The sequence below is a fragment of the Toxorhynchites rutilus genome, chromosome 2 (genome assembly GCF_029784135.1).
Source record: "Toxorhynchites rutilus septentrionalis strain SRP chromosome 2, ASM2978413v1, whole genome shotgun sequence".
NCBI lineage: Eukaryota > Metazoa > Arthropoda > Insecta > Diptera > Culicidae > Toxorhynchites > Toxorhynchites rutilus.
In genome coordinates this window covers 171,196,695-171,485,052 of record NC_073745.1, presented here as the reverse complement: position 1 = coordinate 171,485,052, position 288,358 = coordinate 171,196,695, and the positions used below count along the sequence as shown (strand labels likewise).

Below are 288,358 nucleotides of genomic sequence, written 5' to 3'. Positions count from 1 at the left end.
TTGTTAGATAACACTACTGTGCTGAGGGTTGTCACTTGATGATTCTGGCATGTCTCTCACTGTTGTTCGATTGTGAATTTTTCGATTGTCTCACTCGGGTAACACCATTTCACCAACCATGCCTTTTTAGAAAAGTTTTTCAATTGTCTCACACGGGTAACACCATTTCACCAATAATGTTTTTTTTTTTGAAAAGTTTTTCAATTGTCTCACACGGGTAACACCATTTCATTTTTTTTTTTTTGGAGAGAAAAATCTCAACACATCCACACATCTGCGTGGTCAATTTCATATTTTGCCAACATGGGCCACAAACAGTGATTCTTGATTTGCGCTAAATCTTTTACTTTTTCTTCTTCACTTATCGGCTCCATCGATTATGTTTGTACCGAAAAAATTATTGATTTGCACTCAACTTCTCGCTTTTTCTTCTTCACTTATCGGCTCCATCGATTATGTTTGCACCGGGCAAAAAAGCATAACTTGTTAACACTTTCACCGATTTTTGTATCTATTTTTGTCACGGTCGCCAAGTGGCGGAACTGAACGGTCGCCAAGCGGCGGATCTGAAGGCATCGGTCCCACCAACGGACTTTGTCATCGGTAAGAACAACACGTTCCGTCTTCGTTCTGAACTCTACCGTTCGACTGCACTACTGCACACTCTTTATTCGACTCACAAGGTTTTTATCATTTCTTACATTTCCGTTTCCTTATTCTAAGTTAGTAAAAGAAATGAACATAAACATAAACATAGAAGTTTGGTTTGCTCGGCGCGTGTTTATTATGTTTACATCGAGTATACGCGCACGGTTGTAAAGTGGGTCAGTTTATTACGCTCGCGTATGGTCGTAAAGTATGTGTCGCGCGCTGCGCTGCAATTATGCGTCAGCTTTACTTATGATGATTGAAAAATAATCAACATGACTCACAGTCATTGTTCCGCCTTAATCAGTATGTCGATTGAAACAGAATAATGTTAGTAAGCACATGTCTAGGAAATGAACTGATTTCGTTCCAAAATTATATGGGTGTAAAAGTCCAACTAAGTCATAAAGTCATAAATGATCGTCGGATGATTCATGCGTATGCTACACTACCTCCTGAATGGGATATCGGCCCATGACCTGGATGGCGGCCATTCCTACTTTATCCGTCACCCAATTACCGTTACCGGGGGGAACGCGATACGGCTCCGCGATAATTGCGACATCACATTTTGTTTCTGTCGTTGACTGCCACAACAGTTGCTGTGCGGTTTCACAATGGTTGAGATTTATTTGGGTTATCTCCATCACTGTTGGCTTACCCTCGCCTGTTTGTACACAGGGCAATCAAAGCCTCCCGTCATATGGTCATTACTGTCCTCTTTTTCGCAGAGCATACACCTTGGCTTTCCCTTGCAGTCGCTGGCAAAGTGTCCCTCTATTCCGCATTTCCTGCACAGTTTGGATCTATCTGGCCCCAAGCAGCCTTTCGCCAGGTGGCCGAAGTTCAAACACTTGAAACATCGCTCCAATTGCTTGGGAACAGGCGGAACAATTCTAAAACGACCCACAGCCCAGCAGACGTTTATGCTCTCTAGCTTCAGCAACTTGTTGGCTGCGTCCGTTGGGAGACGAATCGTTGCGGTCTGCGTCCCGCAATACGCATTTCTTAATCTGATTTTCAACGGAACTTTGCCCACGATGTTTTCCTCCTCCAACTTCTGGCGCAGGTCCATCTCGGTAGTGAACAGACTGAGGTTCCTGCATTCAATCGATGACTCGGAGGATAAGGTCCTTACGTTCGCTCCGTCACCAAGAGCCCTTTCGACAAGATCCTTAAATGCAGAGCTCCTGATTTCTGGGTCTCTCTTCAGCTCGAACAGCATTTCGCCATTCTGGGTGCGCCTAGACTTCACCACGCTCTCCTCCAGTTTCTTGAGGCCAGGGTCCTCTCGCATTTTTTTTGAAGAGGTCAGCATATGATACGTCGCCCTTGGCTTCGACGATGAGTGCATCGCCTTTGCCTCTCGCCCGCCGAGGATTAGGCTTCTTGTCTTTTGGCCCCTGTCTCTTTTCATCCTCTTTCTTCTTTTTTTCCACCGTTTTCCCTTTTCTCTCACACTCTTTTTGCTCGTTCACTAATTTTTTCTTGTTTCTTCTCGTGACCGTGCTCCAGTCGTTTATATTGCTATCGGTGCCGCTCTGGTCGTCGCTGTCACCCAACTCTTCGCTGTCGCCCTGGGCGGCACTATCGCCTTGATCGTCGTTGTCGTGGTCGTCCTTGCGTTTTTGACGTAGGATTACGTCTTTCGGGAACATATTGGGGTACAAATTGAAAATTGAAAATCGAGCACATCGTGAAAATTGTCCAATTTCAAATGCTTATTACTCAGTCATTTCATGATGGATTGATGAAATTGTTGCGTCAATGGATTTCGGCACTCCATAACAATTTTTTATATTGAAGAAAATAATATATGTCATGAAACTAACTATCGAACAATTGAAAAATCTCAACCCCTATCCTAACGGAAATACCCACTTCTAATTGGTCGAAGTTGACGACACATGAGGCGGGTCCCTAACAGAGACATCAAAACCAAGCTGCCTGGGGGAATTCGGCATTGCGAATACATAAAAGTAGGAGGAGCTTTTGCTCCCATCGAAATGTGTTCCCTAACAGAGACATCAAATCAAGCTGCCTGGGGGAAATCGACATTGCAAATACATGAAAGTAGGGGGAACTTTTGTTTCTTCTGAAATGTATTCCCTAACAGAGACATCAAAACCAATCTGCCTGGGGGAAATCAACATTGCAAATACATGAATACATCATCATCAAAACCAAGAAACATCAAAACCAAGGTTCCCGGAGGAAATCGGCATTGCAAATATATAAAAGTTGGGGGCATTTTTATATTGCAAGTAAGGTGAATGATAATAATCAAGGTGTGTTCCCGCTCGAGAACGGGTCGTTTGGTTTAAGCTGTCTGTTTTGTTGTGTTCATTTCCACCAAAGGAAAGTTTATACGGTGAGAAAAATTGGAAAGGTGAAGAAATATTAGAAAAAGAGATTGCTCTACATATAGTAATAGGTGTTGTTAGTCCAATTAAAATTCGCATTGGGTTGAATAAACACGCAGACAGTAAAAATTATAAAAGAAAATTACCTTTTCCATTTGAATATGTTTTCTCTATATTAAAGAAACATGTTTTTACTGATGAGAAAAATTGATAATTTTGTTTGGTATTGGTAATTATCTTATATTACATTGGTGAGTTTTTTTTTCTCTTTATTTCATCCATCAATAACACAGGAGGCATCATGGTGGAGTGAACAAACAATACCCAACAACCAAACAAAACAGATCTTCTCAGGAGGCCACCAAATAATTATCAAAGAGTTTAACGATGTAATTCTTCAAACATATCCAAAACCAACAGATAGCCTAACGGAATCCTACGTCAACTATGCGGTCGTGTCTCGGACACAACCATCCTGTGACTTTTTGAGCAGTTCTTCTTCTGCTGGTGAATCTTTTTTTCATTTTTCCGAACGGTTTCGAGGAATCTTTGGCGTCACCTGTCCAGCTGCAGCTCTTTGCAACGCTTCTGCGAGTGTTTTCTCGGCAGTTTTCGTCCTTTCGACGAGTCCATCGTGCTCCTTCATAGCTCGTCCCAAGAGAGATCTTATACCTGACACCCTGATCTTGATCTCTTTATGCACGTTGGGTTTGTCCTGCACGAATGTGTCGAGTTCTTTGACCCTCATCATGATCGTATTCAGGATGATTTCTCCAGTCAGCCCTCCTTCCTGGGTTAAACTACCGCTGGACTTTGGCAGGAACAGGGGATTGATCCCCCTACTTTGCTGGGTCTCAGGTATTCCTCCATTACTGCCACTAGGACCTGGTGTTTCCACTTGTTTCAGTATTGGCGATCGCAGCAGCTTTTTACGACTGGCGAACGCGTTGGCTTGGTCACCTGTATCCATCCTACTGTTTCTTCGTTCTTCGTTGGTTTTGTTGGTTGTCTCCATTTTGGTTGGGTCACAACTCCGGGCCGCTATCTCCGCTCGTTGTACATAGTCGCCTTTTTGTGATCCCATGGTTATCTATGCAAGCAGTGAGGCCATGCAGGGGTTGACACGGTCCTTCATGGGGACCGTGTTCAGAGCCGGATCAGCGCAAGTCAGGAATGTGACATCTGATGCCTAGTACCTAGTGCCTGAGCCTAGACGAGCATCGAACGTACCCGAAGACTAGCCAAGTTGTTACCGGGACGGGGGCAACCGCACTATTACCCTACCCGCCGTTTCAAGAAGGTGTCACCCTTCCTTACTCAGGGAGCAGAATAGCACGACTGTCAGCCTTTAGCGTCGCATGTTGTCCGTTTCCATGTCATATCCGTTTTCCATGTCATACCAGTATGTCGTAATCAGGATCTTACTGGCGTCGATCCTGATGTGCTCGGCACTCCTCTCGTTGCTCCTGTACACGGTATTTCCCCCGTGCATTCTCCATAGGCTTTACCACGCCCTTACTCGCGTTGTCGCCCGATTAGTCGCCTTCTACGACAGGGACGGGGACCTCGACCCGGAGTGCTATTCTAGGCCGGCAGCTCCACGGCTCGTCCGACACTGTATGAAGCTATTTAAGACACCCTGTTATGCATGAAACCGTCGAATGTTGAAAATAATAAATGAAACAGAAATTTATCTCACGGTAGCCATTCAGATGTAATTTTGTGTGCATCGTGTTTAAGGAATTTCTCGTGAAATTTATTTTATCCGGCCTGATAACATCGACAAATCATCAGTTTAAACGACTGTTCACAACCGTTTTGTCTCAAATTGCGAACACTTCATTTTTAATTGTAAATTTATTGTACTTTAATGTTATAAATAATTGAAGAATAAACACCCTGACATTCTTCGTGGTATAGGCTTCATTTTAACATCATTCACAGGTATCGATACTGCCTATAACTAATAATACTAAACGCTTGCAAGAAAGTGACAGTCAAAACCAGCGATAAAATGTTTGCGTTAGCAAATTCGGAATTTGAATCAAGTTTCGAAGCACAAAAACCAAATTTTTGGAAGTATAGTATTTTTTCAAAAAAGAATAGCTAATTGACTTCAATTTGATATATCGATCATCTGAATCGTTCAAGTAACTCAAAAGTTATGATTCAAAAAAAAGTATCATTGCTGTTCGGAATTTGAGACAAATGTAATCAAACATATTTTTAGTTGTTCACCATGAATACGTAAATCAATTTTATGGTGGACAAATGAAAGGAGAGGCTCTATTGTATCTAAAAACCACGTTAATTTCGCGAAAAAGTACCATTTTGAGTAATGAGACACTGTTTAATGGCCAACAAAGCTTAAGTGTTCGGAATTTGAGACAAAATGGTATTCTAGAAGAGGTAAACAGATATTTTGTTTGATTCTAGCGATTAATTCGCATTCTATATTACTTTGTTGTTTGTCACCAAATGAGCCTGGATAACTGGATAACGACTTACGATGTTATGTTTTCCAAAGCTGATATACCTTATCATCCGTTGCTCGCCAAGGGGTTACTTCTGTGACTTTGACCTTGGGAAAATATACCACTCCAACAAAAACCAAACCTCAATATGTGAAGCGTAATGTGTTTCTATAATATTCTATAATTTCTTTAATATTCTTCGAAGAACGGGGATTGTAGCGGCATGTACGCAGTAAATGGGCATATTCCTTAGGGTATTCATTTCACCTGCATTTCCCCTATGCTTTGTTTTGTTCATCATTTCTCATCCATGCAAACACAATATGCCACAGCAAAGTGTAACATGGTTCTGCTAGTATAAATATAAATAAGGAATAGTTAAGAAAACGATCAACCCAAGATGCTGTTTACGAGATGTGACAGTTAATGCTATATTAAAATTATTTAGATTACATTTTTCAGTAATTTTCAAAACATTGATTTTATATCCAAAGTTTTTTGTATTATTTTATTCGTGTTTCTTCCACGTGATGTTCCTAGTTCCATTCCAGTGACGTTTCTTATTTTATGTGCACTTGCGAACCAGATAAAATCACTTTGAAGGTATAAGTTTGATTTCATTGATATTGCATATTCAGTAATTGGTAGGTATCATGCCGCCAATCAGAAGATCGAACTTTGGTCAATATAGTTCGTCGTGCAAATCAAACCCCTGAGCAACACAGCGACGCGAAGAAACAGTTTCGTCACTTAAAAAAATTAAAAAAAAACCCTGCACTAAGCGATAGAAAATACGTTTTACGTACTCTAGCCAAATTTCTGCTAAATTGATCGCATAGATCCTGAGATAAGTCTGCCATCAGATTGAAAAACAAGATTTGCAATTCAGAACTTCCAGTGTATGTATATCATAGAATTAGTAATTGTCAAAATGTGCTTTTATCAATCCCAGCATAACACGGATGTTTTTCAAATAAAAAAAAGCTGCTTGGTATTTTGATTTGAAAATATAATTCATATTTAAACGCTGTAAACATCATCCGAATCAACGGATAATTAAGGATCCAAATTTCAAACATTGGAAACCAATTTTTATTCCTATTTGGGTTCGGTGTTTATTATGTTTTCTCTTTCATTGCTATAATTCCTATAATAGTTCGTGATGATCAACTTGCCACAGCCTTTATTTTGGCTGTCAATCAAAAACGAATTTAAGGTTCATATAATTTCCTTTCTACCCAGCTGACAATAACTAAATTACACATAATTGCCAGGAAGCTTCGAAGGCAAAGCCGGTCAGAAGCAGAATAAAAAAAATGTGCAGTATTAAAACATAGCTTGTGGTGGAATGCAATTCTAATGTGTTAACATTCAATGTAATTTTTATACTTTTGCTTTTGGTAAAATATCAACTAATACGGATGATGTTTTGAAAAATGGGGGAGGCTGAATTTCGAAATTCATATAGCACTTTTCTATATTTCCTCGATAACACAATGTTAAAGGCAATTGAACACTGCTTATACAGTTAAAGTTAAAGTTTAAAGGCAATTGAAGACGGCTTATAAAATTCATCGCAATTGTTTAAACAACACTATAATATATTGAACAATGACTTCCTGAGTGGATGCTGCACATCGACAGTACAAAAATCTATAGAAGGTTGGTCAAAAATCTATAGAAGGTTGTATCCTCAACCACAAAATTATTTTATTCAATTCGCTTTTAATCACTTCGTATGACACATTAGAATGCATCAACATTTTTGTATGAACTCTTTAGTAGAAAGTTTGGCTCAAAGAAGGCCCCATGGTTCGATATATTTCAAATGCTTTCCGCTCGTTTAATTTTAAATTAAAATTGAGTAAAATTGGACGAAACAAAATTCTTTATTGTGGTAGATGCGTAGAAATCTTTCCAACCAATTAATGCAGACATATTTGCCATATATCAAGAAATGGTCAACTTATAAGCGTTAGAATCCTTCATTATAAGTTACATGTTCAATTTAAGTTCAAGGGAGGTACGGGTAAACCTGTAGAATGTATGCAATAGTTGCAAACAATAAAAGTCGCACGGGACCAAATCTGAAGAATACGGTGGATGGGGCAGCAGTTCGTATTGCAATTCGACTAATTAGGCCGTGGCGACAGCGAAATTTCCATTACCATAAACCGCGAACTGCCCCTAAGCAAGGCAGGGCGCTACTCTATGGCGAACCCAGCATCCTGAAAGTCGTCAAGGCTGGACGAGGGCGATGGGCAGGGTATGTTGCAAGATAGCCGAACAGCAGTCCTGCAAAGGTAATGTTCGCATCGAACCCGGTAGGAACAAGAAGGAGAGGAACCCAGCGAGCGAGGTAGTTGGACCAGGTGGAGTAGGACTTGGCATGAATCGGTGCAGTCGAGAGTTGGAGAATGGCACGCAGCCATAGATCGGGTTTATTAGCGAAAAACTGTGAATAAGATCTAATCTCTCAATGGGATGTCATTGTAAATAATTTATATACGAGGGTCACTGTTTATATTCCGGGAATAGGAACACAAAGTCACAGGAGGGTTGTGTCCGAGACACGACCGCATAGTTGACGTAGGATTCCGTTAGGCTATCTGTTGGTTTTGGATATGTTTGAAGAATTACATCGTTAAACTCTTTGATAATTATTTGGTGGCCTCCTGGGAAGATCTGTTTTGTTTGGTTGTTGGGTATTGTTTGTTCACTCCACCATGATGCCTCCTGTGTTATTGATGGATGAAATAAAGAGAAAAAAAAACTCACCAATGTAATATAAGATAATTACCAATACCAAACAAAATTATCAATTTTTCTCATCAGTAAAAACATGTTTCTTTATTATAGAGAAAACATATTTAAATGGAAAAGGTAATTTTCTTTTATAATTTTTACTGTCTGCGTGTTTATTCAACCCAATGCGAATTTTAATTGGACTAACAACACCTATTACTATATGTAGAGCAATCTCTTTTTCTAATATTTCTTCACCTTTCCAATTTTTCTCACCGTATAAACTTTCCTTTGGTGGAAATGAACACAACAAAACAGACAGCTTAAACCAAACGACCCGTTCTCGAGCGGGAACACACCTTGATTATTATCATTCACCTTACTTGCAATATAAAAATGCCCCCAACTTTTATATATTTGCAATGCCGATTTCCTCCGGGAACCTTGGTTTTGATGTTTCTTGGTTTTGATGATGATGTATTCATGTATTTGCAATGTTGATTTCCCCCAGGCAGATTGGTTTTGATGTCTCTGTTAGGGAATACATTTCAGAAGAAACAAAAGTTCCCCCTACTTTCATGTATTTGCAATGTCGATTTCCCCCAGGCAGCTTGATTAGATGTCTCTGTTAGGGAACACATTTCGGTGGGAGCAAAAGCTCCTCCTACTTTTATGTATTCGCAATGCCGAATTCCCCCAGGCAGCTTGGTTTTGATGTCTCTGTTAGGGACCCGCCGCATGTGTCGTCAACTTCGACCAATTAGAAGTGGGTATTTCCGTTAGGATAGGGGTTGAGATTTTTCAATTGTTCGATAGTTAGTTTCATGACATATATTATTTTCTTCAATATAAAAAATTGTTATGGAGTGCCGAAATCCATTGACGCAACAATTTCATCAATCCATCATGAAATGACTGAGTAATAAGCATTTGAAATTGGACAATTTTCACGATGTGCTCGATTTTCAATTTTCAATTTGTACCCCAATATGTTCCCGAAAGACGTAATCCTACGTCAAAACAGATAGTTAAGCTGCGAATATATTTTTATTGTTTTTCAAAGTACTCGCCACGATGATCGATACACTTTTGCATGCGCTTAAACCAATTTTCAAAGCATTTATTCCAATCGACACGAGCCTTTTTTTTTTGAGCGATTGTCAAATTATGTGGGATCCAACGTGAACATAATTTTCGCACAACTAAGTGTTCATGTAAAATCGCATATATGCTGGTGGAACTAATGATTAGGGATGCCTCAATCTCACAATAGGTTACATGACGATCTTGCTGAATCATTTCGTGCACAGTCGATTTTGGACGACCTTCACGAAACTCGTCGGACAGCGAACTACGACCACGATTGAATTCACTATACCAGCGATACACAGTGGTTTTTGATGGAGCTTCATCGCCAAAAGATAATCCACGTCGAAAGTCGTAAAAAATCATCGCACGAAAATGTTCACGATTCAGTTCCATTTTTTTGCCGAGACCAAACTTTCAACTAAATATAAAATAAACAAATAGCGTCCGTATGACAAAATGTTCTGAGTACGTATATCGTCAAAAATGTCAAACTTTACGATGGAACCATCAGATGGACTCACATGACATCAGTGTGCAATTCCCGAAATATAAATAGTGACCCTCGTATCATTATAAATAAAAATGTTCAGTTTTTATGTTTTCATTTTACACCCTATGACTGTTAAACACAGTTCTACTTAAAAAAGAGGTGGATAAGCACTGATTGCCGCGGATCTAATCCTTCACTAGCTTCACACCTTATTTCTATGAATTATCACCACTGAAAACAGATTTTCACAACTTCCAAATGTTTTCTTTCGACGTTTAAAAATAAAACTTTCTCAGTAATTTCCTTCCGATATCGTCTTCCACTTTTTGTTTCTATTTCCCTACTGGTTTCCCTATTGGGTCAGGACTACGAGGTTAAAATACCAGAAGCACTAAAACCGACCATTAAAATAATCGGATTTAGCGAGGAATTAAATGAAAATGATTTAAAAATAACGTTGATGAAGCAAAACCCTTTGTTGCATAAAAATAAGCATTTTCAAGTGAGAAAAATTTACAGTAACAACGCTATGAAATATAACAAATACAGTGCAATTATAGAAGTCGATGGCGATACATATAATAAAATTATGGAAGCCAAGTCAGTATTTTGTGGTTTCGAAAAATGTCGGGTAGTTGATGGGTTGATGGTTCTTAGATGTTTCAAGTGTTGCGAATATGGCCATAAAATTGTCGATTGCAAATCAGAGCTTAGTGTATGCCCAAAATGCGGTAAAAATCATCAATTCAAAGATTGTAAATCCGAAGAAATTCAATGTTCCAATTGCACCAAAATTAAAAATGAGCGAAGATTAGACATAGATACAAAGCATTTTGCTTGGAGTACTAACTGCCCTATGTTCCTTCGCAACTACGAAAGGAAAAAGGGGCAGGTGGATTTCTCCATCTAGCCATCCAAGAAAGGAGCATATGATATACTTTACCTGAATGTGGCAGGATTACGCACACATTTCGACGAAATTGAAATCTTGGTATCCAACAAAAAACCGAAAATACTAATATTGGTTGAAACACACTTGACGGTTTCAACCGATCTAAATGGATTCAATGTAGCTGGGTATTCAATGGTAAATTGCTTGTCGAGATCTGTACATACTGGAGGTGTATCTATGTACATTTCGAACCTTATGAAATTTAAAGAAATCTATAATGATACATACGGGGACAATTGGTTTCTAGCTGTAGAAGTCAGAGGATGCAAAATGGCTGGGATATACGCTGGCATATACCATTCGCCTAGTAGTAGCGATAGGGACTTTTTAGAATTTCTGGAAGATTTGCGGCTGCAACACATTCAAATTCATGAACAAAAGAGAATAATCATTACTGGACAAATATATTGATTGGGCCGAACGTAAGAAATCTCATGAATTGAAAGCAATCACACAAGCCGCTGGATTCAAACAGAGAATTAATGATCACACCAGAATAACAAGGACAACTTCGACGACTATTGATTTAGTTTTTACTAATTTTGACGATGGTGTTATCGAGATTCTTCATGACAGCAAAATCTCGGATCATGAAACAATTGGTATGATCTATAACTTCTCTGATGTTGAGTTTATCGAAATAAAGGACAAGTTATATAAGTGCTGGAACAATTATTCGAAACGCAAATTGGAATCTGTTTTACAGAACAAAATAATGCCGATTGGAGAACACTACTCTCTTCATGATGTTGCAAAAAATCTTGAGGAAGCACTTTGCTCTTCAATGAAAAAGATATTGACCCCTAGAGGATCGGGCATTCCAGCACAAAGACAGAGCGGAGACAAAGCTTGGTATACCACTACGCTAGCTTCCATCAGAAGAAAACGGGATCGTTACCTAATAATAGCTAAACGTACAAACAGTATTAAATATTGGGACATGTACAAAGTATGGAGAAATATTTATGTACGTGAACTAAAGAATTCCAAAAATAAATTAATTCAAAGTGAATTAATGGCAGTTCAACATGATCCAAAGAAGCTGTGGAAAAAAATAAAAGATTTGTGTAATCCATGCGAAGTAAAGATATCGACATTGAATTTGACGGTAATACAGAATGTAATTTCATAACAGCTGAAAAATTGAACAAATTTTTCACGTCAAGTGTGGAGGAAATCCACAATGGTATTGTGCCTCCTACAAATCGACTAAATCTTGCTTTTCCTAGTTTGTCTTCACAATGGAGATGCTTTAGAACCATCAGTATGGAAACACTGAGGAAGGTTGTGATGGATTTAAGAAACTGTGCGGGTGTTGACGATATCAATAAAACGGTATTAGTAGATGCATTTGATTTAATCAAAGAGAATCTACTATATATAGTAAATGAGTCGATGATTCGAGGTGAATGCCCACATAGTTGGAAGAAATCCGTTGTCATACCGATTCCAAAAAATCCGAAATCGACCAAACCAGAAGACCGTAGACCAGTTAATATATTACCAATGTACGAAAAAATCCTAGAAATCGTTGTCAAAGATCAACTTCTGGAACATATAACGGAAAATGAAATACTGGTAGATGAACAGTCTGGATTTAGGAAAAACCACTCTTGTGAAACGGCTCTTAATTTGTTGCTTCTAAAATGGAAACAGGCTATAGAGGAGAAGAAAGTTATTTTTTTTTTTTTTTTTTTATATAAATCGTTTATTTTTACAGGCTCAGTTACATTAGTTTAAAGGAGCCGAATTCTTAAGTATATGTTTTAAAACTATACATAAATAATTTTCCTAACACTATGGTTAGTAAGGTGGAAAACCGATTACTCGCGGTTTACTCGAGTTTAGAGGGTGACATCTTTCAGGAAAGGGATGGGATATAAGGGAATTGTTACAATGTTGATGATCACACTCGATTCTTAAATCTATTGTATATTTACATTTCAACTTATTTTACTGTTTATACCATGGGGGCCAATCGCTCGCAATGGATGAAAAGGAGGGTATAAGGACATAGGTACAATCACACACGAAGATCGATAGCTTTAAGGAAAACATATATTTGGGTCATGTAATCAAGGTCTAACCGAGCCAACACATCTCTCACCGGCACATTGGGCTGTCTTCCTCGGGCCCGAAGGGAGTTTTCTAAATTCGATCTGGCGACAAGATACATCTCGCACGACCAAACAACATGCTCGATGTCGTGATAACCTTGACCACAGACGCAGAGATTGTTGCTGGAAAGATTGAAAGGAAAGAGAAGCGCATCTAACGAACAGTGATTGGACATGAGTCGGGAGAAGGTGCGAATAAAGTCCCGACTCAAGTCCAGACTTTTGAACCACGGTTTGAGGCTAACCTTAGGGATAATCGAGTGAAACCACCGGCCCAATTCATCTTCGTTCCATTTGCGTTGCCAGTTAGCGATGGTATTTTTACGGACTAAAGAAAAAAATTCATTGAAGGCGATTTGACGCTGGTAAATGTCGCCTTCAATCGCACCTACCTTTGCTAATGAGTCAGCCCTCTCATTACCCGGAATTGAGCAATGTGAAGGGACCCAGACAAAGGTAATGACATAACAGCGTCTGGATAAAGCACTCAAAATTTCTCGTATTCTCTCAAGGAAGTACGGCGAGTGCTTTTCCGGCCTCACTGAACGGATAGCTTCGACAGAGCTAAGACTATCCGTTACAATGTAATAGTGTTCAACAGGTCGTGAGGCGACGCTGTCCAGCGCCCAGTATATCGCTGCCAATTCAGCAATATACACTGAGCAAGGATTCTAAAGACTGTGGGAGGTGCTAAAAATTTGGTTGAACACTCCAAATCCTGTGGACTCATTCATAGAGGACCCATCAGTAAAGTACATATTATCACAATTGATACCCCCATACTTTGAATCGAAGATCGTTGGAGCGATCCTCGATCGTTGATAATCTGAATATCCATGGATATCCTGTTTCATGGACAGATCAAAATGCACAGAGGAATTGATGTAGTCAGGAAAACAAACACGGTTGGGAATATACGAAGAAGGATCAACCTGCATGGAGATGAATTCATGATATGAACTCATGAATCCGGAGTGAAAATTTAGCTCGATCAGCTGCTCAAAATTCCCGATCACCAATGGGTTCATAACCTTACACCGGATGAGGAACCGAAGAGATAATAAATTGAAGCGATCTTTTAGTGGGAGTAGGCCTGCCAAAACCTCGAGACTCATGGTATGCGTTGAGGGCATACATCCCAACGCAATACGGAGACAAAGATACTGAATTCGCTCGAGTTTAATGAGGTGTGTTTTGGCAGCTGATTGAAAACAGAAACTGCCATACTCCATCACTGAGAGAATAGTTGTTCGATACAACATTATAAGATCTTCGGGATGGGCTCCCCACCAGGTGCCGGTAATTGTACGGAGAAAGTTTATTCTTTGTTGACATTTTTTACTCAGATACCTAATATGGACCCCCCAAGTACATTTGGAGTCGAACCAGACCCCAAGATACTTGAATGACATAGCATGAGTGATCGGTTTACCCAAAAGTTGAAGCTTTGGTTTTGCTGGTCTATGCTTCCTAGAAAAAACCACCATCTCTGTTTTCTCCGTGGAGAATTCGATCCCTAGCCCAATGGCCCAGGTTGAAAAATTGTTCAAAGTATCTTGTAAGGGTCCTTGCAGGTCGGATTCGTTTGATCCTACGACAGACACCACTCCATCATCTGCAAGTTGTCTTAGGCTGCAATTTTGTGTAAGGCAATTGTCGATGTCGCTTACATAGAAGTTGTACAAAAGGGGGCTTAAACATGAGCCCTGGGGGAGGCCCATGTAAGAGAACCGACTTACTGCCGAATCTCCGTGAGAAAAGTTCAAATGTTTCTCACAAAGCAAGTTATATAACATATTATTCAATAGAGGCGGCAGACCCCGAGAGTGTAATTTGTCTGACAAAACCTCTATTGAAACAGAATCAAAGGCCCCCTTTATGTCCAAGAATACTGAAGCCATTTGTTTTTTTTCGGCGTAAGCCATTTGAATTTCTGAAGAAAGCAACGCAAGACAATCATTCGTCCCCTTGCCCCTGCGGAACCCATATTGTGTATCTGAGAGTAAGGCATTCGTTTCAACCCAACGATCAAGGCGAAACAAGATCATTTTCTCCAACAATTTCCGTATACAAGACAGCATTGCTATTGGGCGGTACGAATTGAAGTCGGACGCGGGTTTTCCGGGTTTTTGAATAGCTATAACTCGTACTTGTCTCCAATCATCCGGAACAACATTATGCTCCAGAAACTTATTGAATAAATTCAACAAGCGATGTTTGGCCACATCGGGGAGGTTTTTTAACAAGTTGAACTTAATTCTATCCGATCCTGGAGCCGAATTGTTACTTGAAAGGAGAGCAAGAGAGAATTCTACCATCGAAAACTCGGAATCAAGATCGCACCTATCTTGTGGTATATCTCGAACAATTCTTTGCACGGGAGCGAAATCGGGACAAACCTTTCGCGCAAAATTAAAAATCCATCGATGTGAATGTTCCTCGCTTTCATTCGATGAAGAGCGATTTCTCATGTTTCGAGCCACTTTCCATAATTTTTTCATTGACGTTTCTCGTGACAAACCTCCCACGAAATTTCGCCAATAAGCACGTTTTTTACCTTTGATCAAGTTTTTAAATTGATTTTCAAGGTCTAAATACGTTTGAAAATTGTCAATGGTTCCTCGTTTCCGAAAAGCTTTAAATGCATTCGATTTTTCTACATAAAGCTTTGAACATTGGCTATCCCACCATGGATTGGGAGGCCTTCGGTGAATGGTGGAACCTGGGATGGGTTTCGTTTGAGCGCGAACCGCGCTGTCATGGATCAAACGAGAAAGGAAGTTATACTCCTCCAATGGAGGTAAACCATCTCTGGAATTGATGGCTAGAGTAATCGCGTCCGCATATTTTTTCCAGTCAATGTGTCTTGTGAGGTCATATGCCATGTTTATAGATTCAGAAGAATTCGACCCAATGGTGATGAAAATTTTGATTGGCAAGTGATCACTACCGTTGGGATCCTGGATTACATTCCACTTGCAATCTAACGATAGTGAATTCGAGCAAAGCGAGAGGTCAAGAGCACTTGGGTTAGCAGGAGGTTTAGGCACACGTGTTGTTTCCCCAGTGTTCAAAACGGTCATATTGAAGCTGTTACAAAGGTCATATATCAACAATGAACGATTGTCGTCGTACTGTTCCCCCCAGGCAGTTCCGTGAGAGTTGAAGTCTCCCAAGATCAATCGTGGCTCAGGAAGGAGTGAGCACATGTCAACAAGTTGTTTGCGGCTAACCGCAGCTCTCGGAGGCCAATACAAGCTGACAATACAGAGGTCTTTGCCTTTAATGTTTGCATGACAAGCAACAGCTTCGATCCCTCCAATAGGTGGAAGGTCAATTCGGAAAAATGAGTGGCACTTATTGATCCCCAATAGCACCCCTCCGTATCTGTCATCACGGTCCAAGCGTATAATATTAAAATCGTGGAAAGAGAGATCATCTCGCGAAGAAAGCCAAGTTTCGGACAGAGCAAAAACATCACAATTGAACTTATGAATTAAAAATTTGAATGCATCCAATTTAGGGATAAGACTACGACAATTCCACTGTAAAACAGTGATATCTCCGACCTCTCTATTCAAATTAGACATCAAGAGAGATAATCATTGCAAGGAGGGGCCATGTTTGCATCAATTGTTGCAAAATTGTCTTTAGTACTGGAAGCATTGAGATGACAATGGTTCTGATGGAATCGGAAACATTAAAACACGTGAAGATTTGATCCACAAGGTCAGTCAACTTTATAAATCCCGATTGGGAAGTTGAGCTGGACGCAAAAAAAGGGACAGTTGGGGTTTTTGATGTCCCCTCGAGTGCTGGGTCGTTCGAATGTGAACTATTCTCACGGAAGCCAGGAGGAACCTGATTTTGCTTGTCCGCTGCACTCGATATTTTAGGCAAGCTAACATGGGGTACCACCGATGGGACTTGTCGTTGAACTTTGGGAGTGGACACATTTTTGCGCCGGGAATTCCCTTTGAAAATAAACGGTGTGCCCTCGTTAGCTGTATCCGCTTCCAATTCGTCAACTGGCAGTGAAGCAAAGACATTGTTTGTTGGTAATGGTTGTTGTTGAGCCAGTGGGGAAGCGCCCTTTAAGATATCCGCGAAAGTGCGTTTCGAGCGTTCCTTCAAAGAGCGCTTTTGTTTACCCCAGCGACTCTTGTAAGTTTCACAAGCTGAGAGCACGTGTGGGGATCCCCCGCAATATGGACACTTATGCTCAGTCGCACTGCAGGATTTCCCCTCATGTTGCTCTCCGCATGTGGCACAGCGCTCCTTGTTGGCGCAATAAGCTGCTGTATGACCAACTGACTTGCATTTGTTGCAAGTCATGGGCTTTGGCACGAAGAGTCGCACCGGCAGCCTCAATTTGTCCACCATAACGTAGTCAGGGAGGGCGGCACCAGCAAAAGTGACTCGAAACGAGTCGTACGGCGTAAATTTCTTTTCTACTCCTTCCTGGGTAACTTTTCCAAGTTGGCGACATTCCAAGATTTTGACTTCCATCGAAGGAAGCCTCTTGAACCTGCCAACTCCCATACTTTCTATAGTTTTGCACGTCAGACCCGTTTCAGATATAACGCCCCCAATTTCTACGTTATGGGAGGGAATAAAAACTCGATATTCGAGGATGAAATGCTTATCAGCAACAATATCGTTCGCGTCCTTTCGGTTAGTCACGACAACTCGCAGTTTGTTCGGTCTTACTTTGCAAATTTCCGAAACAGAGGTGTATCTTTTCAGATCTGTCATAATCTGTACGACCCTCAAGGCTTTACCATTAGGTTTGGGCCGGAAAAAAACAACCCAAGGACCAGCGTCAGGCGCATCGTCCGGATAAACCCTGACACGGGGAGCGGAAACAATAGGAGAGGAATTCGAGGACAAGGTTTGAGTGGGGACAGTAACATCAGAGGGGGGAAGGGATGTCGATGATTGGGTGGAAGTATTGGAGGAATCAGGGGAAAGGTTTGCAATCTTTTTTTTGGAGGGGGGCTTGGTAGTGTGAGTTGACTCGTCCCCAGAAGAAGAATCTTCGGGCATAGGAGTCCGTTTAAGGGACTTACTACACCCTGCTTGAGCAAGCGAGGGGGAGTCTGAAATGTCCATGTCTAGACCCCCACCCTCCTCCATTCTTAGAACGAACGATTATTATCTCTACAATTTTTTTATCTCACTTGTAAAAAAAAAAACTTAAATAAAATAAAAATAATCACATAAATTTGTTGTTCCGATATGCGCTCTGTTACCCTATTAAGGGAGACACAAAAGTCACGCGCTACGGAGACAACACAATAGCAGAAGTTATTGTTGTACTCAACTGAGCGTCAACCACGTGTTGACGATGCCGTTATGGTTATTGATCCACTACAGACGCCGATCCAGACCACTGCAGAGGCGCTGCTTCCTCGGTTCTGGCTGCTTTGGGCACTTTGGGCACTAATTCACCACAGAACACACGAGAAAAAAAAAACCAACTCGTTGGGGAGAAGAGAAAAAAAAACTTCGAGAACAATGCTTGAGGAGTGATGAATAGCACATCCAGCTCCATCAAGTTGTTAGCGAGGAATGGAGAAAAGAAAGTTATTTTGACGGTATTTATTGATTTGAAAAGGGCCTTCGAGACAGTAGACCGGTGTAAATTGATAAAACTACTTTCCAGTTATGATGTAACTGGACCTGTATTGACGTGGTTTGAAAGCTACTTAAGCGGGCGAACACAAATCACTATTTATAGGGACAGTAAATCATCGGCGGGATCAGTGAATCTGGGTGTGCCTCAAGGAAGTGTTCTGGGGCCGTTACTTTTCTTGCTTTATATCAATGACATCAAACAGGTGTTAAATGACAGCGACGTGAATTTGTTCGCTGACGACACAGCTATATTTGTTGTGGCAGATACATTGCAAGACTGTTACAGAAAAATGAATCTTGAACTACAAAACTTAGATGACTGGTTAAAATGGAAAAAATTGAAATTAAATAGAAGTAAAACGAAATACATGGTAGTGTCGACACGCAGTCTTGATAGTGGCAATCTAAGTATAAGTATAGATGGGCAACCCGTAGAAAGAGTATCATCAATCAAATATCTTGGCGTTATTCTAGACGAAACGCTGCTTTTTGAAGAGAACATTAATTATACTATAAAGAAGGCAGCTCAAAAATATGGAGTGCTTTGTAGAATAAATCGTTTCTTGACTTTTGAAAGCAAAATAACGATCTACAAAGCACTGATCGCTCCACATTTTGATTATTGTGCATCTGTACTATTTCTTGCAAATAAGAGACAGATGCAAAGAATGCAAATGTTGCAAAACAAGGCTATGCGCCTGATATTGAGATGTGATCGACGAACTCCGCGGAGATTCATGCTAGAATGCCTACAATGGATGTCAGTCAGTCAGCGTATTAAATATTGCACGCTCACGTTTATATACAAAATGACTAATAATATGACGCCGAATTACCTACGAAACACTATAATGTATGGAAGAGACATGCATCGATATAATACAAGACAAGCAAGCGACCTCAGAACCATGAACTTCCGAATGTCGTGTACCCAAAATTCAATTTTTTATAAGGGATATCGACTGTATAATACCTTACCCAATGAGGCAAAGACAGCAACAAGCCTTCGAATGTTTCGTAGTATTTGTAAAGAGTTTTTGAAACATGATTTAAATTTTTGACCTGGTGTGTAATCAATGTTAGTATGTAAGATGACGAAGCTATAACGGATTAATTTTTTTTTTTGTTGTGCTTTTGTCTTTTTTATCATTAGACTATGATGATGGTGGTATTTTATTTGTTTGTACTCGTTTTTAATTAATTTATTTATTTTTTTTATACATTTCGAGTAGTCTACAACAGTTTGAGCATCGTGCACGTGAAACGGCATAGAGAAGCTTAACATTGAGCATTGGCTAAAAAAATTATTCTGTTTTTAAGAAAATCATATTCTAAGGGATTGAAAGTGGAAATTGCGAACAAGCTAGGGATAGCTCAACCGGAATTCTTGTAAATTTTTCTTTTTTTTACAGATGATTGACGAGATCTTTCTGTGTTGTGGCAGATCTCATTGCAGATTCTGATTGAAGCGATTATACCCCAATTTGAATGAAGGGCCTGAAGTATCGGCTGGAATTAGGCTTAGGTTTGCTCAGCTGTCTGGTCTCGAAAACGATTAACAGATCGTTGTCGGGTATCCAGTAAAGCGGGATTTCCTTTGTAAATTCAAAGCTGGTATGGATATAGGTATTAGGTTCGATTCCTGATCGGTCAAGGGTCTTCCCGGATTGGAAATTCTCTTGACATGCCTTGGAATATCTAGCGTTCATATAATGCCTTTACTTGCTCTTTCGAGTGACAATCTATGTATATGCTCTTAACTAATATTATGGTTTTGTTTGTATTATAAAAGAAATCCATATATATATATATAGTTATCAAAGAAAATTCGTCCAGCTCAAATCGTTGTAGGAAAATAAAGTGGGACCATCATCATTATTACATAATGAATAGAGTACTGTTTTAGGTGTAGGTGCATGTGTGTGTGTTTTTTTTTTATCTTTAGACTATGATGATGATGGTATGTTGTTTTATTATTTTTTTTTCTTCAATTTTTAATAATTTTAGTTATTAGATTAGTTTAAAAATAATTGTGAAGTCTACAAGAGTTTGAGCATCGCGCACGTGAACCGGCATAGTAAAATTTGAAATTGAACATTGGCAAAAGTGATTTTTTTCTTTGTTTTTGTTTTGTTTAATAAGATCGATCCATTCCAAGGGATTGAAAGTGGAAACTGAAAAGAAGCTAGGGATAGCTCAACCGGAATACTTGTAAATTTATCCTTTTGACAGATGATTGACGAGATCTTTCTGTGTTGTGGCAGATCTCATTGCAGATTCAGATTGACGCGATTATACCCCAGGTTGAATGAAGGGCCTGAAGTATCGGCTGGAATTAGGCTTAGGTTTGCTCAGCTGTCTGGTCTCGAAAACGATTAACAGATCGTTGTCGGGTATCCAGTAAAGCGGGATTTCCTTTGTAAATTCAAGGCTGGTACTGACATAGGTATTAGGTTCAATTCCTGATCGGTCAAGGGTCTTCCCGGGTTGGAAATTCTCTTGACATGCCTTGGGAGAGTTACTGGGCCTGAAGTGTCGGCTAGAATTAGGCTCGGGGTTGCTCAGCTGTCTGGACTCGAAAGCGATCGCATTAGTAGATCGTTCTCGGGAATCTAGTAAAGCGGGAAATCCCTTGTAAATTCATGGCTAATTCTGATATAGGCATTGGGTTCGATTCCCGATCGGTCAAGTGTCTTCCCGGATTGGAAATTCTCTTGACATGCCATGGAATATTTAGCGTTTAGATAATGCCCTTACTTGTTCTTTTGATAAACAATCTATGCCAGTGGTACAACCGGACCGTTTTTTGTTTTTAACTAGCTTACTGGTTGATTTGATATTACAAAGAAACTCCTCCATATAATTATCCACAAGATAACTCGTCCAGCTCAAACCTATGTAGGGGAAAGAGGTGGGACCATCATCATTTAAAAAAAAAAACTGGTTTTGTTTTCTCTTGTGTTCATATTTACAATTGTGTTTTTTTTTGTGTTGGTTTGTGTATAATAAACAATGCATGTTTTGTTGTCAGTTCTTGGATTCGCACAGTGTGTGCGGCGTGTAAAAACTGGTAAGTAATTCATTTCAAGTGTGTCTTGACTACTTTTTAGTGAGACTAATGAGAAAATCAACCTTAAAAGCGACGAAGTTGAGTATTCAGAGAGGTAAGAGGTATATTCAGATTCAGCTCAGCTCTTGCGCAGAACGTTGTTCAACATCTGAGGTGATAGCCATCCTGAATCATATTGGATCTGCTTCTGAACAAAATTCTTATAAATCAATTGCAATACTCTACCGTATTCGCAGATTACCTGAAAAATTATTCTCCGACCCAGGTGGATGGACACTAAAAATATTCTCTCTCTTTCGCAGTTTTATTTTATTTTTGCTTCACGAAAATGAATTTCGTAATAAAGGGCGGAAAAAACGCTGTAGAAATTTAATTTTTAGGAATTATATCTTCAGCTTTCGCTTATAATCAGCCAAAGGGCGGAAAAAACGCTGTAGAAATTTAATTTTTAGGAATTATATCTTCAGCTTTCGCTTATAATCGGCCATGCTTCACTGTCAATTTTTCGTAAATTTGGAAAAATGTCGTCGAACAAAAAAGAGCGTCGTGAATTAATCCTGTGCACTCATTTCGAGAATCCGGAGTTGTCACATCGGAACATCGGTAAGATGCTGGGAATCGTCCAATCCACGGTCAGCAGAGTACTAAAACGATACTTCGAGAACCTAACCATCGACCGGAAGGTGAAGAACGGCAAAAATGGATGCTCCGTCAGTAAAAAGATCACAAGCGCGTAGTTAAGCAGTTTAGACGTGATCCGAGAAGTTCGGTCCGGGATGTCACCAATAAGCTGAATTTGTCAAGTTCATTCGTCCAGTGGACCAAGCAGCGGGAGGGCCTGCGTACATACAAGGTTCAGAAGGCTTCTAACCGCGACGAAAGGCAAAACATGGTGGGGAAGACGCGAGCCCGGAAGCTGTACACCGAAATGCTGACGAAGCCGCATTGCCTGGTAATGGACGACGAAACCTACGTCAAAGCGGACTTTCGTCAGCTGCCGGGCCTGTTGTTCTTCTCCGCAGAGGACAAAGCGTTCCGGAGAAGATTCGCAAGCAGAAACTATCCAAGTTTGCCAAAAGTACATGGTGTGGCAAACGATCTGCTCTTGCGGAAAGCAGAGCGCCCCCTTCGTGATGACCGGCACGGTAAACGAGCAGGTTTACCTTAAGGAGTGCCTACAGAAGCGCTTACTACCACTATTGAAGCAGCACGAGGGCCCGACCATCTTCTGACCGGATCTCGCTTCGTGCCACTATTCAAAGGACGTGTTGGAGTGGTACGAAACCAACGGGGTCACCTTCGTGCCAAAGGAAATGAACCCGCCCAACGCGCCGGAGCTTCGCCCAATAGAGAAATGTTGGGCGATTATGAAGCAGGCCCTCCGGAAGAACCCAAAAGTTGTCAAATCGGAAGCGAACTTCAAGAGAAAATGGATTTCTGTTCAAAAAAAACTACAACCTGACGTTGTACAGAACCTTATGGACGGGGTAAAGAGGAAGGTGCGAGCATACGGGCTTGGGCTCGAAGTATGAATAAAAAGAAAATGCCAAAAGTTGTTTAATAGTTTTTATTTTACTCTCTAAAATTTTCAAAAGGATCGGTCTACTGGGCGAATTTCTACAGCGTTTTTTCCGTGATGCAACCCTTTATACATAAGGAAAACATTGAAGTGCTTGCACTGATGCGTAGATCCAACGTAGAAAATAAATACATGAATTGGATTTGGTGAAAATATTCATTTTGGCTTCAGGCAAAGAGCAGCCAACATCCGCACACACAGAGTTTTTTTTCCCGACGCAAAGTCCGAATGCGATAGTGTATCGTGAATGAAAGATCTCACACCGCAGTGCGATTTTGTTCGTTCTTTTTTGATTTTGATTTAGCAGAATAGCGACATCGATGATGGTGACTTGTCGGTCGTTTTTGTCGTATATCATTATATCTGGACGATTGTGGTGGATAGAGAGATTGACCAGTTTGAAACGGTAATTTTCCAGGATTGGTGCAGACAGTAACCGTTAGTTTAGTACGTTGTTTTCATACAGTACCGACATGTCGACGATTTCAAGTCCCTCTTCTTTGCGTGGTAGTGTTACTCTCTCCGGCCTTTTTTAAAAGCTTTCCTCGTCCTACTCTCAAGGTCTTTCAGATCCGTTTTGCTCCACTTGACTGCTCCAGAACTGAAGGTCAACAGGGGAACTGCGAATGTGTTTATCACGCGTACCTTGTTCCCCGTGTTTAAGAATTCTTCAGGATACAGTTCACTCGACTAAAGAACATGTCTCTCACCTCCGTCTTGCTGTCGGAGTGGTAAATCCCGATGAGCTGTCGTTTTTCAACCATGTGAACTCGCCGTCGTAGACCTCCTAACCTCCGGATTCGATGAGTTGTCGTTTTTGTAAATGGGCACATAATCGTGACAGAATCCTTCTTGGTAATAGTGTTGTGATCGATGGCGACGAGGTTGTCGAGGAATTCGTCTAGCTTGGCTCGTTAACAACAACCGACAACAACAGCCGTGAAATTCTAAGACGGAATACACGACTATGTGTTCCACAAATGCCTAAGATCCAACAAACTCCGACGCCGTATGAAGTGTACCTTGTACAAATCTCTATGTTCTCAATAGGCACGAAGCATGGATGATGCTCGAAGAGGTCTCACATGTACTTGGTTTTTCTGAACGCCTAGTGCTCAGTACAATATATGGCGGTGTACTCAGCGTCGCATCAGAGGATTTGACCTGTAATTGGACATTCGCGATGACAGTGGTACAGTGTCGACGTCTGGTGGCGACATTCAATCTAAGGTTATAATTTGGATCCCAAACTCGATGTTTACAAAAATATTCAATTAGAAATGAAAATGTCCAAATATTCGTGTCGAATTACACGTTTGTCCACGCTAGATGTCGAATTGAATGTATCTTAAGCCGGGTTCAGACGGTGCGAGCAAGCATACGAGTCGGTCTAGTCAGTTACTGCAGTGCAGCTACTCACACCGTGTGAACACATCATGCCAGTTATTGTCATGTGTGATCCGGCGTGCGAGCTACTTCAAAGTTTTTTGAATTTACTCGCACTCGCATGCTTCAAAACGTCAAAAACAGAATTTAGCGTTCGAATCAGGGATGCCAAATGTAAAGAAATGTCTCTATTTTTAAGATATTTGAAAATATGCGAAGATATTTATAGACTTGAAAATTATTGGAAAAACAAATAAAACCCTCATAGTTTCTTAACGAAATCATTGTTATTCTGTTTTGCACGCTGGCGGGGCACGCTTTCTTTTTGAGATAGTTTTCTGGAGAATGTCTAATATAGAATCATTATCAGGCACAATTTTCATTCAAAATTCACTCACAACTTGCGAAAAAAAGTAAGGTTCTAAGAAACAGAATACATATTCGATTTAAAAAAGTACATTTTCATTCATTATTTTAATTTTTGACGCGTGTGAATAAAATTTTAAAAAGTCTTCTAGACTATCATTTAAAGCATCACATACTTCCGGAATTATCTTAGCTATGGATGCTTTCGAGATTCTAAAAAATATCGACAACAATCTGAACAATATTCCAGAAGAAAGGCATATCAATGTCATTTATATTATCACTCTTGCAGGTACAGCATCCTTCATGAGTGTATCTTGGCGTTGTATTTGTGGAGCAATTAAATTCAACAGTTTTTCCACTTGTTCAGGTGTTATTCTCAACACTGCTCTGTAATCTCTATAAAATTGTGTAATGATACATTCAACTGAAAACCTAAGATGAAAACTACCAATAAAGAAGTCGATTTCGGACCAATCATTTGACAAATTCGGACCTGATTGCTGTTTCTGACTATTTGATGGACATTTGAAAAATCGCCTGGCATCCCAGGTAAACCCGTGCCGTAGTATCTAGTTTCTCGCCAGCAGCTCACACTATGTGAACGGACAAGGCGAGTCAACCAATTGTCAAGCGAGTCCACCGGGTCAGTAGCTGCTCATTGTCAAGTCAGCTACTAGCAACGTATAAATGGGCCTTTACTGTACTAATGAAAATGTTGCAAGTAATACTACGCTGAGACGGCGAAGTATGTGCCATTGAAAAAGCAGAAGAAGCTCTGCAAAGATGACGATCGATTTCGAATATTTTGCATCTGCTACCCGTTCGTCTCAAATCCTAACAGGCGGCGAATTTCGAATTTCATCGCACTTCCATCGCAGTAGTCAGAGAACTGTAGACCAAAACTGACACAGAAATTTTCGTCTGGTTCGCGCCGGTCCCTGTGAACTGACCGAAAATTGTTTTTGTTAAGGTGTATAAACAATCACTACCAGATTCCAGTTTTCCGTAGTTTGCTAGTGTAGGATCTGTCCTCAGCCGAAAATATGTCCGAGTCATCAGACATCAGTTCACGAGTAAAAGTAAACTCAAGCTATAATGTGACTCGGAGAGCACAAAGAAACAGAATAAAAGCAAGGAAAAGGAAAAGTTACGTGAAAAATTGGCGAAAAGTATGTACTAGAGTAGTGGAAAAGATAGCGCCAGCAACCAAACCAATCAGTCACAACCGAGTACTTGGGACCGGGTGCTTATGAAAGCCGAAGAATCGTTCAAGAAGAAGCAGGAGAAAATGGTGAGTTAGAAACATGATACACTTCATACCATTCAGTTTTGTGTTCATTGGTCTAATTTCTTTTCCTACAGCAAAAGAAGTGTATTATGGACAAGGCTTCGATGACCCACAAACAGCGGATGGAACAGTTCAACCAACATCTGGACAGCCTAACGGAGCACTTCAACGTCCCAAAAGTATCCTGGACGAAATGAACTCTCATCCAAAAAATGCTTCATATTGATTGTAATCCCCATAAGGGATATGTATATAAGATTTGGCAGCATTGTCTTGTCAATTAATTTTAACTTTGAAAGAATTACCGTATTATAATAAATGAAAAAATAGCTACGATGAATTACGATACTTTTTAAAAGTCTATAAAGAAAATCTGAAATGTCGAGGTGTATAAAAATCTGCCAGCTACCCTTGTTACCACAACAATCACAAACTGATCTCGTGAAAAAGACGCCCTTAAAGAAGAAATAACTCGGATTTTCAACAGCATCGAAGTAGTAATGTTGGAGTTGTGCATGAAGAATTTTGTTCACCGTTTAAAACGCGTTATCGAAAAATCATCGGTGGGGTGGTCACATCGGAAATGTCCTAAAATAAGCTTTATTTTCGCTTTTTAAAGATAAAAATCGGTTCACTTTTGTGGAACTTATTAAAATTTGTTGCGTGAGCGTTTAATTTGAAAGACCCTGTAGCATGTGTACACTCAATTTTGCGAATACCAATAACGCCTAAAAAGTACACAATCGCAATATTATAGAGACTCGTAAGGGCTGCGACACCGTGCGCGAGTACACGAGTTTTTTTTACTCAGGACACCGTGCGCGAGTATGCGAGTTTTTAATAAATAAATAGTCTCTCAGCTACGGAGCCAAACCTGCAGTATGTGATGCGGTCTATCAGCTTCAGTAAACAGAACATTGTAAATCGTTATCCACCACTGACCACTTTTTCCCAAAACAACAAAGTGATGCGAATTAATGCGAATGCGAATGCGAATATGCGAATTAATCGCTGAAATTGAACAAAATATCTGTTCACCTCTCCTAGAATTTGTGAACTGTCGTCCAAAACTAATGATTTATCAAAGATATCAGGTCGAATAAATTGAACTTCACGAGAAAATCTATAAATATGATGCCACCGAATACGCACTGACGACATTGAATTTCGTTTTACGATTTTAGGAAACGTCAATGATAATAACGGATTTTTAGACGGTGGTAAAAAAATATTATACGAAAATACTGTCTGAAAATAGTTCCATATCATAATGGCAAGTTTTTATTGGAACATCGGAAAGTTTATAGAAAATAGTTTAACTTAAGGTGTGTCTAAAAATAGTTTCATATTATAATGGTAAATTTCAGTTGTAATATCGAAAAGTTTATACAAAATAGGTCAACGGTCAGGACAACATGCTTCAAGTAATTAAAGAATACCAGATAAAAAATTTTATTCTGATTTTAGTGTTTTAAAACTGCCTTTAGCCTGCTAGAACAGTAGAACGCCTCGTATAAACCTGGGTTATCCGGAGTCAATCAAATTTATTTTTAAGATGCATTTTGCTTGAAAATAATAATTTTTATGGAAATTTTTTCCACATGCACTATCTGTCAAATGCTTTAACGTAGAACTACCTCTTTTATTAAGGGTGCCAAATTAGAAAACAGGTTACGTTTTTATGGAATAAAGTTAACGTTAATAACATTTTCCCTAAGATTTGTCCGATATGCTATACATTACAATCCCTTGGTGTGTGAATGGTTTTAATTGATGAAAACTAGAAGCATTTCCATTTTTCCACATACGAAGGCGGTCCGATAAGCGGGCGTTCGCGGATTTTAGAAAAATGGAAAAAATGAAAATTCCGCCGTCGCCACGGCCGAATTGGTTGAATTGCACTACGAACTCCCCCATCCGGATTTGGCCCCATGCGACTTTTTTTTGTTTCCAAACTTGAAAAAGTCACTCGCTGGGAAGAAACTTGAGTCGAATGAGGTGGTCATCGCTGCCACGGAGGCCTACTTTGCAGACCTCGAGGTATTTTTCAGATGGATTAAAGAAGTTGGAACATCGCTGGGTCAGGTGTATTTAAAGCTAAAAGGGGACTATGTTGAGAAATAAATCGCCACTTTTCCAAAATGTTTTTTTTGTAGGCTGAGTACTTATAGAACTACCCTCGTATTAGTTCTCACATTTGTGAGATTTCCTACTCGTGCCGTCAATAACGAGCAACTTATCGAGGATCAATGAAGGGGAGTATTTGCCTAGAGTATAAATAGCGGATCTGGCTGAGGCTAACATTCATTCTTCGTGAGACACTCGACTAGTGAACATCGTTTGCTGGACGGGCATCGCCAAGGACCTTTTTGAAGGCTAGAGACGAATGTACTGAAGATGTTTAAAGTCTCATTAATTCAACAAGGACAGAAGGAAGACTAACTTTCATTCCCGTTCTGTATTCGACACAATGAACTTCACTCGTTCTTCCTTGTTTTGCGTCATCACATGTCTTCGTTTCGGATTGAGCAGAGGACGCAACGAAATTACTTACTCACTGATGTCTCTGGCATTGCAACCATTGCATCCAACTAACGCCATTGCATTAGAGTTGTGAATACAGTTGTGTGGGGAATCATCAAGATAGGCTATCATCGGCCTACCAAGAAAACAATAGTTCTGGAATTTCATGTGTGATTTGATTTCGCATGACGGTAGCAAAACTCTCTCCATCAAGGATGACAGCTAAGCTAATCTAGACCAGCGATATTAACAGAAAGGGCTTCTGTCAAAAAGAGCGCAAAACGGAGAAGTGTGTGTGCATTTACTGGCTTCAAGCCATCGATATATGAATATTTATGTGCGTACGCACGTACTTCATAACCCGTACGTAAAAATAGTACATCTTCGCTAAGCTGCAATTGATTTGTATCCATTTGTATCTGCAGCCGTGTACATTGGCCATGTTGCAATGCAACAATAGTCTATTTTTTTATGCTATGATGGACGATTGTTTGGTGGTGTAAATTATGCAGCGGTGATGATAAATATAAACAAGAAGGAGGAGGAGGGAGTAATGAGTCTCTGCTGAGACTAATATTCTGTCTTTTTCATTACTCCTAGCAGTTAACATCGCTTGTTTCCCGTCATCATAAAGGCTTTATGATTCCTTTGACATTGCATCAATGCATTGAACTGACGCCATAGCGAAGCAAGCGTTAAGGTTGTGTGCCAAATTATATTCTGGAGAATACCAAGCTAGACCGTCGTGAATGTTGTGCTGGAATGTTATGAGTTATTTGTGTTCGCTTGTGTGTGTGCATTGCATTTGCGCTAATCTTGATCATAATGAAGCAATGCTACTTTTTTCGAGTTTATTGAGATGAATAGAAAGAGTTTATTTCATTTATTTAATCACCAAGAAAGTAAATGTCGTTTTGGAATTTTGTAAGTGATTTGGTTTCGCTTTCCAGTAGCAAAACTTTTTCCACTTATTCAACTTTTGATGCTATGACCACTTTTTTCGAGGCCAGTAATAGCGTTTCTTTTGAGAATAGCGCAAACTGATGAGAAGTGTTTATATTCCTAGTCACTTCAAGCCACCAATGTATGGCTCTGTATGCATGCTAGGTTGAACGCTTGTTTGGTGCTGGTTGGTTTACGTTGTACGAACGATGTCTAGAGGTGCAATTCCACTGAGGTAATACTAAATAACATGTAGCATGATATTTGATACTTGCAAGTATTGCCATTGTTGTTGTTTCTATGCAGTGCCAAAAATAGATTGATGTAGTTATGAGTTGTGGAATCATGGTACTGGTGCAACAAGTATATTATCGACTGTATCGACTGTGTCGAGTGTTTGTAAATTACGAAAAAACATTGACATGAAACAAATTGCATCATACGATTATGTATTGTTCTGCGAGAACAAGAATGAGTCATCAATCAATTTTTGTCAACTGATTCTAAAATAAAAAAATATCGAACCCTTATACTAAACAGTTATTTCTAAAGCATTATGAAATAATATCCAAAGTTATAAAGAAGCGACTTGAATTAAATTTCAGCGTATGTCTACGTCAACAATACGATCGTGTCTTGGACACAACCTCCTATACTTTTTAATAAAAAGAACTAACATGTCAGTGACTCGGGCTTTGTTTATTCACGTTTTTGGCCAAATCAGAATTTCACCCAAGAAATATTATCCTTCTGCAGAAATATTTTATTACTTTGTGACGTGATATTCCAACATTCCTACTACACGCAATTCTTTGCCGGTTTCAATAGGTATACCTAACTGCCACGATTTAAAAGTCTAACGTTGTGACGTTATATTCCTACCTTCCTGCTATACTCAACTCAGGGATGGATCGAAAATTCAGGAATCGTTTATTCAAAATATTCAATCTCTTTGCAGGTCAATAGTTATACCTAACTGCCACGATTTGATGCGTTTTTGCATTAAATCGTTGATACAACACAGATTGAATATGGTAAAACATTGGAAAATGAGAAAAACAAAGCACGACAACCGAAGCATGTTCAGTTAATTACTATGCAGTTTTTTGCTTAGTTTTTTGGCTATTGAATGGATTTGAATGAAATGAATGTTGTAATTTGTGTACTTTTGTTTTAATGAATGAAAAATGTTTTTATTATTTCACACTCCTATACTCGCGTGAAAAATCGTAATTTGTGTACTCTGGACTGTGCGCGACCCTGTGATATTGCTCTAGTGTATTTCTGGGCGTTATTAGTATTTATACAAAGAATAGATTTAATTGAGTAAAAAAACTCCAGAAATTATTTTTTCTTTAACTTCATACAGTTTTATAGTCATTTAAGGGGATATCCTGGTGTAGAGACACGAATTTCGGACGCTTTTCTGAGCTTCGTAGAAATAAAACAAAGAGGTTTTTTGATATCCATTATATTGTTCATCTTTCCTTTAACAATAAAACAAAAATTGAACGGAGAAAAAATATTCAAAACTAAAATAGTTACAAGGTGATGAAGTAAGCGGGTTCAAAAAAAAGTTGTGCAATGGCGTACACGTTTCCAGCCCTTCTGGTTATCTGAAACAAAATGTTGAAGACATGTTGCCTCTTCGAAAATCGCACAAAATAATCCCACATAAAAATGCACAAAAACAGGCAACTGACCACTTTACCCCTACTTTCTCTAATCCAGATTTCATTGTATTTTATTACTGTTTTGGAATACATTTCAAGAACTTATAACAATATTACCAAGTTCTTTTCTGAAATTCGATATTGCTGACTATTTGATTCCATTATTTGAAATTCAGCTAAGACTAATTTGCATTATTCTACTTCTCTAATTAATTCACCCCTTGTCTGATCGATTTTACCTCATTCATTATGCAAGCAATTAAGAATAAAATGTGGTAACCAGAATGACCACGTATTCCAACTGAAAATTATGCTCAATGACACGCATGCAGCAAGGTGCAAAAGTAAATGGAAAAAGTACAGCGTATACGGAATATATTTACCATTTCTGAAATTCCAGTGCGAGCCCATGCAATTATAATGAATTTGATTACAAGAGTTGACAGAAAATAATGAATAATATGCAATTTTTGTCTGCATATGTATTAGGCAAAAAGATTGAATGAAATGTGTTATCATTATTCATAATTCATTGCAGGTATTTTAAATACGCGGTGTCTTTACTTGAGTGATTAGCTACTACGGTGTTCAGTGCTATAGTGAGACTGTTATACAATATGGAAATGCACTGAACTGTATAACTGTTCTTGTTTTGCCCTATTCGCATTTCACTCCCTTGCCGCATTTTCAATAATTCCATATTTAACTATGTCGGGTTTCGCATGGTTCGTTTAAACTCACTGATCTCAGATTGAGTTCTGCTGTGCTGATGATTTATAATTGCTATTCAACATCATAATATAAAAACATTATTAAACACAATTTTCATGTGACTTTTTCTCACTTGCAAAATAATATAATTCTCAATTTCATAAAATAAGTATCTGATACAGAAAACTAAATTTTCCATTCAAAATTTTTATTTTCAAAGTTTTTTCAATCCAACTGAAAATATTTACATGTCATTATCATTCATTCGTTCGATAACTCGCAAGTAGATCGGATAGGTTTTCGAAACGATCCAACAAAGGTGTTTTTTTTTCCACATCGAATCAGACTGTGTTTTTTTTTCATCGGTTGCGCTTGCGAGTAGAGCGAAGCTCAAAGTAGTGCGCGACCGAGACGCAGAGGATACAATTCATACAGATTCATCACACACGCCACACAGCAGCGGCAAGTATAAGTTTATTTTTCTTTTGTCCTCCTATCATTCCTTCTACCATCTGTGCTCGATTTACACCATTGTTCATCTGTGTGTTTACCAAATCGGCAAACGTTGGCATTAGGGGTGTCTATTTTTTCTTGGTTACATTACCGTTGAAATTTTATTGGAACTTTTTTTCATTTTAGAATTTTATATAAATAAAATAAATTAATATAAATATTATCCGCAGCATAACCTTATAATATTTTTTTTTACTTATTCATTTTGATAATTATTATTTTCTGTTCATATCGAACAGTTGGCCGATTTTTTTAATATGGCTGAGGGCGGAAAGGACCCCCCGTTGACGCAATTGAATATTTCTGATACCGAACCTCCTCCTGAAGAGCAGGAGGATGAAGCAGAAATTGAGGTAGAAAATTCTGTTTACGAAGTTGATAGTTCCGAAGATGAGGAAATCGACGAGAAACAGGATTTTCGTCCTAAAGAATACCCTGAAGGCTCCAAAGGCCCATTCATTGTGTACTTTAGACGAAAATCCAAACCTCTCAATGTCATTCGCATCTCGAAGGAACTAACTCAACATTTTTCTGACGTTACCGAAATTACACGGATGGGGCCAGACAAACTACGAGTTGTCGTCTCAAGCAGGACCCAAGCGAACAAAATAACGCGCTGCGACCTCTTTGCGATTGAGTATCGTGTATACGTACCCTGTTGCAACGTCGAAATAGACGGCGTAATAACCGAAAAGGGTTTGACCCGAAAAGAGATAATTGATGGTGTCGGTCGCTTCAAGAACTCCACACTAAAAACTGTGAAGATTCTTGCATGCGATCGACTGAAATCTGTGTCACATAAAAATGACAAAAGAATTCTCAATCGGACAAACTCTTTTCGTGTGACTTTTGAGGGTTCCGCCCTTCCAAATTACGTTGCAATAGGGGCACTTCGTTTACCTGTTCGATTGTTTGTACCCCGGGTAATGAAATGCAACAAATGTATGCAACTCGGTCACACGGCCGCCTATTGTTGCAATAAAAAACGTTGCGCAGATTGTGGAGAGAGCCATGATGAGAATCCTTGCGCGAAAGAGCACAAGTGTCTTCATTGCGGCGGGACTCCTCATGATCTTATTCAATGCCCGGTGTACAAACAACGAGGGGAAAAACTCAAGCGTTCCTTAAAGGAACGTTCCCAGCGGACTTTTGCAGAAATGCTTAAGAGTTCCGTGCCAACGACACAGGACAATCCCTACTCCATTCTGCAGAACGACGAGCCTGTTGCTGACGCTCCCAATGCCGGATGTTCCGGTACATCGCAGGGTGCCATCAGGAAAAGAAAAATTACTTCTTTTCCATCACTCCCCAGAAAGAATACCGAAACTTCCCAAGTTGGAATGAAGCCTCGAACTGAACGTGCTGAGAATAGGCCGAAGCAAGTACCTCCCGGTTTACGTGGTCATGCTACCAACCAGGGGTCCTCAGCACTTCCCGGAACAACAACGAACACGTCTGTTCCATTTTCGCGGTCGAAGCAACAGCCACTACCTGGCCTGCTTGCGCTTTCAGACCTTGTGGATAACATTTTAAATGCTTTAAATATAAATGATCCTCTTAAAAGCATAGTATTATGTTTGCTTCCGGTTGTGAGAACATTTTTGAAAGAAAAATGTGGCTTTTTAGCAGCGTTCATTTCCCTCGATGCCTAATTCAGCACAAGAGGTCAAGGATTTGACCACTGTCATACAGTGGAATTACAGAAGCATCATCCCTAAACTAGACCAATTTAAATTTTTAGTTCACAGTTCTAACTGTGATGTATTTTCTCTCTGTGAAACATGGCTTTGTTCAGCCGACGAGCTGAATTTTCACGATTTCAACATTATTCGCCTAGATCGTAACGACTCGTTTGGTGGCGTACTATTGGGGATCAAAAAACGTCACTCCTTCTATAGAGTCACTATCCCATCGATTACAGGCATTGAAGTTGTCGCTTGCCAGATACAAATCAATGGCAAAGAACTCTGCATTGCTTCGATATATATTCCTCCCAGGACTACGGTAGGCCGCCATCAGTTCTTTGATATTATCGAGGCATTGCCGGAGCCGCGGTTAATCTTAGGTGACTTCAACTCCCATGGAACAGCATGGGGGTCACTCTACGATGACAACCGTGCCACGTTGATTTATGATCTGTGCGACAACTTCAACATGACAGTTTTAAATACTGGGGAAGCAACTAGGATAGCCAACCCTCCTGCACGGGCAAGCATGCTAGACATATCTCTCTGCTCTTCTTCATTATCCCTGGATTGCACATGGAAGGTAATCCAAGATCCCCACGGTAGTGATCACCTACCAATAATTTTATCGATCGCCAATGAATCCAAATCTAGTGAGTCAGTCGATATTGCGTATGACCTCACGAAGAATATTGACTGGAGAAAATTTGCAGAATTAATATCTGAAGCAATCATTTCGATGCATGAACTTCCTCCCCTTGAAGAGTATAATTTTATATCAAGTTTGATTTACGATAGCGCACTTCAAGCTCAAAAGAAACGTGTACCGGCTACCACTTTCCGACGTCGTCCTCCATCACTTTGGTGGGACAAGGATTGTTCAAAGGTCTACCTTGAAAAATCATCCGCTTTCAAAAAATTCAGGAAAACTGGATTAGTGGAATGGTTTCGAAAGTACCAAGCTCTAGAAGCCAAACTAAAAGGTCTGATTAAAGCAAAAAAGCGTGGATATTGGCGGAAATTCGTCAATGGTTTGTCAAGGGAGACCGCTATGAGTACTCTTTGGAATACGGCTAGGAGAATGCGTGGCTGGAACCATACCAATGAAAGCGAGGAATACTCTGACCGTTGGATTTTCAAATTTGCAAGGAAGGTTTGTCCCGATTCTGTTCCTGCACAAAGCGTCGTACGCGATATTCCGCTCCAATGCGATTATGAGAATTTTTCGATGGTAGAATTCTCAATTGCCCTCCTCTCATGTAACAATTCAGCTCCGGGGTCGGACAAGATTAAATTCAACTTGTTGAAGAATCTTCCCGACTTGGCAAAACAGCGTTTGCTGAACTTGTTCAACAAGTTTCTGGAGCTGAATATTGTCCCGCATGACTGGAGACAAGTGAGAGTGATAGCCATACGAAAACCCAACAAGCCGGCTTGCGATCACAACTCGTATAGGCCGATTGCAATGTTATCCTGTATTCGCAAATTGTTGGAGAAAATGATTCTACTTCGTTTAGACAAGTGGGTCGAAACGAACAATTTGCTGTCAAATACGCAGTTTGGCTTCCGCCGAGGTAAAGGGACGAATGATTGTCTCGCGCTGCTATCTTCTGAAATCCAAATCGCATTTGCTCGCAAAGAACAAATGACTTCCGTTTTTCTCGATATCAAAGGGGCATTTGATTCAGTTTCCATGGAAATTCTCTCAGAGAAGCTTCATAATCGTGGACTTTCACCAATTCTGAATAATTTCCTGTACAATTTACTGTCAGAAAAGCACATGAATTTCTCTCATGGCAACTCAAAATCTTCTCGTTACAGTTTTATGGGCCTACCGCAAGGCTCCTGCCTAAGCCCCCTCTTGTACAGTTTTTACGTCAATGATATGGATGATTGTCTAACTAGAGACTGCACGCTGAGACAACTTGCAGACGATGGAGTTATTTCCATCACGGGTACTAATCCCGTCGCTCTGCAAAAGTCGTTGCAAGATACCATGAACAATCTGTTCACGTGGGCCCTCAAGCTGGGTATCGAATTCTCTACGGAGAAAACTGAAATGGTCGTTTTTTCTAGGAAGCACGAACCCTCCCAATTCCAGCTTCACCTATCCGGCAAAACGATCCAACACTCTATGTTTTTCAAATACCTGGGTGTATATTTTGATTCTAAGTGTACCTGGGGGAGACACATTGCGTATTTGAAACAGAAATGCCAGCAAAGAATCAATTTTCTCCAAACAATTACCGGAACATGGTGGGGTGCCCATCCAGGAGACCTCATTCAGTTGTACAAAACAACGATATTGTCAGTGTTAGAATATGGCAGTTTTTGCTTCCGATCAGCTGCCAGGATTCATATTCTCAAGCTGGAGAGAATACAATATCGTTGCTTGCGTATAGCCATGGGGTGTTTGCATTCGACACATACGATGAGTCTCGAAGTTTTGGCAGGAGTACCCCCGCTTACTCTTCGGTTCACAGAATTATCCTACAGATTTCTCATCCGTTGCAAGATCAAGAATCCATTGGTGATTGATAACTTCGAAAATCTACTCCAGCTGACTCCTCAGTCAAGTTTTATGTCTTTATACCATGAGTACCTTACCCACGACGTGCACCCTTCACCAGGCATCTCCAACCAAGTTTGCTTCCCATACTTTTGCAATTCCTCTGTCATTTTTGATCTGTCCATGCGACAAAAAATCCATGGAATACCAGATCACCTACGCTCCAATGTTATTCCGTCGATATTTTCGGAAAAATATGGGAAAGTTGGATCTGATAAAATGTTCTTTACTGACGGTTCATACATAAACGGGTCCACTGGCTTCGGCATCTTCAATGAAAATTCCAGTGCCTCTTTCAAACTCAAAGATCCTTGTTCCGTGTATGTCGCAGAAATGGGTGCGATATACTATGCTCTAGGGATCATTGAAACACTGCCCATCGACCATTATTTTATTTTTTCAGACAGTCTCAGCTCAATAGAGGCAATCCGCTCAATGAAAGTTGATAAACGCTCATCTTATTTCCTAACAAGAATAAGACATCTATTGAGTATTTTGGTCGAAAAATTATTCAAGATTACCTTAGCATGGGTTCCCTCTCATTGCTCGATTCCGGGGAATGAGAAAGCGGACTCGCTAGCTAAGGTGGGCGCTTCAGAAGGCACACTTTTTGAAAGGCAAATTGCCTATAATGAATTTTTTCACATTCCTCGTCAGGACACACTCGTTAGTTGGCAGCGCATGTGGAGTGAAGATGAGTTCGGTCGTTGGTTACACACGATTATCCCTAAGGTCTCGACGAGTGCATGGTTTAAGGGATTGAATGTAGGTCGTGATTTCATTCGCGTGATATCTCGGCTTATGTCCAATCACTACAACCTAAACGCGCATCTCTATCGCATTGGGCTCGCAGCAAACAATCTTTGTGATTGTGGCGATGGCTACCACGACATCGAGCATGTTGTCTGGTCGTGTATCCGGTTCCATGCTGCTCGCTCTCAGCTCTCTAGAGCACTGAGAGCGAAAGGCAGACAATCGGATATCCCCGTCCGGGATATCTTAGGTAGCCGGGATCCTGATCTTCTGCTTCATCTATACCTGTTCCTCAGAAACACCGATGTCAACGTTTAATGATGTTTCCTTCGTTGTGTCCCCGTTTCATATCCCTCCTATCCAAACGATAAACTTTTACTTAGTCGCGGCAATACATACACACACTCTTTACAGATACACGGGCCAAAGGTTGTGCAGTCCACTGATCATTCAACAAGAGCCAAAGGTTGTACCGCTCATGACAACTCTACACGAACTGATGATTGCGCTGGCTAGTGACCATTCTATCCTGGATTCCTCGAGTCGAGAAAGACGCACCACGCTAGATATGGGGTACAGACTAGGGAGCGTTGCTGATTAATGGTCAGCTGCATCCCAATAGGAAGTAGCCCGTGTCGGGCACACGTATAGAGCATCGAAGACTGCAACATACCAATTATGAGAACACTTGTAATACTAACCTCGAGCCAACCGCGAGTAATCGGTTACATATTACTAACATAGTTGTAAGACAAAATTTGTCAAAATATTGGACTCCCGGCCCCGTCAGGCTAACGCCACATGTGCCTTAATAAAAAATATATTTTGGGAAAAAAAAAAAAAAAAAATTATCACTTCCCAAAAGTACAGCAGAAAGCTCAATACCGTCAACGCGAAAATAAGTACTAACTTCCGGACATTTTTCAGAAGCTCATGCTGTGAATGGTGGCGATGCAATCGATGTCATATTAAGTTGGTTGATATCATTAACACTGCAGATTTCGTCCGGCCGATACGGAAAGGATCTGCAGTATTTAAGCGCAACATATGCAGCCCATCGTTTGACTAGTAAGCAAAATGTAATTTACAACAATTATATCAAGTCATTCTTCATATAAATGAAACAATATTAAATGATAATTTTCTAACCTTTTGAGCGTAAAAATAATACGGGGTCTTTCAGATTAAACGCTCACGGAAATTGAATAGCTCCTTATAATTTTTTTTTCGCTCCGTCGATGGTAACATTGTATTCCCCACTTCGGGACGATAATATTACGATATATTCGTTCAGTCTGATCGGATGGTTTTTAGTGTCAAAATGAACAAATGTTGTAAAATTGTAACAAGAACGTGTATTTTTAGTGAAATCGTATGACTCGAGCAACCGAAGCCTTAATAAAACTTTGTCCTCTTATGGTAAGAATTTCAACATTTCTCGTCGTCGATTACTTCCTCTGGGGGTACGTGAAGGACCGTTGCTATGTTAATGAGCCACAAAATTTGGAGGAACTTAAAGAAGAGATTACTCGGATTTTCAACTGCATCGAAGTCGTAATGTTAGAGTTGTACATGAAGAAGTTTGTTCACCGTTTAAAACGCGTTATCGAAAAAAGGGGTGCTCACATCAAAAATTTCCTAAAATAAGCTTTATTTTTGATTTCTTTTAATAAAATCGGTTCGCTTTTGTAGAAGTTATTAAAATTTGTTGCGTAATCGTTTAATCTGAAAGACCCTGTACTTAAAACCGGGAAATTTGAATAAAAATCCTTTTTTCTAAAAAAAATCAATCGAATTTCTAACCAAAAAAGTCACAGGAGGGTTGTGTCCGAGACACGACCGCATAGTTGACGTAGGATTCCGTTAGGCTATCTGTAGATGCGAATTTAAATTGGACTAACAACACCTAATCTTATATGTAGAGCATATGGAAAATCATTTTCTAATATTTTCTAATATTTCTTCACTTTTCCAATTTTTCTCATTGTATAAACTTTCTTTGGGTGAGAATGAACACAACAAAACAGACAGCTTAGACCAAACGACCCGTTCTCGAGCGGGAACACACCTTGGGTTTTATTTATGAAAATTGAAATAAATCGTTTCATGTATCAAGTTTTCGTGTGTGATTGTCCCTATATCCTTATACCCTCCTTTCCTTCCTTTGCGGGTAATTCGTCCCCTTGCTCTACACTTACACTTGTGCTAAATTTTTCACAATACACGATCGGTCATTGATATGAAATTTAACGAAGCAACCAACATTAAAGCTCCAAATTTAAATTTTACTTGCTAGAATTTATCGTATCACTCACCCTACTTGCAATACAAAAGTGCCCCCGACTTGCATATATTTGCAATGCCGATTTCCCCCAGGCAGCTTGGTTTTGATGTCTCTGTTAGGGACCCGCCGCTTGTGTCGTCAATTTCGACCAATCAGAAGTTGGTATTTCCGTTTGGGTAGGGGTTGAGATTTTTCAATTGTTCGATAGTTAGTTTCATGACATAAAGGGTGTGTCACATCAAATTGCATCACGGAAAAAACGCTGTAGAAATTCGCCCAGTAGACCGATCCTTTTGAAAATTTTAGACAGTAAAATAAAAACTATTAAACAACTTTTGGCATTTTCTTTTTATTCATACTTCGAGCCCAAGCCCGTCTGCTCGCACCTTCCTCTTCACCCCGTCCATAAGGTTCTGTACAACGTCAGGTTGTAGTTTTTTTGAACAGAAATCCATTTTCTCTTGAAGTCCGCCTCCGATTTGACAACTTTTGGGTTCTTCCGGAAGGCCTGCTTCATAATCGCCCAATATTTCTCTATTGGGCGAAGCTCCGGCGCGTTGGGCGGGTTCATTTCCTTTGGCACGAAGGTGACCCCGTTGGCTTCGTACCACTCCAACACGTCTTTTGAATAGTGGCACGAAGCGAGATCCGGCCAGAAGATGTTCGGGCCCTCGTGCTGCTTCAATAGTGGTAGTAAGCGCTTCTGTAGGCACTCCTTAAGGTAAACCTGCCTGTTTACCGTGCCGGTCATCACGAAGGGGGCGCTCCGCTTTCCGCAAGAGCAGATCGCTTGCCACACCATGTACTTTTTGGCAAACTTGGATAGTTTCTGCTTGCGAATCTCCTCCGGAACGCTGAATTTGTCCTCTGCGGAGAAGAACAACAGGCCCGGCAGCTGACGAAAGTCCGCTTTGACGTAGGTTTCGTCGTCCATTACCAGGCAATGCGGCTTCGTCAGCATTTCGGTGTACAGCTTCCGGGCTCGCGTCTTCCCCACCATGTTTTGCCTTTCGTCGCGGTTAGGAGCCTTCTGAACCTTGTATGTACGCAGGCCCTCCCGCTGCTTGGTCCGCTGGACGAATGAACTTGACAAATTCAGCTTATTGGCGACATCCCGGACCGAACTTCTCGGATCACGTCTAAACTGCTTAACTACGCGCTTGTGATCTTTTTCACTGACGGAGCATCCATTTTTGCCGTTCTTCACCTTCCGGTCGATGGTTAGGTTCTCGAAGTATCGTTTTAGCATCTTACCGATGTCCCGATATGACAACTCCGGATTCTCGAAATGAGTGCACAGGATTAATTCACGACGCTCTTTTTCGTTCGACGACATTTTTCCAAATTTACGAAAAATTGACAGTGAAGCATGGCCAACGTGATCTATACACTCTTATCTGATTATCTGATTATAAGCTGAAGATATAATTCCTAAAAATTAAATTTCTACAGTGTTTTTTCCGTGATGCAATTTGATGTGACACACCCTTTATATTATTTTCTTCAATATGAAAAATTGTAGAGGCGAATGAACTGCAAAGTTTAAAGCCTCTTAAAAACAAAGAAAGAAAGAAAGAAAAATTGTTATGGAGTGCCGAAATCGATTGAAGCAAAAACTTCATCAATCCATCATCGAATGACTGAGCAATAAGCGTTTGCAATTGGACAATTTTCACGATATACTCAATTTTCGATTTTCAATTTGTACCCCAATATGTACCAGAAAGACGTAATCCTACGTAAAAAACAAACAAACATCTTCAGCTTACTTGCTACGCCATCTGGTTGTGAATCTAACGATAATTGGTCAATTGACGAATTTACGTTGGATTTACAACCAGATGGCGCAGCGAGTAAAATGAGGATGTTTTGTTTTTTTGGTATGTAATTCGTCAAATTTTCTAGAAAAATCAGAATTTATCTTCAAATTTCCCGGTTTCATGTATTCTTTCCACGCTGAAAAGGTTAGAAAATCATCATTTTACAATGTGCTGTGTATATTACGAGGACTGGCTTGTTATAAGTATAGTAACTTTAATTTTTGACGTAGGACTACGTCTAACCGGAAGATATAGGGGGTGAAATGGAAATCTAGGCACTGAACAAGTAGGAAAAAATGCAAGATTTGGAACGCTTATAACTCGAGCATTTCTCAATAGATCGCAAAGGTTTTTGCATCAATTGATAGGAAATATATCTACGCATCTATCATAACGAATAACATTTCATTTTTCTTGAGATAAATAATTGAATAATTGTGAAATATCAAGCATTGTCCAAATGCACTATGTGCCCATTTTTGATTGGTCCATTTTGTGCTTCTCAAATCGTACCGACAAAAACGGGCAATCAGAGCAGCAGCGAAATACAATGAAGCACGATTGGAAAGGAAAAAGTAAAAAATGAACGAAACATTGGTCGCAGTCTCACACATGCGTAATTCTCGAGCCAGCCAGTCAGCTTAAAAATCCCCGCTCCGCTGCTGTAACGATCATTCTCATTCAAACCGTACACCACATCGGTTCGCATCACAACACATCAACAAACCAACCCAAGCAGCCATGTCTGGACATGGTAAAGGAGGAAAAGTGAAGAGAAAGGCAAAATCCCGCTCGAACCGTGTTGATCTGGAGTTCCCCGCAAGGGTAGCTAGGCCGAGCGCGTTAGTACCAGTGCACCAGTCCACCTAGCCGGCGTTATATAGTTTCGGCCGCCGAAGTGATAGAGTTAGCTGGAAAAGCTGCTGGCGACGATAAGAAAACCCGCGTTCGGAGCAGAACACATTCGGTTCGGTGGACATCAAGACAACAGGTAGTTGCAACGAGTGGCGAGTGGCGAGTGGCAAACGCAATCGCAAAACGGCAGCAGGTAGCAGATGAAAAAAGTTTGTTCTTTTTATAATCTGCTTTGGTGGCAAATCCAGAACAAGGCGGCATCGAGGGCGTTCGAAATGGTTTTTTTCAAAACCACGAGTACTAAGTTTTCCAAATTGGAACCATTCCATAAAACAAGGCGCTTTTCAGGGCCATTAAACCTTCCAAAAAAGAGTTTAGGAAATAAAGTTCAATGCTTTCTAAAACATTATCCAAAATAATAATAAAACACAAATTGATGTTTTCATAATTTGTTTGCCAGGATCTGATGAGTATGTGAATTCGGCAGTTGTTCTGAGCTTATTGATAGTTGGGGACTTTCCTGATTATTCAATTTTCACCAATTCTTAAATTGTTTCCAGATTGAAAGTACAGTAATTTACAATTAGTTCGACATTTAGCTAATTGGACGGACATGTAATGCGACATATTTAGTTGGACATTTTTGTAAACATAGAGATCCAAATTGTGACCCCACATTGAAAGTCGACACTGTACCACTGTCATCGCAAATGTTCAATTACAGGTTAAAATCGCCTCCAATGCGACACTAAGTGGTGATAATGCGACGTGCCATTGAATGTAATTTACTGTAAAATATGTCACAAGCTGGATTGGAAGAAATTTTCCAACTGTGAAAGCTGTGGCGAGTGGCAAATGCAATCAGAAACAGAAAGGTTTAGCCGAACAAGATGGGGATATCGAGTGATAACAAAACAATAAACTCTTTAGATTGAAGATAATTTTGTGATCCTGAAAAGGACCCTTTTTAGCCTGTATGTGAATCCAACGAGCGAACAAATCGTAATGAATCTATTTTTTTGCCATCGCTCCCTTTCAACGCTCATTCGTTCGTCTCGTTGGACTCGCCCCTCTGGCTGAGTCTGCCGATTTGTCTCTATCCTGTGAGTGTGTACCGCTAGAGTATAAAACACGCGGACCCCAAAAAAATATCTTATTTTCTTTCAAACCGTAAACCCGTGTGGTTGTACGGCATCGGCATCGTGGACGTAACAAAGGAGGACAAGTTAAGGGAAAGATAAAGTCTCACTCGAACCGTGCAGGTCTCCAGTTCCCTGTTGGTCGCATTCACTGATTGCTCCGCAAGGGTAACTAGGCCGAACGGATTGGTGCCGGAGCAGCAGTATACCTAACAGCGATTATAGAGTTTCGGCCGTCGGAGTGCTCGAGTTGGCTTGCAAAGCTGCTCACAACAATCAGAAAACCCGCATCAAGAACAGAGCAGCTTCAAGGCAACAATTAGTTTCAGTGAGTGGCAAAGTGTTTCTCCGGCACGTTGCATTAAATGTAATTTACTGAACAACATGTCCCAAGCTGGATGGGAAGAAATTTTCCAACTGTGAAAGCTGTGGCGAGTGGCAAACGCAATAGCTAAACAGGAAGGTTTAACCGAACAAGATGGGAATATCGAGTGATAACAAAAACACAACACCAAAGGTTCTTTTCAGAACCATCAACATATTCATAAAGAGTAAACAGTAAACTAATCCATTTTTCAGGTAGATAGGTAGGTATTCACGTAGGAGAAGAAAATAAAACAACATATTTAAAATATATATTTAACAAAAGCTGTCCCCTTTGTATAGTCCTACGTCACTCCGGTTATGTCCCCGACATTACCCACCCGTCTTTTTTCAACTAAGTTAACGATGAATAGGGTGTTGTGTGCTAAAAATACTGCAAATCCTTCTCGTATCGGCCCCTACATAATCAATGATATCAGCCAATTTGATATGATATCGATTTCATCACTATTATCCATAGTATCAATAATCGGTAACATTGTCAAACTTAAAATTTTCGAAAATTATCTATGACTTTGGTCAAATCGCGTGTTGAAGCTATCGTAAATATACAAAACTTCAACTTTCTTACCATATACTGACGACATTCAATGGCTGAAAAGAATCTAGATTGAAATAAAATAAATAATCACCACCGAATCTTGCTTTTCAGTGCGTTAAATAAACAAGCACCCTCACTTTTGTAGTTCTGAGTTCTAATGTAGGTGTCGCATGTGCTGATTCAGCTTTGCGTAAATTCGTCAATTTGCCTCACAAGATAAATTACGCCACCAGGTATCGACACTGTATATTTGTTATCACGGATTCCGTTATAAAATCATTAATTCATCTAGTATTATGTAGAGGGTACTATAGTGCTTGAGCATCTCTCAGCGTGGAAATAGGTTCCCGGAATAAATCGCCCCAGAAAACAACTGCGACTGGAACAAGCCGCTTGAAAAAATTTTAAGGTATAGGTAGTAGGATAGAAACTTTGTGGCGCAGGAAAACATCATGAGTATAAGATGGTATGTGATATCGTGAACGTGTATAGTATATTTATAATTGTGGAAATGTCTTCAGATTGTGGTGCAATAGTTTTGAATTGCAATGAATGATATATTTCAAAACAAAAATTAACCATTTTTTGGCTGCTTTTTAGCATTGCAAATTTACATTTTTATGTACTACATTAATTTGAGAATCATTTTCATGTAACAAAACCGCGATTTTAGAGCGCCGGTAAAAAATCTGTTTAAATTTGTTGAAAATGCAACAAGTTGGTAAGTTTTTCACTGTATGAGTTCCATGTATACTGTTTAACATCTGCATTTTTCTCAATAAAATAAATGGTGTATTTGATGAAAAATTCAAATTCAATTTTTTTCTTTGTAGGTCTATATAAAAACTTTGCTGCAATAGAAATATTTTTTTAATTTTTGCATAACCAAATGCGCAATGAAGTGAGTTCACAAGGCAGTGGAAAATTCAGGCCAATTTGTTCAACTGTTTCAATGATTTATTTTTATCAAAGGAAAAATTACGATTTATGTGAGGCATTTGTATATATGATGTTTTCCCGCCCCAAAATATTTCTAGCCTTATTGTGACATTACACTTTTCATGAGCGGCTGTTTCTGTTGCAGTTGTTTTCTGGGGCGATCTATTCCGGTCACGGTGAAAATACGCTAGGCGGTTCTTTCGAGTATTTTTTTTCGCAATGACAAGCGGAGTCTCGATAATAATGTTAATTACACTTAATATTTACTGAATTTTATGTCTGTTTATTGATGAGAGAATTATGTCAAGTTTACAAAATTGACCAACCGCAATGTTTTAGAATTGGTAAGTATTTTGTATGAATATAAAAAAGACATTTTTTTTAAATTGGCTATAGAGGAGATATCACTTCATTATGGAAAAGGGGTCTCTTGCCTAGAATAGTTTGAGTATCCCTGATGTAAATGATTATTTTTTTTGACGTAGGACTACGTCTAACCGGAAGATATAGGGGGTGAAATGGAAATCTAGGCACTAAACAAGTAGGAAAAAATGCAAGATTTGGAACGCTTATAACTCGAGCATTTCTCAATAGATCGCAAAGGTTTTTGCATCAATTGATAGGAAATATATCTACGCATCTATCATAACGAATAACATTTCATTTTTCTTGAGATAAATAATTGAATAATTGTGAAATATCAAGCATTGTCCAAATGCACTATGTGCCCATTTTTGATTGGTCCATTTTGTGCTTCTCAAATCGTACCGACCAAAACGGGCAATCAGAGCAGCAGCGAAATACAAAGAAGCACGATTGGAAAGGAAAAAGAAAAACAAGAAGTGGGTTATATCTATGGTATAACCGCAAGAGTGACGTAGGACTATTGTTGATTTAGAGATCATTTGTTTGAAGTTGAATCTGAATTCATTCTGAATGAATGAATATTTGGGGGACTTCGAAAACGAGAGCGTTACGTTGGAGGCACAAGGTTTTATGAATCCAATATTGGATACGGAAATATCCTACTGATGGGGAAGAATAATTTTCAGAAGCTTTCCTGTTAATTGCGATTGATTGAAAAATCACAAAACCAAATGTATTTGATTGCAGTGTTATATGGATAGAAAACATTAGAATAAACTATTTCGCATCAATGTATTTTTCAATTCCCAGGGGAACTGGCAGAGTATTTTTCAGCAACGATTAATTCTTTTCAGATTTTCCTCGATACTCGAAGCCCACCAGTGGTTAATACTAACTCGATAACCACCTGTTAGTAACATTTGATTCAAAAATATTTGTTCGCAGTGTAACATGGATAGAAAACATTAAACTCATTCACATGAATGTATTTTTCGATTCCCAGAGGAACTGGCAGATTATTTTTCAGCAATGATTAGTTCTTTCCTGCTCTCCAGTGGTTATTGCTAACTCGATAACCACCTGTTAATAGCACTTGATTGAAAAATATTTGGTCGCTGTGTTATATGGTTAGTAAACATTAAAATAAACTCTTTCGCATGAATGTATTTTTCAATTCCCAGGGAACTGGCAGATTATTTTTCAGCAACGATTAGATCTTTCCGAAATTTTCTCGATGCTGAATGGCGTCCAAACGAAAATATTCCTTTCAGTTTGTCTGTAAAAAACTTTTCTGAACTCTTATCCATCAAATTTGGAGCCCTGAAAAGGGCAGTTGATTTTATGCTAAGCTAATAGCACGCTCTCCTCGGATACGATGGGCCAGCTGGATGTCCTTGGGCATAATGTGACGCGCTTTGCGTGGATAGCACACAAAATGTTATTTTCGAATAGGCCTCCTGCAGCATCATAACCGCGGAACTTTGGAAGCGCAAATCGGTTTTGAAGTCCTGAGCAATTCCACGAATCAAATGCTGCAAAGGTAGATTGCGGATCAGCAATTCGGTCGACTTCTGATAGCGACGAATTTCACGCAAAGTTCCCAGTCGATAGCGATGTGGTCACACTCCCCACGGCTGGTGCACTTATCCGAGCTGCTTTCGTGGTGCCTTACCACCGAAAGACTAACGAGCTGTGTGCTTGGTCCCACACAAACGAGTCCTCACGGTGCGAGAGTAGAGTAAGAAATGAACGAAAGCAAAGGAAGCGTCATTTTATAAACCATAAAAGTATAATTTTTTTTTTTCACTTAAATTCTTTTTATTTCTTAATTTACATTACATTTTTACATTATAATAAAGTACTACATATCAAGTGATCAACCGAGGGTTCTACATCTTTAAGTTGCAATGTCAAGTTTTGTAATGATTTGTATCATACACATTATTCGATTGTTTCATATTTCTATTGTAAAATCATGCCTAAACTTTTCTAGTTTTTGTTACCTTTTTTTTGTTCACCTAAATCTAACTTATAAGATACCCTCCCCAAATTATTTACATTATCCCAACTTACACTACTTATCTAACTGGAAATAAATATATCTACCCAAACCCAAAGCCGTTACCTTGAAAGGTAACGACTATGAAGTCAGGTAGCATACTCATACAGATTTTGTATTATTCCGTGTGTTGAGAGAGCGCAACTCTGTTCAAATTTCATACAATTGTTATTGATAATTTCATCCAAGGTTTTAATCCCGGCCAGCTGATGTATCTCCGAATTTCGCGTTCTGGGTGGAGAGTTTAGAATCATACAAAGAATTTTGTTTTGTATGCGTTGAAGTTTTAATTTGTGAGTTGGAGCACAGCACTCCCAAATGGGAATCGCATATGCGATAACTGGAAATATTATTTGTTTGTATACTGCAAGTTTATTCGTTAGAGATAATCGAGAGTATCTATTGATCAGGGGATACAATGACCTGATTAAAATGTTGCATCTTGTGTCTGTTTTGTCAATGTGTGCTCTGAAGGTAAGCTTTCGATCGAAAGTTAGACCCAGATACACTACTTCTGAAGACCATTCAATACTATTGCCATTAAGACTGACTGTCATATTTTGAGGAGGAACAAGCTTTGGAGTGTTCTTGTGGGGAAACAATATAACTTGTGTCTTTGCGGCATTTATGCATATTTTCCAATTATTGAAATATCCAGACAAAACGTCTAACCCTCTTTGAAGTTTAGATCTTAGTTCTGTGATACTTCTGCCCTTGTAAATGATGGCAGTGTCATCTGCAAATAGTGACAGTTATCTGAAGTGTAGATATTGAAAAGAATTGGTCCCAAGATGGATCCTTGAGGAACACCTGCATTCACAATGAATTTCTCTGATGAAATATTGTTTATAGAAACATTGAACGCTCTATCAGAAAGATAATTTTTGATAATTTTTATCAAGTATGTAGGAAAACCAAAGTTCTGAAGCTTGTAAATGAGACCATTATGCCAAACATTATCAAATGCTTTTTCAACATCAAGAAGTGCCATGGCAGATGATTTTGAAACTGACTTGTCTGATTATGTTGTATACTCTACGAAGCTGGTGAATGGTAGAGTGGCCTTTTCGGAATCCAAACTGCTCATCCAAAAATATATTGTGCTCATCTGCAAAAGCAAGAATGCGCGTTAATATAATTTTTTCGAATACTTTCGAAAATGCTGGGAGAAGGCTAATTGGTCGATAGCTCTTTGAAGAAGAAGGATCTTTTCCAGGTTTTAGTATCGGGATCACTTTTGCCAACTTCCAACACGAGGGGAAGTAGCTAAGTGATAGACATCTGTTGAAGACAGAAGTCATAATTTCATATAAGTTGTTACTAAGATGTTTCAACTCAATGTTAAATATACTATCGAAGCCGGGGGCCTTCATATTCTTCAACGAGCGTATAACCGAGATAACCTCTGCAGTCGAGATGATTTCATTCTCTTGAGGTACAGAATGAATATTGTCAATAGCCCTTACAGTATCATTCGCCGAAGCTTCAAATGGACTTGTAATGTTCTGGCCAAGATTGTGTGAACTAGCGAAATGGTTGCCAATTGCATTAGCCTTTTCGGCAGGTGTTATCAATCGTTCTGAATTGTCAGGTTGAAGAAGAGGAGGAATAGGATTAGACTTGGTCTTGAGAATTTTTGCGAGCCTCCAAAATGGCTTGGAGTTATTCGGAAGTTTACTGATATCTTTTGCGAATTTTTTGTTACGGAGATCAATCATTCTGGTCTGGATAACCTTGGTTAACTGATTATACTGTCGTTTCCTCTCTCGAATACCAGTACGTTGGTACTGTCTTCGATAGAGGTTCCGAAGTCTAATCAAATGTTTAGTAATTGGATCAATTTGAACAGAGTCACTCACCTGAATCGTTTCTGGGATGTGGTTTTGGCGAGCCTCAATAACTGCAGTTTGAATATAGCTGACTGTTGTTTCGATATCTTCGGGAGATTCAAGAGGCTGATCGAGATCAATATTGTTGTCGATAAGCTGCTGGAATTCCACCCAATTCGCACGATGATAGTCTCGTCTACTTTGTGGCCTCCTGACTACGACATTCACTCCCAATTCAACCATCACTGGGAAGTGATCCGAACTCATCTCGTTAAGGGCAATAGGATCACCGATGTGGCGATCCATGTTGGTAATGAAGAAATCAATTATGGAATGTACTCCAGAACGAGAAATGCGAGTGGGGGTTGCTGGGCTAAGAATCCTGTAGTGCCCACACTGTAGATCATCATTTAGAGTCACTCCATTTTGATTCCTCCTTTGGTTTCCCCAGGACTGATGTCGAGCATTAATGTCCCCGCCGATGACGTATTTCGACTGCCGTCGTGCTAGCTTGATGATATCGTTTTTAAGAAGCAACGCCGAGCCGTCTCTGATTGACGTCTGTTTGGGATAATAGACCGCAATCACGATAATAGGCCCAATCGATGTTGTGATTTCCGCCCCTATAGCTTCGATGATGTTAAGTTTGAAGCACGGCAAAAGTCGATATCTGATGTTATTTCTGATGGCTAGGGCAACACCTCCTCCACCAGAACCAGTACGATCCATTCTCAACAGACGATAATTCGGAACTCGAAGGTTAATATTCGGTTTAAGATGCGTCTCGGTAACGATAGCTACGTCGATGCTGTTTGTCACTAAGAAGTCAGTGAATTCGTTGACCTTACTCTTGAGAGAGCAGGCATTCCAATTAATTAGCCTGAGAGATGACCGATCCATGGTTATAATAAAAATGTAGCATGACTTGCACTTGTTCCTGTTGGTTGCGACAACTTCTAGTCTGTCGATCTAGTTCAAGAAACAGGGTTGCAAGTTCTTGCATGCTATAAAGATCCTCACTAGAAGAAGAGTGAGGTGAAGATGTTGGCGTAGGTGGTAGACCAATAGCTGCAACCTTACTATAGCTCGGTTGCTCCTTTTTTGGTTTTTCGCTAGAAGAGGCCGTTTGGGGGCGACCTGTAGGAAGTGGAAGAGGAGGAAGAACAGGAATCGTACGAGAAACCATTGGAGGGAACTCTTTGTCAGTAAGTTCTGGAACCTTCTTCCTATTCTGCGTTTTATCAGTAGCTTGCTTCCGGATGCGTTTGAAATCCGTACGTTTTGTACAGCTACGGCTAGTGGCTTGGTGATTTTCGCCACAGTTGACACACTTGCGAGATTCTTCCTCTGGAAGGCTACAAGCGCTTGTTGGATGGTCAGCAGCACACTTTCCACAACGAGTTTTCATGTGGCAACTTTTTGTTCCATGACCGAAACCAAGACAATTAGTACATTGAGTGACGTCCCGATTTTGGGGTTTGTATCGGTCCCATTGTACCGTGATGTTAAAAATGGTCTTGATTTCCCTCAGACGCGTGATGTTGGTCGATCCTTTTTTAATGTGGATCAGATACAAAACATTGGAAAAGCCATTGTCTTGTGATTTGTGTCTTGTCATCCGATGTACAGCCAGCGGTTGTAGACTATGGGATTGCTCTAGTTCCTTTTTGATGTCCTCTGTTTCAATGGCAATACAACCTTAAATGGTTTTTCAGAAGGTATATCATGAGTGTAAAACTCATGATTGTTCTTTTTCAGGTACGTTCCAACGATCTTGTATTGTTCCAAATTGGGACAGGTAATCTTAATCCCTATGCTGCACATTTTGAACACCGGCTGCAATTTCTGCGCCAGTAGCTCGGATCTCAAAGTACCGATGTCCTTTGATGTAGTGAAATAAGGCGGTACCTTCACCTTTTTATCAACATTGACTGGTTCCTCTCCAGTGTGGCCATCCAATAAAGCATAGCGGTTTCTTTCTAATATTGGCTCCTTGCCGGTATCCGATCGATGTCGTTTGTTGGTTCCATGTGGTATGCCTGGGTCGGTTGACTGTGTTTTCCCCATTATCGCAGTCCTCAAGGGCAGACAGGTGGTTGATGAATCGCAGGTAGACAATCTGAAAAGAGAAATAAATAACTTTTAAAAAACAGAGCTCCAAACACGTCCGTCTCTGTCGACGGTCGGTGTGGAATGAAAAGTATAAAATGTAAACCCCACCCTTATTATATTCGTAGCTTACTCTGAGAGAGAAACGAATAACATCGAAGTAAGTATACAGTAAGTGTTAAGTTCTTCCAAAGAATGAAATTAATTTTTAATGTTAAGAGCTTGATTTATTTCGACTTCTCTGTTTGGTGGTTGGAACTAAACTATAACTTTTTTCATTTTGTTACTGTCGTACCATGGCTACAAATCATGGCCTACCTAACGGTATGATTTTGCGTATGCCAATGGTACATCTTCCTTTTTTAGAAAATATCGTACGGTGCAAGCCATGCTGGGAGCCTACGAAGTCTTCCTTCTGGCCTGACGGGTTGTGGAGAGTCTTCAATAGGAACATCAGATTCATCGTCGTTAACGTCGTCTTCAACAACTTCTTGTTCATCATCGACAGGCATCGGCTCATCATCAGGAATCGGTTGCTCATCTTCTATTGGAGGAACTACTGGATCCGGAGGTTTCATATCTTGAAAATTGAATTCATCGATCAGCAGTGCCAAAGGAAGTTGATTTTGAGGTGTAGAATCAGCATCGGCATCGCTTCCATATCGTTGTCGAATTTGGTTTGTGTGTGCTCGAATGAGTCGTCCGTTCTCGAGCAACATGGTGTAGTTTACGTTACCCTTGCGCTCGATGATTTGACCTGGAACCCATTCTGTTGTGTTACGATAATGAACCTGGGCAAAGACCATTTCTTCAGCATCAAAGGTTCGTTTCATCGCACAATGTCGTCTGTTGAACTGGGAATTTTGCTTTTCGTTGACCAGCGTTGGACTTGGAGGACACGGCTTCAGCAGATCCAGTGTCGTTCGTAGCGGTCGACCTAGAAATAGATGAGCTGGCGTCTTACCATCTATTCTTCTGTTTGGTGTTGACCGGTAAACCGATAGAAACGTCTGCAGATCCTGGAACATTACTGCCTTCTCCCCTTCGACAAGTTTCTTCAGTAGACAGTCCAGCGGCGCTCGGAGTTCCTTCATCTGTCCAACGAACCGTCCATAGTAGTTAATCGCACCCAGGTATGAACGCAGTTGCGACAGATTCGTTGGTGCTGACATCTCAAAGATTGCTCTTGTTTTGGTTGGATCCGGGCGGAGACCATCCTTGTCGAGGATGTGACCCAGAAACTTGATCTGCGGAAGTGCAAAACGGCACTTCTCGATGCGCAGATAGAATCCACACTCACGAATACGTTGGAGCACATCATTCAGACTACGATCGTGCTCTTCTTGGGTCTTTCCAGCAATTAGAATGTCATCCAGGTACGGTTTCACTCCAGGAATTCCGGCTAGCATACTGTCGATGATCCTCTGGAATGCACCTGGTGCGGATTTGACTCCGGGTGGCAATCGGTTGTACAGGAACAGACCTTTGTGTGTGTTTATCGTTAGCAGTTTCCGGGAAGCTTCTTCAACTTCGACCTGGAGATAGGCATCCGAAAAATCGATACAGGAGAAGAAACGGCAACCGGCGAGTTCACCGAACATATCGTCCGGATGAGGCAGTGGATGGCGATCTGATTCTAGTGCATTGTTGAGACCTGTGGAATAGTCACCACAAATGCGAACGGAGACATCAGATTTACGAACCACGACGATAGGTGCAGCCCAATCAGAAAACTGGACTGGCGAGATGATGCCGTTGTCTTGAAGTCTCTGCAGCTCAGCATCAACCTTCGGAAGGGCAGCGTAGGCAACCGGTCGCTTGGGGCAGTACACAGGTCGTGCATCTGGCTTCGGGTAGAGCGTTACCTTAGCTTTGGTGCAGCATCCGAGGGTTGGTTGGAACACTTCAGGGAACTTCGCTTGCAGCTTCTGCATTGTTGCGTTTGAGTTTTGTTGGATTGAGTTGACTAATGAACTGAACGGAACCGACCAGAGATCGAACTGATCGATCGTTTCAATTCCCAGAACGTTGAGATCCGGATTGCTTGTAACGAAAATGCGACCCACTTTCGTCACGTCTTGGATGGTGATTTCAGCGTTGAATTCACCTACGATGTCGATGCCGTCACCCGAGGCGCTCACAGCAGCGACATCCGTTGTCTCGATGACAGGCTTACCCACCGATGTCCAAGTTCGTTTGGAGATGATGGTGATGTCAGATGCACAATCGAGCTGCAACTTTGCTGGTACACCGTTGATGTCGATTTTCACGAACTTCCGCTTTGCTTTCAGATCAACTCGCTTAACCGCAATACCTTTAGACTTGACGATGTCCTTAGGTTTGGGTTTATCGATCTGCTTTGTCAGCTTCTTCTCGGATGAGGAGCAGTACCCTTCCTTGTGGCCCTTTCGTTTACACTTTGAACATGTGTGTGTCTGGTAGGGGCACTCCTTGACATAATGAAGATCCCCACAGAACCAGCAAGGTGTTTTTGGTGACTTCTTCTCCTTTCCGTTTGAAGTACGATGACGAGAGATTGCGTTGACTTTAGACTTGTCCGTACAACCTTTCTCGATCATTTGCGTGTCTTGCTTAAGGTTGATGATGCGGTTGCACTCCTCAACCAGGTTTTCAAGCTTGAGGTTGGCACCGTCGGCGGGCGGCGCGTTTTCTTCAGCTTCCAACTTCCCGATCAGCCTGGTCCGGATATCCGAATCGCGTGGTGACTGGAGACCGCATACGAACCTGAGCGTCTTGAATTGGTCGCTGGATAGCTTTCCGATCTGGAACGCTTCGCAGTGCTTGTTCACCGATGCTGAGTAAGACGAAAAATCGTCGACTTCATTTTTCACGTATTGAAGACACTGGTAGCGTGCGTTGAAGAGTGACTTTTGGCATCCAAAAAGTTTCTTCAGCTTCTTGACGGTGTCTTCGAATGAAAAATCCCGCGGATGACTCGGCAAAACACTGTTCACGTAGCGTTCGTGGAATTGCGTGCCGATTTTCCGCAGAAGTAGCCTGACCTTTGCTTTGTCATCCAAATGCTTTCCGTCCTCCTCGAACACGTCCTCGTATCGAGCATACCACGAATCGAAGAAGATGCCGCCGTCTGGATCGTACTGAAACTCGTCGATTCCCGTTGAGAGTGACTCGATGATCTTCTCGCTTCCAACTTGATTAGCGTTACCCTGCTGGAGAGCTGCAATCTGCTGCTGCTGGTTTGCGATGAGATCAGTCAGCCGGAGAATCGCTTGCTTCAAATCTGCGTCGGCCATTCTTGAATTCGTGACGGTTTGAGGGCTTCAGAAGCGGAACGGAATTTGAACTTGAATAGGAACAGGAACAAGCTTGACGTTGCTTCCGGAAAATGGCAAGAACTTCTCCTCGTCGCCAAAATTGTTAAGTTCTTCCAAAGAATGAAATTAATTTTTAATGTTAAGAGCTTGATTTATTTCGACTTCTCTGTTTGGTGGTTGGAACTAAACTATAACTTTTTTCATTTTGTTACTGTCGTACCATGGCTACAAATCATGGCCTACCTAACGGTATGATTTTGCGTATGCCAATGGTACAGTAAGCTTATATAATAAAGAGGGTGGGGTTTACATTCTGGACTTTTATGGCTTATAATAAGATGCTTCCTTTGCTTTCGTTCATTTCTTACTCTACTCTCGCACCGTGAGGACTCGTTTGTGTGGGACCAAGCACACAGCTCGTTAGTCTTTCGGTGGTAAAGCACCACGAAAGCAGCTCGGATAAGTGCACCAGCAGCGGGGAGTGTGCGATGTGGTATCGACCGGGAACTTTGCGTGAAATTCGTCGCTATCAGAAGTCGACCGAATTGCTGATCCGCGGTTATGACGCTGCAGGAGGCCTATTCGAAGATACCAATTTGTGTGCTATCCATGCAAAACGCGTCACATCATGCCCAAGGACATCCAGCTGGCCCATCGTATCCGAGGAGAGCGTGCTATTAGCTTAGCATAAAATCAACGGCCCTTTTCAGGGCTCCAAATTTGATGGATAAGAGTTCAGAAAAGTTTTTTGCAGGCCGAACTGAAGAAGCATTTAACGAAAATCGTTGTGTCGATGATAATTCGATACCGATAGGAGCCATGGATATGGATTTGATAACGAAGAATATGAAATACATGACATTATGTAATGAATATTTCCCCATATCGAAGAAATAAAATTATTTGTGTACGAATGCCGCAATCGATAGTCGACTCTAATTTGCGCTGGGTAATTTCCTCGGAGGACTCGATTCCTCATTTGAGCAATAATAATCCCTTTCTGGCAAAACGAAGTGGTATGAATCACATTATTCGAAAGATAAAATTAAGATGTTTTCTGCCAATTTTCTTCAACCTCCAAACATCTCTTTCTCCCGTTTGTCGTTTTTGCGCTCGCTAATCCTTTCGCACAACACACATTTCTCATTTGAGAAATTGTTGAGTAAACATCGTTTGCCAGTGCGCGTAGAGCGGGAATTCCTCAAGATTCATTGCACCTCTAATAAATTGCCGAAAGACGTGGTCTTACTTTGATTGCACTTGATTGAAAAATCCAAAACGAAAAGTATTTGGTCGCAGCATTTTATGAGTAGGAAGCAAATAATTACTCGAAAATTACATGATTTTGGCGATGTGAAAATTTTACCGTTTTTCATGTTATGCATCCAATATTGGATACGAAAATTATCTACTGATGGGGAAAAATAATAGAAGCTTTCCTGTCAATTGCGATTGATTGAAAATCCACAAAACCAAATGTATTTGGTTGCAGTGTTGTATGGATAGAAAACATTAAAATAAACTCTTTCGCATGAATGTATTTTTCAATTCCCAGGGGAACTGATATGCAACGAGAGTTCCGCGCGTGTATGTGTGTGTGTGTGTGGCGGCTGCTCCGATGTTTCAAGCGGAACCGTGGCATCACTCTCCTCCTGATGGATTCCCTTCTGGCCTAAAGTGTACAAACAGGCTCTTAGTAACACCGTTCATCAGCGCTTTCATGATAAAAGAAGTTAGCTTCATCACAACAGCGACAACATACTCCAGTCGCTGTTCAATTATAACTGAGTGGGTTTACGAGCGGCGCTCGCTTATATACAGATTGGTGGTTTCAATAGCCTGTTTTGAAAGCAATTTTAAGGCTATTGAAACAAGTTTTTGTATGAAAATGTAACAAGTATATAACGCGTAGACATTTTATCTTTCGAATGAAGTGTTTATCATACCATTTCGTTCAGTTGTTTAGGAGCTATTAACGCTCAAAATCTCGGTCTCCGGCGTAACGCTTTCGTTTTCGAAACTTTGATTTTACACCCCGGTATAGAAATGAAAGACGTAGTCCTACGTCAAAAAAATGAGGGAAACATTGGTCGCAGTCTCACACATGCGTAATTCTCGAGCCAGCCAGTCAGCTTAAAAATCCCCGCTCCGCTGCTGTAACGATCATTCTCATTCAAACCGTACACCACATCGGTTCGCATCACAACACATCAACAAACCAACCCAAGCAGCCATGTCTAGACATGGTAAAGGAGGAAAAGTGAAGGGAAAGGCAAAATCCCGCTCGAACCGTGTTGATCTGGAGTTCCCCGCAAGGGTAGCTAGGCCGAGCGCGTTAGTACCAGTGCACCAGTCCACCTAGCCAGCGTTATATAGTTTCGGCCGCCGAAGTGATCGAGTTAGCTGGCAAAGCTGCTGGCGACGATAAGAAAACCCGCGTTCGGAGCAGAACACATTCGGTTCGGTGGACATCAAGACAACAGGTAGTTGCAACGAGTGGCGAGTGGCGAGTGGCAAACGCAATCGCAAAACGGCAGCAGGTAGCAGATGAAAAAAGTTTGTTCTTTTTATAATCTGCTTTGGTGGCAAATCCAGAACAAGGCGGCATCGAGGGCGTTCGAAATGGTTTTTTTTCAAAACCACGAGTACTAAGTTTTCTAAATTGGAACCATTCCATAAAACAAAGCGCTTTTCAGGGCCATTAAACCTTCCAAAACAAGAAGTGGGTTATATCTATGGTATAACCGCAAGAGTGACGTAGGACTATTGTTGATTTAGAGATCATTTGTTTGAAGTTGAATTTGAATTCATTCTGAATGAATAAATATTTGGGGGACTTCGAAAACGAGAGCGTTACGTTGGAGACACAAGGTTTTATGCATCCAATATTGGATACGGAAATATCCTACTGATGGGGAAGAATAATTTTCAGAAGCTTTCCTGTTAATTGCGATTGATTGAAAAATCACAAAACCAAATGTATTTGATTGCAGTGTTATATGGATAGAAAACATTAGAATAAACTATTTCGCATCAATGTATTTTTCAATTCCCAGGGGAACTGGCAGAGTATTTTTCAGCAACGATTAATTCTTTTCAGATTTTCCTCGATACTCGAAGCCCACCAGTGGTTAATACTAACTCGATAACCACCTGTTAGTAACATTTGATTCAAAAATATTTGGTCGCAGTGTAACATGGATAGAAAACATTAAAATAAACTCATTCACATGAATGTATTTTTCGATTCCCAGAGGAACTGGCAGATTATTTTTCAGCAATGATTAGTTCTTTCCTGCTCTCCAGTGGTTATTGCTAACTCGATAACCACCTGTTAATAGCACTTGATTGAAAAATATTTGGTCGCTCTGTTATATGGTTAGTAAACATTAAAATAAACTCTTTCGCATGAATGTATTTTTCAATTCCCAGGGAACTGGCAGATTATTTTTCAGCAACGATTAGATCTTTCCGAAATTTTCTCGATGCTGAATGCCGTCCAAACGAAAATATTCCTTTCAGTTTGTCTGTAAAAAACTTTTCTGAACTCTTATCCATCAAATTTGGAGCCCTGAAAAGGGCAGTTGATTTTATGCTAAGCTAATAGCACGCTCTCCTCGGATACGATGGGCCAGCTGGATGTCCTTGGGCATAATGTGACGCGCTTTGCGTGGATAGCACACAAATTGTTATTTTCGAATAGGCCTCCTGCAGCATCATAACCGCGGAACTTTGGAAGCGCAAATTGGTTTTGAAGTCCTGAGCAATTCCACGAATCAAATGCTGCAAAGGTAGATTGCGGATCAGCAATTCGGTCGACTTCTGATAGCGACGAATTTCACGCAAAGTTCCCAGTCGATAGCGATGTGGTCACACTCCCCACGGCTGGTGCACTTATCCGAGCTGCTTTCGTGGTGCCTTACCACCGAAAGACTAACGAGCTGTGTGCTTGGTCCCACACAAACGAGTCCTCACGGTGCGAGAGTAGAGTAAGAAATGAACGAAAGCAAAGGAAGCGTCATTTTATAAACCATAAAAGTATAATTTTTTTTTTTCACTTAAATTCTTTTTATTTCTTAATTTGGTTTACATTATAATAAAGTACTACATATCAAGTGATCAACCTAGGGTTCTACATCTTTAAGTTGCAATGTCAAGTTTTGTAATGATTTGTATCATACACATTATTCGATTGTTTCATATTTCTATTGTAAAATCATGCCTAAACTTTTCTAGTTTTTTGTTACCTTTTTTTGTTCACCTAAATCTAACTTATATGATACCCTCCCCAAATTATTTACATTATCCCAACTTACACTACTTATCTAACTGGAAATAAATATATCTACCCAAACCCAAAGCCGTTACCTTGAAAGGTAACGACTATGAAGTCAGGTAGCATACTCATACAGATTTTGTATTATTCCGTGTGTTGAGAGAGCGCAACTCTGTTCAAATTTCATACAATTGTTATTGATAATTTCATCCAAGGTTTTAATCCCGGCCAGCTGATGTATCTCCGAATTTCGCGTTCTGGGTGGAGAGTTTAGAATCATACGAAGAATTTTGTTTTGTATGCGTTGAAGTTTTAATTTGTGAGTTGGAGCACAGCACTCCCAAATGGGAATCGCATATGCGATAACTGGAAATATTATTTGTTTGTATACTGCAAGTTTATTCGTTAGAGATAATCGAGAGTATCTATTGATCAGGGGATACAATGACCTGATTAAAATGTTGCATCTTGTGTCTGTTTTGTCAATGTGTGCTCTGAAGGTAAGCTTTCGATCGAAAGTTAGACCCAGATACACTACTTCTGAAGACCATTCAATACTATTGCTATTAAGACTGACTGTCATATTTTGAGGAGGAACAAGCTTTGGAGTGTTCTTGTGGGGAAACAATATAACTTGTGTCTGCGGCATTTATGCATATTTTCCAATTATTGAAATATCCAGACAAAACGTCTAACCCTCTTTGAAGTTTAGATCTTAGTTCTGTGATACTTCTGCCCTTGTAAATGATGGCAGTGTCATCTGCAAATAGTGACAGTTTCCCATCAGATGGGAGTGCGGGAATATCTGAAGTGTAGATATTGAAAAGAATTGGTCCCAAGATGGATCCTTGAGGAACACCTGCATTCACAATGATTTTCTCTGATGAAATATTGTTTATAGAAACATTGAACGCTCTATCAGAAAGATAATTTTTGATAATTTTTATCAAGTATGTAGGAAAACCAAAGTTCTGAAGCTTGTAAATGAGACCATTATGCCAAACATTATCAAATGCTTTTTCCACATCAAGAAGTGCCATGGCAGATGATTTTGAAACTGACTTGTTTCGTCTGATTATGTTGTATACTCTACGAAGCTGGTGAATGGTAGAGTGGCCTTTTCGGAATCCAAACTGCTCATCCAAAAATATATTGTGCTCATCTGCAAAAGCAAGAATGCGCGTTAATATAATTTTTTCGAATACTTTCGAAAATGCTGGGAGAAGGCTAATTGGTCGATAGCTCTTTGAAGAAGAAGGATCTTTTCCAGGTTTTAGTATCGGGATCACTTTTGCCAACTTCCAACTCGAGGGGAAGTAGCTAAGTGATAGACATCTGTTGAAGACAGAAGTCATAATTTCATATAAGTTGTCCATGGTTATAATAAAAATGTAGCATGACTTGCACTTGTTCCTGTTGGTTGCGACAACTTCTAGTCTGTCGATCTAGTTCAAGAAACAGGGTTGCAAGTTCTTGCATGCTATAAAGATCCTCACTAGAAGAAGAGTGAGGTGAAGATGTTGGCGTAGGTGGTAAACCAATAGCTGCAACCTTACTATAGCTCGGTTGCTCCTTTTTTTGTTTTTCGCTAGAAGAGGCCGTTTGGGGGCGACCTGTAGGAAGTGGAAGAGGAGGAAGAACAGGAATCGTACGAGAAACCATTGGAGGGAACTCTTTGTCAGTAAGTTCTGGAACCTTCTTCCTATTCTGCGTTTTATCAGTAGCTTGCTTCCGGATGCGTTTGAAATCCGTACGTTTTGTACAGCTACGGCTAGTGGCTTGGTGATTTTCGCCACAGTTGACACACTTGCGAGATTCTTCCTCTGGAAGGCTACAAGCGCTTGTTGGATGGTCAGCAGCACACTTTCCACAACGAGTTTTCATGTGGCAATTTTTTGTTCCATGACCGAAACCAAGACAATTAGTACATTGAGTGACGTCCCGATTTTGGGGTTTGTATCGGTCCCATTGTACCGTGATGTTAAAAATGGTCTTGATTTCCCTCAGACGCGTGATGTTGGTCGATCCTTTTTTAATGTGGATCAGATACAAAACATTGGAAAAGCCATTGTCTTGTGATTTGTGTCTTGTCATCCGATGTACAGCCAGCGGTTGTAGACTATGGGATTGCTCTAGTTCCTTTTTGATGTCCTCTGTTTCAATGGCAGTACAACCTTAAATGGTTTTTCAGAAGGTATATCATGAGTGTAAAACTCATGATTGTTCTTTTTCAGGTACGTTCCAACGATCTTGTATTGTTCCAAATTGGGACAGGTAATCTTAATCCCTATGCTGCACATTTTGAACACCGGCTGCAATTTCTGCGCCAGTAGCTCGGATCTCAAAGTACCGATGTCCTTTGATGTAGTGAAATAAGGCGGTACCTTCACCTTTTTATCAACATTGACTGGTTCCTCTCCAGTGTGGCCATCCAATAAAGCATAGCGGTTTCTTTCTAATATTGGCTCCTTGCCGGTATCCGATCGATGTCGTTTGTTGGTTCCATGTGGTATGCCTGGGTCGGTTGACCGTGTTTTCCCCATTATCGCAGTCCTCAAGGGCAGACAGTTGGTTGATGAATCGCAGGTAGACAATCTGAAAAGAGAAACAAATAACTTTTAAAAAACAGAGCTCCAAACACGTCCGTCTCTGTCAACGGTCGGTGTGGAATGAAAAGAATAAAATGTAAACCCCACCCTTATTATATTCGTAGCTTACTCTGAGAGAGAAACGAATAACATCGAAGTAAGTATACAGTAAACTTATATAATAAAGAGGGTGGGGTTTACATTCTGGACTTTTATGGCTTATAATAAGATGCTTCCTTTGCTTTCGTTCATTTCTTACTCTACTCTCGCACCGTGAGGACTCGTTTGTGTGGGACCAAGCACACAGTTCGTTAGTCTTTCGGTGGTAAAGCACCACGAAAGCAGCTCGGATAAGTGCACCAGCAACGGGGAGTGTGACCACATCGCTATCGACCGGGAACTTTGCGTGAAATTCGTCGCTATCAGAAGTCGACCGAATTGCTGATCCGCGGTTATGACGCTGCAGGAGGCCTATTCGAAGATACCAATTTGTGTGCTATCCATGCAAAACGCGTCACATCATGCCCAAGGACATCCAGCTGGCCCATCGTATCCGAGGAGAGCGTGCTATTAGGTTAGCATAAAATCAACGGCCCTTTTCAGGGCTCCAAATTTGATGGATAAGAGTTCAGAAAAGTTTTTTGCAGGCCGAACTGAAGAAGCATTTAACGAAAATCGTTGTGTCGATGATAATTCGATACCGATAGGAGCCATGGATATGAATTTGATAATGAAGAATATGAAATACATGACATGATGTAGTGAATGTATCCCCATATCGAAGAAATCACTTTTTTTTTATCCCATTTATTTATTTAAGGCTCATTAGCATTTTAACTGTAACAGAGCCGAATTTTAATCGTGTACATGTCACATGGTTATCATATCTATAATTAGCACATTACACAGTTGCCGTTCGCCAGTATTCCTTCTATACCATTACATATGGTACATTCACACAGTAGCCATTTAAGCGTAAGAGTATTTTTTATGTTCTTCCTTTATCCAGTTGGACCACCGGACAGCGGAGACAGTTGATTGATCATTGTTGAGTTATTTATAGAACAGCAGCCCGATGTGTCTTGCAGAGCAGAGCAGTTGTATGGATGAATCGATCTTATTTCGACCGTGGATCGATCTCCATCGCTGATGATTGTTGCGTGGACCTAGCTATTCTGTAACAACACAAAGATGGTCAATGAGGGTCCTGAGTTTTGAACTCACGATCGATCGCTTACTAAGAAGAAATCACTTTGATGAAACAGTTTGCCGTTTGTCGTTTTTAATTGTTGGGACGAGGGGATTATTTTTGCTGAGTGAATTCCAAGAAAAAATCCATCCCTTCTTTAAGCGTGATTCATTCTGCTTCGGATCATTTCATACAAATTTCATACAAAAGATAAAGTGTCCAAGAGTTATATGATTGCTATCTATTGACTTGAAAAATTGTTTCAATAGCTTAATAATAGCTTCGAAAACAGGTTATTGAAATCATTCGTATCCGTATGTAGCGCGCCCTCTTGGAAACCCATTAATCTTATTGGAATGTGAGATGGGGAAGCTCATACTCACGTCTATGCATTATGCTGTACTCTTCCAATTAATTTCGTTTTTGCAGGCCGAACTGAAAAATTTTCAGTCGAGTTAACTCTCTTTTACAGTAATGTTTTTGAATCCGGAAACTTTGCATTACATTCAATATCATACCACAGCCATAACATTTTTTTCATGTTGAATTTATGCGATTAATAGTTACTAATATAGTTACTGATAGTTACTTGATAGTTACTTATCAATCGTATTAATTCAACATGCACAAAATGTTGGGGCTGCAGTATGATATTAAATGTAACGCAAAGTGTCCGGATTCAAATACATTACTGTATACTTACTTCGATGATATTCGTTTCTCTCTCAGGCTAAGCTACGAATATAATAAAGAGGGTGGAGTTTACATTTTATACTTTTATGGTTTATAATATGATGCTTCCTTTGCTTTCGTTCATTTCTTACTCTACTATCGCACCGTGAGGACTCGTTTCATCCGGATAAATGCAGCAGCTGCGGGAAGTGTGACCACATCGCTATCGACCGGGAACTTTGCGTGAAATTCGTCGCTATCAGAAGTCGACCGAATTGCTGATCCGCAATCTACTTTTGCAGCATTTGATTCGTGGAATTGCTCAGGACTTCAAAACCGATTTGCGCTTCCAAAGTTCCGCGGTTATGACACTGCAGGAGGCCTATTCGAAGATACCAATTTGTGTGCTATCCATGCAAAACGCGTCACATCATGCCCAAGGACATCCAGCTGGCCCATCGTATCCGTGGAGAGCGTGCTATATTAGCTTAGCATATAATCAACGGCTCTTTTCAGGGCTCCAAATTTGATGGATAAGAGTTCAGAAAAGTTTTTTACAGGCCGAACTGAAGAAGCATTTAACGAAAATCGTTGTGTCGATGATAATTCGATACCGATAGGAGCCATGGATATGGATTTGATAACGAAGAATATGAAATACATGATATTATGTAATGAATATTTCCCCATATCGAAGAAATAAAATTATTTGTGTACGAATGCCGCAATCGATAGTCGACTCTAATTTGCGCTGGGTAATTTCCTCGGAGGACTCGATTCCTCCTTTGAGCAATAATAATCTCTTTCTGGCAAAACGAAGTGGTATGAATCACATTATTCGAAAGATAAAATTAAAATGTTTTCTGCCAATTTTCTTCAACCTCCAAACATCTCTTTCTCCCGTTTGTCGTTTTTGCGCTCGCTAATCCTTTCGCACAACACACATTTCTCATTTGAGAAATTGTTGAGTAAACATCGTTTGCCAGTGCGCGTAGAGCGGGAATTCCTCAAGATTCATTGCACCTCTAATAAATTGCCGAAAGACGTGGTCTTTGATTGCACTTGATTGAAAAATCCAAAACGAAAAGTATTTGGTCGCAGCATTATATGAGTAGGAAGCAAATAATTACTCGAAAATTACATGATTTTGGCGATGTGAAAATTTTACCGTTTTTCATGTTATGCATCCAATATTGGATACGAAAATTATCTACTGATGGGGAAAAATAATAGAAGCTTTCCTGTCAATTGCGATTGATTGAAAATCCACAAAACCAAATGTATTTGGTTGCAGTGTTGTATGGATAGAAAACATTAAAATAAACTCTTTCGCATGAATGTATTTTTCAATTCCCAGGGGAACTGATGTGCAACGAGAGTTCCGCGCGTGTATGTGTGTGTGTGTGTGTGTGTGTGGCGACTGCTCCGATGTTTCAAGCGGAACCGTGGCATCACTCTCCTCCTGATGGATTCCCTTCTGGCCTAAAGTGTACAAACAGGCTCTTGGTAACACCGTTCATCAGCGCTTTCATGATAAAAGAAGTTAACTTCATCACAACAGCGACAACATACTCCAGTCGCTGTTCAATTATAACTGAGTGGGTTTACGAGCGGCGCTCGCTTATATACAGATTGGTGGTTTCAATAGCCTGTTTTTAAAGCAATTTTAAGGCTATTGAAACAAGTTTTTGTATGAAAATGTAACAAGTATATAACGCGTAGACATTTTATCTTTCGAATGAAGTGTTTATCATACCATTTCGTTCAGTTGTTTAGGAGCTATTACGCTCAAAATCTCGGTCTCCGGCGTAACGCTTTCGTTTTCGAAACTTTGATTTTACACCCCGGTATAGAAATGAAAGACGTAGTCCTACGTCAAAAAAGAGTTTAGGAAATAAAGTTCAATGCTTTCTAAAACATTATCCAAAATAATAATAAAACACAAATTGATGTTTTATTATTTGTTTGCCAGGATCTGATGAGTATGCGAATTTGGCAGTTGTTCTGAGCTTATTGATAGTTGGGGATTTTCCTGGTTATTCAATTTTCACCAATTCTTAAATTGTTTCGAGATTGAAAGTACAGTAATTTACAATTAGTTCGACATTTAGCTAATTGGACGGACATGTAATGCGATTTATTTAGTTGGACATTTTTGTAAACATAGAGATCCAAATTATGACCCCACATTGAAAGTCGACATTGTACCACTGTCATCGCAAATGTTGGATAACAGGTTAAAATCGCCTCCAATGCGACACTGAGTGGTGGTAATGCGACGTGCCATTGAATGTAATTTACTGTAAAATATGTCACAAGCTGGATTGGAAGAAATTTTCCAACTGTGAAAGCTGTGGCGAGTGGCAAATGCAATCAGAAACAGAAAGGTTTAGCCGAACAAGATGGGGATATCGAGTGATAACAAAACAATAAACTCTTTAGATTGAAGATAATTTTGTGATCCTGAAAAGGACCCTTTTTAGCCTGTATGTGAATCCAACGAGCGAACAAATCGTAATGAATCTATTTTTTTGCCATCGCTCCCTTTCAACGCTCATTCGTTCGTCTCGTTGGACTCGCCCCTCTGGCTGAGTCTGCCGATTTGTCTCTATCCTGTGAGTGTGTACCGCTAGAGTATAAAACACGCGGACCCCAAAAAAATATCTTATTTTCTTTCAAACCGTAAACCCGTGTGGTTGTACGGCATCGGCATCGTGGACGTAACAAAGGAGAATAAGTTAAGGGAAAGGCAAAGTCTCACTCGAACCGTGCAGGTCTCCAGTTCCCTGTTGGTCGCATTCACTGATTGCTCCGCAAGGGTAACTAGGCCGAACGGATTGGTGCCGGATCACCAGTATACCTAACAGCGATTATAGAGTTTCGGCCGTCGGAGTGCTCGAGTTGGCTTGCAAAGCTGCTCACGACAATCAGAAAACCCGCATCAAGAACAGAGCAGCTTCAAGGCAACAATTAATTTCAGTGAGTGGCAAAGTGTTTCTCCGGCACGTTGCATTAAATGTAATTTACTGAACAACATGTCCCAAGCTGGATAGGAAGAAATTTTCTAACTGTGAAAGCTGTGGCGAGTGGCAAACGCAATAGCTAAACAGGAAGGTTTAACCGAACAAGATGGGAATATCGAGTGATAACAAAAACACAACACCAAAGGTTCTTTTCAGAACCATCAACATATTCATAAAGAGTAAACAGTAAACTAATCTATTTTTCAGGTAGATAGGTAGGTATTCACGTAGAAGAAGAAAATAAAACAATATATTTAAAATATATATTTAACAAAAGCTGTCCCGTTTGTATAGTCCTACGTCACTCCGGTTATGTCCCCGACATTACTCACCCGTCTTTTTTCAAATACAATTTTGTGCATTTGTCGTCCCAGCCAGGAGTGGCTGGTTTTCTTTTAAATGGAGCACTAGGAACTTTTCTTTTTTGTGCTTCCAATGAGCTTTTATACATCAAATCTACGAAGAATCGATATTCTTCCAATGGTGGAAGTATATCTATTGATTCGACACCAATTGTTACCGCCGTTGCAAATTTTTGCCAGTCGATGTCGATGTCGACTTTCTCGAGCCGGAGGTTTTGGAATTCGTGTCGCTTCACCAGTGTTCAAGATAGTCAAATTGAAATCGTCACATAAATCGTAAAAAATAGCCGCTCTAGCGTCATCATAAGGGTCACCCCATCCAGTACCATGGGAGTTCATGTCACCCGGTATTAGAACTGGGGATGAGAGAATCGAGACTAGATTCCAAAGTTGACTACGGCTAATGTTAGTATATGGAGGAACGTATACGTAATCGTGGAAGTTGAGTTCTGTGTCAGAAGAAAGCCATGTTTCAGAAAGGGCGAATATATCACAGTCATAATTTTGAAGTAAAAATTTGAACGAGTCTAATTTAGGCACTAGACTACGGCAGTTCCATTGTAGCACATTGATCATATCTTCTACTACGTTAGGTGAATTATCCATCGAAAGATATGATTGATGCAAGGAGGGGCCATGAAACAGTCAATTGCTTAAGATAAGACTTCAGAGATGGAAGCAAGGCAGAAATAAGGCTTCTAAGGGGGTCTTGAATATTGAGGGTGTTTAATATAAAGTCCACAATGTCCGAAAAAGCTATCAATCCTCGATTGGACGCGAATTTTCTATGAGAAGATCGAGGGGCAGCGTTTTTGTTTCTCTCTCTTCTGGGTAACGGCGCATAATCCTTACTGCAACCAGGAACTGGCTGAGAAGAAGTCTTCGGATTAGTTTTTTACCATTATCCTTGGAATTAGACAATCTTCTGAGGATCATTTTAGTTTTCTTACGGTGCATCATTGGTGAAGAGAGTTTTCTTTTGACGTAGGACTACGTCTTTCATTTCTATACCGGGGTGTAAAATCAAAGTTTCGAAAACGAAAGCGTTACGCCGGAGACCGAGATTTTGAGCGTTAATAGCTCCTAAACAACTGAACGAAATGGTATGATAAACACTTCATTCGATAGATAAAATGTCTACGCGTTCTATACTTGTTACTTTCTGATCCAAAAACTTGTTTCAATAGTCTTAAAATTGCTTTCAAAACAGGCTATTGAAATCACCAATCGGTATATAAGCGAGCGCCGCTCGGAAATCCACTCAGTTCTAATTGAACAGCGATTGGAGCATGTTGTCGCTGTTGTGGTGAAGCTCTTCGTTTATCATGAAAGCGCGAATGAACGGTGTCACCAAGAGCCTGTTTGTGCACCTTAGGCCAGAAGGGAATCCATCAGGAGGAGAGTGATGCCACAAACTCTTCCCCGGGAGGATCTCGAAGCAGCCGCTACACACACACACATACACGCGCGGAATTCTTTCCGTTTGGATGCCATTCAGCATCGAGAAAGATCCGGAAAATAATTTGCCAGTTCCTCTAGGAATTTTCAAAATATAATCATGTGAAAGAGTTTAATTGAATGTTTTCTATCCATGTTACACTGTGACCAAATATGTTTCAATCAAGTGCTATTAACAGGTGGTTATCGAGTTGGCATTAACCACTGGTGGGCTTCCAGTATCGAGGAAAATGTGGAAATATCTAATCGTTGCTGAAAATAATCTGCCAGTTCCTCTGGGAATTTTCAAAATATATTCATGTTAAAGAGTTTATTTGAATGTTTTCTTTCCATGTAACACTGTGATCAAATACATTTGGTTTTGTGGTTTTTCAATCAATCGCAATTAACAGGATAGCTTCAGAAGATTATTCTTCCCCATCAGTAGGATATTTCCGTATCCAATATTGTATGCACCCGCAATCGATTATTGCTCAGTCGCCGAAAGTTCCGAGCTCAGAGAGTTCATTCCCCTCTAGTTTGCCTTCCAAATTGCCATCGTAAACCACACCTTCTCTCGATTCAATCACACACAAAAAGCATACTTAAGCGATATTCTGGTGGTGAGACACATTCATTTTTCGTGAGGACATCGACAAGACAACATCGTTGCCTAACGTGCTGGAGGAGGTGGACGGCGAAGGATCGACACATACACGCGCAGAACTCTTTCCGTTAGGATGCCATTCAGCATCGAGAAAGTTCCGGAAAGATCTAATCATTGCTGGAAAATAATCTGCCAGTTCCTTTGGGAATTTTCAAAATATATTCATGTGAAAGAGTTTAATTGAATGTTTTCTATCCATGTAACACTGTGACCAAATATGTTTCAATCAAGTGCTATTAACAGGTGGTTATCGAGTTGGCATTAACCACTGGTGGGCTTCCAGTATCGAGGAAAATGTGGAAATATCTAATCGTTGCTGAAAATAATCTGCCAGTTCCTCTGGGAATTTTCAAAATATATTCATGTTAAAGAGTTTATTTGAATGTTTTCTATCCATGTTACACTGTGACCAAATATGTTTCAATCAAGTGCTATTAACAGGTGGTTATCGAGTTGGCATTAACCACTGGTGGGCTTCCAGTATCGAGGAAAATGTGGAAATATCTAATCGTTACTGAAAATAATCTGCCAGTTCCTTTGGGAATTTTCAAAATATATTCATGTGAAAGAGTTTAATTGAATGTTTTCTATCCATGTAACACTGTGATCAAATACATTTGGTTTTGTGGTTTTTCAATCAATCGCAATTAACAGGATAGCTTCAGAAGATTATTCTTCCCCATCAGTAGGATATTTCCGTATCCAATATTGTATGCGTCCGCAATCGATTATTGCTCAGTCGCCGAAAGTTCCGAGCTCAGAGAGTTCATTCCCCTCTAGTTTGCCTTCCAAATTGCCATCGTAAACCACACCTTCTCTCGATTCAATCACACACAAAAAGCATACTAAGGCGATATTCTGGTGGTGAGACACATTCATTTTTCGTGAGGACATCGACAAGACAACATCGTTGCCTAACGTGCTGGAGGAGGTGGACGGCGAAGGATCGACACATACACGCGCAGAACTCTTTCCGTTAGGATGCCATTCAGCATCGAGAAAGTTCCGGAAAGATCTAATCATTGCTGGAAAATAATCTGCCAGTTCCTTTGGGAATTTTCAAAATATATTCATGTGAAAGAGTTTAATTGAATTTTTTCTATCCATGTAACACTGTGACCAAATATGTTTCAATCAAGTGCTATTAACAGGTGGTTATCAAGTTGGCATTAACCACTGGTGGGCTTCCAGTATCGAGGAAAATGTGGAAATATCTAATCGTCACTGAAAATAATCTGCCAGTTCCTTTGGGAATTTTCAAAATATATTCATGTGAAAGAGTTTAATTGAATGTTTTCTATCCATGTAACACTGTGACCAAATATGTTTCAATCAAGTGCTATTAACAGGTGGTTATCGAGTTGGTATTAACCACTGGTGGGCTTCCAGTATCGAGGAAAATGTGGAAATAACTAATCGTTACTGAAAATAATCTGCCAGTTCCTCTGGGAATTTTCAAAATATATTCATGTGAAAGAGTTTAATTGAATGTTTTCTATCCATAAAATATCCATATAATACATTTGGGTTTGTGATTTGTCAATCAAGTACAGTTAGCAGGTTAGCTTCTGAAGATTATTCTTCAGAACAAGGTTTTTCGTATCCTATATTGGATGCATAAAACCTTGTGCCTCCAACGTAACGCTCTCGTTTTCGAAGTTTCCCAAATATTCATTTATTCATTCATTCAGAATGGATTTAGATTCAACTTCAAACAAATGATCTCTAAATCAACGATAGTGCTACGTCACCCTTGCGGTTATACCATAGATATAACCCACTTCCTGTTTTTTGAGAATCATCCTTTGTCGAAGATTCTGGTGCAGCCGTAGTGTGATCCTCATCAGAATCAGAGTCCAATTCTTGAGTTGACAAAACCGAAAATTGGTTTTCATCACGAGCGGCTGATGCGGCCTTGAGCATTTCAGCATAAGTCCGCTTGGAGCGTCCTGTGATAGAACGCTTCACTTTATCGGAGTGCTGTTTGTACCTTGGGCACTCCTGTAGTGCGTGAGGATTCTCGCCACAGTGGATACATTTTTCCACTGTTTGTGTACAAGAATCCTCATTGTGTTTTTCACCACATTTACCGCAGCGGAACTTGTTGCCGCAATGGCTGGAAGAATGTCCCAAATGTTTACAGATGGTGTAATTATAGACACGCGGTACAAACAAGCGCACCGAAAAAAAACACTATCTACTTTCACATAGTTCGGGAGAACACAACCAGCGAAAGTCACCCAAAACGAGTGTGAAGGCTTATAGACTTTTTGGTTGTCTTCCAAAAATGCTGCACGTAGTTGCCTAACATCCAGAGTCTTCACAAGCTCACAAATTAGGGAGTTTTTAAAACAACCCGATGCTTTTTCAATTCTTCAACACTCAGACTCGCATCGGAGACTACGCCTTCTATCTCCACATCTCGAGAAGGGATGTAAATGTGGTACTCCCTGTTGAAAATCTCGTGGTCAACAATCTTGTTCGTCACATCAAAAGTCGGTGTTTCTACACGCAGTTTGTCCGGTCTCTCTTTGCGTATCAAGACATCCGGATACTTACGCAGCAAATCTCTTGAAATGTCAAGAGTTCTCAACGATTTCTCCTTGGGCCGAAAGAAAACAACCCATGGTGCCTTTGAGGACTGTTGGTAATAGCGCGTCCGCGCAACAATAGCATCAGCAGACGCCATAACTCAACTTAAAACTAACTTAGACTTAAAATTAACGTAAACTAAAAAAAATATTTCAAAACTAAAATTATTTTCAAAAAAAAAATCTTCAAAAAAAAAATTCAAAGTGTCCGAACAACCTTGAACACCCCTATTCAGAGAGCGATACAAAGCCGCGCGCTACAAGGTAAACACTATAGCGCGACGGCAAAATCTATTGTTGTACTTCTCTGTTTTGTTGACGGCGTTCAGTGGAACGAATGAACCGGCCACCGATCCGGGCTTGCCAGAGAGGCGCTTCCTGTTGCTTTTGGTGCACTTCACTTGCGACAAAAGCAGAAAAAAAAACCAACTAAAAACCACTTCAGAAAAGAAAAAAAAAAAGCTTCGATTTATTGCTAACAGAGCACGAACAATAGTCGTCCGGCTCTTACAATTGATCGATGAGGAATGAGTAATAAGCGTTTGAAATTGAACATTTTTCACAGTGCGATCGATTATCGTTTTCCAATTCGCACCCCCAACATGTTCCCGAAAGATGTATTACTACGTCAAAACTACAACCAATTCTCAAGCTGGAACCAATTTCGTTCGCCAAATTGTGTTGTCCGGAATAAAGCTAAACGTCAATCTCGATGGACGTCTTGAAAATATCGTCGTTTCTATTTATCAATGCCTACTATTATAACTATTACAATGCATGCTACAATGCATACTCATTATTATAGCACACCACAAATACCTAGTGGATTTAAAAAATGAATGCGATTGTATTCCGATTCACTTACTCATTCAAACGATTGCATCAATCAAAGATACAATATCTGCTTATTCCTAGAAATATATTTAACAATTTGATACCGTTTTCATGCTTACCGATTAGGACGTATGTAATCACATTTAGACATAAGTATGTCTAATCAATATCCGGTATTTACAAATAGATTTTGCGCGAACATGAATACAATTGATTCACAAAATAACATTTTGACGTAGGACTACGTCTAACCGGAAGATATAGGGGGTGCAATAGAAATCTAGGCACCGAACAAGTAGGAAAAAATGCAAGATTTGGAACGCTTATAACTCGAGCATTTCTCAATAGATCGCAAAGGTTTTTGCATCAATTGATAGGAAATATATCTACGCATCTATCATAACGAATAACATTTCATTTTTTCTTGAGATAAATAATTGAATAATTGTGAAATATCAACCATTGTCAAAATGCACTATGTGCCCATTTTTGATTGGTCCATTTTGTGCTCCTCAAATCGTACCGACCAAAACGGGCAACCAGAGCAGCAGCGAAATATAATGAAGCACGATTGGAAAGGAAAAAGAAAAAAATGAACGAAACATTGGTCGCAGTCTCACATGCGTAATTCTCGAGCCAGCCAGTCAGCTTAAAAATCCCCGCTCCGCTGCCGTAACGATCATTCTCATTCAAACCGTACACCACATCGGTTCTCATCACAACACATCAACAAACCAACCCAAGCAGCCATGTCTGGACATGGTAAAGGAGGAAAAGTGAAGGGAAAGGCAAAATCCCGCTCGAACCGTGTTGATCTGGAGTTCCCCGCAAGGGTAGCTAGGCCGAGCGCGTTAGTACCAGTGCACCAGTCCACCTAGCCGTCGTTATATAGTTTCGGCCGCCGAAGTGATCGAGTTAGCTGGCAAAGCTGCTCGCGACGAAAAGAAAACCCGCATTCGGAACAGAACACATTCGGTTCGGTGGACATCAAGACAACAGGCAGTTGCAGCGAGTAGCGAGTGCCAAACGCAATCGCAAAACGGCAGCTGGTAGCAGAAGAAAAAAGTTTGTTCTTTATACAATCTGCTTTGGTGGCAAATCCAAAACAAGGCGGCATCAAGGGCGTTCGAAATGGTTTTTTTCAAAACCACGAGTACTAAGTTTTCTAAATTGGAACCATTCCATAAAACAAGGCGCTTTTCAGGGCCATTAAACCTTCCAAAAAAGAAAAAAAAAAGAGACTGAACAACATCGTTGGTGGACGAGCTGGACGGCGAGGGATCGAGTGCCTTTCTCAAGGCAAGAGGGCGGAGGTGGTAGCGCTGGAGTAGAGTAATAGAGTAGAGTAGAGTTTTCAAAGGGCCTTTCTCAAGGCGAGAGACGAATGAACTGCAAAAGTTTAAAGTCTCTATAATACAAGACCTTCCTTCCTTCCTTCCGTAACGATCATTCTTTGTGTGGACACCGACTGGACAACATAGTTGCTGGACGAGCTGGACGGCGAGGGATCGAGTGCCTTTCTCAAGGCAAGAGGGCGGAGTTGGTAGCGCTGAAGTAGAGTAGAGTAGAGTTTTCAAAGGGCCTTTCTCAAGGTTAGAGACGAATGAACTGCAAAAGATTAAAGTCTCTATAATACAATACCTTCCTTCCTTCCGTAACGATCATTCTCATTCAAACCGTACACCACATCGGTTCGCCTAGCAGGCGACATATAGTTTCGGCCGCCCATGTTATCGAGTTAGCTGGCAAAGCTGCTCGCGACGATAATAAAACCCGCATTCGGAACAGAACACATTCGGTTCGGTGGACATCAAGAAAACAGGTAGTTGCAGCGAGTGGCGAGTGGCAAACGCAATCGCAAAACGGCAGCAGGTAGCAGAAGAAAAAAGTTTGTTCTTTACACAATCTGCTTTGGTGGCAAATCCAGAACAAGGCGGCATCGAGGGCGTTCGAAATGGTTTTTTTCAAAACCACGAATACTAAGTTTTCTAAATTGGAACCATTCCATAAAACAAGGCGCTTTTCAGGGCCATTAAACCTTCCAAAAAAGAGTTTAGAAAATACAGTTAAATGCTTTCTAAAACATTATCCAAAATAATAATAAAACACAAATTGATTTTTTCATAATTTGTTTGCCAGGATCTGATGAGTATGTGAATTTGGCAGTTGTTCTGAGCTTATTGATAGTTGGGGACTTTCCTGATTATTCAATTTTCACCAATTCTTAAATTGTTTCCAGATTGAAAGTACAGTAATTTACAATTAGACATTTAGCTAATTGGACGGACATGTAATGCGACTTATTTAGTTGGACATTTTTCCAACTGTGAAAGCTGTGGCGAGTGGCAACAAATCGCTAAACAGGAAGGTTTAGCCGAACAAGATGGGAATATCGAGTGATAACAAAACAATAAACTCTTTAGATTGAAGATAATTTTGTGATCCTGAAAAGGACCCTTTTTAGCCTTCATGTAAATCCAACGAGCGAACAAATCGTAATGAATGTATTTTTTTGCCATCGCTCCCTTTTAACGCTCATTCGTTCGTCTCGTTGGACTCGCCCCTCTGGCTGAGTCTGCCGATTTGTCTCTATCCTGTGAGTGTGTACCGCTAGAGTATAAAACACGCGGACCCCAAAAAAATATCTTATTTTCTTTCAAACCGTAAACCCGTGTGGTTGTACGGCATCGGCATCGTGGACGTAACAAAGGAGGACAAGTTAAGGGAAAGGCAAAGTCTCACTCGAACCGTGCAGGTCTCCAGTTCCCTGTTGGTCGCATTCACTGATTGCTCCGCAAGGGTAACTAGGCCGAACGGATTGGTGCCGGAGCACCAGTATACCTAACAGCGATTATAGAGTTTCGGCCGTCGGAGTGCTCGAGTTGGCTTGCAAAGCTGCTCACGACAATCAGAAAACCCGCATCAAGAACAGAGCAGCTTCGGTTCGGCGCTCATCAAGGTAACAATTAGTTTCAGTGAGTGGCAAAGTGTTTCTCCGGCACGTCGCATTAAATGTAATTTACTGAACAACATGTCACAAGCTGGATGGGAAGAAATTTTCCAACTGTGAAAGCTGTGGCGAGTGGCAAACGCAATAGCTAAACAGGAAGGTTTAACCGAACAAGATGGGAATATCGAGTGATAACAAAAACACAACACCAAAGGTTCTTTTCAGAACCATCAACATATTCATAAAGAGTAAACAGTAAACTAATCCATTTTTCAGGTAGATAGGTAGGTATTCACGTAGAAGAAGAAAATAAAACAATATATTTAAAATATATATTTAACAAAAGCTGTCCCGTTTGTATAGTCCTACGTCACTCCGGTTATGTCCCCGACATTACCCACCCGTCTTTTTCATCATTTGTTTGCCAGGATCTGATGAGTATGTGAATTTGGCAGTTGTTCTGAGCTTATTGATAGTTGGGGACTTTCCTAATTATTCAATTTTCACCCATTTTTAAATTGTTTCCAGATTGAAAGTACAGTAATTTACAATTAGTTCGACATTTAGCTAATTGGACGGACATGTAATGCGACTTATTTAGTTGGACATTTTTGTAAACATAGAGATCCAAATTATGACCCCACATTGAAAGTCGACACTGTACCACTGTCATCGCAAATGTTCAATTACAGGTTAAAATCGCCTCCAATGCGACACTGAGTGGCGCGTCGGCACGTCGCATTGAATGTAATTTATAGTACAACATGTCACAAAGCTGGATGGGAAGAAATTTTCCAACTGTGAAAGCTGTGGCGAGTGGCAACAAATCGCTAAACAGGAAGGTTTAGCCGAACAAGATGGGGATATCGAGTGATAACAAAGCAATAAACTCTTTAGATTGAAGATAATTTTGTGATCCTGAAAAGGACCCTTTTTAGCCCGCATGTGAATCCAACGAGCGAACAAATCGTAATGAATGTATTTTTTCTGCCATCGCTCCCTTTTAACGCTCATTCGTTCGTCTCGTTGGACTCGCCCCTCTGGCTGAGTCTGCCGATTTGTTTCTATCCTGTGAGTGTGTACCGCTAGAGTATAAAACACGCGGACCCCAAAAAAATATCTTATTTTCTTTCAAACCGTAAACCCGTGTGGTTGTACGGCATCGGCATCGTGGGCGTAACAAAGGAGGACAAGTTAAGGGAAAGGCAAAGTCTCACTCGAACCGTGCAGGTCTCCAGTTCCCTGTTGATCGCATTCACCGATTGCTCCGCAAGGGTAACTAGGCCGAACGGATTGGTGCCGGAGCACCAGTATACCTAACAGCGATTATAGAGTTTCGGCCGTCGGAGTGCTCGAGTTGGCTTGCAAAGCTGCTCACGACAATTAGAAAACCCGCATCAAGAACAGAGCAGGTTCGGTTCGGCGCTCATCAAGGCAACAATTAGTTTCAGTGAGTGGCAAAGTGTTTCTCCGGCACGTCGCATTAAATGTAATTTACGGAACAACATGTCACAAGCTGGATGGGAAGAAATTTTCCAACTGTGAAAGCTGTGGCGAGTGGCAAACGCAATAGCTAAACAGGAAGGTTTAACCAAACAAAATGGGAATATCGAGTGATAACAAAAACACAACACCAAAGGTTCTTTTCAGAACCATCAACATATTCATAAAGAGTAACCAGTAAACTAATCCATTTTTCAGGTAGATAGGTAGGTATTCACGTAGGAGAAGAAAATAAAACAATATATTTAAAATATATATTTAACAAAAGCTGTCCCCTTTGTATAGTCCTACGTCACTCCGGTTATGTCCCCGACATTACCCACCCGTCTTTTTAGCAAAACATTTTTTGTTATTCATGTAATGAACATATAATTCTCTTTTAGCGTCTATTTCTTGTTATAGCGGTGTCGATTGCTTTATTCTATTGGGGCCACAACCTGTTGCTCTAAATTCTCGCTTGTTGTGTGCTATTGTTTTCTTTACCTTTCCCCTCATGTCAGTCCAAACCTGTAATTTAAATAAAATCATTATTGTTTTGCAGGATAGCTTTAGCATATGGTATAGAGCATTATACCACTCCGATCATTAGTTGGATCTATTGTAGTGAAAGTGGTATAATTTGGCATAGTATAGCAATAAAAAAGAAAATTGCTGCCAAAAATAACGTACTAATGTATGCTAGTAGAAGTAAGCAATTTTTAGGTAGGAAATTCGGTTGAAAGAAATTCAAAGAGTATGATAAAATTTACTTATGAAAGTTATGTGTATCGTGAAAGAAATACTTATTTTCTGCCATTCTGAACCTAGATGCATTGGTGGTCTCAGTGCATTAAGCTCCTCTCTGAATTCCTCCAACTTTTCCTACACCGGGATTATATTAGAACTGACTCCACAAAAACCTCGAGCAATGTCTACATTCGCTTCCATTGTTTCAAGGAGCCGTGGTGGTGATTTGGTTTTTGTTCTTCCGCCACTGAAATATGCGCTGGAAGTAAATTCTGCATAGTAAGTTATAACAAGATTTATATTAATAAGGTGGATTGAACACTTACCTTGTATAGACTATTCTGGCAGCACCGTAAAACAAATGCTGATCAAAACAAACGAACATTTGTTGCAAATTGCATATATTGAAGCGTTTCTGAAATGTTTCCCAAAGGGATGCAAGCCAACACAATTCCAAAAACTCTAGCTCAAGGGCAGTATGTGATGGTTACCAAAAATGTCGACTGTTTACAACACTGGTTCACATAACATGAAAAGAGAAAGGCTTTCTGAAACTGAGCCTTATCTCATACAAATGAAGACGGTTCAAACATTTAGAAAGTGGTTTTTGAATATTTTTACTTAACTTAAATGAAAACGCTAGTAATTCACATTGTTATATTCCACGCATATCGCAATTCGCGTTTATTCATATTTTTTTACACATTGGCTGTTTGGCGCTTCTTTTTTCCTGGCTTAACCGTCTTGACGTTCAAAACTGGTCTGCTCCATTTTTTCTCAAATTCAGATGAAAGATATCCGTATTTCTTCAGAACAGCATCCTGATCCTTGATTTGATCAGCAACTCCAACGCGTGCCTTCCACGTTAGTTTCTAGAGGGGGAAAAATAATTACATTTTTTGCATTAGTTGAAAAATATATACATATCATTTTTATCTCGAAGAGATTGTGGGTAACAGAGACGGAACTGTTTTACATTATTTATCTTGAATTCTACTTTGAACGTACGTATTTATTTCACGGAATTTATGAGACCTTCTCTGCACGACACAATTCTCTTGACTCATCAAAATAATGTAAATAATCTAGGCATTTACATTTAATATGGTAAAAAATGTGCGCCATTTTAGCATAAGCGAATTTTTAAAATACAAAATATATACTACATAGCCGAAAACAATGTTCAGAAAAATAAAATAAATAAATCTACCGCATTACCGTATTTTCAATTTAAATGCTTTTGGGTCACCAAAAGTCAGTGTTTGTCACAGTGTTAAGTCAGACCGGACCATGTGAAAGTTTTATAATTCCAAATAAATGAACTCGAAGTTTGGTGCTATGGTGGGTTTGTTGTTGTTTGTTTAACATAACGCAATCAATAACTCGAAATAGAAAAAAACTAATTTGTATCGTATTCACTGTATTCCAGGAAAAGGATAGAGATAGAGGCCCTAGAATCAGTAGTCTATATAAACGGTTTTTCATGAAAAACTTCATAAATATCAAAAGACCCTATCTCGCGATTCAATATCAACGAACCGCAATAACCGAAAACAGAAGCCTAATATTCTCCAAACACTTTGTACTGTTCGTCAAACAATCACGACTTCTACTGTAATACTTCTACTAATTATGATTATTTCTAACGATGTTTTCATATAAGATCACGTTGGAAATACATCCAAAATCACTGAATGCCATACGGTCACAAAGTACGTTTTATCTCGCATCATATTTTGTTGTAAGTTTGATATTGATTACTAGCCCTTCAAAATGTGATGTATATGAAAAAAAAACTTACCTTCAGTTTCTTCTTGTGCAAATAAGTCATACGGGACTTGATCTTTCTCTTTGCTTCCAAGTTGTTTACGACATCATGATACTTCCAACCAACTTCATGAGCCACCCGACCAACATTACAATACTGAGGAAGAATAAATCAACTTATTAACAATCACATTCTGAATGTACTCGAGCTTACCTTTCTGTCCGGTCGCAGACAAAGCTGTCGCATAGCGATTGGAACACACAAACGTTTCTGGCGATCATACGGTGGTGGAATTCCCTCGTATACTTTGAGCCGGCGAAGGGCATTATGACCTCGTTTAGTTTTGTGTGGAACCATGCCACGAACCGCTTTCCAAAGCATTCGGCTGGGAGCTCGGAAATGGAAAGGACCACGGGCTGGATTGACGTTGCAACGTTTGCGCAAATAAGCCAGAAACTTTATCTTGTTCCTGAAGAAATGTCCCGAGAGTTGCAAGTCTTCACAACGGACAACGACAACATTCCTGCCATTGAGAATTTGCTTAGCAATAACGGATGCCAAGCGACCCAACAAATGGCCACGGCCATCAATCAAAATCGGCTGAAACACAAGGAAATGAAAAAAACATCAATTCACCGACCCATTAATCTTATGCATCAAATGTGTTAATGAGCACTTGATTACACATTTTTTGATTCAACAACTTATTTTAAACAACGAAAAACACATTTATTTTCCAACCTTCTCCGATAAGCCCGTCATCTTTCAGAGCCACAAATAAAAAGACACTTGAAGTGTTGCGCGGTGTTGATTTCCGCTTTGATGTTTGCAAGATATTCAGTCATTTTCAAGAAAGAGATTTTAGCAACAATATGCTTCAATCATATTATAGCTGGAAAAGACAACAGATGCCGCTATTGCGATGAAAAATAGTGATTGCAACACTGAAATTAATTATCAATATAAATGCGCAGTGAGCAAAATCACCATTCGACAGCTTCTAACTAAATTCTCAATTTATTTTCACATTGTTTTAGCTGTCAACATATAGCTAAACTGTACATGTGTACATGGTGTTACAGTTAACCTATATTTAATTGAGGGTCGATTGATTCAACGTACGACTACGTTTTTAATTTCTATAGAAGGGTTCACTCTGCGACATTGGAAATGAGGAAATTCAAGAGACTAAAGTGTCCTTTACACGATTAATAATAATGACATTACTTCATCAGAATGACAATAACAATGATCGTGTAAGGTTGACAAAATTGATATGACAATAATGATGCATATCCGGTTTTTCTGATCTCCGTTCATCATTTCTGTTATAGGGCAGGTACACTATCATTCATGGTGTCTAGGATACTGTGCGACATCATGTGTTAAAATCTATGTTTGTGGGGAAATTTATTCTCTATCAAGGCGCTTATATATACCAGGTGAAACAATCATATGAAATGCACTATCAGCCATATTGGAATTGCTGTCGGTATTGTTTACAAACAGCTGCCGGCGATTCTCTACAAACTGCTACAACGCTTAAGTGCGATTCACATACATCATTCTCGTCACGTTCACGTTCCGTCCCGTCACGTTGCGTCAATTATTCTTCCAAGCAGTTCTTATACCAACATTCACATACACCGGCAACGGCAACTTCGACTTGCCGTTGCTGGTGTATGTGGATGCTTCAATAGGAATTGTATGGAAGAATAATTGACGCAACGTGACGTGACGGAACGTGAACGTGACGTGACGGAACGTGAACGTGACGTGGATGTTGAATGTGAATCGCGCTTTATTCGAACGATGCCTACTATGTTCGGCTCTCGCGATTTTATGTGAAAAAGAAGGGATGATTATGTAGAATTTCATTCTCATCCAGTTTATCCACTACTCTCACATGTGAAAATGCGAAAATGGTGTATAACAAAACAAACAACCTCCGCTTCACAAACCGTAATATCCTTCTTATTAAAGTGATGATGTTGCTTCACCTGTTATACATTTATATAAGCGCATTGCTCTCTATCAGGTCAGTGGGCCAAGAGAATCTTATACCATGGACAGACATACAACTGTACTAGCGCTGTACGTGTACAGCGTTGTACAGGTACCACGATAGCATGACACACATACTTTGGTTGTACATTGTACCGCATGTCAGACTGACAATCAGAAGTTTGAATTTATTGCATTGTATATTCACCAATATTTTAATGAAAAGAGTTTTTATATAGCGTCTAAACTATCGAACACAACAAATATGTTTCCAATTTGAGTTATTAACTCAAAAGAAAGTCAATGAAAAGAATGTATACCAAATGTTTTGATTCGTTTTGTTCATGCTACTCACCACTAACCGTCTATGGCGCTGCGCGCAGTACAGCTGTAGCCATGTACAGCGGTAAAATAGATCGGTACAGGTACAACGATTGTACCGAGTTGCTTGCATGGTTCTAGCGCTGTACATGGTGACAGACATACAATTTTCGAAGTACAACGCTAGTACAGCTGTATGTCTGTCATAAGTATTAAATCGCTAAAATTTGAAAGAAAGTTATTACTTGTTGTTACTTGAATGCATAAAACACGTAGCCCTGAGCCTTACCTAATCAATTTTCTATATTTTTTTTAATCCCTACATTGTTATAAAATAAAATTATACCCAAATATTATTTTAGTTCAAGGTTTTTTCACCATTTGCGGAAAACCTGTTACTCTACTACATAGACCAACATATTTGGTGCGAAGAGAATGATTTTCATTTATATTATTTGATTTTTGAAGTTTGCACATTCCACTTGAAAATCCGTTATCATTTTCGCTTCACAACGAGGAAGCACGAAACATAAAATGTTAGCTCGCGATGGTACTATACAGTGTCGACATCTATTGCCCAAATACGAGGGTGAAGCACACGGGCAAGATACGGTGTCGACATCTACGAAGGTATTATATGGTAATGAATCGAGCATAAACTATTGAGATTAATATGATAAAATACAGTTGTGAATCAATGAAAAGCATTTCAAAATATCTTATTGAATGCTCAAAACATATTATTCTGAACCTTCTTCCTTCGTTACTGAAAAACATTATAAAAACATATCAAATAGTTGAAATTATAATTAGAAATCATTATTAGAAACATTTTTCGTTTAAGATTGTTTAATTTTTTTAGAAAACCTTTCAAATTATTGATGAGGATGTTCATTTGATACAATAAAATTGATTTTCATTGATGATTTTCATTTCGAAAATGTGTTTATTTCTCTTTAAGGGTCCCTTACACGATCAATAATAATGACATTACTTCATCAAAATGACAATAACAGTGATCGTTTAAGGTTGACAAAATTGATACAACGGGCATATGATGCAAATCCGGTTTTTCTGATCTCGCTCCATCATTTCTGTAATAGGGCAGGGACACTATCATTCGAGGTGCCTAGGATACTGTGCGACATCTTGTGTAAAAGCTATGTTTGTGAGGCATTTTATTCTCTATCAGGTTGGTGGGTCCGAAACCATTTTAAATTCGTAAAATTTGAAAAAAAGACGGGTGGGTAATGTCGGGGACATAACCGGAGTGACGTAGGACTATACAAAGGGGTCAGCTTTTGCTAAATATATTTTTTAAATATATTGTTTTATTTTCTTCTCCTACGTGAATACCCACCTATCTACCTGAAAATGGATTAGTTTACTGTTTACTCTTTTTGAACATGTTGGGGGTTCTGAAAAGAACCTTTTGTGTTGTGTTTTTGCTTTTTTTTACAAACTTTCTCAATTTTTTCTCACTATCTCATAGTTGATTCTTGTTTTTTTTCTGAAGGCTTTGTACTTATTAAATGTTCAACGCCGGGCATCTTTTGGCGTATGCACATATCGTACAATCAAAATGATGGCTGTGATAGGGAATGCATAGGTGGTTATCAGCTCATTCACTATCATATATTTCACTATTGAGCACATTACCGTACCTTAAACTGTGGTTTCGGAGACGAATGAATTGTAAGATTTGTATCTTCGCAAACAAAGTAAATAGAAATGAAAAAGAACTGAGGTTTTGGAGACGAACTCTACGATCTGTCGAGAATTAAACGAGCTATAAGCGTTCTGAAAAACCAACAGTCAATTAACACAGGATTAAAGTCCTTTAAAATAAGAACAGAGCAGCAGGAAATACATAGCTCATCATGTTGCTCCTTAGTTATGTTTCTATACAATGCAGATGTAACGTCAGTCAATTTTCAACATCAGTTATCAACCAAAGAAAGCAGTTCTTGCTACCGAGAAAATTCGTTAATGCCATCCTGCATACAATGTGTTGTAATTTGAAGCCACTTTCAATTCGGAAACCATGCATGGGTTTCTGAAAACTGAATGATCAATTTAAAAGACCCCAAACCAATAAGTTCAAGAACAAGATAAACAAAATAAATCAGTTTATATTATATGTCATATTATGTCACTTTAGAATGCATTGGTATTGTGAAAAACTTTTAATAACTCTTCTTTGAAAGGTTTAATGGCCCTGAAAAGCGCCGTGTTTTACGGTGGCTAGTTTTGCCACCAAAACAGTCTGTATAAACAAACTTTTTACTTCTTCTACTTGCTGCCGTTTTGCGATTGCGTTTGCCACTCGCTGAAACTAGTTGTTGCCATCGAACCGAATGTGCTCTGTTCTGTAGGCTGGTTTTCTTATTGTCGTGAGCAGCTTTGCAAGCCAACTCGAGCACTCCGGCGGCCGAAATTCTATAACCGCTATTAGGTATACTTGTGCTCCGGAATCAATCCGTTGATGCGATGTGATGTGAAACGATGCCATACAACCACACTAATTTACGGTTTGAAAGAGAATGAGATATTTTTCAGCGGATCCGCGCATTTTGTACTTTAACGGTACACGGTCACAGGATAGAGACAAATCGGCAGACTCAGCCAAAGAGGCGAGTCCAACGAGACGAACGAAAGAGCGTTAAAAGGCAGCGATGGCAGAAAAATACATTCATTACGATTTGTTCGCTCGTTGGATTCACATGCAGGCTAAAAAGGGTCCTTTTCAGGATCACAAAATTATCTTTAATTAAAAGAGTTTATTGTTTTGTTATCACTCGATATCCCCATCTTGTTCGACTAAATCTTCCTGTTTAACGATTGCGTTTACCACTCGCCACAGCTTTCACAGTTGGAAAATTTCTTCTCTTCCAGCTCGTGACATGTTGTACAGTAAATTATATTTAATGCGACGTGCCGAAGCACACCTCAGTGTCGCATTGGAGGCGATTTTAACCTGTAATTGAACATTTGCGATGACAGTGGTACAGTGTCGACTTTCAATGTGGGGTCATAATTTGGATCTCTATGTTTACAAAAATGTCCAACTAAATAAGTCGCATTACATGTCCGTCCAATTAGCTAAATTTCGAACTAATTGTAAATTACTGTACTTTCAATCTGGAAACAATTTAAGAATTGGTGAAAATTGAATAATCAGGAAAGTCCCCAACTATCAATAAGCTCAGAACAACTGCCAAATTCACATACTCATCAGATCCTGGCAAACAAATTATGAAAAAATCAATGTGTTTTATTATTATTTTGGATATTATTTTAGCATTGAATTGTATTTCCTAAACTCTTTTTTGGAAGGTTTAATGGCCCTGAAAAGCGCCTTGTTTTATGGAATGGTTCCAATTTAGAAAACTTAGTACTCGTGGTTTTGAAAAAAACCATTTCGAACGCCCTCGATGCCGCCTTGTTCTGGATTTGCCACCAAAGCAGTTTGTATAAAGAACAAACTTTTTTCTTCTGCTACCTGCTGCCGTTTTGCGATTGCGTTTGCCACTCGCCACTCGCTGCAACTGCCTGTTGTCTTGATGTCCACCGAACCGAATGTGTTCTGTTCCGAATACGGGTTTTCTTATCGTCGCGAGCAGCTTTGCCAGCTAACTCGATCACTTCGGCGGCCGAAACTATATAACGCCGACTAGGTGGACTGGTGCACTGGTACTAACGCGCTCGGCCTAGCTACCCTTGCGGGGAACTCCAGATCAACACGGTTCGAGCGGGATTTTGCTTTTCCCTTCACTTTTCCTCCTTTGCCATGTCCAGACTTGGCTGCTTGGGTTGGTTTGTTGATGTGTTGTGATGCGAACTTATGTGGTGTACGGTTTGAATGAGAATGATCGTTACGGCAGCGGAGCGGGGATTTTTAAGCTGACTGGCTGGCTCGAGAATTATGGCGGGTTTACATTAGGAAGATCTATAGCTATAGATGGATTTATTCACGTGAATATAGGTGTAAACGGGTGAGAATAAATATGATACACTTATTCGAGGTATATATAACTTGAATAAATTCAGCATATGTAAACGCTTGTGAATTTCTCACTGGTGAGAAATCACTAAAGTTGGATGCAGTTCTACTTCAGGTGAATAAATTCACCGAGAATATGAATATATTCATTATAGAAGTTCACGCTAGTGTAAACAGTTGATGCGATTTCTATAAATCTCATCATATTTCTTCACATGAATATATCACTAGTCTAAACCCACCCTTACGCATGAGTGAGACAGCGACCAATGTTTCGTTCATTTTTTTTCTTTTTCCTTTCCAATCGTGCTTCATTCTATTTCGCTGCTGCTCTGGTTGCTCGTTTTGGTCGGTACGATTTGAGGAGCACAAAATGGACCAATCAAAAATGGGCACATAGTGCATTTGGACAATGCTTGATATTTCACAATTATTCAATTATTTATCTCAAGAAAAATGAAATGTTATTCGTTATGATAGATGCGTAGATATATTTCCTATCAATTGATGCAAAAACCTTTGCGATCTATTGAGAAATGCTCGAGTTATAAGCGTTCCAAATCTTGCATTTTTTCCTACTTGTTCAGTGCCTAGATTTCCATTTCACCCCCTATATCTTCCGGTTAGACGTAGTCCTACGTCAAAAAAAATTACTTGCTTTTACTTGAATGCATAAAACACGTGATAGCAGGTGATCTGGCGTTGTGGTAACATTCATACATCTCACGCTCAAGGTCACGAGTTCAATTCTCACTCCCGACATTCTTCCAAAAATGGAACCCAGCCAAAAGTGTTGAAAGTCACTATAATACAAAAAAAATAAAACACGTGGCAAAGAACCTTACTTTATCAACTTCCTATCATTTTTCTGAATTTTCTACTAAAACTCGTTATTATTAAATAAGATTACTGCCAGATATACTTTTAGGTCAATATATTTTCACCATTTGAGGAAAAACCTGTTACTCTATTACATAGAGTAACATATGTGATGCGATGAAAATTATTTTCATTTATATTTTTCGATTTCAAAATTTTATTCACTCCACGTGAAAATCCGCTATCATATTTGCTTCACAACGATGGAGCACGAAGCATAAATTGATAATTTACTACAACGACGGTACACTGTCAACATCTATCGGCCAAATACGTGGGTGAAGAATACGGATGAGATACTGTGTCATATCTACGAACGTATTATATGGTAATGAATCAAGCATGAACTATTGACGAATTTACGTTGGATTTACAACCAGATGGCGCAACGAGTAAAATGATGATGTTGAAATTAATTCGTATGAAATTCGTTCAAAATTGTTTTTAAGAAAAATCAGAATTTACTTTCAAATTTCCCGGTTTCACGTATTCTATCTACGCTAAAAAGGATAGAAAATCGGCATTTTACAATGTGGTGTGTATATTAAACAACATTAATGAAAAAACCACAAGAATCTCGACAAAAAGCTGCAAATAGCAGGCCTGCAAACTAACAGCCAACCCTGAGAGTTGAAGTTCCAGTTGATACAACCGATTTGACAGACATTACAGTTTCCTCTATTCCAGGCGATTCGTCCGTGGTAATCTCTACATCAACCACTGTTAGCGACGCTACTGTAACCGATACGAACGGTGCTAATATCATCATCACCACCTCTACCTCCAGCGGAGGAAATATCATCAATACCGTCGTCAGTACCTCCGCCTCCAATTCAACAGCAAGTACAGCCATCGAAAGCCCTCCAATTTATACGCATCACATTACCACAGCCAACGCTATCAGCGCCACGAAATCTGTCGTCTTCACAAGCATTTAAACCTGCTTAAAGCCGATACGCACTGCCCGAAGCTTACCAATACCCACGCCATCATCACCACAAGTAATAACACAATGAATTTCGCCACTACCAGCTCTGCCAGCACAATCACCACTCCTATCATTCAACGTCCACGTCCGCCGCCTTACCATACGGCCCCCCGATCTGTCACTACGTTGCTGAGTCCATCAACATCCTTCAGAAAGTCAATACAACAACCAAATGCAGTTCTATCGTATGCTATTACGTCATGTGAGAACGTACGCACAACAAATTACAATACGAGTAATAGTTCAAGTGGTAACAATAGCCCTATTCCTCGCTTGGCAATTGCACCAATGCCATCAATTACGAATGGCAATAATAGTAGGAATTTATTGCCATTCGAATTTAGTAGTTTTATTTTACTAGGTTTCAACCCCATGAAACTGCAATTAGTTTAATCAATTACATCGCTCGCTGCACTCATTGCGAACCCGCTTCGATAGCTTGTCATGAATTGATCCAATCGTTATGCTAGACTACTGAATTACCTGTCGTTTAAACTCAATGTACCTTCAAATATTGAGAATGATCTTCTCTCAGATGGTTTTCGGCCAAATGGAGTCTCTATCACTTCTTTTTAGACCGACGATCCAACAGTCGAAAACCGGACGGTACTCAACCTTCACCTCGTCTGAATCATTTCATTTCCAATGCTACCAATCAACGAAAACCGTCGTCCCGACCTCACGCTTTACGTCCTCATCCCCCCATGCCAATCAACAAAACTTCTGTTCCACAACCAGCATTCCGGCTGCCGAAACCTACACAACCCGGAAGCAGAGAAACCCTGGTGTGAATGGCATTGTCTGCTATTATCAAAATTTAGGAGGCATGGATATTACTGTTACGAATTACTCTCTCGCGTGCTTGGATGCAGCGTATGACATTTTTGGTTTTACGGAGACTTGGCTCAATTGCAACACACGTCTTCAGTTCCGACCGCTCAAGTCTTAACAGTACCAAAAGAACTGGTGGAGGTGTGCTTCTAGCTACTCGTTCCAGCTATAGATGCCATTTGTTGCAGCCTCCAAATTGTCGAACATCTGCGTCATTAACGTCCCCCCTGATCGCGTCAATGACACAACTCTGGTGTCACACCACTTCGAATCATTAGAATGGATTACCTCACGTATGACTCTATCGGACATGATACTCATTATGGGTGACTTCAACATGCGTTCGGGCTATCTCTATCCTAACATTGTTCGCTCATCGATGAATCCCGTCCAAAAACAGTTTTTGGATGACTACAGCACCGCAGGGCTCGTCCAACTCAACTCGGTGCACAACTCTAACGATCGCCTTCTCGATCTCTGCTTTGTCAGTCGAGAACTCTCCAATGGCATAACCGTATCGAGTGCCCCTGCCCCGCTAGTAAGGGATGGCCAGCATCATCCGCCTCTCAACCTGTTCATAAACGAATGTGTTCCGTCTGAATTCACCTCAACAGCGGAAATAAGCCGTTTTAACTTTAAGAAAACGGACTTCAACAGAATGAAACATTTTCTGTCCTCTGTCAACTGAAGCATCGGTTGATATTTTTATTTCTGTCCTAATCTTCGCAATTGGCCAATTTACTCCCAAGCTAGTTAGTAGAAGACCACTATATCCTCCCTGGTCAAATGCAACTCTCAAACGTCTCAAGTCGATTAAATGATCAGCCTTCAAAAAACTGTCGCGAAATCAAAATGCATATGGACGATCCTATTACATCGCTTGTAACAACAGATACAAACGGCTCAATAAAAAGCTGTTCACTTCATATTTGTACGGGATACAACGGAGCCTCGCCCTCGGAAAATTTGGTCTTATATCGACGAACAACGAAAGGAGGTAGGTCTTCCTACTTGGAAGGGAGTGAAAATAAAATGCGACTAAACTAGTGAACGATCAAACAAGAAAGATATATTTCGACAAACTACAGTGCATTAAATTATCATGGCATGCTTATTGTAATCGTGTTGCTTCGTTGGCAATTTCAACACTCCTCCTCAATCACGATCTGTTGCAGGCCAATTGATGATCGTAGTCTCTCCAGCTTCACCCTTGGTAGCGGCTTTGTCAGGGCATCTGCTTCCATGGATTCGGTTGGACAATACCGAACGCACAGGACTCCAGATTTCTTCAGATCACGGACGAGGTTGAACCTGGTGTCGATGTGTTTGGTACGCCGGGTATCACCTTCGTTCTGCAGCATGCTGATGCAACTCTGGTTGTCCTCGTGGATGAGAACAGGGTAGTGGACTTCTTCACCGAGGCCTCGCATGAGTTTGATGAGCCACAGCAGTTCCTTGGTTGCTTCTGCCAGAGCTACATACTCTGCCTCGGTCGATGACAACGTAACGCATGATTGTTTCCGGGATGTCCAAGCGATCGGTCCACCTCCAAGTTCGAACAAAAATCCGGAATTCAATTTCCGGTCCGAGCGATCTCCTGCCCAATCCGCGTCAGCATAGCCTTCAAGGTTTCCCTCTCCTCCTTCTTCGCTGATTTCTCCATACAGGTACGCCGTTTTGATGTCGATGTGCTTCACATCCATCATCCTCCGGGCAGCTACCGCCAGAAGTGCCCGAAAAGTCGTGTGTTTGGCTACGGGCGCGTAGACTTCATCGTAGTCAGTTCCAAACTTCTGACTGAAGCCTTTCGCCACGAGACGCGCCTTGTACCTTGCTACGTTGCCATGCTCATCCAGCTTTTTCTTGAAAATCCAGCGGCAGCCCACTGGTTTCCGGTTTTGTTCTCCTGCAGAGAAGCAAACTCCTCGTCCATTGCTTTCTTCCACTGCTATCGCTCTGGACCACCCAGGGCTTCTGCGACGGTCCGTGGCTCAGCGGCTTGCTGAATGGCAATCTGGCCTGTTTCGCCATATCTTTGAGGTGGCACTCCCTTCGTCGTCCGGCTGGACGTTCTTGGAGCCACAGGTTCAATTGGTGCGTTGGGGGGACGTTCATTCTAGTCGTTGCCATCGGTGAGCGTGACATCGCAATCAACGTATGGATCGATCGTCTCGTTTTGATCATCCCCTTCGTCGGAATCAGACTCCTCCTCAATCTCCGGTTGCTCACCATGAACGTCCCCTGCAACGATAGGAAAATTATTAGTCTTCGGGAAAGCATGTTCACCGATCGAGCATTCGATGATACTTCCATTTTCTGACGCTTCATCCTGACCGGTGTTGCCCATCGTCAGAAATCGTGCATCTCTGCTGTTCACAATGGTGCCAGTCATCAGGTCCAGGAATCGGTACGCCTTCTGATGCGATGAATAGCCCACGAACGTCATCTTCACCGCCTTCGAATCAAACTTCGATCTGTTCTGTTTGGGAACCCACACAAATGCCTTGGTGCCAAAAATCTGCAAATGGCTCACATCCGGTTTCTCGTCCCACCATGCCTCGTACGGTGTTACCTGGAGTGCCGTGGTAGGAAGCCGATTCTGGAGGTAGTTTGCAGTATTCACGGCTTCGGCCCAGTATCGCAACGGGAGGTCCGCGTCCAACAGCATGCACTTCGCCATCTCATTCAGAGAACGATTTTTCCGTTCCGCAACACCATTTTGCTGCGGGGTGTACGGTGTGGTAAACTGTTGCCGGATGCCTTCCCGTCTGCAGAAGTCTTCCATTGCTCGATTCTTGAATTCACCGCCGTTGTCCGATCGGATGATCTTCGGCGGCCTGCCAAAGGTGGTCTTCATCTCCATCACGAAGTCCTTCAGCTTGTCCTCTGCATCGGATTTTTCACGTAGGAAATATACCGTCGTGTAGCGAGAATAGTCGTCAATCACGGTGAGATAGTAGCGACATCCACCTTGTGTGACATTTTTCATCGGCCCACACACGTCGACATGGACCAAATCCAACGGGCGCTTCGATTTCTTCTTGGCTTCTTTGGGAAACGGGAGTCGTGCAAATTTCCCCTCCAGACAGCACTCGCACTGAATCCGCAGCCCACAGTCCTCGATTTGCAGTCCTGTCGCTAGGCTCTTCCTCTTCAAATCCTGCAAGGCCTCGTTGTCACGATGACCCATCCTTCTGTGCCACGTGTGCTGACAGTTGGCGGTGTGGCGTTTTTCTTCCACCTTCGTCGCTCTGTGGGCGTTCTTCAAGACGTACAACCCACCAGAAACGACCGCGTTTGCTGCAACCCTTTCATCCTTCAGAATGGTGCAGCCCTTGGCATCGAAGATGACGGTTCCTTTCTTCTCGACCAACTTCCGCACCGAAATCAAATTCGACTCGAGATTCGGTACGTACAACGTATCTGTAAGATTAACTGTCAGATTTTTACCTTCAAGATCGCAGCAACCGATGCGACACGTTCCTTTGCCCCTCGCAACCGTCGTCTTGCCGTCAGCGAGCACCACGTGATCGTTCACATTTTCATCCAGGTCCACGAAAAAATCCATCTCGGCGCACATGTGCGATGTCGCCCCGGAATCGACGACCCAGGCTGCTGCTTCAACTGCTCCTCTGGCCATGAAGGTGGCTTCGCTCCTATCTTTACGAACCGCCTTTGCCCTGGACGAAGTTTTGCGGGTTTTCCGGTTCTCCTGGTCGTTCCGGTTCTCCTCTTCTCGGTAACTGGCCAACTTCCGACACTCTCGCTGTTTGTGCCCCGGTTTTTGGCAGTAGTGGCAAGTAAGTGGCTTCTTACCAGAACCTGCCCGCAAACCGGTCTCGTTGCTATAGCTACCGATTTTCGTTACCTCGTCGATGAGCTTCCTTTTCACCAACTCCAAAGTGAGCTCGTCGTCCGCCCTGCTTTCGAGGGCCGTCGTCAGCGTGTTGAAAGATTTCGGGAGGCTACTCAACACAATCGCCACCTGCAGCTTTTCGTTCAGTTTCAGGTCCGCCAAGGAGAGACGCTCGAAGATTTATTCCATTCCGACGACGTGCTTCTCCATGTCCTCGCCCTCACTGTACCGTTTCGTAATCAGGTTTCGCAATAAGGACACTTTGGAAGTCAGGGTTGGCTTCTCAAAATGGTCCCCAAGCTTTTTCCAGGCTTCACGAGCGGTCATTGTCTGCTTGATGAGGCCATGTCCCCGTAGTCCCAATCTTCCAACTCAGCAATGTTTCCCGGATCCGCCGTCGTCGCAGCTTGATCGGCAGGTCTCGCTTGGGTGACGAACTTCCACAAATTCTCCCGGATCAGCAGCAGCTCGGTGCTGAACTTCCAGCTGCTGTAATTTTCTCCATTTAGCTTCGGAAACTGGATCTTCTCCATTTCGGCTTCGCTTCAGGAAAAAATTTTCACGGATGTTGATTATCGTTGCTAGGCACCTAGTTCTGGGCCCATAACCACTTGGAAGGGAGTGAAAATAAAATGCGACTAAACTAGTGAACGATCAAACAAGAAAGATATATTTCGACAAACTACAGAGCATTAAATTATCATGGCATGCTTCTTGTAATCGTGTTGCTTCCTTGGCAATTTCAACATTCCTGTGTCCATGAGTCTGGGTAGAAAGGAAGCTGCTTCTCTTTCATCGATTGGTGACCTCTTCAGGGAACAATTTTCAGCTGTGTTCACAAATGAAATGCTTGATCCACAACAGGTGTCTGAAGCGGCAGTCAACGTACCACTTCGCCCAGCCATCGGCCCACATCCACAGATATCGCTTAACAATATTGAATCCAGTTGCGCTCGTTTGAAATGTTCAACAAATCCAGGTCCAGATGGTATACCAACTATTGTTTTAAAAAGGTGTTGCTCTGCAATTTCCCAACCTTTGGCTACTATTTTCAATCGCTCTCTGTCGACAGAAACATTCCCGAGTATGTGGAAGAAATCTTTCGTTTTTCCAGTGTTTAAAAAAGGTGATAAACGTGAGATTTCTAACTATAGAGGAATCGCTGCTTCGTGTGCCACGTCAAAGCTATTTGAGCTAGTTGTTTTGGACTTTCTCATGCATAACTGTCTAAGCTGTCTGAAACTCAACATGGATTTAATGCCCGTTAATGCCCAAAATATCCACTTGCACCAATCTGCTAACCTACACATCCTTCATCATCAAAACCATTGAAGATCGCAAACAGGTCGATGCTATCTACACCGATTTTTCAGCTGCCTTCGATACTGAATCATGAAATCATGATAGCAAAACTCGAACGTCTCGGTTGTTCTAGTACTCTACTCGGCTGGCTCAATTCCTACCTGATCGCTCAATGTCTGTCAAGATCGGCGACACTATATCGGAACCATTCTCAGTCACATCGGGTGTTCCACAGGACAGCCATATCGGACCTTTCCTATTTTTACTGTACCTGAATGATGTGAACCTTACACTTAAATGTTTCAAGCTCTCATACGCCGACGATTTTAAACTATACTGCCTAATAACCTGTCCAGAAGACGCTCTTCATCTTCAACATGAACTTAATATTTTCTCCGAATGGTACTCAACTAATCGGATGAGTTTGAATGCCGACAAATGTTCAGTCATTTCATTTGCTCGTAAACGCTCCCCATATTACTTCAGTTACACCATCGCCAATATGTCTCTCAAACGTGAAACCATCGTTAAGGATTTAGGTATTCTCCTAGATTCACGCCTAACCTTCAAAGATCACGTAGGTTATATAACCACTAAAGCCTCAAGAAGTCTTGGCTTCATCTTCCGTGCTGCAAGACAATTCACTGATGTCCACTGCCTGAAGGTTTTTTATTGCTTGTTTATTCGATCCTCACTGGAGTATGCAGCAGTTGTATGGGCACCACACTACCAAAACGATATACAATCCGTATCAATCGGTATATTATCCGCTTTGCTCTCAGACATTTGTCTTGGAACGATCCTTTCAATCTCCTACGATATGAGGATCGTTGCCAGTTAATCGATCTGGATCTTCTTTTGAATCGAAGAAATGTTGCCAAGGCTTGCTTTGTGTCTGATATGTTGCAATCCCACATCGACTGCTCTACTTTGTTAAACGCGTTCAATTCTGATATTCGTCGTCGTACCCTTCACTGGAGAAAAAGTTTAGTAAAGGCAGCTACCAAATCTTTAGTAGTCAAAATATTGGTAAAATATACAAATTTTTTGTATATATTACCAAAATCTTGTAAAATCAATGTCAGATGCAATGAACATCACTACTACAGCTTCGTCCATTGTACTTCATTCCATTAGTATCCTTGTTTTTTGTCATACCTAGCATCTGTGATGTGCGCACTTTGCAATCGCCATTTCCTTTTTAGAAACGGAGGTAAGTATTTTGTTTACCTGTAAATAATCTCTTTTCTGGTTCTGTTTTAGCTTCTTACCCTACAAAAATCAGCCGAAGTGGCAACGACAACGAATAATGGTACAATAAAAGGCATTACCAATCGGTAAATATATTTCAAAATATATTATTGCAAGAATAACAATTATTTTCTCCATAGATGTTGTAATTCCAATCAGTTCTGTGGAGAAATTTAACGTTGCTTTCAAGGCAGGCCAGGAGATCATGGATTTAAAATCGCTGAAAGGAATATATGTGGTTGCGAAAGGTGAAATGGTATATGTCGCTACAGGTGGAAAAAGAGCAAGTTGTTCTTGTGCAGCGACGAAAGCGTCTCCTGTTGCTGCAACAAGAGGATTCAAGTCTATCTAACTCATGCAAATCAACGTTTACTGTATGTAGAATAAGTTATAAGTAATATGTACTAATTATGTAGAATAACACCATATATAATAAAATATAATAGAATAAAACTAAAAAAATAAATCCATATCCCTGATGTGTCCCAAACAAAATTTTTACTGATATTGTACCAATGGGGGGCAAAAAAATCTGGCATTATTGAACCGATTAATCGGATTTTTTGAGTCAATATTGATCCAACATTGGACCAACAAACCGTAGTTCAGCGAGACATTTGCGCCTACTATTTTTTTTTTCGTAGAATGTACCAATGATTAGTAGGGTAGAAAATGACTATAGAATTGGTAACATGTACTAAAAAATTGGTTATATTTACTAAATATTCCTCTCAGTGTTCGTTCGCAAGATTTTCTTCGAATTCCAACATTCCGCACAAACTACGGCCTCAATGAGCCAATCAGTAGAATGTATCGTGTGTTTAATCGTTGTTATTGTGTTTTTGATTTCCATTTGTCCCGCTCTGCTAATAAAAGTAGGTTTCGTGAAGTGCTCCGTTAGTTTAGTTTAGCTTATTATATTGTGTCCCATTAATTTAGTCTAGATTTACCATTAAGTAGAATAAGATATTTGATGTTAAATGTAAGTACAGTATGTGTCATTAGGATTATTTTTATCTGTTGATGCCTAAAAAGAGGAGGTTTTATGCCCATTAAAAAATCGTTTCAATGAACCCTGCAACCAACGGTAAATCCAGCCACACACCCGAACCCTCAATCTCCTGGTTTCACGCCTACACCTAGCACATCGTATAAGGATGCTCTACTATCCCAACCTCCAACACCAATAATTCCTCCCACGGACTAATTACACGTATTTATGGGTTCAATTATGCAACTCATGACACCAATGCAAAGAATGATGCAAGAAATGTTGCGCAACCAACAACTTCTCATCCAAAAATTGCAATGTTCAAAATATTTTTTTTCAAAATCCACTATTGGAATACAAACGGGATACATAACCATTTGAATGAAATTACACTATTCTTGAACCAACACGACATTGACGTTTTGACGTAGGACTACGTCTAACCGGAAGATATAGGGGGTGAAATGGAAATCTAGGCACTGAACAAGTAGGAAAAAATGCAAGATTTGGAACGCTTATAACTCGAGCATTTCTCAATAGATCGCGAAGGTTTTTGCATCAATTGATAGGAAATATATCTACGCATCTATCATAACGAATAACATTTCATTTTTCTTGAGATAAATAATTGAATAATTGTGAAATATCAAGCATTGTCAAAATGCACTATGTGCCCATATTTGATTGGTCCATTTTGTGCTCTTAAAATCGTACCGACCAAAACGGGCAACCAGCGGCAGCAGCGAAATAGAATGAAGCACGCTTGGAAAGGAAAAAGAAAAAAATGAACGAAACATTGGTCGCAGTCTCACACATGCGTAATTCTCGAGCCAGCCAGTCAGCTTAAAAACCGCTCCGCTGCCGTAACGATCATTCTCGTTCAAACCGTACACCACATCGGTTCGCATCACAACACATCAACAAACCAACCCAAGCAGCCATGTCTGGACATGGTAAAGGGGGAAAAGTGAAGGGAAAGGCAAAATCCCGCTCGAACCGTGTTGATCTGGAGTTCCCCGCAAGGGTAGCTAGGCCGAGCGCGTTACCCAGCAAACATTAAATCGTATAATTTTGCACGTGCCAAGTCTTACAAGATATCCGAATAAATCATAATCGCATATAATATCAATCAAAGTATGTATCGTGTATTTTTGAAATCGCATTAAATGTAAAAACTCGATTTTAAATACTATTATCAAATTAAGTCGCAATTCGGTATAATAAACATCAATTTTATGATGTACAATGTCGTAAAATATATTTAATACGCATCATATGCGTATATTACGCTGATGCAGTTTGTGTGTCGTGTTGCGTGTTGCGTATAATTTAAATCGATTCAGTACTGTAGTAAATCGTGTTGCATGCTGAAGAAAATCATGAAACAGTAAATCATATTAGATCCTAATAAAGAACATATTACATCATATTGAAATGTCAATGAAATGCTGATGCACTTTTAACCGCTGTTGAATTAAATTCAGATAGCTTCAGATAGCCGCGCGAGATAGCTGGTGGATGATAATCCAGACGACCGGAGTTCGAACCCACATCGGAGCAGTTTTCACCAAACATCAATCTGTGCCATTTAAAACATTCATATTCCACTCCCAACACAAGTCAATCAAACAATTATTATTTTTACAAACATGAATATACTCATATATAAAAATGAAAATTCGTGAGGCTATAATAAACATTTCACGAAAATATTTTGCGCCATTTGTTTTTTTTCTATGTCTGTAATAAATCGTATATGAGTATGTCAAAGTTGCATATTCATCCAAACAAATTCGGTAAGCATTTGCCATGTATGTATATGGCCTCCACTTTTGTATGCATATGCCAGTTAGGCGCATTATTTGCCAACCAAATTTCAGGGCATATGATGTTATATATACGCTTGTTATGCGATTCAATGTTTGCTGGGTAGTACCAGTGCACCAGTCCACCTAGCCGGCGTTATATAGTTTCGGCCGCCGAAGTGATCGAGTTAGCAAAGCTGCTGTTTGCTGGGTAGTACCAGTGCACCAGTCCACCTAGCCGGCGTTATATAGTTTCGGCCGCCGAAGTGATCGAGTTAGCAAAGCTGCTCGTGACGATAAGAAAACCCGCATTCGGAACAGAACACATTCGGTTCGGTGGACATCAAGACAACAGGCAGTTGCAGCGAGTGGCGAGTGGCAAACGCAATCGCAAAACGGCATCAGGTAGCAGAAGAAAAAAGTTTGTTCTTTATACAAACTTATCGAAATGGTTTTTTTTTCAAAACCACGAGTACTAAGTTTTCTAAATTGAAACCATTCCATAAAACAAGGCGCTTTTCAGGGCCATTAAACCTTCCAAAAAAGAGTTTCGGAAATACAGTTCAATGTTTTCTAAAACATTATCCAAAATAATAATAAAACACAAATTGATTTTTTCATAATTTGTTTGCCAGGATGATGAGTATGTGAATTTGGCAGTTGTTCTGAGCTTATTGATAGTTGGGGACTTTCCTGATTATTCAATTTTCACCAATTCTTAAATTGTTTCCAGATTGAAAGTACAGTAATTTACAATTAGTTCGACATTTAGCTAATTGGACGGACATGTAATGCGACTTATTTAGATGGACATTTTTGTAAACATAGAGATCCAAATTATGACCCCACATTGAAAGTCGACACTGTTCCACTGTCATCGCAAATGTTCAATTACAGGTTAAAATCGCCTCCAATGCGACACTGAGTGGCGCTTCGGCACGTCGCATTGAGTGTAATTTACTGTACAACATGTCACAAAGCTGGATGGGAAGAAATTTTCCAACTGTGAAAGCTGTGGCGAGTGGCAACAAATCGCTAAACAGGAAGGTTCAGCCGAACAAGATGGGGATATCGAGTGATAACAAAACAATAAACTCTTTAGATTGAAGATAATTTTGTGATCCTGAAAAGGACCCTTTTTAGCCTGCATGTGAATCCAACGAGCGAACAAATCGTAATGAATGTATTTTTTTGCCATTGCTCCCTTTTAACGCTCATTCGTTCGTCTCGTTGGACTCGCCCCTCTGGCTGAGTCTGCCGATTTATCTCTATCCTGTGAGTATGTACCGCTAGAGTATAAAACACGCGGACCCCAAAAAAAATATCTTTTTTTTTCTTTCGAACCGTAAACCCGTGTGGTTGTACGGCATTGGCATCGTGGACGTAACAAAGGAGGACAAGTTAAGGGAAAGGCAAAGTCCCACTCGAACCTTGTAGGTGTGCAGTTCCCCGTAGATGTATCCGCCAATTGCTCAGCAAGGGTAGCTAGGCCGAGCGCGTTAGTACCAGTGCACCAGTCCACCTAGCCGGCGTTATATAGATTCGGCCGCCGAAGTGATCGAGTTGGCTGGTAAAGCTGCTCGCGACGATAAGAAAAATCGCATTCAGAACAGAAGACAACAAGACAACAACAGGCAGTTGCAGCGAGTGGCGAGTGGCAAACGCAATCGCAAAACGGCATCAGATAGAAGAAGAAAAAAGTTTTTTCTTTATACAAACTGCTTTGGTGGCAAATCCAGAACAAGGCGGCATCGAGGGCGTTCGAAATGGTTTTTTTCAAAACCACGAGTACTAAGTTTTCTAAATTGGAATCATTCCATAAAACAAGGCGCTTTTCAGGGCCATTAAACCTTCCAAAAAAGAGTTTAGGAAATACAGTTCAATGCTTTCTAAAACAATATCCAAAATAATAATAAAACACAAATTGATTTTTTCATAATTTGTTTGCCAGGATATGATGAGTATGTGAATTTGGCAGTTGTTCTGAGCTTATTGATTTTCACCAATTCTTAAATTGCTTCCAGATTTAAAGTACATTAATTTACACTTATCTCGACATTTAGCTAATTGGACGGACCTGTAATGCGACATATTTAGTTGGACATTTTTGTAAACATAGAGTTCGGGGTCCAAATTATGACCCCACATTGAAAGTCGACATTGTACCACTGTCATCGCAAATGTTCAATTACAGGTTAAAATTACCTCCAATCCGATACTGAGTGCGACGTGCCATTGAATGTAATTTACTGTAAAATATGTCACAAGCTGGATGGGAAGAAATTTTCCAACTGTGAATGCTGTGGCGAGTGGCAAATGCAATCGCTAAACAGAAAGGTTTAGCCGAACAAGATGGGGATATCGAGTGATAACGAAACAATAAACTCTTTAGATTGAAGATAATTTTGTGATCCTGAAAAGGACCCTTTTTAGCCTGCATGTGAATCCAACGAGCGAACAAATCGTAATGAATGTATTTTTTTGCCATTGCTCCCTTTTAACGCTCATTCGTTCGTCTCGTTGGACTCGCCCCTCTGGCTGAGTCTGCTGATTTGTCTCTATCCTGTGAGTGTGTACCGCTAGAGTATAAAACACGCGGACCCCAAAAAAAATATCATATTTTCTTTCGAACCGTAAACCCGTGTGGTTGTACGGCATTGGCATCGTGGACGTAACAAAGGAGGACAAGTTAAGGAAAAGGCAAAGTCTTACTCGAACCGTGCAGGTCTCCAGTTCCCTGTTGGTCGCATTCACTGATTGCTCCGCAAGGGTAACTAGGCCGAACGGATTGGTGCCGGAGCACCAGTATACCTAACAGCGATTATATAGTTTCGGCCGCCGAAGTGATCGAGTTAGCAAAGCTGCTGTTTGCTGGGTAGTACTAGTGCACCAGTCCACCTAGCCGGCGTTATATAGTTTCGGCCGCCAAAGTGATCGAGTTAGCAAAGCTGCTCGTGACGATAAGAAAACCCGCATTCGGAACAGAACACATTCGGTTCGGTGGACATCAAGACAACAGGCAGTTGCAGCGAGTGGCGAGTGGCAAACGCAATCGCAAAACGGCATCAGGTAGCAGAAGAAAAAAGTTTGTTCTTTATACAAACTTATCGAAATGGTTTTTTTTCAAAACCACGAGTACTAAGTTTTCTAAATTGAAACCATTCCATAAAACAAGGCGCTTTTCAGGGCCATTAAACCTTCCAAAAAAGAGTTTCGGAAATACAGTTCAATGTTTTCTAAAACATTATCCAAAATAATAATAAAACACAAATTGATTTTTTCATAATTTGTTTGCCAGGATGATGAGTATGTGAATTTGGCAGTTGTTCTGAGCTTATTGATAGTTGGGGACTTTCCTGATTATTCAATTTTCACCAATTCTTAAATTGTTTCCAGATTGAAAGTACAGTAATTTACAATTAGTTCGACATTTAGCTAATTGGACGGACATGTAATGCGACTTATTTAGATGGACATTTTTGTAAACATAGAGATCCAAATTATGACCCCACATTGAAAGTCGACACTGTTCCACTGTCATCGCAAATGTTCAATTACAGGTTAAAATCGCCTCCAATGCGACACTGAGTGGCGCTTCGGCACGTCGCATTGAGTGTAATTTACTGTACAACATGTCACAAAGCTGGATGGGAAGAAATTTTCCAACTGTGAAAGCTGTGGCGAGTGGCAACAAATCGCTAAACAGGAAGGTTCAGCCGAACAAGATGGGGATATCGAGTGATAACAAAACAATAAACTCTTTAGATTGAAGATAATTTTGTGATCCTGAAAAGGACCCTTTTTAGCCTGCATGTGAATCCAACGAGCGAACAAATCGTAATGAATGTATTTTTTTGCCATTGCTCCCTTTTAACGCTCATTCGTTCGTCTCGTTGGACTCGCCCCTCTGGCTGAGTCTGCCGATTTATCTCTATCCTGTGAGTATGTACCGCTAGAGTATAAAACACGCGGACCCCAAAAAAAATATCTTTTTTTTTCTTTCGAACCGTAAACCCGTGTGGTTGTACGGCATTGGCATCGTGGACGTAACAAAGGAGGACAAGTTAAGGGAAAGGCAAAGTCCCACTCGAACCTTGTAGGTGTGCAGTTCCCCGTAGATGTATCCGCCAATTGCTCAGCAAGGGTAGCTAGGCCGAGCGCGTTAGTACCAGTGCACCAGTCCACCTAGCCGGCGTTATATAGATTCGGCCGCCGAAGTGATCGAGTTGGCTGGTAAAGCTGCTCGCGACGATAAGAAAAATCGCATTCAGAACAGAAGACAACAAGACAACAACAGGCAGTTGCAGCGAGTGGCGAGTGGCAAACGCAATCGCAAAACGGCATCAGATAGAAGAAGAAAAAACAGGAAGTGGGTTATATCTATGGTATAACCGCAAGGGTGACGTAGGACTATCGTTGATTTAGAGATCATTTGTTTGAAGTTGAATCTAAATACATCCTGAATGAATGAATAAATAAATATTTGGGTGACTTCAAAAACGAGAGTGTTACGTTGGAGACTCAAGGTTTTATGCATCCAATATTGGATACAAAAAACCTTGTTCTGAAGAATAATCTTCAGAAGCTTTCCTGCTAACTGCACTTGATTGACAAATCACAAAACCAAATGTATGTGGTCGCAGTATTATATGGATAGAAAACATTAAAATAAACTCGCTTGAATGTAATTTTCAATTCCAAGGAGAACTGGCAGATTATTTTTCAGCAACGATCATTTCTTTCCAGGTTTCCTCTCGATAACCAGCAAACGAAAAGAGTTGCGCGCGTGTATGTGTGTGTGTGTGGCGGTTGCTTCTATGTCTTCCCGAGGATCCGTATTTCGATGCTGATACTCTCTTGGTCACGAGAGTATCAGCATCGGCTTTTCTGCGCTCCCTCACAGTTAAAACAAACTGATTGCATTTCAGGTCAGGTAAGGCCAGGTAATGAATCCCTCGATCCCTCGCCGTTCAGCTCGTTCAGTAACGATGTTGTCTTGTCGATGTCCTCTGGCGTCGTGCACAAATTACGTAACGCTAAAAATCCGAATTTTGAACCGCCTCCCCCCCCCCCCCTTTCGTAACGCAATTTCCTATCTCTAATAAACAGAAAGTAACGCAACATCTACCCCCTCCCCCCTTATCGCGTTACGTAATATGTGCACGACGCCTCACGAAAAATGAATCGGTTTCACCACCAGAATATCATTTCAGTATACTTTTCGTGCGTGATTGAATCGAGAGAAGGTGTGGTTTACGATGGCAATTTGGAAGGCAAACTAGAGGAGAATGAACTCTCTGAGTATGAAAATTTCGGCGACTGAGCAATAATCGATTGAAAATTATATAATTTTCGCGATACGAAACATTTTCCGTTTTTCATGTTATGCATCCAATATTGGATACGAAAATATCCTACTGATGGGAAAGAATAATCTTCAGAAGCTTTCTAGCTAATTACACTTGATTGAAAAATTACGAAATCGAATGTATTTGGTCGCTGTGTTCGCCATATAATTAGAAAACATTAAAATAAACTCTTTCGCATGGATGTATTCTTCAATTCCCAGGGAACTGGCAGATTATTTTTCAGCAACGATTAGATCTTTCCGGAATTTTCTCGATGCTGTATGGCATCCAAACGAAAATTCTCGTTTCAGTTTGGCCTGCAAAAAACTTTTCTAAACTCTAATCCATCAAATTTGGGGCCCTGAAAAGGGCCGATGATTATATGCTAAGCTAATATAGCACCCTCTCCTTGGATTCGATGGGCCAGCTGAATGTCCTTGGGCATGATGTGACGCGTTTTGCGTGGATAGCACACAAATTTGTATCTTCGAATAAGCCTCCTGCAGAGTCATAACCGCGGAACTTTGGAAGCGCAAGTCGGTTTTGAAGTCGTGAGCAATTCCACGATCCAAAAGCTGCAAAGGTAGCTTGCGGATCAGCAATTCGGTCGACTTCCGATAGCGATGAATTTCACGCAAAGTTCCCGGTCGATAGCGATGTGGCTTCTTCACCTATCCTGCGGCTGGTGCGCTTATCCGAGCTGCTTTCGTGTGCCTTACCACTGAAAGACCAACTATCTATCTGCTTGGTCCCAAACAAACGAGTCGTCACGGTGCGAGAGTAGAGTAAGAAATGAACGAAAGCAAAGGAAGCGTCATTTTATAAACCATAAAAGTATAGAATCTAAACCCCACCCTTATTATATTCGTTGCTTACCCTGAGAGAGAAACGAATAACATCGAAGTAAGTATACAGTAATGTATTTGAATCCGGACACTTTGCGTTACATTTAATACCATACCGCAGCCACAACATTTTCTGCATGTTGAATTAATGCGATTGATAAGTAACTATCAAGAAACTATCAGTAACTATATTAGCAACTATTAATCGCATAAATTCAACATGAAAAAAATGTTATGGCTGTGGTATGATATTGAATGTAATGCAAAGTGTCCGGATTCAAAAGCATTACTGTAAAAAAGAGTTAACTCGAATGAAATTTTTTCGGTTCGGCCTGCAAAAACGAAATTAAGAGCCCCCGCCGACTGCAGACTGACTTGTCGACCTATAGTTCGGTCGGCTTCTTAATCAGTACGGAGAAAAAAAGTCTGTAGTGTACAGCATAATGCATAGACGTAAGTATGAGCTTCCCCATCTCACATTCCAATAAGATTAATGGGTTTCCAAGTGGGCGCGCTACATACGGATACGAATGATTTCAATAACCTGTTTTCGAAGCTATCATTAAGCTATTGAAACAATTTTTCGACTCAATAAATAGCAATCATATAACTCTTGGACATTTTATCTTTTGTATGAAATGATTATCATACTGTTCCGTTGATCCGAAGCAGAATGAATCACGCTTAAAGAAGGAATGGATTTTTTCTTGGAATTTAGTCAGCAGAAATAATGCCCTTTCCCAACAATTAAAAACGACAAACGGTAAACAGTTTCATCAAAGTGATTTCTTCGATATGGGGATATATTCACTACATCATGTCATATATTTCATATTTTTCATTATGAAATCCTTATCCATGGCACCTATCGGTATCGAATTATCATCGACACCACGATTTTCGCTAAATGCTCCTTTCAGTTCGGCCTGTAAAAAACTTTTCTGAACTCTAATCCATCAAATTTGGAGCCCTGAAAAGGGCTGTTGATTATATGCTAAGCTAATATAGTACGCTCTCCTCGGATACGATGGGCCAGCTGGATGTCCTTGGGCATGATGTGACGCGTTTTGCATGGATAGCACACAAATTGGTATCTTCTAATAAGCCTCCTGCAGAGTCATAACCGCGGAACTTTGGAAGCGCAAGTCGGTTTTGAAGTCCTGAGCAATTCCACGAACCAAATGCTGCAAAGGTAGCTTGCGGATCAGCAATTCGGTTGACTTCTGATAGCGACGAATTTCATGCGAAGTTCCCGGTCGATAGCGATGTGGCTTCTTCACGCTTCCTGCGGCTGATGCGCTTATCCGAGCTGTTTTCGTGGTGCCTTACCACCGAAAGACTAACGAGCTGTCTACTTAGTCCCGATGAAACGAGTCCTCACGGTGCGAGAGTAGAGTAAGAAATGAAAGCAAGGGAAGTGTCATTTTATAAAACATAAAAGAATCGAATGTAAACCCCACCCTCTTTATTGTATAAGCTTACTGTATACTCACGAATATAATAAGGGTGGGATTTAGATTCTATACTTATATGGTTTATAAAATGACGCTTCCTTTGCTTTCGTTCATTTCTTACTCTACTCTCGCACCGTGAGGACTCGAGCTCGTTAGTCTTTCGCAGACAGCTCGTTAGTCATTCGGTGGTAAGGCACACGAAGTCAGCTCGGATAAGCGCACCAGTAGCAGGATAGGTGGAGAAGCCACATCGCTATCGACCGGGAACTTCGCATGAAATTCGTCGCTATCAGATATCGACCGAATTGCTGATCCGCAAGCTACCTTTGCAGCATTTGGTTCGTGGAATTGCTCAGGACTTCAAAACCGACTTGCGCTTCCAAAGTTCCGCGGTTATGACGCTGCAGGAGGCTTATTCGAAGATACCAATTTGTGTGCTATCCATGCAAAACGCGTCACATCATGCCCAAGGACATCCAGCTGGCCCATCGTATCCGAGGAGAGCGTGCTATATTAGCTTAGCATATAATCAACGGCCCTTTTCAGGGCTCCAAATTTGATGGATTAGAGTACAGAAAAGTTTTTTACAGGCCGAACTGAAAGGAGCATTTGGCGAAAATCGTGGTTTCGATAATAATTCGTTACCGATAGGTGCCATGGATATGAATTTCCTTATGACGAATATGAAATACATGACATGATGTAGTGAATATATCCGAAGAAATCACTTTGGTGAAACTGCATTATAAAATTATTTGTGTACGAATGCCGCAATCGATAGTCGACTCTAATTTGCGCTGGGTAATTTCCTCGGAGGACTCGATTCCTCCTTTGAGCATTAATAATCTCTTTCTGGCAAAACGATGTGGTATGAATCACATTATTTGAATGATAGAATGAAGAAGTTTTCTGCCAATTTCCTTCAACCTCCAAACGTATCTTTCTCCCGTTTGTCGTTTTCGCGTTCGCTAATCCTCTCTCACAACACCCATTTCTAGTTTGAGAAATTGTTGAGTAAACATTGTTTGCCAGTGCGCGTAGAGCGGGAATTCCTAAAGATTCATTGCACCTCTAATAAATTGCCGAAAGACGTGGTCTTACGTTGATCGCACTTGATTGAAAAAATCCAAAACGAAATGTATTTGGTCGAAGCATTATATGAGTAGAAAGCAAATAATCGCTCGAAAATGACTTGATTTTCGCGATGTGAAACATTTTCCGTTTTCCATGTTATGCATCCAATATTGGATACGAAAATTTCCACTGATGGGGAAAAAAATATTCAGAAGCTTTCCTGTTAATTGCGATTGATTGAAAAATAACAAAACCAAATGTATTTGGTTGCAGTGTTATATGGATAGAAAACATTAAAATAAACTATTTCGCATGAATGTATTTTTCAATTCCCAGGGGAACTGGCAGATTATTTTTCAGCATCGATGATAGCAACGAGAATTCCGCGCGTGTATGTGTGTGTGTGTGTGGCGGCTGCTCCGATGTTTCAAGCGGAACCGTGGCATCACTCTCCTCCTGATGGATTCCCTTTTGGCATTAGGTGCACAAACAGGCTCTTGGTGACACCGTTCATCAGCGCATTCATGATAAACGAAATTAGCTTCACAACAACAGCGACAACATGCTCCAATCGCTGTTCAATCATAACTGAGTGGGTTTACGAGCGGCGCTCGCTTATATACCGATTTTTGATTTCAATAGCCTGTTTTGAAAGCAATTTTAAGACTATTGAAACAAGTTTTTGGATGAAAAAGTAACAAGTATATGACGCGTAGACATTTTATCTTTCAAATGAAGTGTTTATCATACCATTTCGTTCAGTTGTTTAAGAGCTATTAACGCTCAAAATCTCGGTCTCCAGCGTAACGTTTTCGTTCTCGAAACTTTGGTTTTACACCCCGGTATAGAAATGAAAGACGTAGTCCTACGTCAAAAGTTTTTTCTTTATACAAACTGCTTTGGTGGCAAATGCAGAACAAGGCGGCATCGAGGGCGTTCGAAATGGTTTTTTTCAAAACCACGAGTACTAAGTTTTCTAAATTGGAATCATTCCATAAAACAAGGCGCTTTTCAGGGCCATTAAACCTTCCAAAAAAGAGTTTAGGAAATACAGTTCAATGCTTTCTAAAACAATATCCAAAATAATAATAAAACACAAATTGATTTTTTCATAATTTGTTTGCCAGGATATGATGAGTATGTGAATTTGGCAGTTGTTCTGAGCTTATTGATTTTCACCAATTCTTAAATTGCTTCCAGATTTAAAGTACATTAATTTACACTTATCTCGACATTTAGCTAATTGGACGGACCTGTAATGCGACATATTTAGTTGGACATTTTTGTAAACATAGAGTTCGGGGTCCAAATTATGACCCCACATTGAAAGTCGACATTGTACCACTGTCATCGCAAATGTTCAATTACAGGTTAAAATTACCTCCAATCCGATACTGAGTGCGACGTGCCATTGAATGTAATTTACTGTAAAATATGTCACAAGCTGGATGGGAAGAAATTTTCCAACTGTGAATGCTGTGGCGAGTGGCAAATGCAATCGCTAAACAGAAAGGTTTAGCCGAACAAGATGGGGATATCGAGTGATAACGAAACAATAAACTCTTTAGATTGAAGATAATTTTGTGATCCTGAAAAGGACCCTTTTTAGCCTGCATGTGAATCCAACGAGCGAACAAATCGTAATGAATGTATTTTTTTGCCATTGCTCCCTTTTAACGCTCATTCGTTCGTCTCGTTGGACTCGCCCCTCTGGCTGAGTCTGCTGATTTGTCTCTATCCTGTGAGTGTGTACCGCTAGAGTATAAAACACGCGGACCCCAAAAAAAATATCATATTTTCTTTCGAACCGTAAACCCGTGTGGTTGTACGGCATTGGCATCGTGGACGTAACAAAGGAGGACAAGTTAAGGAAAAGGCAAAGTCTTACTCGAACCGTGCAGGTCTCCAGTTCCCTGTTGGTCGCATTCACTGATTGCTCCGCAAGGGTAACTAGGCCGAACGGATTGGTGCCGGAGCACCAGTATACCTAACAGCGATTATATAGTTTCGGCCGCCGAAGTGATCGAGTTAGCAAAGCTGCTGTTTGCTGGGTAGTACTAGTGCACCAGTCCACCTAGCCGGCGTTATATAGTTTCGGCCGCCAAAGTGATCGAGTTAGCAAAGCTGCTCGTGACGATAAGAAAACCCGCATTCGGAACAGAACACATTCGGTTCGGTGGACATCAAGACAACAGGCAGTTGCAGCGAGTGGCGAGTGGCAAACGCAATCGCAAAACGGCATCAGGTAGCAGAAGAAAAAAGTTTGTTCTTTATACAAACTTATCGAAATGGTTTTTTTTCAAAACCACGAGTACTAAGTTTTCTAAATTGAAACCATTCCATAAAACAAGGCGCTTTTCAGGGCCATTAAACCTTCCAAAAAAGAGTTTCGGAAATACAGTTCAATGTTTTCTAAAACATTATCCAAAATAATAATAAAACACAAATTGATTTTTTCATAATTTGTTTGCCAGGATGATGAGTATGTGAATTTGGCAGTTGTTCTGAGCTTATTGATAGTTGGGGACTTTCCTGATTATTCAATTTTCACCAATTCTTAAATTGTTTCCAGATTGAAAGTACAGTAATTTACAATTAGTTCGACATTTAGCTAATTGGACGGACATGTAATGCGACTTATTTAGATGGACATTTTTGTAAACATAGAGATCCAAATTATGACCCCACATTGAAAGTCGACACTGTTCCACTGTCATCGCAAATGTTCAATTACAGGTTAAAATCGCCTCCAATGCGACACTGAGTGGCGCTTCGGCACGTCGCATTGAGTGTAATTTACTGTACAACATGTCACAAAGCTGGATGGGAAGAAATTTTCCAACTGTGAAAGCTGTGGCGAGTGGCAACAAATCGCTAAACAGGAAGGTTCAGCCGAACAAGATGGGGATATCGAGTGATAACAAAACAATAAACTCTTTAGATTGAAGATAATTTTGTGATCCTGAAAAGGACCCTTTTTAGCCTGCATGTGAATCCAACGAGCGAACAAATCGTAATGAATGTATTTTTTTGCCATTGCTCCCTTTTAACGCTCATTCGTTCGTCTCGTTGGACTCGCCCCTCTGGCTGAGTCTGCCGATTTATCTCTATCCTGTGAGTATGTACCGCTAGAGTATAAAACACGCGGACCCCAAAAAAAATATCTTTTTTTTTCTTTCGAACCGTAAACCCGTGTGGTTGTACGGCATTGGCATCGTGGACGTAACAAAGGAGGACAAGTTAAGGGAAAGGCAAAGTCCCACTCGAACCTTGTAGGTGTGCAGTTCCCCGTAGATGTATCCGCCAATTGCTCAGCAAGGGTAGCTAGGCCGAGCGCGTTAGTACCAGTGCACCAGTCCACCTAGCCGGCGTTATATAGATTCGGCCGCCGAAGTGATCGAGTTGGCTGGTAAAGCTGCTCGCGACGATAAGAAAAATCGCATTCAGAACAGAAGACATCAAGACAACAACAGGCAGTTGCAGCGAGTGGCGAGTGGCAAACGCAATCGCAAAACGGCATCAGATAGAAGAAGAAAAAAGTTTTTTCTTTATACAAACTGCTTTGGTGGCAAATCCAGAACAAGGCGGCATCGAGGGCGTTCGAAATGGTTTTTTTCAAAACCACGAGTACTAAGTTTTCTAAATTGGAATCATTCCATAAAACAAGGCGCTTTTCAGGGCCATTAAACCTTCCAAAAAAGAGTTTAGGAAACACAGTTCAATGCTTTCTAAAACAATATCCAAAATAATAATAAAACACAAATTGATTTTTTCATAATTTGTTTGCCAGGATATGATGAGTATGTGAATTTGGCAGTTGTTCTGAGCTTATTGATTTTCACCAATTCTTAAATTGCTTCCAGATTTAAAGTACATTAATTTACACTTATCTCGACATTTAGCTAATTGGACGGACCTGTAATGCGACATATTTAGTTGGACATTTTTGTAAACATAGAGTTCGGGGTCCAAATTATGACCCCACATTGAAAGTCGACATTGTACCACTGTCATCGCAAATGTTCAATTACAGGTTAAAATTACCTCCAATCCGATACTGAGTGCGACGTGCCATTGAATGTAATTTACTGTAAAATATGTCACAAGCTGGATGGGAAGAAATTTTCCAACTGTGAATGCTGTGGCGAGTGGCAAATGCAATCGCTAAACAGAAAGGTTTAGCCGAACAAGATGGGGATATCGAGTGATAACGAAACAATAAACTCTTTAGATTGAAGATAATTTTGTGATCCTGAAAAGGACCCTTTTTAGCCTGCATGTGAATCCAACGAGCGAACAAATCGTAATGAATGTATTTTTTTGCCATTGCTCCCTTTTAACGCTCATTCGTTCGTCTCGTTGGACTCGCCCCTCTGGCTGAGTCTGCTGATTTGTCTCTATCCTGTGAGTGTGTACCGCTAGAGTATAAAACACGCGGACCCCAAAAAAAATATCATATTTTCTTTCGAACCGTAAACCCGTGTGGTTGTACGGCATTGGCATCGTGGACGTAACAAAGGAGGACAAGTTAAGGAAAAGGCAAAGTCTTACTCGAACCGTGCAGGTCTCCAGTTCCCTGTTGGTCGCATTCACTGATTGCTCCGCAAGGGTAACTAGGCCGAACGGATTGGTGCCGGAGCACCAGTATACCTAACAGCGATTATAGAGTTTCGGCCGTCGGAGTGCTCGAGTTGGCTTGCTGCTCACGACAATCAGAAAACCCGCATCAAGAACAGAGCAGCTTCGGTTCGGCGCTCATCAAGACAACAATTAGTTTCAGTGAGTGGCAAAGTGTTTCTCCGGCACGTCGCATTAAATGTAATTTACGGAACAACATGTCACAAGCTGGATGGGAATAAATTTTCCAACTGTGAAAGCTGTGGCGATTGGCAAACGCAATAGCAAAACAGGAAGGTTTAACCGAACAAGATGGGAATATCGAGTGATAACAAAAACACAACACCAAAGGTTCTTTACAAAACCATCAACATATTCATGAAGAGTAACAGTAAACTAATCCATTTTTCAGGTAGATTTTCAGGTTCACGTAGGAGAAGAAAATAAAACAACATATTTAAAATATATCTTTAACAAAAGCTGTCCCCTTTGTATAGTCCTACGTCACTCCGGTTATGTCCCCGACATTACCCACCCGTCTTTTTTTTCTCATCAATGAAACTCATCTGACGGATCACTACAAAATCAGAGTCACGGGATATGATCTCTATGGTATAAATCACCCGCACGGGTCAGAAAGAGGAGGGGCTGCGGTCTTCATCAAACGAGATATCCCACACTAATTATGGCACCGTCACAATACTCTAAACATCCAAGCAGCGGCTGTGTGCATCGAGAGTAAATCAGAGAAATGAGTACTAACAGCACTCTACTCTTCACCGAACCACCACCCTTCGGAGGAGGAACTGAAAGACTTCTTCTCACTCCAAGGGCACCGATTTATAGTCGCTGGTCACTTCAACGCAAAACACACCTTTTGGGGATCAAAGCTGATTACCACTCGTGGTCGCGTATTATACAACGTTATCACTGACTCTGGCTATGAAATTGCATCATGCAGCGAACCGACACACTGGCCAGAGGATCTCGCACGACTTTCGGACCTGCTAGATTTCGCTGTCACAAAAAATATTACTAGTAAACGAATTCGATCGAAGCTTCTTCTGGACTTATCATCTGATCACTCATCAATACTTCTGGAATACTTCATACAAAAGGAAGTGAAGCAGACGCCATCTAATCTTACTAACTTTTTAACGAACTGGACAAAATATAAGACATATATCTCCTCTAACATTCTCGATCCACCTCTGGATAACGAACATCATATCGAGGACGCAGTTAACCAGCTCAGTGTATTCATGAAGAATGCTGCGAAGAATGCTACCCCACCTATCAAGACCAAGAAACACAAAAAAATTAATACTGCCTCCCACATAAAAGCAGCAGTTGCAGAAAAGCGACGACTAAGACGTATCTGGCAGAACAAACGATCGCAAGAATCTAAAAACCAATTCAATATGGCACAATGTAAATTAAGAAAGCTATTACAAGACGAGAAAGATGAAAAATTCCATAATTACTTAACTGATCCCATAAAGGATATTTCCCACAAGCATGGAAAATTTCGACCATCATTATGATTCCTAAGCCAGGGAAAGACGCACAGAAAGTGGAATCTTATAGACCTATCAGCATCCTTCCAATCTTCTCAAAAGTGTTCGAAAAAATTATCCTGATAAAATCAGGGCCCGAGTTTGGAAGATTAATCCCGAATCATCAATTCGGATTCCGAGCAAAACATGGCACTATTGAACAAGTGTACCGATTGATAGAAGAAATTCGTAAAGTATATGAAGGCCGCGGATACTGCTCAGCGCTTTTTCTTGATGTAGCTCAAGCTTTCGATAAAGTCTGGCGCGAAGGACTGCTCTATAAAATTAAAAATATGCTACCACAAGTATATGAAATTATGCGTTCTTATCTACTGGGAAGAAAGTTTCATGTTCGGTATAACCAAACTCTATCACCAGAGCAAGAAATTTATGCTGGCGTTCCTCAGGGCAGTGTTCTTGGACCAGTTCTCTATCTCATCTACACAGCTGATCTCCCGACCGCGCCTAACTTAATGACTACAATATTCGCAGATGACACAGCTATTCTCAGCAGTCACAAATACAGAACGATTGCTTCACGGGATCTCCAGGAACACATAACGGTCGTGGAAAAGTGGCTTCAAAAATGGAGAATTAAAGTAAATGAAACAAAATGTGTCCACGTTACGTTCACGCTTAATAAGGACACATGCCCACAAATCAAGTTCAATAGATCTGAAGTACCTCAATCGAATGAAATTAAATATCTTGGTGTACATCTAGATCGTCATCTAACCGTCATCTAACACATAGATGCAAAGAAAACTCAATTGAAGATGCGAGCAAAACAAATACATTGGCTAATCGGGAGGAAGTCGAAATTAAAACTAGAGTTCAAACTACTTCTATACAAATCCATGCTGAAACCTATTTGGCATTACGGCTGTCAACTATGGCAAACAGTTTCAGCAAGTAATATCGAAATCATCGAAAGAGTACAAAATAAACTGCTAAGACAAATTACTGGCGCCCCTTGGTACATCCGCAATAGTGTCATACATCGAGATTTAGAGATGGCGACGGTTAATAAAGAACTTCATAAAACGAGGAGGAAATATGCGGAAAAGGTGAAGAATCATCCAAATCCACTAGCAAGGCGACTCGGTCAACCTATGGTAACACGTCTGAAGAAAAAAACCTTAATTATGATGGGATATTCAATGTATTACCCCTCACCAAGTTTATAAAATGACAAATGGCCCTTCCGGCAGCACTGTATATATCAATGTAAATATAAATTCAAACAGCAACCATTTTTGTATCGACACACATTAAAAAGTAAATTTGTCGGTCGCTTCAAGAATTCCTCACATAAAAGTGTGAAGATTCTTGAATGCGATCGACTGAAGTCTGTGTCACTTAAAAATGACAAACGGACAAACTCTTTTCGAGTGACATTTGAGGGTTCCGCTCTTCCAAACTACGTTGCAATAGGTGCTCTTCGTTTACCTGTTCGGTTGTTTGTACCCCGGGTAATGAAATGCAACAAATGTATGCAACTCGGTCACACGGCCGCCTATTGTTGCAATAAACAACGTTGCGCAGATTGTGGAGAGAGTCATGATGGGACTTCTTGCGCAAAAGAGCGCAAGTGTCTTCATTGCGACGGGCCCCCCATGATCTTTCTCAATGCACGGTGTACATACAACGAGGGGAAAAACTCAAGCGTTCCTTAAAGGAACGTTCCAAGCGGACTTATGCAGAAATGCTTAAGAGTTCCGCCTCAATGACTCAGGACAATCCCTACTCCATTCTGCAGAACGACGAGCCTGTTGCAGACGCTCCCAATGCAGGAAGTTCCGGTACATCGCAGGGTGCCATTAGGAAAAGAAAAATTATTTCTTTTCCATCACTCCCCAGAAAGAAGACCGAAACTTCCCAAGTTGGAATGAAACCTCGTATCGAACGTGCTGAGAATAGACCGAAGCAAGTACCTCCTGGTTTAAGCGGTTCTTCTACGCACCAGGGGTCCTCAGCACTTCCCGGAGCAGAGCCCAACACGTCTGTTCCTTTTTCGCGGTCGAGGCAACAGCCACAATCTGGCTTGCTTGCGCTTTCTGACCTGGTGGACAATATTTTAAATGCTTTAAATATAAATGACCCTCTTAAAAGCATAGTATTATGTTTGCTTCCGATTATGAGAACATTTTTGAAAGAAAAATGTGGTTTTTTAGCAGCGTTCATTTCCCTCGATGCCTGATTCAGTGCAAGAGGTCAAGGATTTGACCACTGTAATACAGTGGAATTGGAGAAGCATCATCCCTAAACTAGATCAATTAAAATTTTTAATTCATAGTTCTAACTGTGATGTATTTTCCCTCTGTGAAACATGGCTTTCTTCAGCCGACGAACTGAATTTCCACGATTTCAACATTATTCGCCTCGATCGAAATGACTCGTTTGGTGGCGTACTATTGGGGATCAAAAAATGCCACTCCTTCTATAGAGTCACTCTCCCATCGATGACAGGCATTGAAGTTGTCGCTTGCCAGACACAAATCAATGGCAAAGACCTCTGCATTGCCTCGATATATATTCCTCCAAAAACTATGGTTGGCCGCCATCAGTTTTTTGATATCATCGAGGCACTGCCGGAGCCGCGGCTAATCTTAGGTGACCTCAACTCCCATGGAACAGCATGGGGTTCACTCTACGATGACAACCGTGCCACTTTGATTTATGATCTGTGTGACAACTTCAAATTGACAGTTTTGAATACTGGGGAAGCAACTAGAATAGCCAACCCAACCCTGCACGGGCAAGCATGCTAGACATATCACTTTGCTCTTCTTCGTTATCCCTGGATTGCACGTGGAAGGTAATCCAAGATCTCCACGGTAGTGACCACCTGCCAATAATTTTATCGATCGCCAATGAATCAGGTTCTCGTGAGTCAGTCGATATTGCGTATGACCTCACGAAAAATATTGACTGGAGAAAATTTGCAGAAATAATATCTGAAGCACTTGTTTCAATGCATGAACTTCCTCCACTCGAAGAGTATAATTTTATATCGAGTTTGATTTACGAAAGCGCACTTCAAGCTCAAAAGAAACGTGTTCCTGCTACCACTTTCCGACGTCGTCCTCCATCACTTTGGTGGGACAAGGAGTGTTCAAAGGTCTACCTTGAAAAATCATCCGCTTTCAAAAAATTCCGGAAAACTGGACTAGTGGAATGGTTTCGAAAGCACCAAGCTCTAGAAGCCAAACTAAAAGGTCTGATTAAAGCAAAAAAGCGTGGATATTGGCGAAAGTTCGTCAATGGTTTGTCAAGGGAGACCGCTATGAGCACTCTTTGGAATACGGCTAGGAGAATGCGTGGCTGGAACCATACAAATGAAAGTGAGAAATACTCTGGCCGTTGGATTTTCAAATTTGCAAGAAAGGTTTGTCCCGATTCCGTTCCTGCCAAAGCGTCGTACGCGACATTCCGCTCCAATGCGACTATGAGAATTTTTCGATGGTGGAATTCTCAATGGCCCTCCTCTCATGTAACAATTCAGCTCCGGGGTCGGACATGATTAAATTCAACTTGTTGAAGAATCTTCCTGACTTGGCAAAACAGCGTTTGCTGAACTTGTTCAACAAGTTTCTGGAGCTGAATATTGTCCCGCATGACTGGAGACAAGTGAGAGTGATAGCCATACGGAAACCCAACAAGCCGGCTTGCGATCACAACTCGTATAGGCCGATTGCAATGTTATCCTGTATTCGTAAATTGTTAGAGAAAATGATTCTACTTCGTTTGGACAAGTGGGTTGAAGCGAACAATTTGCTGTCAAATACGCAGTTTGGCTTCCGCCGAGGTAAAGGGACAAATGATTGTCTCGCGCTGCAATCTTCTGAAATCCAAATCGCATTTGCTCGCAAAGAACAAATGGCTTCCGTTTTTCTCGATATCAAAGGGGCATTTGATTCAGTTTCCATGGAAATTCTCTCAGAGAAACTTCATAATCGTGGACTTTCACCAATTCTGAATAATTTCCTGTACAATTTACTGTCAGAAAAGCACATGTTTTTCAATCATGGCAGCTTGAAATCTTCTCGATACAGTTTTATGGGCCTACCACAAGGCTCCTGCTTAAGCCCCCTCTTGTACAGTTTTTACGTCAATGATATAGATGATTGTCTAACTAGAGACTGCACGCTGAGACAACTTGCAGACGATGGAGTTATTTCCATCACGGGTACTAAACCCGCCGTTCTGCAAAAATCCTTGCAAGATACCCTGAACAACCTGTTCACGTGGGCTCTCAAGCTGGGTATCGAATTCTCTACGGAGAAAACCGAAATGGTCGTTTTTTCTAGGAAGCACGAACCCGCCCAATTCCAGCTTCACCTATCCGGCAAAACGATCAAGCACTCGATATTTTTCAAATACCTTGGAGTATATTTTGACTCTAAATGTACCTGGGGAATACACATTGCGTATTTGAAACAGAAATGCCAGCAAAGAATCAATTTTCTCCAAACAATAACCGGAACATGGTGGGGTGCCCATCCAGGAGACCTCATTCAGTTATACAAAACAACGATATTATCAGTGTTAGAATTGGCTGTTTTTGCTTCCGATCAGCTGCCAGGATTCATATTCTCAAACTGGAGAGAATACAATATCGTTGCTTGCGTATAGCAATGGGGTGTTTGCATTCGACACATACGATGAGTCTCGAAGTTTTGGCAGGAGTACCCCCGCTTGCTCTTCGGTTCACAGAATTATCCTACAGATTTCTCATCCGTTGCAAGATCATGAATCCATTGGTGATTGATAACTTCGAAAATCTACTCCAACTGATTCCTCAGTCAAGTTTTATGTCTTTATACCATGAGTACCTTACCCACGACATGTACCCTTCACCGGGCATCTCCAACCAAGCTTGCTTCCCATACTTTTGCAATTCCTCTGTCATTTTTGATCTGTCCATGCGACAAAAGATCTGTGGGGCATAGGCAAGACAACCCGATGAGGGTCTACCATCAGTTCAGCTGTGCGCACGTAAGTTGTCACTTGATGTGCTTACACTCACACCAATGCACCAGTTAGCATAGAACCGAACGAAGCCTTTCATCTCCCTTGCTCGTCAGTTTCATTCGTCAGCAGTCCCACAGGTTGGACGTGCGCTGTGTGGCTCCGCGAAACTCGGGCGATTTGCCAGCGGCAGAATAGCGACCCCACATTTGGCGATCCTGCCAGGAGGGGAGCTGATGTTTACCCGCTTCTGATCCATCACATCGAATTTTTGCCGTGGCGCAATCAGGAAAAAAGCACCTTGTTGGAAAAGTGACGAGCAACGGTCGACGAATGCGAGGTTCTCCAGTGACGACCTGATAAGCATGGCCGAGGACAATACATTGGGTGACTTCTCACATATCGACGATGAGCTGCAGTTCGTGAAAAATGATGGTAATTCCTTAGTTCCCTTCAAATATTTCCGCGTGTATGCAACGGTGATCCGGTACGAACGGGATAATCGGAGGAACGCAGTGATGTCATATATATTTTTGTGTTGTTCACGAGAGGATGTTCTTGATACAGGGATAGTGTGAGACGTTGTGGATGCGATGACTAATGACCACAGTAGAACGAAACGGGGCAAGAGATAAAATATTTCGAACCAGGCGCACACTCAACCCGTGGAGCAGGAGAAAAAAACGCAAAAAACTTCCGATACGTCCGATACGAGAACAATTACGTTGCCTGCCTGTGTGTGGGACTGTGATGCGTGTGTTTGCACGGTGAAGTAAAAGTGCATGTTCACCGAAAACTGTTTTCTCGCTTTTTTTTTTTCCAAAATATATATTTTTATCAAGGCTCCTATGGCGTTAGCCTGACGGGCCGGAGTTCAATATTTTAACAGTTTTTCTTATTATCTATGTTAGTAATATGTAACCGATTACTCGCGGTCGGCTCGAGGTTAGTATTACAAGTGTTCTCGTGATTGGGATGTTGCTGTATCCAATGCTATGTACGTGTGCCCGACACGGGATACTTCCTATTTGGATGCAGCTGACCATTAATCAGCAACGCCCCCCTAGTATGTACCCCATATCTAGCGTGGTGCGTCTTCTCGACTCGAGGAATCCAGGATAGAATGGTCACTAACCGGCGCAATCATCAGCTCGTGTAGAGTTGTCATGAGCGGTACAACCTTTGGCTCTTGTTGAATCATAAGTGGACTGCACAACCTTTGGCCCGTGTATCTGTAAAGAGTGTGTGTATGTATTGCCGCGACTAAGTAAAAGTTTATCGATCGGATAGGAGGGATATAAAACGGGGACACAACGAAGGGAACATCATTAAACGTTGACATCGGCGTTTCTGAGGAACAGGTATAGATGAAGCAGAAGATCAGGATCACGGCTACCTAAGATATCCCGGACGGGGATATCCGATTGTCTGCCTTTTGCTCTCAGTGCTCTAGAGAGCTGAGAGCGAGCAGCATGGAACCGGATACACGACCAGACAATATGCTCGATGTCGTGGTAGCCATCGCCACAATCACAAAGATTGTTTGCTGCGAGCCCAATGCGATAGAGATGCGCGTTTAGGTTGTAGTGATTGGACATGAGCCGAGATATCACGCGAATGAAATCACGACCTACATTCAATCCCTTAAACCAAGCACTCGTCGAAACCTTAGGGATAATCGTGTGCAACCAACGACCGAACTCATCTTCACTCCACATGCGCTGCCAACTAACGAGTGTGTCCTGACGAGGAATGTGAAAATATTCATTATAGGCAATTTGCCTTTCAAAAAGTGTGCCTTCTGAAGCGCCCACCTTAGCTAGCGAGTCCGCTTTCTCATTCCCCGGAGTCGAGCAATGAGAGGGAACCCATGCTAAGGTAATCTTGAATAATTTTTCGACCAAAACACTCAATAGATGTCTTATTCTTGTTAGGAAATAAGATGAGCGTTTATCAACTTTCATTGAGCGGATTGCCTCTAATGAGCTGAGACTGTCTGAAAAAATAAAATAATGGTCGATGGGCAGTGTTTCAATGATCCCTAGAGCATAGTATATCGCACCCATTTCTGCGACATACACGGAACAAGGATCTTTGAGTTTGAAAGAGGCACTGGAATTTTCATTGAAGATGCCGAAGCCAGTGGACCCGTTTATGTATGAACCGTCAGTAAAGAACATTTTATCAGATCCAACTTTCCCATAATTTTCCGAAAATATCGACGGAATAACATTAGAGCGTAGGTGATCTGGTATTCCATGGATTTTTTGTCGCATGGACAGATCAAAAATGACAGAGGAATTGCAAAAGTATGGGAAGCAAACTTGGTTGGAGATGCCTGGTGAAGGGTGCACGTCGTGGGTAAGGTACTCATGGTATAAAGACATAAAACTTGACTGAGGAGTCAGTTGGAGTAGATTTTCGAAGTTATCAATCACAATCACAATCAATTAATCAATCAATCATGTTTTCTCGTTGTTTTCAATCAAAAATAGACTATTTGTACTGTGATTCCCCTGCTGATGTTGTTGTACCTGTTGTTGACGTCTTCGAAGTGTGCACGGTGGAAGAATGACGAGTGATATACGGTCAAAGTCGTCGGTTGCTGGTTTTTATTCAGTCAGCGTAAGGTGACTTTCACACAACTCTCGGTTTTGCGAAATGCGTCCAAAGTGGTTAGATTTTTAATGGGATTTCGCTTTCCCCTAACGCAGCGACAGACGCATAGCTTTCGTCAACCATAACCAGCCCCCCGTTTAGGACTTTGTCGTTTACCTGGTCTGTCCGTTTGAAAGCGGTGAGCTTCGGCGGCGTCCGAGCCGGCAATACGGCACAGCTCGCATGAATTGTGATTAGTTTCAACACTGCAAAGCGCGAGACCCTGCCATGGCGCCACCAGAGTGATTTGAATGGAATGATCATAAGTGAATTTGATATTCTCGGGTGCGATTCCGAAATAATTGCAAGGAATCAGTCTGATTGTTTTTCATGTGGAGTGATCGAGTAATGATAGTGTATGAAGAAGTAGCTCCTATGACCGAATAGTAAGTGTGGTATTTTTCCAACGGGCTTACTACTGGTGGCCGTTAGTGTACGAAAACGAAAGTTTCCAACCATATCACATGAATAGAGCGTTCATTGCGTGTTGGGATAACCGGAGGTTGCTTTTTTTTCTTTCAACGTTCGTGTGAGCTCGGGATGACCACACATTGTTAGACAACATGGCATACGATACGATATGAGCGAAAAAAGAAAAGGAAGAAGAAATAGTTTTTGCCCACTTAGCAACAGCGTCGTGTGAGTTGGGATAACCACACATGTAACAATTTAACGAAAACAAGAGCGTGTTGGGATAACCGCACTTTTATGACATTCAAACTTGGAGCGCAACGTGAGTTGGGAGAACCACGAATGAGGAAATTAAAAAAAAAACGTGAGTTGGGAGAACCACGAATGAAGAAATTAAGAAAAAAGCGCGGGTTGGGATAACCGCTGTTAACTAAATTACAGTTTTTCGACATTTGGTAACAATATGTGCAATTTAGCAAAGCTCTGCAAAATACTTGATTATGTGTAATAGTTTTGTAATGCGATACTATTGGTACATTTGTGATAAATCTGTCGATGAATGGTACAGCATGAGCGATGTGATTCAGTTCTAAAAGGATTCCCAAAATGATGTTTTTGTTACACAGTCTTGTTTAAGGTCAATCACCAATTTAAATTGTCCTCCACATAAGAGAGAGACCGTGGATGGTTTATTTGAGATAGTAATTATTGTTGCATAATTTGGTTACGTCAGTTTGAATCCGTTTTATTGTATAGTATTAAACGAAGCTACTAACGATCAAAGGAAACCGATTTTTATAATGTTTCAGCGGGCGCTGCGAAGCATTGATATAGGGGAAGGTGGCCCTGATCCGACCCCCTAAATTGCAAAGGCAATTCATCACATAAAAATATTGTTTTTTGGCGACTTCGGCATTGGAATGTATGGTATAACTCTTTAACTATGTTTTCTATCAGGCGAAATGGTTCTTGAGAGTAAAAAAAGGGGGAAACAGAGTCAAAATCGAAAGTGCCTTTTTTCGACATGTTCAAAAATGGTGGTCCTAAAACCCATCCATGGTCCTGAACCGACTCCCTATTTTTTGCAGCGAATCTACTACCAATAAGTCGGAAATGACGGATATGATATCCCAAGATTGGGTGAAACGTGAATATAAAAATGATTTCAAACGATATAAACAATTAGAGAATCGCCTACAATCAATTGTATTCCCTATTTTCTCGAACGATTTTAGGGTTCCCTTTATTCGAAATATCAATCAGTAAGAAAATTAGTTGACCTATTCCTCTGTGGTTTATTTTACATTAATTTTTATAATTTTTTTTAATTATTTATTACAATTATCTCACTGTTTTATGTTCTTCTCTTGTTTTACTAGCTTCATTTCTTCTCGTTGCTTCTTCTTTATTTCTTGTAGTTTATTTATTTCTTCTTTCTGCTTCTTTTTCAATTCTTGTAACTTCTTGTTTTCTTCTTGTTGCTTTTTATTTTCCATTTTTACATTTTCTAAATATTCGCGTTTCTCTTTTTGCTGTTGGATTTTATCCTGCTTGGATATCTCACTGATACGACGTTGTCTTTCTTCTTCTTCGATTTTTTCAATTTCTTTACCATCTGTCAAAATCATCGTCCGTCCTGGCTTACGACCTCTTTGTTTCTTCTGAATGCGTGGTGGAGCTTCCGGGAATGGCGAAAGCGATTCAATTGTCGAACTTAGGAATAGAGATCGGTCGATGGTTTCTTTTACTTCTGCTTGGTGTGATGGTTCATTTCTTTCCTCTTCATTTTCATTTTCGTCTTCAACAGTTGTTGGTTCAGCTCGATTGGTTGTGGCACTCGGCATAAAATCGATATCTTTGAATATGTCCGAATCCATCGGCCAAATTCCAGTGGCTTTAAATCCGGCTTTTATGTTCCTTTCATCAGCTCCCACTTCTAGAGCTCGTGTCACCATCGCCGGAATGTCGAAAATATGAATGCCGCGCCCTGGATGCATTCGCAAGAATAATTCGAATTGCTTGTTAAGCGCAGTTTTGAACGGACCAAATACGCTGACGTCTAGTGGCTGAAGGCGATGAGAGCAATGGGGCGGGAAGGACACAGCATGAATTCCATTATCTCGACAAAACTGCAGTGCTGCCAAGGAACGATGCGATTCGTGATTGTCTAGCAGAACAAGCACAGGGTAATCACGGTCACAGCGAGTGAATTTTTGAAAGTTTTTCAAAAATTCTAGAAACAACTCTGCATTAATCCATCCACTCGGATTTGCTCCTCCAGTTGAACCTGACGGCCCACCATTCAAAAACCACTCTTTGAAACGTGCGCGTGGGAACACAAAATACGACGGTGCACGCATTCCAGTTGCCGATACAGCTTGAACAAGTGTCACCAATTGTCCACGCTCGGCAGATGTGATTTGCCCGATCTGCTTCCGACCACAGCGAGATATAACACGGACCGTTCTATTCACTGTAGATACACCCGTTTCATCAACATTCCAGATATCGCATGGTTCGATCTTTATTTCGTTCATTACATGAAAGTAATTAGCGAAGAAGGCAGCAACATTCGTTGGATTAAATGCGCTGGCTCTGCCTAAGCTAGTGGCTTCAGGTTTTCTCAGCGATAATTTTGGATGTCAGGACATGAAAAAGCGAAACCATTCTAAGCCGGCCAATTCATCCCGATTCCAAGATGGCGGATAGTCAACATCCAGTTGTCTGGCAAATTCATAGGCCAAGGCTCGCACTTGAACCGATGTCAATCCGAAATAAATGTCTGACGCATGCAGAAGGTGGTTTTCGATAGATGTTTCTTGTGAAGCGTTGAACACCTTCAAAACAAGAATAGAAATCATTAAAAGAAATATACGATAGATCTCTAGTACGATAGTATTTACCATTCTGTGGCCTCTCTCCACAATTTTAATATTGTCCACCTGATCGTTCGACTGTCCCACGGCTCTTTCCTCCTCGTTCGGCGGTCCATGTTCATTATTCTTTCGATGTAATAATAAAGTTGATCGAGGAATTCCAAACTCACGTCCGGCTGCGCGAAGTGACCATCCGGATTTCATTGCTTTAACCGCCGAACGGAGTATCGCCGGATCACGTTTTGGGATTTTTGGCTTGAATGTTCGTCCCATATCTAAAAAAATTACGGTCAATCGTCGTTAGAAAATGATGTTTACTCACTTTTAATTACTTTTTCCCTGTTAAAAAGCTGAAACACAGGATGTTTACATATGATGTTGCAAAACTCTTTTAATGTTTGACAGTTCATTGTAATCACGGTACACACAAACGTGAGCTGATACACTCCGGAAATATGATGTCATCGTTATCGATCTCGTCACCATATACGGTAAACGATTATTTTACGCAGTTGTATAGAGCTTTATATGATCATAGTAAATGGCTGAATTCGACATTTTCTGATTCATTCTTCGCACTCATGTTATTCTGAAAAAGGTGTTTTTCATCTGCTATGTTTGATTTAATGGAGCTAGATTGTAGTGACGTTATCATTATCAAACTGGTGAAACTTGTTGCTAGCTACCGGGAGTGTATTACCTTATTTTGTATATCATTGCTATAAGCCAGCAATATGGCCGAAAAACAGGGGGCCGGTTAAAGAACACTATTTAGGGGTCGGTTTAGGAACACCTTTTGGGAGTCGGCTCAGGACCAACCCGACTTTTTTCAAACAATCGAATTTCGTGTACTAGAGGCAAAAGGTAGATGTACATTTACATAGCTTATTTTGTTTATCAGACCATAAGCTATCGAGATTACCTGGTTTTGTAATTTTTCGCCATCTGAAAGAACGTATAGCTCATTTCCCATACCGGTCAAAAATCTATTTTTTTCCTTCTTTGGAGCACTGATAACACAGAATGGCGCTAAAACGCTAGAATGGAAGGAGCAGGAAAAAGGTCACCATATAACCAAATTCCAAGCATTGTGACGCCTTTCATTTGACACTAATGAAAATTCGGTAGATAGCGCCATTCCTGAGATCCAAGGGATGGTCGGTTCAGGGCCACCGGTCGGATTAGGGCAACCTTCCCCTACTCAGTTCGGAGCAATTGCCGCTATGTTGAATTATTAGTTGGACAATTGAGGTAACGAACAATTCCGAGGACTACAAACGTAATTTCATTCAATTATCCCGGGAAAACCTGTGCCGTGCACTTGATCAATAACCAAACGGTTTATCACGTTCCAAGTTCCTTTTTGTTTTATAACTGCTATTGACTGTTATCACTTTTGCCCTTGCGGACTGCAAGGCTAGAACGAAGCTGTAGCAAACGTGATAGGTATAAGATAAAGCCGCCCGGACAGAAGATATCAAGTTTTCAACCTTTGCTGTAATGTTTTTTTTCTCTCTTGCCTTCCGAAGGTTATTTGTTCATCGAGCAAACAGAAGAGAAACGCCCATCGGAGGAAGCAGCTGCGCGTAGCATACACTCAAAATTCATTACATGTCAGATATATTATGCAAGTACGTTAATAAATCTGAACAAAGTGCAATACATTCCGATTTAATGTACGATATTTTATAATCCGATTCAAATGTTTGAATACGTTTTCCCATGGCACTTACATTTCATGTGAATTTAAGGGAACGATTATTTGGTGTGGTTTTGATATATATATTTTTTTCTTCTTGGTAGAATTTACCGAATCACCTCAGTACAACCCATTTTTTTTAGAGAAGAGGGGAGATGTGGGGCATAGGCAAGACAACCCGATGAGGGTCTACCATCAGTTCAGCTGTGCGCACGTAAGTTGTCACTTGATGTGCTTACACTCACACCGATGCACCAGTTAGAATAGAACCGAACGAGGCCTTTCATCTCCCTTGCTTGTCAGTTTCATTCGTCAGCAGTCCCACAGGTTGGACGTGCGCTGTGTGGCTCCGCGAAACTCGGGCGATTTGCCAGCGGCGGAATAGCGACCCCACAAGATCCATGGAATCCTAGATCATCTACGCTCAGATTCTATTCCACCGATATTTTCGGCAGAATATGGGAAAGTTAGATCTGATAAAATGTTCTTTACTGACGGTTCATTCATAAACGGGTCCACTGGCTTTGGCATCTTCAATGAAAATTCCAGTGCCTCTTTCAAACTCAAAGATCCTTGTTCCGTGTATGTTGCTGAACTGGGTGCGATATACTACGCACTGGGGATCATTGAAACATTGCCCATCGACCACTATTTTATTTTTTCAGACAGTCTCAGCTCATTAGAGGCAATCCGCTCAATGAAGGTTGATAAACGCTCATCTTATTTCCTAACAAGAATAAGACAACTATTGAGTGTTTTGGTCGAAAAATTATTCAAGGTTACCTTAGCATGGGTTCCCTCTCATTGCTCGATTCCGGGGAATGAGAAAGCGGACTCGCTAGCTAAGGTGGGCGCTTTAGAAGGCACTCTTTTTGAAAGTTAAATTGCTTATAATGAATTTTTCCACATTCCTCGTCAGCACACGCTCGTAAGTTGGCAGTGCATGTGGAGTGGAGATGAGTTCGGTCGTTGGTTACACACGATTATCCCTAAGGTCTCGACGAGGGCATGGTTCAAGGGATTGAATGTAGGTCGTGATTTCATTCGCGTGATATCTCGGCTTATGTCCAATCACTACAACCTAAACGCGCATCTCTATCGCATTGGGCTCGCAGCAAACAATCTTTGTGATTGTGGCGATGGCTACCACGACATCGAGCATGTTGTCTGGTCGTGTATCCGGTTCCATGCTGCTCGCTCTCAGCTCTCTAGAGCACTGAGAGCACAAGGCAGACAATCGAAGATCCCCGTCCGGGATATCTTAGGTAGCCGTGATCCTGATCTTCTGCTTCATCTATACCTGTTCCTCAGAAACGCCGATGTCAACGTTTAATGATGCTTCCTTCGTTGTGTCCCCGTTTCATATCCCTCCTATCCGATCGATAAACTTTTACTTAGTCGCGGCAATACATACACACACTCTTTACAGACACACGGGCCAAAGGTTGTGCAGTTCACTGATCATTCAACAAGAGCCAATGGTTGTACCGCTCATGACAACTCTACACGAACTGATGATTGCGCCGGCTAGTGACCATTCTATCCTGGATTCCTCGAATCGAGAAAGACGCACCACGCTAGATATGAGGTACAGACTAGGGGGGCGTTGCTGATTAATGGTCAGCTGCATCCCAATAGGAAGTATCCCGTGTCGGGCACACGTACAGAGCATTGGAGACAGCAACATCCCAATTACGAAAACACTTGTAATACTAACCTCGAGCCAACCGCCAGTAATCGGTTACATATTACTAACATAGATAATAAGAAAAATTGTCAAAGTATTGAACTCCCGGCCCCGTGAGGCTAACGCCATATGAGCTTTTATAAAAATATATATTTTGGAAAAAAAAAGTAAATCTGTTCTTCCGTTAAGCACCGCGTGTTTTAATTCATCCTTCCAAAGCAAATGCGTGTTATCCACTTGCGCTCTGTGAAAACTCTGTCCTCCCACAGGTTATGGGCCCAGAGAAAGTTCTGGAAGGTGAAAGTATTGGGAAAAGTTATTTTGTGTTTCGGTTGTGTGCATAACGCGAGCATCTTTTGTGTTGTGGATAGATGGCGGATTTTGGCAAACTTCCGTTTGCAAAATTGAACAACCAGAACTGGTCGAGCTGGAAATTCCGCATGGAAATGTTGTTGATGCGAGAAGAAATCTGGTATGTGATCGCGGATGCCAAACCGATTCCGGTGACGGTGCAGTGGAAGAAAGATGCGCAAAAGGCTCGGTCGACTATCGGACTGTGTATAGAGGACAGTCAGTTTAGCCTAGTAAAAAATGCAAACGACGCGAGAGAATTTTGGGAGTTTTTGCGTGCGTATCACGAAAAATCAACGATGACTTCTCGCGTTTCGTTGTTGAAGAAAATGTGTTCATTGAATTTGTCCGAGTGTGGTGATTTGGAAAAGCATCTTCTGGAAATCGAAGAACTTTTCGAAAGGCTGACGATCGCATGGCAAGAGCTGCAAGAATCGCTTAAAATTGAGATGATCCTCAGAAGTTTACCCGACTCTTATAGTGGTCTGGTGACGGCTCTGGAAGGCCGGCCGGATGCCGATTTAACCATGCAGTTGGTAAAGTCGAAGTTGCTCGACGAGTATGAGCGAAGAAAGGAAAAGAGTGGTTCGAGAGGTGACGTCAACGCGATGAAAAGTGCAACGAAGCAGAGAAAGCAGATCAGTGTCGTAAAAGATCGGAAGTGTTTCCATTGTGGTAAACCGGGTCATTTTCAGCGAGATTGTCGGCAGAACAAAGATGGCGGAGAACGGAAGAGTTCCGATTTGAAACCAAATGCGAAGCAAGTCAAAAATAACTGTAGTGGTGTGTGTTTCATGGTGAGAAATGAGGCGGGCAGCTCATGGTTTATTGATAGTGGTGCGAGCTGTCACATGACTTGCGATGAAAATTTTTTCTCGAAGCTCCCGAAGAAAGTCAGTCCAAGTGTTTTTTTTTTTTTGGCCGATGGCAAGGTGGCGAAAACTGCCGGATATGGTGAAGGTACAGTGCTCGGAATTAACGGAGATGGTGAAGTGATCGACGTGAAATTTGTTGATGTCCTGTATGTGCCGTCGTTGACAAGCGGTCTTATATCCGTGGATAAGTTAACTGCGAAAAGTTTTACTGTCGTTTTCAAGGAGGATGGTTGTGAAATCCGTGACGCTGCTGGTACGGTGGCGGTCGTAGGTGAACGATCCGGCTGCCTGTACAAACTGAAGTTGGCGGAGTTGTCGAGAAAAGCTGAGAGTAAAACACATAACCGTAACTGTCAGCATCAATGGCACCGACGTTTCGGGCATAGGGATCCTGCAGTAATTGGAAGAATTCGTGACGAGAAACTCGGCATAGGTACGAATGTTGTCGATTGTGGTATCCGAGAATGTTGTGAGCCGTGTCTGGAAGGGAAACTCACTCGGAATCCGATTCCGAAGACAGCAGAGAAGAAGTCGAAGCAGGTACTGGATCTGGTACACACCGACTTGTGTGGACCAATGAGGACGACGACGCCCGGAGGGAAGCGTTTTTTGATGACGATGATCGACGACTTCAGTCGTTTCACAGTCGTCTATTTGCTCGCGAAGAAGTCGGATGCATCGGAGAAGATAAAGGAGTATGTTCGGTACGTAGAAAATCTATTCAATAGAAAGCCACGTATCATTCGCTCGGATGGCGGAGGCGAGTATGCCAACAAAGAGTTGCGGGATTTCTTCTCGCAGGAGGGAATTCAGGCACAATATTCCACAGCGTACACACCGCAGCAGAATGGTGTAGCCGAGCGGAAGAATCGGTCGCTACAGGAAATGGCGACGACGATGCTTCTTGATGCAGATCTGCACAAGCGTTATTGGGATGAAGCTGTAGTAACGGCTGCTTATTTGCAGAACCGTCTTCCGTCACGATCGATTGACAAGACTCCGTATGAAAAGTGGTATGGGAGGCAACCAGTACTTAGTCATTTGAAAGTATATGGTTGTCCTGCTTATGTTCATATCCCCGACGTTAAACGAGGAAAGTTTGACAGTAAGGCGAGCAAGTTGCGGTTCATCGGTTACTCTGACGTGCATAAGGGTTACCGTTTTGTTGATACGTTGACTAACAAGATAACAATAAGCCGCGACGCAAAGTTTTTAGAGATGGGCGACGAATCATCTAGCAGATCGGATTCACAAGCGACATCTAATGAAGAAGTGCCTTGTAGGGATATTGAGTGGCTTCTCCCAGAGGTTATTGCGAGAAAGCAAGCAGAAGAAGGTGAATTTTCTGGAACAGGTGAAGACGAAGAATCGTTCGATGAAGACGAAGAAGATAAAGTGAGTGTAGAATCTGAAAGCGTTAATCGTCAAAGCCGTCGTACCCGCGGCGTGTTACCGAATCGTTGGTCGGATTATGTGGTAGGTGTTGTAACGCAGAAAACCGAGGATCCGATTACGTTTCAGCAAGCAGTGTCCAGTTCAGATCGAGTTTCGTGGAAGGCAGCAATGGATAGCGAAATGCAGTCGCATAAGCAGAACGAAACGTGGGACTTGGTGCCACTTCCGAAGGGCAAGAAGGTTGTGGGTAGCCGCTGGGTGTTCAAAGTTAAACGAAATGAATCGAACGAGGTGATCCGCTACAAAGCTAGGATCGTGGCGCAAGGGTTCACACAGTGTTATGGTGTAGATTACGACGAAGTTTTCGCCCCTGTGACCAAACATGCTACACTTCGAGTCCTGTTGTCCCTAGCTGGAAAAGCAATGGCGTTGAAGCATTTAGACATCCGGACTGCATATCTCTATGGAGAGATCGACGAGGAGATATATATGCGTCAACCGACTGGCTACGAGGTTCAAGGCAAGGAGGAGATCGTTTGTCGCCTTCGTAAGAGCATATATGGACTGAAACAGTCCGCTCGATGTTGGAACCGGAAGTTAACTGGTGTTCTTAATGAATTGGGTTTCCAAGCAAGTTCCGCTGATCCGTGTTTGTTCGTGGCAACCAATAATGGAAAGAAAATCTACCTGATCGTTTACGTGGATGATTTTCTGGTCGGAAGTGAAAGCGAGGAGGAGATATCTCGCGTTTAGAGGCAGCTGAGTAAGCATTTCGAAATTGTTGATCTCGGCGATGTAAAGTACTTCCTCGGGCAGGAAATACGGAGAGAAAATGGAGTATTCAATGTTAGCTTGACGAATTACATTGAACAACTGATTATTAGAACAGGTCTTAGCGAAGCGAAAATAGCGAAAACACCCATGGATCCGGGTTATCTGAAAGACGAGGTTAGCAGTAAACCGTTCGAAGATGGTACAAAGTACAGAAGCGTTGTAGGTGCACTACTCTATATTGCGGTATGTGCACGCCCGGACATTGCGACAAGTGTCGGGATTTTAGGTCGGAAATTCAGTGCTCCCACGGAAGCCGACTGGACAGCAGCGAAACGTGTAGTACGTTACCTAAAAGGTACGAAGAAATGGAAACTGCAACTTGGAGGTAAAAATGCTGAAGCATTGGTGGCATTTTCGGATTCGGATTGGGCAGGAGATAAGAGTACGCGAAAATCAACGACTGGATACGTTGTGTACTACGCAGGAGGAGCAGTCTGCTGGGTGAGTCGTCGGCAGAGTTGTGTAACGCTGTCGACAATGGAGGCCGAGTATGTCGCTCTGGCTGAGACGTGTCAGGAGGTTATCTGGCTGAGGCGACTACTCGAAGATTTTGGCGAACATCAAGTGACAGCAACAGTGGCCATGGAGACAACCAAGGCTGTTTAAGCTTCGTACGTTCAGCAAGATCCAGCAAACGTTCCAAGCATATTGAGACCAAACATCATTTCGTTAAGGACCTGTGCGGCAGAGGTGAGGTGGTGCTACAGTACTGCCATACGGACCAGATGCGAGCCGATGTGCTCACGAAGCCCTTAGGTTTCGTAAAGCACCGACAGTTTGCAGAACAGTTGGGATTGGTGAAATCGACCGAAAGTAATGGAGAGGATTAAACATTGAGGAGGAGTGATGGGATATTCAATGTATTACCCCAAAAAATTGAAATTTGTTGATGTCCTGTATGTGCCGTCGTTGACAAGCGGTCTTATATCCGTGGATAAGTTAACTGCGAAAAGTTTTACTGTCGTTTTCAAGGAGGATGGTTGTGAAATCCGTGACGCTGCTGGTACGGTGGCGGTCGTAGGTGAACGATCCGGCTGCCTGTACAAACTGAAGTTGGCGGAGTTGTCGAGAAAAGCTGAGAGTAAAACACATAACCGTAACTGTCAGCATCAATGGCACCGACGTTTCGGGCATAGGGATCCTGCAGTAATTGGAAGAATTCGTGACGAGAAACTCGGCATAGGTACGAATGTTGTCGATTGTGGTATCCGAGAATGTTGTGAGCCGTGTCTGGAAGGGAAACTCACTCGGAATCCGATTCCGAAGACAGCAGAGAAGAAGTCGAAGCAGGTACTGGATCTGGTACACACCGACTTGTGTGGACCAATGAGGACGACGACGCCCGGAGGGAAGCGTTTTTTGATGACGATGATCGACGACTTCAGTCGTTTCACAGTCGTCTATTTGCTCGCGAAGAAGTCGGATGCATCGGAGAAGATAAAGGAGTATGTTCGGTACGTAGAAAATCTATTCAATAGAAAGCCACGTATCATTCGCTCGGATGGCGGAGGCGAGTATGCCAACAAAGAGTTGCGGGATTTCTTCTCGCAGGAGGGAATTCAGGCACAATATTCCACAGCGTACACACCGCAGCAGAATGGTGTAGCCGAGCGGAAGAATCGGTCGCTACAGGAAATGGCGACGACGATGCTTCTTGATGCAGATCTGCACAAGCGTTATTGGGATGAAGCTGTAGTAACGGCTGCTTATTTGCAGAACCGTCTTCCGTCACGATCGATTGACAAGACTCCGTATGAAAAGTGGTATGGGAGGCAACCAGTACTTAGTCATTTGAAAGTCTATGGTTGTCCTGCTTATGTTCATATCCCCGACGTTAAACGAGGAAAGTTTGACAGTAAGGCGAGCAAGTTGCGGTTCATCGGTTACTCTGACGTGCATAAGGGTTACCGTTTTGTTGATACGTTGACTAACAAGATAACAATAAGCCGCGACGCAAAGTTTTTGGAGATGGGCGACGAATCATCTAGCAGATCGGATTCACAAGCGACATCTAATGAAGAAGTGCCTTGTAGGGATATTGAGTGGCTTCTCCCAGAGGTTATTGCGAGAAAGCAAGCAGAAGAAGGTGAATTTTCTGGAACAGGTGAAGACGAAGAATCGTTCGATGAAGACGAAGAAGATAAAGTGAGTGTAGAATCTGAAAGCGTTAATCGTCAAAGCCGTCGTACCCGCGGCGTGTTACCGAATCGTTGGTCGGATTATGTGGTAGGTGTTGTAACGCAGAAAACCGAGGATCCGATTACGTTTCAGCAAGCAGTGTCCAGTTCAGATCGAGTTTCGTGGAAGGCAGCAATGGATAGCGAAATGCAGTCGCATAAGCAGAACGAAACGTGGGACTTGGTGCCACTTCCGAAGGGCAAGAAGGTTGTGGGTAGCCGCTGGGTGTTCAAAGTTAAACGAAATGAATCGAACGAGGTGATCCGCTACAAAGCTAGGATCGTGGCGCAAGGGTTCACACAGTGTTATGGTGTAGATTACGACGAAGTTTTCGCCCCTGTGACCAAACATGCTACACTTCGAGTCCTGTTGTCCCTAGCTGGAAAAGCAATGGCGTTGAAGCATTTAGACATCCGGACTGCATATCTCTATGGAGAGATCGACGAGGAGATATATATGCGTCAACCGACTGGCTACGAGGTTCAAGGCAAGGAGGAGATCGTTTGTCGCCTTCGTAAGAGCATATATGGACTGAAACAGTCCGCTCGATGTTGGAACCGGAAGTTAACTGGTGTTCTTAATGAATTGGGTTTCCAAGCAAGTTCCGCTGATCCGTGTTTGTTCGTGGCAACCAATAATGGAAAGAAAATCTACCTGATCGTTTACGTGGATGATTTTCTGGTCGGAAGTGAAAGCGAGGAGGAGATATCTCGCGTTTAGAGGCAGCTGAGTAAGCATTTCGAAATTGTTGATCTCGGCGATGTAAAGTACTTCCTCGGGCAGGAAATACGGAGAGAAAATGGAGTATTCAATGTTAGCTTGACGAATTACATTGAACAACTGATTATTAGAACAGGTCTTAGCGAAGCGAAAATAGCGAAAACACCCATGGATCCGGGTTATCTGAAAGACGAGGTTAGCAGTAAACCGTTCGAAGATGGTACAAAGTACAGAAGCGTTGTAGGTGCACTACTCTATATTGCGGTATGTGCACGCCCGGACATTGCGACAAGTGTCGGGATTTTAGGTCGGAAATTCAGTGCTCCCACGGAAGCCGACTGGACAGCAGCGAAACGTGTAGTACGTTACCTAAAAGGTACGAAGAAATGGAAACTGCAACTTGGAGGTAAAAATGCTGAAGCATTGGTGGCATTTTCGGATTCGGATTGGGCAGGAGATAAGAGTACGCGAAAATCAACGACTGGATACGTTGTGTACTACGCAGGAGGAGCAGTCTGCTGGGTGAGTCGTCGGCAGAGTTGTGTAACGCTGTCGACAATGGAGGCCGAGTATGTCGCTCTGGCTGAGACGTGTCAGGAGGTTATCTGGCTGAGGCGACTACTCGAAGATTTTGGCGAACATCAAGTGACAGCAACAGTGGCCATGGAGACAACCAAGGCTGTTTAAGCTTCGTACGTTCAGCAAGATCCAGCAAACGTTCCAAGCATATTGAGACCAAACATCATTTCGTTAAGGACCTGTGCGGCAGAGGTGAGGTGGTGCTACAGTACTGCCATACGGACCAGATGCGAGCCGATGTGCTCACGAAGCCCTTAGGTTTCGTAAAGCACCGACAGTTTGCAGAACAGTTGGGATTGGTGAAATCGACCGAAAGTAATGGAGAGGATTAAACATTGAGGAGGAGTGATGGGATATTCAATGTATTACCCCTCACCAAGTTTATCAAATGACAAATGGCCCTTCCGGCAGCACTGTATATATCAATGTAAATATAAATTCAAACAGCAACCATTTTTGTATCGACACACATTAAAAAGTAAATCTGTTCTTCCGTGAAGCACCGCGTGTTTTAATTCATCCTTCCAAAGCAAATGCGTGTTATCCACTTGCGCTCTGTGAAAACTCTGTCCTCCCACAAATTATTTGAACGTGGTCTAACGTTAGTGTTGTGGTCCAGCACACATGTGAAATTTTAACTGTAAGAATTGACAACAAACGTAATACTTTATTATGTTAGAACTAAATGTTTAACCAAATATTGTTATTTCCACATTATGGAAGATTCAATAAATGTAGGGTAAATGATCTTGGTTTGTCCAATTTGGGGTGTTTTTACGCAACTAGTAAATGCAAATCGATTTTTCTTCATGAAAATCACTCATAATCGATACGAGTTTGGGTTTGTTGAAAAGCCCCAAGTCTCTAGTTGCTAATACTACCATAAGGTGTTGAAATTATTCAAATTTTTATGTTTTTTAACGATTTTCCTTAAAGAAGAATTATGATCATGGTTTGACCACCTCTGATCATGGTTTGCCCAAAAAAATGCTCATGGTTTGTCCGGTTTTAGAAATCTCCATTTTTGAATGAAAACATTCGAATTCACAAATAGATCATCATATTGATTCATTCATAATTTAGGCTTTTTTCAGAATATTGCCTTTTCTTGGGCATTTTAGAAGTGTTCACCTCAACACAATCAACACAGAAAAACCATACTTCTGCTATGCGCGAAGCACACCATAAACAAACATAAACAAACTGCAGCGCGCCAAGCGGTTGCCATAGAAATCATGTGGACAAAACAACATTATTGAATTGAACAACTCATGATCAGAATTGAGTTCATCAAAATGCGTAATTTAATGGTTTAGTTATGTAAATCCGATACAAATGGTGAGCAAGCATGATGTTTACAATATTTACGAGTGTTGTAATCCAGAAAAGGTCTGAATACGTGCCAAATAATCATTTGGTGATCGATTAAAAGTTAGCTCGAATGAGGGGCGCATTGACACAAATAGAAGGTGTATTTTATAATCCTTTAAAAAATGTGATTTCGTAAAAATATACTATCAAACTACTATAAATCATGTAAAAGGCAATTTCATTTATATGTTTCGAAACATTCGAAGGCCTTATTTGACACAGGAGCGCTGAATTAGAGAATTCAAAAAAGTGGGCAAACGATGATCATATTTTGGACTGGACAAACCAAGATCATTTACCCTATGTATAAAAAAAAAAGATCGCCAATTGACGAATTTACGTTGGATTTACAACCAGATGGCGCAGCGAGTAAAATGAGGATGTTTTGTTTTTTTGGTATGAAAGTCGTTCAAATTTTCTAGAAAAATCAGAATTTATCTTCAAATTTCCCGGTTTCATGTATTCTTTCCACGCTGAAAAGGTTAGAAAATCATCATTTTACAATGTGCTATGTATATTACGAGGAATGGCTTGTTCTAAGTATTGTAACTTTAATTTTTGCAACTAAGTAAACGATGAATAGGGTGTTTTGTGCTAAAAATACTGCTAATCCTTCTCATATCGGCCCCTACATAATCAATGATATCAGCCAATTTGATATGATATCGATTTCATCGCAATTATCCATGGTATCAATAACCGGTATGCACTATCAAACTTAAAATTTTCGAAAATTATCTATGGCTTTGGTCAAATCGCGTGTTGAAACCATCATAAATATACAAAACTCCAACTTTCTTACCATATACTGACGACATTCAATGACTTAAATTAATCTAAATTGAAATAAAATGAATAATCGCCACCGAAACTTGCTTTTCAGTGCGTAAAATAAACATACACCCTCACTTTTGTGATTCTGAGCTCTAATGTAGATGTCGCATGAGCTGAGTCAGCTTTGCGTAAATTCGTCAATTGGCGATCTAACGCAAAACGTAAACGATCGGTGAGACATCTGGATTTTGTTTTTGAACTAAGAAAATGATGCTAATGTAACCTAAAACTCAAAAACAAATCACGTATATTTTACTTTCGGGCTTTCCAAGGTAGTTCTCACATGCAGGAATCGTGCATTTTTCTACTTGTGTTTGATTGTGCTCTCGAATTTCCTTCTTTAATTCAACCATTATCAACATTTTTATAGTTTTCACTACTGAAAGAGGTGAAGGAAGGAAGGAAGGTATTGAATTAGAGAGACTTTAAACTCTGAGAGTTCATTCGTCTCTTGAAAGAGGTGAATAAATAACATGTTATATATAAAATTCGCAGAATTAAATTTCTAACAAACTCATCGCAATCAAATAATCTTTTATGCAATCGATATCACACCAAGTTGGTTGATACAATTGGCGATCTAACGTACAAATCTACACCTAGGCGGCGCTGCGGTGAAAGTGATGATGGTTTTAAATTTTGCCATGTGAGCTTATGGAAGGTTTGTATTTCTTTCCATAAATTACAATGTTATAATCATAAAAGATTATTTGATTGCGATGGGTTTTTAAGAAAATTAATAGTGAAAATTGTATAAATATTGACAATGGTTGAATCAAAGCCGGAAATTCGAGAGCACCACCAAAAACAAGTAGAAAAATGCATGGTTCTTGCATGTGAGAACTACCTTGGAAAGTCCATAAGTAAAACATACGTGATTTGTTTTTCAATTTTAGGTTACCTTATCATCATTTTCTTAGTTCAAAAACAGAATCCAGATGTCTCACCGATCGTTTACGTTTTGCGTTAGATCGCCAGTTGATTACGCAGGGGTTTCCTTTCAACCGATACGAGGATTCGACGGTTACGAAGGATCTGCAATATTTGAAGCGCAACTGTCACCCATCATTTACATGCAATCGATATCATATCAAGTTGGTTGATATCATTGATTATGCAGGGGCTTCTTTTTGGCCGATGCGAGAAAGAACTGCATTGTTTGAAGCGCAACAAATGACACCCATTATTTACCTAGTGAAAAAATGTAAATTATAACACTTGTCATGTGTTATGAATGAAACAATGTAAAATGATGATTTTCTAACATTTCAGCGTAGAAACAATACTTGAATCCGGAAAATTTGCAGAAAATTTCTGATTTTAAACACTCCGATACTCGCGCATTGATCTGTCAGACCGAGAAATCAATAATTCGTTCATTTCGTTCTATATAAATAATACGACTTTGCGATTCTCTCTAGCTTCGTTATTCGTCGTTCGTCATCGTTTAGCGTATCGCATGTGTTGGTGCAAAGGGGACGTTTGTCAATTTTTTAACATATTCGGTCTGACACACCGACGCGAGTATAGAAGTAACTTTTTTGGACAAGTGCCTTTTTTCATATTGTAGAATATTGTTGAATGAAATATATAAATTGATGTTAGTGGCGTGGAATATTATCATCTCTTTCAAAGTTGGTATACATGTTCAGTTCAAGAACGAAGCTCTTTCCCGCGAATCGTGGCCAGAAAATGTATTTTTCCGTGAATTTGTTGACCGCTCAAAAAACCAGGACAAGGTTGTAACGTTCAACCAGGCGACAAGTGGAAGAAATCTACCCCCGCCTGGTTTCGAATCGGCAGTTCAGATGGAAGCTTAAGTTCACTGACCATCAAGCCTCCTTCATCGCCCTTCGAAAACAACACCACCTTTGGTTTATCATCACTAGGACGCACTACCAGCAGCAATATGGAAGCCCTAAATCCCCTCGACTCAGTCGCGCTAATTACAGTCAACGCTCACCCTAGACGTCCTGGTCCTATGGTCGAGAGTGGATGCAGGGTCTTCCAAACTTCTTCACCAGGCAAGTATGCTTTTTGTGATCGCTCGTACCTGCCTCACTCCGTACAAACTTCCAGCCAATGTACGTCTACATGGGCCGATCAGCTTGAAGGATTGCAGCCTCCTACAATTGTCGAATCATCTTCGCCAGAACGCGGTACCCTTGAACCAGCCTCGCCAATTGCAGCCAGCGCTCTTCTTGATATGCGCAATGAGGTCGCCGATGTTTCTGGTGTCATAGCTGCCCGAGCACCGCAATACACACATCAAACGAGTAATGAGCTTTTACCACTGGGACGCACGAACAACGGCATCATGGAAGCCCCAAATCCGTCCAACTCAGTCGAGCCCTGCAGCCAGCGTCAGTACAGCCGTCCCGGTCCTGCTGTTGAGTCTGGGGAAGGGGTCTTCCAACGTGCCACTCTAGGCGAGTATACTTTTATTGAATCCCATTCGCGACCTGACCTGCCTTTGGTTTCTAGCGTGGACGGCTGTGCCATTTGGTTATACTACCAGAACGTACGCGGCATGAGGACGAAAATTGATGATCTCTATGTGGCAGTAAGCGATTGCAATTACGACGTCATTATGTTGACTGAAACCGGACTTGACGATAGCATCAACTCCCTGCAGCTGTTTGGAGTTGAGTGCAATGTTTTTCGCTGCGACCGAAGCCCTTCCAACAGTGATAAGTCTAGATTTGGTGGAGTTCTCATCGCTGTAGCTAGTCGCTTCACTGCTGTAGCAGTTCATACGAGCAACGGAGGTTCTTTGGAACAAATTTGTGTCGCTACTACAATACGTGGAAAAAGGTTGTTACTTTGCGTAGTATACATTCCACCCGACCGAAGCCGCGACGTAGGGGTTTATGATTCTCACCTGGCTTCCGTGCGTGAGCTGTGTGACCGAGCGTCCTCTGATGACACAGTTTTAGTATGTGGTGATTTCAATCAGCCCCATATTGCGTGGGAACCGCATGCCGATTCAGTTGTGAATCTGAACCCCTCTTTGACCTCTACGGCGAGTGCTGTTCTAGTGGATGGAGTCTCCTTTCTCGGTCTTCAGCAGAATAACTTCATTCGCAATTCTCGGGGCCGTTCACTTGATCTGGTTTTTTGCGCAGCCGACATCAACATAACTATCTCCGAAACCGTTTCGCCGCTGCTAGCGGTGGATCTGCACCATCCTCCGTTAGTGCTGTCTTTATCGGCTAAAGGTGGATCTCTGTCGACTGCTGAGGATCTAAGCAAAAGCGAACGACCGCTGAATTACGCTAAAATCGATTTCGCTGCACTTAATGAGTTTTTGAATAGCTACAGTTGGAGTGCCCTTGGCCAGGACGTTAATGGCATGGCGACAAAAATTCTTGTCAACGCAAACTGCGACGTCGACGAACTGCTGAAACTAAGCATAACTTTCAACTTGCGAGCAATGCATACCGCAGCCTTAACGCCTCTCTTTATAAATCGTACGTGCTTCGTGTGCAGACAAACTTACGTAGGAATCCAAGGAGTTTCTGGAATTTTGTCAATTCGAAGCGTAAAACTACAGACATCCCATCTAAGATGTGTTTGGGTGATTCGGAGTCGTCGTCTGTCCCGGAAACATGTGATTTGTTTTCTAAACATTTTGCTTCAGTGTTTGTCGCTGATGCAGCCACCTCATCTGAAGCCGAGAGGGCTGCTGCTAACGTTCCAGAGTATCCAATAGACTTGCGGTCATTCGTTGTTACTCCCCAGATGGTAGAGAAGTCCGTAAAAAAGTTGAAACGTTCTACAGTTCCTGGCCCAGATGGAATTCCAGCAATAGTTTTCTGTCGCTGTGCTTCAGCTTTGGCGTTACCACTCTCCCGCATATACACAGCTTCGCTGGATCAAGGAGTCTTTCCAGATGTGTGGAAGCACTCATTTGTGTTTCCCGTCTTCAAAAAAGGAGACAAGTGTAACGTGAGCAACTATCGCGGGATAACCAGCTTATCTGCCGCCTCTAAGCTATTTGAGATGATTGTGAACGATGTTGTCTTCTTCGAAGTTAAGAGCTATATCTCACCAGTACAACATGGTTTTATGCCAGGACGCTCGGTAAGCACCAATCTTCTCAAGTTCTCATCATTCTGTGTCAACCGCCTAGAAGAACGTGCTCAGGTTGATGCTATTTATACCGACATAAAAGCCGCTTTCGACCGAATTGACCACCGCATCCTGCTGAGAAAGTTATCCCGGCTTGGTGCTTCTGATGGATTCATCAACTGGATGAGGTCATATCTTTCTGGAAGAACGCTCCGTGTTAAGCTCCAATATCACATTTCGTCTCCGTTTGCTGTTTGTTCGGGAGTTCCACAAGGCAGTAATTTAGGGCTACTGCTGTTCGCGATATTCTACAATGATGTGTCCCTTATTTTAGCATCCGGCTGTTCGTCGATCTATGCAGACGACTTGAAGATTTATTTGGCCATCAGAACCCTTGAGGATTGCCGTCGACTACAGAGCTTGCTTGACCAGTTCGTCAGTTGGTGCCAATTGAATAAACTTACCATAAGCATCGCCAAGTTTGTGATCATGAGCTTTCACCGAAAAAAACAGCCAATTATATTCAACTACACGATCGACGATTTGATTTTAGAGAGAGTCAGTCAGGTTAACGACTTGGGCGTTGTTCTCGATCATAAGCTAACTTTCGACGCACACCGATCTGCATTGATCACTAAGGCTAATCGTCAGCTTGGATTCATATCGAGAATCTCTAGAGACTTCACTGATCCCTATTGCCTAAAATCGCTGTACTGTTCTCTTGTTCGGCCGATTCTCGAGACTGCATCGGTAGTATGGATCCCTTACCAGCATATGTGGAGTATCAGGATTGAGCGGATACAAAAATGTTTTATTCGAAGAGCGCTCAGGCATTTGCCTAGGCGTGATCCCCGGATGTGTGGAAGCACTCATTTGTGTTTCCCGTCTTCAAAAAAGGAGACAAGTGTAACGTGAGCAACTATCGCGGGATAACCAGCTTATCTGCCGCCTCTAAGCTATTTGAGATGATTGTGAACGATGTTGTCTTCTTCGAAGTTAAGAGCTATATCTCACCAGTACAACATGGTTTTATGCCAGGACGCTCGGTAAGCACCAATCTTCTCGAGTTCTCATCATTCTGTGTCAACCGCCTAGAAGAACGTGCTTAGGTTGATGCTATTTATACCGACATAAAAGCCGCTTTCGACCGAATTGACCACCGCATCCTGCTGAGAAAGCTATCCCGGCTTGGTGCTTCTGATGGATTCATCAACTGGATGAGGTCATATCTTTCTGGAAGAACGCTCCGTGTTAAGCTCCAATATCACATTTCGTCTCCGTTTGCTGTTTGTTCGGGAGTTCCACAAGGCAGTAATCTAGGGCCACTGCTGTTCGCGATATTCTACAATGATGTGTCCCTTATTTTAGCATCCGGCTGTGTGTCGATCTATGCAGACGACTTGAAGATTTATTTGGCCATCAGAACCCTTGAGGATTGCCGTCGACTACAGAGCTTGCTTGACCAGTTCGTCAGTTGGTGCCAATTGAATAAACTTACCATAAGCATCGCCAAGTGTGTGATCATGAGCTTTCACCGAAAAAAACAGCCAATTATATTCAACTACACGATCGACGATTTGATTTTAGAGAGAGTCAGTCAGGTTAACGACTTGGGCGCTGTTCTCGATCATAAGCTAACATTCGACGCACACCGATCTGCATTGATCACTAAGGCTAATCGTCAGCTTGGATTCATATCGAGAATCTCTAGGGACTTCACTGATCCCTATTGCCTAAAATCGCTGTACTGTTCTCTTGTTCGGCCGATTCTCGAGACTGCATTGGTAGTATGGATCCCTTACCAGGATATGTGGAGTATCAGGATTGAGCGGATACAAAAATGTTTTATTCGAAGAGCGCTCAGGCATTTGCCTTGGCGTGATCCCCGGAACCTACCGCCATATGTAGCCAGATGTCGCTTGCTGAATCTGGATGCACTTGAGAGACGAAGGCGTATTCAACAAGCTACTTTCATTGTCAAGCTTCTTTGTGGTGAAATTGATGCGCCTCACCTGCTCGAGATGGTAAACTTTCGTGCTCTCAGCAGAATTCTACGATCCTCGTATTTGCTGCAACCGCTTCCACATCGATCATCGTTTGGACAACATGAGCCGATCTCGGGAATGATCCGTACGTTTTCGTCAGTAGAGCAGTTTTTTGTTTTTGGAGAACCATCACTACGCTTCAAAAACAGAATTGTGAAATCCGATGCGTTCAATGGTGTGTTTTAATGTTTTAGTTTTAAGTTTAAATTCATTAAGACTATGTCAGATGAGTTTTTTATCCAAACAACAACAATATTGCATAAGATCATTACCGGGCTATTCTTATTTGTTTTCAGTCCATTTTGTAACTGGATTGAACGGATCCATATATTAACTATTCGTCGTTAGATTCATACGTTCAAAAGCAAAATATGAATGTTTGACTTTCGAATTTTGTTAAATATAATGGTCATACATATACACACTTGTGAAAGAATTGTAAACAGTAAACTATAAACTAATCGGTAGCTTATGGTAATTTTTAACAGTTACAGTTTTTTATATAATGGACAATATCGACAAGAAAACAAGAAAAAGAAAAGGAAGTTCTTAGATCCTTTTATATCACCTTTTTATGTCTCATCTAAAAAAAAGCATTAATTCTCAGTTTACCAAGAAAACAGAGACAAAGAATATTAGAAATATGCAAACTTTATATTCCAGAACCTTTATCATCTGGTAATTATCTAGAAGGTCGCTATACATTCTTCTCTTCGATAAAAGACCCGAAAATACGCAACAACTGCATGAAATGTAAAAAATATGTATGTTTCGAGCATGCAGTTATGCTATGTTCTGATTCTTACTCCAATGAAACCACAACCGATTAATACGTTTTTATGTTATTTTATAGCTCTTTATACTTCCATGAATCATACTCAGTTGCTTACTTTCAATTAATAACAGTGAAAAATTCGAATTTCGTTATTTGTGTTGGATTATCAAAAATTACTCTATTTTGAGGAGGCTGAATTAGATGACTGTTAAAACATAACAAAGGCGAAGAAAACATATTTTTTGGGGTTTTTTCATTTAATCTCTCTTCTTTTAATAAATGCCAATACAGCCTGAAGAATACACATTGGCAACATTCCAGAGAAGTTCAATTTTCGGCCTGTGAAACCGTGCGCGAGTATACGTGTTATGATTTTGGTTTGGAAGGTTAAAAACAAATCAAACCAATTCCATACCAAAAAACAGGAAGTGGGTTATATCTATGGTATAACCGCAAGGGTGACGTAGGACTATCGTTGATTTAGAGATCATTGGTTTGAAGTTGAATCTAAATCCATCCTGAATGAATGAATAAATAAATATTTGGGTGACTTCAAAAACGAAAGTGTTACTTTGAAGACTCAAGGTTTTATGCATCCAATATTGGATACAAAAAACCTTGTTCTGAAGAATAATCTTCAGAAGCTTTCCTGTTAACTGCACTTGATTGACAAATCACAAAACCAAATGTATGTGGTCGCAGTATTATATGGATAGAAAACATTAAAATAAACTCGCTTGAATGTAATTTTCAATTCCAAGGGGAACTGGCAGATTATTTTTCAGCAACGATCATTTCTTTCCAGGTTTCCTCTCGATAACCAGCAAACGAAAAGAGTTGCGCGCGTGTATGTGTGTGTGTGTGTGGCGGCTGCTTCTATGTCTTCCCGAGGAACCGTATTTCGATGCTGATACTCTCTTGGTCACCTTCTCTTCTCCTTCTGATCGATCGGCTTTTCTGCGCTCCCTCACAGTTAAAACAAACTGATTGCATTTCAGGTCAGGTCAAGCCAGGTAATGAATACCTCGATCCCTCGCCGTTCAGCTCGTTCAGTAACGATGTTGTCTTGTCGATGTCCTCAGGCGTCGTGCACAAATTACGTAACGCAAAAATCCGGATTTTCGTAACGCAATTTCCTATCTCTAATAAACAGAAAGTAACGCAACATCTAACCCCTCCCCCCTTATTGCGTTACGTAATTTGTGCACGACGCCTCACGAAAAATGAATGGGTTTCACCACTAGAATATCATTTCAGTATGCTTTTCGTGCGTGATTGAATCGAGAGAAGGTGTGGTTTACGATGGCAATTTGGAAGGCAAACTAGAGGAGAATGAACTCTCTGAGTATGAAAATTTCGGCGACTGAGCAATAATCGATTGAAAATTATATAATTTTGGCGATACGAAACATTTTCCGTTTTTCATGTTATGCATCCATTATTGGATTCGAAAATATCCTACTGATGGGAAAGAATAATCTTCAGAAGCTTTCCAGCTAATTACACTTGATTGAAAAATTACGAAATCAAATGTATTTGGTCGCTGTGTTCGCCATATAATTAGAAAACATTAAAATAAACTCTTTCGCATGGATGTATTCTTCAATTCCCAGAGAACTGGCAGATTATTTTTCAGCAACGATTAGATCTTTCCGGAATTTTCTCGATGCTGTATGTCATCCAAACGAAAATTCTCATTTCAGTTTGGCCTGCAAAAAACTTTTCTGAACTCTAATCCATCAAATTTGGATAAAAATAAAAGAATCGAATGTAAACCCCACCCTCTTTATTGTATAAGCTAACTGTATACTCACGAATATAATAAGGGTGGGATTTAGATTCTATACTTTTATGGTTTATAAAATGGCGCTTCCTTTGCTTTCGTTCATTTCTTACTCTACTCTCGCACCGTGAGGACTCGAGCTCGTTAGTCTTTCGCAGACAGCTCGTTAGTCATTCGGTGGTAAGGCACACGAAGTCAGCTCGAATAAGCGCACCAGTAGCAGGATAGGTGGAGAAGCCATATCGCTATCGACCGGGAACTTTGCGTGAAATTCATCGCTATCAGAAGTCGACCGAATTGCTGAACCGCAGCTACCTTTGCAGCATTTGGATCGTGGAATTGCTCAGGACTTCAAAACCGACTTGCGCTTCCAAAGTTCCGCGGCTATGACGCTGCAGGAGGCTTATTCGAAGATACCAATTTGTGTGCTATCCATGCAAAACGCGTCACATCATGCCCAAGGACATCCAGCTGGCCCATCGTATCCGAGGAGAGCGTGCTATATTAGCTTAGCATATAATCAACAGCCCTTTTCAGGGCTCCAAATTTGATGGATTAGAGTTCAGAAAAGGTTTTTACAGGCCGAACTGAAAGGAGCATTTAGCGAAAATCGCGGTGTCGATGATAATTCGATACCGATAGGTGCCATGGATATGGATTTCATAATGAAGAATATGAAATACATGACATGATGTAGTGAATATATCCGAAGAAATCACTTTGGTGAAACTGCAATATAAAATTATTTGTGTACGAATGCCGCAATCGATAGTCGACTCTAATTTGCGCTGGGTAATTTCCTCGGAGGACTCGATTCCTCCTTTGAACATTAATAATCTCTTTCTGGCAAAACGATGTGGTATGAATCACATTATTTGAATGATAGAATGAAGAAGTTTTCTGCCAATTTCCTTCAACCTCCGAACGTATCTTTCTCCCGTTTGTCGTTTTCGCGTTCGCTAATCCTTTCTCACAACACCCATTTCTCGTTTGAGAAATTGTTGAGTAAACATTGTTTGCCAGTGCGCGTAGAGCGGGAATTCCTAAAGATTCATTGCACCTCTAATAAATTGCCGAAAGACATTCGCATTCTTACGTTCATTACATTCTTACATTCTTACGTTGATCGCACTTGATTGAAAAAATCCAAAACGAAATGTATTTGGTCGCAGCATTATATGAGTAGAAAGCAAATAATCGCTTGAAAATGACTTGATTTTCGCGATGTGAAACATTTTCTGTTTTGCATGTTATGCATCCAATATTGGATACGAAAATTTCCACTGATGGGCTAAAAAAATATTCAGAAGCTTTCCTGTTAATTGCGATTGATTGAAAAATAACAAAACCAAATGTATTTGGTTGCAGTGTTATATGGATAGAAAACATTAAAATAAACTCTTTCGCATGAATGTATTTTTCAATTCCCAGGGGAACTGGCAGATTATTTTTCAGCAACGATGATAGCAACGAGAATTCTGCGCGTGTATGTGTGTATGTGTGTGTGTGTGGCGGCTGCTCCGATGTTTCAAGCGGAACCGTGGCATCACTCTCCTCCTGATGGATTCCCTTTTGGCCTTAGGTGCACAAACAGGCTCTTGGTGACACCGTTCATCAGCGTTTTCATGATAAACGAAATTAGCTTCACAACAACAGCGACAACATGCTCCAATCGCTGTTCAATCATAACTGAGTGGGTTTAGGAGCGGCGCTCGCTTATATACCGATTGGTGATTTCAATAGCCTGTTTTGAAAGCAATTTTAAGATTATTGACGTAGGACTACGTCTAACCGGAAGATATAGGGGATGAAATGGAAATCTAGGCACTGAACAAGTAGGAAAAAATGCAAGATTTGGAACGCTTATAACTCGAGCATTTCTCAATAGATCGCAAAGGTTTTTGCATCAATTGATAGGAAATATATCTACGCATCTATCATAACGAATAACATTTCATTTTTCTTGAGATAAATAATTGAATAATTGTGAAATATCAAGCATTGTCAAAATGCACTATGTGCCCATTTTTGATTGGTCCATTTTGTGCTCCTCAAATCGTACCGACCAAAACGGGCAACCAGAGCAGCAGCGAAATAGAATGAAGCACGATTGGAAAGGAAAAAGAAAAAAATGAACGAAACGTTGGTCGCAGTCTCACACATGCGTAATTCTCGAGCCAGCCAATCAGCTTAAAAATCTCCGCTCCGCTGCCGTAACGATCATTCTCATTCAAACCGTACACCACATCGGTTCGCATCACAACACATCAACAAACCAACCCAAGCAGCCATGTCTGGACATGGTAAAGGAGGAAAAGTGAAGGGAAAGGCAAAATCCCGCTCGAACCGTGTTGATCTGGAGTTCCCCGCAAGGGTAGCTAGGCCGAGCGCGTTAGTACCTAGCCGGCGTTATATAGTTTCGGCCGCCGAAGTGATCGAGTTAGCTGGCAAAGCTGCTCGCGACGATAAGAAAGCCCGCATTCGGAACAGAACACATTCGGTTCGGTGGACATCAAGACAACAGGCAGTTGCAGCGAGTGGCGAGTGGCAAACGCAATCGCAAAACGGCAGCAGGTAGCGGAAGAAAAAAGTTTGTTCTTTATACAAACTGCTTTGGTGGCAAATCCAGAACAAGGCGGCATCGAGGGCGTTCGAAATGGTTTTTTTTCAAAACCACGAGTACTAAGTTTTCTAAATTGGAACCATTCCATAAAACAAGGCGCTTTTCAGGGCCATTAAACCTTCCAAAAAAGAGTTTAGGAAATACAGTTTAATGCTTTCTAAAACATTATCCAAAATAATAATAAAACACAAATTGATTTTTTCATAATTTGTTTGCCAGGATCTGATGAGTATGTGAATTTGGCAGTTGTTCTGAGCTTATTGATAGTTGCGTACTTTCCTGATTATTCAATTTTCACCAATTCCTCAATTGTTTCCAGATTGAAAGTACAGTAATTTAAAATTAGTTCGACATTTAGCTAATTGGACGGACATGTAATGCGACATATTTAGTTGGACATTTTTGTAAACATAGAGTTCGAGGTCCAAATTAAGACCCCACATTGAATGTCGACACTGTACCACTGTCATCGCAAATGTTCAATTACAGGTTAAAACCGCCTCCAATGCGACACTGAGTGGCGCTTCGGCACGTCGCATTGAATGTAATTTACTGTACAACATGTCACAAAGCTGGATGGGAAGAAATTTTCCAACTGTGAAAGCTGTGGCGAGTGGCAACAAATCGCTAAACAGGAAGGTTTAGCCGAACAAGATGGGGATATCGAGTGATAACAAAACAATAAACTCTTTAGATTGGAGATAATTTTGTGATCCTAAAAAGGACCCTTTTTAGCCTGCATGTGAATCCAACGAGCGAACAAATCGTAATGAATGTATTTTTTTGCCATCGCTCCCTTTTAACGCTCATTCGTTCGTCTCGTTGGACTCGCCCCTCTGGCTGAGTCTGCCGATTTGTCTGTGTGTACCGCTAGAGTATAAAACACGCAGACCCCAAAAAAATATCTTATTTTCTTTCAAACCGTAAACCCGTGTGGTTGTACGGCATCGGCATCGTGGACGTAACAAAGGAGGACAAGTTAAGGGAAAGGCAAAGTCTCACTCGAACCGTGCAGGTCTCCAGTTCCCTGTTGGTCGCATTCACTGATTGCTCCGCAAGGGTAACTAGGCCAAACGGATTGGTGCCGGAGCACCAGTATACCTAACAGCGATTATAGAGTTTCGGCCGTCGGAGTGCTCGAGTTGGCTTGCAAAGCTGCTCACGACAATCAGAAAACCCGCATCAAGAACAGAGCAGTTTCGGTTCGGCGCTCATCAAGGCAACAATTAGTTTCAGTGAGCGGCAAAGTGTTTCTCCGTTACGTCGCATTAAATGTAATTTACTGAACAACATGTCACAAGCTGGATGGGAAGAAATTTTCCAACTGTGAAAGCTGTGGCGAGTGGCAAACGCAATAGCTAAACAGGAAGGTTTAACCGAACAAGATGGGAATATCGAGTGATAACAAAAACACAACACCAAAGGATCTTTTCAGAACCATCAACATATTCATAAAGAGTAAACAGTAAACTAATCCATTTTTCAGGTAGATAGGTAGGTATTCACGTAGGAGAAGAAAATAAAACAATATATTTAAAATATATATTTAACAAAAGCTGTCCTCTTTGTATAGTCCTACGTCACTCCGGTTATGTCACCGACATTACCCACCCGTCTTTTGAAACAAGTTTTTGGATCAAAAAGTAACAAGTATATGACGCGTAGACATTTTATCTTTCAAATGAAGTGTTTATCATACCATTTCGTTCAGTTGTTTAAGAGCTATTAACGCTCAAAATCTCGGTCTCCAGCGTAACGCTTTCGTTCTCGAAACATTGGTTTTACACCCCGGTATAGAAATGAAAGACGTAGTCCTACGTCAAAAACATAACATCATCATTTTACTCGCTGCGCCATCTGGTTGTAAATGTAATGTAAATTCGTCAATTGTCGAATTTACGCAAAGCTGGAGCTCTGGAAACCCTATCCCAACCATTTCAAATTGAGCGTAGGCAGCATAAAACAGGGATCGCGCTTAGGGGGCTCACGTATTGTTTAATGTTTGGATTCATATATGTTAACATTTGATTACGTTGCATAGTTTCCTTTGGCAAGCGATGTTTGGCCAAGCCATCCGGAAACTTTCTTGACGATTTGCAATTAAAATCACAGCAGAAGAATCGCGCGGAGCACTTCATTTTTAATTTTAGGTTATGATTTCTATGCTCATGATTTTCTATGCTGGCTACTAAAAGGCGGTCATCTTAGCAATTGGCGATTTAACGTACAAATCTACACCTAGGCGGCGCTGCGGTGAAAGTGATGATGGTTTTAAATTTTGCCATGTGAGCTTATGGAAGGTTTGTAGTTCCTTCCATAAATTACAATGTTATAATCATAAAAGATTATTTGATTGCGATGAGTTTGTTAGAAATTTCATTCTGCGCAATTTTATATATAACATGTTATTTATTTACCTCTTTCAGTAGTGAAAACTATAAAAATGTTGACAATGGTTGAATTAAAGAAGGAAATTCGAGAGCACAATCAAACACAAGTAGAAAAATGCACGATTCCTGCATGTGAGAACTACCTTGAAAAGCCCGGAAGTAAAATATACGTGTTTTGTTTTTGAGTTTTAGGTTACATTAGCATTCTTCTTAGTTCAAAAACAAAATCCAATCCTTCTCGTACCGGCGCTTACATTATCAATGATATCATCACACTTAATATGATATCGATTTCATCACCATTATCCACAGTATTTATAACCTGTGTGCATTATCAAACATAAAATTTTCGAAGATTATCAATGACTTTGGTCCAATTGCGTGTTGAAACAATCGTGAATATACAAAGGCCTAACTTTCTTATCATATACTGACGACATTTAATGGTTGAAATTAATCTAAACAGAAATAAAATGAATAATTACGACCGAATCTTGCTTTTCAGTGCGTAGAATAAACAAACATAATCACTTTTATGGTTCTGAGCTCTAATGTAGGTGTCGCATGAGCTGATTCAGCTTTGCGCAAGGGATAGGCGATCTAACGTACAAATATACACCTAGGCGGCGCTACGATGAAAGTGATGATGGTTTTAAACTTTGCCATGTGAGGTTTGTAGTTTTTTCCATAAATTACAATGTTATAATCATAAAAGATTATTTGATTGCGATGAGTTTGTAAGAAATTTAATTCTGCATTATATATAACATGTTATTTATGTACCTTTTTCAGTAGTGAAAACTATAAAAATGTTGACAATGGTTGAATTAAAGAAGGAAATTCGAGAGCATAATCAAACACAAGTAGAAAATTGCATGATTCCTGCATGTGAGAACTACCTTGAAAAGCCCGGAAGTGAAATATACGTGTTTTGTTTTTGAGTTTTAGGTTACATTATATCATGGACAGACATACAGCTGTACTAGCGTTGTACGTGTACAACGTTGTATAGGTACCATCGTACCATGACAGACATACTTTGGTTGTACATTGTACCGTATGTCAAACTGACAATCAGATTTTTTTCCGATTTTGACCACATATTTCAATGAAAAAAGTTTTTATTTAGCGTTCAAACTATCAAACATAACAACCAAGTTTAAAATCTGAGTTTATAACTCAAGAGAAAGTCAATGAAAAGAACGTTTACCAAACGTTTTGATTCGGCTTGTTCATGCTACCCACCACTAACCTTCTATGGCGCTGCGCGCAGTACAGCTGTAGCCATGTACAGCGGTAAAATAGGTCGGTACAGGTACAACGATTGTACCGAGTTGCTTGCATGGTTCTAGCGCTGTACATGGTGACAGACATACAATTTTCGAAGTACAGCGGTAGAACAGCTGTATGTCTGTCATAAGTATTAGCATTCTTCTTAGTTCAAAAACAAAATCCAGATGTCTCACCGATCGTTTACGTTTTGCGTTAGATCGCCAATCAAGAGCAGTGTTGTAAACGGTCGACATTTCTCTCAACCATCACATACCGCCCTTGCTCAAGAGTTACGGCTCAATATGTATTGCGAATGTAACCAAGAATGCATTGCTCGGTTCTAACAGTCACATCAGAAATAAACACACAGCTGCAAACACGACTATCAATTGAACGTTTATATGTTTTCTCTTTCTGTCGATCGTACCCAGAAGAGCGATGAAAATATGCTATTTCCATTCTACCATTCGTGCTCATAACCATCCCTCAATTCCGGCTAATATGACTATAGTTTTAATGTCATTTGACATACTTGCCGGGTACATGTATTCAGACGGATTGCTATATCAAAGCAACCGTCGAACTCTCCCCTATCAAGTGCGAATGTGTTGAATGAACGTTTTCAGCGTTGAGCGTTCCCCGTGAACACTGTTGTTTAATTACTGGGCGATGGATATCTAATGTATAGGACGGAAAAAAGTTCGACGGTTGTTTGACTGTTCATCTTATGATGTTCATTAATGACACAGCACATACGTCTCCATGAACAGTCATACGATGGTGACCATTAGCAACACTGATCAAGAGTTCACAAAAAAAAAAGCAAACAATCAGCATACCTTATTACTCCCACAATGGGGTCCCATGGTTGTTCATCCACAAGGAGCCAGATGTCGCTGTTAGTTGATGTAGTGCGTTCTCAGAGTGCATTATGCATATTGGAACGCATTCTGTTATTTGCATCCAAGTGCATGAATATCCATACGGAGTAATTTCAGTAAAGTTTTATAAAAAAATATATACATCATAAAATTCTTCTTGAATGGTGTTAACGTGGAACTTTTGCCGTCTCAACGTATGTATTAACTAGCGTCATTTATTAAACCAAATAACACGCCTCCGAGAAGCAAGCTCTTGAATACGCGTGACCACAGTGCAAGTCGAAGGAAATTTCTTTGACGAAAAATCCTCCGACCAGAACGGGAATCGAACCCGAACACCCGGCATAATAATGTGAGACGCTAACCACTCTGCCACGGGTGCACAGGCATCATAAAAATGTATCTCTTAATTAAAATTGAATTCTCCATTTTTCTTGAATTATATTTATACAACATATTTATATTTTATACAACATAAATCAAATAAATTGTCATCGTAATTATCCATAGTATCAATAACCGGTATACATTGTCAAACTTAAAATTTTCGAAAATTATCTATGACTTTGGTCAAATCGCGTGTTGAAACCATCGTAAATAAACAAAACTCCAACTTTCTTACCATATACTGACGACATTCAATGGCTGAAATGAATCTAAATTGAAATAAAATAAATAATCACCACCGAATCTTGCTTTTCAGTGCGTAATGAGGCAAATGAGGGAATGCAAAAATGTCTGAGAATAGAAGAGCAGAATCGAGACAGTATTTTTCTATTCTAATCGAGAATGAACTTTGCGAAGAAGATAGGTGAATGTTTTCTGTCTCAATAGTTTTTTTTTATCCGGTCGCACAGTAGTAGCCATTTAGGCGTAAGGTTATTCTTTCTGTTCATCCATTGTTCAGCAGACCGGACAGCGGAGACAGTTGATATTGATCATTGTTGGGCTATTTATAGAACAGCAGCCCGATGTTTCTTGCAGAGCAGAGCAGTTGTATGGATGAATCGATCTTTGTTCAACCGTGGATCGATTTCCATCGCTGATGATGGTTGCGTGGACGTAGCTATTCTATAACAACACAAAGATGGTCAATTGAGGGCCCTGAGTTTGAACTCACGATCGATCGCTTGGTAAGCGAACGCGTAACCAAGTGGCTACGAAGACCCCCATTTTTATTTATTCATCATTTATTAAAGTGAGGCATAAACGGAGAATAGAAGGGTGAGTTTTATCTGTGAATGAGTGTTGTTGAACGAATTTCGATGCGATTTTGCCCATTCCTGCTGGGGAGTCACCAATACTTGCTCAAGTCTGTTCCACGGTGATATTAAAATCAATTTATCGTCACATGGTGACAATTGACGGAAGAAGTAAAGTGGTACGCGTCGTGTTTTTGCAGTGGTTTCGATATGACCGCCTGTCAACGTTAGTAATCGAACCACTTGCCACGTGCCTGCTCCCGTCAATAACTTCCACTATCAACGGATGTCAACTCTAGTGTGTACAGAAGAAGAACTAGTAATCTCGAGTATAAATGATCGCCAGTCAACACACAGTCCCGGATCGCTAGTGAATACCATCCTGAACGGATACGGAGACGACTGAACGACCCCTTTTGGAAGCACCCGGCTCGTCCCTGCCGGTGAACGGTATCGAACCACTATAGAAGAGTCGCATTTGAAACACGTGACCCGAGTCAAGCGGGCAGTGCGGAATTCACACCACTACAACATCGGCGAAGCGATCTGAGAATCGCACAAAAAGGTACGCTATCTCTGCAGATCCCTCTCTCTCTTGCGCTGTGCCCGCCATCTTCACCAGGTTGTCCATCGCCGGATCGTCAGAGAGATTTGAGCTATCGATTACGACGGTACCCAACTCACCAACGGCCGCAACGCATCATGCTAGCCAACGATTTCCCCCTATCGTTTGTAAATTTAATGTTAAAACTTTAGTATAAAAAAATGATTTTTGAATTTAAAGTTACTGTAATTTTCCATCTAAATAAAAAAATAAATAAATCCATCAGTGTGAGACCACGTAGAACTACGTCTTTTATTAAGGGTGCAAATCAGAAAACAGGTCACGTTTTTATGAAATAAAGTTAACGTTAATAACTATTTTTGCCGCGAACGGATTTTGGCGATTGACATACCAAACGAATCGGAAATTCCCTAAAATTTATTTGACATGCTATACATTACAATCTCAATAATCAAGGAAGGAAGGCAATCTTTCAGTATCGCTCTGTATTCAAAGCAATGAATATCGCTTGTTCTTCCTTGTTTTGCGTCATCAGATGTCTTCGTTTCGGATTTAGCTTTGGACCCGACCAAATTACTCACTTGCTGATGTCTCTGACATTGCAATCATTGCATCAAATTGACGCCATTGCATTAAGTTTCTGAGCTACACAATAGTGTGGGGAATTATCCATCTAGGGTTTTTGTCAGCTCACCAAGAAAATAAATGTTTAGGAATTTTTTTCAGTTATTTGGTTTCGCATGACGATAGGAAAACTCTCTCCACAAAAGATGACAGCTAAGCTGATCTAGACTGGCAATATTAACGGAATGGACTTCTGTTAAGAAGAGTGCAAAACGGAGATAAGTGTTTGTATATTTAGTTGCTTCAAGCCATCGATATATGGATATTTGTATGCGTACGTGGGTGCTTCATAACCCGTACGTAAAAATAGTGCATCCTCGCTACGCTGAAAGCCCATTTGTATCTGCTCCCGTGTGCATTGGTCCTGTAATGATGCAACAATCGCCTATTTTTTATGCTATGATTGACGATTTTTTGGTGTTGTAAATTATGCAGTTGTAATGATAAATATAAACAAGGATGGGAGATAGCGGGAGGTAAATATTTACGCTAGGGTATTGGTAATTGGTAATCTCTGCTGAGGCAAATAATCAGCCTTTCTCCAAGCAGTTGTTTGTTTTGTTTGTTTTTTGTCATCAATGGATTGAACTGACGCTATGGTCAAGCAGGTGTTAAGGTTGTGCACCAAAAAAATATTTGGGGAATACCAAGCTATTTAATAAGTTATATTAAGCTATTTATTTATTTGGGCTCGCGTGCCAGTCGCAAAATTGCTTTCAACTAGGATTGCGCTAATCTTGATCATAATGAAGCAGTGCTACTCTTTTCGAGGTTGTTGAGATTAACAGTTATTTCGTTTATTTAGTCACCAAGAAAGTAACATACGAAATCAAATCACTGACAAAATTCCAGAACATTTATTTTCTTGGTGAGCTGACGATAACCTAGCTTGATGATTCCCCCACAATTGTGTAGCTCAAACCATTAATGCAATAGCGTCAGTTTGATGCAATGATTGCAATGCAAGAGACATCAGTGAGTGAGTAATTTGATCGCGTCCACAGCTCAGACAGTGATGGGGCAAAACAAGGAAGAACAAGCGATGTTCATTGTTTCGTATCTAAAATATACTGAAAGTTTGCCTTTCCTTCCTTTCTTTGTTGAATTAAAGAGACTTTAAACTTCTTCAGTTCATTCGTCTCTAGCCTTCAAAAAGCCCTTGGAAAACTCTACTCTTTCCTCATATTATTCCTCCACCCCCATTGTTTCGAGAAAACCATTCGATCCCTCGCCGTCCAGCTCGCCCAGCAAACGGTGTTGTCCAGTTGGTGTCTTCACGAAGAATGAAGTTTGCCTCAGCAAGATCCACTGTTTATACTGTAGACAAATATTCCGCATAGTTCTTCTTATTTTTCTTTGTTCACGGAGACTTTCCTTCTTACGATTTCCCCTTTGTTGCTCGTTGTTAACAGCTCTGTTCAGGAAAGCACACAAATGGACAGAACAGATGTATGAGGAAATGGGAATGTTCCCAATTTTCATCAATTTAAACCATATACAGACTATGGGATTGTAATGAATAGCATATTAAACAAATCTTAGGGAATTTCTGATTCGTTTGGTATATAAATCGCCAGAATCCATTCACGGCAAAAAATAGTTATCAACGTTAACTTTATTTCATAAAAACGTAACCTGTTTTCTGATTTGGCACCCTTAATGAAGGACGTAGTTCTACGTCAAAAAATGATCATGTAGGGTTGAAGAATAATGGTGAAGCGTAATTGTATTTGTATAAATTTGTACTAGAATGAATGATTCCTTCTACGGCTTTTCGCTCTGCGGCCGAATTTAGAGGAACGTATTTAGGCCGTATGGGTGTGCCTACAATGAGTGTATCACCCGTTTACATCTATTTGCGGGTGAATAAATTTATCTACAGCTATAGATCTTCATAATGTAAACGCACCATAATGCACAATCATCCGCTCGCGGATAATCGGCACTTTGTTGTATTTCAAAAATGAAACTATCCTTCCAATACACTGTATTAGTTTTCAAATGTCACTTCAATATGTGACGTAGGTGTATATTCCAGATTATCCTGGAAATGCTAGAATTCTCACATATTGATGATTTTCGATGCTCCATGTGCTGCTTCAGAAGCGTTTTTTTTTTTAATATACGATTCAGAAGGGGCTCTCGTTCGTTGTATTTGCCGGAGCTTTCCACCCCTTCGTGAAAAAAAGCTCGGTATGAAAAATGCAGTTGCGCGGTACAACCCCTGTATTACTCTATTTTCACATTGTATATCTAAAAGTTATTCAAGTTAAGGTTATATTTATTCACGTTAGATTTTCACGATGATTGAAAGGGATCTTTATTGCAAAAGGGTTCATTAAATAGATTTGAGTTGTGGACACTGCATCGCCCAGGTGTTAAGTACTGCATAAAAGTACTGCAATATTGTCGCATCTTCAAACTCAGTTTGTATGAGTGAAAATTTTCTTTTACAAGTGACCATCCTAAAATAAGATGTTCATTTTACAAGTGTGATGTAAATTATTTGAAAGGAAAAGCCTTCAATAGTGGTTTCACACTCATCGGACAGTAGATTATCGAATTGAAATGTAAGTATATTAGCATAATTTATTCAGTAAAATCCAATGGTTGATATTTTTTTTATTATTTGATAGATTATTCATTAATATCTGAGTATAACATCTATGTTGAACATCGCCAATAACAATTGTTAAATTGGTTTTCTCATTGAAATGCAATTGCACTCTCAGTTAAAATATCATGTACAAAGATGATCATATATGTGCTTTTGTTAATTGAAAAAATTGTAGGTTGTTCAGCTATTATTTCGTTTTTTAGTGTTTGTCAAAGCAAAAATGAAACTGTATTTGTTAAGTTCAGTGTTCTAAATATTTATTAAAAATGTTTAATCCTTATCCAAATAGAATTGTTTGGTGAAGGGATATTTCAAATACCAATCAATATATTTAATCACTGGTTTAATCTTCAATTACATTGTGAAGAAGAAAGCTTTTTCATTTTTGCATTGTAGTTTTACCCTAAATGAAATGTTTGTTGCTTGCTTTGCTCAAAGAGAGTCAAGTTACTTGCAACGAAGGATTCTTCCCTTTTTATCTTGAACTGGAATCTTTAATAATTTTGATTTGCACCAGATTCTTTCTTATGAGTAGGTAGAATGATGGTTCTGAACTTGATTTAAATGCAATTACTCGATGTTTACAAAAATGTTCAATTAGAGGTAAAATGTCCAATTAAACGTGTCACATTACAGGTATGTCCAATTAGAAAAATGGCGCATTAAATGTAAATTACTGTACTCTGATTTCCTTTTTGTGGTCGTCAGAAAACATACGTACGCTTGAGTAATCCAATGAGTTCAGAGGGAAATGAAAAACACATTAGCCATTTGACATTTCTTACCTTCAAATAAGTCCATCTTATATGAATGGATATGGCCAAGATGCCATAACATACATAAGGGATAAGGCACGATCAGATTTGTTCACTACATTTACTTGCAACGAAGAATGTAATCTATCTCAATGACCTAATTCGCGTTGACGGCGGAATGGTGTCGACATTAGTTTGTATGAGGCCAACTCTTCTCTATCAGATTAGTCGACCCTAAGGCAGTTTTAAATTACTAAAATTTTTATGAACATTTTTTTCTTGGCTTTATTTACCTACTAGAAGTACGTTTTTCTCACCCTAATTTAAACTATTTTTTATGAATTTTCCGATATTTTCACCAAAACTTACCATTATAATATAAAATTATCTTTAGACACAATTTTTGTATGATATATTTTCACTACTTGCAATCAAAAGTGATTTTCATTTAAATAGAGTAGGGTAAATGATCTTGGTTTGTCCAGTCGAAAATATGATCATGGTTTGCCCACTTTTTTGAATGCTCTAATTCAGCGCTCCTGTGTCAAATAAGGCCTTCGAATGTTTCGAAACATATAAATGAAATTGCCTTTTACATGATTTATAGTAGTTTGATAGTATATTTTTACGAAATCACATTTTTTAAAGGATTATAAAATACACCTTCTATTTGTGTCAATGCGCCCCTCATTCGAGCTAACTTTTAATCGATCACCAGATGATTATTTGGCACGTATTCAGACCTTTTCTGGATTACAACACTCATAAATATTGTAAACATCATGCTTGCTCACCATTTGTATCGGATTTACATAGCTAAACCATTAAATTAACGCATTTTGATGAACTCAATTCTGATCATGAGTTGTCCAATTCAATAATGTTGTTTTGTCCACATGATTTCTATGGCAACCGCTTGGCGCGCTGCAGTTTGTTTATGTTTGTTTATGGTGTGCTTCGCGCATAGCAGAAGTATGGTTTTTCTGTGTTGATTGTGTTGAGGTGAACACTTCTAAAATGCCCAAGAAAAGGCAATATTCTGAAGAAAGCCTAAATTATGAATGAATCAATATAATGACAGTAAACTCAAGCAATGATAAATGCAACATCTAATTGTGAATTCGAATGTTTTCATTCAAAAATAGAGATTTCTAAAACCGGACAAACCATGATCATTTTTTTGGGCAAACCATGATCAGAGGTGGTCAAAACCATGATCATAATTCTTCTTTAAGGAAAATCGTTAAAAAACATAAAAATTTGAATAATTTCAACACCTTATGGTAGTATTAGCAACTAGAGACTTGGGGCTTTTCAACAAACCCAAACTCGTATCGATTATGTGTGATTTTCATGAAGAAAAATCGATTTGCATTTATTAGTTGCGTAAAAACACCCCAAATTGGACAAACCAAGATCATTTACCCTACTAATTAGATTTGGGAAAACTAATTTTCATTCATAATTTTTATTTTAAAAGTGTGTACATTTCTTCTGCTAACCCATATTGTTATGCCTACTCCCCCATTTCGTAATACGAAGCTCAATGCCGTCAACGCGGATGTGAAATCAAACTCTACACTCGCAAAGTAAATTACATTATACTACAGTTATAGAATATAATCGTAATCAACCAAAACTTCCTTCAAAAATTTCTCCCCACTTCCAGAGCATTTTACACAGAATTGCAATTTCTGTTTAGAAATGTGCTCATTCTAGCTGAAAATCCATTATAATTTTCGCTTCATAATAACGGAACACGAATTCCAATTGGAGGAGTGAATTCCATTTGGATGAACTTCTTTTTTGGGATTGATTTTGGAATTTTCGGAGACGAAATACACGATCCGGATGAACCCTTGAAATATATATTTGCGACATTAAAGCTTATTATTGATAATGCAAGAAAGAAAGAGAAACAAATATTATGGACAATCATTTTGTATCTGAACTTTTCTGTGCGAACAAGATCACATGATGTTCTAAAGCATATTGAAGATCTGTGCAGTTCCGAAAAATATTGAACATTTGTCAAATAAATGCTCAAAGAGAAAAGTGACACAGCAGATTAATGTGTTCCGGATCGCCGAGGGAAATCCGAGGGAAACTACTAAATCATACTTAAACAAATTCTTTGGAGTACAATAAAAAAGAGTGTGACTTGTTTGGGAGTCGAAGTCGGAAAGAAAAAACTTTATTCCAACAACTACTTTGACAGCAGTATGTTCATCCTGCCGAATGTTGAATACACGAATAATTGATGTTATCTGAAGTCTATACCCTTAGAAAAATCCTCGGTCGAAAACTACTAAATACATTTGGTAATGCAAAATTAGTAGAATGTACAAATTTTTTGTACATATTGTCAACAAACCCGCATCCCTACCAGAGTTTAGTATATTTTACTCGATAACATTAGTAAGCTTGGATATTGTCATATCTGAAAATTGGTGAGAAAAGCGCGTATTAACCATTTTCATTGTTCCCATAAGGCAATACGGAGGTATAATAAGGATATAATTCTGATACGTGCGAGAAAATGTAGCCGATATTGGGCTTCCGAATCATGGTTCTGCTTGACATATGTGTTTATTAGTACGGTCGAAAATGACTATAGATTGGTAGTATTTACCAAAAAATTCGTTATATTTACTAATTATTTCTCTCAGTGTACAATATACTTATTTGATAGATGTTCGAATACACTCTAGAATTCAACTAATCTAAATTGTAATTCAATATACAATAATCCAGAAATAAGAACAATATTTCAAAAATATTCATATACCCTTTCTTTTCTTTTCTTGGCTTTTTCACTTTCTTCGAATGCATTAATAGGCCAGTTAGCACTACCGATTCAGGCTGATACTTTCTTTTTATGCTTCCATTTATTGTTGATTGATTCTCATTTCGAACTGGCATTTTTTTTTGACGTAGGACTACGTCTTTCATTTCTATACCGGGGTGTAAAATCAAAGTTTCGAAAACGAAAGCGTTACGCCGGAGACCGAGATTTTGAGCGTTAATAGCTCCTAAACAACTGAACGAAATGGTATGATAAACACTTCATTCGAAAGATAAAATGTCTACGCGTTCTATACTTGTTACTTTTTGATCCAAAAACTTGTTTCAATAGCCTTAACATTGCTTTCAAAACAGGCTATTGAAATCACGAATCGGTATATAAGCGAGCGCCGCTCGGAAATCCACTCAGTTCTAATTGAACAGCGATTGGAGCATGTTGTCGCTGTTGTGGTGAAGCTCTTCGTTTATCATGAAAGCGCGGATGAACGGTGTCACCAAGAGCCTGTTTGTGCACCTTAGGCCATAAGGGAATCCATCAGGAGGAGAGTGATGCCACAAACAGTTCCCCGGGAAGATCTCGAAGCAGCCGCTACACACACATATACACGTGCGAAATTATTTCCGTTTGGATGCCATTCAGCATCGAGAAAGATCCGTAAAATAATCTGCCAGTTCCTCTGGGAATTTAAAAATACATTCATGTGAAAGAGCTTATTTTAATGTTTTCTATCCATGTAACACTGTGACCAAATATGTTTCAATCAAGTGCTATTAACAGGTGGTTATCGAGTCAGCATTAACCATTGGTGGGCTTCCAGTATCGAGGGAAATGTGGAAATGCCAGTTCCTCTGGGAATTTAAAAATACATTCATGTGAAAGAGTTTACTTTAATGTTTTCTATCCATGTAACACTGTGACCAAATACATTTGGTTTTGTGATTTTTCAATCAATCGCATAATCTCTAAATAGCCATAATCTTCAGAATCGCAATAATCTTCAGAAGCTATCTTGTTAAGCTTCTGAAGATTATTCTTCCCCATCAGTAGGATATTTCCGTATCAAATATTGTATGCGCACGCAATCGATTATTGCTCAGTCGCCGAATGTTCCGAGCTCAGAGAGTTCATTCCCCTTAAGTTTGCCTTCCAAATTGCCATCGTAAACCACGCCTTCTCTCGATTCAATCACACACAAAAAGCATACTTAAGCGATATTCTGGTGGTGAGACGCATTCATTTTTCGTGAGGACATCGACAAGACAACATCGATGCTGATGGTGCTGGACGGCGAAGGATCGAGATCTGCCCGCAAACAAACGCAAGCAGTTTGTTTGAAACTGTGAGAGAGTACAGAGAATCCGATCCTTCAGCAGAAGAGAAGGTGACCATCGAAGCAGCCGCTACACACACATACACGCACGGAATTCTTTCCGTTTGGATGCCATTCAGCATCGAGAAAGATCCGGAAAATAATCAGCCTGCCAGTTCCTCTGAGAATTTAAAAATACATTCATGTGAAAGAGTTTACTTTAATGTTTTCTATCCATGTAACACTGTGTCCAAATATGTTTCAATCAAGTGCTATTAACAGGTGGTTATCGAGTTAGCATTTAGCCCACCAGTGGCTTCCAGTATCGAGGAAATGTGGAAATATCTTATCGTTACTGAAAATAATCTGCCAGTTCCTCTGGGATTTTAAAAATACATTCATGTGGAAGAGTTTATTTTAATGTTTTCTATCCATGTAACACTGTGACCAAATATTTTTCAATCAAGTGCTATTAACAGGTGGTTATCGAATTAGCATTAACCACTGGTGGGCTTCCATTATCGAGGAAAATGTGGAAATATATAATCGATACTGAAAATAATCTGCCAGTTCCTCTGGGAATTTAAAAATACATTCATGTGAAAGAGTTTATTTTAATGTTTTCTATCCATAAAATATCCATGTAATACATTTGGTTTTGTGATTTGTCAATCAAGTGCAGTTAGCAGGAAAGCTTCTGAAGATTATTCTTCAGAACAAGGTTTTTCGTATCCTATATTGGATGCATAAAACCTTGTGCCTCCAACGTAACGCTCTCGTTTTCGAAGTCCCCCAAATATTCAAATATTATATTCCCCAAAGTTCCCCAAATATCAAATATTCAGAATGGATTTAGATTCAACTTCAAACAAATGATCTCTAAATCAACGATAGTCCTACGTCACCCTTGCGGTTATACCATAGATATAACCCACTTCCTGTTTTTTTATCCAAAATATATATTTTTATTAAGGCTCATATGGCGTCAACCTGACGGGGCCGGGAGTCCAATATTTCGACAATGTTTGCCTTATAACTATGTTAGTAATATGTAACCGATTACTCGCGGTTGGCTCGAGGTTAGTATTACAAGTGTTTTCGTAATTGTGATGTTGCTGTCTCCAATGCTCTGTACCTGTGCCCGACACGGGATACTTCCTTTTGGGATGCAGCTGATCATTAATCAGCAACGCCCCCTTAGTCTGTACCCCATATCTAGTGTGGTGCGTCTTTCTCGACTCGAGGAATCCAGGATAGAATGATCACTAGCCGGCGCAATCATCAGCTCGTGTAGAGTTGTCATAAGCGGTACAACCTTTGGATCTTGTTGAATGATCAGTGGACTGCACAACCTTTGGCCCGTGTATCTGTAAAGAGTGTGTGTATGTATTGCCGCGAACTGGCATTTGCCGAACATCATAACTCTCCTCCACGGTAGGCATCTCGGTTTCAGAGGCAGTCGGTATTGGCCGACCAGTTTCGACCAATCTCTCACACCGCCTGGGCTGACCCGATGTTCCGTGTTCCGACACTGACCTGCATTGGATGAACGGTAATCGTCTCATTTCCAACCGTGATCTGTAATAACTTTTTAGAGAATCGTTTTAAAAAAGATGCGTTAATACATTTTCATAAATGCGGAATGCTATACGTGTACCCCACGTTATCTCCAGGCATCTTCGTATCTAAATGATAATGATCAAATCGATCTCTTTGGTGTATATCTTTGGTGTATAACTAAATATTCTTTCAGGAGGGAAACTACCCTCTAATGCAATGTTATTATTTCTATAATTAAATAGAAAAATATTAATCTGATCATCCAGCATACCAGGCTCTAGCAAAAACTTTATGATTACGTCTTTTACTGTCCTTTTACTGAAATCTATATTTTTTGTACTGAATGGTTTCCTGGTAGGAATCCATTTTGTAGTAATGCTTTGTATTGGAACAATTGCTATACTTGCACAACCATCACAAGCAGCAACAAGATTTTTAATGTCATACAAAACCTGATCCATTACATTCTGGAAAATATATGTATTAGAGGAAGCGTCCTGTAGCAGTCTATTATATGTAAAAGATCCTTTAATCGCGTTAATCACCATAAATTTTCGTGATCTATCAGACAATGGGCCAGATCACGAACATCTCTGTCACAAACGCTTTCACGTCACTTACACTTCACTTAATCTTTTTGTGTCTATCATCATTGTCACGTGTAAAAATAAACACCGTGAAGTGAGAGAGTTCATTCCCGTTTATAAGAGACATGTCAGCTTCATAGTTTCGGGCGTTTGAACGTAATGTCGGTTGCATAATTTCGGACGTTTGAGCGTTATGTAGGTAAAATTAATAAAGTGTATGGGTAAAGTGTATGAGATAATATTCCATTCTATTGAACGTATGTTTTAGAATGACAAGTTTGCGGTTATACCTCTATGATTCGGTATTTCAATGCCAACTATTCGGACTCATTCCATGAATCATTTGCTTGGTGCGTTAGTTTGCTGAATCAAACGCTAGTTCAAAGATGAGGAGGAATACTTGGTTGCTATTGAATAATGTAGTTGTTGAACATATGGAAATCTAGTTTTATTTCCTCTTTCTATAAATTACTCTAGAGATAAAGCATGACTGTCATGAGATTAATAATCGGAATCTCGCATACTCTTGTACTCAGCTTTGTCTTACTCGTTTAAATAATGAGAAGAATTTAGTATAGGTAAACGATAGAATCATTTTGACGTAGGACTACGTCTAACCGGAAGATATAGGGGGTGAAATGGAAATCTAGGCACTGAACAAGTAGGAAAAAATGCAAGATTTGGAACGCTTATAACTCGAGCATTTCTCAATAGATCGCAAAGGTTTTTGCATCAATTGATAGGAAATATATCTACGCATCTATCATAACGAATAACATTTCATTTTTCTTGAGATAAATAATTGAATAATTGTAAAATATCAAGCATTGTCAAAATGCACTATGTGCCCATTTTTGATTGGTCCATTTTGCGCTCCTCAAATCGTACCGGCCAAAACGGGCAACCAGAGCAGCAGCGAAATAGAATGAAGCACGATTGGAAAGGAAAAAGAAAAAAATGAACGAAACATTGGTCGCAGTCTCACACATGCGTAATTCTCTACCAGCCAGTCAGCTTAAAAATCCCCGCTCCACTGCCGTAACGATCATTCTCATTCAAACCGTACACCACATCATTTCGCATCAGAACACATCAACAAACCAACCCAAGCAGCCATGTCTGGACATGGTAAAGGAGGAAAATGAAGGGAAAGGCAAAATCCCGCTCGAACCGTGTTGATCTGGAGTTCCCCGCAAGGGTAGCTAGGCCGAGCACGTTAGTACCAGTGCACCAGTCCACCTAGCCGGCGTTATATAGTTTCGGCCGCCGAAGTGATCGAGTTAGCTGGCAAAGCTGCTCGGGACGATAAGAAAACCCGCATTCGGAACAGAACACATTCGGTTCGGTGGACACCAAGACAACAGGCAGTTGCAGCGATTGGCGAGTGGCAAACGCAATCGCAAAACGGCATCAGGTAGCAGAAGAAAAAAGTTTGTTCTTTATACAAACTGCTTTGATCCAGAACAAATCCAGAACAAGGCGGCATCGAGGGCGTTCGAAATGGTTTTTTTCAAAACCACGAGTACTAAGTTTTCTAAACTGGAACCATTCCAAAAAAAACAAGGCGCTTTTCAGGGCCATTAAACCTCCCAAAAAAGAGTTTAGGAAATACAGTTCAATGCTTTCTAAAACAATATCCAAAATAATAATAAAACACAAATTGGTTTTTTTCATAATTTGTTTGCTAGGATATGATGAGTATGTGAATTTGGCAGTTGTTCTGAGCTTATTGATTTTCACCAATTCTTAAATTGCTTCTAGATTGAAAGTACAGTAATTTACACTTATCTCGACATTTAGCTAATTGGACGGACCTGTAATGCGACATATTTAGTTGGACATTTTTGTAAACATAGAGTTCGGGGTCCAAATTATGACCCCACATTGAAAGTCGACACTGTACCACTGTGATCGCAAAATGTTCAATTACAGGTTAAAATTACCTCCAATCCGATACTGAGTGGTGGTAATGCGACGTGCCATTGAATGTAATTTACTGTCACAAGCTGGATGGGAAGAAATTTTCCAATTGTGAAAGCTGTGGCGAGTGGCAAACGCAATAGCTAAACAGGAAGGTTTAACCGAACAAGATGGGAATATCGAGTGATAACAAAAACACAACACCAAAGGTTCTTTTCATATCAACATATTCATAAAGAGTAAACAGTAAACTAATCCATTTTTCAGGTAGATAGGTAGGTATTCACGTAGGAGAAGAAAATAAAACAATATTATTAAAATATATATTTAACAAAAGCTGTCCCCTTTGTATAGTCCTACGTCACTCCGGTTATGTCCCCGACATTACCCACCCATCTTTTTTAAGAACCGTTTCTACCATTTTGATGAATAATAATATCTTCTATATCTCAGAATTAACCCGAATTTATCCATCTCATGATCAGATAATTTGAGTTACTTCCATATGGGATTCTAAAGTTTAATCCACTTATCCTTTCCATTCTCGTGTAACTTGATATACGCGATATGAGATTTGATATAATTATTTAAACAGATACTGGTCAGTAGCGTCGGTCAGAAGCATAATTTTCATATGAACCATCTGATGAGTTTCAAGAATTTGCCAAAAGGAGAAAATGAATCAGATTTTCTTTTGACGGATATCAAAATTATGGAAAAAGAACTAGAGAATAATTTAAAAATTATTAATTTAAAAGCTTTGCAATGATAGATTCTTTTTTTCTTATTTATATTTATTTTAAATATCTAAAGATCAAAAAAGTCTTGTCCACCAATTGAAAATGTTTGAATTACAAAAATCAGCTCTGCAATGTTGGAAAAACATTACAGTTATTATTTGATATTCAAAATATCAACAAATCAATTCTATACATAATCAATCATAATTATCGTTTTGGACCAGTGGCCTCCATTGCCATTTTATAGGAGTGGCAACTCTCTGTTAGTCTAATCCTTAAAATAGAAACAAAAAATTTCTATTCATTTAAGGCAATCGAAATTAGAACTTTCGCCATGTTTCCACCGGTCTACGGGAGCTACATTTTTAGCCCTCAATTATATCCCATAGCGCATTTATCGAATCCAAATAAACAAATTCACGTTCTCTGTATTCGTCAGGATTTCGTTCTAAAAATGCCACCAAGCTGGTAAATGGCTGTTTGGTTAACTTTCTTTCTCTAAAAGCAAGGCAAGATTCAAAATGTTAGCAAAAAAGCTAAATAAATCCGAAATTAAACTTACTCCATTCCGCGTGACTAGCTTCCTCCATCTGAAACACAAGTGACAAATATACTTATTTTTCCCAGTGACGTGACAGTATCGTGGTATTCATAATAACACCGAGTTCATCAAAGTTGTCACAACGGATGAACTCTTCCGGATTCCACACACACGGTGACAGCAGTAATAACGTTGTATACAATTCACTTCCTTTTCATCGTGAAGTGACGTTCGTGATCAGGCCCAATGATAGGTGTGGGAACACTCCCTCTAAATCCAACGCACAAAAAACGCTACTTCCAGCTAACAAAATGGGTGGGTTATATCTATGATATAACCGCAAGGTTGACGTGGGACTATCTTAGCGTAGCAATCATTTGTTTGTATTGATTAAATTTTTGATTGAATAGAACAATTCCCGAATTCAATTGAATTCAATATATTTGCCATGTGAGTAAAAAGATTGTATTATTCCATATAAGATCAATTCATGCATTCGTTACAAGTAAATTTAATGACAGTCCTTTTACGTTTGGTATGACGCTTAGGACAAAACATGTGAACGGAAGAATTATCAAACGATTATTTTATTTTACGTTTCCTTCTGAAGTTTGCATCCTCAAGTGTACGTATTTCTCGAACCGCGAATTTGCTTGATTTGATGAACTTCAGGCACTCAGTTTCGATTTTGACATATACGTCGAACGCATATTGTTTAATCAACAGGCGTCATCGCAGCAATAGGTTATCAACATCTTGCCCAATCATCAAATGGTATGCGTAGGAATTCAGTGAGCAGAGTATATGAAGGCATATCTTTCAATGCAATCTTGAATAGCCGGGCCAAAGCGTGGTGTTCGTACCCACTTTTGTAATCCGTGTTAGGAAAACACTTTTAGGAGTGCAAAAAAACCATGCAAGTGTAGAAGTACCCCCGGAAGACCGTATTAAAGGAAACATATTCTAGTTTGCACAAAGGCAAGCGAGTACAAAAGTACCCGCAGTTTGCATTTATTTGCTGAGCCGATTTCCCCAGACATCTTGGTTTTGAAGTCTGTGTTAAGCAAACACATTTCAGTCGGTACAAAAATGCCCTCGACTTGCATGAATTTGCAATGCCAATTTCCTCAGACACCTTGGTTCTAAAGTCGGTGTTGGGGAAACACATTTCAGTTGGAACAAAAATACCCCCGACATTCATGTATTTGCAATGCCGATTTCCCCACGCTCCATGGATTGGAAGTGTGTGTTAGGGAAACACATTTCAGTCGGAACAAAAATGTCCCCGACTTACATGTATTTGCAATGCCAATTTCCCTAAGCTCCATGTTTTTGAAGTCTGTGTTAGGGAAATACATTTCAGTCGGAACAAAAATACCCCCGACATTCATGTATTTGCAATGCCGATCTCTCCAACGCTGCTTTGTTTTGAAGTCTGTGTTAGGGAATTTACTTTCATGTATTTGCGATGCCGATTTTCCCAAGGCTGCTTGGTTTTGATGGCTGTGTTAGGGAAACCGTAGATCGGGCCAATCAAAATGAGGCAGTTAGGGCGTTTAGATAACGTTCAACATTTTACAGTTATTCAATTGTTCATCTAATGAAAAATAACATTTTATTAAGTACGATAGAAGCGTAGAAATATTCCCTATCAATTGATGCCAACATCTTTCCGATCCAGTAAGAAATGTTCGAGTTATAAGCATTCGGAATCTTTCATTTTATCCTGCATGTTCCGTGTTTAGGTTTTCATTTTACCCCCCATATACTCCGGTTAGACGTAGTCCCACGTCAATATCCTGAGCAACTGGCAATGAATAGGCATTCGGTATAATGACCGTGTTAATAGAAACTTTGTAGTCAATTACTAATCTTTTAATATTGTTTGTCTTCACAACTACAACCACAGGTGATGCCCACTCACTAGTTTGGATAGAAGTTTGGATCTGAAGTGTCTATATAATATACTTATTTGATAGGTGTTCGAATACACTCTAAAATTCAACTAATCTAAATTGCAATTCAGTATACAATACAGAAACGATTATTTTCATGAGATCACTCTCAAACAGATTCGCCCCCACCTATCACAGGATATAAATTACCCACCTATATACAGGATATAAATTACAAAAAGTGAATACAATGAACATAAGCATAAAACAAACTTGGCTTTAAAATTTAATGATAAAAGAAAATGCTGGTTTCGTTAACACCTTCTCGTACGATTTAATTTCGAAAAAGCACACCAAATGCGAACACTTCGATGGGTCACGCATCGAGTAATTTCACTTCTCTGCTGAGCGTCTTAAAAGCTTGTGATATGAAAGCGCACCACAAGAGAGACTCAATGTTGTACGTTATGGCACAATCATTTCTTCATTTCTTTATTTCGTCAAACTATAGTAGACAACAAATTACATACATTACATTACAACTACAATATACTTTTTATAGCTATCTTTATGAAAATCAATTATAAGAGGTATCATGTCTTTAGTATTAATAATAAATTACGAACTGCAACGCAGCAAACATATATGACAAAACTGTAATTCACGAATACAATGATTTCAGTCAATGACTTTTTCAATAATTTCTTCGTCATTGTCACATCAATTACATTACTGTACTTATTGTACGTTCACATCATTCTATTAAGTGGACCATTCATAGCATATAAAGTTCGAAATGAAGTTGGTTTGAACAAATTTCGTGCTTGCAAGGCTCGTGTTGGTGCATAAAAATTTAGATTTTCAAGTAAGTTTTCAGAGCTAATCCTGTGTGAAACTAAGTCAATTAAACATGAAATTATGGCATTTTCTCTGCGTTTCTCAAGTGTTTCAATATTTATTAACATACAACGAGCTTCATATGGGGGAAGGGGAGATGTTGTCCAGCCTAGCTTTCTCAGGGCAAATAATAAAAATTGTTTTTGTACTGATTCTATTAGATTGGAGTGCAGTTCTTAATAGGGTGCCCATACAACACTGCAATATTCTAAAATAGATTTTTCAAAACTTATATACAATGTTTTTATTGTGTATGGATCACTGAAATTGTAACTAAATCTTTTTATGAAACTATTTGCATTATTGATCATTGAATTGTAATGTTCGCCAAAAGTGAGTTTCGAATCAAGAATTATACCTAAATCTCCAATTTTGACGCATCTCTCTACAGTTTCAAATCCTAGAGAACATATGAAGTCATAAGTCTTATGTTTTCGAGTATACGATATAATATTACATTTTTTCACATTAATATCTAAAAGACTTTTCGCGCACCATTCGAAGAAAACATCTACTTCTTGTTGGAAAATCACAAGGTCACTACATCTGGTTACTTCCTTTAGCCTTGCTGAAGTCTGTATAAAGAGTCTCGACAACGTTGCCTCTATCCATTACCGCAAGAGAATAAGATACAAATTCTAACAGATTTGTGGCAGTGGATCTTCCTTTATAAAAACCATGTTGATTCGGTGAAATATAATGTTTTAACTAATTAAACATTTTAGTATTGACAATAGATTCAAATAATTTGGGAATACAAGATAATATGACGATGCCACGATAGTTATTTATGTCAGAACGGTTACCCGATTTGAATATGGGTAGTAGGAATGATTTTTTCCAGACAAAAGGAAATATTGCCAATTTTAGCGATAAATTGAAAAGCAAGGACAAAAGATGAACGAAAGCCGATGCCAACTTTTTCAACAACATTGGAGGGATACCATCTGGCCCGGGACCTTTAGACGAATCTAGACCCTCCAGCGCGATAAGAAGTTCATTAGCGGTAATATTATTAATTGAGACCGAGTTTGCACACTCGGGTAAAAACGAAAAATAATCGTAATCTCGAACCACGTTATTTGTTGTGTAGTTACCTTGGAAAAAACGGGCGAATTGATTACTAATATTACTATCATTTGATCCAACGTATTCTCCAAATTTCATACTTGATGGAAAATTATTAGATTTCATCTTATCACTGGCAGAATTAAAAAATTTCTTAGGATCGAATTTAATATTATTTTCTATCCTTGTAATATACCTTTCATATTCTAGTGATATTTTCGCATCAAGGTTTTTACAAATATCTTTGTATATGATTAAATTATCCAAAGTTTCGCTGGCTTTGTATCTTTTATGAGCTTTTTGGTTTTTGTTTTTGAGATTTTTAAAATCACGAGTGAACCATACTGGTGTTTTTGAATTTGTATTAAGTTTTTTTTTCTTGTTGGAACATGTTCGCTTATGATTCTATACAGATCACCATCAAAAATTTCAACAGCTTTGTGTATGTTCCTTCATATTTAAGTAGAAATGACCAATCGGCGGGGCGTGTACTTGTGCTATCGATAAATAAAGAGTATTCTATAGCGGTGTGGAATTTTTCATTTTTCCAAAGAGGACATTCAGCTTTCGAAACATGGAAATCTTCTGTGAAATTAGTAAACAACAAGTCTAGGAAACAATTTAGTTCATTTGAAATAGGATTGATTTGCCAAAGACCTAGTTGGCTTGTTTAATCGAAAATAAGTTGCAATGTCTCATTTTCGCCTACAATCGGGAGTAAGATTGATTCGTTCTCCTCGTCTACAATGAAATCAATTGTATTTTGATTGAAGTCCTCGTAAATATGGATTTTAATATTAGGGTCGAGTTAATCAATAAATGACTCTGCAATATTTAAAAATTTCTCATAAGAATGTTTTTTGGCAAAATTAGGAGGGAAATAGATAGATACAAAAACATGTGTTTGGCCATTTATACATACTTTAACCCATACATCATCAAATTCTTTATGCTGTTCACTGGGAATACGAACTGCGTTTAACAAGGCATTTACAGTCATGATTACAACCCCCCCCCCCATTTTTTATCACACAATGACAAATCCCAATCACACCTAAACACGTTAAAAGTGCTACCAAATAATTCTTCACTTTTCACTGTGTCGTTCCAACTGGTTTCAGTGGCCAGTATTACATTGTACAGGCAAGCATCGACTGTTTTATATATTTGTTTCATTTTCGCCGCACTACGCATTCTATTGAAATTTTGACAATAAATAATTATTTCAAGTAAACCAGTATGAACTAAATCTTCATCCGAAGAATGCGTCAGTGGTGGTGAAAACTCGAGCAACCGTTATTGGTCGTACAGCAGCATGGCATGCACCTGTGAGATGATGAATGTAGCTGCGTTGTGTGTGGAGGTTGATGGTCCACAGGATATGGGTTAAGTGAGACTCGATGTTGTACGTGAAAGGGTTAATTCAATGTAAAGTACGAAGCATTGACGATTGACGAGAGGAAAAATTTGATTCAACCAAGGTATCATTTGGAATGTCCGTTAAATGTTGAAAAACACAAATTAATCCACCTAGAAGTGATATTGCACATGGAAGCTGGTGTGTAGTTCACATTTGGTAATTTGATTTTCACTCAAGGACCCGAGGCATTCCTTAGGAATGAAATAAAGAGTCTTCACTGTCCATCTTATTCCAATTATCCTTTTGACATAGGACTATGTCTTTGATTTCTATATAGGGGGATCACTCTACGAAAAAAATGTAACGATTCATGAGGAAGTTTGAAACGCATATTACTCAAAATCGTTATTGCGACATATGTTGTGTTATATACCATTAGACAGGAAGTTTATCCAGCATTTTTTTTGCTTAAAACATGAACAGGGAATATAGTAAAAAAAACTCACAGGAGGGTTGTGTCCTAGACACGACCGCATAGTTGACGTAGGATTCCGTTAGGCTTTCTGTTGATTTTGGATATGTTTGAAAGATTATGTTAAACTCTTTGATAATGACATGGTGGCCCTGAAAAGGGCCGTTTTGTTTGGTTGTTGGGTATTGTTTGTTCATTCCACCAGTGTTTACCGAGCGATGATAACAGAAGGATAGTAAACAGTCGTTGGATGGTGCGTATCAGATAAAAGATGCCGAAGTGGAACGAGATATGAGTGTTTGTTCAACCAAATGCGATTTTTTACTGGACTAACAGCAACTTTGTTTACTATATTCACTGCTTAACTATATAACTATTCGCTTAACTTTGTTTACTATATTCACTGTTTATGTCTTAAGAAAAAAAAATGAGAAATTTCCTATCTAATGGTATACAACACAACAAATGCCGCAATAATGGTTTTGAGTAATATGCGTTTGAAAACTCTGAATAAATCATTACATTTTTCGTAGAGTGACCCCTTTATATAGAAATCAAAGACATAGTCCTATGTCAAAAGTTAACAATCGTCAAGATTAAAATGGGTATGTTTTCTTTCAATTGCACTAACCTCCCCGCTTTCCTCCCCGGCGCAATGAGCAATATTTTTGCCTAAATTCGGGTGTTAGCTAACAATGTGAGTTGATGCGTATAATGAATTATTCTCTATTTACCAATAACAGGCATTTATCAGTTACACCCAGGTTTTTTTACGCGGTTTTTTTTTGCGTGGTTTTTTCAATTAACGCGGTTTTTTTTACGCGGATTTTCCAATTAACGCGTTTTTCCTACGCAGTACGTATCCCCCGCTCAAAAAAAAACCTGGGTGTATTGTATTGTATGTTGCCGAATTAATTCATGCCCAATTCACGTTTTTATCGTGTTGGTCTTGTAACCACCAATTTATGTAATTGAGGTCTAGGACGTCATAATATCGAGCATGTTGTTTGGTTACGTAAAAAATGCAATTGATGAATTTAACTGGCTGCTGATTTAGAAGTACAAAGAGTATACTCACGCATATCAGATTATGATAGCTTGAGTACTCGCGATCTTAATATTATGCTCCCCATATATATAAAGGGTGTGTCACATCAAATTGCATCACGGAAAAAACGCTGTAGAAATTCGCCCAGTAGACCGATCCTTTTGAAAATTTTAGACAGTAAAATAAAAACTATTAAACAACTTTTGGCATTTTCTTTTTATTCATACTTCGAGCCCAAGCCCGTATGCTCGCACCTTCCTCTTTACCCCGTCCATAAGGTTCTGTACAACGTCAGGTTGTAGTTTTTTTTGAACAGAAATCCATTTTCTCTTGAAGTCTGCCTCCGATTTGACAACTTTTGGGTTCTACCGGAGGGTCTGCTTCATAATCGCCCAATATTTCTCTATTGGGCGAAGCTCCGGCGCGTTGGGCGGGTTCATTTCCTTTGGCACGAAGGTGACCCCGTTGGCTTCGTACCACTCCAACACGTCCTTTGAATAGTGGCACGAAGCGAGATCCGGCCAGAAGATGGTCGGGCCCTCGTGCTGCTTCAATAGTGGTAGTAAGCGCTTCTGTAGGCACTCCTTAAGGTAAACCTGCCCGTTTACCGTACCGGTCATCACGAAGGGGGCGCTCCGCTTTCCGCAAGAGCAGATCGCTTGCCACACCATGTACTTTTTGGCAAACTTGGATAGTTTCTGCTTGCGAATCTCCTCCGGAACGCTGAATTTGTCCTCTGCGGAGAAGAACAACAGGCCCGGCAGCTGACGAAAGTCCGCTTTGACGTAGGTTTCGTCGTCCATTACCAGGCAATGCGGCTTCGTCAGCATTTCGGTGTACAGCTTCCGGGCTCGCGTCTTCCCCACCATGTTTTGCCTTTCGTCGCGGTTTGGAGCATTCTGAACCTTGTATGTACGCAGGCCCTCCCGCTGCTTGGTCCGCTGGACGAATGAACTTGACAAATTCAGCTTATTGGCGACATCCTGGACCGAATTTCTCGGATCACGTCTGAACTGCTTAACTACGCGCTTGTGATCTTTTTCACTGACGGAGCATCCATTTTTGCCGTTCTCACCTTCCGGTCGATGGTTAGGTTCTCGCAGTATATTTTTAGTACTCTGCTGACCGTGGATTGGACGATTACCAGCATCTTACCGATGTCCCGATGTGACAACTCCGGATTCTCGAAATGAGTGCACAGAATTAATTCACGACGCTCTTTTTCGTTCGACGACATTTTTCCAAATTTACGAAAAATTGACAGTGAAGCATGGCCAACGTGATCTATACACTCTTATCTGATTATAAGCGAAAGCTGAAGATATAATTCCTAAAAAATAAATTTCTACAGCGTTTTTTCCGTGATGCAATTTGATGTGACACACCCTTTATTCCTAAGAAACCCGCTTCACTTCCTCGAATTCACATGTTCATACTCCTTTCCCTTTCCTATACATAAACAGAACTTAGCACCGAATGAGATCAATTCACTACAGCAGCTACACGAACTTCCCGAAAGAGCAGTCATGGCCTCAATATATTAGGCTGTCAAAAAAGTCCTGCGGTATTTCCGCGAGGTGTCGTTGTAAGCGCGTAGTTCTAGTTGTATTCATTGTATCGAGTCATACTATAGCTTGTTGGAAAGGTATTTTTGCGCGCTATAATATAGTCCTTGACAGTGTTTTGTTTGGTTAAGTCGTTCGTGAGTTATAGTGTCGCAAATATGGAGCAAAATAAAGAGAAAATCCGACATATTTTACAGTACTACTATGACAAAGGCAAAAATGCATCTCAAGCTGCCAATAAAATTTGTGCAGTTTATGGACCCGATACAGTTTCCATTTCCACCGCACAACGATGGTTTCAACGTTTTCGTTCTGGTGTAGAGGTCGTCGAAGATGAACCACGCTCCGGAAGGCCTGTCGTCGAAAATTGCGACAAAATCGCTGAATTAGCCGAGAAAGACCGGCATAGTAGCAGCCGTAGCATCGGCCAAGAGCTGGGGATAAGTCATCAAACCGTTATTAACCATTTGAAGAAGCTTGGATTCACAAAGAAGCTCGATGTATGGGTGCCACACACGTTGACGCAAAAAAACATCTTTGACCGTATCGACGCATGTGAATCGCTGCTGAATCGCAACAAAATCTACCCGTTTCTGGAGCGGATGGTGACTGGCGATGAAAAGTGGGTCACTTACGACAACGTGAAGCGCAAACGGTCGTGGTCTAAGCCCGCTGAAGCGGCTCAGGCGGTGACCAAGCCCTCATTAACGGCCAGGCTGTGTGTTTGGTGGGATTGTCAAGGAATAATCTATTATGAGCTGCTTCCCTATGGAAAACGCTCAATTCGGACAATTCGGACCTGTACTGCCAACAACTGGACCGCTTGAAGGTAGCACTCATGAAGAAGAGGCAATCTTTGATAAACAGAGGCCGCATTGTCTTCCATCAGGACAACGCCAGGCCACACACTTCTTTGGTGACGCGCCAGAAACTCCGGGAGCTCGGATGGGAGGTTCTTTTGCATCCGCCGTATAGTCCGGACCTTGCACCAAGTGACTACCACCTGTTTTTGTCCATGGCGAACGAGCTAGGTAGTCAGAAGTTAGCCACAAAAGAGGCCTGTGAAAATTGGCTATCCGAGTTTTTTGCCAATAAGGAAGCGAGCTTCTATAACAGGGGTATTATGAAGTTGGCATCTCGTTGGGAACAACTCATCGAACAAAATGGCGCATATTTGACTTAAAACAGATGATTGTAACTAATTTTCTGAACAAATGAAAATTCAAAAAAAAATACTGCAGGACTTTTTTGACAGCCTATTACATCACCTGGCTATAATGTTATTGCAACCTCCTACGAACAATGCAATTTTGATCTATAATATATTTATGTAGTCAAAGATTTATTTGACTTAGGCATATATTCATGTAGATGTTAACTATTAAGACTTGTGTTTAAAAATGATAAATGTTGACTCCTTGTCTTCTCCTGCATAATTGAATAAACAGAAGAAAAGGGTGGTAATGGCTTTTATATTTTTGTGTAGATTTTTAAAAAGAATGTAGTTCCGGATTCTATCACGTTATCTCATCTAACCCGTTTAAAGGATACAAGTTCATACAGGAAACGGTTTTTTAAGGCATCCATTTGATCAAAAGAGAAAAAAAATAGATTTTGAACAATGAAAAACATAATTCAAATGCAATTGCTACACACAATCACAGGCTTATGTCAAGATTCCATCCGTGCCCCATAGGCCCAGACCCATCTACTGTTTTACCCAACAGTACAATTTTTTAAATAATTTAAAAATACATACCGGAATATAACCACCTTTGAATTAATTTTTGATATTATACCATAATAGAAAAAAAATCCATTTGCTCTTCCTTTTTCACTTTTGTCCAATTGTCCAATTGGGTGGTTCAAATATTGTTGAATATATAAAAAGTTCTAATTAACACAAATATGAAAATCAAAATATAATTCAATCAATCATGTGTTCATCTTACCCCCAATATCCATCTCACCACACTTTCCATATATGTGTATACTTTTTTGTGTATAATGTGTATACTTTTTTGCAGATTTATTTCACAATGGAATTAATTCCAGAAGGTAGAAACTTCATACTGGCGAAGGAGGATGAATTGCAAGACGTCCTTAAAGTGTTAGAGAAATATTTTCCGCACGCAATGAAGGTAAGCTTTAGATATTCATTTTATAAGTTTACAAGTAGTTTTGGGTTAATTAATTGCTAGTTGCATAAAAAAAAAATCTATAGTTTTTCAACAACATTTTCTGGAAGTCTATCGCTCATTAAAAATGTTTTATCATAAAAATTTCTTCGACTTAAATTTGACGTATTTCTTTGAATTTTGAGACACATTGGCCGAAAAAAAAACAGGAAGTGGGTTATATCTATGGTACAACCGCAAGGGTGACGTAGGATTATCGTTGATTTAGAGATCATTTGTTTGAAGTTGAATCTAAATCCATTCTGAATGAATGAATAAATGAATATTTGGGGGACTTCGAAAACGAGAGCGTTACGTTGGAGGCACAAGGTTTTATGCATCCAATATAGGATACGAAAAACCTTGTTCTGAAGAATAATCTTCAGAAGCTAACCTGCTAACTGTACTTGATTGACAAATCACAAACCCAAATGTATTATATGGATATTTTATGGATAGAAAACATTAAAATAAACTCTTTCGCTTGAATGTAATTTTCAATTCCAAGGGGAACTGGCAGATTATTTTCCAGCAACGATTAGATATTTCCACATTTTCCTCGATACTGGAAGCCCACCAGTGGTTAATACTAATTCGATAACCACCTGTTAATAGTACTTGATTGAAAAATATTTGGTCACAGTGTTACATGGATAGAAAACATTCAAATAAACTCTTTCACATGAATGTATTTTTGAATTCCCAGAGGAACTGGCAGATTATTTTCCAGCAATGATTAGATCTTTCCGGAACTTTCTCAATGTTGAATGGCATCCAAACGGAACGAATTCTGCGCGTGTATGTGTGGATCCTTCGCCGCCACCTCCTCCAGCACGTTAGGCAACGATGTTGTCTTGTCGATGTCCTCACGAAAAATGAATGTGTCTCACCACCAGAATATCGCTTGAGTATGCTTTTTGTGTGTGATTGAATCGAGAGAAGGTGTGGTTTACGATGGCAATATGGAAGGCAAACTAGAGGGGAATGAACTCTCTGAGCTCGGAACTTTCGGCGACTGAGCAATAATCGATTGCGGGCGCATACAATATTGGATACGGAAATATCCTACTGATGGGGAAGAATAATCTTCAGAAGATATCCTGTTAATTGCGATTGATTGAAAAATCACAAAACCAAATGTATTTGGTCACAGTGTTACATGGATAGAAAACATTCAAATAAACTCTTTCACATGAATGTATTTTTAAATTCCCAGAGGAACTGGCAGATTATTTTCCAGCAATGATTAGATCTTTCCGGAACTTTCTCAATGCTGAATGGCATCCAAACGGAACGAATTCTGCGCGTGTATGTGTCGATCCTTCGCCGCCACCTCCTCCAGCACGTTAGGCAACGATGTTGTCTTGTCGATGTCCTCACGAAAAATGAATGTGTCTCACCACCAGAATATCGCTTGAGTATGCTTTTTGTGTGTGATTGAATCGAGAGAAGGTGTGGTTTACGATGGCAACATGGAAGGCAAACTAGAGGGGAATGAACTCTCTGAGCTCGGAACTTTCGGCGACTGAGCAATAATCGATTGCGGGCGCATACAATATTGGATACGGAAATATCCTACTGATGGGGAAGAATAATCTTCAGAAGATATCCTGCTAATTGCGATTGATTGAAAAATCACAAAACCAAATGTATTTGGTCACAGTGTTACATGGATAGAAAACATTCAAATAAACTCTTTCAAATAATGTATTTTTAAATTCCCAGAGGAACTGGCAGATTATTTTCCAGCAATGATTAGATCTTTCCGGAACTTTCTCGATGCTGAATGGCATCCAAACGGAAAGAATTCCGCGCGTGTATGTGTATGTAGCGATGTCTTCCCGGAGAACCGTTTGTGGCATCACTCTCCTCCCGATGGATTCCCTTCTGGCCTAGGGTGCACAAACAGGCTCTTGTTGACACCGTTCATCCGCGCTTTCATGATAAACGAAGAGCTTCACCACAACAGCGACAACATGCTCCAATCGCTGTTCAATTAGAACTGAGTGGATTTCCGAGCGACGCTCGCTTATATACCGATTGGTGATTTCAATAGCCTGTTTTGAAAGCAATTTTAAGACTATTGAAACAAGTTTTTGGATCAACAAGACGGGTGGGTAATGTCGGTGACATAACCGGAGTGACGTAGGACTATACAAAGGGGACAGCTTTTGCTAAATATATATTTTAAATATATTGTTCTATTTTCTTCTCCTACGTGAATTCCTACCTATCTACCTGAAAAATGGATTAGTTTACTGTTTACTCTTTATGAACATGTTGGGGGTTCTGAAAAGAACCTTTGGTGTTGTGTTTTTGCGTTTTTTTTTACAAACTTGATTCTTGATTTTTTTCTGAAGGCTTTGTACTTATTAAATGTTCAATGTCGGGCATCTTTCGGCGTATACACATATCGTACAATCAAAATGATGGCTGTGATAGGGAATGCACAGGTGGTCATCAGCTCATTCACTATCATATATTTTACTATTGAGCACATTACCGTACCTTAAGCTGTGGTTTCGGAGACGAATGAATTGTAAGATGTGTAGTCTCCGCAAACAAAGTAAATAAAAATGAAAAAGAACTGAGGTTGAACTGAGACGAACTCTACGATCTGTCGAGAAATAGACGAGCTATAAGCGTTCTGAAAAACCAACAGTAAATACAGGGACGGATGACCTTCGGATTAAAGTCCTTTAAAATAAGAACAGAGCAGCAGGAAATACATAGCTCATCGTGTTGCTCCTTAGTTATTTCTCTATGCAATGCAGATGTAACGTCAGTCAATTTTCAACATCAGTTATCAACTAAAGAAAGCAGTTCTTGCTACCGAGAAAATTCGTTAATGCCATCCTGCATACAATGTGTTGTAATTTGAAGCCACTTTTAATTCGGAAACCATACATGGGTTTGTGAAAACTGAATGATCAATTTAAAAAACCCCAACCACCAATAAGTTCAAGAACAAGCATAAACAAAAAAAATCAGTTTTTATTATATGTCATATTATGTCACTTTACAATGCATTGGTATTGTGAAAAACTTCTAATAACTCTTCTTTGAATGGTTTAATGGCCCTGAAAAGCGCCGTGTTTTACGGTGGCTGGTTTTGCCACCAAAGCAGTCTGTATAAACAAACTTTTTCTTTCTTCTACCTGCTGCCGTTTTGCGATTGCGTTTGCCACTCGCTGAAACTAGTTAATGCCACCGAACCAAATGGGCTCTGTTCTGCAGGCGGGTTTTCTTATTGTCGTGAGCAGCTTTGCAAGCCAACTCGAGCACTCCGGCGGCCAACATTCTATAACCGCTATTAGGTATACTGGTGCTCCGGCACCAATCTGTTGATGCGATGCGATTTTAAACGATGCCGTACAACCACACTGGTTTACGGTTTGAAAGAAAATGATATATTTTTTTGGGATCCACGCGTTTTATACACTAACGGTACACACTCACAGGATAGAGACAAATCGGCAGACTCAGCCAAAGGGGCGCGTCCAACGAGACGAACGAATGAGCGTTAAAAGGCAGCGATGGCAAAAAAATACATCTAGAGGCGAATGAACTGCAAAGTTTAAAGCCTCTTAAAAACAAAGAAGAAGAAGAAGAAAAATACATTCATTACGATTTGTTCGCTCGTTGGATTCACATGCAGGCTAAAAAGGGTCCTTTTCAGGATCACAAAATTATCTTCAATCTAAAGAGTTTATTGTTTTGTTATCACTCGATATCCCCATCTTGTTCGGCTAAACCTTCCTGTTTAGCGATTTGTTGCCACTCGCCACAGCTTTCACAGTTGGAATTTTTTATTCCATCCAGCTTTGTGACATGTTGTACAGTAAATTACATTCAATGCGACGTGCCGGAGCCATTCAGTGTCGCATTGGAGGCGATTTTAACCTGTAATTGAACATTTACGATGACAGTGGTACAGTGTCGACTTTCAATGTGGGGTCATAATTTGGATTTCTATGTTTACAAAAATGTCCAACTAAATATGTCGCATTACATGTCCGTCCAATTAGCTAAATGTCGAACTAATTGTAAATTACTGTACTTTCAATCTGGAAACAATTTAAGAATTGGTGAAAATTGAATAATCAGGAAAGTCCCCAACTATCAATAAGCTCAGAACAACTGCCAAATTCACATACTCATCAGATCCTGGCAAACAAATTATGAAAAAATCAATTTGTGTTTTATTATTATTTTGGATATTATTTTAGAAAGCATTGAACTGTATTTCGTAAACTCTTTTTTGAAAGGTTTAATGGCCCTGATAAGCGCCTTGTTTTATGGAATGGTTCCAATTTAGAAAATTTTTTATACTCGTGGTTTTGAAAAAAACCATTTCGAACGCCCTCGATGCCGCCTTGTTCTGGATTTGCCACCAAAGCAGATTGTATACAGAACAAACTTTTTTTTCTGCTACCAGCTGCCGTTTTGCGATTGCGTTTGCCACTCGCCACTCGCTGCAACTGCCTGTTGTCTTGATGTCCATCGAACCGAATGTGTTCTGTTCTGAATGCGGGGTTTCTTATCGTCGCGAGCAGCTTTGCCAGCTAACTCGATCACTTCGGCGGCCGAAACTATATAACGCCGGCTAGGTGGACTGGTGCACTGGTACTAACGCGCTCGGCCTAGCTACCCTTGCGGGGAACTCCAGATCAACACGGTTCGAGCGGGATTTTGCCTTTCCCTTCACTTTTCCTCCTTTACCATGTCCAGACATGGCTGCTTGGGTTGGTTTGTTGATGTGTTGTGATGCGAACCGATGTGGTGTACGGTTTGAATGAGAATGATCGTTACGGCAGCGGAGCGGGGATTTTTAAGCTGACTGGCTGGCTCGAGAATTACGCATGTGTGAGACTGCGACCAATGTTTCGTTCATTTTTTTCTTTTTCCTTTCCAATCGTGCTTCATTCTATTTCGCTGCTGCTCTGGTTGCCCGTTTTGGTCGGTACGATTTGAGGAGCACAAAATGGACCAATCAAAAATGGGCACATAGGGCATTTTAACAATGCTTGATATTTCACAATTATTCAATTATTTATCTCAAGAAAAATGAAATGTTATTCGTTATGATAGATGCGTAGATATATTTCCTATCAATTGATGCAAAAACCTTTGCGGTCTATTGAGAAATGCTCGAGTTATAAGCGTTCCAAATCTTGCATTTTTTCCTACTTGTTCAGTGCCTAGATTTCCATTTCACCCCCTATATCTTCCGGTTAGACGTATTCCTACGTCAAAAGTAATAAATATAGAACGCGTAGACATTTTATCTTTCGAATGAAGTGTTTATCATACCATTTCGTTCAGTTGTTTAGGAGCTATTAACGCTCAAAATCTCGGTCTCCGGCGTAACGCTTTCGTTTTCGAAACTTTCATTTTACACCCCGGTATAGAAATGAAAGACGTAGTCCTACGTCAAAAAAAAAATTCCGCGCGTGTATGTGTGTGTGTGTGGCGGCTGCTTCAATGTCTTCCCGGAGAACCGTTTTTCGATGCTGATACTCTCTTGGTCACTATCTCTTCTCCTCCTGATGGCTCGGCTTTTCTGCCCTCCCTCACAGTTCCAAACAAACTGCATGTCTTTCAGGTTAGGTCAGGCTAGGTAATGAATATCTCGATCCCTCGATTCCTCGCCGTCCAGCTCGTTCAATTATGATGTTACTTTGTCGATGTCCTCACGAAAAATGAATGCGTTTCACCACCAGAATATCGCTTAAGTATGCTTTTTGTGCGTGATTGAATCGAGAGAAGGTGTGGTTTACGATAGCAATTCGGAAAGCAAACAAGAGGGGAATGAACTCTCTGAGTTTGAAACATTCGGCGACTGAACAATAATTGATTGAAAATTATATAATTTTCGCGATGCGAAACATTTTCCGTTGCGCGCGCATGCAATATTGGATACGAAAATTTTCTACTGATGGGGAAGAATAATTTTCAGAAGCTTCCATGTTAATTGCGATCGATTGAAAAATCACAAAACAAAATGTATTTGGTTGCAGTGTTATATGGATAGAAAACATTAGAATAAACTCTTTCGCATCAATGTATTTCTCAATTCCCAGGGGAATTGGCAGGGTATTTTTCAGCAACGATTAGTTTGTTCCAGATTTTCCTCGATACTCGAAGCCCATCAGTGGTTAATGCTAACTCGATAACCACCTGTTAATAGCACTTGATTGAAAAATATTTGGTCGCAGTGTTACATGGATAGAAAACATTAAAATGAACTCTTTTGCATGAATGTATTTTTCAGTACCCAGAGGAACTAGCAGATTATTTTTCAGCAACGATTGAATCTCCCCGGAATTTTCTCGATGCTGAATGGCATCCAAACGAAGAGTTCCGCGCGTGTATGTGTGTGTGTGGCGGCTGCTCCGAACTCTTCCCGGGGAACCGTTTGTGGCATCACTCTCCTCCTGATGGATTCCCTTCTGGCCTAAGGTGCACAAACAGATTCTTGGTGGCACCGTTCATCCGCGCTTTCATGATAAACGAAGAGCTTCACCACAACAGCGACAACATGCTCCAATCACTGTTCAATTATAACTGAGTGAATTTCCGAGTGGCGCTCGCTTATATACCGATTGGTGATTTCAATAGCCTGTTTTGAAAGCAAATTTAAGACTATTGAAACAAGTTTTTGGGTCAAAAAGTAACAAGTATATAACGCGTAGACATTTTTTCTTTTGAATGAAGTGTTTATCATACCATTTCGTTCAATTGTTTAGGAGCTATTAACGCTCAAAATCTCGGTCTCCGGCGTAACGCTTTCGTTTTCGAAACTTTGATTTTACACCCCGGTATAGAAATGAAAGACGTAGTCCTACGTCAAAAAATTCCGCGCGTGTATGTGTGTGTGTGTGGCGGCTGCTTCGATGTCTTCCCGGAGAACCGTTTTTCGATGCTGATACTCTCTTGGTCACTATCTCTTCTCTTCCTGATGGCTCGGCTTTTCTGCCCTTCCTCACAGTTCCAAACAAACTGCATGTCTTTCAGGTTAGGTCAGGCTAGGTAATGAATATCTCGATCCCTCGATCCCTCGATTCCTCGCCGTCCAGCTCGTTCAATTATGATATTTTCTTGTCGATGTCCTCACGAAAAATGAATGCGTTTCACCACCAGAATATCGCTTAAGTATGCTTTTTGTGCGTGATTGAATCGAGAGAAGGTGTGGTTTACAATAGCAATTTGGAAGGCAAACAAGAGGGGAATGAACTCTCTGAGTTTGAAACATTCGGCGACTGAGCAATAATTGATTGAAAATTATATAATTTTCGCGATGCGAAACATTTTCCGTTGCGCTCGCATACAATAATGGATACGAAAATTTTCTACTGATGGGGAAGAATAATTTTCAGAAGCTTCCATGTTAATTGCGATCGATTGAAAAATCATAAAACAAAATGTATTTGGTTGCAGTGTTATATGGATAGAAAACATTAGAATAAACTCTTTCGCATCAATGTATTTCTCAATTCCCAGGGGAATTGGCAGGGTATTTTTCAGCAACGATTAGTTTGTTCCAGATTTTCCTCGATACTCGAAGCCCATCAGTGGTTAATGCTAACTCGATAACCACCTGTTAATAGCACTTGATTGAAAAATATTTGGTCGCAGTGTTACATGGATAGAAAACATTAAAATGAACTCTTTTGCATTTTTTGTATTTTTCAGTTCCCAGAGGAACTGGCAGATTATTTTTCAGCAACGATTGAATCTCCCCGGAATTTTCTCGATGCTGAATGGCATCCAAACGAAGAGTTCCGCGCGTGTATCTGTGTGTGTGGCGGCTGCTTCGAACTCTTCCCGGGGAACCGTTTGTGGCATCACTCTCCTCCTGATGGATTCCCTTCTGGCCTAAGGTGCACAAACAGACTCTTGGTGGCACCGTTCATCCGCGCTTTCATGATAAACGAAGAGCTTCACCACAACAGCGACAACATGCACATTCGCTCTTACATTCTTGGATGGAACTACTTTGTTCTCTATAACGAAGGAAGGTATATTCGGACGATGAAGCGATTTTGCGAAGAAGAATGTTTTTTTGGAAATTTTATTAAACAATTTGTCACAATCAAGATCAAAGTTCAGTAATCTTCATGAATTCCTTACCATCTAAAAGTTTGTTTTCTGAAGATATTGGCACCTAACTATCTGCAACTGACACTTTCTGCCTAATTAATTATAATTCTTCTTGTTCAGTCCCTGAAGAGAGAGAAACATTGGTTCGCAAATTTCACCCCACCTCCTTTCGGTGATTCTTCTGCCACGAGGCATAGCGGTCTAGCAGCGATGAGAAGGAGTAATTTTCCAACCGCGAAACTGCGAAGAACAAGGTAGAACCGTAAAAGAAAGAGAGCAACATGTTGAGAAATGTTTTTTCCTCCACAATATTGGAACCAAGTGATGAGTTGAATTATCTGTGAAACGTGAATAAAGTGCCCATGTGTTTTTATGCTTGATTCTTGTCGCCTCGTGTTTTCTTTCGTTTTATCAATTAAACAATTCCCAAGAGTGTTTTCGCTGTGAACTTTACGTTCAAGCGTCTATAGGCACATTTCCACCGGTGAAACGTGCACAATCCGACCAGAGCCTCCGCTCTCGAGACTATCGAATCAACACCTGTAATAATTGTCCACTCATCAAACAAAATGTTTTCATCTATCTGAACAGGATTTTTTTTACTAATGCTACTTTGGATCTCTACCCAATATACTGCAATGCATTTATTATGTTGTTTTCCTAATAGACCAACCTTCCATTTTTCAATGTACTCAACGCAGTATCTTGAAACATTTCCACAGTTTTACATTCTGTCAAATATATACCGGGAATTTGTGTTTTTAAAGAAAATTCTCCAACGAACAATCCAGGCATCGAAACACGATAATTCGACGTATTTTATTTTTTTATTTTTCGGTGGGATGAACGTGGGATTAAAATTTGATCGTTCAAGCAGGTCAGATCGCAACTCACTGGTCAAAAATACTTCATGCCCCTTTTAAAACTCCACCCCACATCTGAGCAGCAGGCAATCATCCAGAAGGAGTAGCTTGAGGTGCTGGTAAAAAACTTCTTTCCGCTCTTTTTTCGAGTCATATGGTGAAGGGGAGATATATAGTACGAAGTGCTTGTCGGAGTTGAGAAGGTGATGTGGTCTTTTTGCCGAACCTGGGATCAGCCCATTATGCCAAAAGATCACTGGAGGATGGATCGGCTGGAGATAAACATCGTCGCGAAGACCACCAACCTTTCCAACATTCCCCAGCTTCGCCCGATAGAAAACTTTTGGGCGAATGTCCAAAATAAGGAGACAGACGACCACCAAAGCCACGAAAAGGTAAAATAATACGCCGATATACATCTTTTCATCGGCCATAGTTCAGGTTCCGGCCAACTTCCGTAAGACCGCCCAGCGCTTCATTCACGATACTTCATCAAACAACTCTGCCTCTTCCTGTCGAGTATACACTAGTTCTTTCGGCTTAATTAAAACGTTAAGCCCTGACCGAGCTAGGGGACCAAAGATGAACATTTCGTCTGACTCACGTTGGTCCCTGCGGATCAATAGGGGACTTTTATAAAAATCATTTTCCAATTTTGTTGCTGTCGCTTCCAGTTGACACTCTCTAAACAAAAAGCCCAATGTCTGTGCGACGAAACCAGCTCAACGTATTAAACTTTGGATGCGTTAGAAGCACTCTTGAACAGTCTGCCAAATAAAAGTTTTTTTTGAGGTTCATCCATTTAAGAAAATCAACATGATCAAATTGTAATATTGAAATCTATTGATATCGCGGGACATTTTCGTTTCTTTTGCCAAATGCGGGACGTTTCGCGGGACGGAATCTTACGCGGGACATTTTGTTGATCGGTCTTGACAATTACCATCCTGCCTTGGAAATACATATTAATCTAACGATACCCGTCCGGTTCGACAATATCGTTGAAGTGCATGAGCTCGACCTTCGAAGAACCGATTTTGTTGCATTGAGGCTTTTACTTGCCCAGGCAGATTGTCAGTTCCTGGATTTCTGCGCATCGATAGATGAAGCTGTTTACTACTTCGAGGAGGTCGTGGGCAGAGTGATACCTGAGTGTGTACCGTTGAGCAGAACTGCGCCGAAGCCTGCCTGGTCTAATGCTCGACTACGTTATTTGAAGCGACTGAGATCGAGGGCGCTTAAGAAGTACTGTAACAGGCGTAATTCAGTCACCAAATATTTGCTTTCAGCAGCCAGCAAGGAATACCGAAAGTACAATCGTTTCCTTTACAAAAGGTATATTAGGCGCATTCAGGACAATCTACGGCGTAATCCAAGGCAGTTCTGGTCGTTCGTTAAAACAAAAAGGACGGAGGATGGACTACCATTGGAAATACACCTGGGCAAAAGAATTGCCTGTATCCCATTTGAAAAATGCAAACTCCTGGCCGAGCACTTCAGAAGTGTCTTCAACGATCGCTCCGCTTCGTCGATACAGATTGTAGATGCGATAAGGGATACTCCCAGAGACATTTTCGATTTTAATATCATTAGGATTTCATCAGCCTGTGTCGAATCTGCCATAAAAAAACTGAAATTTTCCAACGCTGCTGGTCCTGACGGAATTCCCTCCTGCGCACTGAAGAACTGCTCTTCTGAGCTTATATTACCGCTGTCTAAACTGTAATATATCGGTACAGCAGGGTGTGTTTCCAACTCGTTGGAAATATTCATTTATGTTTTCGGTTCACAAGAAAGGTGACTCATGAATATGGAAATGGGGGCGCAAGTGGATGCTGTGTATACCGACCTCAAGGCTGCTTTCGATAGAGTTGATCACAACATACTGCTTGCCAAACTCGAGAAGCTTGGTGTGTCTCCAAGGCTCACTCTTTGGTTCAGGTCGTACCTTACCAATCGAAAACTGTGTGTGAGAATTGGAACGGATATCTCGGAAAACTTCACTAACAGCTCCGGAGTACCTCAAGGCAGCAACCTTGGACCGTTGCTTTTTTCTATATTCTGGAATGAGATTGGGCTGATCCTCCCAATTGGTAGTCGATCGTTCTATGCGGATGATGTTAAAGTTTTTATGATAGTTCGAGGAATGGCTGATTGCCTGCGACTACAGCACCTGCTAAACAGTTTCAGTGAGTGGTGCCTAAGAAATTTCCTTTTACTGAGTGTACAAAAATGCAGCGTCATTACATTTCACCGAAAACTCAAGGCGATAACATTTACATACTTGATCGATCTGCATCCTTTGCTACGCGTAGAGTAGATGGTAAGCCAGGCAATGTTTGCAGCCAAAGTGCTGTTGGGAGAAATAGATAGCCCTGGTATTCTTGCTGAAATGAACGTCTATGCACCTGAGAGAGTCCTCCGGTCTAGAAGCTTTCTTCATCTTGGACCACGTTTGGCGAACTACGGCGCACACGAACCAATTCGCTTTATGTCAGCACGATTCAATATGTATTACGAATTGTTCGACTTCAATCTATCAGTTGAAGCTTTCCGTGGTCGGATTCAACGTGGACCGCCGGATCAAGGATGATTACTGGACGAAGTCGCTTCCTATTATGAGTTGTGATGAATGTTTATGTTTTTTTGACGTAGGACTACGTCTAACCGGAAGATATAGGGGGTGAAATGGAAATCTAGGCACTGAACAAGTAGGAAAAAATGCAAGATTTGGAACGCTTATAACTCGATCATTTCTCAATAGATCGCAAAGGTTTTTGCATCAATTGATAGGAAATATATCTACGCATCTATCATAACGAATAACATTTCATTTTTCTTGAGATAAATAATTGAATAATTGTGAAATATCAAGCATTGTCAAAATGCACTATGTGTCCATTTTTGATTGGTCCATTTTGTGCTCCTCAAATCGTACCGACCAAAACGGGCAATCAGAGCAGCAGCGAAATAGAATGAAGCACGATTGGAAAGGAAAAAGAAAAAAAAGACGAAACATTGGTCGCAGTCTCACACATGCGTAATTCTCGAGCCAGCCAGTCAGCTTAAAAATCCCCGCTCCGCTGCCGTAACGATCATTCTCATTCAAACCGTACACCACATCGGTTCGCATCACAACACATCAACAAACCAACACAAGCAGCCATGTCTGGACATGGTAAAGGAGGAAAAGTGAAGGGAAAGGCAAAATCCCGCTCGAACCGTCTTGATCTGGAGTTCCCCGCAAGGGTAGCTAGGCCGAGCGCGTTAGTACCAGTGCAGCAGTCCACCTAGCCGGCGTTATATAGTTTCGGCCGCCGAAGTGATCGAGTTAGCTGGTAAAGCTGCTCGCAACGATAAGAAAACCCACATTCGGAACAGAACACATTCGGTTCGGTGGACATCAAGACAACAACAGGCAGTTGCAGCGAGTGGCGAGTGGCAAACGCAATCGCAAAACGGCATCAGGTAGCAGAAGAAAAAAGTTTGTTCTTTATACAAACTGCTTTGGTGGCAAATCCAGAACAAGGCGGCATCAAGGGCGCTCGAAATGGTTTTTTTCAAAACCACGAGTACTAAGTTTTCTAAATTGGAACCATTCCATAAAACAAGGCGCTTTTCAGGGCCATTAAACCTTCCAAAAAAGAGTTTAGGAAATACAGTTCAATGCTTTCTAAAACAATATCCAAAATAATAATAAAACACAAATTGATTTTTTCATAATTTGTTTGCCAGGATATGATGAGTATGTGAATTTGGTAGTTGTTCTGAGCTTATTGATTTACACCAATTCTTAAATTGCTTCTAGATTGAAAGTACAGTAATTTACACTTATCTCGACATTTAGCTAATTGGACGGACCTGCAATGCGACATATTTAGTTGGACATTTTTGTAAACTTAGAGTTCGGGGTCCAAATTATGACCCCACATTGAAAGTCGACACTGTACCACTGTCATCGCAAATGTTCAATTGCCATTGAATGTAATTTACTGTAAAATATGTCACAAGCTGGATGGGAAGAAATTTTCCAACAGTGAAAGCTGTGGCGAGTGGCAAATGCAATCGCTGAACAGAAAGGTTTAGCCGAACAAGATGGGGATATCGAGTGATAACAAAACAATAAACTCTTTAGATTGAAGATAATTTTGTGATCCTGAAAAGGACCCTTTTTAGCCTGCATGTGAATTAAACGAGCGAACAAATCGTAATGAATGTATTTTTTTTTGCCATCGCTCCCTTTTAACGCTCATTCGTTCGTCTCGTTGGACTCGCCCCTCTGGCTGAGTCTGCCGATTTGTCTCTATCCTGTGAGTGTGTACCGCTAGAGTATAAAACACGCGGACCCCAAAAAAATATCTTATTTTCTTTCAAACCGTAAACCCGTGTGGTTGTACGGCATCGGCATCGTGGACGTAACAAAGGAGGACAAGTTAAGGGAAAGGCAAAGTCCCACTCGAACCGTACAGGTCTCCAGTTCACTGTTGGTCGCATTCAATGATTGCTCCGCAAGGGTAACTAGGCCGAACGGATTGGTGCCGGAGCACCAGTATACCTAACAGCGATTATAGAGTTTCGGCCGTCGGAGTGCTCGAGTTGGCTTGCAAAGCTGCTCACGACAATCAGAAAACCCGCATCAAGAACAGAGCAGCTTCGGTTCGGCGCTCATCAAGACAACAATTAGTTTCAGTGAGTGGCAGTGTTTCTCCGGCACGTCGCATTAAATGTAATTTACTGAACAATATGTCACAAGCTGGATGGGAAGAAATTTTCCAACTGTGAAAGCTGTGGCAAACGCAATAGCTAAACAGGAAGGTTTAACCGAACAAGATGGGAATATCGAGTGATAACAAAAACACAACACCAAAGGTTCTTTTCAGAACCATCAACATGTAACATGTAAACAGTAAACTAATCCATTTTTCAGGTAGATAGGTAAGTATTCACGTAGGAGAAGAAAATAAAACAATATATTTAAAATATATATTTAACAAAAGCTGTCCCCTTTGTATAGTCCTACGTCACTCCGGTTATGTCCCCGACATTACTCACCCGTCTTTTTTAAATATTGTTTTATATTTTGACCACAATGTGTTTTTATGTGTTTCTATCAATGTATGACGTGAATATGTGAGGTTTTTACACCACTTTGGCTTTTCCCCACCGATTTTTCAATATGACAACAAATAGTCAGATGAAATAAAGATTTAAATAAATAAATAAATAAAAATGTGAGACTGTCCCGCGTAACGCGGGACGTCTGGTCAGTTTACTCTACACCCTTCAATTGGTAGACAAATTCGTTCACTGCGTTCATACTCTGAGCAAAATTCTGGACTCGTCATTTCCGTTCAAGGGGTAATACTCAAAATACGGTACAGGTTAAAAAAAGACGGGACAGTAGAAAAAGGTCGAAAAAACGGTACCGTCCCGTTGAAAACGGTACGTATGGTCAGTTTACCCTTAGTATCAGCCAATTATTTATATTTGTAAAACCAACATAGTGCTGTGATATCATAACACACCCCTAGTTTTTTTTATAGAGATGACCATCTCCTTAGAACCAGAGAAGGATAGGAAATCTGGTAATTTTTTAAGTTGAAGAAGAAGAATGAAAACATATATAAATAACTATAAATTATTTATGAATAAAAAGATAATAGCAATAATGAAAATGAAAGTAAAAAAATCTTATTATATTAGGTTGGAGAAAAATTAATCCTTTATTTATCGATAGCTAGCTTCAGTGAACAATATCGTGTAATATCGATCCTACAATTTTAAGTTTGGGCTCGTTGTAAAGGTGAGATTCCACACTAAGACAAATTTGTTGGTTGTTTTTTGTTTGTTTCATCCAGTTGTGAGTAACAGGGTATTAACAATGGTAGTCAACGAAGAGAAAATTTGGTACATTTTACACTTTTTCTTCAATAAAGACAAAAAATGCAAGCCAGACCGCTGAAATCGTGAATGGTGTTTATGATGTCGATATTGTAACAAAAAAAATTATAGGAGGTTGTGTCCAAGATACGACCGCATTGTTGACGTAAAACTACCCTGTTATTTTATATAAGTCGCTTATTTATATCTTCGGATATTATTCTATAATGCTGTGAAATTTTAGAAACAACTGCTTAGTAGAATAATCTCTGAAATGGTTTTTTCATTGTAGAATCAGTTGACGATAATTGATTGATGATTCATTCTTGCCCTCGCAAAACAATACACTAGCTGATCGTATGTCGCAATTTATTTCATGTCAATGCATTGAAAATTTACCTCGAACGCTATTCCGGTGGCCTTTTTCGCAATTGACATAGACTCGGCTACAGTCGATTATATACATGTTGCACCAGCACCATTATCTCATGACTACATCAATATATCTTTGGCACCGCATGGAAACAACAACAATGTCAACACTAGCAAGTATCAAATATCATGCTACATGTTATTTAGTATTGCCTAAAAGGAATCGCACCTCTAGGCATCGTTCGTACAACGCAAAACAAGCGCCAAACAAGCGTTCGCCATAGCATGCATACAGAACCATACATTGGTGGCTTCAAACTACTAGGAATATAAACACTTCTCATCATTTTGCGCTATTTTCAAAAGAAACGCTTCTGTTAATATTACTGGCCTCGAAAAAAGTTGCATTACTTTCTCATGCTTGAGAGAAGCGCAGCTGTCACCCTTAGTGGGGGAAGTTTTGCTACTGGCCTAATCACATAAAATCACATAAAATCATACAATCACCTAATCACATAAAAAAATCCAGGACGACATTTACTTTCTTGGTGACTAAACAAGCGAAATAAACTCTTTTTGTTAATTCCTTCTGGCTTCACTGCCGTATCGTAAGCATCCTGTGTTTTTATTGTGCTGTTTGTTCATCGATATTACCGTTACAAAGCCGCCCGAAAATCAAAATTATATCTCCACATCGCTCATCACTGCTGCCCGCATCGCCAACACGAGTCTGAATCAACAATCAGCTAGGTAGGATAAGTGAATTTGACAAATTCCGAGCTGGCTAGAGAGTGGTTGATCTAGAAAAACCCGCTGCCATTGCCCGTCGCCAAAACCGCCTCGTCCCACCTCGCCGCTCTCCTCCAGCACATTGTTTGGTACGACTCTGAGTTTACCTGATAGCCGTCTGCATTTCCATTGCCGCCGATTACCGCCAATGTCATAGCCATTTCTTGTATTCACCTGTACGAAACAAATCCGAGACAATAAACTTATGCTGACCCTGCTGTTCTTCTCATTACGAAGTCCAAAAATCGTCACCCCATATAGCATCAGTCATTCATATCGTTGCGCTGTGACATCATCATCCTCATCACCGAACATTCATCAGCAATAGGACACCCAGCAGAAGGTAAACATAAACAACCGGTGTGCGCGTAATTAAGGAACGCTGTGAAACGGAACGCTATTGCTCTATTGTTAGTGTTGCCAGTTCTGCGGCTTTCACCGTTGTCATTTTAATTCGCTGCGTTGAAACCTGAGAGAGAGGAGCCAGCTCGCGTTTGTTGTGATGGCCCTTATGTCAGCGCGAACCAGTCACGGTGAACCAAGGGGAAGTATTGAAATATGTAGAAAATTTTAACATAACATTTTATTGCAAGAAATTTTATGTGAAAATGATTTTGACGTCGGACTACATCTTTCATTTCTATACTGGGGTGTAAGTTCAAAGCTTTAAGAACGAGAGCGTTACATTAGAGAAACAGGATTTCGAGCATTGTTAGTTGATAGAAATGGTATGTTAACCGCTTCATTCGAAAGATAGAATGTCTAATGTTTGTTAGTTATTGATCCAAAAACTAGTTTCAATAGCTCAAAAATTGCTTTGAAAGCAAGCTATTGAAATCACAAAAATCTGTATAAGCAGGTGCCAGCTTGGAAATCCACTCAATTATGATTGTATAGCGAATGGATCATGTTATCGCTGATCAAGATTGATATGGTGAAGCTAATTATATCACACCTTTTAGTTTTGTGGACGAGACTGATTGGTTCACCTTCACTATCTGTTCGGGCGGTTCGAGATAAAAAAATATAAATATTGGTTTATTTTCATTTGTTCGAATTTAGGTCAAGTTATTTCACTTCAGAAAAACAAGCTCAAAATACGTAATTCATTGTTTCATATTTATATACAGTGCAGATGTAATGTAGACAAACTAAATGCGCAAACCATTATCAAAGCAGTGAAGCAATAAAACATCCGAGTAAACCTTCACCTTCAACATTAGCATGTTGATTGTTTGGTGCCAAGAGCAAAACTTCATCTCAAATGCTGTGAAAAACATCGTTTCCAAATTAATAATCCACAAATTTGTGTCTGCACCACCTTTCGCTGAACAGCTACAGTAATCCGAACCGAACCGGTAATGTTTTGACAGCGTAGTGATAGCAACCGCCGCAAAACGAAACATTCGAAACACCTTTTGTTTTCAATCGAAGAAAACGGCTCTCGCCGCTGGAAAATGCCTTCTTCACGCCCAGCTTGACTTTTAATCCGGGAACCATGAATGAATTCGCGAAAACTAAATGAACGATCGGAAAAAGTCACAAATGAGCCGAAAACACCCATAAATTCACGCAAGATCTCATCCGGCAAAGGAATCATAAAAATTTGTTTGCTTATTATTTCGGATATTGTTTTAGAAATCATCGAAATAATTCTTCAGGACAACTATATCGAAATAGTCAGAAGTAAAAGAAACTTGTTTGAGTGGGCCGATGCTGCTGGAAGCCATGATGTGGGCTGACCTAGTACATCTTTCATTGTATCCCACATGATCAGTGTTCAAATTTTCGTTTTCCCCCCATATATTCCTGTTAGACGTAGTCCTACGTCAAAAACCAAATCGAGGATAAAAACGCACAAATGTACTCACAAACAAAGATTCACGTCAAGTTTGAACACTTTTCTCATAGATGAATGACAACAACTTGCTTGATTGAAATTGTCCGATTTGAATTTTCTTGATGAGAAAGCGCAAAAAGAATAAGAAGAAAACAAACTATCTGTCATTCAGCTGGCTCCTCTCTCTCAGGTTGAAACTACTGTATTTCGCTATGCACGGCGTGTGTGAAAAATGCACAGTTGAGCTTCCTGCTGATTACTGGGCCTGTGGTGGTTTTTGTTCCGGCCGGTTTTGCTTCAAATGCACTGGTATGTCCTCTGAAATACAGCACGCTGTGAATTTCAACGCTTGCCTGCATTGGATGTGTAACGCATGCACCGGACTTATGGCGAAAGCGCGATTCACCAAGGCCGTTCACTCCGTCAATGCTGCTTATGAGGGAATCATCGAAACTATAAAGACCGAAATTCGTGACAACATTTTGTCCGAAATTCGATCCGAGATATGCAATAATCTCAAGCAAATTCCTGAAATTGTAGCCAACACACCGATTAGAAACCTACCCACTCGGATTCCGCTGATACGCAGTTCCGCTAAACGCCCACGTGTAAACGATGGGAATGACGGAATTAGCGCCCCACCACGTAAACTCACTTGCGGTACAGGCGGGCAGAATTCAGATACATGTGGTATTACTATTGATACTGCAAGTTCAGATGCCAAACTTTTCTGGATATATTTGTCGGGAATAGATCCCAGAGCTCCGGACGAAAAAGTGATCGAGATGGTCAAGACCAGATTAGCGACAGATGATGTAAAGCTTGTTAAGCTTGTCCCTCGCGGTAGAGACGTTTCCAAGTTTCACGTATGTGTCATTTAAGCTCGGTGTGTGTCATGATCTGAAGCCAAAGGCCATGACATTGTCCACCTGGCCCATGGGTATTCGTTTTCGAGAATTCGAAAACTACAGCTCGAACAAACCGGGGTTCTGGGATCCCGCAGTCGATCAACCGTAACCGGATACGCCGTCAGCGACCAACTAACGCCACAAACGTCTATTGTCTGTAACACCACCATTCGAAACCTGCTCTCGCCGATTTTAACTGTTCCAGCTCTTGTTAATCACTTAACCATATACTACCAGAATGTACGTGGAATGCGAACTAAAACAAATGAATTCTTCACGAAAATGGCATGTGGTGATTACGACATCGTCGTTCTTACCGAAACTTGGCTGCAACCCGATATCGCGAATACTGAGCTGGCGTCCGATTATACGATTTTCCGTTGCGTTCGTAGTGAAAGATCAAGTTCTTTACGACGCGGAGGTGGAGTTCTAATCGCAGTTAGGTCTTCCTTTCGTTGCAATTCTGTATCGCTCAGTAACTACACTCAATTGGAGCAAGTCGTCGCTTCCGTCAAACTCCCTGACCTTACTATTTACATCTGTGGCATCTACATTCGGCCCAACTCTCATCCCGATATATACACCATGCATTCTAACGCCGTATGTGACATCTGCGACCGCGCATTGGACACTGACTCCATTGTCGTAGTCGGCGACTATAATCTCCCATACTTATCATGGACGTTCGACGAGGACATAAACAGTTATTTGCCTAGTAACGCCTCCACGGAAGCCGAACTTGTGTTCACGGAAACAATAGCTGCATCTGGACTCCATCAAATCAACACGATTCGCAACTCGAACAATAGGATTCTCGACTTAGCATTTGTTAACGATAGTTGCAATGCCGAAATCATCGAGCCACCCTTTCCTCTTTTGAAACTTGACGCTCATCATAAACCTTTTGTTCTCCGTATTCAACTCGACGTGTATTCTCAGCAAGTTCCTGATGATTCTTGTGACGATCCCGATTTTGACTTCAAGCGATGTGACTTCACTGCACTGAACAACCTTCTTTCAGGTGTTGACTGGAACGAAATCATTGGCGCAGAGTCAACAAACTGCGCAACGGGCAGTATTCTATGAAAAAGTTTACGAGATCCTTCGCGATAACGAAGATGTCAAGCACCCAGTTTTAAGCACTCATGGTGGACGTCGGAGTTGCGACGTCTCCGTAATAGCGTTCGCAAAGCCCGAAAAGTTTACTTTCGAGAAAAATCCAGTGACGCGAAAGAAAAGCTTAAGCATCTTGAAGCGTGCTATAGTGAGTGTCGAATAGCAGCTTTTCGCTCTTATACAGATCGAATTGAATCGAATTTGAAACAGAATCCGAAAAGCTTCTGGTAGTATGTGAAAAGTCGTAAAAGCGGATCGCATATTCCGGAGAATGTATCGTATGGTGACTTAACAGCTGAAGAAGCGGCTAATCTGTTCGCAAATTTCTTCCGAAGCGTGCACAGTGATGACCCACCAGCATTCTCTGCAACAGAGTTTGACAACATTTCGCCGCTAAACGTAAGTTTGCTACCGTTAACCATCACGCCGAATGATGTTCTTTCAGCCCTGAAGAAACTTGACATCTCCAAAGGCGCTGGTACCGATCGTTTGCCTCCAACTTTCCTAAAAGAGTGTGCCGAATCTCTGATGACTCCGCTCAGCTTCATCTTCAACCGTTCGCTGATTGAACGATCGTTCCCAACTATGTGGAAGACGGCTTCGATTACTCCCGTGCATAAATCGGGTGGTACTCACATAGTCGACAACTATCGTGGAATTTCCATCCTTTGCTGCATAGCAAAAGTTTTCGAAGATATTATTCACGCAGTCCTCTACAATGCAGCACGCCCGCTTATATCTGACGCTCAACATGGATTCGTGATGAAAAGATCAACTGCCTCGAACCTTATGTGCTACACAACATCACTCGTGGAGCAAATGGACAAGCGTTGCCAGGTGGACTCTATATATTTCGACTTTTCGAAGGCGTTCGACAAGGTGCCTCATGGTCTTGCCATTCGAAAGCTTAATCATCTGGGACTTCCAAGCTGGATAACAGAATGGCTCAGTTCGTACCTGGCTGGAAGAGAAGCATTTGTGAAAATTGGAAACGCTAGCTCACGTATGTATAGCATCCCCTCAGGAGTTCCTCAAGGTAGTATTCTCGGCCCTCTCATTTTCATTTTATTTGTAAATGACCTCACCGGATGTCTGAAATCTGGAAAGCTATTGTACGCTGACGATCTTAAAATGTACAGGACAATTCACTCAGTTCTCGACTGCTGTGCTTTGCAAGCTAATATCGATGAGCTCACTAGATGGTGCTCAGCTAACGGAATGCAGTTGAACATAACGAAATGCAAATCAACTACTTTCACTCGCTGCCAAACTTCCATCAGTTTCAACTATAAAATCGCCTCTAATAATGTTGAACGCGTCAATTGCATCCGTGATCTCGGTGTCATCCTAGACAGCAAACTGAAGTTCGACGAGCATATCAGCACTACCGCCGCGAAAGGGTTCGCAGTACTAGGATTCATTCGCCGAAACTCACAAACATTTCAGGATCCATACACGCTGAAGACATTGTATTGTTCCCTAGTAAGGAGTATCGTTGAATATGCAAGCTATGTGTGGTCTCCCTATCACGCAACGCAAATGTTACGCATTGAGAAAGTGCAGAAAAGCTTTATACGCTACGCGCTACGGGGTCTTCCCTGGAACGATCCGTCTAACCTCCCCGATTATGCAAGCCGCTGTAGACTGATCGATATTGAAACCCTACAGTAAAGGCGAACGAAAACCCAACGCCTGTTTGTGTTTGACATGTTGACCGGCAACATGGATTGTTCAGAGCTGATACAGAATGCACGAATCTACGTTCCATCTAGACGTCTCCGAGGCAGACAACTCCTAGCGATCCCTCCACGCAGGACCACCTACGGTCAAAACAGTCCTCTACTTAAATGTTTCCGTGAGTTCAATGTAGCGAATAATTGTTTTGATTTTAATATATCCAAAAATGTATTCAAAAATAGAATTAAGGAACTAGCCTAAGTAAACAGTCTGTAGGAATCTTTATATCCAAGACGATGAAATAAATAAATAAATAACAACCTCGAAAACAGTAGCAATGCTTCATTATGATCAATTTTAGCGCAAATGCAATCCTAGTTGAAGCCAGTTTTGCGACTGGCACGCGAACCCAAAATAGTTTATAACATTCCAGTAAGACATTCAAGATGGTATTGGTATTCCCCAAATAATTTTTTGGCGCACAATCTTAACGCCTGCTTCGCCATAACGTCAGTTTAATGCATTGATGCATTCTCAAAAGCACCAACGAAGCCCTTATGATGACGGGAAACAAACAATGTTAACTGCTTTGAAAAAGACTGAATTATGCCACACAGCTTGTTCTCTGATGTAAACCCATCGTTGCGAATTCGCTGATGAGTTTGTCAAGAGCGACCGCCTTCACCACCTGCTGGGGGAGCTTGATTTTGGTTGCTGCCAGGGTAACGGCGTTTACATTTTCGACCGACGCGCCGATGTCGCTTACTTCGCTGTTGTGGCTTTTCACTGCACCAACATCGCGTGCATCATTAGATGACGCTTGCCTCGAAATTTTATTCCCCCTGGCAATGCGTTCGTTTTTTGCAGGGCTCGAGCCTGCCTCTTCTTCTTGCTCATCACACACTACGCAAAGTGTCCAATTTATGACGCGGGAAGAAAAACACAAGATACGAATAACGCGAAAAACGATCAGAACAACCAAACGATGATATCCAAGTTGGATTACCACTGGTGGGGTCCAATCTTAGATCGAAGCGCAGCGAAAGCAAAGTGAACTGGATTGCTCAACAGTCCGATGCCGAATGAAAGTTTGCCTCAACGAGATCCACTGTTTATACTCTAGGCAAGTATTCCCCTTCATTCTTCTATTTTTCCTTTGTTCACTTTAAACCCTACGATTTTCCCTCCGTTGGTCGTCGATAAGTTGCTCGTTATTGACAGCTCTGTTCGGGAAAGCACACAAATGGACAGAACAAATGTATGGGAAAATGGAAACGCTTAAAGTTTTCATGAATTTTAACCATTTACAAACCATATGTAAATCGCCAAAATCCGTTCGCGGCAAAAATAGTTATTAACGTTAACTCTATTTCATAAAAACGTGACCTGTTTTCTGATTTGGCACCCTTAATGAAAGACGTAGTTCTACGTCAAAAATAAGTGCAATTCATTTTTTTTGTTTCATTTTTTTTGAAATTTTTGAATTTTAAATTTTTTTTCGTTTAAGTGCAATACACTAAATTCAGATCTCTACATAACCGTTTGAAGCTAGTTATTGACCACAAACATCCAGTATTGGCCAATAGAAGAGGTGTTGATTTTCGTCATGACAACGCATGTCTATAATGACTCGCCAGAGATTCCGGGAACTTGATGGAATGTTTTAATGCATCCACCGTATAGTCCGGACCTGGCACCAAGCGATTATCACCTTTTACTCGCATTTCAAAACTTCCTGAGTTATAAGAAATTGTGATCAAGAGAAGACAGTAAAAATCGATAGCTGGAGTTTTTCGCCAATAAGGACTAAGACTACTACGAGAGAGGCATTATGAAACTACCTTTAGAATGACAACACATTTTACAAAACGGTGCATATTCGACACAAAACGGACAATCCGAAGTTTATTAAAAAAATGTTTGAATTTCACCAAAAAAATGGATTACTTTTTCCCCACCCTATAATATATTATGAGAAATAATGAACTCTTAACAAAAAAAATATTTGTTTCTATTCTAGTTTCATCAAACGATAAGGACGTACCTGAGTGATAGAATTTGGCAATTCCATTTTTATGTATCGAAATCATGGCCGAAAGATGTAGTTTGCTTGCATTTCCCTGGATGCACGCTCACTGTTAGTATAAATTCAAACCAAATATCCTTTTATCAAAGCCATATTTATATCTTTTTCAGCCTAGTAATAAGATGTACGAAAGCGTTGGAATATTTTGTCCGCCTGAACAACTAGACAAAATGTCGTTAATAGAACAAGAGGATGTTCTGTTTAACTGGACTGAACCAATTTACATGAATTTCACACATGTCGGAATCATGAATAAAATGGATAATATTTTCCGCACAAAAGTAAATGGACAACTTGTTGGACACATATATGGGGATATCTATGTTCACGATTGCCCTTCTGAGCTAGATTTAGAATTAGAACCATTACCAGAAAATGAAGCCGTTCTTCAACCGTTGAGAATCTGTAACGTTAAGGACATTCACGATTTATATCCTGCTAGTGACATTGAAAGCGTTGAACTTTTCGAAAAACTAATGAATCAACTCCCAGGTTTTGGTGTGTTCAACAAATCCAATAATGAACTTGCTGCATGGAGTCTACAATCTTACTATGGAGGCATGTTCTCAATGCAAACGAAGCCAGAATTCAGGCGTAAAGGGTAAGTGAAATATCCTAATGCAATCAAATGTTTCTCGCCCATATGTTTTGTTATTTTTAAGTAATTGTTTGTTATTTTGCTAAGAATACAACAATCTCAATCATGTAAATCGTACAACCACTGTAGTAATATTAACAGACGTGTTGTATTCTGAGTTAGGGTTACATTCACGCTATATGAATTGAAACGGTATGTAGGTATGTTGATGTTGTAATACGGAGCCCAAACTACGGTTGAGTACTCCAAGATAGACCAAACCAGAGAACAGTACCGAGCTTTGAGGCACTTTATGTCGGTAAAATGGTTTGAAAACGAATCGTTGAATCAAGAGCTCGTAAGTTGTCGTATGTACTCCGAAGCAATGGGCCTAATCACGAACGTCACTTCATGATGAAAACGGAATTATTGATGTGCAAGGTTATATGCACTTCATTTCGTTTTCACTGTGAAGTGACGTTCGTTATCAGGCCCAATGTCACCGTGGTCTAGAGCTCATAATCCAATCGTATCGATGATCGTTTTTGAAAGAAGGAGAAAGAACTAGAGAGAGAAAAAGGAGAGAAAGGAGAGAGAGAGAGAGAGAGAGAGAGAGAAGAGAGAGAGAGAGAGAGAGAGAAAGAGAGAGAGGGGAGAGAGAGAAAGAGAGAGGGTAATCACAATTGGCTTGCTGCAATCAAGACGGGTCTATGGTACTAGGTGAGGCCGTTTCGTCACTAAGTTGGTTAGGGGAACGGTATATGAAAACAGTACGGAAGAAAGCAGAAGGGGAATTATTTGCTTGAAGCGTGAAAGAGACAGACTGATCAGGAACGAGCTTCGGCACTAGCGTATTGTGTTTTGTTTACAAACAAAACACAGTAGACTTCCAAGATGGCTGAAGAGTGGTTTTAGCAAGTTGGCCCACCTTAGGATATACTTCTACGCGCCTTGGCTGCAATCTCTTATAATTGCTACTGGTGTTAAGCTACTATCATTAAGGCCCTTTTATATTGTCCGGCACGTTGCGTAAACGGCGCGTACCGCACGGGCAGGCAAATAAATGATGTATTTACATTATGAGGCATAGCGGCTTCTCAGTTCGGCAGTGCAGACGGCGCGGAGAAATTTGTTTTAGGAGCGGAAGAATAAAATCGTGTTGACGACTTCGAACTTCGTTTTCAATCAATCGCAATTAACAGAAAAGCTTCTGAATATTTTTCTCCCCATCATGAAAAACGGAAAATGTTTCACATCGCGAAAATCAAGTCATTTTCGAGCGATTATTTGCTTTCTACTCATATAATGCTGCGACCAAATACATTTCGTTTTGGATTTTTTCAATCAAGTGCGATCAACGTAAGACCACGTCTTTCGGCAATTTATTAGAGGTGCAATGAATCTTTAGGAATTCCCGCTCTACGCGCACTGGCAAACAATGTTTACTCAACAATTTCTCAAACGAGAAATGGGTGTTGTGAGAAAGGATTAGTGAACGCGAAAACGACAAACGGGAGAAAGATACGTTTGGAGGTTGAAGGAAATTGGCAGAAAACTTCTTCATTCTATCATTCAAATAATGTGATTCATACCACATCGTTTTGCCAGAAAGAGATTATTAATGTTCAAAGGAGGAATCGAGTCCTCCGAGGAAATTACCCAGCGCAAATTAGAGTCGACTATCGATTGCGGCATTCGTACACAAATAATTTTATAATGCAGTTTCACCAAAGTGATTTCTTCGGATATATTCACTACATCATGTCATGTATTTCATATTCTTCATTAAGAAATCCATATCCATGGCACCTATCGGTAACGAATTATTATCGAAACCACGATTTTCGCTAAATGCTCCTTTCAGTTCGGCCTGTAAAAAACTTTTCTGAACTCTAATCCATCAAATTTGGAGCCCTGGAAAGGGCCGTTGATTATATGCTAAGCTAATATAGCACGCTCTCCTCGGATACGATGGGCCAGCTGGATGTCCTTGGGCATGATGTGACGCTTTTTGCATGGATAGCACACAAATTGGTATCTTCGAATAAGCCTCCTGCAGCGTCATAGCCGCGGAACTTTGGAAGCGCAAGTCGGTTTTGAAGTCCTGAGCAATTCCACGATCCAAATGCTGCAAAGGTAGCTGCGGATCAGCAATTCGGTCGACTTCTGATAGCGATGAATTTCACGCAAAGTTCCCGGTCGATAGCGATGTGGCTTCTCCACCTATCCTGCTACTGGTGCGCTTATCCGAGCTGACTTCGTGTGCCTTACCACCGAATGACTAACGAGCTGTCTGCGAAAGACTAACGAGCTCGTGTCCTCACGGTGCGAGAGTAGAGTAAGAAATGAACATTATTATTTATTATTTTTGCTGAGTAAATTATTTTTGCTGAGTAAATTCCAAGAAAAAATCCATTCCTTCTTTATGCGTGATTCATTCTGCTTCGGATCAACGGAACAGTGATAATCATTTCATACAAAAGATAAAATGTCCAAGAGTTATATGATTGCTATTTATTGAGTCGGAAAATTGTTTCAATAGCTTAATGATAGCTTCGAAAACAGGTTATAAAATGACGCTTCCTTTGCTTTCGTTCATTTCTTACTCTACTCTCGCACCGTGACGACTCGTTTGTTTGGGACCAAGCAGATAGCAGGTTAGTCTTTCAGTGGTAAGGCACACGAAAGCAGCTCGGATAAGCGCACCAGTAGCAGGATAGGTGGAGAAGCCACATCGCTATCGACCGGGAACTTTGCGTGAAATTCATCGCTATCGGAAGTCGACCGAATTGCTGATCCGCAAGCTACCTTTGCAGCTTTTGGATCGTGGAATTGCTCAGGACTTCAAAACCGACTTGCGCTTCCAAAGTTCCGCGGTTATGACGCTGCAGGAGGCTTATTCGAAGATACAAATTTGTGTGCTATCCACGTAAAACGCGTCACATCATGCCCAAGGACATTCAGCTGGCCCGTCGAATCCAAGGAGAGGGTGCTATATTAGCTTAGCATATAATCAACGGCCCTTTTCAGGGCTCCAAATTTGATGGATTAGAGTTCAGAAAAGTTTTTTGCAGGCCAAACTGAAACGAGAATTTTCGTTTGGATGACATACAGCATCGAGAAAATTCCGGAAAGATCTAATCGTTGCTGAAAAATAATCTGTCAGTTCCCTGGGAATTGAAGAATACATCCATGCGAAAGAGTTTATTTTAACGTTTTTGAATTATATGGCGAACACAGCGACCAAATACATTTGATTTCGTAATTTTTCAATCAAGTGTAATTAGCTGGAAAGCTTCTGAAGATTATTCTTTCCCATCAGTAGGATATTTTCGTATCCAATAATGGATGCATAACATGAAAAACGGAAAATGTTTCGTATCGCCAAAATTATATAATTTTCAATCGATTATTGCTCAGTCGCCGAAATTTTCATACTCAGAAAGGATGCATAAAACCTTGAGTCTTCAAAGTAACACTCTCGTTTTTGAAGTCACCCAAATATTTATTTATTCATTCATTCAGGATGGATTTAGATTCAACTTCAAACAAATGATATCTAAATCAACGATAGTCCTACGTCACCCTTGCGGTTATACCATAGATATAACCCACTTCCTGTTTTTTTCGTTCAAGTTGAATAGGAATTTGATGAGATAGGCATTTAAATATAAATAAAGAGTATATAGAATAATCATAAAATAAAAATCAGCGGTTTGAACCGTTGCGGTTATTCGCCAGAGCACAATATTGTTTATCAAATAGTCGAGCAATTATTAATAACATGCACTTAATTTTTGAGCTGGTGTAATATGTGTTTTCGTCTATGAGGAAAACAGCTTTTTGACGTAGGACTACGTCTTTCATTTCTATACCGGGGTGTAAAATCAAAGTTTCGAAAACGAAAGCGTTACGCCGGAGACCGAGATTTTGAGCGTTAATAGCTCCTAAACAACTGAACGAAATGGTATGATAAACACTTCATTCGAAAGATAAAATGTCTACGCGTTCTATACTTGTTACTTTTTGATCCAAAAACTTGTTTCAATAGTCTTAAAATTGCTTTCAAAATAGGCTATTGAAATCACCAATCGGTATATAAGCGAGCGCCGCTCGGAAATCCACTCAGTTCTAATTGAACAGCGATTGGAGCATGTTGTCGCTGTTGTGGTGAAGCTCTTCGTTTATCATGAGAGCGCGGATGAACGGTGTCACCAAGAGCCTGTTTGTGCACCCTAGGTCAGAAGGGAATCCATCAGGAGGAGAGTGATGCCACAAACGGTTCCCCGGGAAGCTACACACACATACACGCGCGGAATTCTTTCCGTTTGGATACCATTCAGCATTGAGAAAGTTCCGGAAAGATCTAATTATTTCTGGAAAATAATCTGCCAGTTCCTCTGGGAATTCAAAAATACATTCATGTGAAAGAGTTTATTTGAATGTTTTCTATCCATGTAACACTGTGACCAAATATGTTTCAATCAAGTGCTATTAACAGGTGGTTATCAAATTAGTATTAACCACTGGTGGGCTTCCAGTATCGAGGAGAATGTGGAAATATCTAATCGTTACTGAAAATAATCTGCCAGTTCCTCGGGGAATTTAAAATTACATTCATGTGAAAGAGTTTATTTGAATGTTTTCTATCCATGTAACACTGTGGCCAAATACATTTGGTTTTGTGAATTTTCAATCAATCGCAATTAACAGGATAGCTTCTGAAGATTATTCTTCCCCATCAGTAGGATATTTCCGTATCCAATATTGTATGCGCCCGCAATCGATTATTGCTCAGTCGCCAAATTGCCATCGTAAACCACACCTTCTCTCGATTCAATCACACACAAAAAGCATACTTAAGCGATATTCTGGTGGTGAGACACATTCATTTTTCGTGAGGACATCGACAAGACAACATCGTTGCCTAACGTGCTGGAGGAGGTGGACGGCGAAGGATCGACACATACACGCGCAGAATTCTTGCCGTTTGGATGCCATTCAGCATCGAGAAAGTTCCGGAAAGATCTAATCATTTCTGGAAAATAATCTGACAGTTCCTCAGGGAATTTAAAAATACATTCATGTGAAAGAGTTTATTTGAATGTTTTCTATCCATGTAACACTGTGACCAAATATTTTTCAATCAAGTACTATTAACAGGTGGTTATCGAGTTAGTATTAACCACTGGTGGGCTTCCAGTATCGAGGAAAATGTGGAAAAATCTAATCGTTGCTGGAAAATAATCTGCCAGTTCCCCTTGGAATTGAAAATTACATTCAAGCGAAAGAGTTTATTTTAATGTTTTTTATCCATAAAATATCCATATAATACATTTGGGTTTGTGATTTGTCAATAAAGTACAGTTAGTAGGTTAGCTTCTGAAGATTATTCTTCAGAACAAGGTTTTTCGTATCCTATATTGGATGCATAAAACCTTGTGCCTCCAACGTAACGCTCTCGTTTTCGAAGTCCCCCAAATATTCATTCATTCAGAATGGATTTAGATTCAACTTCAAACAAATGATCTCTAAATCAACGATAGTCCTACGTCACCCTTGCGGTTATACCATACATATAACCCACTTCCTGTTTTTTGGTTGATGAAGTCAACCTGTATGAGAATATCAGCTATATTTTCGGTAGTTCAAAAGAAAAAAAACTAATAAAACAGTATTCTATGACAGATGGTATTTCTAGCGTCATTGTTATGAACGGTTTATTCAAATGTGACCACAGAAATGAGACATGATTGTGTGAACGATTGCTACAAATTATTGAATGAAACGCAGCAACGTTCTCTATCTTTTTGCAAAATATTTGTATTAGCTCTTGATATTAATGTTATTTGAGAAGGTGTAAACAGACAGAAGAAAGTATTAAACTCATTTTTTTAAATATTTTTTTTCAGTGATGAAAGGGATAGTTGTTTGGCCGGATACCGGACATTCGGCTCTCTATTTGCGAATATGAAACTGGGAGAAACTGCATGTGTGCATGAACCAAATAAAGGATCACATTTTAGGGAGTAATAAAAAAAAATACATAAAATATAAAAAACTATTTTTTCAATTTTTCGTATAGAACAAATATTCTTTAATAAAGTATTATTAAAAATGGAAAAATGAGGAACTGTCTTCAGGGATGATAAACTGAGAGGGGTACACTTACTTCACAACAAATCAAAACCATCATAGGCGACTACACACATTTATTTGACGAAATGACAGTGGGGCTTTATGAAGCAGTGCGCAAGACTTCTGAAGCCGTTTGAAAAAGTAACAAAAAATACTCCTGCATCCGAGGTAATTTCGCATGTTGCTACATAAAAAAAAGCGTATGTACATAGAACACCGACTTACTCGTATGAGAGTATCTTTAAATGCTGGATTGGGAAGTCATTTCAACTCAGGACAAGATCCAAATTACCTAATTGTAACTTTTTTGGACCTGAGGCTCGAGTCATACTATTCAGAAGTTCTTATAACAGCCGAGAGGAAATTTTATTGGAGTGTATAAAATATTTGACGACGAATTTTCCGAGAATAACAACTGAACGCTGACTTCAACATTTAATAAACGAAGAGACGAAACTGAATGAACGCAATCACGCGAAGCTCACGACATTTTTTTGGGACAGTTTCAACGGAGTGGCAAATGAAAATGATAGTCAGCGTCGCGTTCAAAATCCAATTACTAACGATATCGACTGTTAAGCAAAAACATTCGCACATCACAAACACATCAATCGTAATCACATTCCATATGTTTGGTGGTTATTAAACTCTATGCAGTATCCCCAATTGGATACGTTTGCTAGAGTTTATCTTTCAGCTCCTTTCAGCTCCTTGCAGCAATGTGTACTCTGGGTTCGTTCTTACGCGATTTTTGACGTAGAACTACGTCTAACCGGAAGATATAGGGGGTGAAATGGAAATCTAGGCACTGAACAAGTAGAAAAAAATGCAAAATTTGGAACGCTTATAACTCGAGCATTTCTCAATAGATCGCAATGGTTTTGGCATCAATTGATAGGAAATATATCTACGCATCTATCATAATGAATAACATTTCATTTTTCTTGAGATAAATAATTGAATAATTGTGAAATATCAAGCATTGTCCAAATGCACTATGTGCCTATTTTTGATTGGTCCATTTTGTGCTCCTCAAATCGTACCGACCAAAACGGGCAACCAGAGCAGCAGCGAAATAGAACGAAGCACCATTGGAAAGGAAAAAGAAAAAAATGAACGAAACATTGGTCGCTGTCTCACACATGCGTAAATCTCGAGCCAGCCAGTCAGCTTAAAAATCCCCGCTCCGCTGCCGTAACGATCATTCTCATTCAAACCGTACACCACATCGGTTCGCATCAAAATACTTCAACAAACCAACCCAAGCAGCCATGTCTGGACATGGCAAAGGAGAAAAAGTGAAGGGAAAGGCAAAATCCCGCTCGAACCGTGTTGATCTGGAGTTCCCCGCAAGGGTAGCTAGGCCGAGCGCGTTAGTACCAGTGCACCAGTCCACCTAGTCGGCGTTATATAGTTTCGGCCGTCGAAGTGATCGAGTTGGCTGGTAAAGCTGCTCGCGACGATAAGAAAACCCGCATTCAGAACAGAACACATTCGGTTCGGTGGACATCAAGACAACAACAGGCAGTTGCAGCGAGTGGCAAACGCAATCGCAAAACGGCAGCTGGTAGCAGAAGAAAAAAGTTTGTTCTTTGGTGGCAAATCCAGAATAAGGCGGCATCGAGGGCGTTCGAAATGGTTTTTTTTCAAAACCACGAGTACTAAGTTTTCTAAAATTCCATAAAACACGGCGCTTATCAGGGCCATTAAACCTTTCAAAAAAGAGTTTACGAAATACAGTTCAATGCTTTCTAAAATAATATCCAAAATAATAATAAAACACAAATTGATTTTTTCATAATTTGTTTGCCAGTATATGATGAGTATGTGAATTTGGCAGTTGTTCTGAGCTTATTTATGGTTGGGGACTTTCCCGATTATTCAATATTCATTAATTTTTAAATTGCTTCTAGATTGAAAGTACAGTAATTTACATTTAGCTCGACATTCAGCTAATTGGACGGACCTGTAATGCGACATATTTAGTTGGACATTTTTGTAAACATAAAGTTCGAGGTCCAAATTATGACCCCACATCGAAAGTCGACACTGTACCACTGTCATCGCAAATGTTCAATTACAGGTTAAAATCGCCTCCAATGCGACACTGAGTGGTGTTTCGGCACGTCGCATTAAATGTAATTTACTGTACAACATGTCACAAGCTGGATGGGAAGAAATTTTCCAACTGTGAAAGCTGTGGCGAGTGGCAAACGCAATCGCTAAACAGGAAGGTTTAGCCGAACAAGATGGGGATATCGAGTGATAACAAAACAATAAACTCTTTAGATTAAAGATAATTTGTGATCCTGATAATTTTGCGAACAAATCGTAATGAATGTATTTTTTTGCCATCGCTTTCGTTCGTCTCGTTGGACTCGCCCCTTTGGCTTAGTCTGCTGATTTGTCTCTATCCTGTGAGTGTGTACCGCTAGCGTACAAAAGGCGCGGATCCGCTGAAAAATATATCATTCTCTTTCAAACCGTAAATCAGTGTGGTTGTGTGGCATCGTTTCACATCACATCGCATCAACGGATTGGTGCCGGAGCACCAGTATACCTAATAGCGGTTATAGAATTTCGGCCGCCGGAGTGCTCGAGTTGGCTTGCAAAGCTGCTCACAACAATAAAAAAAAACCCGCAAAACCGAACAGAACAGAGCACATTCGGTTCGGTGGCAACAACTAGTTTCAGCGAGTGGCAAACGCAATCGCAAAACGGAAGCAGGTAGAAGAAGGAAAAAGTTTGTTTATACAGACTGCTTTGGTGGTAAAACCAGCCACCGTAAAACACGGCGCTTTTCAGGGCCATTAAACCTTTCAAAGAAGAGTTATTGAAAGTGTTTCACAATACCAATGCATTGTAAAGAGACATAATATGACATATAATATAAACTGATTTATTTTGTTTATCTTGTTCTTGAACTTATTGGTGGTTGGGGTCTTTTAAATTGATCATTCAGTTTTCACAAACCCATGCATGGTTTCCGAATTAAAAATGGCTTCAAATTACAACACATTGTATGCAGGATGGCATTAACGAATTTTCTCGGTAGCAAGAACTGTTTTGTTTGGTTGATAACTGATGTTGAAAAATGAATGACGTTTCATCTTCATTGTATAGAAAAATAACTAAGGAGCAACATGATGAGCTATGTATTTCCTTATTCTTCTTTCTTTGTTTTTAAGAGGCTTTGAACTTTGCAGTTCATTCGCCTTTATGTATTTCCTGCTGCTCTGTTCTTATTTTAAAGGGCTTTAATCTGAAGGTCATTCGTCCATGTATTTACTGTTGGTTTTTCAGAACGCTTATAGCTCGTTTATTTCTCGACAGATCGTAGAGTTCGTCTCCAAAACCTCAGTTCTTTTTCATTTTTATTTACTTTGTTTGCGGAAACTACAAATCTTACAATTCATTCGTCTCCGAAACACGGATACAGTTTAAGGTACGGTAATGTGCTCAATAGTGAAATATATGATAGTGAATGAGCTGATGACCACCTATGCATCCCCTATCACAGCCATCATTTTGATTGTACGATATGTGCATACGTCGAAAGATGCCCTGCATTTAACATTTAATAAGTACAAAGCCTTCGGAAAAAAATCAAGATTTAACTATAAGACAGCGAGAAAAAATTGAGAAAGTTTGTAAAAAAAAACGCAAAAACACCACACCAAAGGTTCTTTTTAGAACCCCCAACATGTTCATGAAGAGTAAACAGTAAACTAATCCATTTTTCAGGTAGATAGGTAGGTATTCACGTAGCAGAAGAAAATAAAACAATATATTTAAAATATATATTTAGCAAAAGCTGTCCCCTTTGTATAGTCCTACGTCACTCCGGTTATGTCCCCGACATTACCCACCCGTCTTTTTTTATTTTGCATGACAGCGTTTGCGTATGTAGCTGTCACGAGCGCGTAGCGGTGATGTAGCGCATCAGTCGCGTAAAAAAGATTTCAGTGTAATCGGTTGTGTTAAAAAATTATAATAAAAGAGTTAAGAAAATAATGTTATAAGTTGATATTATTTTTATTTCAAAAAAGAAAAGATATATAGTGTGTCAATGAGTATTTTTTGATTTTTATTTAATATCCGGTATCCGGCCGGATAGCAAATACAGTGACGTCTCGATTAAAGGGTGTGTCACATCAAATTGCATCACGGAAAAAACGCTGTAAAAATTCGCCCAATAGACCGATCCTTTTGAAAATTTTAGACAGTAAAATAAAAACTATTAAACAACTTTTGGCATTTTCTTTTTATTCATACATCGAGCCCAAGCCCGTATGCTCGCACCTTCCTCTTTACCCCGTCCATAAGGTTCTGTACAACGTCAGGTTGTAGTTTTTTTTTTAACAGAAATCCATTTTCTCTTGAAGTCCGCCTCCGATTTGACAACTTTTGGGTTCTTCCGGAGGGCCTGCTTCATAATCGCCCAATATTTCTCTATTGGGCAAAGCTCCGGCGCGTTGGGCGGGTTCATTTCCTTTGGCACGAAGGTGACCCCGTTGGCTTCGTACCACTCCAACACGTCCTTTGAATAGTGGCACGAAGCGAGATCCGGCCAGAAGATGGTCGGGCCCTCGTGCTGCTTCAATAGTGGTAGTAAGCGCTTCTGTAGGCACTCCTTAAGGTAAACCTGCCCGTTTACCGTGCCGGTCATTACGAAGGGGGCGCTCCGCTTTCCGCAAGAGCAGATCGCTTGCCACACCATGTACTTTTTTGCAAACTTGGATAGTTTCTGCTCGCGAATCTCCTCCGGAACGCTGAATTTGTCCTCTGCGGAGAAGAACAACAGGCCCGGCAGCTGACGAAAGTCCGCTTTGACGTAGGTTTCGTCGTCCATTACCAGGCAATGCGGCTTCGTCAGCATTTCGGTGTACAGCTTCCGGGCTCGCGTCTTCCCCACCATGTTTTGCCTTTCGTCGCGGTTAGGAGCCTTCTGAACCTTCTATGTACGCAGGCCCTCCCGCTGCTTGGTCCGCTGGACGAATGAACTTGACAAATTTAGCTTATTGGCGACATCCCGGACCGAACTTCTCGGATCACGTCTAAACTGCTTAACTACGCGCTTGTGATCTTTTTCACTGACGGAGCATCCATTTTTGCCGTTCTTCACCTTCCGGTCGATGGTTAGGTTCTCGAAGTATCGTTTCAGTACTCTGCTGACCGTGGATTGGACGATTCCCAGCATCTTACCGATGTCCCGATGTGACAACTCCGGATTCTCGAAATGAGTGCACAGAATTAATTCACGACGCTCTTTTTCGTTCGACGACATTTTTCCAAATTTACGAAAAATTTACAGTAAAGCATGGCCAACGTGATCTATACACTCTTATCTGATTATAAGCGAAAGCTGAAGATATAATTCCTAAAAATTAAATTTCTACAGCGTTTTTTCTGTGATGCAATTTGATGTGACACAAGCGAAAGCTGAAGATATAATTCCTAAAAATTAAATTTCTACAGCGTTTTTTCCGTGATGCAATTTGATGTGACACACCCTTTACATCACTGGGCGTTTTTATCACGTCTCGCTTATAACACTCTCGATTTTATCACTGAAAATGTTTCATTTATATTACGTTTTTCGAAACAAAAGAAATAATATGCAAATTTCAATTCGTCGTGGAGTTATTGAACAAAAAATGAGGATTAACCAGAAAAATTGATTTCTAGGTATTCATACCACCTCCAGTGATCAGCCGTATCCACGTAGCTCACGAAAAGTTTTGTTAATTTGAGATTTTTAGGGAATATTGCGCATTTCTTTTGAAACCCTCTCTGTGAGTTTTGACTAGTTTTTTTTTTGCGATATCCAACTTGAATGTTATAGCAAGTGTTATAACATCCACCTGTTACTGGGTGAACCGGCAACTATTTTGCAAATGGTTCCAAAATCAATTTGTTTCGAAAGCTTGAGGTTTTAATGAAAAAAAAATTATAGGAGGTTGTGTCCAAGATACGACCGCATTGTTGACGTAGAACTACGCTGTTACTTTATAAAAGACGCTTTTTTAAACCTTCGGATATTATTCTATAATGCTGTTAAATTTTAGAAACAACTGCTTAGTAGAACAATCTCTGAAATGCTTTTTTTCATTGTAAAATCAGTTGACGATAATTGACTGATGATTTATTCTTGCCTTCGCAGAACAATACACTAGCTGATCGTATGTCGCAATTTATGTCATGTCAATGTATTGAAAATTTACCTCGAACGCTATTCCGGTGGCCTTTTTCGCAATTGACATTACTCGGTTACAGTTGATTATACCAACATATCTTTGGCACCGCGAGGAAACAACAACAATAACAACACCGATGATATTTGATGCTTGCATATCATGCTACATGTTATTTAGTATTGCCTCAGTGGAGTTGCACCTCCAGGCATCGTTCGTACAACGTAAACCAAGCGCCAAACAAGCGTTCGCCATAGCATGCATACAGAGCCATACATTGTTTGCTTGAAACTACTAGGCATATAAACACTTCTCATCATTTTGCGCTGTTCTCAAAAGAAACACTTCTGTTTATATTACTGGCCTCGAAAAAAAGTTGCATTACTTTCTCATACTCGAGCTAAGCGCAGCTGTCACCCTTAGTGGAGGATGTTTTGCTACTGGCAAGCGAAACCTAATCACATACAAAATTTCTGAACGGCATTCACTTTCTTGGTGATTAAACAAGCGAAATAAACTCTTTTTTTAATATCAACAACCTCGAAAACAGTAGCATTGCTTCATTATGATCAAGACTAGTGCAAATGCAATCCTAGTTGAAGGCTGTTTTGCGACTGGCACGCGAACCCAAATAACTTATACCATTCCAGTACGACATTAAAGAGGTTGGTATTCCCCAAATGATTTTTTGGCGCACGAACTTAACGCCTGCTTCGCCATGACGTCAATTTAATACATTCATGCAATGTCAAAAGCACCATCGAAGCCGTTATGACGGAAAACAAACAATGTTCACTGCTTGGAAAAAGACTGAATTATGCCACACAGCTTGTACTCTGCTGTAACACCCATCGATGCAAATTCGCTGATGAGTTTGTCAAGAACAACCGCGTTCACCACTAGCGGGGGGAGCTGGTTGCTTCCTGGGTAACGGCGTTTACATTTTCGACCGACGCGCCGAAGTCGCCTACTTCGCTGTTGTTCGATGCGAAGGCTCGGTTCAGTGCGAGCGGTTTTCACTGCACTAACATTGCGTGCATCATTAGATGACGTTTGCCTCGAAATTTTATTGCCCCCGGCAATGCGTTCGTTTTTTGCAGGGCTCGAGCCAGCCTTTCTCTTCTTCTTGCTCATCACACACTATGCGAAGCGTCCAATTTATGACGCGGAAAGAAAAACACACGATACGAATAACGCGAAAAACGAAATGGAAAAACCACACGACGATATTCAAGTTGAATTACCACTGGTGGGGTCCAATCTTAGATCGAAGCGCAGCGAAAGCAAAGTGAACTGGATTGCTTAACAGTCCAATGCCGAATGAAAGTTTGCCTCAGCGAGATCCAATGTTTATACTCTAGGCAAGTATTCCCCTTCATTCTTCTTCTTTTCCTTTGTTCACGGTGACTTCATATCCTACGATTTCCCCTTCGTTACTCGTCGATAAGTTGCTCGTTATTGACTGTTCTGTTCGGGAAAGCACACAAATGGACTGACCAAGTGTATGGGAAAATAGAAACGCTTAAAGTTTTCATGAATTTTAACCATTTACAAACCAAGGGATTCTAATGTATAGCATATTAAACAAATTTTAGGGAATTTCCGATTCGTTTAGTATGGAAATCGCCAAAATCCGTTCGCGGCAAAAATAGTTATTGATGTTAACTTTATTTCATAAAAACGTGACCTGTTTTCTGATTTGGCACCCTTAATGAAAGACGTAGTTCTACGTCAAAACTTCTATGTCAAGACATACGTGGCTAGAGCACCAGCAAGATGAACATCAAAGATAACATTTTAAAGAAACTAAAAAATGATTCACTTGCAAACTAAAAAATTCGTGCGTGGTATAGTAGTTATAGTAGTGCCTTAATTTTAAAAAGAGTATCGGCATTCATAAGCTTCGAACATGTGCTCCAGTGGCCGAGTGGTTAGCGTCCTACATTATAATACCGGGAGTTCGGGTTCAATTCCCGTTCTGGCCGGGTTTTTTTCGTCGAAGAAATTTGTTCCGACTTGCCGGGGGATTTTTCGTCAAAGAAATTTCTTCCGACTTGCACTGTGGTCACGCGTATTCTAGAGCTTGCCACTACAGAATGCATTCAAGGCGTATTATTCGGCATAGAAATCTCAACTAAGTACTACTAATAAAATTGACGCAAGTAGTACCTGTAGAGTCTGGGCCGTTTGTAACGTAGAATAAAAGAACGCGTCTACTCTTGAACGTGAATGTATAAAGACCATTTTATTCTTTGTCGATCAAGGTGTTAACAAAAGAGGTATGCCTAATAATATAGTCAAAGGTCTATCAGATTCAGGTGTGGTAAAATCAAGATTAATACAAGATTATAATTAACAACATATGATGGACACTACATTCCTCACTTTCATCAAACTAAACAAGGTTATTTACTTTATAATCACTCAGATATAGTGGTTGTTTAAAATCCCTCTTTGGACGAGATTTTGCTCCATTACTAACTTTTGAAGTGATGTCCGGTAGATCGTTGTTCTCATTCGACTCATCAACACCTGTCTTGTTTGATGCGCCTACTTTGGATGGAGTATCTCTGGAATTTGATAAATTCAACTCCCGGTGATTATTTGGGTTCGGTGCTTCTGGCTCGTTCGCGATGGGTTTTTCATCTGAAACGAGCTTTTTAAGATGTGATACGTTGCGGTTAATAATTTTCCCACTCTCCTTCGATTTCAAGGTCACATTTGAGCCATTACGCGAAATAACAGTGTATTCTTCAGGGTGGAATGGTGTAGACAATTTATTTTCTTTTTGTATGCGATTCGTTATCACTATGTCATCTTTCTCTATATCGTTTTGTTTTGCCATGCGCCGATGGTCTGCATACTCCGCTCCCTTCATCTTCTGCACGCGGTCACGATCTTCAATCTCCTCAAGAACTTTTGGACATTTCATCAGTAATCCGGGGATTTTATCTTTAAGTTTCCTCCCGAACATTAGGATTGATTGAGCAATGCCTGTAGTCGAATGCGGTGTAGAATAATGCATTAGCACAAATGTTCTAAGATCCCACTGCCAATCGGATCCCAATGTTTCTTGGCTTATCTTCAGTCTCTTGCCAATGGAACGATTCAATCTTTCCACTTCTCCTTTGGCTTGAGGCCAGTAGGGCGTTGTTTTTCTGTGGTCAATGTCAAACTGTCTGCAAAACTCTTGAAATTCGGTGCTGATAAATTGGGGTCCATTATCGGATTTGATGGATTCTGGCATACCGAAACGACAAAACGTTTCATGAAGAGCCTTTACCGTCAGGGTAGCTGTGATTTGACGCATAATAATTACTTCTGTGAAGCGACTAAAATAGTCTACGATGACCAGTAAGTTATGACCGGAGGGTAATGGACCAACGAAATCTACGGCTAGATCAATCCATGCTTTGTCTGGCATTTTGACGTAGGACTACGTCTTTCATTTCTATACCGGGGTGTAAAACCAAAGTTTCGAGAACGAAAGCGTTACGCCGGAGACCGAGATTTTGAGCGTTAATAGCTCTTAAACAACTGAACGAAATGGTATGATAAACACTTCATTTGAAAGATAAAATGTCTACGCGTCATATACTTGTTACTTTTTCATCCAAAAACTTGTTTCAATAGTCTTAAAATTGCTTTCAAAACAGGCTATTGAAATCACCAATCGGTATATAAGCGAGCGCCGCTCGTAAACCCACTCAGTTATGATTGAACAGCGATTGGAGCATGTTGTCGCTGTTGTTGTGAAGCTAATTTCGTTTATCATGAAAGCGCTGATGAACGGTGTCACCAAGAGCCTGTTTGTGCACTTAAGGCCAAAAGGGAATCCATTAGGAGGAGAGTGATGCGACGGTTCCGCTTGAAACATCGGAGCAGCCGCCACACACACACACACACACACACACACATACACGCGCGGAATTCTCGTTGCTGAAAAATAATCTGCCAGTTCCCCTGGGAATTGAAAAATACATTCATGCGAAATAGTTTATTTTAATGTTTTCTATCCATATAACACTGCAACCAAATACATTTGGTTTTGTTATTTTTCAATCAATCGCAATTAACAGGAAAGCTTCTGAATATTTTTTCCCCATCAGTGGAAATTTTCGTATTCAATGTTGGATGCATAACATGAAAAACGGAAAATGTTTTACATCGCGAAAATCAAGTCATTTTCGAGCGATTATTTGCTTTCTACTCATATAATGCTGCGACCAAATACATTTCGTTTTGGATTTTTTCAATCAAGTGCGATCAACGTAAGACCACGTCTTTCGGCAATTTATTAGAGGTGCAATGAATATTTAGGAATTCCCGCTCTACGCGCACTGGCAAACAATGTTTACTCAACAATTTTTTACATTCGATTCTTTTATGTTTTATAAAATGACACTTCCCTTGCTTTCGTTCATTTCTTACTCTACTCTCGCACCGTGAGGACTCGTTTCATCGGGACTAAGCAGACAGCTCGTTAGTCCTTCGGTGGTTAGGCACCACGAAAGCAGCTCGGATAAGCGCATCAGCCGCAGGAAGCGTGAAGAAGCCACATCGCTATCGACCGGGAACTTCGCATGGAATTCGTCGCTATCAGAAGTCGACCGAATTGCTGATCCGCAAGCTACCTTTGCAGCGTTTGGTTCGTGGAATTGCTCAGGACTTCAAAACCGACTTGCGCTTCCAAAGTTCCGCGGTTATGACGCTGCAGGAGGCTTATTAGAAGATACCAATTTGTGTGCTATCCATGCAAAACGCGTCACATCATGCCCAAGGACATCCAGCTGGCCCATCGTATCCGAGGAGAGCGTGCTATATTAGCTTAGCATATAATCAACAGCCCTTTTCAGGGCTCCAAATTTGATGGATTAGAGTTCAGAAAAGTTTTTTACAGGCCGAACTGAAAGGAGTATTTAGCGAAAATCGTGGTGTCGATGATAATTCGATACCGATAGGTGCCATGGATATGGATTTCATAATGAAAAATATGAAATATATGACATGATGTAGTGAATATATCCCCATATCGAAGAAATCACTTTGATGAAACTGTTTACCGTTTGTCGTTTTTAATTGTTGGGAAAGGGCATTATTTCTGCTGACTAAATTCCAAGAAAAAATCCATTCCTTCTTTAAGCGTGATTCATTCTGCTTCGGATCAACGGAACAGTATGATAATCATTTCGTACAAAAGATAAAATTTCCAAGAGTTATATGATTGCTATTTATTGAGTCGAAAAATTGTTTCAATAGCTTAATGATAGCTTCGAAACAGGTTATTGAAATCATTCGTATCCGTATGTAGCGCGCCCACTTGGAAACCCATTAATCTTATTGGAATGTAAGATGGGGAAGCTCATACTTACGTCTATGCATTATGCTGTACACTACAGACTTTTTTTTCCGTACTGATTAAGAAGCCGACCGAACTATCGGTCGACAAGTCAGTCTGCAGTCGGCGAGGGCTCTTAATTTCGTTTTTGCAGGCCGAACCGAAAAAAATTCAGTCGAGTTAACTCTTTTTTACAGTAATGCTTTTGAATCCGGACACTTTGCATTACATTCAATATCATACCACAGCCATAACATTTTTTTCATGTTGAATTTATGCGATTAATAGTTGCTAATATAGTTACTGATAGTTTCTTGATAGTTACTAATCAATCGCATTAATTCAACATGCAGAAAATGTTGTGGCTGCGGTATGGTATTATATGTAACGCAAAGTGTCCGGATTCAAATACATTACTGTATACTTACTTCGATGTTATTCGTTTCTCTCTCAGGGTAAGCAACGAAGGGTGGGGTTTAGATTCTATACTTTTATGGTTTATAAAATGACGATTCCTTTGCTTTCGTTCATTTCTTACTCTACTCTCGCACCGTGACGACTCGTTTGTTTGGGACCAAGCAGATAGCTAGTTAGTCTTTCAGTGGTAAGGCACATGAAAGCAGCTCGGATAAGCGCACCAGCCGCAGGATAGGTGAAGAAGCCACATCGCTATCGACCGGGAACTTTGCGTGAAATTCATCGCTATCGGAAGTCGACCGAATTGCTGATCCGCAAGCTACCTTTGCAGCTTTTGGATCGTGGAATTGCTCAGGACTTCAAAACAGACTTGCGCTTCCAAAGTTCCGCGGTTATGACGCTGCAGGAGGCTTATTCGAAGATACCAATTTGTGTGCTATCCACGCAAAACGCGTCACATCATGCCCAAGGACATTCAGCTGGCCCATCGAATCCAAGGAAAGGGTGCTATATTAGCTTAGCATATAATCAACGGCCCTTTTCAGGGCTCCAAATTTGATGGATTAGAGTTTAGAAAAGTTTTTTACAGGCCAAACTAAAACGAGAATTTTCGTTTGGATGCCATACAGCATCGAGAAAATTCCGGAAAGATCTAATCGTTGCTGAAAAATAATCTGCCAGTTCCCTGGGAATTGAAGAATACATCCATGCGAAAGAGTTTATTTTAATGTTTTCAAATTATATGGCGAACACAGCGACCATGATTTCGTAATTTTTCAATCAAGTGTAATTAGCTGGAAAGCTTCTGAAGATTATTCTTTCCCATCAGTAGGATATTTTCGTATCCAATATTGGATGCATAACATGAAAAACGGAAAATGTTTCGTATCGCGAAAATTATATAATTTTCAATCGACTCAGTCGCCGAAATTTTCATACTCAGAGAGTTCATTCTCCTCTAGTTTGCCTTCCAAATTGCCATCGTAAACCACACCTTCTCTCGATTCAATCACGCACGAAAAGCATACTGAAATGATATTCAACATCGTTACTGAACGAGCTGAACGGCGAGGGATCGAGGGATTCATTACCTGGCCTGACCTGACCTGAAATGCAATCAGTTTGTTTTAACTGTGAGGGAGCGCAGAAAAGCCGATGCTGATACTCTCGTGACCAAGAGAGTATCAGCATCGAAATACGGTTCCTCGGGAAGACATAGAAGCAGCCGCCACACCCACACACATACACGCGCGCAACTCTTTTCATTTGCTGGTTATCGAGAGGAAACCTGGAAAGAAATGATCGTTGCTGAAAAATAATCTGCCAGTTCCCCTTGGAATTGAAAATTACATTCAAGCGAGTTTATTTTAATGTTTTCTATCCATATAATACTGCGACCACATACATTTGGTTTTGTGATTTGTCAATCAAGTGCAGTTAGCAGGAAAGCTTCTGAAGATTATTCTTCAGAACAAGGTTTTTTGTATCCAATATTGGATGCATAAAACCTTGAGTCTCCAACGTAACACTCTCGTTTTTTAAGCCACCCAAATATTTATTTATTCATTCATTCAGGATGGATTTAGATTCAACTTCAAACAAATGATCTCTAAATCAACGATAGTCCTACGTCACCCTTGCGGTTATACCATAGATATAACCCACTTCCTGTTTTTGTTCGGACCAAAGGTTCTGGTGGCTTCGGTGCTGCGACAAGAGTACACTTCTTGCAACTCTTAACATACAGTTCCACCTCCATGTCCATACGCGGCCACCAAACCTTCTGCCGAAGTCTTCTTTTCATAACCACTATCCCCGGGTGTGCTTCATGGGCAATGTCTAGAATTCGTGTCCTCAACTGTACAGGAATGACTAATCGATCGCCTCTCAATAGTAAATTGTCGACTCGGCAAAGTTCCGATGCAAATGGTTTATAATCATTGGACATTTCGTTCCATACTCCAGTTTCTAAACAGCGTAACACGTTTTGAAGCACGATGTCCTTCAGTGATTCTTCTCCAACTTCTTTAACAGATACGGCATGTGGGATTCCAGTTAGTGCCAATTGTAGGATGCAGGCTTCATCCGAGGTGTTGAAAACTACTGGTTCCAATACCGACAACCTGGAGAGTGCGTCCGCCAAGTTATTAGCTCCAGGTTCATAGGCAACATCGAAACTGTACGTTTGCAAACGTAAAACCCAACGTTCGATCCTGGCACATGGTTTAGATCTTTCTTGGAACAAAAATAGCAATGGTTTACAGTCGGTTATCAATTTGAATCGTTTTCCTAGTAGATATAACTGGAATCTATCCACCGCCCATACCAAAGATAATGCCTCCTTTTCTGTTTGAAAATATTTCTGTTCGGTTTCTGTTAAAGCTTTGCTCGCGAAGGATATAATTCTTTTGTGACCTTCGGAGGTTTGTTGCAACAACACAGCTCCCAATCCAGTGGGACTTGCGTCAGAAATGACAATACAGAGGTCCTTTGGGTCGTAATATCCGAGGAAATCTGTTTCGGTTATCGCTTTCTTGATCTCCTCAAACGCATATAAATGTTGTGACTTCCAATCAAATTTTACACCGGCACGTAGTAAGTTTCGAAGTGGTTCTGTTTTATCTGCTAGTGAAGGAATAAACCTCCCCACATATGTTACTAACCCAAGAAAGCTACGCAGCTCGGAAATGTTCTTTGGTGCTCGAAATTGTTTAATGGCAGCAATTCTGCTTCCCGTCGATCGGATTCCAGAACTAGACAACTCATGTCCCACGAATTCTATTTTAGGGACATTGAAAACACATTTATTTTCATTCAATAGGATTCCGTATTGTTGCAGACGAGACAGAAGATCTTTTAATCTTTCATCGTGTTCTTTTTGAGTTCGACCTGTGACCATTACATCGTCCAAATAAATAACAACTCCTTCCAAACCAGCAACGATGGACTCCATCACCTTTTGGAATAGCTCTGGAGCGCAGCTAATACCAAACATTAGTCATTTGTATCTGTACAATCCCTGTTTCGTAATGAAGGTTGTGATGTCTCTTGAACGCTCAGAAATTTCAACCTGGTGATACGCCTCGCGTATGTCTAATTTGGAGAACCGGGTTGCCCCCTTGATACTACCGAACAGCTCCTCAACTATCGGTAACGGATGTGTTTCTCTTAAGACTGCCTGATTGGCCCTACGCATATCGACACAAAGACGAATCTCACCATTATCTTCCAAAACGGGTACGATAGGCGAGACCCACGCTGATGGATGATGGACACGTTCGATTATATCCTGATCAAGAAGGTACTGGAGTTTTGCTGCACCTTTTGACGTAGGACTACGTCTAACCTGAAGATATAGGGGGTGAAATGGAAATCTAGGCACTGAACAAGTAGGAAAAAATGCAAGATTTGGAACGCTTATAACTCGAGCATTTCTCAATAGATCGCAAAGGTTTTTGCATCAATTGCTAAGAAATATATCTACGCATCTATCATAACGAATAACATTTCATTTTTCTTGAGACAAATAATTGAATAATTGTGAAATATCAAGCATTGTCAAAATGCACTATGTGCCCATTTTTGATTGGTCCATTTTGTGCTCCTCAAATCGTACCGACCAAAACGGGCAACCAGAGCAGCAGCGAAATAGAATGAAGCACGATTGGAAAGGAAAAAGAAAAAAATGAACGAAACATTGGTCGCAGTCTCACACATGCGTAATTCTCGAGCCAGCCAGTCAGCTTAAAAATCCCCGCTCCGCTGCCGTAACGAACATTCTTTGTGTGGACACCGACTAGACAACATCGTTGCTGGACGAGCTGGACGGCGAGGTATCGAGTGCCTTTCTCAAGGCAGGAGGGCGGAAGTGGTAGCGCTGGAGTAGAGTAGAGTAGAGTTTTCAAAAGGCCTTTCTCAAGGCTAGAGACGAATGAACTGCAAAAGTTTAAAGTCTCTATAATACAATACCTTCCTTCCTTCCGTAACGATCATTCTCATCCAAACCGTACACCACATCGGTTCGCATCACAACACATGAACAAACCAACCCAAGCAGCCATGTCTGGACATGGTAAAGGAGGAAAAGTGAAGGGAAAGGCAAAATCCCGCTCGAACCGTGTTGATCTGGAGTTCCCCGCAAGGGTAGCTAGGCCGAGCGCGTTAGTACCAGTGCACCAGTCCACCTAGTCGGCGTTATATAGTTTCGGCCGCCGAAGTGATCGAGTTAGCTGGCAAAGCTGCTCGCGACGATAAGAAAACCCGCATTCGGAACAGAACACATTCGGTTCGGTGGACATCAAGACAACAGGCAGTTGCAGCGAGTGGCGAGTGGCAAACGCAATCACAAAACGGCATCAGGTAGCAGAAGAAAAAAGTTTGTTCTTTATACAAACTGCTTTGGTGGCAAATCCAGAACAAGGCGGCATCGGGGCGTTCGAAATGGGTTTTTTTCAAAACCACGAGTACTAAGTTTTCTAAATTGGAACCATCCCATAAAACAAGGCGCTTTTCAGGGCCATTAAACCTTCTAAAAAAGAGCTTAGGAAATACAGTTCAATGCTTTCTAAAACAATATCCAAAATAATAATAAAACACAAATTGATTTTTTCATAATTTGTTTGCCAGGATCTGATGAGTATGTGAATTTGGCAGTTGTTCTGAGCTTATTGATAGTTGGGGACTTTCCTGATTATTCAATTTTCACCAATTCTTAAATTGTTTCCAGATTGAAAGTACAGTAATTTACAATTAGTTCGACATTTAGCTAATTGGACGGACATGTAATGCGACTTATTTAGTTGGACATATTTGTAAACATAGATATCCAAATTAAGACCCCACATTGAAAGTCGACACTGTACCACTGTCATCTCAAATGTTCAATTACAGGTTAAAATCGCCTCCAATGCGACACTGAGTGGCGCTTCGGCACGTCGCATTGAATGTAATTTATTGTACAACATGTCACAAGCTGGATGGGAAGAAATTTTCCAACTGTGAAAGCTGTGTTTTCCAACTGGCGAGTGGCAAACGCAATAGCTAAACAGGAAGGTTTAACCGAACAAGATGGGAATATCGAGTGATAACAAAAACACAACACCAAAGGTTCTTTTCAGAACCATCAACATATTCATAAAGAGTAAACAGTAAACTAATCCATTTTTCAGGTAGATAGGTAGGTATTCACGTAGGAGAAGAAAATAAAACAATATATTTAAAATATATATTTAACAAACGCTGTCCCCTTTCTATAGTCCTACGTCACTCCGGTTATGTCCCCGACATTACCCACCCGTCTTTTTCTTCTAGAGCAAAGCACCTTTTCGTCGGTAAGCTTGCTGAATCGGTTTGACGTTAGGGTCTACAGGGATTTCCACGAGGACTCCTTTGATCTTAGGAAACGACGTCGATGTTTCTTGCAATGATCCCACATTGTATCCAATCTTAAGCACTTTGAGCTTTTTAGCTGTTTCATCGCCTAAAAGATTCTGCATTCCATTTCCGCGATATAGAACGTTGCTTCAACCTTGTTATCGACTGCTTCTATCTCGGCTACAAATTTTCCAATCATGGTCAGTGGAATCGTTGAGCCATAGGCTTTGAACTTGCGGTCCACTCGAGGACTGAACCTTAGTTTTGCTTCGTGTCTTTGCAGCATTTCCCATGTACGAACATCGATGATATTTGCCGCCGCCCCGGAGTCAATTGTCATGATGGTTTCGACACCGCCCACTTTAAAACGGAATACATTTTCCCCCATAACGAAACAAATCTGTTGTTCCTTATCCGATCCATCGACATTTCTGTAGTTGTTTTGTAACCCGCTAGCTTCGTTCACTGTCTTGATGCGTTTTGCTAGAACCGAATCTTGAGGAGGATCCTCGTTTACTCTTTTTGTGCACCACTTGGCAAAATGGCCTACTACTCGACATTTACGACAATGTGCCTCTCGTGCAACGTAAACTGCAGAGCCTTTGCGGTGTCCACGACGGCCGCAAGCAAAGCAAATTCTGTCATCGGTATTTTGTTGATAATTTCCGGCAGATCTTGAAGTCGGTTGGATCCTAGAGTAACTACAGTCACCATTTCCTTCCAGTCTGTATCGAGGTTGTTCGTAGGGGTTCGTTCGCCGAAACTGTCCTTGAGAATTGAATCTGAAATTGGACAAGCGACGTTCGGTAGGCTGGTACGATGCTCTCCAATGTTGTGGCGGTTTTTGGTTTACCTTGTTCACGGTGGATGTTGTCCTAACTTCCACCTCCTTTTGAGCCAGTTCCTTACATTGTTGTTCGACGTCTTCTAATGTTTTCCCGATAGCCACCACTTCACTAAGAGATCGATCTTTTTCCAAGATTTTCTTGCGGAGTGCTGAAGAGAGACATTTTTCAGCAATTTGATCGATGATCATGCTTTCCATCACCGAACTCCCTTCCTGGTCAAAATCACACCGACCAGCCTGAACACGAAGCTTCATCACAAAGTCTCCAAACCGCTCTCCTGGTTGTTGTGAAATCTGGCGAAAAACATGTCTCTCGAACGTGCGTCGTTGGCATGGCTGAAAATGAGAATCTAGGTGCTGTACAGCTACATCATAGAATGGTGGGTCAGGTGTAACATGTGGAACGTCATAAACTCCAGGCAAATTATCGAAAATGTCCTGTAAGTCCGATCCTCCTAGGTGCAACAATTGATCCCGTTTCTCACGTTGACCTGTTATTCCACTGGCAGCTAGATAGTACTCCAGGCTGCGCTTCCATTTACGCCACTCGGTAGCCAACTGAGATTGATCTACCTTAGTATCAAATTGCTTGATCGGTCTGAATGAATCCATCTATATATAGGAATTTTCAAAATAAGTAACTTCTGTTCCCAAATATCATGAAATTTCGTCTACATAAGTGCATTATTTGTTCAGTATCCGTTTGTTAAATTCATGCTAATATCGCTGACAAAATCTAAACAATTGCTTGTAGTAATTTCATACCCTACTCTGCTCTGAACAAGCAATTTTTTGTAAAAGTTCTGTTCAAGATCGAGATCATTTATTATTATATACTTCTGTCGGATGACCACAGTATAGTGACAAACTTTCACTCTTTATAAAATCAATCAACACGTTATTATTTACTGTATTCATCGATAAGCCTAATATTTATCATATCGCAGAAGCCCTTTTTTTTAATTTTGGAAAAATTTCAAATTTTGCAAACCCAAAACTCATTTTCAAATTCACCAGCTTCCCGTCAAAACTTTATTAGTATCAGACCTACAACTCCATTTGTATTTGGTCCTTTTCAACCTCTTAAAATGTCCTTATTAAACAACTTTGCTATTGTGATTTCCTTTCAGATTTTATCAATCTTATTCCTATCATTGTCCTCTGATCAATTGAAAGGTATATAAAACTAACTCAGATGAATCTAGGAATCAGTTCACTTCATTTTCATTCTTGCTATTTATCAAATGAGAATCCAGCTTCCGGCTCTTGACTCATTTCAATGACAATCATCTATTTACATTGCACTAAAATCATGTAAATCCAGAGCTTGGCTCATTCCATCTTCATTATTTTGACGTAGGACTACGTCTAACCGGAAGATATAGGGGGTGAAATGGAAATCTAGGCACTGAACAAGTAGGAAAAAATGCAAGATTTGGAACGCTTATAACTCGAGCATTTCTCAATAGATCGCAAAGGTTTTTGCATCAATTGATAGGAAATATATCTACGCATCTATCATAACGAATAACATTTCATTTTTCTTGAGATAAATAATTGAATAATTGTGAAATATCAAGCATTGTCAAAATGCACTATGTGCCCATTTTTGATTGGTCCATTTTGTGCTCCTGAAATCGTACCGACCAAAACGGGCAACCAGAGCAGCAGCGAAATAGAATGAAGCACGATTGGAAAGGAAAAAGAAAAAAATGAACGAAACATTGGTCGCAGTCTCCCACATGCGTAATTCTCGAGCCAGCCAGTCAGCTTAAAAATTCCCGCTCCGCTGCCGTAACGATCATTCTCATTCAAACCGTACACCACATCGGTTCGCATCACAACACATCAACAAACCAACCCAAGCAGCCATGTCTGGACATGGTAAAGGAGGAAAAGTGAAGGGGAAGGCAAAATCCCGCTCGAACCGTGTTGATCTGGAGTTCCCCGCAAGGGTAGCTAGGCCGAGCGCGTTAGTACCAGTGCACCAGTCCACCTAGCCGGCGTTATATAGTTTCGGCCGCCGAAATGATCGAGTTAGCTGGCAAAGCTGCTTGCGACGATAAGAAAACACGCATTCAGAACAGAACACATTCGGTTCGGTGGACATCAAGATAACAGGCAGTTGCAGCGAGTGGCGAGTGGCAAACGCAATCGCAAAATGGCATAGGTAGCAGAAGAAAAAAGTTTGTTCTTTATACAAACTGCTTTGGTGGCAAATCTAGAACAAGGCAGCATCGAGGGCGTTCGAAATGGTTTTTTTCAAAACCACGAGTACTAAGTTTTCTAAATTGGAATCATTCCATAAAACAAGGCGCTTTTCAGGGCCATTAAACCTTCCAAAAAAGAGTTTAGGAAATACAGTTCAATGCTTTCTAAAACATTATCCAAAATAATAATAAAACACAAATTGATTTTTTCATAATTTGTTTGCCAGGATCTGATGAGTATGTGAATAGTTGGGGACTTTCCTGATTATTCAATTTTCACCAATTCTTAAATTGTTTCCAGATTGAAAGTACAGTAATTTACAATTAGTTCCACATTTAGCTAATTGGACGGACATGTAATGCGACTTATTTAGTTGGACATTTTTGTAAACATAGAGATCCAAATTATGACCCCACATTGAATGTCGACACTGTACCACTGTCATCGCAAATGTTCAATTACAGGTTAAAATCGCCTCCAATGCAACACTGAGTGGCGCTTCGGCACGTCGCATTGAATGTAATTTACTGTACAACATGTCACAAAGCTGGATGGGAAGAAATTTTCCAACTGTGAAAGCTGTGGCGAGAGGCAACAAATCGCTAAACAGGAAGGTTTAGCCGAACAAGATGGGGATATCGAGTGATAACAAAATAATAAACTCTTTAGATTGAAGATAATTTTGTGATCCTGAAAAGGACCCTTTTTTAGCCTGCATGTGAATCCAACGAGCGAACAAATCGTAATGAATGTATTTTTCTTCTTCTTCTTTCTTTGTTTTTAAGAGGCTTTAAACTTTGCAGTTCATTCGCCTCTAGCCCAGTGAAGAGCCACAATAAAACCAGCCCAGAGGGGACTGGCGAAAGGGAAACCAAAAAAAAATCACTCATGAAATGAAATGAAATACAGTTTGAATAGATAATGAAATATAGTGGTTTTGAATTTAATGGTATATAGTAGAGCTGAAAAATGGAGAGTGTCTTATATTTTCTTTATACTTTTATTCAAAAAGGGTTTTATTCATTTCTCGTCACTCCACGCGTGCATCCGCGTCGAGTGTCATACAAGAACTGTCTTAATGCTAGTTACATGTGTCTTAAGCTAACTTAGCCAACAGTTTGTGGAGAGTTTCATTGGGAGGAGCCAAGTCGATTTCAAAGGGGAATAGCCAATCAATCGAATGCAGTGTTCGATGTGAATGGTGTCAAGAAATAAAATTGCTTACTGCGCTCATAAGCGCGCATATCGATTTCATGGGAAATCGTAAAGTGTCACGACGACTTTGTGTACGGTCGCGTATTTAATCAGAATAGAACTGGGTTTGTTTTGGTTTCTGGTTTATTGCCTTTAGCTGCGCGCGACATGATGTAAGGGTGCATTCATATCGCCCGCGCATGTTGGCATGGACGAATGTGGGAGAAAAACAATTAACGAAATAATGCAGTTGCGCTTGAGGAATGTTTCGTGGGAATCGTAAATTGAAGTGACCACGCATGAGTCATTTATTTTGAAACAATCAACTGCTTATGAGGAGAAGGATAATTTGTATATTGGGAGTTTTAAGATGGACTTTGGAACGGGGTTTGAAATCATACTACACCATCCCTCTTTAAGAGAATGATGTAATGCAATGGAATCATTCTTAGTATTCAGATTATGGATTAATTATTCCTTGGCTTCTCTCAATGTTACAAATATTTTATAGACTTTTTATAGGTTTCTAAACTTTTATTTTCCAAAGCTGTTGGTATATTGTAAACAATGGTATGTGGTTTTGTATAATATTGGTAATTTGATATATTTCTAAAGATTTCTATAAATAATTGTAATATAATTGGTTTTTGCGAATGAAGTAACTTCTCTAAAAATGAATGTTGTTTGATTTTATATTTTTATCAATCTGTTTTTGTGTACTGTCTGTGTATGTTCTGTTTTGGGGTTCTGAATCCTGCAGTTTGTATCTAGTATTTCTTGAACTATATATGGTCCGTCATAGAATGGATCAAGTTTTCTTCTGTTTTCTATTTTTAGATAAACTTTGTCGTTTACTGTTAAATGAATTGGATTAATGACATTTTCTGAGTTTTTTGCTCTTTGAATTTTCTGCTCAATTAATTTGGTTCTTGCTATTTCATTAGATCGTTGTAATTTAAATTTTAGTTCTTTACTGTATTGTTCAAAATTATATATTGGTTCAGTTCCTTTTTCAAATAATTCTTGTGGTAATTTAGCTTTAGTTCCAAAAATTAATTCATGAGGGGTAAATTCATGGTGTGAATGTGGGGTTGTGTTATAATTGAAAGCATAGAATTTTAACCATTCATCCCAATCCGATTGATGTTCGTTAACGAAAGATCTCAGGTATTCATTTAAACATCTGTGATTTCTCTCCAAAGAACCAATCGTCTGAGGGTGATAGGCTGTACTAAATTTTTGTTCAATTTTAAGCATTTCACAGATCTGTTCAAAGACTTCGTTATTATACTCAGTTCCTTGATCAGAACGTAAAGTTAAAAATGTTCCGTAAGTTAAAATAAAATTGTCTACTAATGCTTTAGCAATTACGTTTGCTTCTTTAGTAGGTACTGGAATTAATACGACATATTTCGTTAATTCGCATTGAATACTAACTACATATCTATTGTTGTTGTTACTTTTTGGTAATGGTCCAACTGTATCTATTGAAATACTTTCGAATGGGTGATTTGGTGTTGTAGTAACTACTTGTTTTTCTTTTGTATGCTTTATGACTTTGTTTCGTTTGCATAATTCACAGGCCTTGATGAATTCTGCAATCGATCTTTTCATATTGCTCCAATTATACACTTCTCTAATTTGAAGGTACAACTTATGTTGACCAATGTGACCTCCTGTAGGGGTGTTATGGTAATCATTCAATACTTTTTGGATGTCTTTTATTTTTGTTAAAAACATTGGTGGATTGTAAATAATAATTTCTATTGAATACACTTGAGTATTCGCTAATATTTTAAAGTTTTCAATTGATATCATTTTAAATATTTCGTCTTTTGTCGACAGCGCTAATTTCTTTTGGTTCATTTTAATCATTGTTCCTTCTATTTTCAGAAGTGCAGATTCTAATGTCTGACTTCCATGTAAAATTTGTTGATGCACTTGGCCAATAATTTTATTGTTTTTCTTTAAATAAAATATCATTCCATATTTGTCGACGCGTGTTTCGAGTTTAATTAATTTCTTCGTTTCTGATGGATTATTTGTCATGTACGTAGAGAAGTGATCAGTTTCTCGTGGTACAGAAATTTGATTATCAGATGTTTTCATATTTGAATTATTTTTCGAATTACGAGTCATCGCTCTTGTGCTTACTCCTAATATATTTAAATTTTTTAATTCATCAGAGGAGGTTACTATTCTTGATAAAGCATCTGCTCCTACATTTGATTTTCCTGCTATGTATTCAATTGTAAAGTCATATTCTTCTAAATCAAGACGCATTCTAGTTAATTTTGAAGTTGGATTTTTCATACCGAATAAGAAAACTAACGGTCTATGATCCGTTTGTACTAAAAATTTTCTACCGTACAGGTAAGGTTTGAAGTAATTAATAGCCCAATGTATGGCTGTTAATTCTTTTAGAATCACTGGTTTATTCTTTTCACCAGGTGTAAAAGTTTTGCTTGCAAAAGCTATTGGTAAATTTCCATGTTGTGTTTGTTGAGACAATACAGCTCCACAACCTATATCTGAAGCATCTGTTGTTAATATAAATTGCTTCGTAAAATCTGGATATTGTAATAATCTTGGTGACATTAATGAATTTCTTAGGGTGTTGAATGCATTTTGACAACTATTGGTCCATATAAATTGTGAATTTTTCTTCAATAGTTGATTAAGGGGATTTGCTATTAATGCAAAATTTGGTACGAATTTACGATAATAATTACAAAATGCAACGAATCTTCTAACTTCGTCTGCATTTTTAGGAACTGGATAATTTTGAATAGTTGAAAATTTGGAATCATCTGGTAACATGCCATATTCTGTTATTTTATGACCTAGAAAGGTAACTTCAGTGCTAAAAAATTTGCATTTCTGCGCATTTAGCTTCAAATTGTAATATCTTAATCTTTCAAAAACTTGATTTAGATTTGAAATATGATGGTTTACAGAACATCCTACGACTATAATATCGTCGATGTAAATGAAAGCTAATTCTGGGGTTAAACCAGCCATTGCAATTGTCATCATACGTTGAAAACTGTTTGGACTTATATTCAATCCAAACGGTAATCTTGTATATTGATAATGTCCGTTTTGTGTTGAAAATGCCGTAAATTTTCTAGACTCATTGTCCAAAGGTATTTGATGAAAACCTGACATGAGATCTAATGTTGAAAAATATTTTGCTCTGCCAAGTTGATCTAAAATATCGTCAATTCTTGGTAGAGGAAATTTGTCTGCTAAAATTTTTTTATTTAGTTGTCTAAAATCAACGACTAAACGCCATTTTTTGTCATTATTTTGGGATTTTTTCGGTACTAGAAGTATAGGAGAGTTGTATGGTGAAACTGAAGGTTCCACTATATTACTCTCTAACATTTTGTTTACCTGTTGATTAATTTCGGTTTGTTGCGCATGAATCGTCTTGTAATTAGGAATATATACAGGAACTTTATCACTTAGAACAATGTTCTGTGAATAGAAATTGTTTTGAGTAACATCCTCCTCTGGAAGACAAAATATGTCTTGATAATCATTAATTAATTTTTTAAATTTATCTTTAGCATATGGAGGAATTTTGTCCGTGTTTATGCTTTTAAAAATCTCTTCGGATCTCTTATTATTAATATTTTTGGTATTTACATTAAGAATAGAATAATCGTTTAAAATACTTAATGTAGGCTTAAATTTAGAATAATGTATGTACAAAGGTTTATTCGTAGTATTTACAAATTTTACATAAGGCTTTAAAGGTGAAATTATAGTGTTACCACAGAAAACTCCTGGGTAAATTTCTTCTGAATGGACTACCATATCCTCTCTAATGTTTAAATATGGTATCCTTCTGATAACTTCACTACGACTTGGTAGCATGAAGCCTTCATTTAAGTTGTCTTCTATTGGTACTGAAATTTGTATATTGGCTATATTAAATGTAAGTAGCCAATGTTCATAATCTATTAAACATTTATAATTTATTAAAAAATCTCGACCTAGAATACCATCAGCCGTAATTGGTAAGTCTGCGGTAACTAGGTGAAAATCGTGATTTAAAGTTAATGTATTATTAAAGCATAAAGATGTATTTGTTAAACCTAATGTTTCTACACTATTTTCCGTAATGCCGGTTAATTTAATCTTATTGTTAGTATTTACATGTTGATTTGGGAGAATATTTCGTGCTTTGAACAACGAAATATCTGCACCGGTGTCAATGATCAAGTTGCATATTTTATTTCCAGTCATGTGCACTTTGACTTGGATAAAATTTGATGCATTTAAATTTAATGTCAAAATCGGTATGCCTGTCCGTAACAATTGTTCAGTTAGTCGACATCTGTTAGCAATTGTTACTGGTTGGCTAAAAAATAATCGGTATTTGCTTGATTGTTCCCATTATTTGCAATATTGTTGTTGAACGGTACCATAGCTTGGCAAGTATTATCTGATTCGTTTTGTGGGTGAAATCCATTATTGTTTGCATGATTATTCAGTCGAGGAATGTCTTGCTGATTTACTACGTACATTCTCGCTGGTACATTATTTCTATTGAAATTTCTGTTAACGTTTCTGTTTTGATTTTGATTGAAATTTCGTTGAAAAGGGTATTGTTGTAAATTTTGATTGAAATTTGGTTGTTGTCGGGAATTTTGGATTGAATTTCTATTAGTAGGATACTGATGGTTAATGGGATATTGTCGGTTGAGGTTTCTATTGATGTTATTTGGATATCTTGCTTGATATCTTCCATGGAAATAATTTCTTTGATTATTTCTTTCATAAACCATAGGGTTTCTGTAATTGAAATTTCGGTTTGTGTTATAATGATTTGGTTGTCTAGCCTTAATCGACTGCAGTACGACTGCGTTTGAATCAGTATTGTCCTTTTCATTTTCTACCATTACGTTGATGGCCTCTTGTAAATTGTCGAATTTGCCAATTTTCAGCATCATTTTGGTCTCTCTGTTGGGTGTTTCTTTGATAAGTGTTTTGATCGCTACCTTTTGAGACATTTTCCTTGCGACTGTGTCGGGAATTTGTTCTCTTATATAGGTATCTTTGAGCTTATCTGTCAATTCATCGAGTTGTTTAGTGAATTTCTCGATTTCATTTGTCGATTTGAGTCTCAAATTCATCAGATTAGCTAAGGCTATGTCTGAATTTGATTTCTCTTCGCAATTTGTTTGGATTTTTGCGACTATTTCGTCATAATCCGTTGGAGATATTGAGAATAAATTTCTCGCTTTTCCAGTTAATTTTGTTAGTATAATTTGAATTGCGGCTGCTTTGCTTTCGATTGGAACTATGGTCTTTGCCAAGTTCACCGCGTCTATAAATGATTTAACACCACTTGCGTTTCCGTCATAAGTGGGTATCAGCGTTGCTAATTCAGCGGCTGTTTTAATATTAAGAGCCATGTTGGATACTTTGTGTATTTTAATATACCAAATTAAAATTTTTGTCAATATTTTAAATTTAATTTTTCTTTGTTTTAAATTAATTTCACTTTTCACTCTCAATAGTGAATCGTCAGTGCTTAATTTATAGGGTTTTAGTAAACCACTTGATTTACCAAGTGTCTCTGGTTCACTATCGTATTCCCTTTGTATTACTTCTGATTCATCTAAAATTTTGATGGCCTTCTGATATATTTGTTTCAGTGCACCATAAGTTTCAACTTCGTCATTCCAGACTGAAGCTCCAAGTCTATACTCGAAAGATTTTAGTATTGTTCGATATTTGGCTAAGTTTTCTTGTAACTGTTGCCTTTTGACTTCAATATTATGTAAAGTTCTTGGTCTGTTTTTATTTTTGTTCAAATTCTGATATCCCTTTTTCAGATATGATTCAATTTCTTTGAGTTGTTCCATTTAGGAAGACTCATTTTTATTCATAAATTCTCAGAATTTTATCTTTTCGGACTAATGATAAGAACAAATTTGCGAAAAAATATATATATTATTTTATTGATTATTTTTCATTTGCCTTCTATTCCTTTTTGCTTCGGCCAATCTTTGTCGTCTTCTCTCTTTCTGGCCGGGAAGTTTTAGCCACGTAATCGGATCACATCCGGGTAATTCATCTATTCTGTCTAGTAATTCTTCATACGATTCGAGTTTAGTATTTTCTCCAAATACTACTATATCAGGTGCGAAAGCTCCTTCGCCCTTTCCTTTGCTTACATCGGCTAATAATTTCAGAAAATCTTCAAAATCGTCTTTAATCATTTTTATAAGATTTTTGAAGTAGAGGTAAAAAAAAATAATATATAATTTTCGTTATATTATTTTCTTATGATATTATTTCTTTGCTGTAATTTTTGTATATTAAGTTATTCTATTAGCGGCCATTCATATATAGTCTAAAGCTTTAGGCAATTGATGCCATAGTTTGTGCCGACTGTGCAGCTTTCAGTGCTTCTTTACGTACACACTGCTTATAATTCTTGTATAGTTTAATGAAAGCAAATATTAATAAAATCGCAAGTATAATCCATAATAATAACTCTTGCGTTTCGTGGAATAAAGTGTGTTGTTCCACGTGGTTTAGGATATTTACTTGTGGGTCTCCTGTATTTTGAATAGTTTTCTTGTCAAACAGGCCCATTTCTACTTTCTCGAAGCATATTCAATTAATTACATGCATTGTTTTTCATTATGCATTATACATTATAGTCATTGGTAAATGTATCGAAATTTATTGTTTCTATACCGAATATATTATTATCAAAACTCATTATTTGGAAATAATTTTTATAAATACTTTGTAACCGAGGGTATGTAATTCGAACACTTCATAAAGAAACATATAATCATTCTAGCCTATGCGTTCAGTTCGATAAGTGCTGTACGTTTTATTTTGATATACATCAGTTTCAATTGCTTACTTCATATCGTCGGTTTCATTCCAGATTTAGCTCCTTCTGCTCTCTGTTGGTCCCGCCTGTCAGTTCCTTATTGCTGACAATGGTCTCGCCTTCCGATGTTCCTGCTTCTGTTCATTTATCTTCGCGTTACACTTTCCGCTGCTGCTCTTGCTGTTTCTCCTTATTAAGGTTAACTTTTCATTTTATTCACATGGGAAAATAAGTTGTCTCTGTTGATTTTCTCCCAGCACTTTTGGTTTGATCTTCATTGAAATTATTTTCGTAAGGAGTTTTTTTTTTTTATTTTGTTTCCCTCCTATTCAGTGTCAGTATTTATATTACACCGCTTTTCTGGCACTTTTCCGATCACATTGTTTGTAACACTTTTTGAATTTCTCCCAGCACTATTTGTTTAGATTTCGCTATTGTTCCAATGTTTGCTGTTCGAATTATCACTCGCCTGTTGGCACGACACTTAATATTCACTATTTAAGCTTGTCCAGTTGTCCATAATAAATATATATTTCATATATATTTTTTTTTTCAGTCTGCGCTAAAGTTGATTACACAAACTTCGGGGATTTTTCTCCCTTTCCTTAACTTTTCTTCTCATACTTTTATTTTGGCTTTTCCATTGAGCTGTGGCGGTAATTGCACTCAAGTTTACCACTCGCCATGTAATTATATAGTTTATATTGTAATGCCAATAATATTGTTCACATCACCAATATTGTTCATCACACGCGGCCTTGTACTTATTTTCAATATTCTTCACATAAATCACTTCCGAAGATTGCAGGTTTAATTTCACGGTCGCCATGTCTTATATTTTCTTTATACTTTTATTCAAAAAGGGTTTTATTCATTTCTCGTCACTCCACGCGTGCATCCGCGTCGAGTGTCATACAAGAACTGTCTTAATGCTAGTTACATGTGTCTTAAGCTAACTTAGCCAACAGTTTGTGGAGAGTTTCATTGGGAGGAGCCAAGTCGATTTCAAAGGGGAATAGCCAATCAATCGAATGCAGTGTTCGATGTGAATGGTGTCAAGAAATAAAATTGCTTACTGCGCTCATAAGCGCGCATATCGATTTCATGGGAAATCGTAAAGTGTCACGACGACTTTGTGTACGGTCGCGTATTTAATCAGAATAGAACTGGGTTTGTTTTGGTTTCTGGTTTATTGCCTTTAGCTGCGCGCGACATGATGTAAGGGTGCATTCATATCGCCCGCGCATGTTGGCATGGACGAATGTGGGAGAAAAACAATTAACGAAATAATGCAGTTGCGCTTGAGGAATGTTTCGTGGGAATCGTAAATTGAAGTGACCACGCATGAGTCATTTATTTTGAAACAATCAACTGCTTATGAGGAGAAGGATAATTTGTATATTGGGAGTTTTAAGATGGACTTTGGAACGGGGTTTGAAATCATACTACAAGAGGTTTATTTAATGAATTTATCCTCCTTGGTGAGTGTGGCTGTAGGAATAGGAAGTTGATTAAAGTATAATGTAATGGATAGAAGATAGATGTGGGTATGAAAGTATATATTATATTATTTGTTATTTATTATTATTGAATGCGTGTATATACATGTATGAATTCCTTCCTTCCGACCCGTACATACATGTGTATACACACATAAACACGCATACATGACTGTGAAGTGGCGAACTTTCATATACAAGTTGCAAGGTATTTAGTATTTCGATTTAGATTTTACCAAAGAAGTCGGTTTCTTTCAGAAACGCAATTAAATTGGTTTCTTGGGTCTCGTCTCTACTGAGGATATCTCGGAGACTCTGACCTATGTTGTGTCGGACTCGAGCATCTTTGGTATGTTGACATTCAAGTAAAAGATGGCTATCGGAAACCGGAGCTTCGTTGCAAGCACATTGGGGGTTTTCGGCTCTGCAGAACAAGTGTGAGTGGGTGAAGTTAGTGTGCCCAATTCGAAGACGGGTAAGGACTTGCCTTTCCCTACTATTGAGACGGTCCTCCCAAGGGAGAGTGGAATTTTTAATTTTATGAAGATGAGTGGGACGGCTGTTTATCCAACCTATGTTCCAACTTTCACGGACTTGCTGTTTTACCCAGCGGACAATGTCAGATGGAGGACAGGGCATGTCTGGGGGTTCTATTTTGCTGCCCTTGCCGGCTGTGTTTCCGCGTATTCCTGAGTAACCAGGAACCCAGCAGAAGGAGATGTTTTTATTTGAAGCAGCCTCTTCTGTTTGCTTAATCCATGGGTGTTTGCTGTTTCCACTTAGAAGATCGTGGAGACAGCTAGCTGAGTCGGAAAATATTGTGGTAGGAAGAAAATCATGGGTGCATTCTTGGGTAGCTATTAAAAGGGCGAAAGCTTCCGCACTGAAGATGGAGCATTGCGGTGGAAGAGAAAAGCTACCTATGTATCTACTCTCAAAAATTCCACATCCAACTCCATCGGCATTGACTGAACCATCTGTGTATACCTGGTGATTAATTTGAAAATTGGATGCAACGAGGTTATTGAAGCAGGCTTTGACTTTTGGAGAAGGGTCTCCCGCCCGAACTGCCTTGAGAAGTTCAAGGTTAATGTTCGGCGGTTTGACGTTCCAATTTCTTCCCGTCGCAGATGAACGTTCACATATATCGGGAAGATCTTTGTTCGTGAGATTTTTGAACCATGTTTTAGCCCTATGTATTAATGGGACATTGTGGTCGCTTTCGGGGTGTGACAAGTGACGGATGGCTTTATTGGTGATGGCTTTTGTTACCAGGTGGGTGAAGGGAAGTTGCCCACTTTCTGCCATTACAGCAAGAGTAGGACTGGAGGGAAAAGCGCCAATTGCGAGCCTAATTGCTTTATTGTAAATTGGTTGAATGGTGTTTAACACCCTGTCCCCTCCACGGCTGAAGGTGCCTATTCCGTAAAGGATTTGTGGGACCAACCAAACATTTACAACATTTAGCAGCGTCTTTCTATGACCAGAGGCTAGGTTGCCTGCGATTGCCTTGATGATGTTCAGTTTCTTTCTGGTGACTATTTTGGTCTTTTGGGAATGTGATAGGAAGTTGAGTTTCTTGTCGAAAGTAACCCCTAGTATTTTCAATGTCCTCATTGTAGGGATCGGGATTTTGTTGAGCTGAAGATAGGTTCTTCTTCTGAGAGCTTTTCTGATATGTATGTGTTTGGATTTCTCCGGGGAAAGTTTGAAACCTGTTTTTAGAGCCCAGTTTTGGATGGAGTCTAAGGTTTTTTGAAGCCTCTTTCTCTGAATTAAGCCGAAGCAGCTCGTAGAGATAAGAGTGATGTCATCTGCATAGACTATGATCTTTATATGGTCCGGGATAATCTCGAATAGAGATTGCATGGCAATGTTGAAGAGGGTTGGTGAAAGTGCTGAGCCTTGTGGGAAGCCGTTTTCAGGGATTTTTAGAGCAGATTGGTGGTTGTTTATAACGGTTTTGAAAGACCGGTTTTCTAGAAAGCTTTTAATGAAGAGACCTAATCTCCCACGAATCCCCCAGTCGAAAAGGCTTTTCAGCACTGGGTACCTCCATGTCCGATCGAAGGCCTTGGATAAATCCAGGGAAACAATATCAATGTGGTGTAATTTTTCAGTTGCGTCGTCTAGGATTTTTTCGATTGCTACAAGGCAATCTTCTGTACCTTTTCCCGCACGGAATGCGAATTGTCTGGGGTCAATCAGCTTATTTGACTCTAGAAAAGTCGTTAAGCGTCGATTGATCATTTTTTCCAAGACTTTCCCAACACAACTTAGGAGAGTGATGGGGCGGAAATTGTCAAGAAGATGGTTGTTCATGTCTGGTTTCGGGATACAGATCATTAAACCCTCTTTCCAGCAGCTGGGGAGGGTTCCACTGTCCCAGACTTTGTTGAGGAGCTTCAGAAGTGCTTATTTCCCGAGATGGGGTAGATTCTTAAGCATAGGGTAGCTGATGTCATCAGGTCCTGTGGATCCTTGTTTGACTTTGTTCAGTACCCAATCGAGCTCTTTGAGCGAGAGGTTTTTGTTGAAGTCAAATCGGTATGAAAATCGATGGGAATTCTTTCGCATTCCGTTTTGTGGGTTAGAAAGGTTTGGTCGTAGTTTTGATTGGAGGAGGCGGAAGCAAAGAAATCTCCAAACGCCTCGGCGATGATTTTCCGGTCATTGGTGTATTGACCGTTAATTAGAAGATTATATTCTTTGCTTCTTTTCTTTCCATGAAGCCTGCCAATCTTACTCCATAACTCCTTTGTTGACGCGTTGGGATTAATTTCGCTGACGAATTTAACCCAACTGTTGTGCTTGGCTGTGTTGATAGCAGTCTTAGCTTCTTTGCGAGCCCTTTGGAACTCTGTAAGCAGAGTGGGTCTCAGTGGGCTGTCCGGATGGGCCTTTCTTAATTTGCGTAGGGCCTTACGTCGACCTTTGATCGCTGCCTTCAGCTCAGGCGACCACCATGGGACACATTTCCTGCCAGGGATGCCACTGGTTCTGGGGATGTGCACCATTGCAACTTCTAGGACAACTTTGGAGAATTCCTCGGCTGTCCAATCTCGTTTAGCGGAGAGGCGGTTTTCAATGTCAAACTGATAGCCAGCCCAGTCAGCGTATTCAAATTTCCATCTTGGCCTTGTTAAAAACTCTGGAGAAGTTTGGCCGAAGGAAGTGAAGATTGAAAAATGATCGCTTCCGCAAGTATCATCGTGGGTGTTCCAAGAAAGTTTTGAAGAGAGTTTGTCTGATACTATAGTGAGATCGATGGCTGAAGTAGTACCAGAATAATGGGTTCTGGTGTGTTGGCCGTTGTTAAGAAGGAGAAGAGAATGGTCGGATATGAAATCCTCAATGATGGATCCTTTTCGATCGAGGTATGCACCTCCCCAGGCGTATGAATGGGCGTTGAAATCACCCATAAGCATGATTGGGGCGGGAAGTTGGGCGAACAGATGGTCCAGTTGTCCGCGTAGAGTATTCGGATCGGAATCATTAGTGATGTAGATGCTAACGACGGTGATTGGAAAGGGGTGTTTAATGCGCACTACCACTGCCTGAAGATCAGTGGTAATGGGAAGAAGATCATGTGGAGTGCCATCTTTGATTGCGATTGCAACTCCGTTTTTTGAGGGGTTGGGACCCTCTTTGAAATATGTGATATATTTTGAGATGAAGTGTTTATTGAAGTTGTTTGGTGTCATAGTTTTTTGAAGGGCTATGACTGTGGGATTAGAGTTTGAAATAAGCATTTTCAATTCTAGAATATTTCGTCGGATACTTCTGATGTTCCATTGTATCCCGAATTTCTGTGTTGGAGTGAATGTGTTGGTGTTTTTAACTCTAATTCGTAAGTCTTAATTGTGTGTATGTTTGAACTATTCAAAGAGAATTAGTTCGATGGTCCTTTACCCTTGGAAAGAGAAGCTTTCTTTGAGGTATTGGTGTTGTTTTTGTTTGGTGTAGAAGTCTTTGGAGTGTTTGTTGTGTTTGTGTTGTTTTTTGTTGAATGTGCGTTGCTGTTGTTGTTATTGTTGTTTTTTGTTTGATGTGTGTTGTTGTTGTTGTTGTTGTTGTTTTCTGTTGGGGTTGTATTGTTATTTGTTGTTGGTGTCTGTCTTTGTTCATTCTTAGTTCTTTTCTTGTCCTTGTTTGTTTGGGTCTCATCTTCAGATTTTTGATCTGACTCTGAGGATGATCCTTTAGTTATTTTTCTTTTGTTTTTGTTTTTGTTTGGAACATCAGACGTATCCATAGAAATGACTGATTCGCTTTCGGATTCAGTTGATGAACTACCAGTTGTTGAATCTGTCATGGTTGTATCGAATGTAGTTTCAATTGGGGGGGTGCTTTCGCGGCTAGAAGTGGCCGAAGCGGCCGAGGCGCAGTTACATTTGCAGTTGCAGCTGGGTGCTGGCTTTTGCAAGTTGGATAGTCTGTCTTGCAGAACACTTGCGAATGTTGGAGCATTGTTTTGAAGTTGCAGCTGTTCCTTTGCCTCTTTGTATGAGATTCCATTGTCGATTCTTATTCTGGTGATTTTATTTTCGGTTTGCCATACGGGACAATTCCTACTAGAAGAGGAGTGGTTCCCTTGGCAGTTGACACAAAAAGCTGAAGCATCGCATACTTTTTTTTGCGTCTGTTTGTTGTTCCGGATGTTCTTGGCCGCAGTTTCTGCAAAGCGGATTTTCGCGTTTGCATCGCTTGTTCGTATGCCCAAATTTGTAGCACTTATAGCATTGCATGGGATTGGGATAAAAATTTCTAGTCCCGGCTCGAATGAACCCAAAGTAAATGAAATTGGGAACGACAGTTCCGCGAATGGTCAATATTAAAGTGGCCGTTGGCACAACAATGTTGTTGTCCTTTCTGGTGATGCGTTTGACGCCGATCACACCTTGAGCGGTGAGTTCTTTCACCAGTTCGGATTCAGGAAGGTCGATAACTTCGCGGCAAGTCACAACGCATTTGCGTTGGTTTAAAGTTGGGTGGAAGATCACTTCTACAGGGGTATTATCAATCAGTTTGGTAATCGAAAGTAACTTACCGACTGTATCCTCATCCCTGGTTGTCTGATGTACTGGAGTTTCTTTTGATCATCTCGCTGTGGTTTGGCGCTGTTGAATTTTTTTACAACTGCCTTGATGGTATTGCTGACTGTGAAGGGGTTTGTTGGAAGCACCTTGTCTCCTGTGGCTCTCAGAAGCAGTAAGCAGTACTGGAGATTACCGTTCGAGGGGTCCGCCCATAGTGGAGCGGTGGCTTCGGTGGGCCTGCCCTCATAGAAATTTGTAGCCCGGCTTCCCGGAGGCCCGGAGCTACTTGAAGCCATGCTTCTGCTTGACTAAACCTAGGTTATAGTCAGCAGGTACGGATATAAAACCACTAAAATTCCTTATTGGGGGATATTCACTAAGGGGTATTTTCCCAGAAAATTACACTTTGTTCCGATAAAGCACTTTGAACAGCCACCAATAGGTGCAGAAAATTGCAAATTACACTTAATCTAATAATTGCTTCAGTCACTTCACTATTTGTATGCGTGTTTTTTTTTCTTTTTAGATTTTATTTAATAATTAAGATTCACTACTGGCACTACAAAAAAACTGGCAACACTGCCCGAAAGCAAAAAGGGGGCGTGGCGTCGGTGACGCCGAAAAAGCGCGCGCTTTTTCCGGCAAGCCGGTGAGCACCCGCTCTCCACGGTCGAAGCGAGCTATTGCCTTTTCCCGCTCTCCTTCTGCTGTCACCTTAAAACTTATTGCAACAAATCTCCTTCCACAATCGCCAGGGGGAACGTCCCAGTCCGCTGTCCAGAAACGCCAAAACTCCGAGCTGCTGAAAGCAAAATCGACCTTCTCGGTCGGAGGTTAAAATCAGTATGATGTATTTTTTTGCCATCGCTCCCTTTTAACGCTCATTCGTTCGTCTCGTTGGACTCGCCCCTCTGGCTGAGTCTGCCGATTTGTCTCTATCCTGTGAGTGTGTACCGATAGAGTATAAAACACGCGGACCCCAAAAAATATCTTATTTTCTTCAAACCGTAAACCCGTGTGGTTGTACGGCATCCGCATCGTGGACGTAACAAATGAGGACAAGTTAAAGGAAAGGCAAAGTCCCACTCGAACCGTGCAGGTGTGCAGTTCTCCGTAGGTGTATCTGCCAATTACTCAGCAAGGGTAGCTAGGCCGAGCGCGTTAGTACCAGTACCGTCGAATTGATCGAGTTGGCTGGTAAAGCTGCTCGCGACGATAAGAAAAACCGCATTCAGAACAGAACACATCAAGACAACAATAGGCAGTTGCAGCGAGTGGCGAGTGGCAAACGCAATCGCAAAACGGCAGCAGGTAGCAGAAGAAAAAAGTTTGTTCTTCATACAAACTGCTTTGGTGGCAAATCCAGAACAAGGCCGCATCGAGGGCGTTCGAAATGTTTTTTTCAAAACCACGAGTACTAAGTTTTCTAAATTGGAATCATTCCATAAAACAAGGCGCTTTTCAGGGCCATTAAACCTTCCAAAAAAAGAGTTTAGGAAATACAGTTCAATGCTTTCTAAAACAATATCCAAAATAATAATAAAACACAAATTGATTTTTTCATAATTTGTTTGCCAGGATATGATGAGTATGTGAATTTAGCAGTTGTTCTGAGCTTATTGATTTTCACCAATTCTTAAATTGCTTCTAGATTGAAAGTACAGTAATTTACACTTATCTCGACATTTAGCTAATTGGACGGACCTGTAATGCGACATATTTAGTTGGACATTTTTGTAAACATAGAGTTCGGGGTCCAAATTATGACCCCACATTGAAAGTCGACACTGTACCACTGTCATCGCAAATGTTCAATTACAGGTTAAAATTACCTCCAATCCGACACTGAGTTGTGGTAATGCGACGTGCCATTGAATGTAATTTACTGTAAAATATGTCACAAGCTGGATGGGAAGAAATTTTCCAACTGTGAAAGCTGTGGCGAATGGCAAATGCAATCGCTAAACAGAAAGGTTTAGCCGAACAAGATGGGGATATCGATTTATAACAAAACAATAAACTCTTTAGATTGAAGATAATTTTGTGATCCTGAAAAGGACCCTTTTTAGCCTGCATGTGAATCCAACGAGCGAACAAATCGTAATGAATGTATTTTTTTGCCATCGCTCCCTTTTAACGCACATTCGTTCGTCTCGTTGGACTCGCCCCTCTGGCTGAGTCTGCCGATTTGTCTCTATCCTGTGAGTGTGTACCGCTAGAGTATAAAACACGCGGACCCCAAAAAAATATCTTATTTTCTTTCAAACCGTAAACCCGTGTGGTTGTACGGCATCGGCATCGTGGACGTAACAAAGGAGGACAAGTTAAGGGAAAGGCAAAGTCTCACTCGAACCGTGCAGGACTCCAGTTCCCTGTTGGTCGCATTCACTGATTGCTCCGCAAGGGTAACTAGGCCGAACGGATTGGTGCCGGAGAACCAGTATACCTAACAGCGATTATAGAGTTTCGGCCGTCGGAGTGCTCGAGTTGGCTTGCAAAGCTGCTCACGACAATTAGAAAACCCGCATCAAGAACAGAGTAGCTTCGGTTCGGCGCTCATCAAGGCAACAATTAGTTTCAGTGAGTGGCAAAGTGTTTCTCCGGCACGTCGCATTAAATGTAATTTACTGAACAACATGTCACAAGCTGAATGGGAAGAAATTTTCCAACTGTGAAAGCTGTGGCGAGTGGCAAACGCAATAGCTAAACAGGAAGGTTTAACCGAACATGATGGGAATATCGAGTGATAACAAAAACACAACACCAAAGGTTCTTTTCAGAACCATCAACATATTCATAAAGAGTAAACAGTAAACTAATCCATTTTTCAGGTAGATAGGTAGGTATTCACGTAGGAGAAGAAAATAAAACAATATATTTAAAATATATATTTAACAAAAGCTGTCCCCTTTGTATAGTCCTACGTCACTCCGGTTATGTCCCCGACATTACCCACCCGTCTTTTTTTATTAAATGAGAATCCAGCTCCCGGCTATTGACTCACTTAAATGATAAAATTGGCTTTTGACTCACTGCTTCCCCGTGATACATAAAACATGGTTCGACTAACGACTAAACATCTTTACCTAAGATGCTTCCAATAATTATTGCATCATGTTGCTAAAATTGTTCATCGTCGATTCACTCCCTTCATCATGTTAAAAATATCGAGATAGATAACATTTTTCTAATCACATCCAACTGCGGCATAAAAAAAAACGGTACATCCATAATCATCACCAAATTTTGTTCCCTCACATGCTCATTTTTGTCGAATCTAACCTCAACTCCACTTTCCAGATCTTTCCTAGAGTTCTACAATCAATCACCACAGTAACGCAAGGTCCATAGCTTCATTCGCTCTAATATAAACTTGAATTTTCACTCTGGATTTGTCCACCATGTAGTAATGCTTTTACTCGTCACTTTCAATTTATCCTTTATCGTATAATTTGATTTTTTCTCTATTTCCGATAATCATGGTGATGACTCCATTTTATTTTCTCTATTTCTTCCATTTACCACCAATTTTCAACACCATACCAAATAATGCACTCCGGAGACAATTTCTGATTCATTCAATACTTACTCCAACTGAAACCTTATTCGTGTAAATATAAATATCAAACCGTAAACCGCTGCTCGTCAATACGTTTTCAAAAATTTCCACGACAGATGAAAAAATTTCTCCTCGTTCGCCAATGTAGAGTCTGGGCCGTTTGTAAAGGCTGATTTAGACGATGCCAGTCAGCGCTCTAGTTGAAGTAGCCAGTGAATAGAGAACAGACACTCTGTTCAAGTTAGAGGCCAATTACTTGTTCGACACTGGTACAAGTAACTTGAACAGAGTGTCTGTTCTCTGTTTAACGTAGAATAAAAGAACGCGTCTACTCTTGAACGTGAATGTATAAAGACCATTTTATTCTTTGTCGATCAAGGTGTTAACAAAAGAGGTATGCCTAATAATATAGTCAAAGGTCTATCAGATTCAGGTGTGGTAAAATCAAGATTAATACAAGATAATAATTAACAACATATGATGGACACTACAGTACCTACGTTGAGAAGGCAAAAGTTCCACTGGGAACGTTAGTGCCATCCAAAAAGAAGCTTCAAATATTGTTCGTGGCGGAAAGTTTACAACCGATTATCGGGCAATGAAAAGTTTCAACCTGGTATATAATCTCGATAATCGCGACGAATTTAGTTTACTTCTCAAAATATTAAAACATTACACTAATTCATTCGGAGATAAAAAGTGTTGCAGAAATTATCACTGACAAAACCGAATAACTATCATATCGTGTTCCTATTTTACTGATATTCTTAAACTGTCATTGATAATAATTGGAAAATAATTGGAAAACCGGCAACTATTTTGCAAATGGTTCCAAAATTAATTTGCTTCGAAATCTTGTCAGTTTTTAATGAAAAAAAAAAACTACAAGCAAAAGCCGTTTTATTATCATGATGGATAACTGCTCCGTGCACCATTGAGGGGATTATTTTTTCTCTGATAATAGATTAATATGAGCTTTTTTACAAATGCCGAATGCCGTATCTATTGCTCAAACAATGGACCAGGGAATAATTCGAAATATAACACTAATCTACCGAGAAAAAATAGAATCGTCAATCATGTTGAATTCAGAAACACTGAACAAGGCAATAAAAACCTTGAAAGATGTATTATTTTGTTTTTTTTTTTCGACTATTTGAGTCTTAGCACTATTTTCATGGATCCATGTCAAACTTGTTTATAAATCCAGCTCCTGAGACTCGAACAGTTGTACCAAGACTCGAAGAAAAAATAATGTGTCGCAGTGTTACAGTGTAATATGTTATAAGTATAGAAAATGGGCAATTAAAAAGGATTGAAGATATTGATTTTGTGGAAGATGAAGAAGTAAGTGAATGCATACAGATATCAACTGGAAATAACAATTCTGAAATATGTGATCGTATAACATCAGCAGAAGACAATTCACACAGAATGATAGTAAAAAATTCGAGTTATAAGATTGAACGCGCAGAACAAATCTCTTTTATAGTATACGAGCGTTTGGAGATTGGAGAAAAAACACAGATTTGTTTAATTACAAAAAAAACTGTTTCGAATATATCACGCGAAAATTTTGTTTGGTTGCCCAGAAAATATTCGAGGCGTGTTATGTAGCATGAGAAATCTCAACTAAATACTACACTAATTGTTCGCTAACTGGTCCTGGTTTAACTGGTCTGCTATTTAACTGGGCGAACGTTAACTGGTCCTTGGACCAGTTAAAAAGCATAATTTCGTAAACAACCCAGCAAACATTAAATCGCATAACAAGCGTGTATATAACATCATATGCCCTAAAATTTAGTTGGCATATAATGCGCCTAACTGGCATATGCATGCAAAAGTGGAGGCCATATACATACATGGCAAATGCTTACCGAATTTGTTTGGATGAATATGCAACTTTGACCGGCTATAATAGCGACTTTTGCCATACTCATATACGATTTATTACAGACATAGAAAAAAAAACAAATGGCGCAAAATATTTTCGTGAAATGTTTATTATAGCCTCACGAATCGCCATTTTTATATATGAGTATTTATGTTTGCAGAAATAATAATTGTTTGATTGACTTGTGTTGGGAGTGGAATATGAATGTTTAAAATGGCACAGATTGATGTTTGGTGAAAACTGCTCCGATGTGGGTTCGAACTCCGGTCGTCTGGATTATCATCCACCAGCTATCTCGCGCGGCTATCTGATATTTAATTCAACAGCGGTTAAAACTTTCGAGTGCATCAGCATTTCATTGACATTTCAATATGATGTAATATGTTCTTTATTAGGATCTAATATGATTCACTGTTACATGATTTTCTTCAGCATGCAACACGATTCACTATAGTACTGAATCGATTTAAATTATACGCTTATACTACACACAAACTGCATCAGCGTAATATACGCATATGATGCGGATTAAATATATTTTACGACAATGTACATCATAAAATTGATGTTTATTATACCTAATTGCGACTTAATTTGATAATGGTACATAAAATCGACTTTTCACATTTTATGCGATTTCAAATATACACGATACATACTTTGATTGATATTATATGCGATTATGATTTATTCGGATTTCTTGTAAGACTTGGCACGTGCAAAATTATACGATTTAATGTTAGCTGGGAATCGACGCCATATTCAAATGGAAGATTTGCTGTGAGGGGCATTCGAATGTAATTTTAAATGTTATGAAAGTTGACATTATTTTCGCACGACAAAAACATTGATTAAACTACAGAAAAACAATTTTCTCAAATCATATGTCATACCTGTTGTCGCACTCAATGCGAAACTTCCATTGGAATCCTTTTATTTATCCAATTACAGGAACTAAGCGAATCAAACAATTCATTGAAGTTTCCCTCGATTTTATTTGACGTTTAACATGCCGGACCAGTTAAAACGCGAATGTCGATAAGTGGTCTTCTCTTTTCGCCCAGTTAGTGAATGTTTACTGTATTTATAAAAATGAATGTAATACCTACGTTGAGACGGCAAAAGTTCTACTAGGAACGTTCATTCTAGAAGATGATCTTTTAATTATACCTTATAACGTCCAGAACAGGTAAGGATTGGTAACAGGTAACAATCTAATTGGGAAAATACAGCACATTTCATTTATTTCAAAATTAACCTTTCCTGAAATTGTCATATGAACTTTTTCAATTATTATATATTCAATACATTGTATATCGCAATGCATCGAAAACCGGACACTTAAGCTCTAACGATGGTAACTGAAACTATTAAAAATATTGACAAATCATTCCTATAGTACTAGAAGTAATGTAAGTTATGAATAACAGAATTCCATAAAATCGTGCTATATAATTTGTAAATTTCTTTATTATGCGCTGATTTGAATTTCGGACACATTTTGTCAGCAGCATTTCTTTGAGAGAAATTAGTTATCGATTTATTTATTAGCTCAATTATTTAATTATTATTCTATTACTAATTAATATTAAAGCAAGCATCAATAATGAACAAAAGTTATGATTTTTTATGATTATTATTCTATGAACCTACTCTTATGCTTCTCCTTCAATAAGAAATTTCAGCGTTAACTTTTGATCCGATTTAAAAACATCGTCTGAATACGCTTTTTATTACTAATATAAGTTTGTGAAAAGCAAATATTTGTTTTGTTGACAAAAAAAAATGGGTGGGTTATATCTATGATATAACCGCAAGGTTGACGTGGGACTACCTTAGCTTAGCAATCATTTGTTTGTATTGATAGTAAAAAGATTGTATTATGCCATGTGAAGTCGGAAGAATTATCAAACGATTATTTTATTTTACATTTTCCTCTGAAGTTTGCATCTCTCAAGTGCACGTACTTCTCGAACCGCGAATTTGCTTCATTTGATGAACTTCAGGCACTCAGTTTCGATTTTGACATGTACGTCGAACACATATTGTTTAATCAATAGGCGTTATCGCAGCAAATGGTTATCAACATTCTGCCTAATCATCAAATGGTATGCGTAAAAATTCAGTGAGCAGAAGATATGAAGTCATATCCTTCAATGCAATCTTGAATAACCGATCCAAAGCGTTGTGGTCGTACCCGCTTTTGTAATCCGTGTTGGGAAAACAATTTTCGGAGTGCAAAAAAACATGCGGGTGCAGAAGTACCCTCGGCTTGCATGAATCAACAACTTCAACTTCTACTTTTTGTACTATAGAGGCTTCAAACTTGAAAGTTCATTCGCCTCTAGTGTCTGCACGATTTTCCCAGGTTCTTACGTTTAGGAGACCGTTTTAAGGAAACATATTCTAGTCTGCAAGCGGGTACAAAATTACTCGCAGTTTGCATTTATTTACAAAGCCGATTTTTCCCAGACATCTTGGTTTTGAAGCCTGTGTTAGGCACACATTTCAGTCGGAACAAAAATGTCCCCGACTTGCATGAATTGGCAATGCCAATTTCCTCTGACACCTTGGCTCTGAATTCTGTTGAGGAAACACATTTCAGTCGGAACAAAAATGCCCCCGACTTACATGATTTGCAATGCCAATTTCCCACACTCCTTGGATTTAAAGACTGTGTTAACGAAACCCATTTCAGTCGAAACAAACCTTCATGTGTTTGCAATGCCGATTTCTCCAACGCTGCTTGGTTTTGAAGTCTGTGTTGGGGAACACATTTCGGTGAGAACATAAGATCCCACACTTTCATGTATTTGCAATGCCGATTTCCCCAAGGCTGCTTGATTTTGATGGATGTGTTGGGGAAACTGTAAATCGGGCCAATCAAAACGAAACAGTTAGGGCGTTTAGATTACGCTTATCATTTTACAGTTACGGAATAGATCACGCTATGCATCAGAGCGAGTGAGGTAGAGAAAATATAGGAACAATTCATCCTACTCGCTCACTTAGCTTTCGCTGAGGGCGATGCAGGGCGATCGACAGTCACACATGAAGGAACAAAATAGGGCTCTTGCTACACATACATGCAGAGCATCTGTTGGGCAAACATCATTTGTTCACAATTGTAGCTTATAGGCAGCAGAAGCGTATTAATTATCAATCGATGTTCTTGTCTGACGCGTATTGCTTAACTTACTAGCACCTATTTCGAGATGTTCATTGAGCGACTTTCCCACTAGATTTGAATCGAAAAAATAACAGCTATTGAGGATATCTGCACACGAACATTCATTATGGCGGGTTTACATTAGGGAGATCTATAGCTATAGATGGATTTATTCACGTGAAAATAGGTGTAAGCGGGTGAGAATAAATATGATACACTTATTCGAGGTATATATAACTTGAATAAATTCAGCATATGTAAACGCTTGTGAATTTGTCACTGGTGAGAAATCACTAAAGTTGGATGCAGTTCTACTTCAGGTGAATAAATTCACCTAAGACATATTCATTATAGAAGTTCACGCTAGTGTAAACGGTTGATACGATTTCTATAAATCTCATCATATTTCTTCACATGAATATATCACTAGTCTAAACCCACCCTTATAGTTTACTTCATCACGAGACCAGCATTTCAGGGTAAGCACAAAGCCTAATTGGGAGCAAACTTCACCTAATCCGACTATACAATCGCAATGTGCAATTTGCAGCGTAGCGCGTAATTTAGTTATAGAAATTACGCGCTACGCTGCAAATTGCACAAAAATTGCGCTAAAATAATTATTTAAACAAAGCTCAATCTTGTCGATCCATATAAATCCTATGCAGCGATCTCTTTTGACTGCCCAACAGATCACTAATACATATGCATGCTGCAAGCGCCCAAACGTTTTCGGTGGTAAACAAAAATAATAAACATAATAAAATACTCGCCGATTGTTTGGACCGAACGCATTGGATCAAACATTCACTTCACCGTGTATTTTTTTTCCAATTCATTTATTTGTAAGTCTCAATCGCATAAGCTTTGCGGAGCCGCTAATTCAAGGTTTATTAACTTCACCGTGTAGCTGCACATTCATCACAACATTTGTCGATTCATTGAGTCATATGTTTGAGTCCAACATCAGAGTGTTTTGCACCACCATCTATTTTTTTTTGTTTTGTGTAAAATGTTTTCCATAATTCAATCATTAATTGTCCACATTTTTAAGTGCTTAATTTCTTTCTATTTACAGATATGGGATACAGGTAGCTCAGTCGCTCACAAAGTTAGTTATTCAACGAGGATATGTTCCATTCGTGGTTATAAGACCAGAGAATAATGCATCAAGAAGTCTTTACACGAAACTCGGATTTAGAAAAGCTTACGAAAGCGTTCGAGGAGTTTTCAAGCCATACATTTATAATGTTGAAGATGACAAAGAAAACGAGGAAAATTTGAACCATGATACAAATTGTGACAGGGAGAAAAAAAACTGTTGAGCAGAAAAAAAATCCATAATTTATATATCTTCTGCACACGCATCTTCTTTATAGCTAGCGCATTTCAAAGGCAATCAATAAAACAACTTGCTTTATTTTCAAGGACAAGAATGATCGAAAACGTCTGGGTTTTCTTGCATAGTACTGAAATAAATATTGACCAAATGTGTACTGATTATTATCACAAATTCCATGAATATCCTCGATGTTTATGAGGAATATCCATTAATAGTGTATCCATAATGAAATGCAATATTCATGAATATTCATTCTTATTTTCAAGGATTAGATCATTTAGAAAAAGGGCATTTCATTTGTATCCGTCCTGATGTAGCAGAACATGTCCTGATTTTGATTCTTTTGGGCGCCCTGATTTATTTTTCATATGCTGTCCTGATTTACAATATGGTGTCCCTACATTTCATTATGGCTATAGCGGCGCTCACAATGATCGTATATACCTGAGACGTATATACCTGAGACGAGACATGACAATTTACGAATTTACGTTGGATTTACAACCAGAGTGCGCAGCGAGTAAAATGGGGATGTTTTGTTTTTTTGGTGTGAAATTCGTTCAAATTTTCTAGAAAAATCAGAATTTATCTTCAAATTTCCCGGTTTCTGTGAAGCATTCCTATATCTCCTGTAAAAGGTTCCTCAATGTCGTCAGTATAAACCGACAGTGAAATCACCCGGCGGGCTTGTGCTGTACTGCTCTAAGTTCCATTCGCTCTGGTGGCATTAATCGTTGGCGACCCATTAGGATTGAGTGATAGCGATACGCTGTGGATATCCATGCATATCGTTTCCCGGCGACTGCTGCTTTAACTGGAGACTCACCTGATCGTGCGGGTTGTGAGACACAACAGCTATTTCGATTGAAACCGGCCCAGCGTATGTATATGTTGGTGTGGACCGCTATGTAGCATAAAAATTAGACCTGCTTTGTTTATAAACAAAAATAGTCGCTGTCATTTTTTATCCCCTCTCGCATCTTCCATGCCTTATCATCATACTGTCGAAAACGAACCACCAATTCCAGCTCCTTGGTTATAAGCAAGGCGCCTCTATATGTACCAGGTGAAACAATCATATGAAATGCACTTTCAGCCATATTGGAAATGCTGTCGGTATTGTTTACAAACAGCATCAGCACGCTGCCGGCGGTTCTCTACAAACTGCTACAACACTTATTCGAACGATGCCTACTATGTTCGGGTTTCGCGAATTTATGTGAAAAAGAAAAAATGATTTTGTAGAATTTCATTCTCATATCCACTACTCTCGTATGTGGAAATGCAAAAATGGCGTATCCTAGCAATAACAAAACAAACAACCCCCGCTCCACAAACCGTAATCCCCTTCTTATTGAAGTGATGATGTTGCTTCACCTGTTATACATTGATATAAGCGCCTTGGTTATAAGAAAGTACCGTACGCACTCAATAACACGCAGCTGTCAAAACTGTTCTGTGTTGTTTATTCTTTTCTTGTTCCTTTATCATCCATTTCCACTGAATTTTAAATTATAAATTCTCGCTTACAGAAAAACCTACCAGGAAATAGCAACTGAAATATCCGTAGTTTCTTCATACGCTGCAAACCGGAACAAATATCCACGTTATTAACGGGAGAAGATACATACTTCCAGCTAAAGTAAAATTATGTATTAAAAAGAAATGGAAACAGAAATGAAACCCTTATTGATGCAAGCATGCCAGTAGTGTATAAGTGATTTAAAAATATATACTGCTCCCTAACACTTCTACTTTAGGTGCATCCAGCTGATTATCAATAATGAAACGGTATACAATGCTCTCCACAATGTAACGTTTGGTGTCAAATCAGGAACATCCTTTTAGTTTCAGACCGGCAGTCGACCATTAAAGTGACTATATGCTCCTCCACTGTCTAATAGAGGCAAATCTCGTTGGATCTTCCTTCTCGCATTTCTTTCTCTGTAGAAAACTCTGGTGATTGAGTTGGTAGCAGCATCATGCACCTGTACTGCAGCATGCAGCTCATTATTTTAATTGTTCCCGATTAACGATGCGGTTGACATTGTTTCCGCAATTTCCAATAAAATTTTCGACTAACTCTAACTTTTGTTGTGGGAAGAATGGTGTAGAGAATTTTATCTGAATGCCTCTTTCACGACACTAACTTTCATATTACTCACCATCAAATGGCGGACCATTGTCGGACTTTATCGCTTTCGGAAAACCCTTCTCTGCCAGGCATCGCATCCAGAACCTTTTTCGTATTTTCAACAATTATACCTCATGGGGTAGGCTCTCGCACACCTCGATCTGTAGTCGATAACAACTACTACCAGGACGCCGCAATATCTCACATATGGACCATGCAATTGAGCACAATCGTATCTCAAACCGTTTCATGGGCGAATATCCATTACATTGGAGTTGATTCCTCCGGTCTTCTATTTATGGCACCAGTCTCATATGACTTCACCGATAGATCAGAATCTGCAGCCATGTCAGGTCACCATACTCGCAAACGAAAAAATGCTTTGCAGTTTCCATATCAAAGGATGCTCGGCATGTGCCACCTCAAGCGTTGTCCTACGAATCATCTTGATTCCCTGGCTACTGAACGAGCATTTAGTCTATGCTATCAACCCAACTCGCATTATCACTACTGCAGCCATTTCAACTCGCCGACATTGGGTGGCTGCTCCGCCATCATTCTTTTGCTGAAGCGGTTGTCCCAACACGCAGCTTTTTTAGACGGTTGTCCCGACACGTCTTTTCCAAGCGGTTATCTCAACATGCAGTTTTTAGGCGGTTGTCCCGACACGCCACTTCCAAGCGGTTATCCCAACACGCAATTTTTTTAGGCGGTTGTCCCGACGCGCCATTTTTCCAAGCGGTTGTCCCAACATGCCTATTTTCCAAGCGGTAATTCCAACACGCAGTACCTCTGGCGGTTGCCCGACGCGCCACTTTTTTTTTTAATTACTTTTCTCTATGTCGGGTGATTTCACTGCATATTTAAATATATACCGGCAGGATCGCCAATGTGAAGCATTCCTATATCTCCTGTAAAAGGTTCCTCAATGTCGTCAGTATAAACCTACAGTGAAATCACCCGACACAGGGAGTAAATATTGAGTATGACTTACCGACTCGATAGCTGTCTGTGTGCGAGGAAATTATGCCCAATGTATGGCTCACTAGTGCTGCCAGGATATAATATCAACATCACTGTTATACTGTCAACTGCGAGGGATAGGACTTTCCTGCACCTCACAGTTTCGTGTATTCTTTCCACGCTGAAAAGGTTAGAAAATCATCATTTTACAACCTGCTATGTATATTACGAGGAAAGGATTGTTATAAGTATTGTAACTTTAATTTTTTTCAACTAAGTAAACGATGAATAGGGAGTTTTGTGCTAAAAATACTGCAAATCCTTCTCGTATCGACCCCTACATAATCAATGATATCAGCCAATTTGATATGATATCGATTTCATCGCAATTATTCATAGTATCAATAACCGGTATGCATTATCAAACTTTTCGAAGATTATCTATGACTTTGGTCAAATCGCGTGTTAAGACCTTCGTAAATATACAAAACTCCAACTTTCTTACCATATACTGACGACATTCAATCGCTGAAATGAATCTAAATTGAAATAAAATGGATAATCACCACCGAATCTTGCTTTTCAGTGCGTAAAATAAACAAGCACCCTCACTTTTGTAGTTCTGAGTTCTAATGTAAGTGTCGCATGAGCTGATTCAGCTTTGCGTAAATTCGTCAATAGGGGGCCGATTCCGAACCACTTTTCCTGTGAAACTCGGACCACTTGCAACTCGGCTTCTGATTGATTGATGACACTGGAGAAATAGTTTAGTAAAAGCAGCTACCAAATCTTTAGTAGCCAAAACATTGGTAAAATATACAAATGTTTTGTAAATATTACCAAAATTGCGTAAAAGCGATGTCAGACGCAATGAACGTTCCTACCAGAGATTCGTAGATTTTACTTCATACCATTAGTAACTTTGTTTTTTTTGTCATACCTAACATCTGTGATGTGCGCGCTTTGCAATCGCCATTTCTATTTTGGAGATGAAGCGATTCGGAGGTAAGCATTTTGTTGATGTTACGTTTCATTACATATATACATATTTAATATTATTAACATATGTATTTCTTTTCTTCATAGAGACACGAGAGAACAAAATGCGGATGAAACGTGCTGGTGCTACCGACACTCCCTAAATAATGAAAACTAGAGCGATGCAGCAGGAAGAGGAACGGGAACTTTCCTCGTGTACGCTGCTCATAGAATAAGTTATATATTATTATTATAATGTATTCTAAGTATGTGGAGTTAAATGTAATCAAATAGAATGTTTTCAATTAGAAATAATTATTGAAAAACATTTTAAAATTTTCACTGATATTGCACCAATGTTGGACCAACAAATCGTAGTTTGTTTGACGTTTGTGCCTACCATTTTTCTTTCGTAATATGTACCAATGATTAGTAGGGTAGAAAATGACTAGAGAATTGGTAACATGTACAGAAAAATTCGTCGTATTTACTAACTATTCCTCTCAGTGTGAGGAAAACAATCGAGAAAGATAAATATACAAAAATAGGATTTCCAACATTTTCACAGTGTTGCCAAATATATTCAAAATTGAATAATAGTTGCATTCAAATTTCATTTTAGCGAAAATTTCTATAATGGATTCTTTGTATGCTTTCGTTTTTATTACGTTCGGTGTTCAGTTCCTGAAGAGAGGGAAACATTGCATCGGAATTTCCACCCTATATCTTTTTGTGATTCTCTTGCCATCTACAATAGCAAAATAGCAGCGACCTAGCAGAGATGAACATTCAATTATTTTCCAACCGTAAAGCAGTTAGTAATAAAATTAGTATCAAATAACAAATAACAACCAAGGCAGCAGAAAAAGTATTTAAAATCATATTGGAACCTGAATAAAGCATACATACTAACAAAAAAAACTGAATAAACGCTATGTTATATTTTGGAAATGTATTTTTTATCAATATTTCAGTACTGTTAGTATTTGAACGATATCAAAGTTCAATTATGAAGCCTTATTCCTGTATACACTTCACGGTGAAAACGAAATGAATTGTATCCGCGATGACAACGATACGGTGTCGACATCTGGATACGAAATTAGTTTTTAACAAGTCTAAATACTCGGCCCGAAGACACTTTTAAATTGTTAAAATCTGAATATAATTTTTACTTGGCGTTGTTTATTTACGAAGCACGTCTTTCTTACCGTAACTTGAACTATTTTCTATACACTTTCCGATATTCTCACTAAAACTTATCATTATAATATAAAGTTATCTTCAGATACAATTTTTGTACGAGATTATTTTACCAAATGAAGAAAGCAAAGTTTTTAATTCACATTGAACACTAATTTGATACGGAAAAGCTGATTTTTATTCATAATTTCTATTTGAAAAGGTTCAATTCCACCAGAAAACCCATAATTTTCTTTAACTCTCGCGTAACTTTTGAAAAGGTCCTAAGTAACAAATCACTCATCTCGAGAAAAACGAAGGCAAAGTTTTCAAATTGTTTTTTGAATTTGTTTCAAACACAATTATTTTTTTTACATTCTGCGGTCTGTATAAGTGAGAATCATTTATTTTATATATTTCTATAATTCAAGCTATATACACAATATGCATTGAAAATACGATTAAAACATGAAAAATATCACATAGGACATTTTGATTAATCAAGTTGTACATTGGTCATTTAACTTTTTCTATTTTTACACGATTGGAACGGAGCATTTCAGCATAGTTTAGCTTGCATTTGGAACATTTTATCCAACCAAACATGACGTCATACAAATGATTTCTTATTATGAGTGTTTCACTGTTTTAATCAGACGCTTGACCTTGACAACCAAAACTATAGTCCAAAGTGTCAAAAATATATCAAAACAAAACACATCTGTACATTGGTCGATTTGTTGTTCCGATTCTCATCACTTGCTTGCATCACTTAATGATTCTTTTTTTAATTACTTCTATATTATTCATAACGTCTTTATGTTAAATTTTTGTCTTACTGGTAAGTGCCTTAAGTATAATTCAATGATTGTGTTTAAAAGTTTTTTTTTTGTACATAAACAGTAATACTGAGAGCAAAAAACGATTGAGACGACGTCGTCTTTTCTGCCACCGGAATTGGAGGATGAGCCAGCGCGAGTTTCTAAAAGAGCTTGTGATTGATTATACGTTGACCGAATTATGGACCAACAACTCCATTTCTTAGCATCGCCTGCGTCCATTTTTTGCTAAATTTTGAAGAGATGAACTGGCGGACAGTTATGCTTCCAGCAACAGTGGAATGCTCGCAAGTATTCTCGTCGTGAGTAAGAGTTTGAACACTTCAATGGCAGCTTCGATCTTCAATCGTTTTGAAGAAGGGCAAACGTAGGAATGAGCGAATGAAAAGTAGTTAAGATATTCATTAAATTAAGGCATTTTTTGAAAAATGATACATGTACGTGAGAAATGGATAGTGGACATGGTGGCGTAAGTGAGACAGGGTTGAGGAAGTAGGATATTTCCTTCAACGCGCAGTAACAACAAAAATGTGTTGCAAATCCTTTATGTATGTCAACAAAAAACAGGAAGAGGGTTATATCTATGGTATAACCGCAAGGGTGACGTAGGACTATCGTTGATTTAGAGATCATTTGTATGAAGTTGAATCTGAATTCATTCTGAATGAATGAATATTTGGAGAACTTCGAAAAGGAGAGCGTTACGTTGGAGGCACAAGGTTTTATGCATCCAATATTGGATACGGAAATATCCTACTGATGGGGAAGAATAATCTTCAGAAGCTATCCTGTTGATTGCGATTGATTGAAAAATCACAAAACCTAATGTATTTGGTCACAGTGTTACATGGATAGAAAACATTAAAATAAACTCTTTCATATGAATGTAATTTTAAATTCCCAGAGGAGCTGGCAGATTATTTTCAGTAACGATTAGATATTTCCACATTTTCCTCGATACTGGAAGCCCACCAGTGGTTAATGCTAACTCGATAACCATCTGTTAATAGCACTTGATTGAAACATATTTGGTCACAGTGTTACATGGATAGAAAACATTCAAATAAATTCTTTCACATGAATGTATTCTTAAATTCCTATAGGAACTGGCAGCTTATTTTCCGGATCTTCTCGATCCAAACGGAAAGAATTCCGTGCGTGTATGTGTGTGTGTGTGTGTGTAGCGGCTGCTTCGAGATCTTCCCGGGGAACCGTTTGTAGCATCACTCTCCTCCTGATGGATTCCCTTCTGGCCTAAGGTGCACAAACAGGCTCTTGGTGACACCGTTCATCCGCGCTTTCATGATAAATGAAGAGCTTCACCACAACAACGACAACATGCTCCAATCACTGTTCAATTAGAACTGAGTGGATTTCCGAGCGGCGCTCGCTTATATACCGATTGGTGATTTCAATAGCCTATTTTGAAAGCAAATTTAAGACTATTGAAACAAGTTTTTGGATCAGAAAGTAACAAGTATAGAACGCGTAGACATTTTATCTTTCGAATGAAGTGTTTATCATACCATTTCGTTCAGTTGTTTAGGAGCTATTAACACTCAAAATCTCGGTCTCCGGCGTAACGCTTTCGTTTTCGAAACTTTGATTTTACACCCCGGTATAGAAATGAAAGACGTAGTCCTACGTCAAAAAACATTGAAACAAACTTCCCACCTTCAGGCGGTTTGAAAGCCATATCATACTTACTTTAACAAAATTACGTTCAACAAAAATTTTTAAAAAATCGTTCATTCATAGACAAAAATACCAAACACGTGTTGAAAGCATCGGTTAATAATAAATTAAGAAAATTATAGTATATTTATTTATTTATCGGTTTATTAAAATGGTTCGTGATTGATGATTATAAAACTCAATCTTCCTCATTCTGAGAGTCCATATCCGAATCAAAACCACCTTTTTCCATAACCTTCTTCTTTCTTCCTCAACCGGGAGGTACTAAAGTCTTAAGAAAAGCCTCGTAATACCATTTTTGTGTAACGTATGGTAGGAGTTTCCGAAGATCTTCTATCTTGGCAGTTGGTAGTTGGATTGGAGCTGTTAGTATTGGCTCCAATCTCAAGCTTTCAAGTGAAGTGGATTTTGGGGTTAATAGTTTGATATATTTGGGAGTGGGGTCGGTCACATTGGTTTTAAACATCACTGTTCCAGGCATCTCTGTAGAGCAAGAAAATACTTTGGCTGTCTTGAATTTGAACGGTTCATTGACCGTGCTGCATTTAGGTATGGTGTACCTTTCGTTCAAAACAAGCCAATTCAAAAAACATTGTTGTTCCATTTCTTTTACTATGATTGGATTGGTTCGCTTTATCGATGCAATTAAAATACTCCAATCGTGTGGAGTTTCAATGTTGATTGTTGTCCTTCTTTTCGCTCGTTCGATTGCTGAATGAATCGTGTCACATTCCATATGACTATGCCCGCTAGTCATAAATTTGTGTCGTAAAATGAACTTTCGGCCTTCAGAAGCCATAATTTCAACAAAGTATGCCATAATAAAAAAGAACAATCCGATTATTGTTCTGTCCAGCGCAGCTATCACTATACATATTAACTTCTTGTACATAAGCTGGAAGACTTTTCAAATAGGACCACAAACATGATCCTATTTCACGGGAGCCTCGTTTAGCTCTCGTCTCGTCCCACATGTAGCAAGTGGGTACATTTATATCTACCTGTGTCTCAAATATTGTGAGATTATAGGTATACAGCTGACGGCTGTAAAACGATCGGTCACATGTCAGGTAGGGTGTGGCTAGTTGTTTTTGCAAATCGAACGATATTGTTCTTACAGATGCATCTTCATCCGCTCGTGCTCGATCCTGTCGCTTCTCATGGTACACACTGTTAGCTTCATCATGGTGTGCTTTCTTACGAGCAATAATTTCGTTTCGTTCTGTTTCATATTTTTCTATTCGTAATTCTACGTCGAACGTGTCGCAAGTGTTACAGGTGTCGATTCTGGGTTTTCTGAATTTTAAGTTCATCGAGTTGAAAGCAAGTCTATAGGTATTATAATGTACTGGTATTAGATTATCCATATCACATTGATTTTGATAAAGTTGGTACATTCGACGTATATCCAAGTCAGACGATAGGTACAAGCAGGATGATTTCTCTCGACCATAATGGCTTTCTTCTGATGGGAATGATCTGATGTGGTTTTTGATATAACTGGCATGTTCAACAGTTACTTTTCTACTCGATTGATTATTCATTCTCATATCATCTCTTGCAATACCACTGTCCAAAACGAGCTTATGAGCAAACGTGCGTAGTTTACGATCTGTAAGATCAAGTGTTGTCCGAAACATTTGTTTACAAACTTTAACTGGACCTCCCACACCAGGTAAATTGTAAATCCTCTTTCGAGCGCGGCTTGAAATTAAAACCTATGTAAACGATATAATAAGAAGACTTTATAAATAATTAATTTATGAAAAGTGTGAAAACACGAATGAGAGTATTAGTTGATAGCTTCTACAGAAAGAAAGAAGACAAAACAAATGAGGTTTTTTCAATCCCATAAGAAAATACATTCTGAATTTGTATCATTGTATTCCAGAAGGAACGTAGTGATAACATTTTAACGCTAACTTAGAGTGAAAGGGATGTAAGTAACTTGATCGATTGTTTCTTCATTGACTTTGTTTTTGTTTATCAGTTCAAACACAGTTCCAGCTGTATTTGTCAAAAGATCAGGACCATCTATCATCTATCGGTCAAACTCAAATTGGAAGGTTTTTGCATCTGACTGATCCAAGACAAAGTCGATGAAGAGAGAATCGATTAGGGCACTTACACCCTTTTACTAATTATTATTTCTAATCTGATTAACATTAATGTTTACCATTAAATTTATTGATACCATTGTATCTAAATCTACTCAAGGATTACGTTTAGTTTTATAATGTAGTCAAAAGCGTAAAATTGGTGTGTTTATTTACCTTCGGTCTTACTGTCCTGATAATGGTCATGTGACTTGATATGAATTGATGCTGACCGGATGAAGTCAGTTTGAGAAGATTACTAAGTAACTGCTTTCGGACAGGTTCTGAAAATTTTTCGTAGCATCGCATTCTGCAATGACAAGGTCTTTTCACACGTCTTGCTGGGACAATAATTCCTTTTCCTGTTTCGTGTTGACGTCCTCTTACTTTTCGGCTTTGATTCTCCGCCCGCATTTTAGATTTACTTTTTTCGGCTGCGGTTCTCCATCTACTTCTGGCTCTATCACTTTATCTTCACCTTCGTTATCATGTTCAAATTCTCCGTTATCTTCTCCGTAATCCTGCTCTGTTTCTTCATTTTCCGCATCCGTGTCAGCATCAGATACATTATTCTTAAATTCTTCAAAATATTCATAAATAGTTAAATTATCTAATTTTGTTGCATCGCCATCAGGTATCCAGTCCGGGTCGTTGGCATCATTCGTATAATCTACTTCATATGTGACATTACTCCAATTTCGATCCAAATCTACTGCAATAAACGATGAACCAGTCGGGGGATCAGCTAGAGCAGTAACTTTATCATTTATTAAACGAAAACTGATCGTGGCATATGGCTCAAAACGCCCATGGATTATTTTCGTGGGTTGCGATGAAACCAAAGGCTGATCTTCACTCGTCTCAATATTCTTTTTTCGCAAATCAAGCACTGCTGGAAATCGGCTCGGACCTTTCGAATCGGCTATGGATGATTTATCAATCACCCAATTCAATGGTGTTGGATTTTGGTCCAACGAAAGATTCAAAGCAAATGGGGTAGATGTCAGGATGCGTTGAAACAACAAATTTTCGTCCCATTGCCGGCTGGTGAATGAATCTGTCAAATTATTCATAATAAAGAAAGGTAAATTTTGATATTTTTGTGTCTAAAATGCTCATAACTCACCAATGCTAGCTCTAATTGAATCAATTCGTCTTCGTGTGTAGATTGTGGAACAATTCGATATATCTTCCAGAACGACACGATTGCCACCTGTATTCGTGAGGTTTGTCCAAGGTCCTCGGAATTGGCTTTGCAGACTTTCTTGGTGGTAGCCTATGAAGTGTTTAACTTGATTGATTATCTAATTTTGAGAGCAACAATGTTACATAATTATATCACTAGGATTAGCAATGAAAAATATAAAAAAACAGGAAGTGGGTTATATCTATGGTATAACCGCAAGGGTGACGTAGGACTATCGTTGATTTAGAGATCATTTGTTTGAAGTTGAATCTAAATCCATCCTGAATGAATGAATAAATAAATATTTGGGTGGCTTAAAAAACGAGAGTGTTACGTTGGAGACTCAAGGTTTTATGCATCCAATATTGGATACAAAAAACCTTGTTCTGAAGAATAATCTTCAGAAGCTTTCCTGCTAACTGCACTTGATTGACAAATCACAAAACCAAATGTATGTGGTCGCAGTATTATATGGATAGAAAACATTAAAATAAACTCGCTTGAATGTAATTTTCAATTCCAAGGGGAACTGGCAGATTATTTTTCAGCAACGATCATTTCTTTCCAGGTTTCCTCTCGATAACCAGCAAATGAAAAGAGTTGCGCGCGTGTATGTGTGTGGGTGTGGCGGCTGCTTCTATGTCTTCCCGAGGAACCGTATTTCGATGCTGATACTCTCTTGGTCACGAGAGTATCAGCATCGGCTTTTCTGCGCTCCCTCACAGTTAAAACAAACTGATTGCATTTCAGGTCAGGTCAGGCCAGGTAATGAATCCCTCGATCCCTCGCCGTTCAGCTCGTTCAGTAACGATGTTGAATATCATTTCAGTATGCTTTTCGTGCGTGATTGAATCGAGAGAAGGTGTGGTTTACGATGGCAATTTGGAAGGCAAACTAGAGGAGAATGAACTCTCTGAGTATGAAAATTTCGGCGACTGAGTCGATTGAAAATTATATAATTTTCGCGATACGAAACATTTTCCGTTTTTCATGTTATGCATCCAATATTGGATACGAAAATATCCTACTGATGGGAAAGAATAATCTTCAGAAGCTTTCCAGCTAATTACACTTGATTGAAAAATTACGAAATCATGGTCGCTGTGTTCGCCATATAATTTGAAAACATTAAAATAAACTCTTTCGCATGGATGTATTCTTCAATTCCCAGGGAACTGGCAGATTATTTTTCAGCAACGATTAGATCTTTCCGGAATTTTCTCGATGCTGTATGGCATCCAAACGAAAATTCTCGTTTTAGTTTGGCCTGTAAAAAACTTTTCTAAACTCTAATCCATCAAATTTGGAGCCCTGAAAAGGGCCGTTGATTATATGCTAAGCTAATATAGCACCCTTTCCTTGGATTCGATGGGCCAGCTGAATGTCCTTGGGCATGATGTGACGCGTTTTGCGTGGATAGCACACAAATTGGTATCTTCGAATAAGCCTCCTGCAGCGTCATAACCGCGGAACTTTGGAAGCGCAAGTCTGTTTTGAAGTCCTGAGCAATTCCACGATCCAAAAGCTGCAAAGGTAGCTTGCGGATCAGCAATTCGGTCGACTTCCGATAGCGATGAATTTCACGCAAAGTTCCCGGTCGATAGCGATGTGGCTTCTTCACCTATCCTGCGGCTGGTGCGCTTATCCGAGCTGCTTTCATGTGCCTTACCACTGAAAGACTAACTAGCTATCTGCTTGGTCCCAAACAAACGAGTCGTCACGGTGCGAGAGTAGAGTAAGAAATGAACGAAAGCAAAGGAATCGTCATTTTATAAACCATAAAAGTATAGAATCTAAACCCCACCCTTCGTTGCTTACCCTGAGAGAGAAACGAATAACATCGAAGTAAGTATACAGTAATGTATTTGAATCCGGACACTTTGCGTTACATATAATACCATACCGCAGCCACAACATTTTCTGCATGTTGAATTAATGCGATTGATTAGTAACTATCAAGAAACTATCAGTAACTATATTAGCAACTATTAATCGCATAAATTCAACATGAAAAAAATGTTATGGCTGTGGTATGATATTGAATGTAATGCAAAGTGTCCGGATTCAAAAGCATTACTGTAAAAAAGAGTTAACTCGACTGAATTTTTTTCGGTTCGGCCTGCAAAAACGAAATTAAGAGCCCTCGCCGACTGCAGACTGACTTGTCGACCGATAGTTCGGTCGGCTTCTTAATCAGTACGGAAAAAAAAGTCTGTAGTGTACAGCATAATGCATAGACGTAAGTATGAGCTTCCCCATCTTACATTCCAATAAGATTAATGGGTTTCCAAGTGGGCGCGCTACATACGGATACGAATGATTTCAATAACCTGTTTCGAAGCTATCATTAAGCTATTGAAACAATTTTTCGACTCAATAAATAGCAATCATATAACTCTTGGAAATTTTATCTTTTGTACGAAATGATTATCATACTGTTCCGTTGATCCGAAGCAGAATGAATCACGCTTAAAGAAGGAATGGATTTTTTCTTGGAATTTAGTCAGCAGAAATAATGCCCTTTCCCAACAATTAAAAACGACAAACGGTAAACAGTTTCATCAAAGTGATTTCTTCGATATGGGGATATATTCACTACATCATGTCATATATTTCATATTTTTCATTATGAAATCCATATCCATGGCACCTATCGGTATCGAATTATCATCGACACCACGATTTTCGCTAAATACTCCTTTCAGTTCGGCCTGTAAAAAACTTTTCTGAACTCTAATCCATCAAATTTGGAGCCCTGAAAAGGGCTGTTGATTATATGCTAAGCTAATATAGCACGCTCTCCTCGGATACGATGGGCCAGCTGGATGTCCTTGGGCATGATGTGACGCGTTTTGCATGGATAGCACACAAATTGGTATCTTCTAATAAGCCTCCTGCAGCGTCATAACCGCGGAACTTTGGAAGCGCAAGTCGGTTTTGAAGTCCTGAGCAATTCCACGAACCAAACGCTGCAAAGGTAGCTTGCGGATCAGCAATTCGGTCGACTTCTGATAGCGACGAATTCCATGCGAAGTTCCCGGTCGATAGCGATGTGGCTTCTTCACGCTTCCTGCGGCTGATGCGCTTATCCGAGCTGCTTTCGTGGTGCCTAACCACCGAAGGACTAACGAGCTGTCTGCTTAGTCCCGATGAAACGAGTCCTCACGGTGCGAGAGTAGAGTAAGAAATGAACGAAAGCAAGGGAAGTGTCATTTTATAAAACATAAAAGAATCGAATGTAAAAAATTGTTGAGTAAACATTGTTTGCCAGTGCGCGTAGAGCGGGAATTCCTAAATATTCATTGCACCTCTAATAAATTGCCGAAAGACGTGGTCTTACGTTGATCGCACTTGATTGAAAAAATCCAAAACGAAATGTATTTGGTCGCAGCATTATATGAGTAGAAAGCAAATAATCGCTCGAAAATGACTTGATTTTCGCGATGTAAAACATTTTCCGTTTTTCATGTTATGCATCCAACATTGAATACGAAAATTTCCACTGATGGGGAAAAAATATTCAGAAGCTTTCCTGTTAATTGCGATTGATTGAAAAATAACAAAACCAAATGTATTTGGTTGCAGTGTTATATGGATAGAAAACATTAAAATAAACTATTTCGCATGAATGTATTTTTCAATTCCCAGGGGAACTGGCAGATTATTTTTCAGCAACGAGAATTCCGCGCGTGTATGTGTGTGTGTGTGTGTGTGTGTGTGTGTGGCGGCTGCTCCGATGTTTCAAGCGGAACCGTCGCATCACTCTCCTCCTAATGGATTCCCTTTTGGCCTTAAGTGCACAAACAGGCTCTTGGTGACACCGTTCATCAGCGCTTTCATGATAAACGAAATTAGCTTCACAACAACAGCGACAACATGCTCCAATCGCTGTTCAATCATAACTGAGTGGGTTTACGAGCGGCGCTCGCTTATATACCGATTGGTGATTTCAATAGCCTGTTTTGAAAGCAATTTTAAGACTATTGAAACAAGTTTTTGGATGAAAAAGTAACAAGTATATGACGCGTAGACATTTTATCTTTCAAATGAAGTGTTTATCATACCATTTCGTTCAGTTGTTTAAGAGCTATTAACGCTCAAAATCTCGGTCTCCGGCGTAACGCTTTCGTTCTCGAAACTTTGGTTTTACACCCCGGTATAGAAATGAAAGACGTAGTCCTACGTCAAAACAATTTCAGTAACTTACCATCTACTTTGTTACGGATCTTTTCTTCATTTGATGGATGATCATGTAAAGCGGCATTTGGAACAAAAGTGTTGCTGAGGCCGTGTGAGTAATTGAGTGATAACCGATTGTTCCTGAAGTTTGGTCTTGTAGATATTTGAAAATTATTTTGCGAATAGTCCTGTTGAACTGTGATTGTACGGTTACACCCTAATTGAAAAATTCGTCACAAATTATTTTCACAAACTAATATTATTGTACAACTTATCTGGTTTACCTTCTTTACTATGGTTAAACTGCCTTTCTGCCAGTGGATCCATAATACTTTCATCGTAGAAGTCGTCTGTGGGAGTGCTGTGTTTCAAACTACCATTAACGAAAACTCCCTCAAAGCGTCCCGGAACAAATCTATGAGGAGTTATAGTGGAGTTTGGGAAAGCTGCATCCTGTTGGCTCAGTGTTTCGGCTGCGGCTAGAATAATATATATATATAGGTAGAGTAATGCTTGAGCTGGGCTTATGTACAGTTTGTTGATCGAGAACAAATTTTTATCGTAATGTCCAAAAAAACTAACATTAAACATTGTTCTTATTACTCACCTAGAATCAAATCAACTGCATCTTCAGACATCGCGGAAACGGTATTAATAATCGTATTTCAATCAAGATAATAATAGCACACATCAACTTTTGAAGTGACCGATGTACATAATCACATTGTTTTTGTTTGTTTTGACACTTATGCTGACTGCTGGGAGATATCTTTGAAACGTCTGAAGTACAAAATTGGGATGTTGTGTTTGTTTTGTCACTTCAGACGATCAACGAAGCCAAGCGTCTTATATAACAGTGAAACCTCCGTAATGCGGAATGTTACATTGGACGTTTTGACGTAGGACTACGTCTAACCGGAAGATATAGGGGGTGAAATGGAAATCTAGGCACTGAACAAGTAGGAAAAAATGCAAGATTTGGAACGCTTATAACTCGAGCATTTCTCAATAGATCGCAAAGGTTTTTGCATCAATTGATAGGAAATATATCTACGCATCTATCATAACGAATAACGTTTCATTTTTCTTGAGATAAATAATTGAATAATTGTGAAATATCAAGCATTGTCCAAATACACTATGTGCCCATTTTTGATTGGTCCATTTTGTGCTCCTCAAATCGTACCGACCAAAACGGGCAACCAGAGCAGCAGCGAAATAGAATGAAGCACGATTGGAAAGGAAAAAGAAAAAAATGAGGGAAACATTGGTCGCAGCCTCACACATGCGTAATTCTCGAGCCAGCCAGTCAGCCGGAAAAGGTAGCTAGGTCGAGCGCGTTAGTACCTGTGTACCAGTCCACCTAGCCGGCGTTATATAGTTTCGGCCGCCGGAGTGATCGAGTTGGCTGGCAAAGCTGCTCGCGACGATAAGAAAACCTGCATTCGGAACATAACACATTCGGTTCGGCGGACATCAAGACAACAGGCAGTTGCAGCGAATGGCGAGTGGCAAACGCAATCGCAAAACGGCATCAGGTAGCAGAAGAAAAAAGTTTGTTCTTTATACAAACTGCTTTGGTGGCAAATCCAGAACAAGGCGGCATCGAGGGCGTTCGAAATGGTTTTTTTCAAAACCACGAGTACTAAGTTTTCTAAATTGGAACCATTCCATAAAACAAGGCGCTTTTCAGGGCCATTAAACCTTCCAAAAAAGAGTTTAGGAAATAAAGTTCAATACTTTCTAAAACATTATCCAAAATAATAATAAAACACAAATTGATGTTTTCATAATTTGTTTGCCAGGATTTGATGAGTATGTGAATTTGGCAGTTGTTCTGAGCTTATTGATAGTTGGGGACTTTCCTGATTATTCAATTTTCACCAATTCTTAAATTGTTTCCAGATTGAAAGTACAGTAATCTACAATTAGTTCGACATTTAGCTTATTGGACGGACATGTAATGTGACTTATTTAGTTGGACATTTTTGTAAACATAGAGATCCAAATTATGATCCCACATTAAAAGTCGACACTGTACCACTGTCATCGCAAATGTTCAATTACAGGTTAAAATTACCTCCAATCCGACACTGAGTAGTGGTAATGCGACGTGTCATTGAATGTAATATACTGTAAAATATGTCACAAGCTGGATGGGAAGAAATTTTCCAACTGTGAAAGCTGTGGCGAGTGACAACAAATCGCTAAACAGGAAGGTTTAGCCGAACAAGATGGGGATATCGAGTGATAACAAAACAATAAACTCTTTAGACTTTTTGTAATACTGAAAAGGACCCTTTTTAGTCTGTATGTGAATCCAACGAGCGAACAAATCGTAATGAATGTATTTTTTTTTTGCATAAATTCATTTATATTTCTTATACGATACAAAGTTCTATACATTTTAATTGGCCAGCTAACGCTTCACATCTTTGTTCATCTTAATTTGCATAATAGAATGCTAGGTACTGTTTGTATTTACTATATCTAATTTTTTTTTTTTTAATGATAAACATTTGTATTTTTTTTAATTGTTATAATAAAACTACCTACTTAACCTAAGACCTTAAACTACTATATACAAATTCCGTACAATTTCATGCACGGAAGAGGAGCACCTCTCTCCAAATTTTTGTATGGCGTTGTCAAACTTTATTTCTAGGGTATCCAGACAGGCTCTTTCATGAACCTCCGTTGTTCTCGTCCAGGGTGACAAATTCAGTATCATTTTAAGAATCTTGTTTTGAACGCGTTGGAGTTTCAGTCTGTGTGTCCGGGCACAGCCCTTCCAAACAGGAACCGCATATTCAATGGCAGGATAGAATATCTGTTTATAGACAGCCATCTGATTCTTTAAACAAAGTTTCGAGTTCCTGCAAATTAAAGGATACAAGAACCGAAGTAAAATGTTACATTTGTTGACGGTTTTATCAACGTGAGATTTGAAAATTAGATGACTGTCTAATGTGAGTCCTAAATAGGTGACTTCTTTGGACCATTCAATAAGGGAGTCTCCGAACCGAATTCTCACGTTGTCAGTGGGAACAAGTTTAGGAGACCTTGAATGCGGGAAAAGGATAGTCTGGGTCTTCCCCGCATTGATTACAATTTTCCAACTTGTGTAATATTCTGTTAAAGCATCCAGACCGCACTGTAGTTTGCGAGTCAGAGCGCTGATTATACGACCCTTAAACATAATCGCGGTGTCATCAGCAAATTGAGACAGTGTTCCATCACCGGGAAGCGGTGGAATGTCTGCAGTGTATATGTTATATAAAATGGGCCCAAGGATACTTCCTTGGGGCACACCTGCATTTATGTTGAATTGCTCTGAACACACATTATACAGGGACACCCGGAATGATCTATCAGAGAGATAATTTTTAATTATCTTTATCAAATACATCGGAAAATTGTATTGATGTAGCTTGAACACCAGACCATCATGCCATACGTTGTCGAAGGCCTTTTCAATGTCCAAGAGCGCCATTGCTGTCGTCTTGGATACCGACTTGTTCCGCTGAATGATGTTAACAACTCTAGTGAGTTGATGTATGGTGGATCTTCCCTTACGGAACCCAAACTGTTCCTCAGGAAAGATACCATGTTCATCTGCGAAAGAAAGAATTCGGGATTGAATACACTTCTCGAAAAGCTTGGAGAGGGCAGAGAGTAAACTGATGGGTCGGTAACTCTTGGGGACAGGAGGATCTTTTCCCGGTTTCAGGACTGGGATGACTTTTGCTAACTTCCACACAGAAGGGAAGTAGCTAAGCTCCCAGCATCTATTTAAAATTTTTGCTACAAAAGCAAATGAGCCGTGGCTCAAATGCTTGAGCTCGATGTTAAAAGTGTTGTCAAAACCGGGGGCCTTCATGTTCTTTGATCCTCTGATAAGACCAATCAGCTCATCAGCAGTGACTTCTGACCCCTCCGGTATAAAACTTTCTGATCGTTCGACCACAGAGACTCCCTCAATGACGTCATGCTCGTGAGGACTGATGATGTTATGCCCGAGGTTGTGAGACGACACAAACTGTTGCCCCAACGCATTCGTTTTTTCTATGGGTGTTAATAAAATGTTACCTTCATGTGGACCTCCAGATGAGAAAAGCGGAGGCACAGGCTTTGGTTTCTTTTTTAGAACTTTAGTCAAAGACCAGAAGGGTTTCGAATGAGGAGGAATTTGACGGAGTTTATCACGAAATTCTCTATTTCGAAGCTCTCGAATCCTATCCTGGATTACCCTAGTCAGATTGGTATACGTTATCTTTTTGTTCCGATCGCCAGTACGCTGGTACTGACGTCGATACATATTTCGTAAACGAATAATGTGTTTGGTTGTGCTATCTATTTGGAGAGAGGTACTCACCCGATGTTGTTGAAGCGGAACCGCCCTGTCACGAGCTGTGGTAATCGCTCGTTGAAAGGATTCCAGCGCCAGGTCAATATTCTCCGGAGAATCTAAAGGCTGATTGGGAGTGATGTTGTTATCAACAACATGTTGGAACTCGCCCCAATTTGCTCGGTGATAGTTTCGTCGGGAATGATTGGCCACCGTATCAGCAGAGGCACCCAACTTAAGCACCACCGGGAAGTGGTCGGATGACAGTTCCTCGAAGACGAGTGGATCCTCGGAAATGGCCATATTGGTCAGGAAAATGTCCAGAATAGAGTGAACTCCCGATCTGGAAATTCTTGTTGGACTGTTCGGCGCCAAGATATTGTAATAACCACTCTCCAAGTCCTCCGCAAGGATGATCCCGTTCCGGTTTTGCCTTCGGTTACCCCAAATCGCATGCCGAGCATTCAGGTCTCCTGCGATGATGTATTTCGCCCGCCGCCGTGTAAGCTTGGCCAAGTCGTTCCGTAGCAGTGCGGCTGAACCGTCCCTGATGTTGACTTGATTAGGACAGTATGCCGCAATGATGATGATTGGCCCAATCGATGTACGAGCCTCGATACCGATGGCTTCGATGGTTTTGAGCTGAATGTTCGGCAGCAGGCGGCAGTCGATGTTTCGTCTCACAGCAACGGCCACTCCCCCTTTATCTGCACTGGTTCTGTCGAGTCTTAGGAGCCGAAACTCCGGAAGAAAGATGTTGATTTCCGGTTTAAGGTGCGTCTCGGTGATGACAGCAACATCGATCTCCTTGTTATTGAGGAAATCTAGTAGCTCGATATGCTTGCTTCTCAGCGAGCAAGCGTTCCAATTTGCAATGCTGACAGCTTCACGGGACATATTTGCTAATCAGTGAATAAGCCGCTTGCAGCTGCTCAGGTATAGTTTTGCAGGTACGCATTATTGTGATGACTTCTGACACGAGAGTTAGCATCTCCTGTGTGGTGAATAGCGTACTGTCCGTGGTTGCACCAGCGGCCACATCAGCGTATGACATACGAGGGGTGGAGGAGTGCCCTTGATTCGGTTGAGTGGCAGCAGCTGCTAGGCGGGGCTGTGCTGAACGACGATTGCGGACTACTTCATCGATTTGATTAGTAGCAGGAGATGTATTGGTGTTACGCTGACTGTTGAGGGGAAGCGGGTGTAAATTTGGGACCTGATGGCGTTGCTGGAAAGCTGGATACTCCGCATCCGAGGTAATCGATGGGGGACGAACGTTACGCTTGCGTCTACCAGGCTGGTTGGATGTTGTCGCCTTTTGTCGGATGGTGATGAATTCAGCTCGCTTAGGGCAGGATCGGTTGGATGCTTGGTGTTCACCGTCACAATTAGCACATTTCGACTTTTGGTCATCAGCCAGACCACAGGACGCCGTGGAATGATTCCCAGCACATTTACCACAGCGAGCCTGCATGTAGCAATTTTTGGTACCGTGTCCGAACCTTTGGCAGTTCGTGCACAGTGTGACATCTCGGTGCTGGGGACGATACAGCTCCCATGATACAATGACGCGGAATAAATCACTGATGTTTTTGAGCGAGCTGATATTGGTGGTGCCCTTGGCGAAGTGTACTAGGAACAGCTGGTTCCACGTGTTGTTGTTTGGGCGACGAGTCATCGCGAAGACGTTCTCCGGTTTCAAACCAAGATTGGACAGCTCAGTTTTAACTTCCTCCGGGCCGACAGGCGGTAGTCCACGTAAAACCACCTTCAGAGGTTTCGCCGCTTGCATATCGTGTGTGTAAAACTGCACGCCTTCGGTTTTCAGGTAGGCTCCGACTTGTTGATACTCCTTTAGGCTGGAGCATACGATTTTGATGCCTACGCTACACAGCTTGAATCGCGGCTTGAGATGTTGTTGGGAAAGCTCAGACTCGAGTTTCACTAAGTCCATCCTAGATGTGAACAGCGGGGGAACGCGCTCCTTTTTGATGACGGCATCGTTGCTTCCAGTGTCCTCTGGGAGCACCGAATATTGGTTGGTCTGTAGCAGCTGATTTGTTTCTGCATCCGCTGGGGCAGCGGACTGAGTCCGGACCTTTTTCGAAGGGCCGTCTGTGGCTGAAGTACTGGAACGCTGACGCCCCATATTCCTTTTCTTGGCGATATCCACCAAGCACGCCAAAGCGTGTGACGACGATTCCACCTCCAATGCGGGTAAAAAAAAAGAATGGAAAAAAACCAAAAATTAAAAACTACCTGTCTTTAACTATAAGCGAGAGTGGGAAAAATCACGTGTTGTCGAAACGAATGACATCACCGCAAAGCAAATTGGGGCGAGTTCCAACATGTTGTTGATAACAACATCACTCCCAATCAGCCTTTAGATTCTCCGGAGAATATTGACCTGGCGCTGGAATCCTTTCAACGAGCGATTACCACAGCTCGTGACAGGGCGGTTCCGCTTCAACAACATCGGGTGAGTACCTCTCTCCAAATAGATAGCACAACCAAACACATTATTCGTTTACGAAATATGTATCGACGTCAGTACCAGCGTACTGGCGATCGGAACAAAAAGATAACGTATACCAATCTGACTAGGGTAATCCAGGATAGGATTCGAGAGCTTCGAAATAGAGAATTTCGTGATAAACTCCGTCAAATTCCTCCTCATTCGAAACCCTTCTGGTCTTTGACTAAAGTTCTAAAAAAGAAACCAAAGCCTGTGCCTCCGCTTTTCTCATCTGGAGGTCCACATGAAGGTAACATTTTATTAACACCCATAGAAAAAACGAATGCGTTGGGGCAACAGTTTGTGTCGTCTCACAACCTCGGGCATAACATCATCAGTCCTCACGAGCATGACGTCATTGAGGGAGTCTCTGTGGTCGAACGATCAGAAAGTTTTATTCCGGAGGGGTCAGAAGTCACTGCTGATGAGCTGATTGGTCTTATCAGAGGATCAAAGAACATGAAGGCACCCGGTTTTGACAACACTTTTAACATCGAGCTCAAGCATTTGAGCCACGGCTCATTTGCTTTTGTAGCAAAAATTTTAAATAGATGCTGGGAGCTTAACTACTTCCCTTCTGTGTGGAAGTTAGCAAAAGTCATCCCAGTCCTGAAACCGGGAAAAGATCCTTCTGTCCCCAAGAGTTACCGACCCATCAGTTTACTCTCTGCCCTCTCCAAGCTTTTCGAGAAGTGTATTCAATCCCGAATTCTTTCTTTCGCAGATGAACATGGTATCTTTCCTGAGGAACAGTTTGGGTTCCGTAAGGGAAGATCCACCATACATCAACTCACTAGAGTTGTTAACATCATTCAGCGGAACAAGTCGGTATCCAAGACGACAGCAATGGCGCTCTTGGACATTGAAAAGGCCTTCGACAACGTATGGCTTGATGGTCTGGTGTTCAAGCTACATCAATACAATTTTCCGATGTATTTGATAAAGATAATTAAAAATTATCTCTCTGATAGATCATTCCGGGTGTCCCTGTATAATGTGTGTTCAGAGCAATTCAACATAAATGCAGGTGTGCCCCAAGGAAGTATCCTTGGGCCCATTTTATATAACATATACACTGCAGACATTCCACCGCTTCCCGGTGATGGAACACTGTCTCAATTTGCTGATGACACCGCGATTATGTTTAAGGGTCGTATAATCAGCGCTCTGACTCGCAAACTACAGTGCGGTCTGGATGCTTTAACAGAATATTACGCAAGTTGGAAAATTGTAATCAATGCGGGGAAGACCCAGACTATCCTTTTCCCGCATTCAAGGTCTCCTAAACTTGTTCCCACTGACAACGTGAGAATTCGGTTCAGAGACTCCCTTATTGAATGGTCCAAAGAAGTCACCTATTTAGGACTCACATTAGACAGTCATCTAATTTTCAAATCTCACGTTGATAAAACCGTCAACAAATGTAACATTTTACTTCGGTTCTTGTATCCTTTAATTTGCAGGAACTCGAAACTTTGTTTAAAGAATCAGATGGCTGTCTATAAACAGATATTCTATCCTGCCATTGAATATGCGGTTCCTGTTTGGAAGGGCTGTGCCCGGACACACAGACTGAAACTCCAACGCGTTCAAAACAAGATTCTTAAAATCATACTGAATTTGTCACCCTGGACGAGAACAACGGAGGTTCATGAAAGAGCCTGTCTGGATACCCTAGAAGTAAAGTTTGACAACGTCATACAAAAATTTGGAGAGAGGTGCTTCTCTTCCGTGCATGAAATTGTACGGAATTTGTATATAGTAGTTTAAGGTCTTAGGTTAAGTAGGTAGTTTTATTATAACAATTAAAAAAATACAAATGTTTATCATTAAAAAAAAAAATTAGATATAGTAAAAACAAACAGTACCTAGCATTCTATTATGCAAATTAAGATGAACAAAGATGTGAAGCGTTAGCTGGCCAATTAAAATGTATAGAACTTTGTATTAACCAAAAACGTATAAGAAATATAAATGAATTTATGCAAAAAAAAAAAAACAAAAATATCTTATTTTCTTTTAAACCGTAAACCCGTGTGGTTGTACGGCATCGGCATCGTGTACTCAACAAAGGAAGAAAAGAGAAGGGAAAGGCAAAATCTCGCTCGAACCGTGGTGGTCTGCAATTTCCCGTAGGTGTATCCGCCAATTGCACCGGAAAAGGTAGCTAGGTCGAGCGCGTTAGTACCTGTGTACCAGTCCACCTAGCCGGCGTTATATAGTTTCGGCCGCCGGAGTGATCGAGTTAGCTGGCAAAGCTGCTCGCGACGATAAGAAAACCTGCATTCGGAACATAACACATTCGGTTCGGCGGACATCAAGACAACAGGCAGTTGCAGCGAATGGCGAGTGGCAAACGCAATCGCAAAACGGCATCAGGTAGCAGAAGAAAAAAGTTTGTTCTTTACACAAACTGCTTTGGTGGCAAATCCAGAACAAGGCGGCATCGAGGGCGTTCGAAATGGTTTTTTTCAAAACCACGAGTACTAAGTTTTCTAAATTGGAACCATTTCATAAAACAAGGCGCTTTTCAGGGCCATTAAACCTTCCAAAAAAGAGTTTAGGAAATAAAGTTCAATGCTTTCTAAACCATTATCCAAAATAATAATAAAACACAAATTGATGTTTTCATAATTTGTTTGCTAGGATTTGATGAGTATGTGAATTTGGCAGTTGTTCTGAGCTTATTGATAGTTGGGGACTTTCCTGATTATTCAATTTTCACCAATTCTTAGATTGTTTCCAGATTGAAAGTACAGTAATCTACAATTAGTTCGACATTTAGCTTATTGGACGGACATGTAATGTGACTTATTTAGTTGGACATTTTTGTAAACATAGAGATCCAAATTATGATCCCACATTAAAAGTCGACACTGTACCACTGTCATCGCAAATGTTCAATTACAGATTAAAATTACCTCTAATCCGACACTGAGTAGTGGTAATGCGACGTGTCATTGAATGTAATATACTGTAAAATATGTCACAAGCTGGATGGGAAGAAATTTTCCAACTGTGAAAGCTGTGGCGAGTGACAACAAATCGCTAAACAGGAAGGTTTAGCCGAACAAGATGGGGATATCGAGTGATAACAAAACAATAAACTCTTTAGACTTTTTGTGATCCTGAAAAGGACCCTTTTTAGTCTGTATGTGAATCCAACGAGCGAACAAATCGTAATGAATGTATTTTTTTGCCATCGCTCCCTTTTAACGCTCATTCGTTCGTCTCGTTGGACCCGCCCCTTTGGCTGAGTCTGCCGATTGGTCTCTATCCTGTGAGTGTGTACCGCTAGAGTATAAAACACGCGGACCCCAAAAAAAATATCTTATTTTCTTTTAAACCGTAAACCCGTGTGGTTGTACGGCATCGGCATCGTGTACTCAACAAAGGAGGAAAAGAGAAGGGAAAGGCAAAATCTCGCTCGAACCTGGTCTGCAATTTCCAGTAGGTGTATCCGCCAATTGCACCGGAAAAGGTAGCTAGGTCGAGCGCGTTAGTACCTGTGTACCAGTCCACCTAGCCGGCGTTATATAGTTTCGGCCGCCGGAGTGATCGAGTTAGCTGGCAAAGCTGCTCGCGACGATAAGAAAACCTGCATTCGGAACATAACACATTCGGTTCGGCGGACATCAAGACAACAGGCAGTTGCAGCGAATGGCGAGTGGCAAACGCAATCGCAAAACGGCATCAGGTAGCAGAAGAAAAAAGTTTGTTCTTTACACAAACTGCTTTGGTGGCAAATCCAGAACAAGGCGGCATCGAGGGCGTTCGAAATGGTTTTTTTCAAAACCACGAGTACTAAGTTTTCTAAATTGGAACCATTCCATAAAACAAGGCGCTTTTCAGGGCCATTAAACCTTCCAAAAAAGAGTTTAGGAAATAAAGTTCAATGCTTTCTAAAACATTATCCAAAATAATAATAAAACACAAATTGATGTTTTCATAATTTGTTTGCCAGGATTTGATGAGTATGTGAATTTGGCAGTTGTTCTGAGCTTATTGATAGTTGGGGACTTTCCTGATTATTCAATTTTCACCAATTCTTAAATTGTTTCCAGATTGAAAGTACAGTAATCTACAATTAGTTCGACATTTAGCTTATTGGACGGACATGTAATGTGACTTATTTAGTTGGACATTTTTGTAAACATAGAGATCCAAATTATGATCCCACATTAAAAGTCGACACTGTACCACTGTCATCGCAAATGTTCAATTACAGGTTAAAATTACCTCCAATCCGACACTGAGTAGTGGTAATGCGACGTGTCATTGAATGTAATATACTGTAAAATATGTCACAAGCTGGATGGGAAGAAATTTTCCAACTGTGAAAGCTGTGGCGAGTGACATCAAATCGCTAAACAGGAAGGTTTAGCCGAACAAGATGGGGATATCGAGTGATAACAAAACAATAAACTCTTTAGACTTTTTGTGATCCTGAAAAGGACCCTTTTTAGTCTGTATGTGAATCCAACGAGCGAACAAATCGTAATGAATGTATTTTTTGCCATTGCTCCCTTTTAACGCTCATTCGTTCGTCTCGTTGGACCCGCCCCTTTGGCTGAGTCTGCCGATTGGTCTCTATCCTGTGAGTGTGTACCGCTAGAGTATAAAACACGCGGACCCCAAAAAAAATATCTTATTTTCTTTTAAACCGTAAACCCGTGTGGTTGTACGGCATCGGCATCGTGTACTCAACAAAGGAGGAAAAGAGAAGGGAAAGGCAAAATCTCGCTCGAACCGTGGTGGTCTGCAATTTCCAGTAGGTGTATCCGCCAATTGCACCGGAAAAGGTAGCTAGGTCGAGCGCGTTAGTACCTGTGTACCAGTCCACCTAGCCGGCGTTATATAGTTTCGGCCGCCGGAGTGATCGAGTTAGCTGGCAAAGCTGCTCGCGACGATAAGAAAACCTGCATTCGGAACATAACACATTCGGTTCGGCGGACATCAAGACAACAGGCAGTTGCAGCGAATGGCGAGTGGCAAACGCAATCGCAAAACGGCATCAGGTAGCAGAAGAAAAAAGTTTGTTCTTTATACAAACTGCTTTGGTGGCAAATCCAGAACAAGGCGGCATCGAGGGCGTTCGAAATGGTTTTTTTCAAAACCACGAGTACAAAGTTTTCTAAGATGGAACCATTCCATAAAACAAGGCGCTTTTCAGGGCCATTAAACCTTCCAAAAAAGAGTTTAGGAAATAAAGTTCAATGCTTTCTAAAACATTATCCAAAATAATAATAAAACACAAATTGATGTTTTCATAATTTGTTTGCCAGGATTTGATGAGTATGTGAATTTGGCAGTTGTTCTGAACTTATTGATAGTTGGGGACTTTCCTGATTATTCAATTTTCACCAATTCTTAAATTGTTTCCAGATTGAAAGTACAGTAATCTACAATTATTTCGACATTTAGCTCATTGGACGGACATGTAATGTGACTTATTTAGTTGGACATTTTTGTAAACATAGAGATCCAAATTATGATCCCACATTGAAAGTCGACACTGTACCACTGTCATCGCAAATGTTCAATTACAGGTTAAAATTACCTCCAATCCGGCACTGAGTGGTGGTAATGCGACGTGCCATTGAATGTAATTTAGTGTAAAATATGTCACAAGCTGGATGGGAAGAAATTTTCCAACTGTGAAAGCTGTGGCGAGTGACAACAAATCGCTAAACAGGAAGGTTTAGCCGAACAAGATGGGAATATCGAGTGATAACAAAAACACAACACCAAAGGTTCTTTTCAGAACCATTAACATATTCATAAAGAGTAAACAGTAAACTAATCCATTTTTCATGTAGATAGGTAGGTATTCACGTAGGTGAAGAAAATAAAACAATATATTTAAAATATATATTTAACAAAAGCTGTCCCCTTTGCATAGTCCTACGTCACTCCGGTTATGTCCCCGACATTACCCACCCGTCTTTTTTAAATTTTAAATTTTCATTGTTCAACGAATATTAATCATGATGCGCGTTTTTGCATGATGTAAATGGGTAAACGAGCAATCGTTTGCATAGTAAAACTCGATTTGTTTACATTTGTTACTTAGGACCTTTTCAAAAGTTACGCGAGAACTCGTGAAACGAAATTTAATGGCGTGTCGTTCATTTCGATTTCATCGTGAAGTGTAAACGTAAAGGCTCATAATCTCTTGATAAATAAAATGAACTATGAATTTAATTCATGTATTTCAACATATCATACTCCTACTATCCAATCTACGTTTTCTATTTACATTTCACATTTAATTTTTTTACATACCAAAATAACAGGAAAGTACTTATTGTTTGAAATATGTGTCATTCGGTTGAACAATTAATACAAAAAAATTGTGCAGCTCAGAAAATACATAATACGAAGAACACATTTTTTCATGATTTTCATGGAAAAATAATCTTCCGAAATTTTATAACATTTGGCAACCTTCACATCTCGCTTTCCTGTTATCTAGCACCTTCTAGCACTTGGTCGACGAAAGTGCAGAAAGAAGAGTAAGAAGCCAGTTGCCACTACGATGGTAGAGTTAACAGGTGGCTCGTAATTTACACTATTTAGAAAAGACGTATGAGGAATGGCAAGACGAAAAGTTTGGATTTGTTTATGTTATTACTTACGTTGGTATGGTTACATTTGATTTCGTGGATGGTATTTGAAGCAGTATAATAAATAAATAGTTGTCGTTGAAAATAGTAACCTAGTAACCTTTATGCATATGCTTCCGTCAGCTGGCTCGGTTAATGTGATATGATTTATTCAAGGAATGCTTTGATCGTGGTACCGCCACTGGGGCATAATTTGCAGCTTTGTTTTGACGTAGGACTACGTCTTTCATTTCTATACCGGGGTGTAAAATCAAAGTTTCGAAAACGAAAGCGTTACGCCGGAGACCGAGATTTTGAGCGTTAATAGCTCCTAAACAACTGAACGAAATGGTATGATAAACACTTCATTCGAAAGATAAAATGTCTACGCGTTATATACTTGTTACTTTTTGATCCAAAAACTTGTTTCAATAGTCTTAAAATTGCTTTCAAAACAGGCTATTGAAATCACCAATCGGTATATAAGCGAGCGGCGCTCGGAAATCCACTCAGTTCTAATTGAACAGCGATTGGAGCATGTTGTCGCTGTTGCGGTGAAGCTCTTTATTTATCATGAAAGCGCGGATGAACGGTGTCACCAAGAGCCTGTTTGTGCACCCTAGGCCAGAAGGGAATCTATCAGGAGGAGAGTGATGCCACAAACGGTTCCCTGGGAAGACATCGCTACACACACATACACGCGCGGCTATTAACAGGTGGTTATCGAGTTGGCATTAACCACTGGTGGGCTTCCAGTATCGAGGAAAATGTGGAAATATCTAATCGTTACTGAAAATAATCTGCCAGTTCCTCTGGGAATTTTCAAAATATATTCATGTGAAAGAGTTTAATTGAATGTTTTCTATCCATGTTACACTGTGACCAAATATGTTTCAATCAAGTGCTATTAACAGGTGGTTATCGAGTTGGCATTAACCACTGGTGGTCTTCCAGTATCGAGGAAAATGTGGAAATATCTAATCGTTACTTAAAATAATCTGCCAGTTCCTTTGGGAATTTTCAAAATATATTCATGTGAAAGAGTTTAATTGAATGTTTTCTATCCATGTTACACTGTGACCAAATATGTTTCAATCAAGTGCTATTAACAGGTGGTTATCGAGTTGGCATTAACCACTGGTGGGCTTCCAGTATCGAGGAAAATGTGGAAATATCTAATCGTTATTGAAAATAATCTGCCAGTTCCTCTGGGAATTTTCAAAATATATTCATGTGAAAGAGTTTAATTGAATGTTTTCTATCCATGTTACACTGTGACCAAATATGTTTCAATCAAGTGCTATTAACAGGTGGTTATCGAGTTGGCATTAATCACTGGTGGGCTTCCAGTATCGAGGAAAATGTGGAAATAACTAATCGTTACTGAAAATAATCTGCCAGTTCCTTTGGGAATTTTCAAAATATATTCATGTGAAAGAGTTTAATTGAATGTTTTCTATCCATGTTACACTGTGACCAAATATGTTTCAATCAAGTGCTATTAACAGGTGGTTATCGAGTTGGCATTAACCACTGGTGGGCTTCCAGTATCGAGGAAAATGTGGAAATATCTAATCGTTACTGAAAATAATCTGCCAGTTCCTTTGGGAATTTTCAAAATATATTCATGTGAAAGAGTTTAATTGAATGTTTTCTATCCATGTTACACTGTGACCAAATATGTTTCAATCAAGTGCTATTAACAGGTGGTTATCGAGTTGGCATTAACCACTGGTGGGCTTCCAGTATCGAGGAAAATGTGGAAATATCTAATCGTTACTGAAAATAATCTGCCAGTTCCTTTGGGAATTTTCAAAATATATTCATGTGAAAGAGTTTAATTGAATGTTTTCTATCCATGTTACACTGTGACCAAATATGTTTCAATCAAGTGCTATTAACAGGTGGTTATCGAGTTGGCATTAACCACTGGTGGGCTTCCAGTATCGAGGAAAATGTGGAAATATCTAATCGTTACTGAAAATAATCTGCCAGTTCCTTTGGGAATTTTCAAAATATATTCATGTGAAAGAGTTTAATTGAATGTTTTCTATCCATGTTACACTGTGACCAAATATGTTTCAATCAAGTGCTATTAACAGGTGGTTATCGAGTTGGCATTAACCACTGGTGGGCTTCCAGTATCGAGGAAAATGTGGAAATATCTAATCGTTACTGAAAATAATCTGCCAGTTCCTTTGGGAATTTTCAAAATATATTCATGTGAAAGAGTTTAATTGAATGTTTTCTATCCATGTAACACTGTGACCAAATACATTTGGTTTTGTGGTTTTTCAATCAATCGCAATTAACAGGATAGCTTCAGAAGATTATTCTTCCCCATCAGTAGGATATTTCCGTATCCAATATTGTATGCGCCCGCAATCGATTAGTTCATTCCCCTCTAGTTTGCCTTCCAAATTGCCATCGTAAACCACACCTTCTCTCGGTTCAATCACACACAAAAAGCATACTTAAGCGATATTCTGGTGGTGAGACACATTCATTTTTCGTGAGGACATCGACAAGACAACATCGTTGCCTAACGTGCTGGAGGAGGTGGACGGCGAAGGATCGACACATACACGCGCAGAACTCTTTCCGTTAGGATGCCATTCAGCATCGAGAAAGTTCCGGAAAGATCTAATCATTGCTGGAAAATAATCTGCCAGTTCCTTTGGGAATTTTCAAAATATATTCATGTGAAAGAGTTTACTTGAATGTTTTCTATCCATGTAACACTGTGACCAAATATGTTTCAATCAAGTGCTATTAACAGGTGGTTATCGAGTTGTTATTAACCACTGGTGGGCTTCCAGTATGGAGGAAAATGTGGAAATAACTAATCGTTACTGAAAATAATCTGCCAGTTCCTCTGGGAATTTTTAAAATATATTCATGTGAAAGAGTTTAATTGAATGTTTTCTATCCATGTTACACTGTGACCAAATATGTTTCAATCAAGTGCTATTAACAGGTGGTTATCGAGTTGGCATTAACCACTGGTGGGCTTCCAGTATCGAGGAAAATGTGGAAATATCTAATCGTTACTGAAAATAATCTGCCAGTTCCTTTGGGAATTTTCAAAATATATTCATGTGAAAGAGTTTAATTGAATGTTTTCTATCCATGTAACACTGTGACCAAATACATTTGGTTTTGTGGTTTTTCAATCAATCGCAATTAACAGGATAGCTTCAGAAGATTATTCTTCCCCATCAGTAGGATATTTCCGTATCCAATATTGTATGCGCCCGCAATCGATTATTGCTCAGTCGCCGAAAGTTCCGAGCTCAGAGAGTTCATTCCCCTCTAGTTTGCCTTCCAAATTGCCATCGTAAACCACACCTTCTCTCGATTCAATCACACACAAAAAGCATACTTAAGCGATATTCTGGTGGTGAGACACATTCATTTTTCGTGAGGACATCGACAAGACAACATCGTTGCCTAACGTGCTGGAGGAGGTGGACGGCGAAGGATCGACACATACACGCGCAGAACTCTTTCCGTTAGGATGCCATTCAGCATCGAGAAAGTTCCGGAAAGATCTAATCATTGCTGGAAAATAATCTGCCAGTTCCTTTGGGAATTTTCAAAATATATTCATGTGAAAGAGTTTAATTGAATGTTTTCTATCCATGTAACACTGTGACCAAATATGTTTCAATCAAGTGCTATTAACAGGTGGTTATCGAGTTGGTATTAACCACTGGTGGGCTTCCAGTATCGAGGAAAATGTGGAAATAACTAATCGTCACTGAAAATAATCTGCCAGTTCCTCTGGGAATTTTCAAAATATATTCATGTGAAAGAGTTTAATTGAATGTTTTCTATCCATGTAACACTGTGACCAAATATGTTTCAATCAAGTGCTATTAACAGGTGGTTATCGAGTTGGCATTAACCACTGGTGGGCTTCCAGTATCGAGGAAAATGTGGAAATATCTAATCGTTACTGAAAATAATCTGCCAGTTCCTTTGGGAATTTTCAAAATATATTCATGTGAAAGAATTTAATTGAATGTTTTCTATCCATGTAACACTGTGACCAAATATGTTTCAATCAAGTGCTATTAACAGGTGGTTATCGAGTTGGCATTAACCACTGGTGGGCTTCCAGTATCGAGGAAAATGTGGAAATAACTAATCGTTACTGAAAATAATCTGCCAGTTCCTCTGGGAATGTTCAAAATATATTCATGTGAAAGAGTTTAATTGAATGTTTTCTATCCATGTAACACTGTGACCAAATACATTTGGTTTTGTGGTTTTTCAATCAATCGCAATCAACAGGATAGCTTCTGAAGATTATTCTTCCCCATCAGTAGGATATTTCCGTATCCAATATTGGATACATAAAACCTTGTGCCTCCAACGTAACGCTCTCGTTTTCGATGTTCTCCAAATATTCATTCATTCAGAATGAATTCAGATTCAACTTCATACAAATGATCTCTATATCAACGAGAGTCCTACGTCACCCTTGCGGTTATACCATAGATATAACCCACTTCCAGTTTTTTGTGCTGGTTCATAACGGCAATCAACCGTGCCGGCGAAACTGTAGTCAATGTTTAGTGTTGTTTGGATACCATCTATGTAAATAAGTTCAAACTCACGGGATACGTCCGAATGGCGATTCTGACATTACGTTTTACCTTCCACTTCACTTACCTTGGTTGTCACGTCTTGTCCAATGCGCCTAGAAGTATATCCCAAGGCGCCTAGAAGTATATACTAAGTTGGGCCAACTTGCTAAAACGACTCTTCAGCCATCTTGGAAGTCTACTGTGTTTTGTTTGTAAACAATACACAATACGCTAGTGGCGAAGCTCGCTCGTGATCAGTCTGTCTCTTTCACTCTACAACCAAATAATTCCCCTTCTGCTTTCTTTCGTACTGTTTTCATATACCACTCCCCTAACTAACTTAGTGACGAAACGGCCTCACCTAGTACCATCGACCCGTCTTGGTATATCCTAAGGTGGACCAACTTGCTAAAACCTCTCTTCAGCCATTTTGGAAGTCTACTGTGTTTTGTTTGTAAACAAAACACAATATGCTTGTGCCCAAGCTCACTCGTGATCAGTCTGTCTCTTTGACGCTTCAAGCAAATAATTCCCCTTCTGCTTTCTTCCGTACTGTTTTCATATACCGCTCCCCTAACCAATTTAGTGACGAAATGGCCTCACCTAGTACCATAGACCCGTCTTGGTCTTGCCCAAGGCCTGCAACATTGTCAACTGGCAGCGGCCGAAATACTGCTACCGATCAGTCTCCAGTATCCAACTCAGCAATGGCGATGCAAACAACACAGCAACAATAGTTCTAACCTAAGTGGTGCGGACTCAATCCACTTCATTTTCAAGCAAATTTATGGATTTTTTCAAGCGATTTCTTGCGATAAATTCTCAGACCACCAGAGTTGCCAGATTAACAGATATGTTTGTAAATTTTCGGGCACACAGACATATCTGTAAAATACTTTTTATTTTTGTTGCATACATTTGGATACCTATTTTTTGAGCAATTCTCGCGTAACTTTTGAAAAGGTCCAATGTAACATTTTCGTCAACTCGAGAAAAACGAAGTTGAAGACTCGAACTGTATTGAAAGGTATCGATCTCTATCGCTACTTTCACCACTAGCAGTCAAGAATAACTCTGAAAAACCAATTGTAACTGTTGTTCAGTGACTTGAGCTCAAATTTGAAGCCTAGGAACGAAAAATGTTACATTGGACGTTTTGACTGCCGCGTTTGCACATTGGACATATTACGTTGCACGATGCGAATCTGAAACTAACTACTAAACAGCAATTCAAATATCAGCATTTCGTTCTAAAGACATATTATTGTTGTTATCACTCGTTGAATTGCACTGAAATCGCTAACAACGCCTGTAAGAAACAAAAACCCAAAACGACCGAAGTACGACTTTGTGTTGTTTTGACTGCTTTGTTACTTCGGACGTTCCGAGCGTCGGAGGAAAGTGGCGTCCGAAGTAACAGCCGAGTGCTTAAAATACGAATCTGCACATTGGATATTTTTTGTATCGGCGATAAAAAGATGAAGAAGATAGATACATGAACGATTGTTTTTGTAATGCATTCAATGATTGAAAACTAAGAGCGTGCATCCATTAACTCGATTTGTTTACTTTTGTTACATAGGACCTTTTCAAAAGTTAAGCGAGAATTCATTAACGCTTTGTCGTCCGACGTAACCACAGTGGTTATGTGCGCAAACTAGCGCCTAACTGCCGGTGTCACCACAGTGATTACGTGCGCAAAATAAGTCGAATTGCAGTGATGTCGTGAGCATAATATCGCTCAGTGGCCGACGACAGTACTTCAGTATCTTTTGCATTCTGTTGGTGTTTTGTTTGGTAACAATAAATTGTATACGTCAACGTTTTTCATGATTTCATAAGCACTTTTGCATGAAAT

At 40.0% G+C, this 288,358-nt stretch overlaps 8 protein-coding genes across 12 annotated transcripts; 3 read left to right on the top strand and 5 right to left on the bottom strand.

The window, feature by feature from the left end:
- Nucleotides 1-52,263: 52,263 nt before the first annotated feature.
- Nucleotides 52,264-55,176, bottom strand: LOC129766388 (uncharacterized protein K02A2.6-like). Its single transcript, XM_055766915.1, has one exon. It carries the CDS (start codon nucleotides 55,174-55,176, stop codon nucleotides 52,264-52,266), a length of 2,913 nt encoding a protein of 970 aa, XP_055622890.1.
- Nucleotides 55,177-78,661: 23,485 nt separating this feature from the next.
- LOC129768982 (60S ribosomal protein L13a) lies at nucleotides 78,662-80,614 on the bottom strand. Its single transcript, XM_055770944.1, has 4 exons — nucleotides 80,525-80,614; nucleotides 79,997-80,383; nucleotides 79,817-79,939; nucleotides 78,662-78,887 (listed from the first exon to the last, which is right to left on the bottom strand). The coding sequence occupies exons 1-4, from the start codon at nucleotides 80,543-80,545 to the stop codon at nucleotides 78,714-78,716; spliced, it is 705 nt and encodes a 234-aa protein (XP_055626919.1). The 5' UTR covers nucleotides 80,546-80,614; the 3' UTR covers nucleotides 78,662-78,713.
- A 41,680-nt stretch (nucleotides 80,615-122,294) lies between these two features.
- LOC129766387 (uncharacterized) lies at nucleotides 122,295-123,485 on the bottom strand. Its single transcript, XM_055766914.1, has one exon. It carries the CDS (start codon nucleotides 123,483-123,485, stop codon nucleotides 122,295-122,297), a length of 1,191 nt encoding a protein of 396 aa, XP_055622889.1.
- LOC129764473 (uncharacterized) lies at nucleotides 123,482-124,186 on the bottom strand. Its single transcript, XM_055763582.1, has 2 exons — nucleotides 123,852-124,186; nucleotides 123,482-123,785 (listed from the first exon to the last, which is right to left on the bottom strand). Exons 1-2 carry the CDS (start codon nucleotides 124,095-124,097, stop codon nucleotides 123,591-123,593), a joined length of 441 nt encoding a protein of 146 aa, XP_055619557.1. The 5' UTR covers nucleotides 124,098-124,186; the 3' UTR covers nucleotides 123,482-123,590.
- A 6,566-nt stretch (nucleotides 124,187-130,752) lies between these two features.
- Nucleotides 130,753-131,271, top strand: LOC129766386 (uncharacterized). Its single transcript, XM_055766912.1, has one exon. The coding sequence runs from the start codon at nucleotides 130,753-130,755 to the stop codon at nucleotides 131,269-131,271; it is 519 nt and encodes a 172-aa protein (XP_055622887.1).
- A 2,460-nt stretch (nucleotides 131,272-133,731) lies between these two features.
- On the top strand, nucleotides 133,732-134,250 carry LOC129766385 (uncharacterized). The gene has a single exon (XM_055766911.1). It carries the CDS (start codon nucleotides 133,732-133,734, stop codon nucleotides 134,248-134,250), a length of 519 nt encoding a protein of 172 aa, XP_055622886.1.
- A 22,536-nt stretch (nucleotides 134,251-156,786) lies between these two features.
- LOC129764681 (uncharacterized) lies at nucleotides 156,787-253,325 on the top strand. Of its 2 annotated transcripts, XM_055764029.1 has the most exons (6): nucleotides 156,787-157,148; nucleotides 177,746-177,859; nucleotides 201,464-201,580; nucleotides 201,640-202,130; nucleotides 208,019-208,135; nucleotides 208,192-208,250. In XM_055764029.1, the coding sequence occupies exons 2-6, from the start codon at nucleotides 177,758-177,760 to the stop codon at nucleotides 208,205-208,207; spliced, it is 843 nt and encodes a 280-aa protein (XP_055620004.1). In that variant the 5' UTR covers nucleotides 156,787-157,148; nucleotides 177,746-177,757; the 3' UTR covers nucleotides 208,208-208,250. The 2 variants fall into 2 exon arrangements, with proteins under 2 accessions (XP_055620004.1, XP_055620003.1); XM_055764028.1 differs by lacking the exons at nucleotides 208,019-208,135; nucleotides 208,192-208,250 and adding an exon at nucleotides 252,925-253,325 and having other exon boundaries at nucleotides 156,793-157,148.
- Nucleotides 253,326-258,170: 4,845 nt separating this feature from the next.
- LOC129769426 (uncharacterized) lies at nucleotides 258,171-269,202 on the bottom strand. 4 transcript variants are annotated; one of them, XM_055771701.1, is made up of 6 exons: nucleotides 269,048-269,202; nucleotides 268,725-268,919; nucleotides 268,469-268,657; nucleotides 264,202-264,379; nucleotides 263,253-264,132; nucleotides 258,171-262,697 (listed from the first exon to the last, which is right to left on the bottom strand). In XM_055771701.1, the coding sequence occupies exons 5-6, from the start codon at nucleotides 263,487-263,489 to the stop codon at nucleotides 261,783-261,785; spliced, it is 1,152 nt and encodes a 383-aa protein (XP_055627676.1). In that variant the 5' UTR covers nucleotides 263,490-264,132; nucleotides 264,202-264,379; nucleotides 268,469-268,657; nucleotides 268,725-268,919; nucleotides 269,048-269,202; the 3' UTR covers nucleotides 258,171-261,782. The 4 variants fall into 4 exon arrangements, 3 of the variants coding, with proteins under 3 accessions (XP_055627676.1, XP_055627675.1, XP_055627674.1); XR_008741877.1 differs by having other exon boundaries at nucleotides 258,228-262,697; nucleotides 264,202-264,351; nucleotides 269,048-269,200; XM_055771700.1 differs by having other exon boundaries at nucleotides 258,191-264,132; nucleotides 264,202-264,351; nucleotides 268,725-268,913; nucleotides 269,048-269,194.
- Nucleotides 269,203-288,358: the final 19,156 nt, after the last annotated feature.

Excerpts from the sequence above, each read along its gene's own strand:
- LOC129766388 (XM_055766915.1), bottom strand. The coding sequence starts at position 55,176 with ATGGCCGACGCAGATTTGAAGCAAGCGATTCTCCGGCTGACTGATCTC.
- LOC129768982 (XM_055770944.1), bottom strand. The coding sequence starts at position 80,545 with ATGACGGGCTTATCGGAGAAG. Across the intron at positions 80,384-80,524 it reads TGACGGGCTTATCGGAGAAG|CCGATTTTGATTGATGGCCG; the intron begins GTTGGAAAATAA and ends CTTGTGTTTCAG. Across the intron at positions 79,940-79,996 it reads GTCTGCGACCGGACAGAAAG|TATTGTAATGTTGGTCGGGT; the intron begins GTAAGCTCGAGT and ends ATTCTTCCTCAG.
- LOC129766387 (XM_055766914.1), bottom strand. The coding sequence starts at position 123,485 with ATGAACGAAATAAAGATCGAACCATGCGATATCTGGAATGTTGATGAA.
- LOC129764473 (XM_055763582.1), bottom strand. The coding sequence starts at position 124,097 with ATGGGACGAACATTCAAGCCAAAAATCCCAAAACGTGATCCGGCGATA. Across the intron at positions 123,786-123,851 it reads TGGAGAGAGGCCACAGAATG|GTGTTCAACGCTTCACAAGA; the intron begins GTAAATACTATC and ends CTTGTTTTGAAG.
- LOC129766386 (XM_055766912.1), top strand. The coding sequence starts at position 130,753 with ATGGATCCGGGTTATCTGAAAGACGAGGTTAGCAGTAAACCGTTCGAA.
- LOC129766385 (XM_055766911.1), top strand. The coding sequence starts at position 133,732 with ATGGATCCGGGTTATCTGAAAGACGAGGTTAGCAGTAAACCGTTCGAA.
- LOC129764681 (XM_055764028.1), top strand. The coding sequence starts at position 177,758 with ATGGAATTAATTCCAGAAGGTAGAAACTTCATACTGGCGAAGGAGGAT. Across the intron at positions 201,581-201,639 it reads TCCCTGGATGCACGCTCACT|CCTAGTAATAAGATGTACGA; the intron begins GTTAGTATAAAT and ends TATCTTTTTCAG. Across the intron at positions 202,131-252,924 it reads CCAGAATTCAGGCGTAAAGG|ATATGGGATACAGGTAGCTC; the intron begins GTAAGTGAAATA and ends TTCTATTTACAG.
- LOC129769426 (XM_055771699.1), bottom strand. The coding sequence starts at position 269,078 with ATGTCTGAAGATGCAGTTGATTTGATTCTAG. Across the intron at positions 268,920-269,047 it reads TGCAGTTGATTTGATTCTAG|CCGCAGCCGAAACACTGAGC; the intron begins GTGAGTAATAAG and ends ATATTATTCTAG. Across the intron at positions 264,352-268,468 it reads GATCCGTAACAAAGTAGATG|GCTACCACCAAGAAAGTCTG; the intron begins GTAAGTTACTGA and ends AACACTTCATAG.